Source organism: Channa argus, chromosome 11, assembly GCF_033026475.1.
Source record: "Channa argus isolate prfri chromosome 11, Channa argus male v1.0, whole genome shotgun sequence".
NCBI lineage: Eukaryota > Metazoa > Chordata > Actinopteri > Anabantiformes > Channidae > Channa > Channa argus.
This window is the reverse complement of record NC_090207.1, coordinates 25224197-25474199: the sequence shown is the minus strand read 5'-3', so window position 1 is coordinate 25474199 and position 250003 is coordinate 25224197. Positions and strand designations below refer to the sequence as shown.

General features: G+C 39.5%; 12 protein-coding genes and 1 long non-coding RNA gene across 21 annotated transcripts in view; 5 read left to right on the top strand and 8 right to left on the bottom strand.

Moving 5' to 3' along the window:
* Positions 1 to 32169: 32169 nt before the first annotated feature.
* On the bottom strand, positions 32170 to 43393 carry fxn (frataxin). The gene is made up of 6 exons (XM_067520299.1): positions 43213 to 43393; positions 42964 to 43044; positions 42431 to 42522; positions 42236 to 42347; positions 37986 to 38083; positions 32170 to 36405 (listed from the first exon to the last, which is right to left on the bottom strand). The coding sequence occupies exons 1-6, from the start codon at positions 43315 to 43317 to the stop codon at positions 36267 to 36269; spliced, it is 627 nt and encodes a 208-aa protein (XP_067376400.1). The 5' UTR covers positions 43318 to 43393; the 3' UTR covers positions 32170 to 36266.
* An 826-nt stretch (positions 43394 to 44219) lies between these two features.
* Positions 44220 to 116331, bottom strand: abca2 (ATP-binding cassette, sub-family A (ABC1), member 2). Of its 2 annotated transcripts, none has more exons than XM_067520965.1 (49): positions 115931 to 116331; positions 94438 to 94531; positions 88435 to 88546; positions 87430 to 87593; positions 86772 to 86893; positions 85828 to 85941; positions 85162 to 85338; positions 81645 to 81866; positions 79937 to 80316; positions 79020 to 79179; positions 78425 to 78553; positions 78088 to 78255; positions 77791 to 77887; positions 76709 to 76882; positions 75713 to 75815; positions 75320 to 75434; positions 72864 to 73054; positions 71997 to 72147; positions 71701 to 71905; positions 71440 to 71604; positions 70793 to 70973; positions 70157 to 70369; positions 68247 to 68443; positions 67726 to 67899; positions 66943 to 67139; positions 65184 to 65304; positions 64727 to 65017; positions 64239 to 64460; positions 63752 to 63854; positions 62878 to 63203; positions 62276 to 62489; positions 61127 to 61232; positions 60936 to 61047; positions 60491 to 60551; positions 59900 to 60074; positions 59685 to 59800; positions 57653 to 57800; positions 57374 to 57497; positions 56936 to 57068; positions 56191 to 56311; positions 53868 to 54046; positions 53080 to 53221; positions 51094 to 51228; positions 49736 to 49839; positions 49526 to 49618; positions 47909 to 48011; positions 47173 to 47310; positions 46865 to 47074; positions 44220 to 46354 (listed from the first exon to the last, which is right to left on the bottom strand). In XM_067520965.1, the coding sequence occupies exons 1-49, from the start codon at positions 115994 to 115996 to the stop codon at positions 46325 to 46327; spliced, it is 7578 nt and encodes a 2525-aa protein (XP_067377066.1). In that variant the 5' UTR covers positions 115997 to 116331; the 3' UTR covers positions 44220 to 46324. The 2 variants fall into 2 exon arrangements, with proteins under 2 accessions (XP_067377066.1, XP_067377065.1); XM_067520964.1 differs by having other exon boundaries at positions 44220 to 46360; positions 115931 to 116330.
* A 6481-nt stretch (positions 116332 to 122812) lies between these two features.
* On the top strand, positions 122813 to 126570 carry zmp:0000001132 (alpha-(1,3)-fucosyltransferase 7). The gene is made up of 2 exons (XM_067521663.1): positions 122813 to 124643; positions 125465 to 126570. Exon 2 carries the CDS (start codon positions 125518 to 125520, stop codon positions 126559 to 126561), a length of 1044 nt encoding a protein of 347 aa, XP_067377764.1. The 5' UTR covers positions 122813 to 124643; positions 125465 to 125517; the 3' UTR covers positions 126562 to 126570.
* A 4499-nt stretch (positions 126571 to 131069) lies between these two features.
* On the bottom strand, positions 131070 to 153582 carry npdc1b (neural proliferation, differentiation and control, 1b). The gene is made up of 9 exons (XM_067521664.1): positions 152876 to 153582; positions 139790 to 139957; positions 136758 to 136850; positions 136462 to 136671; positions 135701 to 135767; positions 134910 to 134991; positions 134448 to 134527; positions 134225 to 134324; positions 131070 to 133941 (listed from the first exon to the last, which is right to left on the bottom strand). Exons 1-9 carry the CDS (start codon positions 152943 to 152945, stop codon positions 133870 to 133872), a joined length of 942 nt encoding a protein of 313 aa, XP_067377765.1. The 5' UTR covers positions 152946 to 153582; the 3' UTR covers positions 131070 to 133869.
* Positions 153583 to 155327: 1745 nt separating this feature from the next.
* Positions 155328 to 158311, top strand: fam151b (family with sequence similarity 151 member B). 2 transcript variants are annotated; one of them, XM_067520544.1, is made up of 6 exons: positions 155328 to 155479; positions 155873 to 155998; positions 156742 to 156901; positions 156981 to 157198; positions 157286 to 157421; positions 157623 to 158311. In XM_067520544.1, exons 2-6 carry the CDS (start codon positions 155878 to 155880, stop codon positions 157759 to 157761), a joined length of 774 nt encoding a protein of 257 aa, XP_067376645.1. In that variant the 5' UTR covers positions 155328 to 155479; positions 155873 to 155877; the 3' UTR covers positions 157762 to 158311. The 2 variants fall into 2 exon arrangements, with proteins under 2 accessions (XP_067376645.1, XP_067376644.1); XM_067520543.1 differs by lacking the exon at positions 155328 to 155479 and adding an exon at positions 155523 to 155671.
* A 1322-nt stretch (positions 158312 to 159633) lies between these two features.
* Positions 159634 to 166213, bottom strand: ankrd34bb (ankyrin repeat domain 34Bb). The gene is made up of 3 exons (XM_067520536.1): positions 164852 to 166213; positions 161222 to 161483; positions 159634 to 161131 (listed from the first exon to the last, which is right to left on the bottom strand). The coding sequence occupies exons 2-3, from the start codon at positions 161422 to 161424 to the stop codon at positions 159634 to 159636; spliced, it is 1701 nt and encodes a 566-aa protein (XP_067376637.1). The 5' UTR covers positions 161425 to 161483; positions 164852 to 166213.
* Positions 166214 to 166362: 149 nt separating this feature from the next.
* dhfr (dihydrofolate reductase) lies at positions 166363 to 169422 on the bottom strand. 2 transcript variants are annotated; one of them, XM_067520545.1, is made up of 6 exons: positions 169260 to 169422; positions 168698 to 168747; positions 168298 to 168403; positions 167926 to 168049; positions 167525 to 167640; positions 166363 to 166506 (listed from the first exon to the last, which is right to left on the bottom strand). In XM_067520545.1, exons 1-6 carry the CDS (start codon positions 169349 to 169351, stop codon positions 166425 to 166427), a joined length of 570 nt encoding a protein of 189 aa, XP_067376646.1. In that variant the 5' UTR covers positions 169352 to 169422; the 3' UTR covers positions 166363 to 166424. The 2 variants fall into 2 exon arrangements, with proteins under 2 accessions (XP_067376646.1, XP_067376647.1); XM_067520546.1 differs by having other exon boundaries at positions 169291 to 169379.
* Positions 169423 to 169677: 255 nt separating this feature from the next.
* Positions 169678 to 176867, bottom strand: gtf2h2 (general transcription factor IIH, polypeptide 2). Of its 6 annotated transcripts, none has more exons than XM_067520541.1 (15): positions 176827 to 176867; positions 176121 to 176208; positions 175746 to 175823; positions 175460 to 175496; positions 175300 to 175386; positions 175158 to 175208; positions 173873 to 173927; positions 173490 to 173595; positions 173320 to 173410; positions 173033 to 173228; positions 172150 to 172213; positions 171758 to 171861; positions 171426 to 171528; positions 171296 to 171335; positions 169678 to 170145 (listed from the first exon to the last, which is right to left on the bottom strand). In XM_067520541.1, exons 2-15 carry the CDS (start codon positions 176174 to 176176, stop codon positions 170035 to 170037), a joined length of 1179 nt encoding a protein of 392 aa, XP_067376642.1. In that variant the 5' UTR covers positions 176177 to 176208; positions 176827 to 176867; the 3' UTR covers positions 169678 to 170034. The 6 variants fall into 6 exon arrangements, with proteins under 6 accessions (XP_067376642.1, XP_067376639.1, XP_067376640.1 ...); XM_067520538.1 differs by having other exon boundaries at positions 176121 to 176219; positions 176827 to 176851; XM_067520539.1 differs by lacking the exon at positions 176827 to 176867 and adding an exon at positions 176658 to 176820.
* Positions 176868 to 178129: 1262 nt separating this feature from the next.
* Positions 178130 to 197446, bottom strand: marveld2b (MARVEL domain containing 2b). The gene is made up of 16 exons (XM_067521352.1): positions 197314 to 197446; positions 193293 to 194546; positions 191801 to 191836; positions 191528 to 191700; positions 190053 to 190224; positions 189893 to 189943; positions 188153 to 188268; positions 185875 to 185972; positions 185001 to 185076; positions 182978 to 183659; positions 182028 to 182189; positions 180075 to 180190; positions 179764 to 179874; positions 179421 to 179592; positions 179113 to 179154; positions 178130 to 178994 (listed from the first exon to the last, which is right to left on the bottom strand). The coding sequence occupies exons 2-16, from the start codon at positions 194523 to 194525 to the stop codon at positions 178896 to 178898; spliced, it is 3339 nt and encodes a 1112-aa protein (XP_067377453.1). The 5' UTR covers positions 194526 to 194546; positions 197314 to 197446; the 3' UTR covers positions 178130 to 178895.
* A 6425-nt stretch (positions 197447 to 203871) lies between these two features.
* Positions 203872 to 207399, top strand: sdf2l1 (stromal cell-derived factor 2-like 1). The gene is made up of 3 exons (XM_067522133.1): positions 203872 to 204139; positions 206190 to 206386; positions 206586 to 207399. The coding sequence occupies exons 1-3, from the start codon at positions 203962 to 203964 to the stop codon at positions 206862 to 206864; spliced, it is 654 nt and encodes a 217-aa protein (XP_067378234.1). The 5' UTR covers positions 203872 to 203961; the 3' UTR covers positions 206865 to 207399.
* Positions 207400 to 233551: 26152 nt separating this feature from the next.
* On the top strand, positions 233552 to 239776 carry LOC137136329 (uncharacterized). The gene is made up of 3 exons (XR_010915579.1): positions 233552 to 233823; positions 235307 to 235537; positions 236379 to 239776. It is a non-coding gene; the product is annotated as an uncharacterized lncRNA (long non-coding RNA).
* Positions 239777 to 241615: 1839 nt separating this feature from the next.
* Positions 241616 to 250003, top strand: part of top3b (DNA topoisomerase III beta) — a 14174-nt gene continuing 5786 nt past the window's right edge. Inside the window, exons 1-9 of the mRNA XM_067521981.1 lie at positions 241616 to 241911; positions 245769 to 245900; positions 246354 to 246460; positions 246587 to 246661; positions 247000 to 247196; positions 247556 to 247712; positions 247790 to 247903; positions 248645 to 248735; positions 249871 to 250003. The exon at positions 249871 to 250003 is cut by the window's right edge and continues 22 nt beyond it. Of these exons, the coding sequence (XP_067378082.1) occupies positions 241842 to 241911; positions 245769 to 245900; positions 246354 to 246460; positions 246587 to 246661; positions 247000 to 247196; positions 247556 to 247712; positions 247790 to 247903; positions 248645 to 248735; positions 249871 to 250003 (1076 nt within the window). The 5' untranslated portion in view covers positions 241616 to 241841. The remainder of the gene's footprint in view (positions 241912 to 245768; positions 245901 to 246353; positions 246461 to 246586; positions 246662 to 246999; positions 247197 to 247555; positions 247713 to 247789; positions 247904 to 248644; positions 248736 to 249870) is intronic.
* On the bottom strand, positions 241921 to 244948 carry LOC137136527 (interleukin-17C-like). The gene is made up of 3 exons (XM_067521982.1): positions 244459 to 244948; positions 243134 to 243297; positions 241921 to 242823 (listed from the first exon to the last, which is right to left on the bottom strand). The coding sequence occupies exons 1-3, from the start codon at positions 244471 to 244473 to the stop codon at positions 242589 to 242591; spliced, it is 414 nt and encodes a 137-aa protein (XP_067378083.1). The 5' UTR covers positions 244474 to 244948; the 3' UTR covers positions 241921 to 242588.

Here is a 250003-nt window from a genome sequence, read left to right as displayed (position 1 = left end):
TTTTCCCATTACTGTTGCCTCACCGCGCTGTGTATTTGTATAAATGTATTCCTGTAGGGTACATAAAAGTACCTGCAATGCTAAATGATTTAACTAATATTTTGATAAAAGTTTTAAGCACGGGGTGTTTGAATATGTTTCACTGAAAGACCCCGCAAACCTGCAACCTTCTAGCCGTGAGGCATCAGTGGTAATCACCACACCACTGTGCTGCCCACAACTATATGGAATGTTTACTACAGTCTCCACATGTATTGCCCAGGCCCTAAGAACCCCCTCAAAAGTCTATGCTAAAAAGAAAAACTACATATTTCTGGGTGTTATAGGAAGCACAACCTGCACATATTAGTTTTTTCATATAGTTTTGCTTTTGGTAGTTTCAAGTTATGTAATAATCCAAAAACTAACTTTTAACATTTTTCTGATTGTGAAGAGACAAAATAATGCTTGAGTTTATGGTTCTATACTATATTTGGATGAATGGATATGGAGAAGCTCTATGAGTTAAATGGCTTAAATGTTACACGAAGCAGATCAGTGATTATTAACTACATCAAGCTAAGATGTGAATTACCAGATTTAAATCAAACAACAATGACATCAGGACAATTTAATAAACTGAAATGAATGTGTAAGTTCAAATAAGTTAAGCAATTTAACTTATTTGAACTCACACACACACACACATATATATATATACATTTAGTGAGGTGAAGTACTCACTCTGACAGCACATCCATTATCTACTGACCTCAAATTTCATCGCAAACTCACCATGTGGGGACTGTGATTAAGCCCCCTCGTACGAGTGTGACTCTGACTGTCTGTGTGTGTGAGTGAGGGAGTGTGTCTTTCACAGCAGCCAAGAACCACCGCTCAGACGCCACAATATCTTTTTACAGGGGAGCCGTGACATCTAGAGGCAACCGAGGGAATTATTGCATCAAACGGCAGGATGAGATAGGGAGTGAACGAAAGCAGAATTTAGAATTACTATCTGAAAACTTTTTACAGAAACAAATACATCATTATCTTGCATGTTTTTCCCTATTTACAGTTTGTTTCATGTCTATAAACACGACTATTAAATCATCAACCAACACCAGAGACTTCACTTACTACAAACACTATCTAGGGACATTGCTATAACTATGTCACTGCCTATCATCAGTACTCACAAGGGGTAAACCTATTTTTTTAGGCTTTTCTGCTCCATCTGACCAGTAGGAGTCCTTGGACTTTCTTCCCTGTTTCAGTCACCTGACTCCCACACATAGCTCACCAATTAGTCTCAATGCATGTATAAGCAAATTTTAAATATTTCTTTTTTTATTTACATTTTAAACATTGTCCCAGCTTTTCTGGAAATCTGGTTTGTAGTTTATTCATTCTCCAAACAATTATATCAGCATGAAAATAAGCAGTTAACATGAAAGCAGAAATTTGCAGCGTTGATTTATATTCCGAATTAAACCCATGCAACCATCTGAAGGCAGCAGTTCAAACCCATCAATAATAATAATCTGCAGTCTTTGATTTAAGAGGTGCTGTGACACATTGCAGTGTCACTACACACAGCCACCAACATTGTGTTTAAATTATGAACACACACACACACACACACACACAGACACATCTCTAAGTATTAGACTGGTTGGTCACAACATCCTGACCTTTATTTCCAACTTATTTTTATGTTGTACTCCTGAAATGTTTCACAGCTATATCACAGTTTGCAATATGAAGATACAATACACGATTGAAATGATGTGATCATATAAACAGCTTCACTGTTGGTTTCACTTTCCATTATGATTAACTTTTTATCAGACAGTCAGGAGTGAAGCAAACACAGATACATCTAGGCCCCAGCACTAACAGGGTAAACATTACCATTTATCTATCAGCTTTTCTTTTAGGATAACACGTTCACTATGCATGTGAAGTAGCTGATGTGATATCGCCGTGACCCGAAACCGCTCTGCTGAGTCAAACCTGCATTTGGATTCATTCTGATGTATCCTGGAGCCTGCAGCAAAGACGAGGAGCAGCTGCAGGGCTCTGGTCAGCCCAGTTCTTTCTAACTTCACACCCCCGGACTTTTTGTAATATTGAGTGAAGAGACGTTCCTTGAGGACAATTATCACACTTCACACTGCTCCCTCCAATGTTTTTTTACACTAAACAAACATTGTGTACTTGTGCCTTTGCTTCAGACATTAGCAAATTTAAGCATGTAGTTTGGCTGCTACAAACGTTTGTGTTCTACTCAAGAGATGTTAAGCAACTAAGTACTTTTACTCACGTGCTGTATTTAAGCACAATATTGTGGTACTTGAACTCTACTTTTACTTTTAATACGCTACATTTATTTTACAGCTTTAGTTACTTGCTACTTTTTGCAGGTGAAGATTCTTAAAACAAAAGCTAAATAATTATTAAATTATGATGTATTGTTAAGGATTAACCACCTGTCAGTACATAAATTGGTTCAAATCAGCTACGCTGTTTTTGTAACACATCAATTCACTGGGTAACTTTAGTTCTTACTTTTTCAATATTTACCATACTTTTCTTCATAATTTTCATCTTGAGAATTTGTCGAATAAAGACTTTGACATTTATGACATCAACAGCATTGGATTCAACACTGTTTATAATGAGTGGTACTTCTACTTGTAAAGGAGTTTTTTAGGTACCTTCCATGCTTGCTTGATTATTGAGTTTGTGTACTTCTACTGTACCACTTGCTAATCAATACGCAAGGCCAAATTTAGCTCTCTTCAATTTGTTATTGTTAGAGTGCTGCTGACTAAAGAAACCTGCTATTGTATATATGTATACTGCAAAGTAGGTTTGGTTTTTTTTGAGAATAAATAAGAGAAAGACAAATGAGGACATGAAAGAGAGGAGAACCACTGGAAGGAGGAGAAAGAATGTGAAGTCTGGCTGTGAGCCCAGCAAACAGGCCTGTATGGACATGGTCCAGTTTACCCACTAAACTGAGATGTTGGAAGGTTGCAGTCATGTTAACTGAAAGCACAATGCACCGATCGTGCCTCACAACATTCAAACATACAAGGATAGAAAGAGCTAATGTACTGCTCCACCTGTATAACCTCAACTATGGGTATAAAACTATCCAACCAGTCCTCCAATCTATTTACTGCAGGTCAGCTGACACTAGTATCTGAAACAATCCACAGGAGGGTGTCTGGAAATAGTTTGGTTAACTAGGTGGTTAGGTAAAACAAGTCCTTCCTTAATGCCACAGGATCTTTGCTGTCATGGTTACATTGTGCTAATAGTTTTACGCAAGAACCAAATTTGTCCTGTGTCCTGTGTTTTGTGATCCACCCATTTACCCAAGTCCTTCTGGTGACTTTGTCTCTGCATAACTACGTCACCAACTTCCGTCTATTCTCAGGTCATAACTACTACAGCCACTACAGGTTGCCTACTTATAACACATTACTGTGGCTCATAATAACCAAAACTCAAAATTAGTCTCATTGATTTCATCTTGATCGTTTCTTACAGAAAGCTTCATAAAAGCTCAGGTCTGCCAATATGCTGTATATATGACATTATTTATTGTAATCAACCACTGATTTGTACTTAATTTACAGTATGTGTAAATTGATGAAAGTACACATTTTAAAATCAACTTAATTTTAATGTAATTAAATGCATAAATACCGCCAATATGGAAATGTACATTATATGTTTACAATTTAAAAAAATACTTGCTTTTTGTAATCATTTCCTCTGTTAACAGGCTGTGAAGAGTGTAGTGGAACAAACTCCTCTGATGTTAATATGAAGTCTGAGCCATCTGCTTTACATAAGTCAAACGAGGATCATTTTGGTATGGTATTTGCTTTTGATACTTAAGAGTAAATATAGCTGTGTTTTGTTTGCTTTACTTGCTTTATTTTAGTGGCCTGAATGCCAGGGTAGGAAATCTGACCACTGGGAACTCTTCCAGCTCTTGCTCCGATGACAGATGCTGAGCAGGACAACTGCGCAAATGAGGCAGCGACTCTGTTTTTAGTTGCTTCAATCTGACCATTCAGCCTAAAGTGAAGTATTAAAAACAGGAAGCCACCAACTTCCTGTAACTACATGCAAATAAGAGGTTTTATAGAATATTAATGATTTTTTACTACTTACAAAAAGGTTGCATCATTTCATGTGTCTATCATTGGCACTATTAGAGTCAATGATCAGCCAATTTCACAGCTCCCATACCCCATCACCCCTGCTAACTGCTGAAAAAAAACCTCCAATCATTTCAAAATTTCTTTCGAACATAATGCCTCCACGCATATAAGTATCAACCAACAAGAAAAGCAGTTTGAAAAATGGGTTTTCTGCCCATTTTCAAACTTTGTTCCTTTTACCGTCCCGGTGCCTGGACTTCAGTTTTTTCCTCTAGTTATACTTCCTGCCCCTGGCTTTTATTTTGTTATCCCTCAGCACCACTTCCTGTTGTTAGTTTCATCTTTTTTCTCCCTGTTAACCCTGATTTTTTTTCACCTGTAACCCCGTGTATTTATACCCAGCTCTCCCCACTGTTCCTTGCCATCTCTCCTCCTCCCTGGACAGAGTACATTATGTTCTCAAGACATTGTTTTCCCTATTGTGTGTACTCCTGTGTTCCATGCCTGATCCTCATGGACCCTAACCTTTTGGTCTGAGGTTTGGTTTCCCATTTGTTTTTCCCACTTTGTTTCACCTTAGTTATTATAGAAAGTGGGGCGGCTGTAGCTGAGTTGGTAAGGCAGTCGTTCACGGACCACAGGGTCAGTGGCTCTATCCCTGCTCCCAGCTACATGTCGAAGTGTCCTTCGGCAAGAGACTGAACCCCAAGTTGCTCCTGGTGTGTCATATGAGCACCTTGCATGGCAGCCACTGCCATCGGTGTGTGAGTCTGTGTGTGAATGGGAATGAACATTGTAAAGCGTCGTGGTGTGATGTTTAGTTGTTTGTCTTTTGTTAATAAACCCCCATTCCCCATAGCACGTCTCCTCGCCATCACCTCTTTTGGGTCCTACTATAAGTTAAATATACACGTAAGTGTGACAGAATGATCTGGCCAGAACAAGGACCCGGGGACGTGCGTTAAATTAGTCACTATGGACGCCACTGAAGCATTCAAAGGTTTCCTAGGCTACAGACCCCTCATTTCTTGAATGGCTTTGGGGGTACTCGATTTGTAATTTGTCCTCCGGGAGTGGGACCCCGATGTAAGAGAAAACCCAAACTTCAGACCAATCCTCCCCTGTGTACAACTCAGCCCTCAACCTTTCGTAATTGTAAATCCTCAGCTTGTTGTCATTCACCAGCATTTTACAGACCCGGATATATGCAGGGATGTGATCGTGAAGATGGAATGACGGTGTGGCGTACATTCTATGTCTAGGGTGTTCCTGCTCCGTTGCACTTCCTGTCCCTTTTCCTATTCCTGTTCACTCAGTTCCTGCTCCGACACCCTCCTGGTTCCTGTTCCTGTTTCCCCAGTTCCCGCTACATTGCCCTACCTGTTCTTGTTCCTGTTTGCCCATATCCCGCTACGGTGCCCTCCCTGTTCCTGCTCCTGTTCGCTCAGTTCCCGCTACGGTGCCCTCGCTGTTCCTGTTTCTGTTCCTTTTCACCCAGTTTCCGCTACGGTGCCCTCGCTGTTCCTGTTTCTGTTCCTTTTCAGCCAGTTCCTGCTACGGCGCCCTCACTGTTCCTGTTCCTGTTCCTCTTCACCCATTTCCCCTATGGCACCCTCCCTGTTCCTCTTCCTGTTTGCCCAGTTCCCGCTACGGTGCCCTCCCTGTTCCTGCTCCTGTTCGCTCAGTTCCCGCTACGGTGCCCTCGCTGTTCCTGTTTCTGTTCCTTTTCACCCAGTTTCCGCTACGGTGCCCTCGCTGTTCCTGTTTCTGTTCCTTTTCAGCCAGTTCCTGCTACGGCGCCCTCACTGTTCCTGTTCCTGTTCCTCTTCACCCATTTCCCCTATGGCACCCTCCCTGTTCCTCTTCCTGTTTGCCCAGTTCCCGCTACGGTGCCCTCCCTGTTCCTGCTCCTGTTCGCTCAGTTCCCGCTACGGTGCCCTCGCTGTTCCTGTTTCTGTTCCTTTTCACCCAGTTTCCGCTACGGTGCCCTCGCTGTTCCTGTTTCTGTTCCTTTTCAGCCAGTTCCTGCTACGGCGCCCTCACTGTTCCTGTTCCTGTTCCTCTTCGCCCATTTCCCCTATGGCACCATCCCTGTTCCTCTTCCTGTTTGCCCAGTTCCCGCTACAGTTCCCTCCCTGTTCCTGTTTCTGATCCTGTTCGCCCATTTCCCGCTACAGTGCCCTCCTTGTTCCTGTTTGCCCAGTTCCCGCTATGGCGCCCTCTCTGTTCCTGTTTGCCCAGTTCCCGCTACAGTGCCCTCCCTGTTCCTGCTCCTGTTCGCTCAGTTCCCGCTACGGTGCCTTCGCTGTTCCTGTTTCTGTTCCTTTTCACCCAGTTCATGCTACGGCGCCCTCACTGTTCCTGTTCCTCTTCGCCCAGTTCCCCCTATGGCACCCTCCCTGTTCCTCTTCCTGTTAGCCCAGTTCCCCTATACGACGCCCTCCCTATTTCTGTTTCTGTTCACCCAGTTCCTGCTACGGCATCCTGAAGTCTGTTCCCCGAGGGTTCCACTGCCGCCACTGACCACTGAGCATTGACTTGACTGGCCCCCTCTGCCTACCCATTTTTTTGTTGATTCCCTTTTTTTAATTAACCCTCATTCACCATAACTCCTCTCCTTGCCGTCTCCTGTTTAGGGTCCTACTATATGTTAAATATACACGTAAGTGTGACAGTTTCATGGAACAAACCATTACCCACGAACCCTAATTGCTAATTATGGTGTCTCTTCTTTATCATGTTCTGTTTAGGCCTCTTATGATTGCTGCTTATGATATGATTCCTGCTATGACTGCCTTAAATTTGACCTGAATGTTACTGGGATGCCACCTGCGGATATATTATATGATGCCTCTTACAGATGAAATTGAAATCAACATTATATTTAATATAGTATAGTCAGCGAGTGCAAATGTTCTTTTATTATCAGAAGTAACACAAATAGGCAAGGAGTATAGTAAAATAAAGAAGGTATAGTGAAATAAGAAAAATTACATCAGTGCAAAAGTTTGCATCCATCATAATGAATATTAAAATCGATTTTTTATTACTGATGAAGAAACATTTGTACTAGTTGAATCTGTGCTAAATATAATGCTGAGTAAAACATTCTTTATTTACTCCTTTTGTAAACTATAAATGCAGCTATCAAGCTTTAAGGCAGAACCAATTGTAGTCATAGAACAGTTTTCTACGCATTATCACAAAATATGGCAAAACAATATATAATACATGGCAATAGTCTTGATTTAGAACAATTTAGAATTGTGTTGTCCTGAAGAAACTAGTGGACCAAGCTGTATACTGTATATGCATAATTTAGACTTCAGTCTGTCACTAAAGTTTTTGTAATGCGACCTCTCTGAATCTTAAAGCTCAGATAAATCTTGCTATGTGCCAACTTGGCCCTCTACATTTTCTTCAAAAGGCTTTTAACTCAAGTTTAAACCATTAGCAGTCTCTAGTGAGTGGCATTTTCCCTCGTGCCTTCACAACAGGAGTTATAAGTTAACTTAGCAAATTTAAACTGCACGGAGATGCCCTGAGACCTGGGTACTTGAAATAGCCTTTAATTAAATTCTCAGCCTCTCAAAAATATCTGGCCTTAGGGGCCAACCACAGCACAGAAATCCCTTTTCATATTCCTGTTGACACCCTCCTGATTCCTGTTCCTGTTTGCCCAGTTCCCGCTACAGCCCCCTCCCTGTTCCTGTTCGCCCAGTACCTGCTACAGCCCCCTCCCTGTTTCTGCTCCTGTTCGCTCAGTTCCCGCTACAGTGCCCTGGCTGTTCCTGTTTCTGTTCCTTTTCACCCAGTTCCCGCTACGGCGCCCTCCCTGTTCCTGTTCCTGTTCCTGTTTGCCCAATTCCCGTTACAGTGCCCTCCCTGTTCCTGCTCCTGTTCGCTCAGTTCCCACTACGGTGCCCTCACTGTTCCTGTTTCTGTTCCTTTTCACCCAGTTCCCGCTACGGTGCCCTCGCTGTTCCTGTTTCTGTTCCTTTTCACCCAGTTCCTGCTACGGCGCCCTCACTGTTCCTGTTCCTCTTCGCCCAGTTCCCCCTATGGCACCCTCCCTGTTCCTCTTCCTTTTTGCCCAGTTCCCGCTACAGTGCCCTCCCTGTTCCTGTTTCTGATCCTGTTCGCCCAGTTCCTGCTACGGCGCCCTCCCTGTTCCTGCTCCTGTTCGCTCAGTTCCCACTACGGTGCCCTCACTGTTCCTGTTTCTGTTCCTTTTCACCCAGTTCCCGCTACGGTGCCCTCGCTGTTCCTGTTTCTGTTCCTTTTCACCCAGTTCCTGCTACGGCGCCCTCACTGTTCCTGTTCCTCTTCGCCCAGTTCCCCCTATGGCACCCTCCCTGTTCCTCTTCCTTTTTGCCCAGTTCCCGCTACAGTGCCCTCCCTGTTCCTGTTTCTGATCCTGTTCGCCCAGTTCCTGCTACGGCGCCCTCCCTGTTCCTGCTCCTGTTCGCTCAGTTCCCACTACGGTGCCCTCACTGTTCCTGTTTCTGTTCCTTTTCACCCAGTTCCCGCTACGGTGCCCTCGCTGTTCCTGTTTCTGTTCCTTTTCACCCAGTTCCTGCTACGGCGCCCTCACTGTTCCTGTTTCTGTTCATTTTCACCCAGTTCCTGCTACGGCGCCCTCACTGTTCCTGTTCCTGTTCCTCTTCGCCCAGTTCCCCCTATGGCACCCTCCCTGTTCCTCTTCCTTTTTGCCCAGTTCCCGCTACAGTGCCCTCCCTGTTCCTGTTTCTGATCCTGTTCGCCCAGTTCCTGCTACGGCGCCCTCCCTGTTCCTGTTTGCCCAGTTCCCGCTACGGCGCCCTCCCTGTTCCTGTTTGCCCAGTTCCCGCTACGGTGCCCTCGCTGTTCCTGTTTCTGTTCCTTTTCACCCAGTTCCCGCTACGGTGCCCTCGCTGTTCCTGTTCCTGTTCCTCTTCGCCCAGTTCCCCCTATGGCCCCCTCCCTGTTCCTCTTCCTTTTTGCCCAGTTCCCGCTACAGTGCCCTCCCTGTTCCTGTTTCTGATCCTGTTTGCCCAGTTCCCGCTACGGCGCCCTCCCTGTTCCTGTTTGCCCAGTTCCCGCTACGGTGCCCTCGCTGTTCCTATTTCTGTTCCTTTTCACCCAATTCCCTCTACGGTGCCCTCGCTGTTCCTGTTTCTGTTCCTTTTCACCCAGTTCCTGCTACGGCGCCCTCACTGTTCCTGTTCCTCTTCGCCCAGTTCCCCCTATGGCACCCTCCCTGTTCCTCTTCCTGTTCGCCCAGTTCCCCTATACGACACCCTCCTTATTTCTGTTTCTGTTCACCCAGTTCCTGCTACGGCATCCTACAGTCTGTTCCCCGAGGGTTCAGCTGCCGCCGCTGACCCCTGAGCGTTGACTTGACTGGCCCCCTCTGCCCACCCATTTTTTTGTTGATTCCCTTTTTTTAATTAACCCTCATTCACCATAACCCCTCTCCTTGCCGTTTCCTGTTTAGGGTCCTACTATAAGTTAAATATACACGTAAGTGTGACAGTTTCATGGAACAAACCATTACCCACGAACCCTAATTGCTAATTATGGTGTCTCTTCTTTATCATGTTCTGTTTAGGCCTCTTATGATTGCTGCCCATGATTTGATTCCTGCTATGACTGCCTTAAATTTGACCTGAATGTGACTGGGATGCCACCTGCGGAAATATTATATGATGCCTCTTACAGATGAAATTGAAATCAACATTATATTTAATATAGTATAGTCAGCAAGTGCAAATGTTCTTTTATTATCAAAAGTAACACAAATAGGCAAGGAGTATAGTAAAATAAAGAAGGTATAGTGAAATAAGAAAAATTACATCAGTGCAAAAGTTTGCATTCATCATAATGAATATTAGAATCAATTTTTAAGTACTGATGAAGAAACATTTGTACTAGTTGAATCTGTGCTAAATATAATGCTGAGTAAAACATTCTTTATTTACTCCTTTTGTAAACTATAAATGCAGCTATCAAGCTTTAAGGCAGAACCAATTGTAGTCATAGAACAGTTTTCTACGCATTATCACAAAATATGGCAAAACAATATATAATACATGGCAATAGTCTTGATTGAGAACAATTTAGAATTGTGTTGTCCTGAAGAAACTAGTGGACCAAGCTGTATACTGTATATGCATAATTTAGACTTCAGTCTGTCACTAAAGTTTTTGTAATGCGACCTCTTTGAATCTTAAAGCTCAGATAAATCTTGCTATGTGCCAACTTGGCCCTCTACATTTTCTTCAAAAGGCTTTTAACTCAAGTTTAAACCATGTACTGGCCGGCATTAGCAGTCTCTAGTGAGTGGCATTTTCCCTCGTGCCTTCACAACAGGAGTTATAAGTTAACTTAACAAATTTAAACTGCAGGGAGATGCCCTGAGACCTGGGTACTTGAAATAGCCTTTAATTAAATTGTCAACCTCTTAAAAATATCTGCCTTTAGAGCCAACCACAGCACAAAAATAGCTCTCACCACAATTATGAGAATTAGTGTTCATACAAACAAGGTGTCTGTACTGCTTCTTGTACAGTAGGAATCCAGTTCTTTCCTCTTACATACAATCTACACTAATATACTACATTAGACTAATTATTGGGCTTCACTGTTCCCAAGTAGATTTGTGGATCTGAAAATTTTCTATTACAGTTATCAGGTCAATATTGCAATTATCATTAACTAAGGAAAATGGCAACTTCACCAATTTTCAACGCGCTTTCTATGGCTTTAGTGTGGGGGGTAAATGTACATTAATGCTTTTAGAATTTCCTCTGACTTCCCTATATGAAAATATTGTATTGCTTCTAGTTCCTAGCTGAAGTCTCCATAGCAGGAGCAACGATATAACCCAATCTGGACTGAAGGTTCCTTTAGAGTGATGTCATCTGGAGGCGAGTACGGAGATATTTCAATATAGGGAATATAAAGGGGAAGTTTAATGCTCAATGACCCAGCTCAGATCCTGTGAGCTTCCTGATATTGTATTGGCTTGCTATAAATATATTGAGGAGGAATAATTTCTTAAAGCTGACAGCAAATCTATAATTTTACTACTGGGGCATTAACTTAAATGAGAAAAAGATCAGCAGCAAAATAGAGAAACTTGCCTTATAGTTAAGACTGAGGTAACCAGTCTACTGTGTGAGTTATTATAAACCATGAATTTAGTTTCACTTTTCATATTAAAATCAAAGCACTAAAACCAATTTTTATCATCTAAACATAAATAATAAAACTGTTTTAGAGGAAACACAATGCATTTCCATTGAATAACACTTTGAATTCCTTCTATGATGGATCAGATCTTATCATTTTCTGGACACTGCTGATTGACAATTCAATTCTTGCATTAAAATACAAATCAATAAATACACATCCTCTTGATGATTCACTTTTGCTTTTACTTACATAGGCCCACAGGACACAGGGGTGTTGAGTTGCTGGGAGACAGCAGCTATTTCCAGCGCTTCCAAAGTTAAACAGGCCACAATTAATCAGAGACACACAAAATCAGGGGAGGAAAGAAAAAGTCTCTATCTACTGTATAGCTGAACTTCTATTGCCAGCTTCAGTATATATGGATATTCATTGAAAATGTTTATTCAATCACAAATAGTAAATCACAAAAACAAATGTTTTAAAACATAATGTGAATAAAGAGACAAAGAACAGAAGAAATATTAACAGAATGTTCCAACTCTGAAATATAGGGTCATAGTGGAGTATAATATTGGAAATAACAAGATCAGGCACTAGTACTTCAGTAATAACAATGCAACAAGGTTATAATGTTGATATAACTAATGAAGTCATGGTAATTATAAAATTAATAACCAGGTAATAGCTTGATATAAGCACTAGACACAACGAGATGATAGGTTGCTAAAACACATGGGTAATAAAGTGGAAATAAGGTATTTACAAGCATGCAGCATTCTGCATCATGATCTTTTCTATTTTACCACAAACAGTTTTTCCTTGTTTCTATTGTTTTTGACATTGTAGGTTAAACACTACAAATGTAGACAAACATAGCATTCCTCAAAGTATGGCTACTGTTTTCCCTCTTGACCACCCAGATCCTAACCAGATTCACAATGTAGCCACCTCAATTTTTTTTTTTCATTTTACGGGTGACTGCAAGAGTCAGGCGTTCGTGGCCAAATAGCTGCAGAGAAAGTATGACTGTGGAAGCCCCAAAAACAACAAGAGAGATACTTGGGCCAAGAAACACAATGCATCTCACCATGTTTGTGAGATGCGGGAACAATTTCTTCAAAATGCGTATCACCTTTAACCAGCATGGCTCCTACAAAGCCAGTCAACCTACAGTAATTACATAAAATGTTTTTGTTTGTAGCCTCTCATGTGACCCTTAGAAGTGTTTGCTTAAAGAGCCCCCTCATTTGGTTCCCTCTTAGCACCAAATTGCCAATTTACAACTTTGCCAAACATCACAACCACTTTGTTAGGGCTTAGTCATCATTAGGCTTAAGCATAACTTTAGTCATTTTCTAAATCATTTATTATTCTTTCATTATTGTTAACAATGTACAAACAGACACTAAAACCTAACATGTTCCTGTTACGATGTCTTTTACTCTGCAACCTGGATTTGCTTGTTAGTCAAAAACACATTAGACCCACTCCACTGGTTGACCCGTTTCTTCGTAGTAAAACATGGTCAAAAAGTTCTTGCCATCACATGTACAGCAGTTTAAGGTAAGTCAGTCAACTACACATATTGTACAGACAATCTTCATGAACTAATGTGTTCAGGAGTGAAAAAGCGTCATCTAGAAAAGATGCAATGCCATTTCAGATGACTTGGCCTCCACCATCACTCAGCCTAAAAACAACTTTGTGATAAGCTGAACCACAAAGCAGAGCAACAAGTGCTCAGCCAAGGTAAAAAACATTCATTGGAAAACCAAGTGACATCTTGTAAATCTGAGCGTGTTGAGTTTGTGAAGATGTTGTCAAACCATAAATATGAATGAAATAAAAATATGAATGAATGAAAACTATTAAACACGTTAATCAAGTGTTTCAGCAAGCAGCTTCATGCCCGTAGTAATCATTCAGTAGTCCACCTATTGTATTTAAAGGGAAAATATTCGAGCCGAACTTGATGGGACCGTGTTCAGACAGTAATCATGTAGTAGGTGTTGTAATTTGGTTGCATGTGATCATTGTATCAAACGAAACAGAAGCAAGAGGGGTGTAACTAACATCAAGTCTCCAGCGGTGGTGGTAATACAATTCCAAACATTTGACCATGATTTTTCTCATACGGAACTGGAACTTGTGAATTCATTTTTTCTGAGCATCACAAAATCTGAAAAATTACTCTGTATTGGCAGAATTTCCATTGGGTCCAGTATTGTTGGGAAACACCCCAAAAGCCATTTTACCCCTGTTGTGTGTGTGTGTGTGTGTGTGTGGTCACTAGTGTCCATGCTCTATAGCCTCAAACCTCACAGATGTGTGAGAACAATTAGAGTAATTTAAAAGCTTAGTGGAGCACAAAGATTTTTTTTTCTTACACTTTATGCACCACTAAGGAACTTTAAGAGGAATTAATATGCACCATATTTATTATCCAGTTCTCTCAATACAAAATGTTTGAATACAGTTAATTTCCCATTTCAAACTGTCAGTCAGCATAACAACTTTATTGTAACCAAAAGCTTCATCACTTACCAACCTAACTGATGAGCATGTACATTCTGTGCATAAACTTAGAGGCAACTTGTTGCTTCACATTTACTATTGACATCATGAAAATTGATGTCAGATTGCATGTAAACCGGCTAGAGGCAGATTAAGCTACAGATAACAGCCCCTGAGTGGTGTGATCAGTGGGTGGTATTGATTTCTTCAGTATTCATTTACAGTGTAGAAAAATTAAAACATAGAATGAAACGTGTTCAACGATTTCACTTGAAGCATAAATAAATGTAGAAATATAGAAAGTAAAGCACGTAAAAACATATTAAAAGTAGCAAAGCCAGAGGAGATGGAGCAAAGTAGGTGTTGCGTTGAGCCAGTCAGCTGTGACTGACCTACTGTAGTGAGTGCTACTGTATATCCGTGACATTCCAAACAGTTGAGTGTGTTGGTGGAATACCTGGTGACGACAGGGGGTCACACACACACATAGAGTTTGAGGCTGCTGGGAGTGCAGGCAGTGTGTGTTTAAGCCATCCACGTGCCTCAGCACATACACCTCTGAGCTGTACCAGTCCCTACAAGGAAACACCAGGGTCAGCACTCTCTCTGTCTTAATGCTGCACACACACACACACACACACACACACACACAAAAACATATTGGGTCAAAGACAAATAAATCATCAAATCAAAAAGCTCATCATTAAGCACAGCACAGCATAGTCAGGAGACAATTAATGGGTTTAATTTTTTAAAAAAAAGCTGTTTTTCTAATTCTGCATCTTTAGAAAAGGTATTTTGAGGAAAGAAAGTTTAAAAGTTTAAAGTTTCACCACTTGTTTGGTGTTTTTAGTGGATACAAAGTGCATGTGGCTTAATGTGGTTTCTGTATTTGCAGCTGTGAAATCAACACCGTCTCCTACGTTTGTATATGTCTTTTTATTTCTTTAATTACTATTATTTTGCTGTTTTGGTTTTAGCAAATTCATTTTGAAAGAATGCAGTTGGCTTCCTGAATGCATTGCCAGCGTAGAGAAGTGAGCAGCACAGCAGTGTGTCATGTCATGTCTCAAACTAAAATCAGCTTTTTCAAAATTGAACCAGGACCCACCCTGAACACAGGAGCCCATTTTGAGTTTAGGAGGGTGCTGCCTGTCTGCCTTGCTTAAGTGCATGTGTATCACAGGTAACATGCTTCCACAAATTAGAGTTTTCTTTTTTTACCTGTTGGCAACATGAATTAAATAATTATTTGCTAAACTCTCCACACGGCACAGCAGAGGTCAATCTCCAACTGGTGGCGTACATGCAATCATCACCTAACCACTTTCAAAATTCTGCTTCAAAACAGCTTCCTCACTCAAATGCAGTCATCATCAAACCCACTTTACAGTGCATTTTCCACATGTACATACATTTGTAAAAACCAATGACATTATAAACATAGCATAAAACAAACTTGCTGTAAATTGGACTAATATCTGATAATATATCATGTTACTGAACATGTGTGTGCCGTAAAGTCTGAATTTGGACAAACACCGAGGGTCAGTTTTCACTCACTGATGATGACTATGACAGTCGTGTGTTATGTTCGTAAAGGAGGTTGGTGAGACTGAATTCACACATTTTCTCCCAGTCACAAACTGGTTCACAGCCCTTTTCAAAATGTGGATGAGCATATCCCAGAATGCACAAGACAGAGTTCACTGGCGCATAGTAGTATGATAAATATATGCAATTTCATATTTTGCGTTTGGAATTACTCTAAGTAAGTACGGCAGTGAGTCACATGTTGAGTTTTGAATTCCGTTTCACGAAAACAGCTCCACTATGTTAGATTTTGACAAGTGGGATGCGTTGTATAGCTTAAATTATTTATTCATGCAGATATGGCTCCGGGAAGTTTATTAGTTTCTCCCTCTTCACCCATGACTGCAGACTTGTGCATGGACACTGCGATGATCGGCTTCATCAGAGACAACGATGAGATCGCCCACAGGGAGGAGGTACAATATCTGGCTTCATGGTGCAGGGACAATAACCTTCTCCTTAACTCCATCAAGACCAAGGGGACTCATCGTAGACTTCAGGAGGGAGTATAGAGGCATGCATGACCACATCCACACCATTGGGATGGCTGTTGAATGTGTCGCCAGCTTCAAGTTCTCAGAGGACCTATCTTGGGCCACCAAGAAGGCTCAGTAGTGACTCTTCTTGTTTAGGACACTGAAGGAAAACCACCTGTCTTCAGCCATCCAGTTGAATATCTACCACTGTTCCATAAAGAGAATCCTCACCAGCAGTATCACAGTCTGGTACGGTACTGCACCATCTCAACTTTTAGACATTGACAATGTCCGGAGGAGGCTCACAGCATTGTCGAGGTCTCCTCTCACCCTTCCCATAGACTGTAGAACCTCCTGCCCCCCGGGAGGCACTTCAGGAGCCTCCGGACTAACACCACTACTCAGGAACAGAATTACCGAACTCTGCTACTAGCGGACCACTCGTTCCCCTATACACTCATGTCCCCTCCTCGTCTCTCCTGTACATACAAACCTAGAACTTCATCAATGTAACACACTGGTCCAAGTCCTCATTCATTTCCTTCATTCATGTACTCTGTATTATGCATTAGCTGTTGTTTATTCTGTTTTGCAATATGTTACATGACCTTAATATCCGTTGCACTAATGCTACAATTTGCATATAATAAGAATTTATATTTTCTGTTGAGACTTTACATCTAATAGCATAAGTTCATCTTTACATTAAGTCTACAGTTCTCCTATTTGTTTATTAATTTGTCCATAGTACTTCCACCTGTATATTAGTCCACAGTACTTCCACATGTACATCATGTCCATAATAGTGCTTATCTTGTAAATACTGTAGACACTGTATATTTTCCACTTACTCCTCTTCTTGCACACCTGGTTCGATGCTAAACTGCATTTCGTTGCCTTGTACTCTTGCATCACACTCCAACGGACTGTCTCCCGTCCACGAACTCACTGTATAAGACATTATTCTGCTTGTCTCACAGTGTGGTACAGCTAATGGGGGCAATGTCACAGGCTTGTCAAAATCAAAGATAGTTGTATTTGCCTCTATAATAGGATTGTGAGGCAGAAACGCGGTTTTGTCATCATGTTTTTCCACGTTTTCCTACTTTTGTACATTCACAGCTGTGTGCACATCCCCTGCATCACAGACACACTTCTGTATGTAAGTTTGTCACATTAGATTAAATCATGCTTCTGTGTGTGTGTGTGTGCACGTGTGTGTTTACAGCTGTGAAAATTAGAGTGAGTTTTAATTTAACAGCAGGTAAAGTACTTACAATCAGTGAGATGTTGTGTATGTGTTCTATGTACTGTACATTCACACTAGCTCCATTACTGACACTCACAGATCTCTGGTGCAACTGTATCATAAATGGGTGTAGAGACAGAAAGGAGGAGGGGGAAGAATCATGGTAGCGGCATGAGGGAGAGAATACATTTGAGATGATTCCAGAAAGGGAAGGGAGGACAATGTGTCCTAAAGAAAGAACAAAAACAGTAAGAAGGCCCCGAGAAACTTTGTCACACAACTTGTTAGTGTATGTGATCTGACAGCTAACTCAACCTTAAATAAAGGTTGCGTCTAACCAGGACTAACAAAAGGCCCAATAGCACAAGTGTGGGGCAGAATATTAGAAACACCATGTGAATGGGAACACGGCTAGAATAAAATGGCAGGCGTGATAAAGCTGGGAGAGCTCTGTCAAAGGTGCAGAGCGCCACATGGGGCAACTGTACTTGAACTTGTGATCAAAAAACTTTTGAGAAGTGCCAGAATCTTTACGGTGGATATCAGATTTTCTGAGCCCCTGCCTTACAGATAATGGAGGGATGGATGGCTTAGTTGGGTTGGGGTAACTGGTTAGTCCGATTTTCCCATGATTAAACGATCATCGCTCGCCACCTGCAAAACCTACTACACATAACACCTGACGCCCACGTCAAAGCCCAGCAGTCAGGTGTCCTGGCTGACACCCCTATCAAAAACCTGAGTCAGGTGTTAGGGAAAACCATTGGTCAAGGCAGTAACCCCCGCAAACAATTTAAGATTAGATAAGATCAAACTTTATTGAATTTCACACAGTGGGGGAGTTTACACACAGTTTACAGTGCAATAAAAAAGTGGACTATAGAGTGTGTATGCAAAAGCATTTATAACTAAAACAAGGAAACACAAACTCATAACCAAAGAGATAACCAGAAATATTCAGCTGAACTTTTGAGTTGTACAGCCTTGCAGTGGTGGGAATAAAAGATCTGTGGTACCGCTCCTTGCTCCACTGAGGGTCTAACATCCTCCTCTCACCACCTTCAGTCCAGCGGGCAGCCCGGGACAGCGCTGGCCTTCCTCACCAGCGTGTTGATCTTGTTTGAGCACAGGTGGTTGCGCTCACACCAGTTCACAAAGTCCATGATGACTGGCCCGTACTCCAGCTGGAAAGTGCTTGAGAAGTCGAAGAACATGACTCTCACCCTGTTCTGGCAGTGTCCAGGTGAGTCAGCGCCCTGTGCAGCAGGTGGATGAGGAAAACGGTCTCCTCTCTGTCCGGTGTAAGTGTGAAAGCTGCCACTGATGTTTCTCAATTGGACCACGATTACGTTTCCCGCCCTCCGGAGTTAAGAAAGATTAAAATAAATGACGTGTAATGTTAGCTGTTATGGCAGAATTTCTGCTGTTATGTTTTCATTTCTAGTCTGTTTTGTTGGCTCTAATATAAAGCTAAATCTTTAAATCTTTAAATCTTGGCCAGTAAGTTAAAGCTAGTAAGCCTCACATGCTTCCACACAAGCTATTGATCATAAAAGTAATTCCATTTACATGTGTAAGGTACCACATAACATAATCTTTGGCTGAGATATAATCTGTGCACAGGAGAAATTAAGCGATAAAAGTGACAGTAAATCATTAAATTTGGGCCTGATTACATTTATCAAGCATGTCACATGATAGATATCCTGGCATGTCCTGCTTTATGCTCGTCACTGTACCAATACGGGTTGAAAATCCGTGCAATCCATTTTTACCGTGTTGGCTTCCTGTTCAACTAAGTGAAAAAGGTCTATTACACGCAAATCAACCAAGTGGCTAAACTTACAGCTGGGTTACACATCCACTCACAGATACGCACATGCTTTGCATTTTCTGCAGCAGCTCCACTTTCAGGCACAGTGAGCTAATTCCCCCCCTGTGTTGACGGAGAAACAAGGAAAAAACCCTCGATGACAGTTCGGATTTTTAATAAACACATGCTCCTGGTGCAGATGCAACTGCGGACGCACTGGAATGAAAGATAAGGACTTCTGCAGTTTGGATTAAGATAACGGGTGTGTGAATTTGGTCAGACACAGGAAAGGATCGAGAGACCCTAAGCCAGTTATTCAGTGCTACAAAGCACTGGGATATGTGATAAAAAAAAGAAAAGTTGAAAAGTTGATGACCAGCACATTAACATAAGCAAAAGAGCATGTTCTTACCCAGAGCATTGAATGATGCCTTCACTGATTTTGAACTTGCTTCATTTGGGTAGTACATGTAAATAAAATGCCATTAAAGTTCCCATTGACTTCCCTATATCAAAATATCTCAGCTAGAAGCAGAGGAACATTTTATTATAGGGAAGTTTATCAGAGGGAAGTTTGAAAGCATTAATGCACTTTAATTTGAATTGCTTGCGGGGGCATTTAGCTAAATTGAGGCTGAGATATTGTGATAAGTATAACAATTTGGATTTTAGTTGTCATTGCGTGGTGTGTTACAATGATGGTGTGACCTGTGGATGAATAATATAATATGATCATAAAAGCATGAGAAGTTAAATCACATGACTATGATTTGGCCTGTTTTTAAACGTAATTACTTCGCTGTTGAAACTTTCTAGTGCATTTTTTTTTCACTACATGATTTTTCATGACCATTTCAGAAGGAATGCGCCTTTTAATAAATAGTACTGAAAAACCCACTTATTCCCACATGAAACTGGTCAATGCAGCATGCAAACATTGTACTTCCTCTGCTGCATTATGGTGGGATTTATTCTCATTGGATCAATAAATCCATCAATGTCCCTCGCTGTGGCAGGATCGTGTATTTTCTAAAGAAAGACAAAGGCTGGGTCTCACTGCACAAGTAACAACTAGCAACTCTGCTGCAGAAGAGGGTTCAGTTACAAACTGTGTAACAACACAACACCACACTACACCTCTCTGCTTCAGATCTGACCTTGTAATTATTCTGCTTATGCTACAGTAAGTAGGGCTTGTTCTGATTCTGAATCAGTGATTAAGAGTCACAGAGCTACTACTGCCTCCAGCCTGCTCTTCTGCTGTCTGTCAAGGTCACTGTGTCAGTGTGTGTGTGTGTGTGTGTGTGAAATTATGCTTATGGGATAGTGGCATCTTGCTGAGGAAGCTGAACAGAGGAGTAGAGAGGAAGAAAGAGAGAAGGAGAGAGAGACTACTGCAGTGCGTCTATGTAGCATCATGAATATTGAAGCCTCACCTTACCTCCTTCTCCACCTTTCTCACACGCTTTCTTTCTCTCTTTGTCTCTAAATCACTTTCTTCATTAGTTGCTGCCGCATTATTTTTGGAAAGGTTTTGAAAAATGGCTGTGATACAGAGCTCTAGCTGCGTATTTATCTTCCTGTCTTATAACTCTTATTACCTTTTGAACCGCTACCAAAAATACAGGATACCAAAGACACCAGAAATAGCAGCAGGAGTAAAGGGAAAACGAGGAAATTGAGTTGCAAAGTAAAAGATATCAAACAACAGCTGTGCAGTCTAATCATTTGCAGACAGACAGCGCAACGTTTCACTTTTACCCTAAAATAGATCGAGTGTAACTATAGATAAGGGCACATCTGCACTGCACTGTGTTTGGGTTATGTAAGACTGTGTGTGTGTGTGTGTGTGTGTGTGTGTGTGTGTGTGAGAGAGAGAGACAGAACACATGCTGAATAACGTTGGTACAGAGGATACAGAAACACACCGTCACCTTATCCATCTGGCCTCCACTAATTAACACTGCTGCACGAGATGTGCACACCCACCCACACACACACACACACACACACACACACACACACACACAGTTACAACATGTGCAGGACAGTAAGCTGAGAAGAGGAGGGGCATAGGACGAGATATAAAGAGAGACAGGTGGAAAAGTGCAGGACAGAGAAGGAGAAAAAAAGCAAGGCACGGGAGACAAGGAGAAGTTTGTGTCTTACAAAAGTACACGACACGGATGTTATTTTTCTCTGTGTGTTTCTTTGCCGTTATCTCCCTTTCACTAAATGAAATAAAAATGTCATTGTAGCCAGATGCTCCAGCTGTTGGAAGTCAAATCATCTGTTTACCGAGACCAGAATTACGCTCCACTAAATAAAACAGGTGTTGCCACACAAACGTATCCTTTTTAAGAGCTGAGTTATTAGAGGGTCAGTTCAACTGAATTTTAAAAAAAGCATATTTTATTTCTTTTCTCTACTGATATCTCTCCATGCAGTGAGGATGTCCACCTATAGTGAATGTCCTTAAGTTTGTGCTGCTCACTAAACTGATACATTACATACACAAACATTTGTTTTTCCTGTGCAACTAAACTGTAAATGTAATTACATTTTTGTTGGGAGTGTAATGCAGCGCACAATTATGTTCTGATGTCATGAATGTTTGGAAGAAATTAAGCGCAACATTTATCAGTCACAAACAAATGACAACACAGCAGCAAATAAACAATGATCATGCCACAGTAAAGATACAGTGTGCAACACACAGTCGTCCTCGAATATGTCCCACCTAGATGACGTATAGACGTCCTGCATGCTGATGACTGTCGCTTTTTTACCATGTTTGTTGAGCAGTGCCACACTGTGCGTGCTAAAACACTGAACATGCAAATTCAAATTGTGGATCTGAGCATGTGAAAGCTAAAAAACAATTTGAGTGACCGTGGGAGCTGGAGGATCATTTGTGGTGGACGAGCTCTCCACACTGCTGGGGTGTTGGACATAAGCAGGGGGCAGAGAGGAGGAGTAGTGGGAGAAAAAAGGAAGGAGGTGACCCCTGCTGTTGAAAAAAATAACCTAAGCCCTGAGTCAGTGCTGTCTCTTATTTTCACCTCCTATGTCAGTGTGGCTTTTGGAAATGTGTCAGCACGGCAAAAAACTGCTGGTGTGTTTGCTTTCATGTACACATGAAGTGTGTGTGGCATCAGCTACTGCTGTGTTTGAGGGTGCAAGTACATGTCAGGCAGTGCATTGTTTCATCGTGTTTATTGCCAGCTCACATGAGCAGTAGGCGAGGGTGTGTTGGGCATTGTGCTATGAGTCTGCTGTTGTGCTTTTTTACTGAAATCGAGGTAGCGAGACAGGTCAATACACTGTGCTGCTTTAAATTCAAACTGCACACAAGGCTGGAACAGGATGGAATTCCTAAATAGAAAGTTAAAGACATGCAAGTCTGTGGGAAGTGTTGGGTATGTTTTAAAATCTGTGTGCAAAAGGGGGCTGGATATGTTATGAACTGAACCAGTGTTGGGTAAATATGTAGTACTTATACATACTGGGTTGGATTTACCCAGTTCGACCTTTGACCCACGGATCCAATGGTGGTGTATAAATGAAACCAGCACTAGTTCAACACTATCTGTGAATCTATCAATTACTAGAAGCTGGGTGGGAAGTTTGGGGCAGCTACTGAAAATCATATAGTTAAAAAGGTGAAAAGCTAAACTCAACTCAAGATGATAAAGTCCTGACAAAAACGCACTACAAAACATTAAAAACTGTTTGTAGCTATACACAAGTATATCATCTGCATAACAGTGAATGCGCCCGTTCGTTTTCAGTGGTCAGCCTAGTTCCAGCTCGTTCTGGTTTAACTTAACTTAATATTTAACTTAACTTTAACTTGGTGATTATCAAAACATTAGCATTCATAACCCTGGGACAAAACCAACCAGCATTAGCTGTTCCTGCAGCTAATTAGGTAAAGACAACAAATCCGACTGGATCTATAAAACGACCTTATCCTGTGGACATTGTTTCCTCCACCATTTACACGCCTTCAGATTTGTGTTCCAGGGTGGCGTTTAACTACACTCATACAATTGAAAGACTGATTATGTGTCGTCTCATTTTCAGTGAAAGCTGCTATTTTCTCAAATACATAGACACAGCTTATTTTTGGTGCTATATTTTATGTTGTTCAGAAACGTCTTCATTATCATCACGAACACACCCACTGTATTATTCATTTGGTCAGCCTCATGTCATCAAGCACACCCTCAAGTGTCCTTGATCTAAAAAGGACTAAATCCTTGCCTGCTGACCCTGTCAACCGACCTGTGGTAGCTAGAGAATAAATCTTAATTGTCATCACCCTCACCCCACTGACTCATCCCAACCCCATTCCTGTGTAAATACCATTTTTCTGGTTCCCTCTCCTTGACACTCTCCCCTGCAGAGTCATTAACAGCAGAGGATGTAAAGGTTCAGTATCACAAGGCTGCAGCTGCAATAGTGCTGTCTAGTCCCAACCTTGAAGTAATCATTGTTCTACTGTAGATGGTTCCATTCATACACTTGTCTTCAAGAGGGAGAGGGGGGCATCACAATTCGATTTTTAGTCCCGCTCTGGGATCTTCTGACCTTGAAAGAATGACACCGTTTTCCAAGGGCTCATTGGTTTCCTGCTGGTATAACAGAATTCTTACAAGTGTTCTTCAGATATTGTGCGTATTGAGACCATTATATTTTAGAGGTCTATGTGACAGTAAAATATGGTCTCGTGGTTGTTCGATCACAACTTTGGGAACAACAGCTCAGACACTGTAAATATTCTTTCAAGGCCCCCGTCCAACTCTGAGGTCCTGAATATTTTAAGAGGCCTCGTTGTATTAGGTGACTGACTGAATTTATATTAAGCATAAATAGTACAAAAATCCTCATTCAGACCAACTGTAAACCACTTTAAAATGACGTCTTCACTCATATAGATCTTGCTTCTTTTGGGTTTGAGTTTGGGTTGCACATGTAAATGAATGCCATGGAACTTCACTTTGATTTCCCTATATGCCGATATTCTCTATAAAATACCTCTCAACTTCTAGCTGAAAGACTCCCACATCACTTCAGTTCGGATTATGTCATCTTACTCCTCACGCTAAGAAGGTTGTAATCCTATCTAATCTGCTTTTTTCCAGAGCTGCTCCATCATCTGAACTCCTAATAATGAAAAACTCCTCCAGGTGATGTCATCTGGAGGAACTTTTTAGCTAGAAGCAGAGAAATATTTGAATACAGACTCAAAGCTTTTGAAAACCACTGAACTTATCTTGGTCACTTTGTAAAGTGAATCTTGTTTTTCTTCATACATACAGACACTGAAACCAATCATTTTCCATCGTACCATCATTTTTTAACTCTTATTCACAGACGAATAAGATTTTGCTAGAATTGTGTATGAAAGTCCCTGACACATCCCCACTCCATGTATTGCAGCGCTAATGTAAACCTACACTTCATTTTGTCATTGTGCAGTGCTTTGCCCTTAACTTGATTCTACAGATCATGTGAAAAGATCCTCAGAGGAAAATCTATTTTAGGTTGTGTTCCCTTGATTGACAGCTTTCTGTCACGGTCGGCCACGGCAGACTGCAGTTTCTGATGCTTCAGGGCAGCTCTGTATTCTTTGGCCAATGTAGGATTTATTTACTACAGTCACTGAAAAATTGGCAACACCTCACAATACAATAAAGGGCCAATGTTATGCACTGAACGTCAAAGGCGGCTGTCATGTTGTTTTCTAACACTTTTGTCTGGGATCATTTTGTGGGTTTTTTTTTGTTTTTTTTTGTCTCTTTAGGACAATTGTGTTTCTTTAACGACATCTCTTGTCTTCTCTGTGATAGTATTATTGGATGATTTAGATAAAGTCGAGCCCCAGAATAATAATATAGACCTGACATCAGCCTAATGAGTAGTTCCTAAAATACTGGGTAGATCTGATGAGTTACCAGAGAACATGCTGGGAGACATTACAGTAAATTAATGAGTCACTGGGTAATGATTGGTTCACGAGTACGTGTGCATCAGAACAACAACCGCTTTATTCATCAGTCCGTCCTGATTAACCGGGAATCAACCGCTGATCCTTCCTCACCCATAGCGCCTTGCTTCCTCTTCTGAGGTATAAATGTGGCAGCATTGGTGGGTAGCAGTGTGTACATGGTCAGGGGGAGATAGTGAATGGTGTGGCTCGTGAGTCACCTTAGGGTGCCATCTATCCTCGCAGCCAAATGTATAAATCGATAGAGGAACATTAATCTGTAAAAGCGCTCGCCGATAGCCCTGACAGGACATCGCTGATTAGAATAAGAAATATGGAACCACCCACCGCTGGCCAATGCTGCCACAAGCGTGAACACACACACACACACACACACACACACAGATATATGCATATTCATTAAATAAAAATGACATACCCCCCCCCACTTTCCTTCTATCTCTAGTCAGCCTTCAGTGCACAAAGAGCACCAGACACTCGCCTCTGTCTCCACGGTCAGCTGCTCTTAGACAACGTGTGAAGACGCCACTCACACTCAGCAAAGACAACAGTAGTCGAGATGAGATGAGCCAGAGAAGCTGTTCGTCTCTGACCGTCTGCTGAATCATAAATGTAAAAGGTCCATTTCACACACACAAACTTTTTATTTCCAAAGTGTCAGGTGTCCGTGTTCAACCCTAAAGGGGAAGTTGCTGAATTTTTTAATTGGATTTAAATAAATGCAGTGTTTCATTAAATATGGAAGTTCTGCTGGAGACCCAGGCCCGCAGGACAAAAGTCTCACTTATCAATGCTTCTACGAACACTGCAGCCGTGTCTATGCAATTACTCTGATGTTAAATAATGGATTAGAACCTGTATTGTCTTTTGCTCTGAATTAGAATAAGACAAAAAGTAACACAACATAAAAACAACATAAAGAATTTAAGGAACAAGGAAACTTATTCCATTCTTACATCCAGTGCTTGTACACAACCCAACTCCTCATTCATCTGTAGACATAGCAGTAACCTCAATTCTGGATCCTAATACCTGGATAATTGTCTGGTCAGAGTGAATTCATTTAAGTTTAAGTTAAATTAAAACACTGTTGCTTTTAGTTTTTTCCCTATAGGTTATTATTTCTCATTTTATATTCACCTATTTCATCATTTTCACCACCGGGTATTAATTTTTTTTTTTTTTTAACAACAGTATCAATTCCATAAAGGAACACGTAGACCTACTCATTTGACCAGATCTTGAGTCTACTTCATTCCTCTCTTACTGTGGCTTAGTTTTATATTGCAGTTACTTTTAGCATTACATGGATTTGATTAATGAGGCTGTTGAAGATATTAGGTTTCCACACTGTTGCCTTTGCTATCAGTATGTTGGTATCTGCGTGACCTTGCCACACCTTAGCTGTGGCTGAATTGATGCCTCTGGGCTGTGTTACAGTAATGACTGCCAGATAAACAGTGCAGGGATTGACGATGTCTTCCCTCAGCCATGTGTGTGGACAGAGGGGTTTGATTGCTTTATCGGTGAGAGATCCGCAGCACTCGCGCACCAACACCCAGCACTGAATCTAATACTGCTCCGGTCCTGAGGTAAATCCATCAATGTAGAGCACAAACACACACACACACACATTCACATATTACATTACATAAATATAAATAAGTCTTTGACTCTATAGGTGTCTTTCTTTTTCTGTCTCTCCTTAATTCTAATACACACACCCAAAGGATATCGGTCAATATCGATAAAATCAAGTGAAATATTTATAGTCCAATATCACAAAGGCTCACAGAGCTTTACAGTGTCGACATCATATACAAGTCATTGTCTGTGATTAGACCCTAGAATCAGATTAGCAAAAATCTCCCCCCAAAAAAACATAAACATGAAAAAAATGGTGGAAACCTCTGCAATGGAGATATGACTTACAGAGACATGCACTGGTTTTCTGAAAGTTTGAATAATCTCTCTGGCACGACAACATGGATTAAACCATTCTAGATGTACTGGGTTGCATGTTGAACCTGGCAATAGGTCCGATAGTCCCCACTGTAATCAATTCCCTTGCTGGACTCCAAAACCACACTATCAATAAATCTAATCGGCTCTAATCATCATCAGTCACCAAGTGTCAAAACGGACTTTCTATCTTTACCCCTAGATAAAACAGCAGCGCCTACTTCAATACGATGGAAGTCACTCAGGAAACTGCTCTTCATCCAGTGCGATGCTAACACATAGATTCTCAAACCTGTGGCTGTTATTTAGGGTAAAATTAGGAGAGATTCGATAAATGGGAAAGTAAAAAACCAAAACCAAAGGGGCCGTCGGCATGAGGTCACTATTACAGTAACCTCTTAGTGGCTGTAGGCCCAGAACAAAAAAATGTTGACCTGTTCTGCAAGGAGAAGAGCAAAATGGCCGATCAGATAAACGGCATCCATGGGAGCGGTTACAAGGAAATATCTGCCATCAGAAAGATATGTTACGTCTGCAGATTAAATGTGGCTGAGAGGAGAAGTGAAAGTCTTTCCCTCTCACATTCTAGCTGCGATGTCAAACAATCTTGACGTGCAAAAGTTGCTTCCATTGACGGCCGTTGTAATTTTTGAAATAGTCTGCAAAATCTCTGCAAATAGAAATAATGAGTACGAAATGTTACGCTTACAGAAAAAAACTGAGGATACGTCTAAAAAGTCGTCCTCTCTCTTTAGCAGTACGGTGGTGGAGTGGTTAGCACTGACACCTCACAGCTAGAAGGTCCCTGGTTCAAATCTCTGGGCCAACTGGGGCCTTTCGGTGTGGAGTTTGCATGTTGACCCCTGTGCTACAATCCAGAGAGCTACGTGTTAGGTTAGTTGCTGGTCAGTGTGAATAGTATCTGTCTGTCATAAAGTAGGATGAATTTCTTCAATTCAATGTGGACTTTTTCTAAATGTTTTAGCAATTTCTGTTGCCATGGAATCTCCAAACTATACTAAAGTCATAGCACACCAGTCATTGACCAAGCCGGTCAATTCGATGTCTACTTGGCCTGGGTGAACTAAATGCTACTATTAGCATGCTAACAGTTTGCTATAGTCACATTTTGCCAGGTGTTTAACAGGTTTACTGTCTTGCTTTGGACTAAACACAAGGTGGACTTGAGGTACATTTGCTTTTAGAGAACATAGCAGGACACTTTTCAACTAATGATGGTGCCAGACCACCAAAGATTTTAGGCTGTGTTCAATTTATGTTGAGGGGGGAATGAAAACATGTGAACCAAAGATAAAAACAATTCATCTCTTTGTCATTGAATTCTTTTAGCCTGGATCGTAATAAACCAACTGAGCAAGAAAAAAAAAAACCCCAAGGCTGCTGAGAAAAAGCCGTTTGGTTTCAGTTACAGTTGCATCGCAGTGGATTCTGTGAGTCAGTTTGCCAGATTGATAGATGGATGGATGGATGGTGGAGGAATAGAGAGTTTTTTTACTGATCCCTGGGGAAATTCGAGGAAGTGTAATTATTGGTAGTACGAAACAAAAGTTTGTAAGCCGCATGAAATGTTTTTTTTTTTTTTTTTTGTGGGAGCCATGGGAGTTTTCCTCGGATTGCTGGTTCTCCCTCCCTTCCAGCATTTGAGGTAATCCACACTAAATACAGCCCGAACACATCTGTATTGGATGCACAGAATGGAACAGACTCACCTGACGGACTAAAGAAAATCAGTTTATTTCACCCTAAAACAACGTAAACTGATTAAAGCAGCTGCACTTGTTTAAAAGAAAGAGCTTAGTATTCAAGCATGGAGATGCTGGTTAAAGCAGAATAAGAACACTCAAAAATAACCTTTGTGAACCATGTATGAACCCTGCACACCTCCTCTCTCCGCACACCACCGAATCCATAGCTGCTGCAAACTCGTATACTGGAAATGACTAAATGTGTACTGTACAGTACACTGGGCCATACCGCAATGGCAACACCAATCCAAAAAAATAACAGCTGAGTAAGTCAAACTTTGACAACACTGACACATTCCCGCACACACAAACACACACTTAATGCTTCGCACAGACACTATGCAGCATCCACAACAGACTCATGTGCATATGAGGCATCGTGTAATCAAGTAGTATCACATCTAACAGCAGCACCCCAGAGTCCCCAAGCCCTGCTGCTCCCTTGCTTTTCAGAGCACAGCAGCAGGGCGGTGGAGGTGGAGGAGATTGGACTCTACCTTGCCCTCGGTCCAGCAGAAACAGATGTTACTCGAGGTGCTCAGGATATCCGAAATGAAAGAGCAGACACCGAGACGCATGGTGATAAATGCCGGAGAGATACAGAGATAAGACACAGGGGCGACACAGAGACAGATGCAGGAGCTGTTGACAGAGTGGAGAGCGAGCAAGACTGAGGAGGGAGAAAAAGAGAGAGGGAGAAAGTGTAAAGAGAGAGAGAGAGAGAGAGGGAGAGGGAGAGGGAGCGAGGATGAGGAGGAGAGAGGGAGAAAGGGGAGAGATAAAAAGAGAGAGGGAGAAGGATGGCTGCTCTGCTACTGCTGCTGCATGCAAGACGTCTGTGAGTGTGTGCCTCTGTGCTGTGCCTGTACCTGTGCTGGCACAAGTGTGTGTGTGTGTGTGTGTGTGTGAGAGAGAGAGAGAGAGAGAGAGAGAGAGAGATAGAAAGCCAACAAGCACATGTTAAAATGAAACCTGTCCACACTCTTCTTCTGCTCTTCACACACACAAAAGACAAGAATATGAACCTTTTCACAACTATATTCAAGGAATAGTTCAGGATTTTTAAGCTGGTCTTAACAGAAACTTGAGTAATGTGACTGAAGGAATTTCAGTATATTCATGGTCGCTAAAAGTTTTCCTGCTTTCCAGTGTCTGCACGTGTTTCCATCAGGAAGGCAGCTACACTGAGACAAACGACGTCCTCCAAAATGCACCTCAGACTTACAGGACACTTCAGCGGTCACACACAAAATGTGTGTTTTTATAAAGACAAATTTTTTTTTTTTTTTTTTTTTTTTTTTTGAGCTTTTGTGGAGTAATATGATCCAATATGCTTCGTCCTGGGGGTCACAGAGTGAATCAGAAGAAGTTAACATCAGTCACAACTGGCAAAAGAAGCCAGTCGGTGGATCCCCACAAAAAAGCACAAGAAAAAGCACTAAATGCAGCATTTGTTAGTCTCATCTGGTCTGTTTTTTGGACGTTCCCTTTGTTTCCCTTGTGCTTTTATCTGGACTTTAGCCTGCATGTTTAGAACCATGGCTGTACCACCATCACCTCAGGTATTTAGCAAATATGCCTAAATTATTTGCATCCAACTACATGACTACAAAGGTAAATGATATGATTATGGATGATCTCTTTGGATCCAGCTCATTACTGTCCAGACATGTTAGCAGGTAAAAGTAGAGATGGGTAATTGATACTGTGCATGATGGGACCTTTCTGTCATTTTAAATTTTACATTCAAATATTAAAACCTCTTTGGCACTTTTAATATTGATTTGGGTTTATTTCAAAACTAAACATTTAATAAAATTCATAATTAAAAATGATCATTTTAAATGAAAAAACAATTACATTTGTAATAATATTAAAGAAAACTAAAATTACTTAATTTCAAAATAATGTTTTATTTATAAGTACTATATGCTGCTATTTGATCACATGTGCATCAAATTTTTGGGATTAAATTATTATGAATGTGATGCAATGCTTCTGTTTTCAGTGTTACAATGTTCTACACTTACTTGAAGGAATCACCGTGCACCCTCACACAACACATATGCAACGACGCACACGCATACATGCATACGACAGCAGCTCACCTTGCAGGTTTCCAGAGTTTGCGTGGCGGTGGGATCAGCTCTCTCTTGTTGAGGGGGGCGACTCCCAGGGCTGCCTGCATGATGGTGATGAACTTCTTATACTTCATGTTGCTGCTCAGCTGGGCTCTTGCAACACAGCAACACCACATCAGTCAATCAGTTGACATGACAACACCTCCACTTGCCTCCCCCCCCCCCCCCCCCTACGTCCAAGCCTTGTTGTCACTAGGTGTTTCTGGTTGCAGCGCTGATGAGTTGAGCATGTTGTCTGCAAGCTGAGTGCTGAGCAGAGGAGACAGAGCAGCAGTGGGGAAAAAAGCCAAAAGACAAAACAGCCATGTACTGATTTGTGTTGAAGCATTACTGTTACATAATTCACACAGAAAATCCCACCGCAGGAGGATAATAGTGGTACTAAGCCTCTGGGCGCTTAAAGTGGTAATCTGCCGCATCCCCCGCCCCCACCACCCCGCTTTGTTTTTTTCTCTTATTTTGTGTGGGGAAAACTTTGGCTCTCTGTCATATAACTTAAAGTTTTGTATCACTTTTTAAAAACAATTAAGATCAGACCAACAGATCAACTGTTTTATGGGTCCAGAGAAAGATACCTGGACCACCAGCGGCTGGAGTGGCTTTACATCTGGTGTCATCACTAAGAGAATCAATATGCTGTCGTAGTAAATATTCCTTTGCTCGATCCACCCTCAGTAACATTTTTAGCGGTCATGATGTTGTTAATGTGGTTTTAGAATTTAGAAATTAGCAACGACATTGTTTAGAAGTAAAGACATAGCTTGATACTAAGAGTCGTACAGTTTCCCCCACGGCTTCAGAGTGAGTTAGACTATAACAGCGTATTGTGTTGGGTAGTTTCAGCATCAGTGTGCTGGTGTAGCAGAAATCTGGTAAATCTGGTGGTAAAGGTGAACTCTGTTCCATTATTACTGATAGAAAAAAAAAGGTCACATACGTAGATACAAGGAACACACACACACACACACACACACACAGACTCATCTGTGGTTTGATCCTAATCATGGGCTCTGCAGGAGGGATGATGGGGCATTGATGGCTGTGTCATGGTTGCGTCATAAGCTTTTTTGACCTGGTTCATCTGTCACCGTAACAGCACATGGACAGCAGCATTGATCTCTGGGAAACTGAGTCACTTCAGGAAAAATGATGCGGTCAACAATGTATTAGCAAGAAAAAAAAGTCTTAAAAACACTTTGTTTCAGAGTTAGAGTTTTGTGCTTAAAACACTTTAATGCATGTACAGTTCCTAGTTCTTTAACCTGAACAAATAAATTGAGGCTCGTACTTCATCAATAACAAATTGAATTAAGTCAGTATGGATTTATTTGACTTGTTTATACTTAAACATCATTAATCAAACAATGTTCATTCACACACATATTATTATGTCATCAAATTACTGGATGTGTAGCCACACAAATGTTTATTTCAGACCAATGCATTTCTACTACACCAAACTAGATTATGAAACATGACCCAGTGGAATTTATGCCATATTTACAAGCTCAGTGGTGGAGGGCAGTCGAGATGCCACAATTTAAAAAATTGGGCAGAGACATTGTGCGAAAGCATGGTTTACCAGATCATACATCACTCATCTTATGAGGGCCAAGACAAGCCCAGCCGACAGCTGGTCGTCGGCCAAAATCCGACCGTTGGTGAGGGTCTATCAGTCGAGTTTTGGCACTGTGTCCCATACTGTTGGTGGCTTTTCAAAGCTGGTGCGGCATTAATACGTTTGCATAAAGCCTTGTATACAATCATAAATGTCGTTTTATTAACAATCTTCCACCAACAGTGGTACATGAAAAGTTTTATACATACAGATTATATGCACTTAATTCTTGCAGTGTACACAACATTTTACCTTATGAACACATACAGTACAACAGCAACGATGAAAATATTTACATCTTAATACACAAGAAAACTCACAGATACTAACATCCGAAACATAATTATCTAATCAAATTTCGTTTTATGAAGACATTTATAAATATCTGTATACACCAAGTGGGCTAAACTACAATTGGCTCCTTTGGTCTCAAAGGAATCAGTGACATTATTTATAATATAATCACAAACATTAGAATATTTGTAAACAGTGTATTTATAATCCTTTTTATATGCAGATTTGGAATTCCTTATTCATTTAATTTGATGCCATTTCTCTGGGTGTTGAGTGTTGGCAAGTATTATTATTCCATTCATTTTGCCTTTCCAATTATGGGATGTCTTTGTAGATAGTGGGAGCATTTCATTTTCAATTATTATTCTATTTGTACATTGTATAATTGTAGCTATCTGTGTGGTGTAACGTTACTCTTTAGATTTGGATACTTTTATCCTTTTTTTAAATGTTCCAAAACAAACTTGCACTTCGCACATTCAGGCCTAGTTCCTAAAAACCTGTTAAATAAAAAAACCAAAATGTCTTAAGAAATAATTCCTGGTTAATTCTTTATTTGTTGCTATGTGTGCAAACTATTAAAACCCAATGATTAAGCACTTACTTTTACTCATTAGTTAATTGTTTTGTCAAGACAAGCTGGTTGCAGACAAAGAGGACAGACTTCTTACATTGACAGGAGGCAGTGGATATCAGTGGACAGGCAGTGGAAGAGTCTTCAGAAAAGAATGGTTAGGGTTTGGGTAATATGGTCACGTTTGAAGAGTGAATGCCAATTTTTAAGGCAGCAGGACCCAAGGAGATTAACTTTGTGCACCCTGAATTACTCATAAAATATGAGTAACAATCTGCAATTACTTCATTTTGTATCAACAAATGTGCAGTAAGTGATGATAGTGGGTTGTTAGTGGTTGTTGTGGTTCCTCATTACTGATTGGAGTTTTTTTGCCTGAATTCACAATTAAGGTCTGGTGGCTTTTCTCTATAATGTAAAGTCTTGACCAAACCATGTGATTGGTCTGCTTTCACACACACACACACACACACACACACACACGCTAGCAGGTGCCATGCAAGGGGCCGGCCTGACCCACCGGGAGCAATTGCTGTGATTCATGGAAGGTTGAGTGGGTTTAAATAATTTTAGTTATGAATTTGCACCATTGAAAAAGGAAATTACAAACCACCAAACAAAAAAACAAACAAACAAAAACATCACCTTGTTGCATTAGTGATAGTGATGCACATATAGCCAAGTGTCTTAAAAACAGAGTGAGGTGCCCACATGGTGTTTCCTCCTGTATACATACAGGCCATCTACAGGTATCTTTTAAAAACCCCTTGGGGATAAGGCCTGTGCAAAAAAGTATTTAGTTTATGTAAAGCTAAAAGGAGGCTTCAATAGTCTGACTTTATTACATTAAGCAGATTTCTTCTTTTTAGTAGATCTCCTCATTGTGCTTCCATGTTGAGCTGCAGGAGAAAAAAAACAAATGAACCCAAAATAAAAGATGGCAACTCTGGAAGATAACAACTTCATGTCACTAATTTAAAAGGTTGAAGCCTTTTATTGATTCCACATTTACTGTTTAAGTTGTTTTTGTACATATGGTGGACTGTGGATTTTGGCCCCTATCACTTACATTGGAAGCATCTTCTGCAGGACTCTTCATAGGATGATTAATTAAAGCAAGTCAAAGGGAGTGGAAAAACTACTCATACACTTGAGTATAGCAATATTTGTGATTTTGTAACGATACAAAACCATTTTTTAACAGTTCCCAGAAGAAAAAGAAAAATTCAATGGAGCACAGACATTCATTTTGTTCTGTGTTTAAGCCCTGGATAGATACTAGATACATTTTTCTGCTGCTCAGTTTGCATAATGAGTAAACTTTTTTAAACTTAGATTTTATGCATACGATGGTGCATTACTGTGAAATTATTTTATTTACATGGCAATATTTTCAATTGCATATTTAGTGCTACAGGATCATCTGCTGTTGTCTTTGAAGTGTGTTAAAGTGCCACTTGTCGGCCAGCAGTAGGTCTTCGCTGCTCCTTCTTGGATGTTGGCTTGGTGTGTCGTGGATCGTAAGACGCACTTGTAAAAATGTCAGTTTTGACCTTTAAAGACTTTAAAACTGTTTAAAATACAAACTGCTTTTCTGCCGCATATTTATATATTTAGTAGCCCATAATTATATACAGTAACCCAACGACGAACAGTTTAAACACCTTGACGAAGTGGAATGAAATATGAAAAATGTGGCCTTTATTCTATTTAATAGTCATCAACTTATAATTATCTTTATTAATCTAACATCTCCCAATCTGTTATTCATGATAAACTATTCATTTACAATTTATTGATTAGGTCTTTCCTCATTTATTCCTCAGTAACTACTAACGTTTTAGCCTTAAAGCCAATTCATTATTTCCTTCTCTTCCTTTTCTGTGCGTCAAACACACAGTAGCATCAGTGACATGAATCTCTCTACCCCCCAAAGTCAGTGAAAGCTGCATGAGCAGTGTGACGACCACATGTGGCAGAACAGTGACAAGTGAATAATAAGTTATAATAAAATAATTGTTTCACGTAACAAAGTCATTCAACACTTACTTTAACATCTCAAACACAACAGCCCTATGCAACCAACTTATAAAGTGGTCACATATATTGTTCCAGGAGTATCTGGTTGTAGATGAAGATGGCTGACTAATGACCTAAACATAATGTTTATGACAATTTATTACATTTTTGATTTTAGCAGAGGATGCTCCTTGAGACAAAGATAATTAGGGTTTGCAAAAAAGTTAGGTGGTTAGGATAAGAGTGGGTCAAGGCAATGAGCTTTCAGATTACTTAGCTGTGAATTGGCGCTATATAAATAAAGTTGAATTGAATTGAATTAGAAACACTAAGTTCTGGAAAAAGTTGCAAACTTCCAACGTCCAAAGTTAAAAGTCAGCCATCTTGTCGGTACGGTCTGATCTCTGTTGTTTTGTTTCTCTTTTTGTTCAGCCAAATACAACAAACCTACATTCTCTTCTTAAATTGTCAAGAGTTGCCATCACGTTGTGTATTGCACTAATAGAATAGAATTTCCAGAACACGTCTTTGCAAGAGCCAGAAGAAAGTGCGAATTGAGATTTACCCAGTTTTGGTTTGAAACTTTTAAAACTAAAAAAAAAAAAAAGACATCACTGTACTATGTCACTTCTGAGGCTGCATTGTAAATATAAATATCCTTGTTGTAATGCGTCTCATATTGCTTATCGCTGACATGGGGGATGTGTCTAATGTACAGCTGTATGTGTTTGGAGCCATTATAAAAAAACAAAAACAAATGACCGCTCACATACTGTATATACATCACGTTATATACAACTGTTCTCCTGAGATCTGACACTGAGGAGCTGCACAAACATTTCCTGTCTCCTTGGCTCCCACATGTTGGGACAATGTCATCAGTTGGTGTGAGTTCTCAGGAATAAGGCAGGTCAGACAGGTCCACGTTTGTACTGAAGATGGTGGAAAACTCTTTGGAAAGCAGCTGGTGGAGGCTAATACCATCATGAGTGTAAACCCAGTGTTTACCTGTCCAGTCATAGCGCTTGGGCCCACTGCAAACACAGGAGCAGAAAATTAAATTCACCGATTTCATGTCAGGACTATAAGAGGAAAAGAATACTTTTGTTTTTTGTAAGACCTCAAAAGAGACACCCCCAACCACCAGTTTGAGAAAGTCAATAGTCTGAAATCACATGACCATGTACCCAGTCCAAATATGTGACCGATAATTCTCATGAGCTAATTTCTCTATGGGGCATAAAGTATTAGGTATAAGTTTAATATCCCCAAGTACATTGTATTCGTGTTTTGATTCACCAATGGATCTGTATTAAATGTAGGTCTCAACAAAACAAGCATAGAACAACCTCTATAATTTATATGAAAGATGCGTGTTCTTATATTCTATATAAACCTCTATTATTGATAATCTTTCAGTCTGAGATTGGAAGGGTAGTGATCTTGCATCTCCATCTCATCTGACCCTTGGACAACAACAAATACTTGTCAGTAAAATGTTCCAGTACTTTTGTACATATAAAATGTGGGATATGTAATACTAGGGAGGGGGGATTCTGAAATCCAGTGCGATCACAGTCAGTAGCTGCCAGATATCACTTACTCATCGCTTAAAATTACACTTACTCATTTCGCCCTGTTTTAACAAATGTTAAACAACCAACTGTGCGTAAAGCTGAAGAAGCACCTAGCAATGCAGTGGCAGTGCAGTACTACTGATGTTTGGCAGCTTGTGCTACCCAAAGCCAAATACATGAGTTGGCAGCGTGGGTGTCCCAGGCCACGCTGAAGGCCTTTCCTTTGGTTCCTGATGTAATGCTGACTACAAATGCTTTATTTATGAAGATTAGAAAGATGGAGACACCATCTGGGGACAGTTGCAACACGATTTTTCAGCTTTTGTCTAATATAATGTGACATGAGCGTTGACATTAACTGCTGCATCAAAACTTTGATTTTGTGTCTTATTCTGTGTCAAAAGTTCTTTTGGGAGCTTTAGCCTAAACTTTTAAATTTAAAGTTGAAATTTAGACATATAGTGCCTTAAAAAAATATTCGTACCTCTTGAACCTTTTTCATTTTGTCACTTTTAGTACATAAAATGGTTAAAGTCAGCTCCATCTTTTCCAGCTGTTACTTTTGTCTTATACAAAAGTCTTTACAGTAACACAGTTCATCTTTCTAAAAATGTATTACTAGAACTTTAGTCACACTTTTCGCATTGGAAATAGTCTTTTTTAAAGCATTTGCCTTGCAAAAGGATTTATTCCCCCTAAAATTACAACCACAAAGATAAATGTATTTTATTGGGATGTTTTGTTGTTTTTGTTGTTGTTACAATATTGTTTAATGTGAAGGTCAAATTTGCCTTATAAATGGAAAAGATGTCTTTAACCTTAGCTTTTAAATTGTGAAGTATGGATTCCGATGCCTGCACGGTTTTCAAAATATCGGTTTAGTACAATGTAGAAAAAATGTTTTAGGTTGTTTTTGCAGGTATTTGCTGTTGTTAAATTAACAAGTATATCTCAGGCTTCTGCTAGAAACCTGAGCTGTCATGGCAGAAACAGACCAACATGTGTTTCTGTCACCGTTGGGGTGTGGAGCCACTTGCCTGGTCGGAGAAGAAAGCCAGATCTGTCTGTTTGGGGTCTGTTTGTTGATGACATAGGTGCCGTGGCCCCCGCCCACCTTCACTGTCAATACACCACTCTGTTTGTGAACATATACACACACACACACACACACACACACACACACACACACACACACACACACAATCCAAAATGAAAACAGCAGTCAGGTGTGGTTACCGTAGCTTAGCATAAAGACTGGCAGCAGATGAATAAACAGCTCTGTGTGCAAAATATACCAATACTAACTAATGCTCAATGGCAAACAACGAACAAATGTCCCATTTATTATATGAAGAAACTAATTTAAACATGATTTATGAATACAGAGTGAGGGATGTGTTAAGCAGTTCTTTTAAGCAAGTTAAAATCTTATTTATTGAACCAACTTAGCAAGAGGAACCATAACCAGAAGAAGCAGGATGAGGTTAGAAACTAAAGTAAAAAGATGACTTCTTCCACAATAATTTCTTCCAACAGAGACCCTCTGCAGTGTGTAATGCTGCTCCAGGCTCTCATTTAACAGGCCACAGCTCTCTTCATTCTGCTGTGTGTGTGTGTGTGTGTGTGTTAGGCCCCATGTGTCACTGCAGCCAATTGAAAAAGGGGATCAGCTGCCAAGACTTGAACACTGTTCAATCACTCGTTTTAGCTGCACTGCCTAAAATATGAATTGCACGTGCAGCAGTTGTCAAGCTTGGCATCGATAAAAACACGCTGACATATATAAACAACAACCCCCTCTGCAGGGAACCTGCTAGTGATATGTCAATCTGAACAGGACACGACAGGCTTCAAAGCTAGCGCTACTAAAAATGGAATCAAATTCGATGGATGCAAATTAAACAGGGCTGAAATGTACAACCCCCATGTCCAGAAAAATAAGGTAACTGTGTAAAATCTAAATATAAAAAGGAGAGCGCAATTATTTGCAAATCATTTAAAACCTATTTTTCATTTTAAATTATACAAGGATACCATGGTGAATCTAAGAATTCTGGCTGTTTATAAAAATGTTTGCTTCTTCTAAATTTGACACCAGAAATATGTTTCAAAAAAGTTGGGAAACGACGTGTTTACCTGTGTGTTGCATCACTTCCTCTTTTAACAACACTGTTTGTGAATCGAGGAGACCAATTGCTTTAATTTGGGGGAAACAACAAAACAAGTCCCACTATTACTTGATATAGGATTTCATCTGCTCCATTTATCAAAAATAGGTTTCAAATGCAAAAGCACTGCATTGTCTTCGCAGTACACGGACACTTGTCAATATTGATATGTGTAGTGTCCCTGTGGAGCATGGAGTTACAAATATAAATGCTTATGGAGAGTGATGGCTGTTAATGCAACTGTACATCCATGCGTCCCTACAACTTATTAAGGAAGGCAACCTTAAACATGTAGACTTTACATGTTATATTAGTTTCTCTTGCAACATATTTGTTTAGGTCATATATTAAAACAGTCTGACTATTTCTGAAGACTAGCGAAGAGATGAGACCAGCAATGTTGTACGGCTTAGAGACAGTGGTACTTTTACTTCAAAGTGTGGTACTTCTACTGGGCAAGAAATTAGAAAACAGCAGTGAGCCGAGCGACAGGCCGTGTCTGAAAGGCATTTGTGTAGCACGAGTTGTGGGCTGTTTACAAATCGTATATAGATACAGGTTCTGCACAGTGACTGGTCTCAATGACACTTATGTAGCAAGTGGGGTGGCAGTGGCGTAGTGGGTAGAGTGACCACCTACTGACCTTAGGGTTGGAGGTTTGCGCCCCGCAGTTCCCAACCACATGTCGAAGTGTGACTAGGCAAGACACGGAACCCCCAGTAGCCCATCTCCCCAGGTTTCTAATCAGCTATTTTCAACAGTGCATGTGCATAACAAAAGGCTGCAAACAGGACAACAGAAGGGGGGTCAATCATGCTCAGCCATGGTACAAGGTAACTGTGCCTAGTGAGATTTTGACCTTTAATACAACGAAGCATCATTCCATGTAATGATCTCTCCTTTCATCCAATCCATCCACTGCTTTCTCTATCTGGACTTATCATACACATACACGCTAAAAAGCCAATTAGAAACCTGGTTACATGTTTACGCGTCAAAGAAATCTGTGTTGTCCAGCAAATATCTCCCTTACAGTAATTACATTTCTCATTTCACTGTAGCCAGTCATCACTTATTTTCCTGGTAATCCATTTAAATTTTTTTCCACAGATTTATGTCAAATTGATGGAAAATTTTCACCAGAACTCACACAGTGCTGTGCAGATGCAGAGCAGTTAGACTGCTGACCCTTGTCCAAGCCACCAGGTACTGTTAATGTTTATGCAGTAAATCATCAAGGTTTAACAAACCTGTTGAATAGATGTCATAGATGTTTGTTAACATTTATTACATCCCCCTAAAAGTCTTTTAATATAGCTACAGTAAGCGCAGAATTCTGATTCCCTTAGTGATGACACATTCCTGCTGGAAACTTTTCTTTTGCCATTAATCTACTATTGAACAGCTCCCCTTAGTGGAGGCTCATACTCTCTACCAATTACTCCTGGCCTGCACCTAACTCCTTTCTATTGGTTTAACAGGTCAATTGTGTCTATACACCTTGGACCCTCTGAACTGCCGTTATAAAAACAGATGGTTGGCTGCTGTTTCTGTTTCAGTTAGAGAAAGACAGCTAATACTAATAAATTCCTACTGATTCCTGCTTTTGAAATGTATGTTGATTAATGAGATGATGAAGCAAAGATACAGATCTGAGTGGTCTCTGAAAATGGAAGTTATGCAATGGCATTTGGGCTTGTGTTTTGTTAGTTAAAAATGATTCACTTTACATCCAAGTAGCTTCTTCTTCTATTTGAATACAGTATTTCAACACTTTTGACACCATGGAACTGGTAACTACAGCAATCACTTGTTGCAATTTTAACTCATGCAATGTCCTCAGTCATCTCAACAGCTAAACCAAACTCAAACTACAACCCCAATTCAAAAAAGGTTGGGACGACGTGCAAAACGTAAATAAAAACAGAATGTAATGATTTGCAAATCTCATCGACCCATATTTTAACAATAACAAAACATAAACGACATATCGGATGTTGAAACTGAGATATTTTACCATTTCATGGAAAATATTAGCTCATTTTGAATTTGATGGCAGCAACATATTTGAAAAAAGCTGGAACAGGGGCAACAAAAGGCTGGAAAAGAAATAGCTTCAAATAGAAAACAAGAGAGGACCTTTGGTAACTAATTAGGTTAATTGGAAACAGGTCAGTAACGTGACTGAGTATAAAAGGAGCATTTCAGAAAAATGTCCCTCAATGTAAACTTAGGAAGACTTTGAAGATCCCACCATATACGGTATAGAGTATCATCAAAAGATTCAGAGACTCAGGAGGAATCTCTGTGCGCAAGGAACAAGGCCCAATCAAAACTGGATGAGAAAACTGTTCTGTGGTCAGATGTAACTGAAACTAGAAATTTGTTTGGGAAAACATGGGCACTGTGTCCTGCAGACTAAAGAGGAGAGAGACCATCCAGCTTGTTATCAGAGGACAGTTTAAAAGCCTGCATCTCGGATGGTATGGGGGTGCATTAATGCCTATGGTGTGGGCAGCTTACACATCTGGAAAGGCTCCAACAATGGTGAAAACTACATAGAGGTTTGAAAGCAACATAAGCTCCCATCCAGACAACGACTCTTTCAGGGAAAGACTTGCATATTTCAGCAAGACAATGCTAAAGCACATACTGCATCAATCACAACAGCATGGCTTCAAAGGAGAAGAGTCTGGGTGCTGAATTGGCCTGCCTGCAGTGTAGACCTTCACCAATAGAAACCATTTGGCACATCATAAAACAAAAACATCAGACAACAAAGGCCCAGGACTGTTGAGCAGCTAGAATCCTGCATCAAAGAATGGGACAACATTCCTCTCGTAAAAACTCCAGCAGCTGGTCTCTTAATTTTCCAAAAAGGGGATGCTACACAATGGTAAACATCTCCATATTCCAACTTTTTGAGATGTGTTGCTGCCATCAAATTCAAAATGGACTAATATTTTCAATTAATTGGTAAAATATCTTAGTTTTAACATCCGATATGTTTATGTTCTATTGTGGATAACAACAAGCCTGATTCTGATTAATTGAGTAAGCGCCATTTCAAATTGTGCAACCAAAAAAAATTAAACTGTATATAAACTTGTCTGACTTACGGAAAAGACCACATCATAGTCAGCTAGAGTGAAGGGTTCATCTGTCAGGTCTTCAAAATATTCAGCCAGAGCATCCAGTGTCTCATCTGCCAGCTTTTCATACTCCAACTCACTTCCACAAAGAGACATAGATTTTTTTACATTAGTTCAATCATTCAGTGGTGGCTAATAAGAAGAAAATCAACAGTGGGTTACCTAATTTGCACGGAGGTGGGCTTCTCCAGCCTCGGTGAAGCCAGATGGATATTTCTCCTCCATCTATCACCACAAACTCTGCTTTTCAACAACTGAAAAAAAAAAACTGTGTTCAGTACTCCAGTACATTTGACAGCTTTGGTTATTAGTTACAGGTATAGATTCCTATTAAAAAACACATCTGGTGTATTAGCTCCAACTTTATCAGCTGTTTTCCTTCCACACCAAAGTGTCCTTTTTCAAAACAATTACTTTTTTTTAATTCCATATTTGCCAACTCTAAATGGCGGATTATTTGTATACATAACCGTAAGTAATCTTTAAAGTAAGTAATCTTGACCAGTACTGACAAACCTTTGTTAATTGTTGCAAGTCAGTTTAAACGATGTGTGACAGTTCGTTTCATTACTGTAACCTTCGTATGTAGCAGCATGGAGCAAAGCCCCATTATATATAATTATAATTATTATACAATTAAACATGTGTTACGCTGCATTTCAACAACTGTCAAATGGGTGGGAAACAAAACTCACTCTGTCTGGAGGTCGATACATTGGCTGCAGGTTATGTTGAGGAAACGAACAAACCCCCGGAAAATGAGACAAGCGTCGGAGCTGGAATATCAAATAATAATAATTAATACGGTAATAGACTTAGTGTAAAAGAACTTTGTGACTGAACGACAGTTAATTAGGTTAAAGTGAGCTGAGTGCTACTTCTAGCTAATATTAGCCAACTGCAAAACACATAACATCGTCTTTGTTTAGCAACGACGTCGCTACCTGACTAGAGAAGTTCCTGAACCTCTGCGCTGTAACCATGTTGAGCTGCATGTTCAAGTGACGTATCTGGGAATAAATACACGGAGTTTTAGTGAAGAGCTGCATGGTAAAACGGACACCAGCAAATTGCCTTGGTTAACTTTCCAGAGTGTCCTGAGAGTCCGTGTCCTTCTTCTTCTTCTTCCTCTTCCTCTTAGCGCTCATTGGCTTTCCTTACCGCCATCTGCTGTACGGGAGCGAGTCCAGTTGTCTACGCACTTTAATTTTATTTTTATAATTTTATTTTTAGTTTTATTATTATTTGTCTTTATTGTCACTCTGCTCTGACAGGTTTTCATTTGTTATAATGCTACTTAACCACTTCTTTCTTATGCCCTAAACCCGACCAACCCACTCCACATACATGGCCAACCTGACTTTAGGTTCACAGTTACTCTACAGTACAAATTCCCTGCAAATCACAGTCCTATTACGGACCCAGACTAAGAAACCTACCTCCATCTATTCTCACTTCAATCAATCAGGGCGACACACGTGCTTTGCCTTTGGCTCTTCAAACCAAACCAAACTGGTGCGTGGCCTGGTATTTGAACCAGTCTGGTGATCTTACACATCGAGCCACGAGGGCACTAGTATATTATATTGAAGCATTATTCAAAACTAGGAGTTAGTATGAAGTAAAATATATAAAAAGGCAAAAACCCAAAATAAAATGTGGTTACCAACTGTGATGTCTGTGACACCGGATTTTAGCTTATTTGTGTGGTGGCCCTGAGATCAACACACTATTAATGCAAAAACACAAAATAAGAAAAACAACTTCACCAACACAGCTAAAACATATGAAATACAACAAATACATAAAACCCAACACAACGACACTGCAAATGTAAAACATAATAGAAATGTCTAAATGTATGTATTATATGAGGACACTCTATGCTAATGACAATGCTAATGGACATCTTTAACACAACAAAATAAAAACACAACTATCCAACACGAAGAAGAGTTCAGAAACATTTGTTTAATCATACATGAGCTTTAAAGCTAATGTGAGATGTTTTGTGCAAATGAAAATCTGATGATGCTTTACATCCCCAAAAATTATACATCCATATTAAATACAGAACAAAGAATAAATAATATTTGTAGTTATATTTTTTTCTGATTACATCTTACTTCAGTGGTTGCTGGTGACATAAGTTAACTCTTCACTGTCTAACTACACACTGTAATACATTTGTGTTTACCCCTGTTATAATCTTATTTTTGTTTGCCATTTTTATGAAAACAAGTTCCAAGCTTTGATTTATTATAACAAATAAAACAAAAGAACCAGATTAACTCAAGCCAACTACTCAGATTTAAGAGAAAGGTTTACTTATTCAAGTCTGTCTTAAAACAACAGTCAGGCGTCTATGAAACACTGAAATGCATTTGGATCGCTGTATTTACTCCTCCTATTAATACAGGCTTTTTAAGGTAGATTTCTTTTCACAGTTACTCAACATGGAAACAAAATAAGGAATTTCAACCTTAAATGACTGACATTTGAAGAGATACATTTGATTCAAAAAGACAGAATGCTGAAACCTCATATTAGATACACATTTGAGTACGTTTTTTCTCAGAATATGGACAATGGATGTTGGCCCCAGCTCTTGATTTTTTTCTTTTTTACAGCAAGTAAAACCTCTTTCAATGTTCATATGTGCACCTGACAGTTGTTTTGAGACTGACTTAAAAAATGTGAACCTGTCCTTTCAGTTCAAAATAAATGGTGCTATGTTGAAATATTTCAGCAAAAAACATCCATCTTGCTTTACATTGTCCGAAAAGTAGGAAATTACAACAGTCCGTTTTCTTCTTTAATGAAAACCAATTTAGTCAAGATAATAATTATCAAAATATGACTGCAGTTAGCTGTGAGAGAAGTAGTGACACAGTAATTATAATGACAGAATATGTTACAACTTAGTATTCACAGAACTCATGAGAGACCAGTTAAAACCACATGCCAACTTACAGTCACAGAAACATCCAAGGTTTTGTAAATGTGGATATACTGCACATCTTCCAAAATCCATTAAAAAAAAAAAAAAGTACTTCAAATAATAATACGTGTCCTGTACCAAGGTTAAAACAATAGTTTATTCTGATCTGAGAGTTCCTTTTAGTGTCACAGTGATGGTAGTGCAGTTATTGTCAGGGAACATCAGCTTCACTTCAAGTTCACTTTAGTTCCAGGCCTTTACTGGAGAAATTAACATTATACACTGTGTCCGGTTTATAGAGGATGTTCTCGGCAGAGTCCACAAATAATGATATGTTAAAAGCGCGAATAAGAGCATTCAGTAGAAAGAGACCAGTGTCAAAACAAATTGATTAACAGGGAGACACCACCCGGACAATAACCATGCCATGTACGTACATTTCCCCAGTGTCTCTGACATCAAGATCAAAGAAAAGGCTCCCGCATGTCCACACCTGCCAGCTCACAACATGTGTTTTACTACATCCTCTGTTATTGCAAAATACACCATATATCAGTCCATAGCTGCTTCGATATCCAAAATAAATCATTCTCGTCACCACATAAAAATAGACTGTATTACATTATGACTGGGAATTGACTTCATCACAGCATGCTCTCAAAGCAGGTCTAGTTTGGTACAGTAACAAGGGCCTATTCAGGGTACATCAGTCCATTTTGGCAGGGAGCGTGTGTACAATTAACTCAAATATACTGTAACCAACATATTTCACTGACAAAGTTAGCTATTCGATTGGAGCAACTAGCCATATAGTGAGATACATTCTGCAAAACAACAAATATAATAACATTCTAAATCCCAATGCAAGTGCTCCTGTCACCATGTCTCTAACTGTAGGTCGCGCTGACTGACCAAACCACCACATTTAACATCTGCGATGGAGAATTTGAGGCTGAAATACTGAACTACTGGTCCTATGTTCCACGGTGCAGAGAGTTTTGGTCCTCTTCAGGGCTAAATCAGCAGCTCCCTTTCTCCCTCCAGGCCTCAGGGATTAGACAGGCAGGGTGTGGATTTTCCCTCTCCTCTTCTCTCTGCTCGTTAAATGTCTCAATTCAACAGAGAGTGTCTGTGCTGAAGGAGAGCTGCACCTGGCAAACACACACACACACAGGTTAGCTAATGATCGGAGGTAAATAGTGGGGTCACAGCAGCAAATTAGGCTGATGCCGACAATTAATCTAAAAGTCATTTATTCATTCTCAGTCTGTGATGCTTTTGTGTAATGTTGTCCGTAGCTTTGGTTACGTTAGAGAACAAAAAAACTCTCTTTATGTCATAGTGTAATCAGGATCACCTCAGCTTGGGCCTAAAGACCACACAGTTTTAGGAGAAATGGTGTGAAAATGTTGAAAATGTTTTATTTGGGCTTTTACTAAAAATCCAATTCAAGAGTTTGTGTGATGTCCAACAGTGTTTAAAGTGTATATATAAAAAACTAGACTTAAAAAAGAAAAAACAAATCGAACTATGTGACTATTACACTGTATTTAAAAAAAAATGTCAAAATTGTAACAAAATTTAAAAATTTTTAAATCAGCTAAACCTAAATTTCTGTGCACCTTTACACAACAAACAAGATGAGATCCACTCACCCTTTCCTCTTCAAAGCTGATCAGTCCTTCATCATCATCAGTCTCCAGCTCTTCTGGTGCCTCGCTGATCAGCGCATTGAGCTCTGTGCTGGCTGGGCGTGACTTCAATAAGTCAAGGATGTGCTGGAGGGGGGACTGTCCATCACCTGGGGGTGACACCTCCTGCTGCTCCAGGTTGTCACTCTGCTTCTTGGCAAAATTAACAAACACCTGACCGAAAGAAATTAAGGCAAATTCTTTCATTATTTCCATTTTTCCTTGTTAAAGGCCTGTATGTATTTGAACCCGAGCATTACACATTGACTCACATTGTCCAGAGTGGTCTGGCTGACAGAGTAATCCTCAAGTCCCAGTACCTCCACCACCTGCTCCATTTTACTGAAGACCTGAGCCAGAGAGATCCGCTCAGACTTCAGCTGGTACTGGACCTTGGTGTGGTGACGTTCCTGCAAATAACACGTGGTTTTAATGTCTAAAAGAACCCAATCAAAGGAAGAACCTACACTCACTGGCCACTTCTTTAGGTACAACTGCAAAATCTAATACAATCCTATAGAGCTCCGACATGAATTCTACTTTTGGAAGGTTATAATTTCTCAGTTTTTAGGTTTAAACTGTCAGAAAGGTGATAATTAGTCATTTAAAATGAATGAGGGGGCCAAAACATTAGAACCACCTCTTGATACAATGCTCTCCTGTACAATTCCACCATCCACTATGTCCCCACTAATATACACATATAAAAATACTATACAAAATATGCACATGCAACTATCTGACAGTTTCAAGTTAAGAATTGATTGTAACCTTGTAAAAGAATTCACGGCAGAGTTGTTGTGTTGGACTATATTACAGTGTACAAGGGGCCAGTGAATGTATAGTTACCTCTTTAAGGCAACTGCTGAATTTCCCTCTTCTTGCAACAAGTAAAATAAGGTTCATACCATGTAAAAAAAACAAAAAAGCTATATATATTATAATCACTTTAGGAAACAAAAATGTGACTCATTACAGCAATTTACCTAGTTGTGTGTAGTAATTTACCTTCAGCACAGCCTCAGGGAAGTTTCTGTTGAAGAAACGAACCACCTCCTTCACATTGGAGCTGCTCTTTGTCCTCACTGTGATCATATAGCCATCCCCAAACCTTGAACGTGATCATAAAAACGTGGTTAAACCATTGACCTCTACTCTTTAGGGTATAATATAAACTAATAGATGAGAAAGTTCAGAATTTCATGTTTTATTTGATTGAATTAAATTGAATGGAATTTAGACCTTGATACCTTTGGGTTCAAACAAAAGGATCTATCTTCTACGTTGTGTATGAGATCCAGATTTAAATACCTGGAAATAAAAGCTAAAATGTTGATCTCTTGTCTTAAACTCGCAAACCCAAATGGTCTCAGTCTACAAAAAAAGTAAAGGAATTGGCCTCACTGTTCCAGTACTTTTGGACGGGAGGGTAGTTTAGTGAATATTTGTATCCAATCACCCACATTTTATCTGTTTTAAAAGTACTGGAACATACTGACAAGCGTTTCTTTTTATCCAGGTGTGTTCTGCAAGATTGATTTTCAAACAATAAATAGTTTTATATGACTACTATTGTGCGGGTTCACGTCCCTGTGGCCGTCCTCCGTGATTTTGCTCCAGTTACTCTGGTTTCTTCCCACCGTCCAATGGCATGCATGTTAATTAGTGACTCATATTGCTGTAGATGTGAATGTGAGTGTGAACGGTTGTCTGTCTGTGCATGTCTCTATGTTGCCCTGAGATAGACTCCCGTCCTGTCCAGAGTGTACCCTGCTCCAGCCCCCTCTGCGACCCTTAACAGGAGAAGGAGTTAACATATAATGGATGGATGGATCGATGAATGACTACTATTGGATTTAGTCTTGTGTTTTAGACAAATTCCTTCTTAGGAATTCCTTGTAATCCCTTTTACTTGGCAATAAACATGAATGAGTTATGAGAACTGGATGTTGGATCCAATCATGGCACCCATTCAATCCTATGAACGCTGCTCAATGGTGCATAAACTGAAAAAAAAGAAGAAAAACAAATTCTTCCAGATTCTAAGCATAAATGTTACCTAGTTGACTTTCACACTTCTGTGCTTTTGGGACCATGTACATTAGTAACCTTCTCCTGTTGTGCCTCTTGGCTCCCCTTTTATGAACTATGATAGAATTTCTACATAATCCTGGTCCTAAGTTCTTTGTGGCATTTGTGACACTCAGAAACTATTATTTTATAAATGTTAATTTTGTAATTGTCTTTTGTGTGGCATATTACTGACTTTCTCAAACTCTCAGACACAAGAATTTTTCTCCTAGTTGTTAAAACTGTTAAGTTGCCCAGTTGACACCAGCCGACTGTCAGTCAGATAATGTATAAATGAAGAACATTCAACACCACTTCTACCCTTCCTACATCTAGGAAACCTACTGGCCTCTCTTGCAGTGGCTGATATCATTGTTCATGAGCCCACCATCAGGAAAACATTAAACAACAATGGGGTTCAAGCTATTACTCCATTGCTTCCTGTCTACAGTTTGCTAGGATTAGGATTCCAGCACAGGAATCAAACTATTAAAAAATTAAGCAAACAAGAGCACAGCTCGAAAAAATAAAATGAAAGTTGAAACTTCTTCTGACCTGTTCTTGAGGTGTTGGATGCTGCCCAAGCATTTAAACCGGCCGTTTACCATAATGCCCAGTCTGGTGCACAAAGCCTCACACTCCTCCATACTGCAGAGAACCACACAACATTATTAAAAAAAAGTGAAAATTAGTATATTATTAAGAAGAATAATTAGTTAGCATGGCAGCAGACTCCTATTGCATGTGAGAACTGAGGTGTCTCACCTGTGTGATGTCAGCACTACAGACCGCCCCGTCTTTATAATGTCCAGAATTAGATTCCAGAGAAATCTGCGGGCCTTTGGGTCCATTCCAGTGGTGGGCTCATCCTAAAACAACATAGAATGCAGTTCAGAAACATGATGGGAGATTTTCAGAGATTTTCTTTTGTACATTCTCATCAACCGTGTAGTGACCTCACTTTAACCAGTTGTGTACTCTGATTTGCCCTTTTCATTTATTCTAGTTTCAAGTAGTAGCTTCTTCTTATCTGCTGTTAGCTGTTCTGGACTAGATCTGTGTCTGAAATCAAATGACGCCACTCCCTATAAAATGTACACTAAGAAGTTCATTCACTAGTGAAAAGTCAATTGACATTTCACTTACTAATCATTTCGTGCGTCATCACTAACAGCACCACAGTAATAAACTGTAAAACAGGCAGCATTGCATTGTGATATTATTACCAGAAAGTAGGGTACATGCTATGCACTCTACTCTACTGTTTCAATGTCAGATACTTTGAGTGCACCGTATAGTGGATAGATTTACACACTCAACATTTGGAAGCTACTAAATAATGGCGGATATGCTATATAATGAGTAGGATATGAGTTCAGAAACAGCCTAGGACTTAAACTTAAACTTTAATATCTCTCTGCTTCTAGCTCTCACACTCCTCCAAATATCATCATCAGCTATCAGCTAACATGTCCAGGCACTCACCCCACACCTTTTCCAGATTGTATTTAAACAGGGTTTGCATCATGGTCTGAGGTTACCTGCCCTTTTGTTTAATGTACTATCCAATTCAGATGTGTGTACTGTCACCCCTCCCACTGAGTCAGTGTTACTGACCAAAGTGCTTTACTTTGGCTTTCTGTTACTTTATATAAACTCCACACAGTGTGACACGTCCTTGTCCAGCAGGATGCATCAGCCACACATGCACACACACTTCTCACTGTCACAAAGGACACTGTCACTCTTTTTTCATCACTGGATGCTGCTCTACTGAAGGTCTCACTTACAGTATACTCCCCTGCATTTTGCTGTCCTCTACCACAATTTCCTCTCTCTACTCACAACCCAGCTTCACTCTCACTTTCTTTTTCTTGCTGATCTTAGATAAAAACTATGTTCTCTGATCTCTGTCATCCCTCGAGTCTGTCTCTCTCCTGCCCCCAGAATCTAAAATCAACACCTCCAATGAGTACTGAGAGACATGCTGTACCTTAAGGGTGACTTGACCATAGGTGGAGAATATGTTGTGCATGCTGTGAATATTTTTATTTTCATTTTTTTTTCTTTTTTGATAAAACCAGGGAGCCACTGGAGAGGGGCAGCTCAAGACGCTTGCTTACCAGGAAGATGAGTGAAGGGTATCCAATCAGTGCGATGGCAGTGGAGAGCTTGCGTTTGTTTCCTCCACTGTAAGTGCCAGAAGGCCTGTCTGCATACTTGGACAACTCTAGCTTTTCTAATGCCCACTGCACTACCTATAGGTGGAGACAGGGATAAAAATGTTAAGGTTAAGTCTAGAATTCAGTTTAGGTTACACAGTGTCCAAACCAGGGGCGTAACATGAGCAGTAGCTTCAGGGTCCTATGATTATGTGGGGTGGTGCGTACACACTGCTGTGTTTTGTTTGCCCATTGTAAAAAAAAATAAAAGTGACATAGAATTTTCTAAAAAGTTGGGAAGATGTGTAAAACGTAAATAAAACAGAATGCAATGATTTAAAAATCTCATCAACCAATATTTTTTTCACTATGAACAGAAACAACATATCATCATATTGAAATGAAACATTTACCATTTCATGGAAAATATTAGCTTATTTTGAATTTAATGGCAGCAACACATCTTAAAAGAGGTATCACAAACCAAAAACAAATGGAGGAGCGTTTGAGAACTAATTAGGTTAATTGGAAACAGGTCAGTAACATGAATGGGTATAAAAGGAGCATTTCAGAGAAGCAGAGCTTCTCAAATGTGAATATGGGCAAAGGTTTACCAGTCTGTGAAAAACTGCCTTTAAAAATTGTGAAACAATTTCAGAAAAATGTTCCTCAATGTAAAAATGTGAAGGCTTTGAAGATCCCTGTATCTGAAGTATATAACATCATCAAAAGTTTCAGACAATGAGGAGGAAATCTGTGTGCAAGAGACAAGGCCGAAGCTCAAAACTGGATGCGTGTGATCTTCCTGCCCTCCGAGGGAACTGCATGATTCTGTAATGGACATCACTGCATGGGCTTGGGAACATTTCCAGAAATCGTTTCCTGTGAACACAGTTCACCAGCAGTCCACAAATGTAAGTTAAAGTTGTATCATGCAAAGAAGAAGCCATATGTGAACACAATCCAGAAACGCTGCTATATTCGCTGGGCCAAAGCTTGATTACAATGGTCTGAGGCAAAATGGAAAACTGTTCTGTGGTCAGATGAATCAAAATTTTAAGCCATTTGGGACCATCCAGCTTGCTATCAAGCTGCAAAGCCTGCCTCTAATGGTATGGGGGTGCATTAGTGCCTAAGGTGTAGGCAGCTTACACATCTGGAAAGGCTCCAACAATGCTGAAAAGTACATAGAGGTTTTAGAGCAACATATGCTCCCAATGTCCAGTAACAATGGCCCAGGACTGTTGTGCAGCTAGAATTCTGCATCAGACAAGAATGGGACAACATTCCTCTCCTAAACTCAAAATGACATTTCCAGACAGTTATTAAAAGAAGTGGGGATACAAGATGGTAAACATTGCCCATAGTCCAACTTCTTTGAGATGTGCTGCTACTATCAAATTTAAAATGAGCTAACATTTTCCATAAAATATCTGTTTCGACATCTGATATGTTGTTTATTTTCTAATGTGAATAAAATATAGGATGATGAGATGGCAAATTAATGCATTATTTATGTTTTACACATCTTTTTGGAAGTGGGGTTTTACACTCGATCATATTTACAGGTGGATGGCATGTTTCAAAGGTGAAGTGTTACACTGCCATTGTACACAGCTAGACTGTATCCATTCCATCAGACATGTGTGAGCTGTAAGACCAAACATGTTTCTTTGGTAAAACAGCTTTAGGCGTTTAATTAGGCGACTGTGGATCAGGAGGTAGAGCAGTCCGACGATCCTAGGGTAGTGGGATCAATTCCTGGCTACTCCAGTCACACGTTGAAATGTCTTTGAGCTAGGCACTGAACACCGACTCACTTACTGAGTAAGAAGTGATGGATAGGGTTAGGGTAAGGGGCTAGAGAAGGCATTATGTCCATGAAAGAATAGAAAACAAACCTGTGTGTGTGGGTTAGTGTGTGTGTTAGTGTGTGTGCTTGCCTACCCTGTCCTGATCCTTCCAGGGAATGCCACGAAGGCGGGTGTAAAGCTCCAGATGTTCCCTGGCTGTCAGGTCATCGAACAGAGCGTCAAACTGTGGACAGTAGCCGATACTTTGCTGAACACGTAACAGGTCCTTTAGGATACTACGCACACAAACACACAAACATAAAGAAATGTCGTAAGTTCCTTAATATCAGTCAATGTGTTCACTCTACTAGTGAATAGAAGAGTCTCTTTTTATCAGTCAATATCATACTGACACTAGCTGATGAGTCCTAGGTCTCAGTTGCGGATGCAGGTTACTCTAAAGCTGAGGTTATGCTCAATTTTCGAACAGGGACATCAATACAGAACCACTTAAACACACGTTTGAGGTGTGTCTCAATCTCTATATTCTTATCCTAACAAGGTTTTGATGCTGAGGAAAACACAAACTACACCACTGGAGAAGTAATGAACAGGAAGTATGTTCTGCTGATGGTATCGCAAACTGTGTGTAATTACATAAATACTGCCTGCTATTTAATTTTCATCTATAGGTGCAGTTTGCTGCGCCTCCACATGGCTGGATTTTTGTATGTAGATATGTAGATTTCAAATTTCATGGGCTAAATTTGTGCAGGGAGGGATTGTTAAAACAGGAAAACGACAAACACGAACTGGTGAATTTTTTTTCCTCACTTGATCTGAGAATGTCAAGATACAACAAACATGTCAAGAATAAGTTGGTACTCTGCTGCAGAATATTAAAGAATACACACAATAATAATCAATTTTTCTGTTGCTAACCTGTTTCCACTAATAAAGGCCTCTCCTCCAGTGGTGCACTCATCTCCTGTTAGCATCTTGAAGGTGGTGGTTTTCCCAGCTCCATTCACTCCCAGCAGTCCAAAACACTCACCGGGCCGAACACCCAGACACAACCGGTCTACCGCCAAGATACGACCCATCTTCCTGGATTTATACACCTGATGGAGATTTAAAGGACACATGCAAGTGCACTGTACAGTCAAGGACCAGTAAATTTCTAAATATACACTGTGTCCCATAAAATTGGAAGATAATATTTTTACCTTTTTGCATGACATTATTGGGATTATGTGATTTAATCTTGATAGATAAAATGTATATCTTTTCAAAACTTTATCGTTAAATCTCTTCCAAACATAGAAAATTAAAAAACAATTAACCTTTGCAAAAAAGAGGAATGTGTCTGAAAACTAATTATTCCAACTTTATGGGGAACAGTGGAATTATGGATGTACCTGCATACAACCCCAATATTAAAAAAAGTTGGTAAAATGTGTAAATTAGAAATAAAAACAGAATGCAAGGATTTTTAAATCTAATCAGCCTATATTTTATTCAAAATAGAACATAAACAACATCACACCAATACCAATACATCTCAACCTCTGCACATTTTAGAAGCTCTGCTGCTCTTAAATGCTCCTTTTATACCCACTCATGTTACTCACCTGTTGCCACTCATATGTATTTGGTTTGTGAGAATTACTTTTCCAGCCTTTTGTTGCCCCTCTTCCGCATTTTTTAAGATGTGTTGCTGCCATTCAATTCAAAATAAGCTAATATTTTCCATGAAATAGTAAATGTTTCAGTTTCAACATCTGAAATGTTTCTGTTGTATTGTGAATAAAATATGGGTTGATGAGGCTTGTAAATCGTTGCATTCTGTTTTTATTTTCGTTTTACACATCTTCCCTAATTTGGCTCTAGGAACTCTATAATATGGGAAACCAATATTTCTGACCACAGAGATGTCCTGGTCAAAGAAGTGTCACCCAACAATTTATAGTGTTTCTCTGATGCCTACAAATCACGAACAATATTAAATATTCCCTCTTGTGCAACTGAAGCTCTCGCTTGCCTTTGTGGGTGGAGTTTATGTTACTAAAGTAAGACAAAAACACTATCACCTTGTTTGGAAGGCGTTCAAGGACCCCCAGAGCTCAAGTCAGTTCAGTTTCAGAAAGAAGTACTTGGTATCAGAGCTGGACATTCAGAAAATGCCCCCTCATCCAGAAATGAAACCTAAAGTGGGAAGCCATACTGTCCTGCAATGCTGCCTATGCAATGGGCCCTAAGCTCATGTCAGATTCGGCAACTTCTTTTTTTGCATAAAAAAAAAATGTCCTCATTGGGATTTACAGTATTTTAAATTACTTGTAAAATGTGTTTATATAAAAACTGTAAAAGCACCTTGTACACTCTTTGTACCGGAAAAAGAAATACGTAGGGTTGCAAAGGATCACAAGTTAAAGGTCATTATGGGTCATGGAGTGGCTCACTATAGATCAGAAACAAAGGGCTTTGCATTCATGACTTACGAACACTTGAAAAACAAAAAAGCAATTTGACATAAGGTAAATTAAACCTGAATTTATAATTTGTGACAGTATACCTCTTTGCAGACTGTCCGCTGCTCTGAAGAACTCTATTTCACTAAATTCAATGTAAGGGTAAGAAATTTAGTAGCATTCTATTTATTGTAGTTTAATGGGCAACTTCACCAAAATTTCAACTTGCTTTCTATGGCTTTAGGTAAGATTGTAAATGTACATTAATGCTGTTAAACTTCCCTCCGACATCCATATATTAAAATATTTCTCTAGCTAATAGTAGCTGAAAAACCCCTCCAGATTACATCATCATACAGGAGTTTTTCACCATTAGGTGTTCAGATGATGTCATCTGGGGGAGCTCTGGAAAAGCACGACTGACCATGATTACAACCTCCATAGCAACAAGATGTGTGCAACAAGATGGTAAAATCTTGAAGGGCTGTAAAGAACAAAGGTTAGCTACAGCAGAGTAGAACACATTAGCCACAATTTACACGTAGCTTTGTAGTTTGTGGCTCATGTGTGGGCCAAATCATGGAGGGCGACGAGGTATGTTGGTATCTTGCATATTGCTCCTACGAATCAATTTGTTGAAGTTTGGAGATGTTATTGAACGATGAAGAAGATAGACAACTTTAACTAATAATCGTGTACTGATTATGCATATGCAGTACAGTTTTAACTACACACATAATTCAACTTATTGTTGTTTGACTTTTGATATTATTATATGAGATGCCAATTCCAACCTTTGTCAGGTTCTCAATCTTCAGCATATCGTTGTCAGCATCCCCTCGCAGCACCCTTCGTCTCTCACAGGCCACATCTACATCATCGTCATCTATAGGCTGGCAGCTGACAGGAACCCTCCTGGACACACACACACACAAACATATTTCAGCAATGTTTTGGGGATGCCGATCGGCTTCTTTGCATGAACTGCCTTCTTCAGGTCCTTTTGAACCTGCTTTGACAGAAGAAAACAGGGTAAACTGAATCTAATAAGAAGCTGTGTAACAGTAGTAGTCAAATTCCATTAGACAATACCACATTATTTTTCTGCGCATGCAAAGACAAAAATAAAGTTGGCCTGAATTGTATATGAACATTATCGAAGAATCTGAAAAGCTATCTTAGCTGACTTTTAGGCCCATCCAAGAGAAATTGTCTTTATTTTGAGTTAATCAATTTATGTCTACTGTCAAATTAAGAAAGCTTCCAGATTTAAATAAAGAATCACACCAGCTACCAAACATCAGTTGGTTTTCATGCTGCACTGCAACAACTGAAAAGGACAGTATGTGGCTGAAAGTTTAAATATCTACAGATGTGGACTAGATTGGTAATTATCCATGGCAAAAAAGAAGAAAAACAATTTTCTCAAAAATAATTTGAAGCTAAACTGCTAAAAGAAATAAAATATTTCCTTTAAAGAAGGGCACCATTTTACTCAGACACCTCACATACACTCAGGCAGAGCTAGACCTCACTCACTGAGGTTTCCTGAGGAAGTTGTACTGGCAGAGGATGGTGATGAGGAAGCCAACAAAGCCTTCGATTGTCATGGCAACGAGTCCTCGAGTCACAATGTCCCACTCAAATGGAGACTTCATCTTGTCAAACTGGCCTAAAAGCACAAATTCCCAGAAACCTATAGGTTAAAATTCTATCAAACACCTTTGTTTGTATCAAAAGTAAAGTAAAAAATTACAGATTATCTTCATTTAGTTTAAGCCCTAATAAGAATGTCTGTTTATGGTCAACAAATCTTGTGAAAACACCCAAACCACTAATTAATGCCCAACGCACTCTTATTTCAATCCTTTCTCTCTATGTCTAAAGTAGTAAACATCTTTGCTAATATACTGGAATGATACTAATACTTCACTTCAATGCTCATGCATTCTTTATGAAGTTTGAGGATGACTGTACCTATTTTAGCATAGTATTCATTGATGTACTCGTTGTAGGCCATCTCCATCAGGCCATGGCCAAGGTTGTAATTGGGGAAGATGAGGAAGCAGGACTTCAGGTAACTGTTGACTTTTTTCAGATCCTGGAGGAGGAAAAAAACAAAGTGATGGAACAACAACAACCATAACATGGACATTCCAACATCACTGCTTTACAGAAATAAACTACTTACTACTTATTTAGTAAATACTAGCAGTTTTCTGGGGTTACAATGAGCTTCCAGTGATTTAAACTGACCTTGTCATGCTCAAAGAGCTGTAGAAGGAATGTGGCCACAGTTGCAGTGATGCCTATGAAGAGGTTGATGACTATAAGGAATACATAGGCAGTACTAGGAACCTCAAACCAGAAGGACGCTGGGTACATGATAGGGGTGATGGACCACCTAGAAGGAAAGTACCCATTTTAAAAAAAAATACTGAGGGCAAAAAATTAGAACTACGGACCACTTGGTGCTGTTTTTCAAGTTACACTGAACACACACAGATTTAATAATTCAGTTTACACTGAAGTAGTCAGAGTTCTGTATTACAAAGGTTGTTTGTCTAGTACAAATATGCAGCAAATTAATTTGCCATGAATGAACATGCAAATAACAGAAATATGGGCACATACTGCATCTGTAATAACAACAATAGCACTACAGTCTTCATATGTTGAAATGGCCTTTGAAGTTAAATATTAACTTTATATTTTCTACAAGAGGGTCGTGTAAGACCCAAGAACTCATACTACTGTTTTCATGATCTGGCCCTTCAATTCAATTCCGGTTCTGGACTTTGTATTTTATACCACTTCCTGTTCCCAGTTCACTCCCCTCCAGCTTCACTACTCATCATCGGTCATTATTGTTTACACACGTTCCCCTGCCTATTTAGACTCTGTTCTCCCCTCAGTTCAAATCCTTCTCTTTTCTCTTGGATAGAATCCCAGGCTCCCCGGCTCCCCGGACTCTGTTGCCTGTTGCCTGTTTATCTTTGTTTATAGGTTTGGTTGCTGTGTTCCTTATTTAGCTCTGTTCTATGCACTGTTTAATCTGTTTATAGCTTTAGTTGTATTGTTCTGTACTGTTCTGTACTGTCTGCCCTGGTTTTGGACTCTTTTTGCTACTTAGTCTGAGTTTTGGTTTATTCTGTCCCTAATCTACTCTGTTTGCACAAACATTTTAAGTTGCACCAGTTTGTAGACTGCTCTGTAACATGCACTTATGGTCCTTTTATTATTATTATTATTTATTATTATAGTTTTACTGACCCTGATTTACATGATTCTTACATGATATCACGCTTTGTGTTAATGTGTTAATACTTCAGTGCTACTGCACTGATTTGGTGTTTATTTCCTATTGTTTGGAGATTGTGTTCATTTCCTGAATGTATTTATTACCCCAGCCTGTCTGTTTTTCCCACCTTTGAAGTTCCAGAGTTCCCGTTCCTAGATTCTTGTTAGTTTCTTGTACGTCTTTTGACATGCCTGCCCCTGACCTGTTGTTGCAATTTATGTCGCAATGCTGTTCAGTTAACAGTTAAATTTAGCTCATGATGCTCTGAGCTTTGAAAATGATATCCCTTAAACCAGCATCCCATACCATTATAGTGTGTTTTTTTTTTTCCTTCTTTCTATTGCCACGCATTGACACATTTCTTGTGATTAGCACAAAGTGAAATTCTACACATAGAATGTGTAGCGTCTTTCACCAAAAGTATTAGGAAAAAAGGGTCTCTTTCTTTTTGGTAGATGGCCTTATAGTTGGTGATGTTCAGTAATAGGTCAAGGAAAAGTGTAATACTGATACACACTTAAAAAAACAAGTTATAGCTTGTTGTATTGTTATATAAAAACCAGCGCGTATTGACTTGGTCTTTGAGGACATTTATGAATTAGTATTGTACGGTACATGTCCATACAACGACCATTTTAAAACTGCAATTGTAACTTTACATTCATCCCTTCGTTCTATATTATATTCCTGTAGAATTGGGTTAAACATTAATTAAGTGTTCACAGTGCAGTGATGTCTATAGATTATTAAATTGAATAAAATACAGTTCTAAAGGAAAAACATCTGTTGGCTTATAATCTTTCATGTTTTCACCAAACACTTACTCTGCACTGACCCTTGCGACCACTAAACAACTGTAATAAAAATTAACCAGAGAATTCTTATGAATGTTTCAATTCAACCATTAAAAAGTCAGACTACGAAGTAAAAATGTGTGTGTGTGTGTGTGTGTGTGTGTGTGTGTGTTCGTGCAGTCAGATGTCTCACCCATACAGAAGAAAGAGGGAGAGGACAGCAGGGAAGTTAGTTGGGGAGGTGTAGGCTGGCAGGTCGAACACAAAGAGAATAATAACACAGCACGTGGCAGGTACCAGGTAGTTCAGCTGAGGAGAAATGAGAACTTTTACATTTACAGCACTTCACCAACACATCTAAAGACTTATTACATCTGTTAGCACCAGTCACATATGTGCCCTCCTCACCATGTCCCATATGTAATTAGCCAGCCAGTAAATGACGGGGTTACAGCCACTGACAAACTGCAGGTGTTTAGCTTTGGTGGACTTCTCAGCAACCAGGAAAACCACAAAGCTGGCAGGCACAAAGGACATGGCCACAATAATGAAGATAGCAATCACCACATCAGTTCCCTGGAGCCTGAAGAGGAAAAGAGAGACAGACATTTATACTGCGAGGGAGCGATGTTCAATGAAATCTAGGATAATTCACCAATAAATATGTTTAAATTGACCTAATAATCCTGGACAAATGTACCTTGTTAAATGTTGCTCAATACCAGAAATCCACAGAGGTTATAAGATTAGTTACCAAGAGTTACCAGTTCCTGTAAGCTGAATGTGTTTGGACTGTGGAAGGTAACTCACAAAGGCACAGGTAATAACCATTTGTAACCATTTGCAACAATGTTTAGCCATTTGAACTACACACACAAGTCATTATCTATAGTTATCTCTATTATTATATTATTATCTCTATCTATTAGTTTCTTAACGCTATCTAAAGGCACTACACAAAAACTAGATTAAAATACTCAGTAGTTCTTAGTAACTTACAAGTAGTCCAAAGACAGGCTGGCACTGGTTCGATTCATTGGGTGGTTGATCAGTGTGATACCTGGAAAATACACAACAATTTAACAAAAACTAAAATTGCAGCACGAGGGTGTGGAGCCTACCCCAGCTATCATTTACCTGGAGAGTCTATCTCAAGGACAATACTGAGAGACATACACAGACAAAGAACCATTCACACTCACATATAAACCTACGGGCAATTTAGCGTCACAAATTAACCTAACATGCATGTATTTGGACAGTGGGAGGAAACCGGAGTAGCTTAAGGAAACTCACACAAGCACAGGAACTCCACACAGTAAGGCCGCAGCCAGGGATTTGTAGTGGGGATGTTCTAGCTCTGAGTTGGCAGCATTAACCACTCCATCACCTTGCTTCCTTGTATTTAACATCCCTGTTAGTTACTTAACTGCTATTTAATTACCATAGGCCGCAGGGTTGCCTTTGGACACAGGCAGGTTGGCACGCAGGATGGCGTTGTTAAGGACATTCAGATATGTTGGCATGCTGTGGTAACCTTTGTTGTTGTATAGAACCTGGATACAAGAGATGACTCAGTCAGCCATTGAGTATGTTGTAATGTGGACTTGGTTTGGTTCACAGGGTCAGTCTTACCTGAGCTGATCTCCGAACTGCTATTTTGCGAACCATTGGAGGTATCTTTCTCCCAAAGGATGCTGGGATTGACTTCTGGATGTTCCCCACAGTTAAACCACCGTATCTATTGTGTAATAAAGGGGTAGAGACATAACCTGCAATAATACTATTAGTGTTGTTGTTCAATATTGTTAATACAGCACCGGTGTTTAGTGTATTTAATGCTTAATTTGTCATCTTAATTAGGTGGATATTTACGTTTATTAAATCTTACTCTGGGCGGGTGATAGGGAGATTTATTATATTGAAAGATGTAACGAGGTGGGGCTTATCCTTAAGAGTTCATTTTGGCCTTGATTTGAATGCCTGTAGAATGCCTGTTTTTAGGGTGGGATAATTCCATAAGACAATAAAAAAGAAACCTTTGGATATTGGAAATAAAGCCAACCATCAGTGATCCCATTGAAGATATATATGTAATTTTTTGGAATATTCTGTAAGTAGAAATATGCTCTAAAACTTTAGACTTAAGACATAGTTACTTCTAAGGTTTCTGTGCAAGGCTCTGCCTTCTGACCACTCAGACATAAATACATTTTGTGCCAAATGCAGACACGAAAGGATACCTTTTGACAATCTATGAGATGCCATGAGCTTTGACATTGGTGGATTTAGAGTCTTACTAGAACTTGTTTGATTAACAAATGTTAATGTGGAGACCTACTGACCTATTGAGCCCTCGAATGTACCTTTTGTAACTTTTTGGAATACTCTGTGAGTAGAAATATTTTTTAAAACTTTAGACTTCAGAGATAATCACTTCTAAGTTTTTCTGTGCAAGGCTCACTATTGCAAAAAGCTATAAAGGCTAATTGGTAACCTTTGTAGCTTCATATTTATTGTGATTTCACAGCTAGTTTTACTTATTGGGCAGAGTGTAGCAGAGTGCAGTAGAGCAGGGACAAGGAAAGCTGGGTGTTGCAGAGTGGATTGATTTATAGTGCCATGCTCTCACTAGCCTGGTCACCTAGAGTAGCATATTCAAGCTTTACTCGAAGGTTAAAAAAAACTGAATGATACCCAGTCCTAGTTTTTCAATGTCAAACTCCCTAAATTGTTAATATTTCTAAATGTTTCTTCATTCATATGTTCCCACAGCAGTCCTACCTGTGTAGGCGTAGTCTGTCTGAGGTGAACAGCAGATACTCAGAGACGTTCCGACCTGTTATGTCCACCAGAATGTCACCTGTCACCACCTTCATGAGAGGGGGCCGTCCTCCAACCCCACTGGGGCAGGAGAAGCCTGTTCCCTGCATCGAGCAGGTACAGCGCACTGGTTCATGGATGGACAGAGGGAGGGGTGGAGGGGATGTTGTGGGCTCTGACCAAACATAAAAGAGGTAGTAAATCAGAGTTTTTTTGTACAATAGACAGTAAGTGGGTTTTTATGCAAATGTAGCACAAACAGCCAGTGGGTGCCATTACATTTCTGCAGAAGTAGAGAGAGCATCTAGATGACATTGTTAAGAGTGCCAGTCAATCCACAAACAATTACAAAAATAGAAATAACACAAGTGTGTCAACCCCCCCTGATTTGAAAAAAAAAAAAAAATAGTTTTGGTTTGTCCTTGAAAAAATTCAGATCTGAGTAAGTTGGTGGGGAAAATATTGGATTTGGAGCTCTTAGCATATAATGTGAGTGGAGTCATAATTACTGTAAGTGGACTGCATGGATGAAAGTGCTCCCAAGTCCTGTGAGAAGAACTCACCCCTGACTGTGGTTGGAGGGGCTACTGTGAAATTCCACAGTCTGTCCTCAAAGCCAGGGTCAGGGTCATCTGAAGGTGCTGGTGAAGGAGGTGGAGGTACAAAGTTGGAAAGGGGGACCCCCTGTGTGAAGGAGTCTAGACACATGGAGTCAAAGTAGCATGCAGCCAGAGTCTTAAAGTTGTTGGCACTGGGGTTGAGGGTCTGGGCTAGCTGGTCTAGGGTGCTGTTGAAGGGTGTTTTGAGGACACAGGTCGCACCTACACCTGACGGCAGACGGAGGGTGTTGATGATCTTCTGGGGGCTGGCATCTGGAAACAGCTTACTCCTGAGAGACAAAGCCAAATAAGTTACTTTTAGATGATGTACTAGTTGCTGAGATTTACTGATCGATCTGTCTATGGATGTATTTTTCATTCTGACTACCAAAACCACACGTGTAATTGTCCTGCCATAATAGTTGCAAGAAAGCTAACAGAAGACAGGGAGCCAGCACGTTTGCCATCAGTGTGCAGGGCCTTAATACAAACTGCAAGGGGTTTATACTGTTAAACATTTATTAGTTGCAATGAATATAAATACTTACAAAATAATTTATCTTAGAACCAGATTCAACTTTGAATTGATTAATCAGTTCATGCATTTTTGAGATTGCTAGGGTCTGAAATGACGTTTTATTTTAAATTGCAAGGCAGTGCAAAATTTAGCGGGTGACTAATATCAATTGGTGCAATGACAACATTGAAAATTTTTGGAAGGTCGTGTTGTTTCTTCAGCTGTGTCCATCTTGATTTGGACAGTTGCTAATTTAAGGAGCATACTGAGGATCAAATTCCTAAAAGAAAGGTGCTGATAATAAAATCAGTGTTGTATTACCTGTACTGGGGTCTGTCTTCATTAGCATAAGGGATGAAGTTGCCTCTAGGTTGGGTATAGTTGTGATATTGAGATGGGGACAAGATCAGAGGAGGCAAATCTCCTGTGAAAGAAAGCAAATCGGATGACAATCCACTAGTTTTATCAACATTACAGAAGTGCACAAGACACAGAGTTAGCATTTGAATTTGTACAACATTGATTTTACTGAATTTATTTTCTTTTGTTTGTGGGTTTAATTTTACAGACATTTTCTCAGTACTTCTATCCCCCGTGTTTGGCAGCACACAGCTACTTTCAGTAAAAAGCCGTGACAAAGGCCCTTTCCACTACCTGCTACACTATCCACTGCAGCTTGCAGAAACATTTATGTGCTGTATCTGAGTATTGTTTTCCTTTGAATGCACTTACTACACTACCTGTTTAGTAGCACAAAAAACTAGTTCAGGACAGAAACCTGATCTATATCCTACATGTAAAATCTCACCGATCTCAGGTACGGATAAGGCCACGGTCATGGCCACACAAACAAAGAAAGCAGGCAGGAGAATCTGAGAGAAAAGTCCCTTGGTGTTCCTCTTGGCACAGTGGAACCGCTTGATGATAAGTCCATGAAACTGACTTAGCTTTAACCACCAACCCTCCAACTTGAAGCTGCCCTGGCCCTCTAGGACTTTTGGCTCACAAGATAAGGCATTCGTTGTATCCCCTGGGGAAACACAAGGTAAACAAGACAAATTAATAAAATAATGGATACTAGTTACTATAGACATGTGCCTGTCTTGAAGAACAATTGTTAGATGTGAAAAATTGCAATGAGGGTCCTCGCATGAGGCCTGAAGTAAGGAATAAATAAGAAATAATAAAAAGGCCATGTATCAACCAGCATCTCTTGGCTGCAGCTGTCATGAGGGTCAGTAACTGGGATAAAAAGTCAGTGTCTGACACAGCACATCTGCCATCTTTTTGTCTTACCCCTCAGGCTTGCAGAGTCAGACTCTTGGCCGTTGTCAAAAAGTGGACAGTAATCTCCATAGAAGTCTGTGTAGAGCCCCCCTTCATCCCCCCTCACTGAGCCACTGGATGAGCAGGATTTCAGGGAGGACTGGCTTTGGCTCAGCTTTGAGCACATAACTAGATTACTCAGCTCTACCTCTGGCTTTTCACTCTCCACTGTGGGTCCAGTCTCACCCTGCAACCCCCCCACACCTCCTGAACCCACTGACAATTTCCCAATTGAGCTGCCCCCTGGGGAATCCTTCATGTCTGCCAAGGACAGAGAGAGAAAGAGAGACAATTGTTATCACGTCCTTAATACAAATGTTAATTAGAACTTTTACTCAGACAGTGCACATTTTGATACAGAATATTGAAAAAGTCATGACTACTTAGTAAAAGCTAAACGTTTTCAAGAGAACAAATGTGGTCTTACCAGCGTCACTGTTCTCCAGAGACTGGTCCTCATCAGAAACTTTGAGGAAAACTTCCTCCAGAGTGGTGTCCATCACCCCGAAGCTGGTGAGGGCCAGAGTGTCCAAGCTCTGCTCTAAAGCCTGTAGCCACACACAGCAGAAGAAGGTCTCAATATATTTAACACTGTATGAATGATCAATGTAATAAGATAAGCTATGTCATGATTTAATGTCACATTTACCTCATTAACAATTTTTATTCAGGATCTTTAAGACTCTTTTTCCTAACACACCAGGTTAGTGGGTTTATTGTTATGGCCGGTCAGCATATATGCACATGTAGGCACAGTGCACTGGCTCTGTATTTGTGTACATATGATGTAAATAATGATGCTTGTTCATGTCACACATTTTATAGTCATGTAAAAAACACATTTTAAGTTGCATTTGTAAAAAGTTGTATGATGAAATGGTCATATTGTATGTGGTTTCAGGTTGAGGAATACATGACTTCTTCACGTCAAATCACGTCCATGGGAACTTTGAAATTTCTAAAACATTTTTTTAGGCCTACAGGTTTGAACAATGATTGGCTGGACAGCACAAGTTTGTGCTGTGTGGCCAACCAATGGCTGAAAAGCTACAGGCTACAAATGCCTGTCCTAAGATTTTAAATTACTAAATATCCACGGCTATAACAAAATATTGGACTTCCTCCTGATATCTACTCTTTTTGTGTATCTCTTGTAACTCGTAAAACAAAATAGAAGTTTGAAATGATAATTGTATATATCGAAGTAAAACGGGTACCTAAATCTCAATACCTAGGATCACCAAAGTGGATACTTTGGTCCTGAGTTGGTTCATCCCCCTTGAGACACTGATTTACTCAGTTGCCTAGGAATATTGTCTTGCAGCTTGCTCTATCAGTTAAAACTAAGCTTCAGCTTGGAGACTGATGAGCTGATATTCTCTGTCAGGATTCTCTGGTAGAGATCAGAATTTATGTTTCCTTCATTTACGGCAGGTGGCCCCAGTCCTGATGCAGCAAAGCATCCCTACACTATTACACTACCAGACCACCATGCTCGACAATAGATAGTGTACGATGTCCTTTTTATTAACCAGGTGGCCTGGTAGTTCAATGGGTAGAGCATCAGGCATGCAGACATCTGAAGGATCAAATCTAGGTGTGTTGTGGCAGAATTTCGAAAATCCCTAATCTTCTTCTGGATTAGCACTGGTTTTCACTGCACTGTTTCCATGTGGATGAGGTCTTTATTCCATGTGGATGTGTCTTGCAGATGGTGGAATCATGAAAACTTTATTTAGGTAGGAGAAGAATGCAGTTCCTTGGGAGCTTTTATATCTTGGAGCTTATCATACTATCTTTTATCATTTTTGACTCCCTGGATGATACAATATTGTGCTTTTGGTGCTCCAATTCTGGGAAAGATCAATATTTGTCTAAGTCTCTATTTGTAGATAGTGTCTCTGCCACTCGTCTTAGTTGGTATTATCACATCTTTTTACCTTCAAGAAATACATTTAAGTGAGCCCCCCTAAAAATTTATATTTGCTCAGATTATCTGTTTTGTGTAAGACTTAACTTGAAGAAATACACAAAACCAGGAGGGGGTCCGATTTCGTTCATTGAGGTTTTCATCAACATTTTTAAAAGATGCTAAAAAAAGTGGACTTGTGTGTGTCAAATGTGCAATATATTTGGGTTATATTGCATTGTAATTGTAATAAGTCTGTTTGTCTTTGTATGTGTACCTGGAAAAGTCTCTCAAAGCAGCCCTTCTTAACAGCCTCGGAGGGCAGCACATAAGACAGCTCGGTGTTGGAGTCCGATACCAGCAGGCAGGATGGCACGAACTGACAAATAAATTGCGTGACCCGAGCCTCTGAGCAAGGGGACTGAGAGGAGGAAGGAGACAGGGAAGAAGGAGGCTGCAGCTGGCTGCTCTGGCCTGAAGGATAAAAAGAATACACATGATATGATGGGGTGTGGAGAAAGACAATAGAACAATATATGGCAGCAACCATAAGATAAAACAAAAAAGGTTGGAATGCAGTCACAGGTTACTGACTGACACAACAGAAACATTTTCTAATTACATCAGCCAAATATATTAGATACTTTGATGGCAAAATTTCAGAACAGTCATCCCAAATAAAATGAGTGAAACCAAAACGTTAGAAAAAAGTGAGAAATTCTGTGATGATTAGCTTTTACACCTTTATAGAACTTTTATATAGATATTTGTGATGTGTACTAAACATTTGGGATAACAGACAAAAGCACCAAAATGTCTTATTTTTCCCCCGAACCAACCATATACAAGACATCCTGTGTCATGGCCCTGTAAATAAAGAGCCCCAAGTTCATAGATTGAACCTTCCTTCCTTTGTGACACCTGGTGACATCCTAGGTAGTAAACTTACAGAAGCTGAAATCTGTCAACAAATTATAGTCTGGCTGCCTAATGGGTGTCCAAACTGTAACCAAGAGCCATCTTAGAACTGATACAGAGAGATACACACACACACACACACCTCTCCCTTCACTCTGCTTTTTGACCAGTGTCAGTTTGTATCCATCTCCATAGGTGCTCTTCAAGAACAGTGGTGAGCCACAGCACTTTAGTTTTCCATGTGAGATGATAGCAATGCGATCGCCTAAAAGGTCTGCTTCATCCATATGGTGGGTGGACAGCAGAATTGTACGACCTGGGGAAGATGATACATCACACACTTACACACAAATATAGCAGTGTCAAGCCAAAGCATAAAAAATAATAAAAATAACAAAACTAAAAACATAAAATGAGGATTAAAATTGAAGGAACATTTGCTATATTTTAAACGCAGTAAAAACTGTGTGCATACCATATTTAATACTCTTGAACATAGTTTGTGCATTGTATATTTCTAAATATGCAAACAATTCTGACCTCAGGCAGCCACATCCTCTGCTAAGAAGAACATCAATTTTCTTTGATGTGCACAAGATCCTGTATTACATAACACTTTAATGCAGCATATTGGCAGGATCCTCTGGTGTTGTCTCTACTCACCCTGTTTGTACTTTAGGATGAGGTCCCATATAGCCCTCCGGGCATAGGGGTCGACCCCTGCAGTGGGTTCATCCAAGATGACGGCCCTGGAGCCGCCAACAAAGGCAATGGCCACAGACAACTTCCTCTTCATCCCACCTGACAAAGTTTGCACCAAGCTGTGACGCTTGTTGGATAACTCCAGATCAACAATCATCCTGGACACACACACACAACACAACAAAGCAATTAGTCATTTGCTAAGTTGACTATCTAGTGCTGAAGTATCTACAGTACAATTACAGGAGCTATAGCTTCTACTTACAACCCTTTACCTCAATTCTAACAACAAAATAACACAAATGTTTTTATTCACTTTTCATGTTCATTGTTTCAAATAGCTAATCTAGAATAGAATTATTTCGTAGTTGAGCTGCGTATAAAAGTATAAAAGGAAAAACTGAAAGCAGCACTGAATCAAGTGGGACAAACACTCAATCCTCAAATGTAGCAACTGATACTACTTGTACCATCAGAGTGGACCACTTCTATATATCAAATATTATCTTGGCTCCAGGGAAAGACTGCACACTAAATGCAGCCCTAAAGCAACAGATTTAGTTCCCCACTGAAGCTACCATCACACCTTTCAGGCCTGACACTAGTATCTGGTCTGTATCTCAAAAGAAAGTTGTGCTGGTGGAAAGCAGAGAGGCAAGACTTTGAGAAGAAGAAGAACAAAAATCCTGATCTGGCAAAAAAAAAAAATGCAGGGAGAGGGATTGGAAAGCTTTAACCTCTTTGTTGGTAGGTTGCCAGTATTTTGTGGGCCCTTCAATAATTCCTTGAAGGGCACTGGATTGTAAGGAGGAAAATTGAAAAAGGCACAATTGTCTTAAGAGGCAGTAAACAGGTTTATGCTTTTGACTAATCAGAAAGGACAAGGCTGGGGTACCACAGAGGCTGTAGAGCATCCTGAAATGTCCCAGTCCAGAGAAGATAGAAATAAGGGTGGGCTGGTTAAGGCCCAGAGTATTAAAAATACAAAGAGTATTAAAGAAAACAATAGCTTGATGGTCTTCTGAGAGGCAGAATGCACCTGCATCAAACTGTAACAACTGGTTTGTAACAACTTCAAGTTACTATATTCACTTTTATTATTAATACTGCAGGCTTCTCTCTTACACTGATTCACTAAGCTAAACAGCCAAACCAAGTGGTCTCACAGGCTGATGCCAATTAAACATGTAGAAACAGCAGAAAAGATGGTGCCAGGGGTCCGACTGCTGTTGATGGTGCAGGACACACTGCAAAATCTAGGCCGATGCTCAACAATGGTCCAACGTTGCCCATCAAACAACTATCGGCTTGGAGTGTCATGGCCCTAATTTCAACCTGAAACTGCATAGACAGAGCAGCACTACTGAGCCCAGAGGTTTGTCAAAAATAGCAGCATGACAAGCCCCCAATGGGACCAATAAGTCAAGGGTTACTACTTTTCTCCTCTGTCACTTGACCATCATTGCATTAAAAGAACTGGTGGAAAAGCAGTAAAATCCAGTATCAGGTTGTGGTTAAGGGGAAAGAATAAAAGCTGGAGCTCAGACGCCATAACGTGGCAGGAAATTTTCATCTAGCTGCAAAGTCTTCTGATCACTGCTATACCACCCTTAGCTAATCCAGGATTGAAAAGGTGCTACACATTGCTACACATTGCTTGCTACACATTGACAACCCCAAACAATTCTCACTGATGTGTCTCTTTATACTAATATACATTTTTCCCATCTGGTTTAAGGTATAGACACAAGAAGTATGTGAAATTCAGGCTGTGTCTGCTAAAGTTGCATTTTCTATAGTTGTACACCTATGTCTGTAGTGTTTTATTGGTACTATACCAACTATAATAAATGCAGTAAACTTGTACTAACTTGTCCATCTCCTTGCGTATGTCTTCTTCAGCCATTCCCTTGAGTCTGGAGTAAAACCACAGGTGCTCCTCCACACTCAACTTGTCAAACAGGACATTGTGCTGAGGACACATGCCCAGGTTCTGGCGAATACGTTCCATTTCGGTGCGGATGTCATGGCCATATATGGTGGCGGAACCAGAGGTGGGCGGGAATAAGCCCGTCAGGATGGACCTGTAAAAAGTATAGGCTGTCAGTAGAAGTAGCACTGGTGAAACAGGAGATTCAAACTGGAATTTTATGGTGTATATTACGCGCTCATATTTGATATTTACTATGCTTTTAGTGAATCAACCAATTACAAAAATGGAATAAACTACATAGTATGTCAAACTAAATATTCATCGTCATCTTAATCTTTAATTTTCAGACAGTCCATTTTTTTCATGCCCAATGTAACGAGTCAAATCCTTTTTTTTTGGCTGTACTGTAAACTGAAGGTGTTCCTCTGTTGAAAAGCAGATAGGGATCACTGACACCTCTGATATTAATATTTACCACCAGTACCACCACGGGTTACCAGATTGAAATAATAACCAAAGCACCAGAACTAAAATCACTGAGCACAATAACTTGAAAAAAAGTATTCTTACTCACATGGTTGTGGTCTTTCCAGCGCCATTGTGTCCCAGGAAGGAGACAACCTGGTTTTCATGGAGATTGAGGCTAAGTTTGTTTAGGGCCAGCTTGCTGCCAGTCTTGTACACTTTGGTCAGTTTGTCAATGCACACCACCAACGGCAGGTGGCTTGGCTCCTCCTCTATGCCCCGCATCTCCTCTGGGGTTAAAATAAGAAAAAGAACCAATCAAAATAATTAGATATTTTAAAAATGTCTACTTTTCTCAATCACTCTTATTCGGCTTCTTTAATTAGCTCTTTCTCTTGTGATCACTTTTTCTAGTGATGCTTTGGTAAAATGTAACTTCTGAAAAAGTAAGCAAATAATATAGAATCTCGCGATTACTTATGGTTACGAGATAAAGAAGTAAACCAAAACTGCAACTTAAAAAGTATTTCTAACCCCTAATTTTACAACTTGATCAGCAGTATGGAAATCAAAGACATTTGGAATGTTAAGCCATTGTTTCAAAGGGGGAAGAGAATAGTAGGTCAAGTTTGCTGAGTTTATAGGTTGGTCCAAATCAGCACTGAGTAAAGTTTGATTCTGTTAAATGGATCAGTGCAACATGAGAATCTCTTCCACAAGCTGTCCTCCTCAGACACAATAATCATTTGTCCGTACCAGATCTTCGCTGGTCCATTGCACAAGCCTGGTCTTCCTCCATCACACTGAGCCTGGCAGCACCTCCTCCACACCACGGCCAGTCCCACGTCTCGATACGCCCACTGCCTGACCAATATGATCTCTGCAGGGGGAAGTACCATGGACGTGGTAGCCCATACATTCCTGTCAAAGAGTGAAAATACATTTGATCTAATAAATCTAAAAATCAAAGGTTTAGAACAGCATGGTCGCGATTTCAAAGGGCAAAGATTCGCTTACCTGGATGCACAGCCTCTATGTACCAGGTGAGAACGCCATAAACACCAGCATCAATGATGAGCATCATCATGGACAGACCTAGGTTAAAATCATCACCTTCTACTGGTGACTGACTGATAGTCCGCCACTGGATGCCAACACCTGCTACTTCATACAGTGCAAAATACTTGGAACCCAGACCAAAGGCTGTGGTGGACATCAGAGACTGAAAGAGATAGATGAGGTAAGAATGCAATCACAATACAGGCATCACATTTTCGAAAAAACCCAAATATATAAATCAGAAAGAATCTTACAGCAATGCACTTCTCAAAGGCAGTGATCTTATCATGGGCCACCTCTTCCCTAATGGCCACATACATGTAGGGTACATAGCTGAGGAAGTAGATGATTCCTCCACAGGCTGAAGCCAGCTTTGCCTTAGAGTAAATGACTGACACCAGAAAACTGAAAAACAAAGAGAATTTATGAGTTTTATATAATTTAGCGATTTCATAAAATCTCATCTAAAGTATTTTCGCGCTAAATTAATACAGTACCCTCCTGGTTAAAAGCTTGGCCTGATGATAAAATAAATGTATGTGGATTCTATTTTAATATACTGATGTATAAATACATTTGTGTAACTGCTAGGCCTGTCAAAATAATGTAAAATAATATTATTGTAAATTAATTACAGCAAAAATAATGCATTAAAAATATGTCATGCTAATTATGAGATGTTGAACTTTTAAGTATTTGTCAATTAATCAATTAATGTAATTGTGTGTGTGTGTGTGTGTGTGTGTGTGTGTGTGTGTGTGTGTGTGTTGGTGCATTTAGACCAGAGGTGGGGAATCCACATTCCTCAAAAGCCACAGCCCTTCATGTTTTTGAACTATCCAACTGCTCCTCCACCTTCTGATTGACTTAACACACCTGACCCAGGCAATCAGCAGTGGGTAGTGCAGGGATAGTTGGAAAACAAGCATAGATGAAGGCCTCAAGGAGACTGGGTTCCCTGCCCCTGATTTAAACTGTGGTGAGTGCAGCATATACACATGCAGTGTTACACTGTAAATCTACAAAAATATTATTAATTCCCAGCTCTTGACCTGTGGAAAATGACACAATTTTAGAAGTGAGGAAATCAAAGTTATTTAAGCGAAACTAGTACATCTCACCAGAACATGATGGTCGCCACAGCATAGATGGTGAGGAAAAGCCAGATGATGAAGGGGTCACTGTGGAGCAACACCCGGCCATATTTCAAGATGGCCGTCAGAGCAGTGACAGAGATGGACAACTGGACAAAGCCAGTGATGAACCAAGCCACCCAGTGGACTGCATTGTTCAGTCCCATCATCTTCATCACCTAAGACAGTGGCATGATGGTTACACGTAAGAATTAGTGACTATTTTGTACAACACAAAATGTGTCTACTCTACAGCCTGAACCATTGATACAAGACAGGATTGATCCATCCTTTCATGTAGTGAGCCCTTGTGGACCGAAGCTTCAGTTCCTGTTCTTAGCTGACTGGAGTTACTTTGGAGCACTTTTTGGACCCAAAGTCGTCTTCTGCTGCTGTGGCCCACCTGCTTCAAGATACAATGCGTTGTGCTCTCTGAGACTCTCTTCTGCATACCTAACCTTGGTTGTAACAAGCGGTTATTTGAGGTAATGCTGCTTTTCTATCAGCTTGAAAGATTCCGCTAATTATTCTCTGACCTCTGGCATCAATGAGGCTTTTTTTTCACAGAGAACAATCGCTCACTGGATAATTTCTTTTTTCAGACCACTCTTTTTAAACCCTAGTGATAGTTGTGCATGAAAATCCCAGTAGATCAGCAGTTTCTAAAGTACAAAAGTAAGTTCTAAAGTTCCAATACTCACACACACACACACACACACACACACACACAGAGCTTAATATATATGTATACTGGGAGCTTGAGTTTCCTGCTGGCATAATAGGGTGCCCAAAAAAGAGACAGAAGCCACTGACATCAAGACAAGGAAACTGACAGAGGGTGTCACCCCAAATCCAGCATCCAAAAACTGCATGCTAAGCTGAAGAATGCTAAGATCATGTGGGACTTGCAGATACAGACTGACAAAATATTAATGAACAACAAACCAGACGTGGTAGTGGTGGACAAACAGAGCACGGTCATGGTGTGGATGCAGCAATCCCAAAAGACAGCAATTACAGAAAGAAGGGATAAAGAGAAGCTCGAAAAATGCCAAGGGCTGAAAGAAGAGTTAGAAAAAAATCTGAGGCTGTGACCCCCAAACTGAGAGAGTGGTTCCAGCAGATTCCAGGAACAACATCTGAGATCTCCGTCCAGAAGAGTGGAGTCTAAGGAACAGCCGAGATACTGCGCAGGATCCTCAAAGTGTAACTTTGAATGTGTGTACAATAAAGTAAGTAATTGATATGTACTTATACAGTAAAGTACAGTATCAAATGTGACAAAGTGTTTCACAGTAAAAATAAAATAAAAGTGCCAGGCGCAGCTGTATCTCGGTTGGTAAGGCAGGTCCCTCCTGGCTAAACGTCAATGTGTCCTTGGGCAAGAAACTGATCCCAAAGTTGTTCCTGGTGGGTCAGGTGAGCACCTTGCATTGTAGCCACCATAAATCAGAAGCAACATTGTAAAGCACTTTGCTTAAAAGAGTGCTACATAAGCGGCCGTTTACCGACATAAATAAAAGATACAAAGGATCAAAAATGTGTGTTTTTAGTTCAAGCACATTGTGTGTATCTACTAAACCTGGGACTTAGAGAAACATTTTATATCAATTCATGCAGAAAACTAAAGAGTTCACATACTTTTTCTTCCCAGTTTGTCTAATGTACCTCTGGCTCTTTCAAGGACGGGACCTCTCTCTAACATGATACATATGTTAGATATATAAATCACACTTTACTTATACTTTGTTGAACAAGAGTTTAACCAAATCAACTGACAACCTGTGATTCCTTGTTGATGTTGGTACTATTTCTTTATCCTCTACGGTACCATCCATGCCAGCCTTTTGATGTGTCATTTAAACATCACGTGCGTGTGTGTGTGTACTTAGCGAAGTAGCCCTTAACTGTAAGCTTCAGAAACAAGTAGAACTTTTGCCTGCAGGTGGCATGAGAACACTGTCGCTGAGTGTGAAGTACTAAACAATTGGAGGAACCAGTTACCAAGGATGTCTGCCAAACAAGGTGATGTAAACGGCAGATAATTACGGCAGCCATTGTCTGATTGTTTTCATGAAGTTGTTTTTCATCCTATAATTTGTTTTTCCTAAAAATGTCTTTTCTAGCAAAGCCAAAACACCACAGCAGTAGTATTACAGGTACAACAACATACTGATCACTGAGCCACTCTAAATACATTACTTCTCATCATACATGTTACATTCCGATTATCCCACTACTGCCCCCAAATATTAAAGGATCAAGCTTTGTTGAGGGAATTATTCTTTAAAAACAATTTTGCTAATACACATTACTGTAAACTATATGAGCCATAATCAGGGAGGAACTGCTAAAAAAAAACAAAAAAACAAACAGCCTGACATGTTATCCAGTCGGGATGAATTGGACCCTTTAGGCTTGTGACAGATGTCATGCAGTCTAACCTCTTTGAGCCGGTGCTCCTTCTCTGCCACGATATGCTGAATCATCATGGCTACTGAATAAACCCAGGAGATGACCATGCACAGAGGCATCATGTGTTCAATCACAAACAGAAAACTGAAAAAGACAGAACATAGAATCAAGTAAAGACCAGATACACACATCGATATACTGATGGTGTAAAATGTTTTACATCAAAAATGAGGTAAACCTTATCTGCACATTATAAAATGCATGTTTCCGATTACATATTAATCAACCGTTTTTTTTTTACCTTGCTATGCTCAGCATGATGAGATATATGACACAAACTCTATATACTATGACATAAAGACCACGAAAACTAGAGGATGGCAAGTACTGTACACTATGTGTCACTTCAGACCATTTCTTACTCATCTCTGGTGTAGCATGGGTAGGGAAACATCTGAACGTAGTTACCAGGCTCCACCACATCATGGCCCACAAATGTGTTGATGATGGCTCTCTCTATCATATCTGGTAGAGAGCGAGATAAACAAAAACGGATCACAGCACAGATAAAAGGTGAGCGAATACTGGGAAAAACAAACAGTATCTATCAAACTATGTGTTTTCTGACTAAGTATCTCAAAATTTCTTCTGAATCCTCACAATTTCATAAAGTATGCTTTTATGTTCATTGGTTGACTATGACCTCAGAATGATGTAATCAGTAATTCTGAGCCCTTGCAGTGCTGTCAGCACATGTCTCCCTCTTTGTTGTGTTAACTATCCTTTCAAGTAATTATTAATCGTTATTTTAAGGCCTAATTGCAAAATCCAATTAGCCTCCATTGTCTTGTAGTGAAGGGAGAAATCTTTTGACAACACAAAGCAAAACCGTATGCATGGACGTATAGTACAGTATGTCCCCGAAGTTAAATGAGAAAATGTGTTTTATTTTTAGAAATTCTGTTTTCAAACCAAATTGATCTCTTATCACTTGAAAAAATTAATAAATTACATTTCTAAGAAAATCTCCGGATCATTGTGGATCAACTTTCTGTGTCAGATGAGCAGCTTCCCTGCTTCTCCCTGCTTCCTGAATAAAAGATGACTTGCAATGAGAAAATGCTTCCGCAGCACTTTGCACTGGCATCTTCATAGGTGCACCCACCTCACAGTGCACACTGGTAATAAATGTACTAAAATAAATCCTTTTCTTAGTCAGAAAAACAATGCGTTTGAGACTAGAGTCACCTTTCACCTGTATGGCACAATGTAACACATATGCAACCTGCACTGAAACAATAATTTCATTTTGAAGTTGTTGTTTTTTTTTTATTACAAGTGAGATAGAAAATCCCATTTAAATTATGCATTTAATCCATATTCAAGCCTGTTGCATGCTCAGCATTTTAGTCACTTACCTTGGATCCAAACAAAACCGTAGAGGAAGTAAAATTTCCCCCCAGTGTTTGGGCCGGGACGCCAGTAGGCCCGTCTGATTTCATTGGTCTTCTCTGTAAAGCTGGAGTTTTGTCTAATTTTGTAGAGAACGTGTGGTGGAAGCGAGCCATCTTTGTTGGTGTGGAAAATCACACCTAAAATAAATAAATAAAAATGCTCAGTGTGCAGTGGCTCCAGAACCATACTGTAGATTAAAGGCCAGTTCATACATTTTGCAAAGCCTGTTACATGAACGTAAAATCAGGTCTGAATTGTGGGTTTTACTTGTTAGATTTGCATCTGCTTTGTAACCCAAAGACACTGTGACTTAGCTGCAGCTCCTATTTTCCCTCCATTGTGTTTGATTGTGTTTATTTTTACTCGATTGTCAGGTGTTTGTAGTCTTTTCAGTTTGAAATGATAAAAGACACATTTACTTTAACTGAAAATACATTTGAAAAATCGCCAGCCTTATCCTCACTGCTTTAACCTAAAAAAAAACAAAAAAACTATGGCATTAAAATTAGGTTACAGAAAGTGGCACAGATTAGTTAAAGCAATGCAGGCAAAAAAACAATAAATAAAGAAACAATCTTTAAACTCCTATGTCACAGCTCAGCTCTGTCTGCTCTCTTATTGCCTGTGTTACCTCTTCTTTAACTCACACAGTCACCTGTCCCCTTCTGTCTTGCTCAACCTCTCCTTGGTCTCAGCACACTTGCTTCCACCTCACTCATTACCTTCATTTCCATGACTCCTCTGCTAGTCTTTGGCACAAGGTTTATGCTTGATCTTAGAGCATGTTTTTCCCTAATTCCTGCTTCCTTTGGATCCTGTTTTTCATGTGCTTCCTTTTTTGTTGGACTTCAAATACTTCACAATACAGAAGTAAGTGTATTCTGGCTAACTTGGGGTTATGTGGCATGAGCAAAAATAATAATGACAATAAAATTACAATAAACAACTTAATCAAATAACTAGAAGAGATTGTGAATAACAATAGAAAGACTGTGATACAGGGAAAAGTGGTTCCCCTGTCAACCAAAGCAGAGGGATGACTTACTGGCAAACACAGACACGTTGTCCTGGTAAGCCTGGTTCAAAGTGTAGTTGACGATGCTGTCCTCATCAGGAAAGCCCTTAAAGACATCCACACTGACCTGAAACCAAAGAGCAAAGAACCTGTGAAATCCAAGTTTATATACTTGGTGATGAGTTTTTAATCATTTAACTGCATTGTTTGTAACACACAACACATTTACTATTATTTTATTCATATGTTTTTTTCATTTCACTGCAAGTTTTATTCATAATCATTTCTTTTTTGGAAACCACAAACTGACCACTAAACTACACTGACCTTAGACATGAAGTGTGTCCAGCCGCAAGCAGCATTGTCAATTGTGTCCAGCTGCTCCAGCAGTGTGGACGTGTTTAGAAGACTGTAGTTTCCTTCTATTAGACTCTGCATCAGCTCAGTTTCTGTGTCGTTCAACAATTCAGGGTGCTGTTGAAGATCTGAGGACAGCTGGAGAGGATGGAAAAAGACCCTGAACTGAGCCTAATGTTCCAAGTGCTGCACACAGATTACTGTAACGTTATGGGAAGAGCTCATTGCACTAATCAAAGTTTTGTTTCATATACTGATAGTATTGTATTATGAGTAACATCGACAGATAAGTTATATATTAGTGTACCTGCTGTAGCCACACCAAGTGTCTGTGTAGCCGGCCCTCCTCCAGAAAAGTTCGGAGCTGGGCGGAGATGTTGAGCCACACCCGGGCGTAATGTGTCACATTCCCAACAAATTCAAATGTCTCATTTGCCTAAGTGCAGAAGGTGAACAATATTTTTCCCCAGCACATTTTATGTGAATTGAACCATTTGGTCTATTGGCCACCACTCTTGCCAAACATCATCTCTTTCATCCCTCTCTCACCCTCTTACAATCATGACTATCTCCACTATCTCAAACATCAGCAAAATGTGCTACAGATAATAATGAAATGATGAAACAATTCCTAGTGTTTGCTCCTTGGTGTCACATAATCAATGTTGGGAGTGTATTGTTCAGTGTAAATACAACTGCACATGCGTCATTACATAAAATAATAACTAATAAAAACTTTTAGTTGTATATTTTTCTTGACATATCAACCCATCCTAAAAATGATTTTGTCTGAAACATAATTTCATATCAAATAACTTTATGCGAAGAAAGTAGTTGCTCAAAGTGACTAATGAACAAAGTTGCCTCCTACACCTAAACCTTACACATTGCTGTCTACTTGCCTTCTGAATCACTTTATCCACCTGTGAGCCGATAGGGGAGTAAAGGATCTTAGGATTTGTAGTCATCAAGTGAACCAGTAGGCCCAGATTTCGTTGCTCTTTGCTGGTGAAGCCCAGAGAACTCATATTACCCTGCTTCAGAGCCTCTGGTTCAATGATCCTGCAAAAAACACAGATGGGTTTAAGGGTTATCAACTTCACCGCCAAGTCACAGTACTGTAGTGCTTAAACCACATGTCATCTTCAACTTAAGGCTAAAATCTAAGTGTCCCTGTCTTCACATCCCTGTGGCTCTGTAATTGTTGTAATTGTTGGTACAGCTTTCAATGACTTCGTCTGTATGTTTTATTCGATTTTCAAATTAGCTTTATTTATTTGGAGCCAATTCACAGCAAAGTCATCTTAAGGCACCTTATACAGTATAATGAAGTCGAGACTATACGGCTATGTAGAGAACCATGAGCTCCATTGTTTTCTAGTCTGTGTGAAGCTTTAGATACTTGAAACAATGATTTGAATAATAATATCCCATTTTTCGATTTGTTGCACTAATGGAATATATTTATATCATATTTATATATATTATGTGAATATTTACAGACTGATGATATTGCAACAAGAACAGAATTGATTTAAAAACCTGATTATGGACTGCAAATTGGAAACAAGGGAACCAAAGCAGTAAATTGAAAGGAAAAAAAGGAAAGGAAAACCGTGCATTTGGAGGCAACTCATAGAAAAGCCTTTTCATGTTACACATAGTCCTTTGACTCATATGGAAATACTGATGCAGTCATAAAACCTGCTTGTGTTTTTGTCATTCGGATGTTTGTTTAGCAATGTTATACTTCTCAGCATTAATTTTAATTGAGTTATTGCATGAGTGGATGGACTGTTAACTCTGCTGTCTCACCCACCTGTTGTTCCCACACAGTATGGGCTGCAGTCCGGCCCACAGTTGTACAAAGGCTGAAAATTGAGAATGAGGATTTGCTGCTTCCTCCTTCCCTTTCCCCCCTCCTGCTGTTCTTCCACCTTCTTCTGCTCCTTCCTCCCCCTCCTCTCCAGAGCTGTCGGTTGTGTTGGAGCCTAACACGGTGGTGTTAAGGGACAAGGTCGTATTTGTGGGGGAGACAGGAGATCGACCAGAGCAAGCTCCTTTGGGCAAGAGACGGGCCAGGCCGGAGAGCAAATCCACATCCTTGAGAAGCCTTTCTACTTCGGCCAGGTCCTTCAGTAACGCTGCAAGGTGGGACTGAGACAGAGGAACCAAAGAGCTGGTTTGGTCCAGGTGAAGCTAGTGGAAAGAGGGAGGAGAGGGAGGAAATTAGGGAAACCAATATATTTTGCTCAGTAACTACTTTTTTTAATTAAATGAAAAATTTAATTCCTGTTTAAATGTGCTTTAAATGTGCAAGATACCAGAATTGATTTACCTTAGTTTTACTTTATATTTGTAAAAAAAAAAAAAAAAAAAGAATAATAATATAGAAAATCAAATTTCAGAAATGATCGGTTTTTACTTTTCTCTCATGTTTTCTATAAACAACTTTGCTAAACAGACTGGGCTCATTAATCATTTCTACAAATTATAAAACATTCAAATCGCAACGAGATTTAAAAAAAAAAACAGCTTGCTGCTAGTAAAGATGTTTCCTTTGCCTTTGGTGTCTAAGCAGTGAATTCCATTTATGAACTATTATTTAAATCTGAATGCGGAATGCAGAACAAATGTAGTGTTTTTAAGTGGTGGGCGGGCAGTAACTGTGCCCCCTTCTCTTTGTGGACAGTGCAATTACAGGAAAATCTTTGCAATACAGGCCATATCTGACAGCTTTTCCATCCCTGTCACCTCGAAAAGCATGTCAAGACAAAGGACCTCTCATTTCACCTCTGTCTTAGTCCCTTCCAGTGAGAATGAAAGGTTGACACGAGTTGTGAAAAAATGTGGAATCTTTTTCAGAATAAAAACACATCTTCTACTCAGAACTGTTGATGGAAGAGCTGAATCAGCGGGCAGATGGATTTTAGAGCTTCGTGGCAACGTTCTTTAGAGTTTGTATTAGCAGGCTCTGTCAGAATAGTAATGAGAATGCACAGTTCCCTCAGTTACAGTCACTTCAGCTTAAGAGTGAGGTGCTGCTCCAAGTGAGGGACCTGTAAATATCTCTGGATCCTTGTTCATGAGTGAGGGTAAAATAGTTAGACTGATCAGTAATGTTATCATGAAGGGCCCTTTTGATTTAACAATTTGTTTCCATTCCAACCTTCAAAAATGGTCATGACTTTTTGACAGTGGCCAAAAGCATGAAAAGCACCTAAAATAATTTCCTTTTGTGGGGTACCTGAGCTTAAAGATAGGGTTCAGACTTTGGGCACCTGGAGGTCTCTTCCATGTCAAAACAATACAGTTACCCTATTTGTGCAAGCAGCTACACATAATTTGAATTTAATTATTTAAATATAGTGGTATTTACCGGTTCTGCTAATTTAATTCTTTATTCTTTAAAAAAGCACGAGACCACAATGCTTTGACATCAAATACCACTGATTATTTTTTTCAATATTTTTTCTTTGTAGTAGAATAATAACTTCGGATTTTTCGGGCGAATGTTTCAGTTATACCTTCTCAGTGATACTCTGTGTGTTGATCTGCTCTCTCAGCTCCACACTCATCTGCCTGAAGCGGTCTGTCCTTTGACCCTCTCCTCCACTGCACACGGCACTGCGATAGGTCTGCAGCATGGGTCGCTGCTTTTCGGGCACCATAAGAATCTTACTGAGCTCACTAGCACCGCCTTTGCCACAGGTGAAGGCCTCCAGCATGGCCCCAGTTAAGAGGACCCCCTGTGGAAGACAAAGTGACTTCACTTGTCATTGTCTTGTGACTGTGATAGTAAGAACATATTTGAATATTAAAGGAAAAAAATAACTAACTGCTAAAACTTAAAAAATCTTAAGTTATTTTTTTAACGAGTCACAGAAATGGTCTAAAAGTCCTTAAGTCAACTGCATAACTATATGAGGATCATATACACTCACTGGCAACTTAATTAGGTACACTAGTATAATCTAATGTAATCTAACAACAACAGGTAAAAATGGGGTTTAGACATAGCGACTGTGGTGCAGGAAGGTAGAGGCGGTGGAACGTTGTTCCATCCCCTCCAGTCCCATGTCGAAGTGTCCTTGAGGAAGACAATGAACCCAAACGTAGTTGCTCCCAGTGAGTGTTGGCCAGCTGCAAAGCAGCTCCCCCATCGGTGTGTGATTGTGAGTGTGAATGGGTGAATGAGAAGCAGTGTAAAGCGCTTGCCAATAGGTAGAAAAGCGCTATATAAGTGCCGAGATATTAATTTTTGAGAAAAGAGGCGGCATATGATATTTAATTATTTATCAGTAGTTGTTTAGAATACTAAAGTTCAACTAATTGAAATTGGTGTTCTCTGCTTTGAGGCAATAAAAATAAAAGTATAATTGCTATTTATTTTCTCAAAAATAAATACATCTAAACCCCTTTTTTAGCTGTTGTTATACAGCAGGTACAACAAACAAAGGCTGCAATTTAAAGTACCCCTTTACTACAAAATACTTTAGGTATTTTTTTTATTCTAATCCTGTTACCCTGTTACTCCCCGGAGTTTGCTTATAGTTATCAAGTAACAACTAATATGTTCTGTGGATGTAAACCATTGTTACTAAAAAGTACACAGTAGGTTCACAGTTGGTGAGGAATGTTCTAGAGGTGAAAACAGTACCAAATAGGTTGATGAGTCTGAAGCTGGAAATTGAAGGCCTGATATGTTCAATGTTGTTAGTGGTTATGCCCCACAGGTAGGATGTGAGTTGGGAGAGAAAGAGAAATTCTGGAGTGAGCTAGATGAAGTGATGCAGAGCATCCCCAGAGGTGAGAGAGTGGTGATTGGTGCAGATTTCAATGGACATGTAGGTGAAGGGAACAGAGGTGATGAGAGTGTGATGGGCAAGTTTGGTATTCAGGACAGGAACGCAGAAGGACAGATGGTGGTAGACTTTGCAAAGAGGATGGATATAAGAGCGGAAGTAGAAGCACTCAGGTGGACGACATCTTGTGCCGACGTTGTAATCTGAGAGAGATCCGTGACTGTAAAGCATTGGTAGGGGAGAGTGTAGCCAGACAACACAGGATGGTGGTGTGTAAAATGATGCTGGTGGTGAGGAAGATGAAGAGGACAAAGTGGTGGAAGTTGAAAAAGGAAGAATGTTGCGTAGTTTTCAGGGAGGAGCTGAGACAGACTCTGGGTGGTTTGGAGGTGCTTCCAGATGACTGGACCACTACAGCTAATGTGATCAGGGAGACAGGTAGGAGGGTACTCGGTGTGTCATCTGGAAAGAGGAAAGTGGACAAGGAGACTTGGTGGTGGAACGAGGAAGTTCAGGAGTGTATACAGAGAAAGAGGTTAGCTAAGAAGAAGTGGGACACTGAGAGGACTGAAGAGAGTAGACAGGAGTACAGGGAGATACAGCATAAGGTGAAGGTACAGGTGGCAAAGGCCAAACAAAGAGCATATGAGGACTTGTATGTTAGGTTGGACACTAAGGAGGGAGAGGTGGATTTGTACAGGTTGACCAGACAAAAAGATAGAGATGGGAAAGATGTGCAGCAGGTTAGTGTGATTAAAGATAAGGATGGAATTGTACTGACAGGTGCCAGGAGTGTGATGGAAAGATGGAAGGAGAACTTTGAAGAGAAGAACAAGGGAGATGTGCAGAGTTGTGGCAACTACAGAGGAATAAAGCTGATGAGCCAAACAATGAAGTTGTGGGAAAGAGTAGTGGAAGCTCAGCTAAGGGCAGAGGTGAACATTTGTGAGCAGCAATATGGTTTCGTGCCTAGAAAGACAACAACAGATGCAGTATTTGCTTTGAGGATGCTGATGGAGAAGTACAGAGAGGGTCATAGGAAGTTGCAATGTGTCTTCGTAGATTTAGAGAAAGCGTATGACAGGGTGCAGAGAGAGGAGCTGTGGTATTGTATGAGGACGTCTGGAGCGGCAGAGAAGTATGTTAGAGTGGTGCAGGACATGTATGAGAGCTGTAAGACAGTGGTGAGGTGCTGTAGGTGTGACAGAGGAGTTCAAGGTGGAGGTGGGTCTGCATCAAGGATCAGCTCTGAGCCCCTTCTTGTTTGCTCTGGTGATGGACAGGCTGACAGATGAGGTTAGACAGGAAACACCGCGGAGTATGATGTTTGCAGGTGACATTGGAATCTGTAGGGAGAGCAGGAAGCAGGTGGAGGAAAATCTAGAGAGGTGGAGGTCTGCTCTGGAAAACAGAGGAATGAAGCTTAGCCGCAGCAAGACAGAATACATGTGTGTCAATAAGAGGGACCCAGGGGGAACAGTGAGGTTATGGGGAGCAGAGCTAAAGAAGATGCAGGACTTTAAGTACTTAGGGTCAACGGTTCAGAGCAACGGAGAGTGTGGAAAAGAGGCGAGTGCAGGCAGGTTGGAATGGTCGGAGAAAAGTCTCAGGTGTGTTGTGTGATAAAAGAGTATCAGCGAGAATGAAAGGAAATGTGTTCAAGATGGTGGTGAGACCAGAGATGTTGTTCGGCTTGGAGACAGTGGCACTGAAGAAAAGACAGGAGGCAGAGCTGGAGGTAGCAGACCTTAAGATGTTGAGGTTCTCTTTGGGAGAGACGAGGATGGACAGGATCAGGAATAAGGACATCAGAGGGGCAGCTCATGTTAGATGTGTTGGAGATAAAGTCAGAGAGTCCAGATTGACGTGGTTTGGACATGTACAGAGGAGAAACTGTGAGACTATATCAGTAGAAGGATGCTGAGGTTGGAGCTGTCAGGCAGGAGGTCTAGAGGAAAACCAAAGAGGAGATTTATGGATGTAGTGAGAGAGGACATGAAGTTAGTTGGTGTGAGAGAACAGGATGTAGAGGACAGGATTAGATGGAGGCACATGATTCGCTGTGGCGACCCCTGAAAGCGGAACAGCCAAAAGGAAAAAAAGAAGAAGAGTTGAAAACATCTGTGTGGGACCCGAAGGCAGTAACATCCAAACCTTTGCCCACTTAGTTCTGCTGCCTATAAGGTTGCATACTCTGAAAGCAAAGCAAGGTAGAGGTGGCCTTAATCAGCAGGTATACCTCCACTTCCTGCAGGCTCTGCTGTTCATCTCCCTGAGTTCCTGGAACTTCAGTGAGTCCCAGAGCCTGAGACATCAGTTTGAGCAGAGCCTGCCTATGAGCGGCTTTCAGTCGGTCACGCAAGGCTTTGTGTATTAGACCTCCACTCAGACTGTGTACATTTCCCAGCAGCTTCTCCTAGGGGTCGGGGGGAAAGGAGACAAATACAGTCTTGCTTAGTGCAAACACTTAATATTAAAGCTGTATTAATGGGAAAAGGGTGAGTTTTTCAATTAATTAGTCTATGTCCAAATCTCTTTTCACCAAAATTGGAAGAAAAAAGCAATATGCAATAAATATTTGCAATGTCAGATTTCCTGTTAATTAACTTTTTTTTTTTTAACACACAGTTTTTTGTTTTCTCTGCGCCAACTTTTTTGAAGTATGTTGCTGGCATCAAAGACATAGTGAGCAAATTGAATAACAATCCATTTTCTCTGTTTCTCTGTTATCTTTGTACTATTTATAATCAAAAAAAATTGCTTCAAATGATTAGCAAATAATTGCATTCTCTTTTAATTTGCATTTTTGCACGGCATCCTTACTTTTGTGGAAATGAAGTTTTTACGTACTAAAACACCCATTTCCCTAGTGTGTAAAAGTTTGAGTCAGTATATATGAAAATACCTTCAAATGAGTAACTTTATCTCCAGGTTTTTGTCTGGCCTCTTTTTCTGCCTGAATCCAACTCTGGGTCCCTCCTCCATCTTTGAGAGACGTACCAAAGATTAGACTGTGCACCTACAGGACACACACACACACAATGGATGAACATAAGCATTACATGTAACAAGAATGCTGCTTGTAGGTTGCTGCTGAAAACCCTTCATTTTTCTAACCATCTCTCTGGCATTAATCCCACTATAACAGAGAGGTTTATCTAGGTGTGCTGTCACTACATATACTGAGCCACTTATTTCATAGCACAGGAGCTTGAAACAGGTCAACGATGCAATAAAAGACATGATCATTTACGGCGCTAACATTGCAGTGCATCACTGGTTCGTACTCTGTTCCCTTTCTCTCCACTGCAGTGCACAGCATGTCACTGTATTCCAGCCTGAAGCAGGCCAGGAAATAACCTCAGCATGTCCCAGGAAGACGCTAGTTAGCCAGTGCAGAGCTGCACTTTATGCCAAGCTTTGAAAAGCGTATAACAATGATAGTTGGCTATTTATAGGAATAGCTGCTGTTCCATTGCATAATCTATTGTAAAATGTAAAGGAAGAGATTTAGAGATAACAGGATGTAGTTTTTAGTGAATGTTTTTATAGTTCTAAACAGCTTCACTGGTTTTAACACTGAAATGTAAAGAAATAATTCTAAAACAAATGTGAGTTTATTTAATCAGCAGGTTAATCATGTAACCACCAACACAATGCAGTGTCTAAACATGTTTTCAGTTTGTTGATTTGAAATTATATTATGGATTAAAACATCACTCTGAGTAATTCTGAAGTAGCCATCAAAAACAAAAAGTTAAATGCAAAGACGTGCAAAGAAAGCGCTGAACTAAGAGGAGCAAAACAGTGACATAATATAAGTATGTTGGTAAAATCAGAGTGATTAACCTCTTTGATGCTGACTGGAGTGTTGAGCAGCAGGCTGCTGGTGGAGTTGGACAGGGAAAGGTTCTGGACCAAGAACTGCTGGAAAACTGACTGGTTCTTTAACACACTGGCAAGTGTGAAACCTGCATCCAGACACACACACACACACACACAAACATACAAAGACACAAATTAAAATATAAAATGTTAAATTCAGCTTTTCCTTGGTGGCTACAAATTTTATTAACTCAAACAAAAGCTTTGACCAGCTTTAGAACAAACCAAACAGTGATCAGTCTGTACATGAAATCTACTTCTCATGTGGACAGAACTTTCTATGAGGACAACATTTTATAACAGAATACAGAATAGTCAGTGTTACTTACTCAGTTCTAAACTTCAGTGTAGTAGTAGTAGTGTATTTTTGTTAGATTTACTACCATTTTGTCTTCTCATATTTATGCAGAAATGGAGAAACAAAGATTCACAAACTGTCAAGCTTCCACTGTCATACAAGTTACATAGGCTTGGGACATACTGTGGCATTGTTGAAATTTATTGTGGAATTTAACTCTTGGTTAGCGAACTTCCCATAAGTGCCCATAAGTTTATTAAAAGGTAACAAATGTGAACAGGAAAGTCCTCACACCAATGGATAAAACATGGCCACGTTTCAGACCTTGACTGTTGTTGAAGTTGTAGTCTGGTGGTAAAGGGGTGGAGCTGAGACTCTCCAGGTGCTGCTGCAGGGTCTCCAGCTCTTGACCCAAACCAGGCCAGTCAGACGTGAAGAGTCGGTTCTTTTCAACCACTTCACTGATCCGCTCTAGCAGCTGGGTCACACTGAGAGAGGCAGATTTAGACATGATCAAATGCATAAAACTGATTTTAGTTTTATATGAGGAAAAGAAAGTGATAAGGAGAAAACGACAGAGCAAACAATGCATAGGATGGGTAGATGGGTAGAAAAGCTCTAAAGTTTGGCAGGTGCAGCTGATTAGTTCGCAAGTACTTGTTAGTTTCAAGCCATGTTCAACAGAATCTAAGATAAATAATGTATTTATTTGACCGTATTATCGAGTGAATAAATTAAGCATTTCTGTCAGTTTACAACAGCAGTTTTTTTTACTTACAACACTAAACTAAAATTCAACATGGACTAATTTTACAGTTTCTATAGGTTTTAGTCTTACAAAAAGATAAATAGCTTTCAGCTTGTCCCGTCAGGGGTCGCCACAGCAGAACATGTTCTGCAAGTTGATTTGGCATGAGTTTTTTGCGGGGGATGGGTTTTGAGCCTGCTACTTTCTGCATTCCAACCCAATGCTCTACCACTGAGCCACCATGTCCCCCAGCTTTTAGTCTAACATATGGTGGTATTTACAACAAAAATTATGGTCTGAACCAAACCAAAGATATGAATAACGGTTATAGCTCTAACCCTGATGGATTTAGCTTATGATTCTTGATTTTAATTTATCAAGCAGTCTTTGTTCTGAAAGTTCCAGCATTAAAACTGGTTCAACTGTTGTACCAGATTGTCAGACTTGCTCTATTACATAAATAAGAGAGTTGTGTTTTCTCACTAAGATTCAAGGTTGGTCTGAAGATGGCCACAGTCTTATCTCAGTAACGAAACAAAAAAAGAAAAGGATCACTGAAAATGAAGGCAACATCTACTCACGTGGAGTTCTTGTACTGCAGGAAACCAAATTCGTCCCTTTGTCCATCTGGGCACAGTGACTGCATTATGGGAATGATGCCAGCTGAGGTGAGTGGGGCTGCGCTGTAAAAGGCTGGACACGAGGGAGGAAAAAAGGTAGGACAGAAAAAGAAAAGAACCCAACAGAAAAAAAGAGAGGATGTGGCAGAAATAGGAAGATGGGGGGCAAAGGAATACAGATGATACCCATGTGAAAGGAGATGAAGAGCAACAGGTGTGTTTGGGGGTGGGTGTCATGAAACAAAAAAAAGAGAAGATCAAACAGGACAATGAAAATGAAAAAGAGGGAGAGATTCTGTGTTAGAATGCTGGAAAGGAGGACAGATGTCACCAGCAGCCGCCTGAGAGGCAGTACAGCAGCTAACGGCCAGAGAGGCTCCCACGTGTCAATGCTGCCTATCGTCATGTGGATGCACAGAGATTTTCTCATGATAGGTTTTGTCCAGAAAAGCTGGCTGGACAAGCTCTGAAAGAAACTCCACTTTTATGTTTCCATAGTTACTGTGCTGCTGAAGCTTATGTGCGTATGACGGGATCCTGCACGTCCGCCCACAAAACCACTTTCTATTGTCCCACAGTTCACACTCCATCTCAAATCATCTACAGTATATGTTTAAATTAACACACTAAATAAATAACATGTTTCATACTTTGGTTTTATTCACTTAAAACCAATTTAAGAAACCTTCAGGTGTAAATAAATGAACAATATTTACCGACTTTATTTATATACCAGACTTTTTTTACACTGGTGATTCTGGTATCGGATAATAGTCAGGGCACCTGACAATTGTTTAAAGACACACTTGAAAACTGTAAAACTATTCTTTAAACTGTCTTTTAATAATTTCCAAAATCTACAGGTCTATGGAGAATAGAAAGAAATAAAGCCAGAGAGTACTTCAAAAGCTTGAATAACTCTCAGGAGAAATTATACACTCCCCTCTGTATAATTCTAACTAAATGTAGTATTTCTTTGTTGGACTTTGGTATTAAGTGGTTAAAAGGTTCAATAGATATGTTGATTGCGCTTCTTAGCATTCTTCAATATGCTGTGTTAAATAGATTCAAGTTATTAAAAGTTCAGCCATTAAGTAAAGAATGGTTCCTGAATGTGTTCCCAGAAGAGAAACTAGTACTGAATTGCCAGCACTTGCACATCTGTTGTTAAACTCCAGAAGGATTTAAGTGGCCAATAAAAACCCCACCTGTCATTGGTCCTATTCAGATCAAAATCCACATTTGTTTTACCTACTTCTGAGCTTTACAGCCATGAACTTCTACTTCTACCACAAACTAATAACAATGTGGGTTACTGGCAAAAAGAGTGTTTCAGCAATTAGCAATTAGTTATCTATTGAATGTTGAACAATTTCAAATTAAGTGTGAATAATCGAAGATGCCAGATCCTGGAAAATGTGCAGACATATGGGTCAAAATATTGAGCTCATTGACATCTGTCCTCTCTGTGCAGGTAACTGAGAATAAAGGACCAGCCAAGTTATAAAAAACAGGTGAGAATGTAAGTTAAACATTAACTGTGGACCCAGCTTTAAGTAAACACACTTTATAGAGCATTGAGTATTAGATGAACAGCAATTCACTCATTTTAGCGAGTTATTTTTCTTCCCAGAACACACACACACACACACACACACACACACACACACACACACACACACACACACACACACACACACACACACACACACACACACACACACTGCACATTAGGGACTGCATTTAAAATAAGCAGTAAATATAATTTAGCCTAGTTTAGAACACTGTGAAGGAACATAATACACAGAAAGCTTGTTCAAACTTTTGTAAAATGTAAAAGCCTATTTGTTTAAAAATGTTACAGATCATTCTATGTAACAATTTTCAAATCAATTGTGAACAGTTGCCACCGCAAAGCTTAGTCTTTTGCAGACACCTCTCCAAAGATACATGTGACCACATCTAACCACAGCAACGCAAGCAACAACTCACAGATGAACTGACATGCACATCTTCCAAATTTCAGCAACCTTACTGGTTGATCTAATTTCAGTAAGAATGCTACAGCAGTTACAGGAGTGGATAGCAGACTTAATCTAGTTTCCTCTTCAAGGTGTTTGATAGCATTACCCATCTTTCGCTTGCCCGTCACCTTTACACACACAGGTAAAGTTGAAACCTGGAAATTACTTATTTAGTGGCTCATAGAACTTGACGGTCAAAAATGTAAATTTGCTCTATGGATGTCGGTTAATCAAAAATCAGAGATAATCAGATGTTAGTGTTGTCAAACAAATGATGTAAGCCCCAAAAAGTCTCGTACAGTACTTATAAAAACATCCTTTAAAGGCTTTAAGGGTAGAGACCTTCTTGTGCTTTTTGTTACTACAACGTCTACTAGTAGTGTAACGGATCATGTACAAGTCACCCCCCACAGTTTGTCACACATGAGATCATCAGACCAGAAACCTACTGTGAGGGAAATTTCAAAATTTAGGTAACACTGTTTCACTGTTTTCACACTTCTCACAGACCCACTATCAAACCTGCTTACACCAGTGCCTCCTCACGTTTTGCTCCGCAGCAAGACATCCTGTCTCTGGCCACACAAAGAAGTGATTAGGTAGATATCAACTATAAAACTACCTACACCTGAACATTTGCTTCCCAGAAGGGAGCCCACGGGAACCAGCACAAATCATCAATCTCAAGAACTTAAAAGACTATGAAGACAAAAGGACAAAGTAACATGAACTTGTTAATTAAGACTCCTGACCACATTGTATGAAGGTTGATTTGCATTGACTCATCCCTTTGTTCTTTGTGTGAACCCAGCTGTTGAGTTGTATGTATAAAAGGCTGAACAACCTACACATCTTGGTCAGATTGGCCCGCTCTAGAGTGTAGCTCTGTTCTGCTCTGCATGTTTCTCTATTTGCTGATTAAATTCACCGTTAACATTCACTTGTAAGTTGCCTTTTCGCCTCCTAACTTGCCTTACAGTTTTTGCCACGACACCTACAACGTGAAACTTTAGGTTGGTCAAAATAGAAAACTAAATCAATCCCCTCTCCACCCAGCCCTCCCTCTCCCTGCCCTGCTGTAGCTCTGATCCATGCTCTGCACTCCACCACAGTCTGCACAGTTCTTCAGGCATCCATCCTTATTAAATGAAAATAGATAATCATGCTAATAAACGTTTTACCCTCACACTGCCGCATTGTCTAGACACTGTGCCCGACAGTTCAGAGAGAGGATGTTCCCCATGAGATGAGATGGGACAGGGACTGCAAAGAGATCTACTCTCTTTTCAGAGAGACATGCTGTGACACCATCATCTTAGTGAAAAACCATTTGAAGTTAGGTCAGTTTTTTTCTTTTTTTTTAGTACTTTTTCATTCACACACAAGTTCCTTAATTCTTTAAGTGTCCTTCAAAGTTCATATGCCATAAAAGGAAAGTGAGTTCCATCCAATTTGCCCCCACACCTCAATCCAAAAAATTATCCGATCTCTGACATGAGAACTTTGAAGTACAAGTACTTCTTTCTTGTATTTAAATACATTTTTCATGTATCTGTACTTTACTTAAGTACATATAATTATGGCTACTTTGAATTTTACTTCACTACATTTAAGAGCAAATATTTGTACTTTTTACTCCACTGCATTTCTAATATTGTTGCTTTACATGTTCCAATCACATTACTTCACACATTTCATGATTAACCACTTTGTCAAATTTTATTATGTAAATGAGTCACAAGCGACACAGGATTAAAAGACTTTGACATTTGCCATATTTGTTAGTACTCAAAGTGAGCTCAGAAATTTTCCTTTTCGGTTTGTTTGCTTGTCTACGGAGATCTGCATTCACCGTTTTTGAGTACTTCATCCACCACTGATGTGATCTTTGATATCTAATCAAAGACTTTTGTGATCCAATAACCCGCCACTGAGATACAGAAAGCAGTGACCCTTTAAGCATATGTACAGTAGTATGGATTACAGTAATCACAAAACAGGATTAGCACGCTGTGGTTAAGTTACCTAGGAGATCAAAACATTTTAGTGAATGTATCATGTTAGCCAGAATCAGGCATCACAATAAAATTACATGATGATTACACTTACACACTGCTCCATCCAACATGTTGAGAACATGCATCATGCAAAAAAGGAAGAAACAGACAGAAGAGACAGAAAGGGAAACAGAAACAAGACAGATGTGAAATAAAAGAACAAAGACAAAAAACATTAACATAAATAAACCGGGTGTTGGCAACAGGAACTCCTATTTATACTGTATGCAAAAAAATCAACTACGGACAAAACAACATAATACTATAAGGTGAACTACAAAACTCAGCAGTTGACACAAAAAAATAAAGCACACGATGAGAAGCAGATAATGTAAGAACACACACAGCACAGAACTACGCTATATCATGATCTAGGAGTCAGACGTTTTCACTTGATATATTAAAAACTAATTGTGCAAATTAACAGAGAGAGGACAGAAGACATCATAGTATATAATGCCAGTGCAGTCCTCCACCATCCATTCTCCTCAATCCACCCTCCTCACTCACTAAGTGCCTGTCAAACTATTGCACCTATTTAATATTTTGCTCATAGTTTCCTCTTAATATGGTACTTTTTAAAAAATTAGATTTGGCTGTTTTTGTGGTACTGTAGTGTTGGGCTTTTCCTCCTCCACAATGTGGGATGTTTGGATCTTTGTAAATGTAAAATAAGCCTTTTTATTGAAATGCATTAATTTTGATTTTTGGAATTACACAATAAAAAAAACTAAATAGAAAGTTAATTTATTAACATCCCAATATCCCATGATGAATTTACTAGCGATAACAACCCCTGCTGCATTCTGCTGGACTCTTTGCTGAACTTTTTTGAGATGGCCTATTTTTTATTTTTTTTTGTTTGTCCTCACGTGAGTTCAGGGTCGCCACAGCAGATGACTGTCCGCATGTTGATTTGGCACAGTTTTTACACCGGATGCCCTTCCTGACGCAACCCTCCCCAATTTCTACCGGGCTTGGACCGGCTCTGCACAATTTCCTAATAATTATTCATTCATTCATTATTCATTCCTGAGTGCAGGTCTTTCTGCACCCAACTGTCTTTGACATGCAACGCCTACAGTGAGCATCTAGACCATTCAGCACACTCTAACTGTGCTGCATCAACTTTCACTTTTTATTGTTCAAACACAGAAAATCTGAACACTAAATACTAAAGAAAGGATACAGAAAACTACTGTAAAAAGAAATCAAATGCAAAAATGTTAAATAAGAGATGCTTAGTCCATTTGCTCCTGTCAATTAGGTCACAGAGTTGTCATCAACATTACAGTCACTGTTTCCCGCATCTTTTATAGATGAGGAAAGACTGATCCCTGATTGAAGGATTTTGCGTAGGTGGTTGCACACATATACTGTATATTAGAGATTCATAATTTTGCAAGTAATTTCTATCAGCTGGTAACATGTGTTTTCCTTCTGTTTGACCCAATGAAGTTTCAGGTCACTGAATGACGTGTGTGTTAACTGTTTTGAAAAGGTGTAACAAATATGTACAGCAAATGGAAACGTGTTAACACATTTGCAAATGATGACTTCTGCTGTGCTAAAAAGGTCATAATTATGACTAAGTGGATGCCGGTTTCAATTAACACATGTTAGCATCTAAACAAATAATTGTAACTGATGTTTAAAGATAGTCTGAAAATGTTACAATAATTAAAAGCAGTATTAATTCAGGTTTTCCATTTTTAATTTAAATACAATATCTGTACTATAAAATACATAAATCTTCTTTCGTTATTACTGTAACAAAAACAGTGTGTGCATCTTGAAAAATGAAACCAGACATAACAAGAGGTAGGGTATTAATATGTTTGATTCCCTGTTGTCCCTGTCCATGTCCTACTATGTCTACCTACCTTCCTTGACGGGAATCGCTGGCTTCTTCTGCCTGAGGCCCAGGAGGATAAAGAAGAGGACCAGGGGGATGAAGATTTCAAATGCTAGCACCCACTGGAGGAGAAAAAGACAGAAAGCTGATATTAATTGTGTTGCATTCCCAATGAAACTTGGCACAGTCAGGTCCAGTTTCAGTTTACTGATCCTGCTTATAAGGTTTCCTCAGTCATGGCTCTTAACCATAAATGATTATGGATCTTGCTGTGGAATAAATCGAGTTGGGCTACTGTCACATATCGATCCCCTGCATCAGACAGAGAGAGAGTGTGTAGGATGTGGAGTCTCCCAAATCTGCTGTCAAAACCTTTCCACCATAGTGCTGATTTTAAAACAGGACCTGTAGTGTTTTTGCATTTGTGAATGTTTGTCCTTTCTTTACTTTTTGTCCACAAATGGCAACTGAAGTACGAACACACATTATGCCACAATGAATAGTAGCTTCTGTCCAGCTGGTGAAAGCGGATGAACTAACATTTTGTATCTGATAAGTAGCACAAAGTCCACAATGTGGTGAAAGCGGATGAACTAACATTTTGTATCTGATAAGTAGCACAAAGTCCACAATGCAAATGGTGTTTCCATTGTGTTGTGTCATTATTGTTGGAGTAAGAAACACACTTGCTGGCTGAGAATTCAATTATTCAGCCTCTCAACTGGACACACAACAGACTGCAAAAACTGCCAATTCATAATTCCCACTTTTGTCTGGAGATATTTAATGTCAGTGAACACACTTTTTTTTTTGGTCCAATCATACTGGACAATTCTTCTTTATACAGTTTGCATCCAGTGCTATCATCTTTGAATAGTGGCTGAATGTAATTATGATTTTTGACAGTCATCAGTAGGTCATTATAAGTATCATAGCTTTTCTCTAATTGAATAGTCCCCACTGTAAATTATTAAGATTTTTTACATTTTAATTCTTTTGATGTTGGCTTGCAAGTCTAAACCCAGATATACGTTTTAAATTAAAACTCATATAGACTGAAGTATTATTAATAGAGTAAATCTGAACACTAGAGATCAAACACTGTGACTGTGATTAGATTATTCATGTAGCACAAGTGATTTTAATATGACTATGTGGTGCAGTGACAGGTGTACAGTTGTTACAGTTTTCTTTCAATCCTCTTGACTTGCTTCTGACCATCATGGAAAAGATGACCCAGACAAGTTACGGCAGAAATGAGCCCTAAAACCCAGAAATCTGTTAACATTCAAAGAAAAACAAGTCTATGCGTTTCTTTCTACGGGTTATTGCTTGAATGCGTAAATTAAGGTCTGTAGTCAACAGATTTTCACATTTTATTGTCTGACTTAAAAATGTTAAGTCAGAGAGTGACATTTAGTTTTTGTTGATGAATGTTTAATTAAGACTCATCAATAAAAACAACATTATTGTTTAGTTTATACGTGTCTTAAAAAAGACTGTTGGCTAACCAAGTGGCTAAATGAGACTACATGGTTGTGTGGAACATCAAAAGTCATCAGGGTGGAAACAGAGACTTACATCTACTCGATAACCTGTCTTTACAGCATCACTGAGTTTATAACTCACTATCACTAACTTCATAAGGTCACAGAGGAAAGGGTTCTCTAGAAGATTGGACGTTTAGTGACGTGATGATTAAGTGTAGTTCCTTTATAGCTTTATGAAGGCTTTTTCCTTCAAAATAAGACCCATTCTCCATTGTTTACACAGAGAATCCCTCAGCCCTCTCTCAAAGCTTCAGCCAGTCTCCTGGATTCTGGCCTTTGCAGGTCTCTTCTAGAACTAAATTCTCTCTGAACTGTAATGATGTGCGTAATTACAAAGCCAAAAAGGTCAGTGAATCTTCTCCAATGAATTATGATCACAAAGATTCTGTGTGTCAGATACGACAACATATCTTGTTACACTATCCACACAGAATATCCAGAACCATGATATCTTTGTGTGTCTGTCTTGAGTATCCACATACAGACACACTGTTAAGGTCACGACAAACAAATAGGCCTTTTATAGGAGACAAACAATCAGTGACACTCATTTGGCAAAGTAATAAAAGTTGCATTTATGAACATACACAGGCCCCCATGCACGCACGCACACACACACCTCTTGTATTATTATATTAAGAATGAAAACAACACATTTGAAAACAACATTGATCTCTAGTAAGTAAAGCTTCACACAACAATACAACCTCACAACAAACTGACTGTACTGCTAAACTTGTGCTAAAATGATATTTATTTCTTGGAAGAAAAAAGGCAGCCATTGTACTGTATTTGAATACTAAAACAGCAAGCTGCTCTATGAGAATGTTGAATCCTGCGGTTTCGCTGCGCTTCCTGATTTACATGTTAGAGGTCAGCTTTCCTGCAGGCACCAATTCACCATCACTGCTGCCAGGATCTCATCTGCCATGTCAGCTATATTTTCGGGGAAAGTTATACTAATTAATATTATACCCACATAGATCAAGTGACTGTCATGTAAAACTGTGATGTCCCCCATAATAATGTACCCACAGCAACAAAATTGCCAGCGACCTACATTACAAAATTGGTTTAGTTTGGAAACAGCTGGGATAAACACACTGTAAACCACACATATGGCGCCAAACTGCAGACAAACACGATTATCATAGTTAGCTGGCAAAGTTGAGTACTTAGCAGCTAAACAGACAATTTTTTTTAACCTATCCTGCTGTAAAAGTTGAGTGAAGTTGAAGTTATTACAACCAACAGAAATGTGTTATTATGAAACAGCCTGTCGCAGCAATGCGAAGCATAGCATCAGCAAACGACAAAGGACAACGACCTTTTGCTACCAACCGATTCCCAGCATGTTAGGAAGTCCACAGGGTGGTTTTAAGGTTGTGGCGGACAGGGGTCAGCATAAACACAGTGACTGGTCTGCGACCCCACAGGTCCATACACAGCAAGCTGCGAGTCTCCATGTTCTGACAGCTGTTGATCTTGTTCAACGTTACATTTCCCCAATGCAGACCCCCGTCCATCAAAACAGTAAAAGTATAAGTGTAGTAGTGGTATTAATATTATGACTGATCTGTGCAAGTCTAACTATGTGACTGGAACTTGTTGTAGTCTTGTCTGACTTTGTAGTAATGTCACTGCATTCCAAGACCTCAGAAATTACTTGGTGAGTAAAATGTTGTTACAACTAATAGAAAAATAGGACCTACATTGCAATAACCTGCAATTATCATTCAACAATCATCCCTGTAATATGGAAATGGTGCCGCTAAAACTGAATATGCCACCAAGATATGCTCATGCATGTTTCACACCGTGCCTACACACACATTATGAGTCATTAGAGCTGTGTGATACAGTGCTGTGGTGAACAGAAAGATGCCCCTCAAAGAGGAATTTTATTTGGTGCCTTACTCTTTTCAGCACACCACAGACCTGTGCATTTCATTTATTATGCCACAACATTCATATAGCTGTGTTATTGTTATCATATAGCAGAGTAATGTGGAAAATAAAACTGTTAATTTAATCATATTTTTGACCATGTGTCCATATCTGCTCTCTTTTCAGTGATGGAGTTGCATAACAAATGTTTTGAGGTAAATATTAAATATATGTGATGCAAAAACTGTATGTAGTGTATATGTAGCCTAACAATATTTCAAAAACAACATTTCAAATATTGAACTGCTTGGAATGGGTGAGCTGTTTGGATGCAGCACGCATGCATGGATGCAGTGCGTTAACAGGGACACAGCAATGTAAATGCTTGGTGGACATAATTTGTCTGTAACCTCATCTCAGACAAGTTGTAGATTTATTAGATGCACCTGCAGCCGAGACTCATTGTTTTTCTGCCTAGGACCAGCTCCTTGCAAATTGTGTAACAAAAAAAATATTTTTTCTTAGAGTGGATGTGGTTGAGGAGATACATCAGCAATCTGGTAACCTGGAAGTTCCTACTTCAGTTCTTTTGTTTAGGGACTGGTATCAAACTCCAAGTTGTTATTTGCACTGGCATTAAAAAAATGTAAACCAAGTCCTAGTTTTCAGTTAATTAGACACACTAAGCTAAAACTGAAAGCTAAAAATGAGTCTAAAATGAACTAGGACATGCAAGGACTCTTCTGCCAAGTGAGACCAGCCTGTCCTTTCAGCATCTAGCAGCTCAGCTGCAGAGGGACTGACCAGTTAAGTTCACCAATATAGGAGATAAAGCAGTTCTCTTCTGGGGGATTATATATAAACCAAACAAATGATCTGAATCTATAGTTTCTTTTTGTTTAATAAAGGTTTACAGATTTCCCAATAAAGCATTTTTCCTTATTTTAAATGAGAACAACTCAATTGTGAGAAAGGAATTGTTTCAGTAAACCAATCAGTGCAGGTGGGCAAAGCCTTACTCCCTCCATCCTTGAGTAAGACAAAGACACCTTTATAACTTTATAACCTTGCTAACCATCCCAAGATAAATGCTGGGGCAGTTACCACGAAGAAGCTGCATCATAAACTCACTCTCTAAAGTACCAATATAATGCTCCCAGTTTAAAACTGCCCTCTTTTACGTTTTAGCACAAAATAACAAATTGACAAATAGTCACTTGATTGTTTAAAGTTATTTTGGTTTAAAGGTAACATGTAAAAAATGTCTGGCTTGTAGCATCATCTGTCTAAGTCGGTAAAAGCCTACACAATGATTTACATGTGTTTAACAAAAGGGAACCAGAACCATGACAAGCAGGATACAGGATTTGTGAACACACTGCCAACGTTCAAACTAAATTTATGAGACCCGTTAAGGTCTTCCTGTCTGTCTAATAGGTCTATGACGTGTCTAAAACGCAATAAAATTATTTTATGACTTAACTTCTTGAATTCTTTGGGAAACTTCAACTCAACTTTAAACTCAAAGCACACTTACTCACATATGCAATAAAATGCAAACATGTCACACCCTGGCACCATCGCCACGCCACACACACAAAAGCACACAAGCCTCTGCTGATTCTTGAGTCATTGTTATTCATCATCTACAGAGTGTTCTGTGCTGCACGCTAGTGACGCAATTCAAAAAATTTATGTCAACAATGGACCTAGTGTTTGATACATGCAGACCGGGCAGGAAGACACACAAACACTGGGCATAATTCATTGCCTACTCTCCTGACCCCTTACCCACAATACTAAATGTCTAACCCCAAGACTTACCCTAACTCATTCTGACTCCGAACCAAGTGCTAATCCACACAATGTACAGCCATACAACCACAAACACACACAGGCTCATTTGCTGGTAATGCTTAATAAAAAGAGTTTCATTTCAGAGGAAGCTTTCATCATGCATTGTTTATGAGTCGTTGGATTAATCCCCCTTTTATCTCCTGCAGACCACTGTTATATTGTCTCTGAGTGCATCCTTGACCTTTCATGGGTCTTTATTACAGAGTATTTCATGAGAATTGAGAAATGAACAAATTATCTTTTTACTTGGAAAATAGTGAGGAGCACAGCTGAAAAAGAGCCGGAGGGGGAAGGAATGTTTTCACGCCATTTTTATGGCAGCAATTACCAGCAAGGGTTCAAACTATTAACCCTGCAAACCGCTTTTACACACAGTCTGGTAAAAAAAATTATGTTTTATCAACAATAACTAATGATACATTTTTAAAAAGTCAAGCAATGATTATTATGTCTGTATGAGTGCACAAATGTGTTGTAAACTGCTCATTTCAATGTTTTCCATGTGAAGATGCACACGGTACTGTAGATTCATGTGATCTGATCAATTCTTTAATAACCCCTTAATGGCAATAGGGCTATTTCGTCATTCCCATGACAAAAATTAAGAAAGGAAGGTGTAACAGTAGTTCAGAAAGGGCTGATAGAGAGACAAAGTACTTGCTTTACAAATGACTTATTCTGACAGGTACAATGAAGGATGTTCTCCTGGACAGTGGCCTACATAAAAACCCTGAGGCAGATGTTCAAATACAACACACACACAGTTCTACTTCCAGACTCACACTCAGACACATGAACACTACAGGGGCACATTCAGCCACATCTGTAACACAAAGGATGTCTACGACTGCTGCTGATCTATTATTAAGCAGATATTTATACGTAGTTGAATTATTAAGAGGGCTGATCATGACTCTGCAATAAGATGGGCCAGGGGATCAGAGACCAATGAGGCTGGACAAATATAGACCAAGTGTTTCCCATTAATTATATAGACTGTAGCGGCCCACGATACAGTCTAATATGTGCCGCCATTGTCTCAAAATTAACTAAAAATATTTTTCTACTTCTTATAAAAAATTATAACATCCATAACATTGTTTTTTGTTTGTTTCAGAAAAGCATCTTAAAATACACTATATTGCCAAAAGTATTCGCTCACCCATCCAAATAAATGAATTCAGGTGCACAAAGCAAGGTCCATAAAGACATGGATGAGTGAGTTTGGTGTGGAAGAACTTGACTGGCCTGCACAGAGTCCTGACTTCAACCCAATAGAACCCCTTTGGGATGAATTAGAGCGAAGACTGCGAGCACTGTGTATTATGTATTTCATAAACACACTCCTAAACCTCGGTGAAAATCTTCCCAGATGAGTTGAAGCTGTTATAACTGCAAAGGGTGGGCCGACGTCATCTTAAACCCTAAGGATTAAGAATGGGATGTCAGTTCATATGGGTTTAAAGGCAGGTGAGCCAATACTTTTGGCAATATAGTGTATCTTTAAAGAGCATTAAGGGCATGGATGCATTTTCCTTCTTAACAACATAATTCAATCAATGACTGCACTTTAACTGGTAAGAGGCCAAACTAAAACTGTTGTGTTTGATGCAAACAGGGTGTCTCATCTCCAGTCAGCTGCCAAACCCTTCCTACCGTATATACTGAATACATCTATACACCTACAAACAGAGAATAGACTCAGATTAAATGACACATTTAGGGCTGGATTCAGGTTAGATACATAGCTGTGCCCCTATTTTTTGCTTTCTGTAGTAACACCAGTACCCCTAAAAATAAATGTAAGGATAGAAGTTTATTACTAGGGTATAAACTTGTTTCCAAGAGAGCACAGCTCTTCACCCGCCAGAGACTCACGAAATCCTGTGGGAAACACTGATACATCAGTGCCAAAACAAATCATATGAATATAATAATGGATTATGTTATTTAATTGTGTCTAGTGAAATAATTAAATGGTTTAAAGTCAGGTGTACGACTTGCATACATACAGTTAAAGCACCAGTCTAGATTTGGCTTGCAATAATCCCAAGGCAGTATCTGTTGTTTCTGACTGGAGGGGAGTTGTGTACTATTAAGCCATATTTATGGACAGCAGACCTGTTTGGTAATCAAGCATCAGCATGTAGCAGAACAACCGCATAAACCCGCATTAACTTGTAGAAGTTAATATTGCAAATCTACACGGGGGTTGGAGACAGATTGAAAATACTTCACACTGTTGCATTAAAAAAAGTGCATCACTAAACATTTGTTTAGGATCATCCATGTGCCCAATTCTTCCAGGTGTCTCTATCCAAATCGACAGGTAACCGGGGCAACGGCTGCATGCATGATGCTGTTTTCGGCTGCAGAGAACACAGACTTTTCATTTTAAAAAATTAACATTAATTAGCTACAACTAATCTAATTAGCCACTAGTAATGGCATTTTAACCAGTGACAAAACTATCAGAACAATCATCTAAAATAGGAAGCCTGTGGCCTTTTTGTCTATTTGAAAGTTTTAGGTAGGTGGCTTGGGTATCTGCATACGTTTGTTTCTTTGTATTTCCAGGACGAGTACATAGAGATGGAGATGCGGAGTTTAAGTAAGTAAATAAGTTCTCACTAAATTAAAGTTTGCTGCAGGATGGAAATTAATTATGTCTGTTGTCTGAGTATGAGCCTGACTGTCCTCCTAAAATCCTCCTACAATAAATTCTAGAACAGAAACACGTGCTTTCACACAAATTAGAGTGAAAGCATACAGTACGTTGTACTTCATCTGCATTCACTGCTGTGTCACCATGTTGTCTCAGACATCCACTTCGTGAGGTCAGAGTCATCTCTGCAGGATGATATGAGTGTGGGCACACACACGCACACACACAAAAAAACTATTCAAAATTAAAGAATATTGCAGTTAAGGTTTAAATCTGGACTGAAGTGATAGGAACGTGTTTGGTTGTAATACAGTACCTGGCACTGTTTAGATTTGAGACTTTAATGTGCAGAATCATTATTGCATCTTAAAAACTAGTGTTCTTTTAACAGGGGAAAATTCCAGTTTCTAATACTCGCTTCAAGTATTTCCTACTGTCAATCATAGTCATAATCATTTCATCATCACTTCAAGAAATAATGTCTAAGCAAATTACAATGAGTTTTTTGCTGTCTGTGTCAGCATGGTGGAAATTTGCTCTTAAAAAACTAAATAAACCAGAACAATTTCCTGCTTTGTGTTATTGTTCAAAATCTTTACACTGGACGGACAACACTGCTGAGCACTCAGCAAATAATAGGAGACTGGCTGTGTCAGTGGACTGGCTGTTGTCCTCATGTCCTTGTTACTACTACTGATACTGAACATACATGAGGCTTTGCTGTTAGTTGAATGACTTGTGTTTTTGGTCAACAGTCCTGATACTGTGAAAAAAAAACAAAAAACGATTTGAGATTTGTGATGGTGGATGGGGTCAAATACAAAATTCTCAGGGGTCAAATTTTTAAATTCCAAGTGCTTTTGAAGCTCTATCCATTAGTGAGCCACACTCAGAATTCAACTCCAGTATGCTAAGAAGCATTAGCATAAGCCCACACTCAGCATTATGGTGAGCGTGTATGTAAGTTGCACTACAGGCAGATGATGCCTAATTAATGTTACTTCCACATGTGCAGAACATTGAAGTGCTCTTAAATGATAGGAATATGTATAAAAACTACTTTCATTTCTTAAAATTAAAACCAAACTGTTTAAAAGTGCCTATAAATAAAAGCTGAGAAGGTTAGGGGGTTCCAATTCTCCCCCTCTGCTGTCTTTGCTGGGAGGATTGACCTCCTTCTCATGGGTGTGTCATCTCAAAAATACATAACAAGTGCACAATTTAATTTGGCTTCAGAGTTTAAAGCTGATGAATATGAATTTGTCCTGTGGTAATGGAGCTAGAGGACAGTCAGCTGGATGGATTAACAGGAGCCCGATAAAACAATGTATACAAAGCCAGGAAGTTACTGAGCATGTTTACCGGAGTAAATCGATTTTCTCGATGGCCGAAGTCGTCACAAACTAATTCAATGATCTACAAAACAGGCACAAATGTTTCTGTCTGTCCTCTCATAGTGCATGCGTGGTCAGACACACACACAAACACACAGACACAGACAAAAATGGTCCTAATAATGTGATGGAGTATAAGGCTCAGCATGGCCACTCAGAGCAGTCTTCAGCTCCACAGCCCCATTCACTGCAAAATGTGATACATTGTGTGCAGAGGTGGTATAACTACACAAATGCAAAACTCATGTAAAAATATTATTATAAAATAAGTATTGGCTTAACAGTTTCTCCACTACAGTAAGTACAAGTACAAAGCACATTATCTGGGTTTTATTTAACGTACAAAAAAAAGTGAAACTACTAAATTAAGAAAACAATGTATTTCAAGCAATACTGATTAAAGTAATTATGCCAAAACATGTACAATAACTGATTAAAAAAATAAGGGTTGGTCAAGGAGATTATATAACTTGTATAGCTTTTCTTTTCTTTCTTTTGCACTTCTTTCTTTTCTACCTACTATAATGCACTCACAATCACACACACACGCACACACCACACACACACACACACACACACACACACACACTGATCGGGGAGGTTTTATGCAGCTGGCCAACACTCACCAGGAGAAACTAAGTTGGGGTTCAGTGTCTTGCTCAAGGACACTTTGACAACTGTTGGATTGGTGGATGTCCACTCTACCTTTCTACACCACAGTCACCCCCCACTTTATGTGCTGACAGGTGGTTAACACATAATGATTCATCACCATTAGGTTATTATTTCATAACATTTCTATAAAAAACATTTTGTAGTGGGTGGATATGCGTCTGGCACAATGGCACCTGGAACAGACTCCAGCCTCCCACAACCCTGAACAGGAGAGACAGATTCAGAATTACAGTAGGATTTGATTGATTGATTGATTTATTGACATAACATTTAGACTGGACGATTCTGGAGAGAGGTTTTTGGGACTACAGAGTAGCTGCTGACCAAAATCGGTTTGTGTCAATGTTGATCTTCAGAAACCAGGAAGGCCAATATGTTTTTTTTTCCTCTCTCACTTTCTTTGTGTCCTATAAAATACAATTTATAATAAAAAAAATAAAAAAACAGTACAGTCAACTTTAATACATTTGACGATTATTAAAAATACCTTAATTATTTCAAGTAATTTGAAAAAAAGTTGAGGAAACCAAATAAATTCAGAATCAGGAAATAATTTCTATTTTTAAAATGTTATTTATCGAGCAGCAACAAAGTAATTAAATAGTATAGTAATTAAAGATCAGCCATCAAGCTTGCTGTGATTAACACGAATAAGGCAAGGGTCTGTATGGTGATTGTGGACAATACAATTAATTTAAAAATGACTAAAATTATTTTTACACTGCTTCTCAATCACCCATTCACACTCACAATCACACACACTTACTGGGAGCAACTAACTTGGGGTTCAGTGTCTTGTCATCAGTTTAAATTAAGGCAAATAACCTGACAGACCGGTGATTTGAGCTGCTGTTTGACATTTTAGCATCAAGTAAGTTGTGTTAAAGCAAGGGGAAATAATATTCTAGTTAATTTATGGCAGACGTTGTCATTCTCTTAGACAGTTGAGAAATAATAAGGGGCCGAATAAACTTGGGCAGACTGCCCAGGTATATTGTATGTGAGGGAAACACTGTGTATTTTAGTAAAAAGCTTAACAAGTGTGCAAATCATTCTGTGTTTGGCTGTTTACAGTAGGAAGCAGTCATCTCCCCCGTGTGTCCACGAGTAATATTTGTTTCCTTTTCTCTCTCTGTTACATTTCCATCTGCAAGCAGCATCCCCCAAATCAGATGAGTAACAAGGGCAAAGTCCATCTACTCACTAACAGTTTCCCAACTTTATGTCTATTTATCTAGATTATGTATTTAGCAGGTGGGAAGAGTGAATCAACAGTTACACCTAGCTCCTACTCCTGTTACATTGAGAGGTGCATTGTCATTTGTAGTCAGTATGAGACAAGACTGGTATAACTTATAACCTGCCATGTTATCCTGTAACAATTATGTGTACAATGTTGCAGCAAAAACACCGCTTATAGCTGCCAACTTTCTATTGGACAATAAAAGATCCTTGTGTTAGAACACAGACACAGTGTGTAAAGAGTATAAAACTGCTGGACAACTACTTTTTTTTTTTTTGGTCCTTTCAAGCTTATCCCATGAATTCAGGGTCGCCACAGCAGATCATTGTCCGCATGTTGATTTGGTACAGTTTTTACACACAGCCCGATGCCCTTCCTGACACAACCCTCCCCAATTTTTACGGGGCTTGGACTTGCATTGCAATGCCGGGGATGGGAACGGGCTGTTGGGGGTTCGGTGTCCTGCCCAGAGACACTTCGACACATGACCGGGGGTTTAAACCACTGACCCTGTGGTCCGTGGATGACTGCCTTACCAACTGAGCTACACCCCCCCCCCCCCCCACCTCTGGTTCAGCAGCATTTAGAGCATCTTTATTTCTATATCACTCTTCTAGACATACGCAAAAGGTGACAATACAGTTCTGCATCAGATCTTTATTTGCACATTGTGTAAATTAAATTAACTATGAATAGGCTCACTTCCATCTATAGTGTCAGTAAACCCCCAATAAATATCAACTTTGCAGCCCCTAAAGTGTGCAGCTGTGGCTGTTTCCATTTTACTGTCACCCAGATCTTTAAGATGAATGACGAATAAAGTATAAAACTTATGCATAAAAAACACACACATTAATTTTGGGGAGGATAAATAAAGGATAATTTTGCTCATTTTCTAAATCACTTGTATTGTCAATAATCACACTACAGATACTAAGGTAAACATTGAATTTTCTCTACTTACACATGTCAAGCTGTAGACTGACAACTAACCAAATGTGGGTAGAAAAGATTCAGTCTTTTCTGAAGGGTCTGTATGGTGATTGTGGACAATACAATTAATTTAAAAATGACTAAAATTATTTTTACACTGCTTCTCAATCACCCATTCACACTCACAATCACACACACTTACTGGGAGCAACTAACTTGGGGTTCAGTGTCTTGCTCGTCAACATGTGACTGGACGAGAGAGGGATTGAACCAACAACTGGGTTCCTGAATGAGGCTCTCTCCCCTTTTTCCTCCCATTCCTCCTCTTATTTTCTCTTCATCTAATCAGTAGATTTAATCTAAGCCTCTCTATTTCAGTGGCCCGAGTATTTCCCCACAGGAAGGAAGAAGCTCTCAATAATTCATAGGCTGTCTGAGCCTTTTTTTTCCCCCGTTGCTGCCTGTCTGCCACTGCTAATGCTTACAGGCACCAGTGTTGGTCAAGTTACTGTCTTTGGTCAAAACTGTATTTTTAATAGCACATGAAAACATAATACATTTCTTGTTGCTTCAGGTTTGTTACTCAGCTGTCAGCCCCATCAAATATGCCCTTAAACAAGTGCGAACCCTCCATATCCACATGTTGCATCTTTTGGTTTTAAAACATATACAAAAAGAAAAAATGTCACAGCAATTTCACAGCTAGCTAAGTATGGCTGACTGCAAATTTATGATCCCATACACTACTGTACATACATGACTGTAATGTTGTAATGCAATGCCCTAACTAACACTAACTGGCACAGTCTGGCAGCCAAGGGCACTGCGTTGACCTCCTGCCAGCAGTTGTGCTCTACCAAAATGGCCGCTAATGAAAAGTGCTTTTTGCTGCGTGGATGGCCTACTTGGTGACTGTAAGCAGGATTTATCTGAGTAGGACACGTTATAACAGAAAAAGCTCTCTGTTTTAAATCAAAGTCACATTTAATCTAGGTGGAGCAGCTACTTTGAGTACAATGAAATTCCGCGTTCGGCCAGTCAGATTCTCTTCATCACTCTTGACTCCATTTGTAATACTAACTGCTAATTTTCCGGTGTTTCTGACTGCACTTTAATCAGAGTGAGTGGTGTTATGACATCTTGTGAGTGAGGATGTTTTATTGACAGATTGTGATATTTCTTCTTTTTTTTTGTTTTATTCATACAGTGGGACTTGGAAGGTTTCTGTACCTTTTAGATCGGCTTTTCAAGCAAGTCCTAAAAGTAGCTAAACGTTTTCAAAAACATTTGACATTAATCTTTAATAAATTAAGTATTTTAATTGGTTGTAGGATGAAGATAATTATGTAATCTTTTTTCTAATCAGTTTTATTTGCAGGATAGCCAAATTTGCTGTGCTGATTAACAAAGTCAAGTATTAATCATTGCAGGGTGATAATGTTGAAGGTGAACCTCCCGTATGTTTTCAGGGCAGGGCAGTATTTGTATGCTCTTCTGAGTAAGGCATCGTATTTGTAATATGCAAAGACGGTAAAGGAGATCATTGTGTTTATACTCCTAAGCGCCTGTTTTGAATATGACACAGCATCGTGCTTAAGAGCAGAGGCTGTTATCTAGGTCAGTACATTTCCATAACCTCAAAATGTAATTCCTTCTTGGTGTCTCATTCCAGCTCATCTCAAATCACCTGATTAATAAAGTAATGCAGCAAACAGTTTGGGATTTCTGAATACAAAAACAATACAGCTAAATTTGTGTTAGTTGGATACAAATTTGTCAATCAGCTAATATTCACTTTTAATTTCGCTTCTATTTGACTTCACGATTTAAACCATTTGGGTTTTGCAGTGGTAGAACATTAACTCATACTTACGGTTTTTGAAGTGCTTGTAGCATGTGAATTTTAGTCAACTACAGGTCAGAGATAATACTGTACTTTTTACCCCATTCAATTGACAGATTTAGTTACTTTGTAGATACAGGTTCAAAAAGATTATTCAAACTATTTACAAATCAACTAAAAATGAATAACTATTACTATGGATTAACCAGTTGTTTTGCATCAATAATAATAACCCTCCCTCTCTCTCTCTCTCTCTCTCTCTCTCTCTCTCTCTCTCTATATATATATATATATATATATATATATATAAAAAGTGTCTATACTAAGTTCTTGTTGTGTTGGTACCATACGTAAATTTTCCAATGCAGGATATTGACTTGTAACGTGTGTGTATTCTACACTGTGGTAAGGAGAATTTTACAGAAGTTTAAAGAGCTTGAAGAGCTGGTAAGATGGAAAACATACAAAATCAATGTTTGGGATGGACTGACTTGTTTAAAGTAGGGCGGTATATTGCAATATATTGTATCATAACCCCTGTAAACCCTTGTAATACGATACATACACGTACTGTATCACCAGATACTTGTCAAAACACAGTGCTTTTTTGCCCTTTCTTTCAGGATAAATTTAATTCAATCTGATCTTATTGTCAGGTTGTAGCTGAAGGTTGTGACTATTAATCTTGCTATCATGCCATTTAAACCCAACCCCTTTTAGGTAGGGCTAGTGTCACTATTTCTAAAAAGCATTGGTGTCAAGCACTAATTGTGTTTTGTGTGAGGGAGACTTATCATTTTTAAAAAATATATTACTTGTTTTCTGCCAAGGCCATTTTCAATTAGCAGCACAGCAGTTTAGCTTGTGTCTTATACTTTTTTCAATGTCACTCATTTCCTCTCTGCAGGTGGGGGAGGGCAGACCTCTGCATTTGTAACTGCTGAAACACTTCTCAAATAATTAATCATTCAAGCCTAATAATGATCCGCTGTGGTTACCCTGAACTAAGCCGAAAGGACAAAAAAAAAATTACTTTGTAGTTTGATTTAAAAAAAAAGTTTCAATATATTTATCCAACAAATCTGAAGCTATTCCCTTTCTGTATAACTAATGTCGATTGAGGTTATCTGTTTTTATTTTTTCCTCACTCTGAGATACAGACAATCAACACATGCGCACAGAGATGAGATGCACATGAGTTCTGATCTAACTGTATGAATATCTAGGACCACATCTGAAAGTGCCCCAGACCTGATTTTTAAAAAAATGCTAATCTGGAACATTTATGAGTGAAGTTTCTGTTCAACGTCTGTTAAAAAATTTCCTTGTACTATCACCTGGTCCCCTCTGCTCAGCTCTACTGTGTGTGTGTGAGTATACACAATTGTGAATGAATGTTGTCAGATTGGGGAAAGACACCTTGTGATTAAGATGCATGTACAAGATCTATATCCAACTCTGGACTCCTCAGCTGCAGAAGGTTTTTAGTTTATTGCTTTGATTTTATGACATGGCAGCAGCTAGCAGCAGTTTTCAGTAAAAAAAAAACATGACTCCAAATGTTGTCTCGTGTCTGTTGAAAGTGCAAATAGGACAGTGTTTTGTACACTTGTCAACATTTGTCATACTGAAAGATATTCTATTTACTATTTATTAAACAATAAATAGTGCACTGTAGTTGGCCTGGTCCCCCCATCAGTGTGTAAATGGGTGAATAAGAAGCAGTGTAAAGTACTTTGAGTACCAATAGGCAGAAAAGCGCTATATAAGTGCAGAACATTTACCATTTGTACTCCTGCGCCTATGAAGACAAGGTTACACTTGATGCTACTGTATCCTTGCTAAGACAATTAGAAAAAATAATTTCATGTATAATTAATTAATTTAAGGCATACAGTGCATATGTTATGTATATCTACATATTATTATCTGCAGACAGTGTATTACACAGCATATAAAATATGGTCTTTTATATTCATACTCTATTCTGTACAGCCTTGGGGATTTGTATACTTAAAATTCCAAATGAACAGAGCATAACTTTGGTTTTGGTAGAGGAAACCCATCATGCTAGATTTACTTATTTAAAAATGTATTCAAAAATTCAGATTCCTTAAAAAGCATTTCAAATGAAAGGTAAAAAATGGTATTTAAGTGGCCTCTATGGGAAGAGTTGCAGTGCCCAGGATTTATAGATAACCTCTCTTTGTCTTCAGTGCCAGGAGTCAGTGAACCCGTTCTAACTCTATTAGACTTTACAGATAGCATTTATAATTCATTTAGCTGTCCGTTAACCTTCTGCTACAGATTTACACGCTCCCTTATCAGTCAGCAGCTTCAATCCATCCATCTCTAAAAGCTTTGTCTTTTTCTTATACTCTCCATTCCCTTCTCTCCTTTGGTTTCTTAATTTTTTGTGCTTCTGCTTTTCTTTTTCCCTTTTTTTCAAATTATTGTCTCTCCCAGCTCTCTGCAAGGTATATATGGACACCCTACCCACTGTAAGAATAAGACAGACTAGATCTAAATCAGAGGAACTGTTTGCTACTGGGAACTAACTATGAATGTTTGGTCAGGTAAGTCAGGTGGAAATCTTTCTTTAACCTTAACCAACTGCTGTAAGTGTCTAAATGTATAAAAAGCTTAATAGTGTTCACAATAATGGATGTTGTACAACAACACTAGATAGAGAAACCAAACTAACACCCTACCCTTTTTATGTAAACAAGCTTTGTATTTATATATTAAAAAAATGTGACGGTATGTAAACACCATGTGTAGCCGTGTAGTATTTGTATGTATGACCAGATATACAACAAAGATTGAGTTATGCAAATATGTGGAGGTTTTCAGCCGCAATATGTGTGAAGATAACGTTCGGTTTATTACAGATGCAGCTCACCAATTGCAGTTGGTACTTCAGGGTGCTTTAAAATGCACAATTCAGTCATTTCACATGGGCAAAGCAATAACTCGGAAGGTTTCTCAAACTAGAATAGAAGGCAGAGCCCTTAGCTATCAAGCTTCTCAATTCAACATGCTGAATCAACTAAAAAAGCCACAGATGGTGCCGACGGTGCGGGGCACACTGCAAAAGCTACGCTGACAGGAGCACACCAATGAATCAATCTGATGTGTCAGCCCTTAGGTATACTGCTACCGACTTAGATTGCACTGAGCTCCTCCCTCTCCTATCTATGCATTTCAACTTTATTTATATATGAATTTTTCTAATTATCACCTTAGCCATGTTATCATGGATCTCTCATTTGTGCTTCTCCCACTCTTGTCTCGCTCTGTTTGTAACTTTCTGCAGGTATGTATGGAAGTTTCTTCCATTAAAGGGATATTTTCCTGTCGCCTTATTATGTAAAAGGCCCTCAGACGATTTTTGTTGTAAATTAGAATTATAGGAATAAAAGGGTATTGTAAGGTTTTGCCAGGAGCTGCCAGTAATGCAGCTACACTAATACCAGATCAGGTGGAAGGCCTGGAGGGGATCAACACAGCTGGCAAGTTCATTTGATGCCAAAGTAAGTAGGTCACTTTATTAAACTAAATGCAGAATTTATTTACATTAGATTAGAGTGTCTCATCAAGGACAAACTTTTTGTGGCTAACCTGGATGCCTGTCCTACACTGGATGTTACTCCCACTGAATCTGCTGCCACTGTCCGACCTCCCCCAAGGCCTGATACTGTCGACAACATTGATGTTTCACTTCTGGAAAAGCAACAACATCAAAGGCTGTCCAGAGCCTTGCATCCGACATAAAAAGATTAACTGTGTCGGTACGGGTAATGAGCTGTGATATTAGAGACCTTTCTGGCAAAAAACTAAAATTATTAGAAGCGGTGACAGGTTTTACACAAGCTCTAACCTTTTTGATAAGGCCACAACACTTGACCAACCAGCTCGACAGTTTACAGTATAAAAGTCACAGTTGTCTGCACCCTGTCTCTTACCTCCAGAACTCATTCACCCACCTGCATACAGATTTGCTGGATATGAGTTAAAGAAAATAATATAACAAAAAATGATGTGCACCAGTGATACATTGCATTGTAATGTATTGTATTTCAGCATGAACTTTTCTATTTCCGCAACAGCAGTGGGATGGAGCCTTTAAGAAATTAAAAGGCAGCACCGTTATTAAAACACAAATAATAATGAATAAACATTTTTAATTGGGATACAGCATCTCTACTACTGCAGTTTTCATCAAATTGTCTGTGCCTCTAATAAGCTTGGTTGGCTCAGTGTTTGTGTTGGTGGACTTTGCACCTGCCTGTCCTGCTTTAACATCCTCTTCCTTATGCTGATGCAGTAAAAAGACAAACAGAGAACGTGAATTATGAGGTACGACGTTATGGCTTTAACAAAACCACAGAGGCTGCAGCGTACACAACGTTCTACCACACGTCTGAGTATACAGACACACACATCTCTGTGGTGTCTATGCTGAGAGGCAGAACAGTAATAGCAGTAGCCAACTAACTAACGTTAGCTAACTTTAGATGCTGACAGTACCTGCCTCAACACACTGCGTTTAATTCATTATTAGATTCAATTGTTTTTTCCCAAAATGTTTCATTCACACTCTAGACCTTGTCCTTACGTATGGAATTGAAGCGGATAAATTAACAATATTTCTTCACAACTCTCTTCTGCCTGACCATTTTCTATTACCATTTGAATTTACAATAACAGACTATACAACAGTTAAAATATTCCAATACAGCAGATGCTTAAGTGAAAAAGCTGCAAACAAATCTAAAGAAATGATTCTTTCGTCATTTGCTTCATCATATGTTAATACAGTGGAAAGTAGCCACCTTAATGTTACTCCTGCACAAATAGATTATCTTGTTGACAATTCTGCAGCCTCACTACGTACAATACTCGATAGTGTTGCCCCTCTGAAAAACAAGGCAGTAAACTAGAAGAGGTGATCTCCATGGTATAGTTCACAAACACGCAACTTAAAACAGGCAACACAAAAGTTAGAAAGGAAGTGGCGTTCCAGAAATTTAGAAGAATCTCGTTTAGCATATTGTTCATCATCAACAGAGTTGAAAGCAAGAACAAACCCCGGTTTCTTTTAGGCACTGTAGCCAGAATGACTAAGAGCCATAGTCCTCATCTAAACCAACAATCTTGTCTGCTAGACCCTATTCCAACTAGACTGCTCAAAGAAGCTTTACCCTATATAGATATTTTCCTATCAGATATCATTAATGTATCTTTAGAAACAGGATATGTACCACAGGCCTATAAGGTAGCTGTAATTAAACCATTACTTAAAAAACCCTGTCTTGACCCAGATGGTTTAGCCAAATAGAGACTAATCTCCCCTTTATTTCTAAAATCCGAAAAAGTAGTTGCAAAACAATTATGTGATCACCTTCACAGGAATAATTTGTATGAAGACTTTCAGTCAGGATTTAGAGTTCATCATAGTATAGAAACAGCACTGGTAAAAGTCACCAACGATCTTCTCTTGGCCTCAGATAATGAGCTAGACTCTATACTTGCTCTGTTAGATCTTAGTGCTGCATTTGATACCATTGATCACAACATTTTATTACAGAGACTGGACAAAAAATGGGATTAAAGTAACTGCAGAGAACAGAATTTTTCCGCATCTTCCTTTGCACTTATATCTATCAAAAGAGACAAAAAAATCACTTCCCTTCTGCTCTTTTTCGCACTGGCATCTTGTGAAATGTAAACACTCTTCTGATAGGACATTGCTTTTATGTTTTCTGTCATTAGTGAACCATAAAGCTTTGATGTTGCCTTTGTAGTTTACCTTTTAAGTTATGGCTTTAACAAAACCAGAGGCTGCAGCGCACACAACGTTCTACCACACGTCTGAGTATACAGACACACACATCTCTGTGGTGTCTATGCTGAGAGGCAGAACAGTAATAGCAGTAGCCAACTAACTAACGTTTAAGCTCACGTTCTTTCATCAGTCCAAACAGACTAACGTTAGCCTCTGGATTTAGGATTCACTGGAAACAATTAACAATGAGCCGGTGTGGAATCGCTTGTTTTAACTCCAATCTAACCAAATGCCATTAGATTTTGTTTTTGTCTACATATGACACTCAGCTCACGCTTTATAAGCTACGAAGAAAAAACTCTCTAAAGTTTACTCTTGGCCTTGGGAAAACAGTAATTTGACAAGAGAGAACAAAGGACCTCTCAAGAGCTTTTAACAGTATCTAACAGACTTCATCACTAACCCCAAAATTGCTCTGGAGATAGATTGGTAACCTCCTCTTTCATACTCTGTATGGCTTCGTGCCCCCCGGAAGCATTTCAGAAGCAGAGCAGCTGGTTGTGGTGCCGATTATTCCTTTATGGAATCACAAGCACTGACTTGAGTTTCGGCAGCTCCAGCGACTCAGAGCCAGTATATGACACAGCCAGTCCCAGTGGAATTACCGGGACTACCTGTTATCACAGATTAATAACTTCGATCACATGATGATAAATGTTCTACTCCCTGGCAACTTAGCACATGTGAGAAATGTAAGAAAAGCATCTGCGAGGGCTTAAAAGTACTAAGCAATTCTGAGTGGATTTCTTGTGAAATTATGAGTAATTAATTGACATGGTCTAATGAAAAGACAGTATTCAATTACACTGCGGGAACACGGGAAGAAGTTGGACCCATTGTTATGGAGCTCAGCACATAGAGAGTAACTGTCAGGATATCTCAGATGTTAATGCTTTAACCCTGACCCCTGCCTGCATGGCAGTGTTTCCCTGGTACACACCATAGAATAACAACCTAAGTCCTAGTCATAACAACAACAAGTCTCCAACATTACCATAAATAATAGGATATGTAAGCATTGTCTGAAATACTTGACACCAGGTGTTGCCAATGCAAAATCGTGTTACGTGTTTTAGTGGTTAGTATGAATCAATTCATAAGATGTCACCTTACCGTCCAACTCCTATAACAACAACATCATCAGTCGGGTTTATCACATTCTTTTCACCTTGTGGATTATGAATATAAAGCAAGCCTCGCGACAGTACAGCCTGAGCTCATATATATAGTGCACAGGCCCATAGACTTGGATTGCACAACTGTTGTATATGCATCCAAACAACCTGTTTGACAGTATGAGCACACACTGGAAATAGGCTCGTGCTTCCAAACAGCAGCCTGTGCAGTAAATCTGAGTGGACATCCTCCTCATCCTCATCCTCATCATCATCCTCGTGCTGTTATTAAGCTCACTGCGGTCATATTCTAATGTCTGATGGGAACGTTTGCATACAGACACTTGCTGGTAGAAGTAGCCCAAATAATGGCAGTGGGCAATGCAGCAGCAGCAGCAGCAGCTGAGCAAAGCGACGCCCCGTCTGCTTTCCAGAAAGACAGTAACAACCAAATACTCCTTTTCTAGAGGCATTTATCAGACGTGTCATGTGAACAAATGTGCTTTCTTACCGGCCCCCTCCTCTTCAGAGAGATGTTCTTCCACAGCAAGAGATGGAGCTGGTGCAGAAATCCCATTTTGCCTCCCACATCTGCTTCAATATGCCCCAAATTTACCGTAACTAAATCAGCACCGTGGCCTGTGAATGGACTAAACTATAACGTTACGTCTCCCGCTTCCCGGCATTCCGACTGTCACGGTGCTGAAATGTCTCGACCTATTGATGAATTGTCAATGACATGAACCTTATCCGCACAGTTTGTTAGACCGAAGAACGCGTGACGTTAAAGGACTGTTGGTGATGCGTCTGTCATCGTCCGTGTGTCCGCGGTCGGCTAAGCCCGTCCCGAGGAGTCCGTGCAGTCTTATAGTGCAACACTGCGAGTTGGAGCAGCGAGCCAGAGACGAACGAGCGACCGAAGGCTTGGAGACTTCGACTTCCGGCGTGGCTTTTCAAAGCAAAAGCCCCTCTAGCCCACAGAGACAGGAACAAAATTGGGATTAAAGGACCTGCTGAAAACAGAACAGTGAAATGTAAACACTTTTTGATAGGACTTTGTTTTGATGTTTTCTGAAGGAAGCAGACGTGACACGTGCTTGTGAGATTACTGTACTTAAACTTGTATGCACAACTGAGCCGTCATCAGCTAAGTTGAAAGGCGAATATAATGTTCAATGTTCTCCGGAGTGAAGTATTTGCTGGAACATTAGATTCGAGTAAGATCGCCTCTACACCAACCATATCGTTACTTTGGATGGCATAAGTCTGCCTTCCAGTAATAATGCAAGGAACTTTGGAGTTCTTTTTGGGATTTGACCTTTAACCCCACATATAAAACAAATCTCTAGAACAGCCTTCTTCCACCAACGGAACATTGCCAAAATTAGGAGCATCCTTTCTCAAAGTGATGCCGAAAAACTAGTCGACGCATTTGTTACTTCTAGGTTGGACTACTGTAATTCCCTACTTTCAGGATGCCCCAGTTACTCCCTAAAGAGCCTGCAATTAATCCAAAATGCTGCAGCAAGAGTGCTGACTGGAACTAGCAAGAGAGATCATATTTCACCTTCACTAGCTTCTCTCCATTGGCTTCCCATTAAATCTAGAATAGAATTTAAAACACTGCTTCTTACATATAAAGCTCTGAATGGTCAGGCTCCATCATATAGAGAAAACCTTCATAGCACCATATCATCCCAGTAGACCACTTCAATCTCAGAATGCAGGCCTACTTGTGGTTCCCGGAGTTTCCCAAAGATAGAATGGGAGGCAGAACCTTTAGCTATCAAGCTCCTCTCCTGTGGAACCAGCTCCCAGTTCAGATTCAGGAAGCATCCACCCTCTCTACTTTCAATTCTAGGCCTAAAACCTTCTTCTTTGATAAAGCTTATAGTTAGTTAAGGTCATGCTGCTATAGCTCTTTTCCTCCTCTTGTCCCTCTCTCCTCTCCTCTCACCCAACAGTTGTCGAATTGTAGAAATGAAATTTAGTCAGTGTATGTCAGATGGGTCCTCTTTCTTGAAATACACCTGGGAAGAGAATTTTATTGCATTCTCGTTTTTATTGCATGTCCACATTCCTGGCAATCTGCAGATATGACCAGGCATCCATTTAATCATTACATTTTGGTAGGGAACATCATAATAATCAATTTAGCCTAACAGATCCTTTCAGCCAGGCCCCAACATTAAGATGATAGCCTGAAACCAGACAAGTGGAGATCATTTTTCAAAATAGAAATATGCTTTTATTTTGAAAATACAGTCTTTCCTCTATGTTATGTGTTATTGTGGCAGGTAGACAGCACCAAACACGGGGAAATTACTCGTTATTGCTATTATCTGAATTATTTATGATTTTAATTTATTCCATGTCTGTCCTCAGGGTCCCTGTTGTGTCATAATCTGTATATAGAGAAATGTAGAAATGCGAATCCAACACCAAACCTGCATAATTACGTTGGAGTAATCAGTTTACCAGTCTGTGCTGAAAACTTGTTTTATACATCCATAATAATTTTTTGCACCTATAATAAGAAAGCCTTAAAAATCACAGGGGGGCTAAGTTACCAAGACAAAGAGGTCATATCCTCAGGATCGATCTATTAACTATAGGAGAGTGTACATTGGAGAGTTACAAAGAGAGACTGTGGCCAATTCACTGGCACACTTCACTATTGTAAAATTACATTTTTCTTTCAGACAACTAAAAATAAAGAATTTTACATTTGATGTGAAATATGGAATTTTGGATAAATACACAATTAATACTAAAGAAATGAATGCTTCTATCTTAACAAACAGTAATGTGAATAAATTGTTGGGGAAAACTCTGAATCATGACCTGTGTATTTGCAAAACGCTTCTCGATATGATTCATCATTACACTATTACAAATTTGGATGGGAAGCCAATATCTCAATGTTTAAACTTTTAAATCCCAGGTGAGTTCAGCGCTGGACTCACTGCAGTTTGTATACGCTGCATTGGGCTCTGTCTCACATGGAGTCTCCCAGGAGTGCTGTGAGGGTCGTGTTCTGTGACTCCAGTGATTTTAACACCATCTAGCCGTCACTGCTGCAGGGGAGGCTGGAGGTGGCAGTTGTGAACCAACATCTGGCTGCATGGACCATCAATTACCCCACTGACAGACCACAGTACTTGGGAGTGCGCCACTGTGTGTCAGATGTGGTGGAATGTCACACGTGGCCCCACAGGTGACAAGGTTTTCCCCTTTTCTGTTCACACGGGCTTCAAGTTTAAGCCCCACCACTGTCAAATGCAAACGACGCTGCCATGGTTGGCTGTGTGTCCGAGGGAAATGAGCAGGAATACAGGAAAGTCATCACTGACTTAGTGGACTGGTGTGAAAAAAAACACCAGCAAGACAAAGGAGTTAGTAATTGACTTCCAGCAGAAACCCCCACTACTCATTCCGATGAGCATCCAGGGCTCAGACATTGAGTGTGTGCACACTTTTAAATACCTGGGTCTGCATCTCAATGATAAAGTGAACTGGTCCAAAAACACTGATGCCCTGTACAGGAAGGGTCAGAGTCCACCTGTTGAGGAGACTGAGGTCCGTTGGTGTGAGCGAGGGCACTTGCTCTGAACTTTCTATGAAACTGTGGTGGCTTCTGCAGTTTGCTACACTGTTGTGCGCTGGGTGGGTGGCAGCACGGACAGAGTCTGGAAGAGACTCAATAAGCTGGTTAAAAGAGCTGGCTCTGTCCTGGGCTGCCCACTCGATTCCATCGCGGAGGTGGCTGGCAGAAGGATGTTGGCAAATCTGTCAACCATCATGGATAACACCTCCCACCCCCTGTACCACACTGTGGAGGTTCTTAGGGGCTCCTTCAGCACAAGACTGACCCCCAGTGTAAGAAGGAGCGTTATTGTGGCTCATTATTTCCACAGACTGTACAGCACATAAATACAGTGATACATAAATTGGAGTAACTGTTTTTTGTGTGTGATTATTATGACGTGCAATATCTTTGTGTGTGTCTAAACTGTGTTTAAGCTATTTGTAAAGTAGCCTATTACAAAACCTGCTTTGGATTCATAATTCCCTCTGTTCAGGGATCAATATGTGTATTTCCTTCATTTTCATTTGAACGACTCTATTAGTCCCTTTGGGGGAATTCAAGACATGCTGATGACAATTAAAGTGCCATTTTATTTATTTCAGTGGGGCAACTGGGCCTTCGGTAGCCGACCCAATGAGACTGGTAAGAACAGCAGGAGCTGGGGGTCAAACTGCCGGGCCTGTGTTTAATGACTTTATTGATTCTAATCTCGGATTTTTTTTTTTTCTCTAGAGCTGCCATGAATTTGGTGTTTATGTTTTAAACTAATGTCATGATGAATTGGGTGAACTGTACTTGTACATGCTTGTCCTCTGCAGGTTTACTTTAATAACTTTGGTGGTAAACGTTGGTTTATCATCTAATGCCTGTTTAAAAAAATGTTCTCATCGTGTTACTACTGAGAATAAGCCAATATTAGTTCAGTGTCTTGCCCAGGGACACTTCCGCGCTTTATTTCAATATGTATTCTCTGACTTTGTGTCAAGACAAAAAGCATATGGTCATGATTCTGGACTTTTGTTTGTTTTTTTTCTTTTTGAATTTCCTGTTTGTCTTTTGGTCGATTTGTTCACCTTGTTAGTCTTGAATGTTTTTGGCTGTTCCTCTGTTTATCTAAACCAGTTCTCCCTGCAGTCTCTGCCAGTTTGTCCTTTGTTAGTTTTGTCTGTCTGGTTTGTTTTACTGGTGGTTGGTCTCTATATTATTATTAAGGATTTATTATTGGCCTGTCCCGGTTTGTTCAATTCACTTTTGGTTTTGAAGTTTGGTCCATTGTTTTTCACTTGTTTCGCCCCTTTGTTTCATATTTGGTTTTCCCTGTTTTATCTCTGCATGTTGCCCTTCTCAGTTTGTTATTACTAACTGATCATTTTTTTCATGTGGGTGTAACATTCACTATCCCAAAACAGGACCGGATTTACAGTGGTTTTTATTTTTATTTCTTTAAATTAAAAAAGTCAGTGTTTTTTGAGGGTTCTATATTCATGTACAATCTTGACTCATTTCTATATCACTGCTTTAATTCATGTGTCTTTGATGGGAATAATAGTGTTGACCACAGCCAATAAAATGCCGTCTATAACAGTTAAATATGGCTGGAATGAAGGAATACAACATTTTCAGTCATGCTTTAGGTAAAAAAAACATTTATTTTACCCAGAAACCCCTGCTAACCAATCCTACTAAAGATACCCAAGAGCTACTGTAGCTGTTTGCAACAGATACATTCAGATGTAACTGAAAGCTTTTTTCATTGGCAGCACCAAGTAGTATCTCAGTAAATTAATATCTGTATGCTATGCTCATAATGCCTCAAGAAGACATTCCAACATTAGCAAAACACAGGCAACTAAGACCACCTACAATGTCTTTACACACCACCAGGGGGCCCCAGCATCAAATTAAAGTTGGCCACAGCTGAGCTTCACCTTACTCTGCATCTCCCTGTACTCCTGTCTACTCTCTTCAGTCCTCTCAGTGTCCCACTTCTTCTTAGCTAATCTCTGTATACACTCCTGAACTTCCTCGTTCCACCACCAAGTCTCCTTGTCCACTTTCCTCTTTCCTGAGATGACACAAGATGTCGTCCACCTGACTGCTTCTACCTCCGCTCTTATATCCATCCTCTTTGCAAAGTCTACCACCATCTGTCCTTCTGTGTTCCTGTCCTGAAGACCAAATCTGCCCATCACATTCGCATCACCTCTGTTCCCTTCACCTACATGTCCATTGAAATCTGCACCAATCGCCACTCTCTCACCTCTGATGCTCTGCATCACTTCATCTAACTCACTGCAGAATTTCTCCTAACTCACATCCTACCTGTGGGGCATAACCACTAACAACATTGAACATCACCCCTTCAATTTCCAGCTTCAGACTCATCAACCTGTCTGGTACTGTTTTCACCTCTAGAACATTCCACACAAACTCCTCTTTCAGGATAACTCCTACTCCATTTCTCCTCCTATCTGACCCATGGTAGAACAACTTGAACCCTGCACCTAAGCTTCTAGCCTTGCGACCTTCCCACCTAGTTTCCTGGACAGTATATCAGTATAACAGTATATCCACCTTCCTTCTCTGCCTCATGTCGATCAACTCTCTAACCTTCCCGGTCATAGTCCCAACATTCAAAGTCCCTACTGTCAGTCCTACATTCTTAGCTTTCCTCTTCTCTCTCTGCCTACGAACACGCCTTCCTCCTCTCCTTCTTTGACTTCAACCAGCAGTAGTCCAATTTCCACCGGTACCCTGTAGGTCAACAGCACCGGTGGCGGTTTTTACATTATAAATCTACAGTTAAGCCAACTAGCAAAATCCAAAACAAAACAATGGAATTGTTAAAGTTCGAAAAGATGGGCAGAGTTTCACCAATCTGTTTCTAAAAATTCTGAAACAATTTCAGAAAAATGTTCCTTAACTTAAAATTGCAAAGGCTGAATATACCACCATGCTCTAAAACCTCTTTTGTACTTTTAAGCATTGATGGTACAATGCTGAAAACTGCATAGATGTTTTAGAGCATATGCTCCCATCCAGACAACATCTCTTTCAGGGAAGGCCTTGCATATTTCAGCAAGACAATGCTAAACCACAAACTGCATGCATCACAATAGCATGGCTTCAAATAATTCTCTTCTTGCAGCAACACAAAGATGTACTGCTTGCGATTTTTGTTGAATTGTTTAATTCTAAAATGAATCGGACATAAATAATCAGTCAAAGTGAAAGAATAAAAACCCACATGTAGAGGTGGCAAAGGCCAAACACAGAGCATATGAGGACTTGTATGTTAGGTTGGACACTAAAGAGGGAGAGGTGGATTTGTACAGGTTGACCAGACAAAGCGATAGAGATGGGAAGGATGTGCAGCAGGTTAGTGTGATTAAAGATTGGAAATGGATGGAAATGTATTGACAGGTGCCAGGAGTGTGATGGGAAGATGGAAGGAGCACTTTGAAGAGTTGATGAATGAGGAAAAGGAAAGATAACGCAGAGTAGAACAGGTGACTAGTGTGGAGCAGGAAGTAGCAAAGATTATTAAGAGTGAAGTGAGGAGGGCGTTGAAGAGGATGAAGAGTGGAAAGGCAGTTGGTCCTGCTGACAAACCTGTGGAGGTATGGAAGTGTCTAGGAGAGGTGGCAGTAGAGTTTTTGACTAGTTTGTTTAACAAGATCTTGGAGAGTGAGAGGATGCTGAGGACTGGAAGAGAAGTGTACTGGTGCTGTTTTTAAGAAAAAGGGAAATGTGCAGAGTTGTGGCAGCTACAGAGGAATAAAGCTGATGAGCCAAACAATGAAGTTATGGGAAAGAGTAGTGGAAGCTCAGCTAAGGGCAGAGGTGAACATTTGTGAGCAGCAATATGGTTTCATGCCTAGAAAGAGTACAACAGATGCAGTATTTGCTTTGAGGATGTTGATGGAGAAGTACAGAGAGGGTCATAGGAAGTTGCATTGTGTCTTCGTAGATTTAGAGAAAGCGTATGACAGGGTGCAGAGAGAGGAGCTGTGGTATTGTATGAGGACGTCTGGAGCGGCAGAGAAGTATGTTAGAGTGGTGCAGGACATGTATGAGAGCTGTAAGACAGTGGTGAGGTGCTGTAGGTGTGACAGAGGAGTTCAAGGTGGAGGTGGGTCTGCATCAAGGATCAGCTCTGAGCCCCTTCTTGTTTGCTCTGGTGATGGACAGGCTGACAGATGATATTTTTTTAAAAGCAGTTTATCACTTTCCTGCTTTTGTTTTTTTTTTGTTTTTTTGGGGTGGCTAACATGTAAATTCCAACTTACAGTAAGTTACTGTGTAAACCTCTGTTGTTTGGCTCTTTGCAATTTCTAAACACTGTTCGCCAATAATGTTGTAGACAGTGTGAATCTGTTGCAGCAGGAAACCTAAACTCGTTAAACTCGTTTCAGTATATTCTTTAAAAAGTTATTGCTTTTGATCCAAAAGGTGAAACTCTTATATACCGTACAGTCATTTCTTCCATCCATTATCTGTAACAACAGCCGTAGGTAGATTCATACTGGGGAAATTCTATCTTTGAGGTGGCAGCACTACCCACTCCACCACTGTACTGCCCACATTCATTTAATGTAAATTGAAATATTTCAAGCCACACTGATGATAAAATCAATTAAGACTGTTTGGTCATCTGTTAGCTAATTAGATTGCTGATTCTGCTTCTCGTGCCCAGGGGGAACAGTATAGTTTTAAGGAAGTTTAACTAACTTAGCTGGAATCACTTGGCTATTTGAAGGTCAGGAGCGTGTGGCATGTGTTTTAATCAAAATGATCTTTTACCAATTTCAGGCCTGTCCTTTATCATTCAGGTGTCCATAACACTGAAAGAGATCCTTGTCCAATCCCTACAATAATGCTTTGCTACATTTTACTGTGCTCATAGAGATTTAATCGTATAAGGGTGAATTAAAGTAGTGTAGTAGGAAAAAATCAACCGGAAAAGTGTGGGAGTTTGGAGCGGACACAGGTTTTGCATGGGGTTATAAAATCCAAGTGTGAGCTAGGAGGGTGAAACCGCTCACATGTGGTTGGTGCTTACAGAAGCTGTGTAACACTGTGCCCCTTTCCTCTGCAGAACTGTGAGAGAAGAACAGAAAGAGGAAGGCCAACTTGTGGTTTACAAATCTAAAATCAGCAGTGCTAGAGTTGACTGGTACTATTTGCTGGTTTAGCTTATTCTGCAAACGGCAGATGCACGAATAGCTGAACAAGAAAGTGAGTGATAAGGTGAAAGAAGTTGGCACAGTGGCAGATGTGTGTGGGTACGTGGGTGTGGTGATGGATGAGGGTTTAACCACCTCCAACTATAACCGAGTTAAGCAGCAGTGTAAGCAAACCCAAACCCCATGTACTCACTAAGAGGGGGAAATCTGAATTACTGCATATTAATTGATAAAAACCCTGTTTCGCTGCCTAAAAATTGCAATAGTCTACAATGCATATCATTTAGCTGTCCCTTTTTGTTACTGCTGATTTCTGTCTGGTTGACCACTGGCTGAGGTTGTTCACAACTGGCACACCCTGGGTGTGTATGGTGTCGAGCAAGAGATGAGTCAAAAATGTTTTGTCACAGCTCTGTAGGCAGCAGACAGTCTGGTGCCATGTCATCCTGGTAAGTGATAACATTTTTATTCCACTCAAATCCACTCGTTTAAGGTTTTTTTGTACAAATCTTTTATAATGTAGAAAGTGCAGCTAGTGAGATGAAAAAAAATCAGAAATTTATTTTGATAGTTATTTATGATTTGCTGACTGTTTGGGTTTGTACCCAGTTAACAGTGTGTGTGTGTGTGTGTGTGGTCTTTCCGCCAGCCAAATTTCACGAGACGCACCTCTGCCAACCTATGCAGTAAAAGATACAATCTAAGAAAATCAACTGTGCTTTTCTATGGTCTTTTCTGTTTTGTGTAGCAGTTAAAGTATGCAATGCTCATGACGAAATTTTAGAAGGGAGCAAAAGCAGAACTTTTACCAACAACACTGAGTGACAGACAGTAATATAAATTGTATCACATTTTCTGTCAGTTTTACACTTCTGATTTAGAAACAAAGGAATTTATTGGCCACAATTTCTTTCTTTCCTTCTTTAGTTCTCATGAGTTTAAAAAAATGACCAACTAACAAACAAAAGAAAATGATGATTGAACTTCTCTTAAAACATTTTGAATGTTTGATATGAGCTTAATTTGCTTTGTTTTAAATTACAAGTCATTTATATTTTAAATTGAATTTAAATTGTAATTTAAATTATAAAGTTTATATGTAAATGTATTTTCACAGTTGTCTAAAAAAAGAACTAAATCCTTTGCTAAAAACACTGATGTTCTCTGCAGTACATTTTTTTTTCTTTTGCTTACACCTTGCTCTCTGCAGTTCCTGCACTGATGCGAATGAAAGCATAATATATCTGATCTACCCTTCCTTCCTTTCTAGAAGTTCCAAACCAGTGAGCTGTGTCCTTTTGACCTGGAATACACCCAGCAGCCATGGGGCTATCTGAATCCCGAACCTTGTTCCTTTTCCTACTCGTTCCCCTCAGCTTCCTCCCTGCCGTGTTTTATTACAGATTCCAAGACAAACCTAACATGGTTCACCCGCAGAAATGCCACCACGGAAACATCAGCATCCTACTGTGGCACTGGCCGTTCGGGCGCCCATACAAGCTCGACAGAGACGTCTGCTTAGAGATGTACAACATCAGCCGCTGTTTCCTCACTGATAACACCTCTCTCTTCTCCAATGCTGATGTGGTTGTATTCCATCACCAGGAGCTGAGCAGAGGAATGTCCTCACTGCCTTTGCACTTGGATCGCCCGGCTTCCCAGAAGTGGGTGTGGATGTCCTTGGAGCCTCCAGTCAACAATGCAAACCTCACACAGTTCAACGGCCTCTTCAACTGGACGATGAGCTATAGACGTGACGCAGACATCTCAATCCCTTATGGAAAGACCCTGTTGGGAGGCGATGGCCAAGGTTTCCAGGCTGCTACAAATCACTCCTGTCTTGTCAGCTGGGTGGTCAGCAAGTACCGGCCAGACCAGACTCGGGCTGCTGTTTACCAACGTCTAAAGAATTATACCTCCATAAAGGTGTATGGCAAGTGGAACAAGAGACCTCTGTCTGACAAGGAGCTGTTGCCCACCATTGCACAATGTCAATTTTACCTGTCATTTGAGAACTCTGAGGCGAAGGACTACATTAGTGAGAAGCTATGGAGGAATGCATTCCAAGCAGGGGCCGTGCCCGTGGTTCTCGGCCCCATCAGAGCCACCTACGAGGCGATTGCTCCACCTGACTCCTTTATTCATGTGGCTGATTTCAAGAGCATAGCAGATCTGGCTGCCCATCTGAAGCATGTGGCTGCAGACAGGCAGGCCTATGAGAAATACTTGCAGTGGCATCGCACTCACAGGATCAAAACCTACAGAGACTGGAGAGAAAGACTGTGTCAAATTTGCGTCCAGTACCCGAGTTTACCAGCCCGTAAAGTCTATCAGGATCTTGAGGTTTGGGTTAACAGCCAAGATTGATTTAGTCATGCTCGTCAGATTGGGGATGCTTATAATGTTGGTACATTCATCTGACCATCTCAGCAGAGCAGGTGAGGAGAGAGCTATGCAGGCTTCGCCCCACAATGGCTGCAGGTCTTGATGGAGTCATCCCCAGCGTACTGAAAGCCTGGTGCCCCATAGTTGTGGCATCTTTCAGCACATCTCCAACCTGAACCTGCAGCTGGAGAGGGTGCCTGTGGGATAGGAAACTGGTGCCTGGTGCCAGTACTGAAAATGGCCTGCCCCAGTGTACCCAGTGACTACGGACCCGTGGCCCTAACCTCCCACATGATGTGGGAGGTTAGGGCCAAGTGTTGCAGAGACTGGTCTTGGACTTCCTCCGGTCTCTAGTGAAACCATCACTGGACCCCTTCCAGTTTGCTTATCACCCTCAGTTGGGGATGGAGGACGATCTCATCCACCTGCTACACCGCATCTACACCCACCTGGACGAGCATGTGGGGGTCTGTAAGGATTATCTTCTTTGACTTCTTCAGTACTTTTAACACAATCCAGCCTGTCCTGCTGGGGTAGAAATTAAAGAACATGCTCGTTGACACCCCCCGTGGTTGCCTAGATTTTGGACCTACCTCACTGATCGACCCCAGTACGTCCGTCTGCAGAACTGTTTGTCTGACACTGTGTGTCTCATCATTTCTCTTCACCCTGGATACCTCTGGCTTCAGGTACAACTCAGAATACTGCCGCCTTCAGAAGTTTTTATTTTCATTTTCATTTTATTAAGATTTTATGTGATAGACCAACACAAAGTGGTACATAATTGTGAAGTGAAAGGAAAATGATACATGGTTTTCAAACTGCTTTTCAAATATAATCCCCCCAAAAATTACATATACATTTGTTGTTGTTATGAGACAAAATGTGGAAATGTTGAATGAAATACTTTTGCAAGCCACTGTATGTGAGAGCACACAGTGACAATTGGATGTAGGCTAAGGTGTCTCAGACCACCGTTTGGCTTTGGTGGAACACTGAGAACTGCTAACTAGATAAACAATTCTCAAGTGGTTGGTTGAGTTGCCTTTGCATTGTACGAAAAAGCAGAAGTGGGGCCTTTTGTGTAACCATAAATATGTATTTTCCATTGTTATAAATACAGAGGCTAAAGTTCTCTTTACAGCCGTCTATAACTTCACAGTAAACAGATAGTTGAGTGATAAGTCATTACTCTCCGTCTCAAATGCCCGTTCATCAAACATTTCTTTATACTATCATTCCATTTGACAATTTTTGGTCATTTAAAAACTTTAGTCAGACAACCAATCCACTTTATGAGCAAATGCATAGGTGAAAGGGTGAAAGTAGACAGAGTTTAAACTGTCTTTTTGCATTCTTTACACAACTGCTGTCACATTATGTCTGAACAAATTGTTTTTGAATGAGACAGAACCTTAAACATTTTTGTGTGTTGCACAAAAATACCAAGTTAGTGAGTTGACTACGTATTTTTATTCTAATTTTGTGTCCCTTACAATATGTACATGTACATTATGTGACTTGAGTAAAACAAATCCTGCCAGCTGGCTTAAAGCTAATTTACAGATGCCAACTGTCAAGCAAAGCCACAGGAAATGAAGGTTCCGTCCTTTGTATTTTATCGTAGAAAATGGGAGTTGAAATAATCAGGTGGATAAGTTACATAATTCTTACAAAGTCTGCACTCACAAATCATAATGGATTCAAGCAATTAAAATTTATAGAGGTTTAGTTGATTAGTTGGTGGTTTAAAATAAGGTTTAGGTCCATGTAAATGTTGTCAGGAGCTCCTGCAACTGTAAGATTCAAGATCCTGTGTTGAGTGGCAATAACTGCCATTTTTTGTTTTGAAATTTGTGCATTGATCAGTCATAACATGTGCTGTTAGATTTATCTAAGTAGTAGCACACAAGCAATTATGATATATTATAATTAATTAACAGTTACCCATTTATCACACCCGTTTATCATTTACCACGCTGGGGGAACAATAACAAGTTGAACTTTCTTCAAAAGAAATAAGCTGTTTCCTGCTGTGTTGCTATAAACCACATATCTTGCTGAAGACTTGTGAATAGATAAACTCTTTACGATCACTTTAATAACCTTCCTGCCTGTATGCAAAGAAACAATTCTCGATCATAGCCTTTCTGAGATCTTTTTTTTTTTGTCAGACTCAAAAATGTTTAACCAAAACCAAACATGGTTTCAAACTCCTTGAGTTATGTTGTTAACTGAATGGTTCACAAGCCTTGTTTCCCAACCTACACCCTCAATGTCTGAACATTTGTGTGTTATTAGTTCAAATAAATTATTTGTAGCTGTAGTTGAACAAACATAATTGTACGTCACTGTTTCTGTTTCTTGCCACTGTAGCTTTTAAGGACTTTTTAAGTCAGCAAAGTAAATTAATAAGATGCCCACTATTTCCCCATAAGAATAGCATTTCTGGCTCTGGGGAGACTTTTTCTTTGGCTTCATGCAGATTCAAGCAGCCAGCAGTAAAACTGCTGTGCAACTCAAAGGTTGCAGGTTTTATTCACACCTTTCTTAGCGTATTACAGAAGGGTGTGGCAACAGTCACAATGCTGAACCACAATGATCTTCCACTGTACAAGTAACCTTTGTTAAATCACATAACTTCTGCTAAATGTGCACTATGTTAGATCTGTTACGCATGTAGGTGAATGTTGAATTATAAGCACGAGGTGTTTGTGGTGGAAGAATTGGAGCTTGCAACATTCTGTGAAACATGGTGGAGGGTCTCGTGGTTCGGGGCTGCATTTCTGGAAGCTGGTATAATGTGCCAGAAGGAAAAAATCTGCATAAAAGGAATCAATGTGTGCTAAGTGCAAAGGGAGGTTAAACAAACAGCTGTGAAAAGTTTGTGTTCTTTATGTTATCAACATATCCCTGGTCTTTTCTGGTTACATTTTTACAAATCGACCGAGAAAGAAAGATGAGTTGTCACTTCAGTCTTGCTTGCTAATGTATTTCCTTCACCACTGACTGGAGAGATGATGACTTGAAACTCCATCAGCATTTCAGACTTTTATGCAGATTCTTTCTTCTGGCACATTAGACCAGCTTCCAGAAATCACGAGACCCTCCACCATGTTTCACAGAATGTTGCAAGCTCCCATTCTTCCACCTCCTTCCAACTTTTCTTCTCACACATTGTTGAAGATTACACTTTTAAGCTTCAGTTCATAGCACTCTTTTCCACTCATACCCCCCAACTGCCAGATGCTGAGCCAGGTTCTTGGTGGACTGAACAAACTCTGAGAAACTTTGCATCAGATATTGGCATTTTTCTTCCATTCCTATGTTTAGCCCAAGAGAGTTCAAGAAATTCTAGGTGCAAGGGGAGATCATATCACAAGTTCCTTTTCCTAACAGTTTTGTCTTCTTTAATACTGTGTACATACAGTACTTTCTATATTTTGTATTTGTTTTCTAATGAAGATGCATAAAATAAAGGGGTCAATAGTACAGTAGTCAATGGCACAGTAATATATGTTACAGGTTAAACTAAAGTGTTACATGGTAACGTAACCAAACCAATATATGTCTTTCAGTACTAAGGTCATGTATTAGGAAACCTTTTTATATCAGTTTCTGTTTTAACACCTGCTGCTCTTTCACAGTAGGTTCTAATTTAGTAGTTCACTGTACAACGTGCAGCAAGGCAGATGTTACTTTGATAGCCAGGCTTTGGAAGTTACCGGTTGCTTCACATGGACAAAAAAGCTGAACTACAACAAAGTTACCCACAAGGATAAATGGTCAAACAAAGCCACTTTCTAAAATGTACTTTAATCTACAAAAAATGAGAGATCACACAAAACATTAACGTATCCCTTTTTTACTTATCCCGGTATTGATTCTTTAAAGGACCTCAGCTCCTTCTCCATCACTGACATATTAATGATTAAGCATTACCACATAGTGTCAACAGATGGCCTTCTTCACCGCTGTTACATGTTCAGTCAACAAACATTTGATCACAGATTGTCTTTAAGCTCTATGAGTCACATTTGAAAGGGTTTAATTTGAAAAGCACTGATTTCATTAACAGTTTGATCACTTATGTTAATTTATGTTATTCCTTTAAATAATTACACAGTGATCAACTGGTGCTGAAGGTGCATCTACTAATTAGAGACTTGACAGTAGTGAGTAGTTATGGAGTCACCTATTTTGTGATTTTTACTTTTTATACACAAAACAAATGAAATCAGCCGTAATTTAAGTTTCGTTTTGTATTTTATAAACACTATGTACAGTACAGTACTGTACAAGTAAGAATTTGTTTCCAAATTATAAAATTACATCTTACATACAAGAAGGGCCAACATTAATTGGCCCTTCTCGGTACGTTTGGTATGTTTCAGTGAGTTAAATGTTTGCCATAATTCTTCAAATGTGCTGTATTAAAAAAATTAAAAAATAAATAAAAGAGAGAGACTCAAAAACAGATCATGTAACACTTCAGTTTATATAAATATTTATTCCTTTATGGTATAGCCACATGCATGCAAAACATAGTTGTACAGTATTTCTCCTTAGTGTAGAGAACATATAATATGTAGTCTGAAAACAGTCTGTATCAAAGAGAACTAGCCTATAGGTAGTTAATTGTTCTAGAGTTACTGCAAGAGACTCATCCATCCTCAAAACTAGTTAACCAGCTCTGGTTTTGTTTAGCTCTCGGCTGTGGTAAAGTGGAAGTAGAGCTTGGTAACTTTTTAAAAAGGCAACCAACAGGAGAACCCCATCTGTTCTCATTATCCCTCCTCATCCATTAACTTTCCCTTTGGGTTTAGATAAAACAGTCTTTACAACACAGTTAAAAGATCTCCAGTGTTAATACTCTGTGGTAATTAGTTGTAGACCGTTGTTTTTATATATATATATACCAACACTCATGTATTTGTGTGAGCAGGTCAAGTACAATATAATTTGCTCCTCTGGTGTGAGAGAGAGCGGGAGGAGCAGGCTGAAGAGAGGAGCCACAAGGCAGGGGCTTTCCTGAGAGACCATGACAGGAGACCTTAGCTTCATCCCTGCCAAATGTCTGTCACTGCAGCTGAAGAACCATCCTGGCTGTCGAACTGAATGTGTGATCTGTGCAGTCGGTCACTACAAAGTACAGAAAGGTACTTAAAAAAAAAAATAAAAGGTTGCGCACAACCAGTCTTGTACTTAGGCCTGGTGAGCATGACAGGTTGAGTTAAGGAAAAAGCAGAGGATATGGATTTATCATATGGACAGTGCTGATACTGTCATTAGAAAAACGCCATGTTACTACTGTTAGTGTTCATTCAGTCGTGACACGCTACTACTCTGGTATCAGGGACGGCCAAGTTAGATTGGATAGAGGTAACAGTTTTCAGATAAACTCATTAAAACAAAAATGAAGTATAATACATGCAGTACACGCATATTAATGTTTTGAAAGTTTTTGTGTGGAGTTCACATGTTTTCCCTGTGCTTTGCATGGGTTTCCTCCCACAGTCCAAAGACATGCATGCCGGGTTAAATGGTAACTCTGAATTGCCCGTAGGTGTGAATAGTTGTCTGTCTGTGTGTGTAAGTCACTCTGTGTTGGCCCTGAGATAGAGTGGAGACCTGTCTAGGGAGTAATTTAGAGTGAAGGTGCAGTTGGATAAGTGATGGTTGGATGATAGATGGTAGCAGATGCTGTTGAGAGGCTCTTCCCAATACACTGCTACAGCACAATGAGTGAGACAATGCTCCACCATCCTGGAACAGCTGGTGGTCACAAACACAGAGAAGCCAAGTCATCGCACCAGTGAACTTTTGGCAGGTCATACCTGCTCATTAAAACATATTGAAGTGGAAAAAAAAAAAAGGTGCCATCAAGGCAAACAGTGGCTTGAAAAAAATGTTTTTCCACTTTTTGTTAACTACACAATTCTGTCTAGTTTTAGACATTCTCTTCAGGTTTAACCCACACTGCAGAAAATAACAGAAACAAAAAAGAAAAATTTAAAAAATGACTGAAAGAAAAGTTGTGTTTTGGAGTCCCAAAAAACACACAACTGTACTTTGTGTACTTTAAACTGAACTTTGTGTTTGATTTAGTCATTTCTGTGATATTCATTTTGTGACCGTGTCTTGTCAAATTAAAACAACTGCCTGTTGATGTCTTAGAAAAGAGCTTTGTTGTAGTGTGTGGGGACTCTCCACGTTTCCCTTTAATCTACACACCTGTTGTTACGTTTCATTAGAAGTTAATATGCGCAAAATGTAAAATGTGTTTTCAAGCCCCGGATGTCGCTGTCTTTTCATCAATCTATGCAGGGATCCTCATTAAGGAAACAAACAGTTTAATATTTGACACTCTGTGTACGAACACATTGAGTAAGAGGTAAGATCTCTTCTCTGTACACATTCACAACTATATACAGATCACAAAAACCATGGGGACAAGCCATGTTAGTCAGATACCATATATACAGGGTGGACTCACTCTGTTTCAGAGTTCTAGGTAAAGATGTTTCAAATTACTTTGAAATTATTCAAGTTTTATATATGTATATATATATATATAATTATCAATATCAAGTTTGCACAAGAAACTTGTAAGAAGTGTAAATGCATATTGACTCTCAGGTTTCAACACAGCGTCATCAATACATGCATAGAGCAAATATACTGAGAACACAAAGGCTACGTAACATACGGATGCATGGTGCTCCATGTGTTCCTTACATATTAAAACCACATTTCTTTTTAAAAACTAAATAAATTAAACCAAAACCTGAGGAGCGAATTCAATGAATTAAGGAACATTTACTGATTAATGAACATGTTCATTCAGAACTAGCAGAGAAATCCTTAGTTGAAGCTCATTGGCATCAGAGGACTGTCTGTGCACTGAACTCTATTAATGCAGGAAATTAGATTCAATATGCTCGTTGCTACGTGACTGAACTCAGTTTGAGTTCAAAGATGTTGGCTAATTAAAAAAAAAAAGAAAAAAGAAAGACCACATAAAAAGGAACAGAATAAAGCTGTGGAATGGGAGACAGTTGGGGGCAGGACCAGCCATGTGATTTCCTCTAAATGCCCACAGATGTCTCGCTCCTCGTCATCTTCCTCCTCCATTACACTGTCCATCTTGTCCATTAAAAGGATTGGACTGAACAAAGCCGTGTACGTGGAGTGTGTGTCTGTGTGTAAATTCAACTGTCTGAACAAAACACGTTCAGAGTGTAAAAAAATAAAATAAACAAAACAACAAAATAACTGGAATGTCCAAATTTAGTTGTGGGACCTTTGGAGGTAAAGGGTGGAGTCGTCAAACAGTGGGTTCCTCACCTCCATTTCGCCCGTCTAGAGATGGACACAAAGAGGGGGTAAGATTTCTGGGTAACACAGTCTATGATTAGAAAGAAAATGTTGTCTCTGCAGGATCTATTTGTACATAAAAATTTGATTTTGTGGTACTGTAGTCATATGTAGCAAAACCACAGAACAGTATTTGGAAGAACAAATATGCATTTTAAGAAGCTATAACTGATTAGCATTCAGTTCTTTAAATCTGCCTACAGGGTGGTTACTGACAATACAGATTTAACATTGTGCATGAGAAAATAATGAGGCTGAGTTTACTCACAGGTGCCAATCCAGGACACTCGTACACTGTGAAATCTCCGTCCTCATTTTCCTCATCTGTTGATGCTCCTGAGTCAGGAACTTTAGGCTCATCCCTGTGTCTGCACACACACAAAGTTATGAAATATTCAGAGTATAGCACAGAGTCAGTAAGGTAGATAGGACCGAGAGGGACAAGGAGTCTGAGACAGAAGAATATATGGGTGTCTAAAAGGACAACTCACTTCTCCAGGGAGAGCATCTGCTGCTTCTGGTGCTGATAGTGGTACATCTGGGCACTGTGGGCCAGTTTCTTGTCCCCAGGCTGGAACACAACAAGGGGGGACATGAGAAAGTCAGTGGCATTTTCCACACATCAAATCACGCTGTTTGGTTGACATTCACTTTGCAGCATGTGGTCAAGTTGAAATTGCTAAAAAAAAAAAATTTAAAAAATGGTACATTTGTCCATCTGAGGAGATAGAAACTACTGTAGCTAATGCTCCACGAGATTGTCAATACATGCACTGTATTGGTTGTTTCCATGACATAATCTTGATTAGAGCCGCATTTATTAACCATGAGTATCTGAAAAGCATCACTCACACTACTTTTGCATAGAACATAACATAACTGGCTGAGAATGTATGTGTAATGTGGCTACTCAGTGTAAGTCAATTCCCCTTTAAACTTCAGATACTACTCACCAAATTGTCAAAGGTTTGGGTTCTCATCAGTCCATATGCAGAATAGTCCACCTTCTTGGTGAGATGCACACCTTTCTGCAATCTGTCAGAAAGAAATCGACAACGCTGAAATGGTTCATTGCAATTGCAAGAGGCCATTTCATTTGTATTTAATCTTTTTTTCTTGAATGAATGGATATGGCTGTGTCGCTGTGGTCTTATCGTTGGCAGACACAAACAGGATATTTTAAACTGCCCGAGTCAGTTTCAAAAGGTGAATCTTCTTATTAAATTTAGAACAAAATAGATTATTTCATTATATCAATAATAATTTCAATTATGTGCTTATTTCTTTGCAAATCGAGTTTCTTCTCTTTTCGCTATAAATAAATATTTTCCTTTAAATAGAAACATTTTCATAAACACGTGTCATCTACAGCCTGAAGTCTGAATATTCTTTTCTTTTTTATAAATCTGCCTCGCATAGACGTTACAAAAATTATAGATTCTTATTGGTTCTGATTTTTAATAACTGATATTAAGAACAATATTCTCTCAACTCAATTATATCTGAGACAGTTGGCTGCTTGATAAATGAGTTGGCTGAATATTCCTCTTTATTATTAGTTGATAGCTTGTTTTACACAAAACTAAAGAGAAAAAATAAGAATTGTCTGCTTCTAGCCTCTTTCTTGTGTGTTTTTTTTTTCTGGAATGTCTTTGTCCAGACAAAACAAGCACATTTGTAGACTATAAAAGAGGAAAGAGACGATGCTTTCCGTAGTGTAGAAAGAGAGAAAGAAACGGGTTACCTGACCCAACAGGCTCCTGCGATGATCAAAGCCAGAGAACCTGCCACGATGAAGACGCTGCTCATGACTGTGAAGAGATACATGGAGACGGTCAGAGGCAGAGAAAGCTGTGCAGACCCATGCGTGTCGGTGGAAGACATGATCCTTTTGTAATAGTGTCTGAAGCAGAGTGCAGAGCTCAAAGAAGAGCGGATGAAGATAACAGAGTGTCAGTGAGCCACTTACTGAATAATGGCATTGATGACAGGAATGGACCGAGGCAGAACTAACTGACAGAAGCACACAGCTGCTGTTCTATGCGGAACTGACTGTACTGTGAAACCCCATAGTAAATTTGAGATCACGAATGATATTTGGTCCTGACAAAAGAGGCCAGTTTACTAAATTGACCTATATTTTTATTTCTAGGATTCTTACTAAATGGGGATTTCTGCTTCTGTTGTGTGATAACTGGAAAATTTGATCATGACATTTCCTGGGATTTTGATTATTTGTGCATTTACAAAAGCTAGACCCAGTGACGACAAAGTCTGACCCTTAAATGCTACCGCTTCTGTGAACTAAAAGGGAAAAAAAATGGAAAATGGGAAATTGTTTGTTCTGAATAGTTGTTCCCACCACAAAGATAAAGGAAAAAAAATAGCTTGTATGTAACAGGAACTGAATGCTTTCTGTTGCTGTTAGATAAATGGTTTGGAGACGACCTGCTCTGAGCTCCAGGAAAGAAATTAGGTCACGGCAAAAAGACACAAAAGACTTACTGATGAAGACACGGTCATTAGAGGGGTAGGGGAGGATGATGGGACCCATGAGCAGCGCGGTGGTGTGGTTAGTGGTGGTGGTGAGTGGAGCCGTGCTGGTGAACAGGGCACTCTGGGTCGGGGGCTGCTCTGTGATAGGAGCTCTGTGGGCCGAGGCAGTCTTACTGAGCTGCTTCGATATCGGTTTGGAGACATCCTTGGAGGGCGGAGCTGAGACAAGGAATGAGAACTCATTACCACGGCAGGGGATGCAGTGGGAAACACAAACATGAGTAAACAAGTGATTTATAAAGTACCTGGCAGTCTGGACTCAGTTCTTTGTTCACTGATGATGGCAGAGAGGAAGTCAATCTCCTGATCCAGCTCTGGGAAAGTGCTCATGTGCTTACCTTGAGGAACACAAAGCCACAGTCAAGCCCAACCTTTAACCGAACAGGTTTATACTTCCTGATTCTAAAAGAGGCCTCTATTACCCACAAGACAACGCAACCTTGGTTTTTAGAAACGCCTATGATTTTTATTTTCACACTCCAATTTTGCAACATCAGGATTATTTCCACAGAATTAGTACAGCTCCTCCCAAGCCAAAGAGGATGTCACACATTTAAATTCAGGTTGTCTTTGTTTTCTGTTTCAATTAGTTTAAAGATCTGAAACTGTTTAGTGGGAGATACACAGAAACACAGAAGAAATCAAAAGGGAGTTCAATAGCTTTTCACTGTACTGTAAGCAGAATTTAAACATGACAAAGTGTAAAAAGTCATTTTAAAGCATCTAATGTATTTTAATTAACCCCTAAACAAAAAGGTCAATATTTGAGATTAGAGAGATTAGTTTTTATGTGTCAAAGTTAAGTCCAAGCCAGAAGCCATGTCCTACTGTACTGTATTTAAATGGGTAAATGTGTTAGACAGGCATTAGAAAAATATCTATACATCTAATATATTGCTGCTGCTGCCGCTGATGGAAATTTGCCCTGCCGAGCTGGGAATAGAGCAGATTAAGACAGCGGATTAAGAAAAAAACCCGCCTCCCCTGTGTTGCTTAAACAAAATGACAGTCTGTTGTAACGAGTGAACCACGAGTGTTCCTGTCTGTTCCACGGAGCATCATCACGCTGCCTGGGAGTTTATAACGTTGTGGGCGACACTCACACAGGCGTAAGAGTTGAGGGTGACCTAGTGTGTGTGTAGGTGGGCAGAGGTTCGGCAGCTCTTTGCAAAAAAAAAAAAAAAATGAGAGAATGTGTGTGTGTACAACACAAGTGAATGATTCCTACGTTTCTGTCTGTGTATTTAAAAGAGGCTGAGGAAAACACCCTTTGTGTTTGGATCATTGTCATGTTGTAGAGACCTTTTTTTTTTTTTTCCTCCTTAGTTTTTGCCTGCTGCCTTTTCTTAAGGACATCTCTTAATGATGTGGCAGGCAGTGGACATTTCTAGAAGCTGGATGCACTCTGGTGGTGGTTTGTGTGGTTCCCCTTACTTTTCCACCCAACCCATTATAGTACTATTACCATTACTATTACACTGTGAGTGGGCCAACAGATGCAGTGTGTATGTAACTGTGTGGGGGTGGATGGCTCAGTGCACTACTATCATGCCCAGCTGAAGACAGAGAGAGAGAGAGAGAGAGACAGAGAGAGAGAGAGAGAGAGAGAGAGAGAGATAAGGGGAGAGAGAGAGAGAGGGGGGGAGAGAGAGAGAGAGATACAGAGAGAGAGATACAGAGAGAGAGAGAGAGAGGGGGAGAGAGAGAGAGAGATACAGAGAGAGAGATACAGAGAGAGAGAGATACAGAGAGAGAGATACAGAGAGAGAGAGAGAGAGGGGGAGAGAGAGAGAGAGAGAGATACAGAGAGAGAGATACAGAGAGAGAGAGAGAGAGGGGGAGAGAGAGAGAGAGAGATACAGAGAGAGAGATACAGAGAGAGAGAGAGAGAGAGAGGGGGAGAGAGAGAGAGAGAGAGAGAGAGAGAGATACAGAGAGAGAGATACAGAGAGAGAGAGAGAGGGGGAGAGAGAGAGAGAGAGAGGGAGAGAGAGAGATACAGAGAGAGAGAGAGAGATACAGAGAGAGAGAGAGAGAGAGAGAGACAGAGAGAGAAAGATACAGAGAGAGAGAGAGAGAGAGAGAGAGGGGGGAGAGAGAGACAGAGAGAGAGATACAGAGAGAGAGATACACAGAGAGAGAGATAGAGAGAGAGCGAGAGAGACAGAGAGAGAGAGAGAGAGAGACAGAGACACACACACACAGAGAAAGACACAGACAGAGAGAGAGAGGTGGGAATTACTGTGGTCATGCAGACACTTTTAGTATTAGATGATAATAATCATAACCATATTCATCAAAAACAGTACAAAATAGTTTGGTAAGTCTTTATGCGTCTAATATATCAATCCTGGTCCTCAAGGACCCCTGCTCTGCTTGTTTACCAAGTTACCCTGTAATACCCACTGCTGCTTACCTGGATCAGCTGTGTTCCGTCAATCAGAAGCTGGATTATAGCATCTTAGACAAAGGTGGTGTCAGGAAAGACGATGTAACTTGATACTTCTAAACACACCTGATCTAGCGAATGAGCTGTGGGTAGTGCAGGGATGGTTGAAAAAACAAGCAGAGCGGGGGGGTCCTTGAGGACCATGATTAGGAACCATTGATCTAGACTGTGCAAAACTATAAGTCTAAGTCTCTAAAAATGATTAAATATGCACTGATCAGCATTATGACCACCTGTGCAATCCAACGGGATCCAATACAGCATTTCTGCCGTGAAATCTACTGCTATGTTCTAACTTCTCAGGCGATAATTCTACTCTCAGTTTTATTATTGAGGTCAAAGTGGGCAAAGTGAAAAGCTCAAACCGCCAGAAATACTTTCAGATTGTCAATTAACTTTTATTATAGGCCAATTGATTAAATTAAAAAAACAAAATAAAGGGGGGGATTCAAACGATAAAAACCAATATGCCATTTCTGAAATGCAATACAATGAGATATAAATGAGAAGTCTTTCTTATACCTGCCTCTGTTTAAAATGTTCTTTTCTGAGTACTTCTAATGGACCCTGATAAAGGCCACAAGCTGAAACATGTTGGTGTAGTATTAAAAGGTACTGGGCAATCTACATCCGGCAGCTTCTGCTGAATTGCACGTCATCATATCTTAAACCAAACATAATCTACATTTGTTCTGGCAGGAAAATGCAGATTTTCTTCTATTCTTTTAGAAACAGCACAGTTTGAGGCAGACACAGAAGAAAAAAAATCTCATGAGACAGGTGGAAGAGTGGAGGATCACCTGATGTGGACCGTGTCCAGCCACTGACCTTTACTGAATTGAGCAGAGTGAGGGACATGCCTCCTCTTGACCACGCACCGGCCGCGGGAGTCCTCCACCAGATGACGCAGGCAGGGGCCACAGTGTGAGCTGCCCGGCTGGCAGAAGTGACGTCCTGCTTGGGCACAGTCTAAACTCCGAGGACACAGGTGAGATTCTGTGGAAGAAAAAGGACAGAGCAGTAGAATTACCTTCCAAAATACCTTCAAAATGAGAAAAGTCCCGTGTTGTTCAGTCTGTATTAAACAAGGTGGTCAGATAATGAACGCATCACTGAAACAATGACAATGTAGGTTGGAATAAGTGTGGACCCCTATGCTTCTGACATTATCGAGTAGAAGACAAAGAAAAGAACAGAGTATCATCAGGGAATACATTTACATGTACTTAAGTACCCTGGTCACTGTAAATCTGCTGTACCTGCAGCAGATCAGTAGTCTGATCTCTCCGCTACTGGGCTCACTGATTTGAGCTGTAAAGAAATAAAAGAAGCTACTGACTAAAACCAGACTGGACGTGTGAATCAGAGTTTGTATCAAATGTGTATGGGTGCCATAATAACTAGTTTATCTTCAGGGACAATTAGAGATATAAACAGATATAAACACTTTCAGTCTTCTTCTTTAGACACAACTCCCAACTGCGTAAATGTGGCCTGTGAGAAGGTCTGAGATAATGACAAACTTTTGCCAGCTTGGAAAAGGTCACTGTAATGTGAGAGCAGATGAAAGTGGGCAGCCTGACCCCCGTCCAGGCTGCTGCTGTGATACCGTTTTGTCGTGGGGGGGGGGGGATGGGCCAGTGCTGATTTTCTGCTGAGCTCTATGGTTTTGATTTGATCTGAAAGGAATCATTTCAGTTGCTTGTCTCTGAATCCAACAGTAACAGGTAACAGAGTCCCAGCTAATCAAACAGGTCTCTCGTTCATCTGTGCACACGTGTGATTCACCTTTTCTTTAGAATAGAGACAGATATGACATCCAGCTTTCGGGCCTCCAAAAAAAAAGCTTGGTCAAGTGCAATCAACAAATAAAACAATAAAGCCTCCAAATATTTTTCTGGTCGCATAACTTGTATTGTCTGGTCTTTTCACGCAGGTTACTTTTTTTATTTTTGATGTTATGATCAAAAAACAGAAGTCAAGACCCGAGCAGCACGGTGGTTCAGTGGTTAGTACTGACGCCTCACAGCTAGAAGGTCTGAATCCCCACATTTAAATATCAAGTTCATAGTAATTACAATATTATTTTAATTACAGTGTATTTAATGTTTTACTTTAGATTTTACTTTATCCCCAGAATATCATGTTTCAGAAAATATTGTTCTCTTTTTAAATTAAATCAAACCACAGCTTCCTTTCGGGTGTTTCCTTTTCAGGCGTGGCCGCAGCAAACCATGTCCTCTCTCACTACATCCATAAATGTCCTCTTTGGTTTTCCTCTAGACCTCCTGCCTGGCAGCTCCAACCTCAGCATCCTTCTACCAATATATTCACAATGTCTTCTCTGAGAATGTCCAAACCACCTCAATCTGGCCTCTCTGACTTTATCTTCAAAACATCTACATGAGCTGTCCCTCTGATGTCCTCATTCCTAATCCTGTCCATCCTTCTCAACATCTTAAGCTCTGCTACCTCCAGCTCTGCCGCCTGTGTTTTCTTCAGTGCCACTGTCTCTAAGCCGAACAACATAGCAAACATCATAGTCCATGGAGATTCCCGTCTAACCTCCTTCCTGTCCATCACCAGAGCAAACAAGAAGGGGCTCAGAGCTGATCCTTGATGCAGACCCACCTCCACCTTGAACTCCTCTGTCACACCTACAGCACCTCACCACTGTCTTACAGCTCTCATACATGTCCTGCACCACTCTAACATACTTCTCTGCCGCTCCAGACGTCCTCATACAATACCACAGCTCCTCTCTCTGCACCCTGTCATACGCTTTCTCTAAATCTACGAAGACACAATGCAACTTCCTATGACCCTCTCTGTACTTCTCCATCAACATCCTCAAAGCAAATACTGCATCTGTTGTACTCTTTCTAGGCACGAAACCATATTGCTGCTCACAAATGTTCACCTCTGCCCTTAGCTGAGCTTCCACTACTCTTTCCCACAACTTCATTGTTTGGCTCATCAGCTTTATTCCTCTGTAGCTGCCACAACTCTGCACATTTCCCTTTTTCTTAAAAACAGCACCAGTACACTTCTCCTCCAGTCCTCAGCATCCTCTCACTCTCCAAGATCTTGTTAAACAAACTAGTCAAAAACTCTACTGCCACCTCTCCTAGACACTTCCATACCTCCACAGGTTTGTCAGCAGGACCAACTGCCTTTCCGCTCTTCATCCTCTTCAACGCCCTCCTCACTTCACTCTTAATAATCTTTGCTACTTCCTGCTCCACACTAGTCACCTGTTCTACTCTGCGTTATCTTTCCTTTTCCTCATTCATCAACTCTTCAAAGTACTCCTTCCATCTTCCCATCACACTCCTGGCACCTGTCAGCACATTTCCATACTTATCTTTAATCACACTAACCTGCTGCACATCCTTCCCATCTCTATCTCTTTGTCTGGTCAACCTGTACAAATCCACCTCTCCCTCTTTAGTGTCTAACCTAACATACAAGTCCTCATTTGCTCTTTGTTTGGCCTTTGCCACCTCTACCTTCACCTTATGCTGCATCTCCCTGTGCTCCTGTCTACTCTCTTCAGTCCTCGCAGTGTCCCACTTCTTCTTAGCTAACCTCTTTCTCTGGATACACTCCTGAACTTCCTCATTCCACCACCAAGTCTCCTTGTCCACTTTCCTCCTTCCAGATGACACACCGAGTACCCTCCTACCTGTCTCCCTGATTACATTAGCTGTAGTGGTCCAGTCATCTGGAAGAAGCTCCAAACCACCCAGAGTCTGTCTCAGCTTCTACCTGAAAACTACACAATGTTCTTCCTTTTTCAACTTTGATCCTTCATCCTCTGCTCTGGCTTAGTCCTCTTCATCTTCCTCACCACCAGCATCATTTTACACACCACTATCCTGTGTTGTCTGGCTACACTCTCCCCTACCAATACTTTACAGTCACTGACCTCTTTCAGATTACAACGTCTACACAAGATGTCGTCCACCTGAGTGCTTCTTCCTCCGCTCTTATACGTCACCCTATGTTCCTGCCTCTTCTGGAAGAAAGTGTTCACTACAGCCATTTCCATCCTCTTTGCAAAGTCTACCACCATCTGTCCTTCTGTGTTCCTGTCCTGAAGACCAAACTTGCCCATCACATTCTCATCACCTTCGTTCCCTTCACCTACATGTCCATTGAAATCTGCACCAATCGCCACACCCTCACCTCTGGGGATGCTCTGCATCACTTCATCTAACTCACTCCAGAATTTCTCCTTCTCTTCTAACTCACATCCTACCTGTGGGGCATAACCACTAACAACATTGAACAACATGCCTTAAATTTCCAACTTCTATCTGATATTCTTTTCACCTCCAGAACATTCCTCCATGGTAGAACAACTTGAACCCTGCTCCTAAGCTTCTAGCCTTGCTACTTTTCCACCTGGTCTCCTGGACACACAGTATGTCCACCTTTCTTCTCTGCATCATGTCAACCAACTCTCTAGCCTTCACTGTCATAGTCCCAACATCAAAGTCCTACTGTCAGTCCTACATTCTTAGCGTTCCTCTTCCCTCTCTGCCTACGAACACGCCTTCGTCCTCACCTTCTTCAACCAACAGTAGTCCAATTTCCATCAGCACACCCTGTAGGTCAATAGCACCGGTGGTGGTCTTTGTTAACTCTGCCCCGACCCATGTGGTATGGAAATCAGATTCAGTGTGGAAGTCATGATTAGCACATTTATTTTGGCATGTGTTTTATGTTGGATGCCCTTCCTGACATTTATCCAGTCTAGCACAAGAAGACACTGGCTTGTGCCCCCTTGTGGTTGCATTAAGTCAAACCAGTGCTTAAAATGGAAGAAAAAAAAAGAGAAACACAGTATTCTGTAAACATTATACCATAAAGCATATACTACTTCTAGATGTATTGAAAGCAAACAAACAAAAAACCCCACATGCCTCTGTAAGGCTGACTACCTGCATATTAAAGCTGGATGCTTAGTAGGTTTTAGTTGTAATTTAATTTAGCTTTGTCTAGACTGGACTCCTCATCAAATCAGCGTAAGTCATAATCTCCTCATCCTCATTACATCAGTTTATTCATTTGATGTATAAACTTAGAGTAATTAAAGCACAAATGACTTCTGCCAGGTTTGAAAGGTCAATAAAATGGGGTTAGTTGGATTGTATCTCAATTATTATCAGAAAATACTCTACTGTAGCTATTGCACTTGTTTTGGTCTGATACTGCATCTATGTACTCCTCACAATACTTTCCTTATTTAACAGAAGACATCTGAGCACAGCACCACTGCAGAGAGCAGAAAAAAGCTAGACTCTTCATCCTGCAGAGCCTCTGGAGAGGCTCCTGATACCATCGGGCAAAATAATTAGACCCAACTATCAATATTAACCCCTTTAGCTTCCTCGCCAGAAGTGCGTTCTTCTCTGCTACAGGGACCTAGACACTGGTTGCCATGGAGACTTTCACTGCAACTGAGAAGGTGTGACATCATCAAGGGGTGAGTCACACCACAAATGCACAAGTCAGGGATGGAAGGTTTTTCTCAGGCTGGTGTACTGAATAGAAAAAGGCACGATAAATGCATGGGGGAAATGTACAAGACTACTATATGATCACGTTACCAGCAAACACTGCCAGCATCCACAGCTTTTTCTTTTTTCTTTTCATATTTGTAAGAAAGTAGTGTGGGTGCGTGTGTTTGTGCAATTGTTCCTGCTGCACTATGACTGAAGCAGAAATCAACCTACAGACAATGGCCTGCCCTTGGACACTACAAAAGCAGCAGCTAATCTATGCAAAGCTTTACAACTGGATGATAGAGACCAGGATGCACTGGGGCAGTACAGCGTCCCTGTTTCTCTGAGCCACAGCATTGATAAGAAGGACTGTGTGGCTGAAATGAAGCAAACCACATTCAGACACAAAAAAGGAGCTGAAACATAAATACATCAAAGTAAGTGACCCCCAAAGTAAACCCCTCAGTAAGTGTAATGAAAGAATACTTTGCATCCATGAAAACACCATCTAAAACAAAAACAGTGACCTGCAAGTGAGTAGCATTTGCAAAAATTTCCACCATGAGATAACAGTTACTGGAGTGAAAAGAAGCTATATCAATACTAGTATGGACACACTGATGATAACAATGAATTAAAATTGAGTTTAATAGTAAACCTGACATGTTCACATGATAAATCTAGAGCAACCACTGTCTATAAACACAGATTAATCAAATCCCATTAGGATTCTGAATTTTGGTGCTCTGCACAAACCTGTTGCACTCAAAAGTATAAGCGTCGCAGATCATTCACTTCTGTAAGTGGCGCTTTTTTGAATATTTTCACAGTCAACAGAATCAGCAGGAGAGCAGCTTTATCAAAGATATTAGAGTTTGTATTATTATTATTATTATTATTATTATAGCTTTTTGTACATCTGTCACCACCACTGGTGTTCACTGCACCGGTGATATTCCCACAGTGTCAAATACGCTTCCTTCCAAAGTCTCAGTTTCCTAGCAACCTCTTGTTCTATATTAGATGAAAGAAAATGAAACATGTTCATTCTCTCTTTTCTAATTTAGTTCATCACAGGGTTGGAGTGAATTATATGACCATAACAGAGAAATATTCCAAAACACACAGTTCCAGAAAATGTATTTTTCTATGTTTTGCTTCACCCAAGTAGGTAAACTCTGCTGATGAAATGAAAATAAAGCTTTAAATTCTAAGTCTAGATTAAAAGTCAAGCTTCCTCCCTTTGGCAGTAAGAAAATATAAATAATGTAATGGCTGTGCCTTAAAGATACATCTGAAAAATAGGCATGTTCAGGCCTCCAGCCTCTGTTGATTGGTTGGTGAGTTTGCCAATGCATTTGTTCCTACAAACATTTAACATAGAGTTGGTCTTTTCATGACATTCACTGTACTGTTAGCTTTGCATTCCACTCGCTAACCTGAACTAAGAGAGCGAAAACTTGTTGAATTTCCTTGGTAACATTATCAGATGATGTCATCTGAAGGGGATTTGAGCCGAGGTTATGTCATTCGAAGGAGTTCGGGAGCATAATGTCAAACTAAATAACCATCTTGGGATTGGCAACTATTGTAATAGTAGCTCTTGCTGTAGGTCAACTTGTTGTGAAAGTGTAAATCACATTGATTAGGAATTTTTAAGCCAATAATTCACTCACCATTTTCTAGCTCTGACACAGCAAGCAAGAAGACATCGCACCCACAGTTGAGGGGAGACATTGATAATATATAAGAAACTGAAACAATACTGCTTTCAATTCCTTATTTGCACCGTGTGAAAATAAGTAGCTCCATCCAGCCGTGGCTTCACAAGAAGTCGTGCTATGAGTACATTCAGTTGTAAAGTCATTCAGAGAACGCAGACTTGCTTTAAATAAGAGGTGAAAGTGTGTGTTAATGAATCATCATTTTCAGTACAATACCTGATTTACCTATTAGATGCTTAAACATTAAAATGTCTCATTTCAAACCTGTGCTGTTACAGTGCTCCAGTCAAGTCGAATCCACTTAAATCATCTTTCTCCATTTTCTCTACTGTGCTGAGGTGAACAGAAAGGGAAGTCGACAGGGACCGGCTCCTATAACTAACCCAGGCCGACACGAAAAGATGAAAGTCTCAGGCCGTGAGGAAGCTTTGATGATGAGTGTGCTGTCACAGTGTTGACACCGCTGATTTACAAATGCAAATTCTGTTTAAAGTGCCTTTCGGTCAAAACATTGAAACTAGTGGATATTAATAAAATGAATAAAATAAAAACGTTAATTTCTTCCCAGTGTGAAGACATCACTGCAAATACATGATCAACACAAGGGCTCCAATCTTCAATATCTGCTGTCTACTAACATGTTAGACCACACACTGTATATCAATATAATCCAAGCTGAACTGAACGGCAGTTGCAACTTTTTCTTCTTGTATAACAGTTTATCAGGGCAATTGTCATTCAGTAGGGCTTGTGATCAATTTCTTTTAAAATAGCAAAACCCTTTTGGAAGTTGGTTTGTCCAGTTTGGAAATTACTTCCATTGTTACCAGCATTTTTATTCCAAGATAAACCTTTTGCTTCCGCAGACAGAGAGAGTGACTCCTGCTGGCTCCTGTCCCGATACTAATTGAGACAGTCAGCTAATTAACACGTAAAGAACATTATCATGATATTTCCTGCTGCCTCAGCTATCTTCATGAACCCCGTGATCTCCCAGCCAGATGAACATATGGATCGAGAGCTCACCAATCACAGCCACGTTGTGCGAGTTCAAAGCATTATGGGACTTGTGCCTGGGCTTATGGCTGGCCCTGACAGACTGAAAGAGGATCATTGCTAACAGGAGAGATGTGGAGAGAGATTTTCCCTTTTATTAAAGGACTAGTTCAACGTGAGCTTATAGGTTTTAAAACTCAAATTAATGAAACATTGTGAAAAGCCCAAATCCAATTAATTAATTAATAAAAACAGATTAATTAATATCGTATGAATATTGTATGATGTCAAGACTAATGATTTTAAATGGCAAAAGTCATCAAACAACAAATGTCAATTTATCTGTGTGACATATAGAAAGTTAGAGAATCAGTAGGTCCATAAGATATTTACTGTAATCATTCTAAAAGCTGGACAGAGACAAATTGACAGCTCTACAGCCTCGGCTACAATGTATAATAAACAGATGATCCACACACTGCAGCTTGGGCTCCCACCAATTTTAACAGATACATCACTCGGGTCGTACTAGTCTTGAGAACTGATAGTAAATCAACCAAGGAAGACCAATCAGAACAGTGCTAGACAACACTGTCTGATCATTTCCAATTGGGACTGAGAGATGCCACTCTGGGAAGTATAGTTGGTAAAAGTAAAACAGTTCACAAAGATTATCAAACACCAAAAACACTATGAACTACAAACCACAATTCTTTTGGCCATCGGTTGGTTTTCTGCTTCTGAGATTTGGTATTTTCTTAAGGTAAGCCATTATTAAAGATATCATTACTTGCTGCACACAAAATGCAGTTTACACAAACACGTTTTTGTGGTTTGGCTTTTTTTTTCCCTTTCTCTCTCCTGTTGTGTTTTACAGTCCAACACCTGCAGTTTGTTTGGATGTGCTGCTACTAAGGAATAAAAGACCTTCTCCTGATGTAAATCAGCGTTATTCTAAAATCTTTACTAATGACTCCATGGCATTAAGGGATTCTGCCAAATATGCAATCAAGCCGGTTTACACAAAGGGTGAAGCACTAAAACTCAGTCACAAAAGCAGTTCGCAATGAATTTCAATATCAATTAGTGGGATCTAGTGGTGTGAGATGTAACTACAGTACTGTAGGTTTGTGTGAATGACACGTGTTGAAACACTCAATAAATGGCAGAGGTGAAGAACAGCGAGTGTGTGAAAGCAGAGAAAAGTGGACGACCACATTTCATTATAATTATCACCAATTTTGACAGTAATTCCTCCCTGATTTTAAATTGTGTGTGCGTACTACAAATCCGATTCCAAAAAAGTTGGCACACTATACAAATTGTCAATAAAAGAGGAAGGCAATAATTTACAAATCTCATAAACGTATATTTTATTCAGAATACAACATAGATGACATATCAAATGTTTAAACTGAGAAAATGTATCATTTTAAAGGGAAAAATAAGTTGATTTGAAATTTCATGGCATCAACACATCTCAAAAAAGTTGGGACAAGGCCATGTTTACCACTGTGTGGCATCCGCTCTTCTTTTTATAACAGTCTGAAAACGTCTGGGGACTGAGGAGACAAGTTGCCCAAGTTCAGGAATAGGAATGTTGTCCCTTTCTTGTCTAATACAGGCTTCTAATTGCTCAACTGTCTTAGGTCTAGTTTGTCGCATCTCCCTCTTTATGATGTGCCAAATGTTTTCTATGGGTGACAGATCTGGACTGCAGGCTGGACATTTCAATACCCGGATCCTTCTTCTACGCAGCCATGATGCTGCAATTGATGCAGTATGTGGTCTGGCATTTTCATTGTTGGAAAATGAAAGAGACGACGTGTGGATGGGAGCATATGTTGTTCTAGAACTGGGATGTACCTTTCAGCATTGATGGAGCCTTTCCAGATGTGGAAGCTGCCCATGCCACACGCACTCATGCAACCAATACCAGCAGAGATGCAGGCTTCTGAACTGAGCGCTGATAACAACTTGGGTTGTCCTTGTCCTCTTTAGTCCGGATGACATGGCGTCCCAGTTTTCCAAAAAGAACTTCAAATTCCGATTCGTCTGACCACAGAACAGTTTTCCACTTTGCCACAGTCCATTTTAAATGAGCCTTTGGCCCAGAGAAAACTTCTAGATCATGTTTAGATATGGCTTCTTTTTTGACCTTTAGAGTTTTAGACGGCAAAGGCAAATGTCACGGTGGATTGTGCTCACAGACAATGTTTCCTGGAAGTATTCCTGAGCCCATGTTGTGATTTCCATTCCAGTAGCTTTCCTGTATGCGATGCAGTGCCGTCTAAGGGCCCGAAGATCACGGGCATCCAATATGGTTTTCCAGCCTTGACCCTTACGCACAGAGATTGTTCCAGATTCTCTGAATCTTTGGATGATATTATGCACTGTAGATGATGATAACTTCAAACTCTTTGCAATTTTTCTCTGAGAAACTCCTTTCTGATATTGCTCCACTATTTTTGGCCGCAGCATTCGGGGAATTGGAAATACTCTGCCCATCCTGACTTCTGAGAGACACTGCTACTCTGAGAGGCTCTTTTTATACCCAGTCATGTTGCCAATTGACGTAATAAGGTGCAAATTGCTCCTCCAGCTCTTCCTTATATGCACATTTAACTTCTCCAGCCTCTTATTTCTACCTGTCCCAACTTTTTTTGGAATGTGTAGCTCTCATGAAGCCAATATTTGGCAGAGCATTTCAAAATTTCTCACTTTCAACATTTGATATGTTATCTATATTCTATTTTGAGTAAAATATAAGTTTCTTGAGATTCGTAAATGATTGCATTCCTTTCTTATTCACAATTTGTACATTGTGCCAACTTTTTTGGAATCGGGTTTGTGCATGCTGCTAACATCGGCCTCACATTGTGACAGAGTCTGAGGTAGGAAAAAAAAAAAAGTGTTTCCTGGCATTCGGAAAAGTTCAGCAACAAATCAGATGTGAACCAAACTTCCGGTGCAAGTTGTGTCAGAAACCTCGGCAAACAAAGGAAACACATGAAATCTGTCCTTTCACCACAAACAAAAACAGCACAAATAGCAGGAACAGTAACAAGCTCCTTTCCACATTTAGCCACAACTTAAATACAGAACAAATGTCCATATATAAGAATTCAAGAAAGTAAAAGACTTGCAAATTTCAAAAACAAATTTCTTTTAGTTCTTTTTCTAACCATATGATTCTAATGATATGAATCCAAGAAATAATCCACAGATTAAAGGATGGACACGCTGTCAAAGTCTCCACATGTATTAAAATAAACTTTATTTTAAGTATAGGAAACACAAACTAGGTTCTATGCCATAAAATGGTTGGCAAGGCTGAGAAAGTTCAACTTACAAATATATTTAGTTCTATTTAAACAAGCCATCCTGTAAAAAGGCCCTTTGTTCAGCCTTATCTTGTTGAACTCATGCAGAGTAGCAGTACAGAGCGTCCAGCAGACTGCAGCAGAGTCTACAGCAGCAGTGTCCTCCTTCACACAGCACAGGCCCTAATCAGGTTACGTGTGGTTTGAAAGCCTGGGTGGAACCTGGTTTCAGGTCATCAGGGACACCAGCCCAGCCTGAGGAACAACCCTCCATCTTTCAAACCTTACTTAACGGAACGAGCTGAATTTAACAAAGCTTGTTCCTTTCACTAGCGTTCAAGACCGTCCTGTTAATCATAGCATTATGAAACCCTTCTATGGATGCAATATTTCATGTGCCACCAGTTGGTTGAGGCAAAAAAAAAAAAAGGGGGGGTAAAAGCATTACATGTTCCCCGTTGCAGTTCAGTGTCCCTACGCAGCGTCATCAACTACTAAAAATGCATAAGGGGTTGAAAAAAGGGCCCATAATGCAATATTTCAACCACTTGGGCTCAGGGGGGAATAGTAGGATCAGGCCTAAGTCTTGCCTGACAATTGGATGAGAAGAATTAACCCAGCTGAGGCTGAAGCATCGTGATGAGAGGAGCACTGCATTTAGTCCAAAGATGCGATACAGCAGGGGACTGGCTGTCAGGGAAACAGCTCATCATAACACACTGCAACAGATGCCCGTCCAGGCTCACTGTGCAGCACTGAGTCATACTAATGGAAACCTCCGGCAGGACTCATCAGTGTGAACCAGACTTTGTTTAATATTACTTCTAATCATCAGTAATATGTCAGGGGGTGATTTAGTTTTCATTTAGAAGTGGTAATTTTGGGACTATTAAGAATTTAACCATGTTAGGAAAGTGCACTGCAAACTTCCTGCTTAGTGCTGTGGGAGCTGGCCAATCAGAATAGAAGGGAGACAGGAGCTAAAACTGAACATTTTGGAGAGGTTGGTAAATAAATACAGAAACAGCCCGTATAAGCCAAAACACGAGGTTTAATTTCAGCTTCAGCCAACCTGTGGAATAGACATAAAAGGGTCTACGTGTCACCCTGCATTAAAGAATGTGACTAACCCGTTTTGAGTCACAACCTAGAGAGAAACTCACTTCACTCTGATGATGAGACAACAAAAAAAAAATAGTGTAGGTGTGTGGGCATCATAATGTGATAATGTTACACTCCCGCTGTTTTATACAGCTTAAAATAAGAATGTGGTTTTTGTTACGGTGTGATGTGGAGTCATCCACAGCTCTAAGAGCCCTGACATCAGGAATGTGTTACTGAGGACAAGCAGGCCACTGCCAACACCTCTACTATGATAACAGAGGCTATGACACCACCAACATGCCCTGAAAACACCAAGTGCCATCCATATCTCTCACACTGAATCATCTCATTCCCAATACGCAGGCCAATGTGATTTCAGTTTTGCAGTCTCACAGTCAGATGCACACATCACAGGGTAGAAAAGCTCAAATCAACGACCTCCAGTTAATTCACCGATGTGATTCACTGCTTTTGTCCATTTGCACAAATAAACTAACAATGTCATTAAGAACATGCTTCACTATTTTCTGACATTTTATAGAGAAGCTAATAATAACAACTGAGAATGATTAACATTGACAGTCTTATAATATTTTATGAATTGTTTCTTTTCTAAAATGATGATAAATTCTTTAGTCTGAAACATAAAGTACAGAAAATACTCATTAAGATGTCCCAGATACAGACAAAGTACAGTCGACAGGCAGTTCAACCTGAACATCCACACACCTCAGTTTTTTTTTAGTCTCCAACGTTTATTGACAAATTACTTAATGACTTATTATTTTCACAGTAAAGAAATAGTCTGCCCATTAGTAAATTCTTCTATGTCCTAAAGTTCAAGATGGCATTTTTAAATAGTTATTTTGTCCGACCAACAATCCAAAACATGAATGAATTTGACGTATGATCATACAGGACAGAACAGAAAGCAGGTTTTAGTGAAAAAACTGAATGAAACAAAAGCTTTTCCAAAATACAATCGAAATAAAATGTAGGGTGTAGATCCCTAATGTCACTACACACCACATAGACCTATATTAGTGTCAAAAATATACAGAATATGGAGCCATGGAAAAGATGATAAATATCTACCAAGGCACCGTGAGCCCCTATATGACCACAGACTGAAGTCCCTACAGCAACAGCTACACAAGGAGTGGGTTAAAGTGGTGATCCACAGCCCAGCTGGACGCCCTTTGCAACTTTACAGCACCAGCCCGCATATGAATGACAGCAGGTAGCAGCAGATCTCACCTGTCAGGCAGGTGCTCAGCACCAACAGGGCCGCAAACAGCGCAGCCTGGCTGAGCAGCGGGACCCGCATTATGTGTACAGCTCCGACGGATGACAGGGGACACGGAGACCGACCAAAGAAAAACTGAAAAGGAAAGAGGAGGAGGAGGAGGAGGTGGTGGCGGAGGAGGAGGAGGAGGTGGTGGCGGAGGCGGAGGGGGAGGGTAGTCGGGGGCTGATCATTCCCCCATACCCCGATGCTCAGGAGGTGAGGAATCAGACAACGACATCAGGAAAGACGAAAACTTGAGAAGCAAACCGTTCAGGAGACGACGCCAGCGGCAGCAGGGATCATGCAAACCTCGCTGTGTGTATGTTTCTCGCAGGATGTGTGCTCTCCACCGCAGACCCGCAACACCGATGTACCGATGACTGGCTGAACGATCGAGATGAGTCTGCTGAGCTGTGGCAGAGAGGGACGTATAGACGTAGGCCCGTGACGTCAAAACGCTGCGCTCTCTCGGCGCTGTGCCTTCTTATCCATAAAAAACATTTGACTTTTATATAATGTCGACGCTATTAAGCACAGCGAAAATGAATTTTCAGAGCTGCACTGTCGCAGAAATTACAGAGTAATAGAAAAAGACAAAGATGAACATCAAGAGGTTTAAGCTGCGGTGCTCTACACGTGTTATCCACTTGTTTCCACCAGATATAAGCAAAGTTGATATCATGTCTTTATGTTGCCTACAGAATGTGGTTGATAATCCATCTTGATAGACTTTAAAATGCCCTTGTTGGGAAAAAAAAGTATAATAAATAAAAAATGATTTAAAAATAAAAATAATTTGGGTGGAGCCACGAAAATGTCTTTCTTGAGTGACTGCACCACTTTGTTTAGAGAGTTGACTGCATGAAAACATCCCTGCATTTTGTTTTCTTACTATTCTCACAAGGCTCTGGAGAAATTTGTAGTAGCATTAGAAAATTATGATCACACTACCATCTCACAACAGCCACAATGCAGCGACTTGATCATAGCTCACTACATGTGTTAAAGTACAGCCAGGTGCATTCATTAAATGTACCATCTTTTCATCAATATAAAGTAATTTTCTTCTGTGCTAAATATGGTGGATTGTCTATACAGGTGATTCATGTAATGTATGGTTATTTTTCTAAGCTTATAAAATACAAGTGGTGAAATAAGGATCATTTTACTGGCCATTTGGGAATATGGCCATCACACAGACGAATATGTCGGGAAATTTAATACCAGATATTCTGTAGACTTCCTTCACAATTATCTCCAATTAGCTCAGTATTTTTATACAGCCAGGCCCCTTTCTCCTTTTAAGATCCGAACTCATTTGTTGATGACTTTGCTATTGTAGAGATGACCAAAGGATATTTTCAGTCTAGCCAGACTTTTCATAACTGACAAATTGCTTTGTGTATAGGATGATTTCTCGACTGGTTTAAAATAATCTAAAAATACCTTCTTTTTTTTTTTTTTTTTTTTTTTTTGGAGAAGTATTGCTGATGATTCTTTTGCAATAAAACTGGGTGGTGAGGGGTAAATTTGCCTACACTTCTTTTTAAAAAACCCAGATTGGATTTTGCTAATCATTGGAAACAAGTCAGCCAATGCCATCGAAGATCTCCTGTATGTGTTGACGCGCCACCTCACGGCAGTTGTCAATACAATTAAAGTGCGCGGTTGCTGTGAAGATTACGGTAATCCAATTGAGACGTCTGAGGAAACACTGCGTCACTTCACGCTGTAATTTTTTACTCCTCACCACTCGTATTAATCACACAGGTGCTGAATTAAATCGCATTTCACAAATAAATAATTCAAACATGTACTGACATATACTGATTCAATTGGTTTAAGTTACCACAAACACGTGACTTAATCAATCCGGGTTTCGAAATAAAGGATGCGACTTTTATTTAACTAGATTTTTAAATGACACGTCTTTTACGTGTTTTATAAGAAAGTAAAGTAAGTCATATCTTTAATGCACAAGCAATTATTATTATTATTATTATTATTATAAACATTACTGTGGTATTTTAAGCCACTTTATTAGGTACACCTGTACATCTAATCTAATTTTCATGTTACAGCTCTGCCAAGAATTCTAGTTTTACAATGTTATAATATTATAAACGACTCCAATAATAAACAATGATAAATAAAAAGATCAACTTTCTGACAGTTTCAACTTTAAAACTGAGAAAAGATAACAACGTAAAACTAAAATCATACTGGATACCACAAGTAAAGTTGGTGTAGTTTGTGTGTATATAGTTTGAGTAGTAATGATTACAAAAACAATACAAAACATTTAAATTCCTATTACATTTTTTTTTTGTCCTTTCGGCTTATCCCATGAGTTCAGGGTCACCACAGCAGGACATTGTCCTCATGTTGATTTGGCACAGTTTTTACACCAGATGTCCTTCCTGACGCAACCCTCCTGTTTTCAGCTGTAACGTAACCCTCCTGGCTGTTAGGGGTTTGGTGTCTTACCCAGAAACAATTCGACATGTAGCCGGGACCAGGGATCGAACCCCTGACCCTATGGTCCGTGACGGCCTACCAACTGAGCTACACAGGTGGATACTACTTTTGCATTCGCAAAACACCGATTCTTTTATTTTGAAAACTCGTAGCCGGAAACTGCTAAGTTGTTGCGTGGAAGCTCGTTTTTCCTAATACATCCATGTTTCTTTCTCCAGGAAACATCCGCAGAACTGCCTTAGTTTTAAGCGGATGTTTAATTGTTTATGTCGTTTGGAAATTAAAGGGTAAAACAACCAAAAAACATTATAGTTTGCAAACTATTTTCAGCTGTAACGTTACTCCTATGTCCCAGGAATCCAGCTAACTTAGCTCACCTTGCTAACTCTGCAGTAGCTAACGCCACTTATTAGTAACTAACTCATGTTCAGGAACGAACTGAAATGATAATCAGGCCGTGAAATTGAAAGTAAGGTTTTGTTTCGCAGAGGATATGTCCGACCAAACTCTGGACTATTTCTTAAGCCAGAGTCACATAAAGCAGAGGGATGCAGCCGAGGTGAGATGGTCGCACGCTGTCAACAGCAGGAGCAGATTGATGGAGGCTCTAGCAGGTAACACAGTAAACGGCAATTTGTACATTTTGGAAAACATTTTAATAAAAATCAAAACAAATGGCCATATTACTTCTACATCCTGACCACAGTGGACCTGGTCTGTGTTTTACAGTGTGTTTTTGCTACTTCAGCCATTATTAGACATAGGCATTTGTGTGCCTGATATGAATATGGAACATATTAGATTAAAAATACAGATAAGTTTCATTATCAAACTTTTGAACAATGAACAGACATGTTCACAGTGTAAATTTCCAGCTACCTGACATGGGAGAGATTTTTTAAATGTTCTTGTTGAATCACTGAAGAACTAATGTGCTCTGCCCATGATGTGAAAACTTATTACACAAGACGTATTGTCAGATTTATCCTTTAAACACTTTAAGGTCTTTTGATTTAATGAGCTAACTCTTGTCTTGTTTTGTCATATTGTTTGAAATTAATTATTCCCAAAGATGGGTGTTTTTTTGTTGTTGTTGTTTTTTGTGATGATGAATAGGTTGTTTGTGTCTAAGAGGAACAGCAGGATCCCTGGTAATAGGATCCTCTCATTGCTTACAAAGCTGTTCTAGACTGTGTCATATAAATCAGTTATGTGTAAGGTGCTGCTTGTTTGTGCACTGAGGATGGGCTACGACCTTAAATGTCTGTGCTTTGTACAAACAAGCTATTCTAGAGGAGCGCTGCTTATTCAGCATACTCTAGTTGACCCTGCTGTTCCCCATTGATCAACAACTCAGGTCCCTCGCATATGATCGAAGCTGACGTAATAATCAGGGGTAAGGACCCCAAAGAACCAATCATGGCGCATCCTCCTGACACCGACAGTGACATCACACTGACGGACTGGCTGCAAGGCGTGAAAACACACAGCAAGGGAATAAAATTAGACTTCAAGAGGTGAGACTGGGTTAATGTTCCTATTAGGTACCTTGTGATCGTGTGTGATGCCACCACTGTGTTGTACTCCTCCATGCAGCCTTGATGCTGTGTCCCCCTCTATGGCTCTGCTGGAGGAAGTGCTGAATGACTGGAGCCCTCCTGTGTGGGTGAATGCAGATATTCTATCTGGTCCTGGTGGACAGGCTACACCTTTGGAGCATCAGGCTTTTCTTTCTGCCGTGACAGATCTTCCAGCTCGCACTGTGCTCTCTCTTGGCTGGACTACAGGGTGGACTGCTGGGAAAGTTAACCCAGGTGAAGGCACTTGAATAAATAGTTTGTGAAAGCTGTAGTCACAGTGAGAAGAAGACTTGCATGGTGATTTGTTACAAATGTTTTCAGGTTACAGCTGGGAGATGGTGCAAAGGATGGAGGAGATATGTAGAACCCTCAAACACCCAGTCACCTTTCCCGTGCGTGCAGCTCTTCTGGCCCAGTCGTCCTCCCAGCTCACATGGCTGCTGCAGCAGTCAGACAGGTAATCATCATCACAGTGAGACAAGTCAGTCATTCCAGCATTACTTTATCTCTGCTCAGTCCCTCTGCTGATGGCACGTGGCCCAACCAGTCATCATGCTGTGTTAAAGTTCACTCACAGTACAGTAACTGCTCCAGTCCTTTGCACTTATGTAGCTTTGATTTCAATTATTCAAGTTATTTTGCTTCCCTATGTTCACAGGTACACTCTAACAGTGTGGACTGGCCAGGATGATAAGTTTACAGTAGAAGACTTACTACCCTTCAGAAACATGTTTGACATCAGCAGGACCTACTATGACCTGCCAGACTCTTTCAGGACAGAGGTCATCATGACCTAGCAAGTCAATACCGGAAAGTCCACTGCAAAAACATGCCTATAGCACACTGATGCCCCCAAGTGGAGAAAGTGAAGCAAAGCATCTCTCTTGTGGTTCACCAGCCAGCTTCAGTGGTTCCCGACCTGGGGGGTTGCAAGAAAAAACTTATAGGATATGTGAGGATTAATGAGTATTTCTACTACAAAAACTGTGCTTGTATTTTTTTTACTGTTCTCTAATGGTGGCCCTTTCCTTGGGAAATAATATAAAGTTGCAACTCTGCTCTTAAGGTGTTACAAACAAATATTCAGAGAGAACTTCTAGAGCTGATTTCAAAGTAAAAGCTTAAAGTGGCATGCACTATTGATATTATGGTCAAATCAGTTTATGCTTTATGGGAATAACATGGTAGTGGTCCTTAAAGGCCTCAAGTGTTACTGCTGTATATCAAAACTAAGAAAAGGGTATAAAATTTATTTTGAGTAGCTACAATACAACCTACTGCATGTGCTTGAGTCAGAATTGTACCAAAAATCTCAGAAAGTAAAAGTAATCATTATGCTAAAATATAGTAATTATGAGTGTGTTTTTTTTTTTGTGATAGTCCTTATTACTAATGCTTCACTGTGTAGCACTTTACTGTTGCAGTTAGTTGGTTATGATCTTATTTAAACAAAAAAACAACAACACACTTTTATTTTAAGATAACTGTATGTTTCTATATAAAATCTTACTATGCAAAGTGACAGGAAACTAAGGCTGTGACTTTTTGCTTTGTGTTGTTGTAGATTTGATTTTAAATGGGGAAAACATGTCATTAATCAAAAAGTCAATGGGTCAGAATAGTTTTGGAGCCACTGTAGTGATATGAGAGTACAAATCCATAAAAAGGGTCAGTACCTGAGTAAATGTAGTTAGTTATAATAAAATATGATCATTTATAGCTCAGATTAAGTTAGAAACAAATCCAATAATGCAAGAAGTGTCAGTTAGATACATGATATTCTGGTATAATATTCTAGTGAAATCACAACAGGAATTGAGAATTAAACGAACTGTACATTTGCTGTAAAAGTGTTAAACATATCAGTAATATTATTTGAGCCTGAAAAAACTAGTTAATGATGTTATTCTCCGAAGGTGAAATGATGAGGATGAAGTCCAGAAAAACTTTTGCCACATCGAACTGCAGGCTTCACAACCTTATACAAAGCCACCCAGATATTTGGTGCAAACAAGGTTTATTCAGAAACAGAGAGTGCAATATAATACAGTTTAATAAAGACCACTAGAGGCTGAGTGTGCCACTTAAGTGTTGCCACTAGCAACTTGGTACATGGGGATAAGAGTATCCGAGGAGTTTTATGTTTTCAAGGATGTAGATTTACAAATTGCCAATTTAGATGAAACCATTTTTGAGAAGAGTAAGCTCTCACATCACAAAGAGACCAAACTGGAGAAAGATCTGTGAGGAGTGGGCTGCTGTGTTTCCTCAGTGTGCAGTTTATGTCGACAGATGCCAGTTTTCATCCCCAGCAGTGATATACAGGACTCCTAACCTTGAAAGCATATTTAGTCCTCTTTAACATTAGATCATTTTTAGAATAAGGAAAATTAACAAATGCAGCCAAATATGAAGCAGCATTAATCCTCAGAATGTCCATTAAAAACTCTTTTAAGGCCAAATTTGCCAAACTGGATTGACAACATGTTGATTAGAAAAGTGCTGTTGTGAGACATTTATAATTTTCTCGGGTAATTAAAAATCAAACTTTCACACTGCTCTACACGACCTGGCATTAGTCAATGTACCAGGTATATAGTACAGTGTCCACCAGCGTCATACGGGTGAAAGCATATTCATTTTTCACTTCAGACACGCAACATTTTATTCTAGTGGCCAAGCGTTTCCTCAAAGTTGAACAGGTGTTTAATCTGCTCGCTCTGCATTGAGTGGCGTCGCCACAGCATTTTCTTTGCTTTTAGATCCCTAGGAAAAACAGGTGCACAGGGTAGAATCGGCTTTGACCCTGAAAGAGCAACATTCAGTGTCTTACTACTTCCACTCAAAGTGTAGGTAGATCTAGAGTTGACCCCAATGTCTGGTATAGGCGCATGGGGATTCAGAGGAGGGAGGTACCCAGGGCGAGTGTGGGCAATGTGGTCCAGAAGAAGGGCACCTGAGCCCCTTTGCTCAGGCCCCGCTGTGCCTCGTTTCTGGACAGAGCTCTCCAAGGACTCCCTCGATCCTGAAAGAGTGGATGACCTGCTGTTGACCAGTTTGTGTCTTTCTGGTCCCATTCCAGCTCCGCCGTCATTTTTGAAGCTATTGTCTCGGCTGCCAAACTGCGGCAACTGAGAGTCTGAGCTGTAGTGGTCAATGCCAATGTTCCGCCGATGGACCACATTTTGCAAACTGGAAACATTCAGTTGACTAAGACAGTCAGAGGAGTCTTCATCCAAGGGAGTGGATTCATTGGGAAAAGGGAGACTGTCTTGATGCAAGTTTGGGTGGGATGCAAAATGCAGTGAACTTGCAGCACTATCATATGACATCTTTCTCCCAAAGCTTTTTCTTCCACCTCCTCCCCTATTCTCATTTCCTGACATGTTATTTAATGCTCTTAGAAGCCCAGATGCGTCTTTCACATCGATACTGTGGTGCCGTGATACAGCTTGGTGTCTTCCGTGAATGGCAAGGCTATTGACTCTGAAGGACATCTCCTCCTCAGGTGTAATTTCCGCTGGCTCCTCTGTCAGAGAAGAGGCCTGACTCTGCTGGAGCAGCAGTGAGGGACTTTTGGCCCATTGCTCTGAGTAAAGCCTGTGGAGATTAAGTCGCTTGTCTACACCAGGAACACATAAAGGATTAGGACGTTGGACTGGAGAATCTGGTCGAGAGGTTAGTAGGCCAGGTCCCGATCCTAAACACTTGGGATCTCTGAGGCCAACGAGGGGACTACCAGGTTGAGGAGAAGCACTTGCTGAGGAGCCCTGTGGCGGAGTTCGTGGCAGGACCTCGGATGCAGACATGTAACAAGACATTGGGGTGTGATGCAAACGCTCTTCAAGGTCAGGAGGCGGTGGGACATTGAGGTACTGCTTTGTTACCTGGTGGCCAGATGGCAACTTGTTGGTGGTGATAATGATAACCTCCTTACCTTTTTCTTTACAGGCATCCAGGAGGACTTTGAGGACGTCCCTGTTGCCTGAATTGACTGCATATACCAGTGCGGACAACCCTGCGTGATCCTCCAGAGTGGGATCAGCTCCACTGCCCAGAAGTAGCGAAAGAACTTCAGCTCCAGCTTGTTGGAGGCATGCATGCATCAGAGCAGTTTTCCCCAGCTTGTCTTGGATGTTTGGATCCGCACCATTTTCCAGAAGATACCTATCGGGAATAACAATCCCATTTATCATGCCAGATAGTAAATCTCCACAACAATACTCAGTAACAATCATATATCCTGATGGGACATACCAAACCATCTTGTGTTTGGGTACGCTCTGGGAATCTATATAGTGTGTCCTGCAGGCCACCATAAGCGGTGTCTCTCCATTTTCATTGCTCTCATTTATGTAGGCACCTCCTTCCAGGAGCAGCCGAGTCAGACGCAGACGACACAAATAGACGGCCTTTAGCAGAGAACTGCCATCCGTTCGAATTTCCAATGACTCATCCATTGCAAGAAACTGGTCAAAGATTGTCACTTGTTTGCCCAAAGGTGCACACAGTCAAGTGCCTGCAATAGAGGAAAAAGAACACTAAGCTCTCGGGTGTAGTGTGTCCATCAGAGTGTTTGGTGCCTTTAAAGTGTGGGTCAAATACATAAGAGCATGTGATGAATTTGTTTGTTTTTATTTTTAAGCTGTGAGGCTACGAGGAGCACATCTCAGAAAAGCAACACGGTGGATCCAATAGACACACATGCTCACTTTAGTTTGTAATTTGCTCATTAATTTAAATGTGAATGTGAGTAGTTTGTCTATGTATGTCAGTCCTGTGACTACTAGTAGGGTGCACTGCTCCTCTCATCCAATGTATGCTGCAATCAGCTCCAGCCCACACCTGACCCTGAACAGGGTAAGCTGGATGGGAAATGGATGGATAGTGTCCATAGCAACAACATTAGATTATCAAAGTAGGTGACTGTAGCATAGTCTCAGCAAAGAAATATTGTTAGTATCTGAGAAAGTTTATAGTGCCCTTAAATGAATCCAAACTCCTGGCTTTCTGAGAAATATGCCAATGTAAATATACACAACTTCTAGTTGGAGAGTAAAATACAGACAAATACGTATTTTAAAACCAAATATTCTGTCAAGTGGTTGGGGTTGGGGTTAGGCTCTTCTTAGGACCACTGTTAACCTTTGCGGTCGGAATTTTTATGTTTCTAGCTGGATGTAACCGCTACGCAGTGTTTGTGAAGCAGCAGCTCTCTGGCCTTGTGTTAGATTCTCAGATTAAATTCTGGGCATGATGACGCACGCACACACACACACACACACACACACACACACACACACTTATGTTTGTGGAGTATTTCAAGGCTAACTTGGATAGCCTACGTGCCAACGTGAAAATTATGTCTATAACAATAATAGATGAGTTAAGTTAAACATGCCAACAGTGATGAAATGCAGACCGTTAAAGAGCATCATTCTGAAAGAAATATTCTTTCAGCTTCACACATAATAACACACTGGGTCTCACTCAATAAGATTTTTGTTCAGAATTTCTTTGGCTTTTCTCTGAAAGGTTTGTTCATATGCGTGTTCCAAGGTCAGGGTCGAGGGGGGGGGGGCGGAGCATTATCCTACCGCAGCTGTCACTGGCCGAGAGGTGGGGTTGCACCCTGGACAGGTCACCTGTCTATCGTAGGGCCAACACAGAGAGACATACCCACACTAGCACAGCGTGAACGTGAAAACTCCACACACATAGGCTGCGGCCAGCAAGTAGAAAGCAAATCTGGGACGTTGTAGCCGTGAGACCACAGCACTAACCACTGTCACAAATAAAAGGGAATTAAAGGCTGCGTGAAATTAGGAACTAAAACCATCTTTTAAAGTTATTATTGGAAGAGGTCAAGGAGATGACAATCACGGAGGTATTAAAGTAGAGAATATTCCAATAACAATAGGTGATGTTATACTGTCAGGAGGAGGAAATGGATCTGAATGAAGAACCTGAGGCAGCGACAGGACCGAGACAAGTTTCCCTCTTTCCCCTGCGCTTAACGACTGAAATGTAGAAGCTGTTGTTTGCCTCTTGCCTGCCCACCTCCCTACAAAAGCACATCACACAAGACTTTTATAAGGATTTTGCTTTCTGTGAGGTTGACAACTTTTGTAACACTGACCAATAGGAGCACAACTGTAATTTCAATGAGTCTGTCTATATTGTATGTGACTATTATCAGAAGCATATACTTAATTAATATAATAAATAATTTGCATATAATTCATTTGCTTATTACTTTCTTGTTATTACTCACAGATTAATTTGCAATCAGCCTTTTACATTTGTTGCAGGTTGAGGTGGAGCTATTTTTTTTTTTAAATCATTTGTTATATGACTGCAAGTAATTGATTATTTTATGAATGATTGATTTACTGGTTATTCCCACAATGAGTTGTTTGATTTATTTCTTTGTAAAAAGGAAATTGTGAGTTCACCGTGACACCTTCACAATGTTTGTTTTGTCCAACCAACAGTCCAAACCTCAAAAGTATTTAAAAAATAATTTTATTAAAAATGTAATTTCAGCAAATCCTTACTTTTCAGAAGTTGGATGATGTTTCTTTAATAAAAAGTTACTTCTACAAACACTAAAGAAAAACTAAATACATTTTCCTGATAGAAAAATATGTTATCATCTCTACTTGTATTTGCGGTGGGCCCTGGTGGATCAGTGATATAGCATTGCAGAAGGCCGCTGGCTCGAATTCCACCCGACCAGGTGTGGCCCCCAGCTCGGATAAAATGGGAGGGCTGTGGCACGAAGGGCATCTGGCGTAAAAACCCATGAAGAATCAATGTGCAGAACACATTCGGCTGTGGAGACCACTAAGGGGACAAGCTGAAAGCCATTGATCTTTGAATTGTATTTACCGCCGGGTAGTTAATATTTTCAAAACCTAATATCTTAATTTGTTAAGTGACTAGTGGATTTCCCTTTAATTTTTATAGTTAAAAAGTGAAGAATGGTAAGAAAATCTCGACACACCTTTACATCAACAGCTTTACCATATCACAAAGAATGATTTGTTTTTACCTTTACCTTTAATTTTTAATTGCAATAACTCAAGATTAATGTACAGATTCTCCTCTGCAATGTAGTTAAATAGAAGTTTCAAGTGTCTTAAAATGTAAAGTCTGATGAAAAATTCTAAAGATTCTTTGAAATTGTCCAGTGCTTGAGCAAAAGTATGTAGTTACTTTCAAGCAATGGAACTTAGTAACTGTTCATTTAGAAGCAAAATCCTGTTACATATTGGGGGCTTAAAGTTCGATAAGCACCACTGCAGATGGACTAATGTACAACGCTGCAGTGTGGGGAGGGGGATACAATGTATGTGTGAGGAGCAGGAGGTTTTAACCTCTGTTAGCAGCCTTCTTTGCTGGGTGACATTCAAACCCCCATCTGCACATATTGCGCTTGAGGGGGTCAGAGCTGCCCTTCAACCAGCGCCAGCACAGACAGAATAGCTAATGACAAAGGCAGCAAGAGAAAATGTCATGGCTTAACATTTTATCTCTCCGTATGTGAAGACCAGACATGTCCACACTCCATTTGGACGATTGAAACAATATATAAAACTATATCACTATATAAAAATTTCCCAAATCATGTTCACTTTTGATAAAGCAGAAACTTTTAAACATCGTGTACTGTATTACTTTACTGCATAAGTAAATAATCAACAAGTAGCACAAGACACTGTAAGAAATAAGACATACTAATGTATTATTGAATTGTCGTCATCCTCACTCGACTTGCTTTCAGAAAATATTTCTACCGTTAATGGTTATCAATTCCTTCCTTTCCAAATTAAAGACATTTTGCAAATGAGACTAATGTATTTTTAACTCTGTGCAGAAACTTACCTGATTGTTTCTCATTTTGTACTGTTGCAACTGTTCAAAGTGCGGGTCCCCCTTCAGTTGACAGGTCACTGTCAGAGCACAGGCTAAGGAGAAACCCGTGAGGAGAGCAGACATCCGTGCAGGGTAGTGACTGATAAAAGGAGGGAGTGAAGTCTAATAAACGTCAGATGAGAGAAAAAGCCGGCCTATGGCAACTGAGAAGCAGGAAGCATGCAGCCAATGACTGCACATCCTATTATGAGCAGCTCCAGCACACACACACTGGTCTTTGGTAGAGCTAGATTTGCGCAGGTACGACTAATTTCTTTTCACCTTCAGGTATTCAGACGCTTTATGTGTGTTGATGACAACACTGCCGCCAACGTCAGAAGAAAGTCCAAGGCCGCAGAGCATTTATTTTGGTGAAGACTGCACAACTGAGGTGCTTCATAAACACACACAATGTAGCAAATTACCACGATATTGCATTTACAAGTCAACGATGGAGACAAACTGAATGCATGTTTGACAGAGAAGAATAGAGTTGTAATAGCTAAGAACACGAACACGTCTGCTATTATAGCAGCAGCTTTCCCAAAGGGCACAACCACACTGGTGTCCTTGGCCAGAGTGTGAAAATCTGTCATTATGATGAAGCTCAAATGTTCTGTTAGGGTGTTTGTTTGTCGTTTCCTTTATACTGTTCTACAGAGAAGAGATGTTATATGGCTGTTCATACTACAATGTGATACTCACTTGTACTGACTGTTTACAGCATCTAATGGAGATAAAAAGTACAGCTTGGAGGTGTGTTTTGTACAGTGTTCACGTTTTCTGCTACTTCATACTTTGACTTCTCTAGATTTCATTTATTTGAGAATTATCGCTACAGTTTAGTCAGAAAAATAAATCTAGTAAAGTATCATCATTACACTTTATTGATCCCCAGTCTGAAATTCACAATCTACCCAGCAGTAAGTAAATGTATTCACAAAATTATTAAAGATTCACAATTGTCATTGTGATAATCAAAAAATGTTATCAGCTGCAATAGGAACACATTCATGAATCAATAAAATCCACTAAAATCATATTCACTGATGTGAAATGAGCCATTCAGCATAAAGGGTGTTTCATGTTGGTACTTTAAATATGTCCTGAGTTAATACTTTTAAGTAACATTTTGAATGCAATACTTACTCGTGGTATTTCCTCACACTGGTAATGATACCCTCAAACAACAAATGGTCCGTGGTACCACCTCCACTGTTGGTTACCAATAGTAACCAAAAGTAACCAACAGTGGAGGTGGTAGCAGGAACTTTGATTAATAGTTTAATTAAAGACATCTCATATCTAATTGGCTTTATTCTTCTTGTGCATGAGTAAAAAGTACCCATTGTAATTCATTATGATTCTAGTGATACTGACCTGGGGTGTAGCCTCTTTATGTTGAGAATAACATGAAGTGGCTACACCCACATATCCGCTACCACACGCATGACCAACCACAAATAACTATACTGCAGCAATCTGAAATAAGACTTTATTTCAATTAAGTAAAACTTTAATAATATATTTACTTTTGTCCTCTTCAATGTTCCACGGTCTCATAGACTTCAAACTTATACTGGATACCATTCTCTTCCTGCAGCCCCTGTGGCACTCCTGGAAACCTTTTGAAGAAACAGTACTTCTTTATTAATCTGAGATACACTTGAATATTAACATTTATAGGCAGTTTTGGGACCAGATGTATAAACAATGCATATGCAGATATCAATTCTCACACATCAACTGGTATGTATAAACACAGTGCATCCTTCAGACCAGGCGTTTTATAGATGCAGCGAGAAGGACATGATCAGGAGATTTATAGATTTATGCCCATAATAATAATAATAATAATAATAATAATAATAATAATAATAATAATATTAAAAAAATCATTCAGATGTTTAATTGTGTGATCACAATGACAATACTATGGTATTTTTTAGTGTGATAATAAAGTGTGATAAGTCAATGATTCAAAAGCTGTTACAGTGTGGGAACAGCTTCTCTGCTGTTGCTGGTGAACTCTGACAATGCAAAAAATATAAAATTATTAGAATAAATAAATAAATAAAACAAAATATAAAACTTTGCTTGTTGTTGCCATCTGTTCTACATTGACTACACATGATTTCTTTTTCCATTCAATGAAGCAATTATGCTTGTGGAATCACTTTCACAATTATCCAGATTTATAAAACACAACCAGCAGTACATGTATGCATCTTCATAAATCTGACAAATAGAACAAATACTTCCGTCTTTGTGTGTACACACAATTTCTTTTTATAAACCTACACAGCTGTTTATCCATCTGGTCCCTGCTCAAAAATGTCAAGTTCCTCATTTCAGCAGTGAACAGCTGTATTACACCCAGACAAACATAGAGGGAAGTGAAGTTAGGGAAGTGATTTTTTTACATGTGTTTTTAAAGCTGGTGAGCAAATTTAGTTTAGGAGGTTTTAGTGAATGGGCTTTAAGGGACCATGCTAGTTTATTACAACTGTTGATTCAGTTTCAAAGCTGTCCAAGATCACAGCAATCTTGGTGAGCACAATGTTATCTGAACAATGCAAAGACAACACTACTAATTAAAACTCTAGCTGTAATAAAAAGGATGTTAATGTGTATTGAACTCACTCTGGCAGTAGGTGATATTTTTCTGGGCTGATTTCAGGTAAAAATGTGTCACACTCAAACTGCTTCAGGATTCGTGTGACAAACAGTCTCCTGGGTCCTGGGGTCTCCATCATCTCCTGGGTAGCCCAGAGCAACCAAGAGAAAAATAAGAAAGAGAATGATGGTGTTCAGGTGGAGAAGCGTGTGTAGTTTTAAAAATAAACATGGAGCATTTCTCATTCAGATACTCAAGCCTACTGGACAGTTTTTGCAGCAGTTCTACCAAGACTCAAAATAATAAAAAGTACAATTTAAAGAACAAGTAACCCTAATGAGACATAAATCAAATTCTCCAAATCACCACAAATGTTTTAAAGTTTTCATAGCTAGTGTTTCTCCAGGCTGCTCTCTTCGTGCAGTACCTTGTAAAGAGAGCTGCCTCCTATAACCCAGACTTGGTCAGCCTGGTCTGCCAGCTCCATGTCAACAAGCCTCAGGGCTGAGCTGAAGTCTGTAGCAAGGTAATGTGCTCCTGCAGGGGGTGCTCTGGAGGAATATTAGCAGTAGCGTTAGCTGTAAGCATTGAGCAATACATGATGCAAAAAAAGTTTAGCAACAATAAAAGTTCCAATCCTGCCAATTGCCCATTGTAGTTACTAGATTAAAGAGCAATTTCAAAAATATTTAGAGCGCTTTGTGGAGTCACCCTGTGCAAGCTGCAGTGTGTATATACAGTTAAACATTTGATCTGTGCTCACTGTTGTGTAGTAATATTAAATACAAGCGACACGTACTTGCACTCTCGGCTGAGAACGATGTTAATTCTGCCGTTCAGAGGTCTGTTCTTCTCTGGGATGGAAAACCATGTCTTCCTGCCCATGATCACCACATTCTGCTTCCCTGCAGAACAGCAAGATTTGAACTCTCCTTGATGTGCAGGCAGCTCTAACACATTTATAAGTTCATCTGTGCAAGGCTCCCGGATGCTAACAGATATAATAATAGTGTCAATAATAGTGTACTCGACAGTTCCACTACTTTCAGTGACTTATAAAAGGGTGTAGAGGTAAAAAGACATTCAGCTCACTAAACACACACAAAAAAACAATGCTACTACAACTCTGAAAAGATATTACCACATTTTTATTAGCCAAAAAAAAAACAAAAACAAAAACAAGTTGAACTTAAAATTACCTTTTACAGATGTAGTTACTGTCATCTTTCGGAAGTGTTTGAATTCGTTACTAGAAAAGAAGAACAAATAATAATTCAATTGTACACCAGTTTATACATAGACAGATCACTGCTGGGTCTTTGTTCTCATCCAGCCATTGCATTATTTCATTCAATTTAAAGTATTTTTTTTTTAATTGTTAAAGTTTGTAGGTATCAAAAACTTATTACCTAATGGTTTCCATTTTCAAAATTAAATCGTCTAATCAGAAAAACGCACCCAACAATTAATGATTTTATTTTGTTTTTCTTCCTCTTTAAACCTACGCATGCGCAGAGCTTAACGCTTCTCACATTCATTTGCAAAACTATCAAACATGAGCTTCATGAAAATTTGGATTTGTAAGGAAGATAAACTTTTACTATCAGTTCACCGGTGCTGACAGACCTATTGGTAGTAATGACAATGCATAACAGAATAAATTGCAGTGTGTGATATTTACTTTTAAGCAAAACGTTAGCAACCTAAAGTTTAAAAGTCCTGTTGCTACGCTGCACCAAACCTTCTGTTAAGGGGACATACTTGAGTCTAACAGGATGCCATGGCAGGTTACCATTTTTCCCGATTCCCAGGTCAGGACACACCGCCACAATACCGTTCAAAAAGCGCGACATGTTCAGTGGCCAGGACTATGAACGATGAACTGTTATTGTCACTTCCCGCCACCAGTGTGTTACCGGAACACCGGAAATGGCGGTTTCTTCTTCTACGGATTTGACAGTCGGGTCGTTACGTCACTGCCACCTATGGGAGGGAGGGTCAAGTGGTGGAATACCCCTTTCTCTGCTCTGGTTTCCTGTCTCTCTCTCTATACTGTCAGGGGTCAAATACTAGCAGCCAGCTTCATCTAACTTCATCCAAGTATAACATAGTAAACGCCGGAGTTTGGATACAGAAGAGGAAAATGTGGGTAGTTGGAAGCCGATTGGAAATGATTCGAATATTCACACTGGTATAAAACGTGTTTTATTGGCACAATTGTCATGTCACAATCAATACTGTAGTACAAAATTATAAACAACACACTACAACACTATTCCTGGTAAAAGTGGTTCAAATGCAGTATTCACAGCAGAAAGCAACAGCAGCACACATTACTTTCAGCAAGAACACAACTGCCCCCGCAATGTAAACATTTGAATCTCTTTAACTTCTTTCAACTAGGATCATTTGGATGGTTCAAAGTCATTTTGTGTGCATCATACAATGGATATAGGAAAGTTATAAGGGTTTAATATAAACCCCACATACATGACCCATGAGTTCGTTCCAGTCTCTGTATGAGAGCGGGGCAACTTCAGGGCATGCTCTGGATGTGGATACAGCAGGGGCAGCAGTGGAGAATATCGTGGATGAAGATGTCACACTCCACACAGAACACACTGTGACATGATGTACAGGTAAATGCCTGCAAACACAGACAGAAAGGAAGACGAAGGAAAATAGTGGACAGAGGGATAGATACTGCAATTAAAAAGTACAACTTTTACATTTAATACATTACTTACAGTTTTTTTTTTATTGTTTTCATGTGAGTTCTTCTCTGTAAAAGGAGCTATATAAATAATCTTTATTGACTTACTTACTTAAATCTAAATCGCACATATTTTTTAAATAAATGAATGTAAGGCAAAAACTGTGAACCACGACAGCTTGGATTCATATACCCAGGGAGCAGCAAATAATAATTATACTATTTGTGTGATGACTTTCCTTCTCAAAGCTAAAAATAAATTACTTTCAATTTTTTAAAATAATTTTATATTTTTTGCATCGTCAAAGTTCTCCAGCAACAGTAGAGAAGCTGTTCCCAAACTGTAACAGCCAATTATTGGTTGTTATAGGCTTTTACCAGCTCAATAGTTCAGGGCCTCTTTTGTCATATTTTGTGCCTTATAACACACCAGTGGGTGAAAGACCTTGACTGCAGGTAGGTCAGTTCAGCACCTGGACTCTTACTATTGAGCCGTGGACTGGTAATGTGTCCATAATAGGTGGATTTTTATTTATATTATGAACCACAGACAATTCTTTGCAATTTTACATTGGGAAATATTACAGCATTAAATATTAATTTTTTTCACAGACTGATGAACCTCACCCCATTCTTACCTTTTCTTCTGAAAGACTCAGCTTCTCTAGGAATCTCAATACCCAATCATGATACAAACCTGTTACCAATAAACTTCATTAGTTGGGAGATGTTCCACAGTATGTTTCCAATCGATTATTGCCCCTGTACCAAACTTTTGAAACATGTGGCTGCCATCAAATTGACAATTAGCAAATATTTTTCAAAAAAACCCAAAGTGGTTTAGTTTAAGCATTTCATATGTTGTCTTCATATGTAGTGTTTAAACTGAAATATAGTTTTCAAATGATTTACAAATTGTTGCATTCATCATGAATACAACCATTTGCATTATTTAATAATAATCTAACCCCCTGTACCTAAGTTAACTGAACTTCATGTGTAATCATGGAGAAGTGTCTTTTTAAAGGAAAGAAAGTATTTTCTACCTGGAAGGCTTTTACAAATTCAGACATACTGTACTCACACTTTTGTCCTTCAGCTCCCCTTGACAAGCTTGACAGAACCTAAAACCAAATCACATCAGGTTTAGCCAGACAGTTAGCACAATATAATGTGTCAAGCTCCAAAACAGTGTATGAGTGTGTTTTAGCCACCTGTTTCCTTGGATCTCCTCAACAGGACTCTCTATAAAGGCTTGAAGGGGAAAGAGGTGATGGAAGGATCTGGCAAGATGTGGGGCTGACACAAGAGTCAGGCCTGGGATAACACACACACACTACAGTATATTACTTCTACTGGTTTGAACACACTGTGCAGCCACCACAATCAGTGTGAGTGCATGTGAAAAGCGCTTTGAAGAAAAGCGCTATATGTGGCCATTTACCATTTACAACTAAAGCAGCAAAAACAACTTAAAGTTTCAGTTTATTCACATCTTAAGCTACCACATCTAGGCACACAGACTGAAGCCTCAAATCAAACATACCACAGACTTTACATTCCACAGGAAGCTCTGTGTATTTGGCGTGACACTGTGGACAGAAGTATCCTCCCAGAGACAGACCTGGACCATTGCTGCTGTCCAGATGACTAGAAGAAGATAATAAACATCCAGTGCAAAGTCAATGCTAACAGTGCTGTGCCTGCACAGCATTCAAAGTAGAACAATGGTTTAGGCAATATTTTTCAGGATCTTGGTTTTAGGAATGAAGAAACATGTCACCTAGTGGAGTAGTATGTCTGGCTAATGTTTCTTAACAGATGATCACACCAGGCTGACAACTGACCAAACATGAGTATAAATGGTTCAGTATTGGTTTTAGTGTCTGTATCTTTATTGTGCAAGTTAAGATTACTCTTTAAATGTTTTGTACTTACGCCATACTGAATGAAGGCTTGGCATCCTGGTCGCTCAGAGAGGCAATGCTGTGCTGAGGAAAACCTGAGCAAAAGGGAGTAAAATTAAGTGTTATGCATATTAGTTTTTATTAGGTTTTTGATGCTTTGATGAAGAGAAAGAATGACCTTTATGAATATATTTTAAAGAAAGGAAAATAAACATTTCCCATATTTCTAGTGTTGGAGGCATTTTGGATAGGAACTAATGATAACAATAATGTCAAGTGTGTTGCTGCAAACCTTATTTTACAGCACTGCAGATTTGTTTAAAGGAAATATTTCAAATTTCAAACAATCCAATCTCCAGGGGGAGTAAAAGAAAGTTTCTTGAAAAAAGTAAAATATAGAATATGAGCAGCCTTATCATTTAAGACAAGGAGCTATGTTTAAATGGTAAATGGTAAATGCCCGTTGAACACGCTACTACCAGTGGGATTCGATATTTGGAACATTGCACATTAAAATTAAGATAGTTAAGATTTCGGCAGCAATGAAACAGCAAATTCAAAATGCATAAGAAGCTGCAAAATGTACTAATAAAGCAGATAAAAATAAAAGTCTCTCATTTGTTAGATGGCTGTCCTAATAAAGCTACATTACTAATGTTACTAGCAGGGGATTGATATGTGCCAGAAATTCTGTGAATATGGTTGCAGCTGTTGGTGAATATGCTTCTTGTCTAGTCTGCACTTAAGGCCAGTTTGTGATTGCGTGGTTTGTATGAATTGGTAGAAAGTTTTTCTACAGTAGAATTACACAATAAATTCACTTGGCTTTGTGTAGCCTACATATTTATATTTCAGGGTTTTTCAGGAGAAAAATGGAACATATTTTAAAGCACTTAAAGCGTCTGCATACTGACCCATGCGTATTAATGAGCATTCAGAAGAGGAGCTGGCTGGTGGAGGTTTGACATGCAGCATCAGCAGCTCTTTGAAGTGACTCTCATCTAGGATCACGTTGTACGCGCCGCCCGTCTCTCGGGTCAGCAGCGTACACACCCGCACCTCTGCTGACAGGCCAATCACTGACACCCGCATCTTCAGTGACTTCAGTGTCTGCCAGAGTAAGAACGACATCATACAGGTATATTTTAAGAGCATGAAATGCAGAGAAGAGATGTGCGGCCAAAAAGTGACAAGACTTCACCTTGATCAGCTCATAGATGTTCGCCGGGTCACATGTGGTGAGACTACTGAGGATAATCAGGATCTCGCGGCTCGTGTGTCCAGGCATGTGCCTTCATACAAAGGCACCAGCTAAGTCACATCCACTCATTTTACAGGACCCAAGAGAAAGTATAAATACTAAGAACCTACTTGAGAGTCTGTATTGCCAGGTTGAGAGAGTTGTACAGGGACGGCTCTCCTACACATACAGTGTCCACTGCTTTCTTCATAGCTGTAATGTGTTTCTTTGGATTTCCTGTCGGTCAAATAAGACAAGTAAATAAGTAGGAAATTATCTAACACTGGAGAGTGTGGAGTGGTTCTCACTGCTGTTTGAAAGGATGGAGACAAATGCTTTGACTATGAAATGTGAACAATGATAACATGTCGAAAAGGATAAAGTAAATACATTTTCACCAATCTCTGGAAAGTGAGCTCAAGAAGAAACAAATACACAGTTTACTGAAGATAAAAAAAAACAAGCATTACACGGAGGGATGGAGTCTACCAACAGCAGACCATGTGATCCTCACCTGTCAGCTCAGTCAGCTTCTCAGCCCTTTTGTTCTTAGTGGTGATAATGCCCACCTAAAAAAACACAACAACTGTTGTTAGGTAACAGTCTCTGGTATCTTGTGAAAGTACTTATAGTCCTTGTTTTTGCTGTCTAAACCCCTCACCCCAGTCGAACCTAATTTTCTGATTAGATCATATCATCATCAGGGGACATAAGTTGGTTAGGTTAAATAAGTACAGTAAAACTACTGTAATATTAATAACAGTGTTGGAGGCTTGCTTGTGTGATCCATATGCAACTAATTTTCACTTGTTCCAACAACTGCATTGTACAAAATGCCTAAAGTCAACTTGCATAACAATTTGTTTAGAAAAGTTTTCAAGCAATCATGTATTTAAGGTCAACACTCCCCCCAAAAAAGTCTACAAAATCCTAGAGCAAATGTGAAGTTGATGTTGCGCCATGTAGAAGTCGAACAAAGTTAAACAATTTAAACAACTTTTTACTCAAACAAAACCAAAGGTAAGAAGCTAACCCATTGTAACTGATGCCGGCTGAGCACATGCATAGTTACCACAACATAAAGTGATGTCATTCTCTATAAACACTAGTTTACATGGTTGACAATATGAAATAAAACTGATTGTACATTTATCTAAAAAACATCACATAAATACAAAAACATTGCATAACATCTGACACCTGTACGATATGCGGTTGGCTAAACACAAATGGCTGTCTAGTGGTTTAGTTAGTAAATCAGTAATTCAGCTGCACTGCTGATGCAATACACACACACACACACACATCCTTTATAACTACTGTATTGATCCTGTGGGAAAATTACACAGCAGACACGTTATGTGTAGGAACCTGCTCACAAGGACAATCAAGAGTCAGAGATCAAACCCCTAACCCGGTGATTAGTAGCCAACACATTCTCCCTTCTAAACCACATTTCAGTAGATGAATAGCTTGGAAGAAGATTACTTGCATCTGTAGAATAAACTTGGGCAACAAGTAATCATAATTTTAATTACTAATTCATTGCAGATTAACAGTGCATTCGTCTATTTTTTAACTTTATCAAAAAATGGAGTTCACAGAGGGTGACTATACAAGAAACCCACCAGTCAAGAACCCTACAATTTCTGTGCACTTACAACATAATACTACCATCATGACTTAGATCTTTTTTCTACAAAATAACTATAAACGTAGCAGAACTAGTGTGTTTTACAAAAGCTAAAGGTATTTCAATGTCAACAACAAGCACAGACTTCCTGACTGCGTGAACGTACCTGACTGATGGGGTTTTGGTCAAAATACTCATCGACAAAAGCTTCCATGAGCTGAAAAGGAAAGGAAAAAAAGGAGAAGTACCTTACAGATCATGCTCCCACATGGCTGCTGGATATAAGTGTGATGAGTCTGAGAGTTTACCTTTAAAGTACACGTGAGGCGGTTTGGCTTCAAGTCCTGGTCCTCCATACTTCTCGAACAGTCAATCACCACATAGAGGTGACGCATCTAGAGCGCGGGACATTGTTTAACATCTCGAAATTTTTTGTGTTTTAAACCTAGTGTTGTACAAATTGCTTACCATTCCAAGCCTCACTTGCTCATGGCTTGCTATCACCCTGTGAGGTAAACAAAACAGTAGGTGTCTGCAGGGACAATAAACTCTGGACCGAGCAGCAAGACTCTGAATAGAATAGCAGCTTCCCTAACACTGCATTACATTTTGCTTCAGGTATGACGGCAACAAAGGAGAACATATGAAGAAGTGTACACGCAATTAAGTAACTGCAGTAAGAGTTGAAAGAATAATTCATTAACGAAGTGATTCCCATGGGTTTATTTGCTGAACACTCAGCATGCACACACACCTTTTTCTTTTGGATTGGAACAGGAGTTCTTCCACTGTGGCTTTGAGTGAGCCAGATTCATCCTCTTTCAGCACCTCCCTGAAAAAGAATACATACTGAAATGGCTCATAAATATTTGGACAGTGACACTATGTCCACCATTTTGGTTCTGTGCACCGACATAATATAGATGTATAATAAAATAATTAAGATGTGCTTGAAGTGTAGACTGACAGTTTTTATTTGATAGCTTTGTCAAAAATACTATGTGAGCTGTAGCACTACTGTATGGGCCTGGCAAACCATTTTTATACAAAGTCTTCCGGTTTTAGTGGCTGCGAAATAACTGGACAAGATGCTGAGCTGTTTATGGTGAGCCTCTGTTAACAGTGTTACCATGTCCTCTCATAGCCCCCTTCCCAGCGTTTGGCTCTCTCAGGTTCTTCATCCATTATATATCTGACGACCAGAACTCTAACAACTGCTGGAAAAGAACGGGAAACACACAAATAGGCTACATGAGTCTTCTGCGCAGGGTGTCAAACCCGGACACCTATTTTCTTTCAATAAAACAATTTATCTGAACCTAATACTATGTATTAACTAATGTATTAATTTATATATACACACGCACACACAATAAGACTATGAAGATATAAAAAGTTGTGCTCTAAAGTGGGCAATGGAGACTAAAACACACTAAAACACAAGGTAATTCTTTAGCTGAATGAATGTTGAATGGAGTTTGTTGTGAACCTTTGACACACAGAAAACGCTGGTAGAGATTTAGCGTTACTATAACGAATATCTCATGTTAGAAGCCTTGTTCTTTGCTGACCTAACAATGAACCAGCAGCTGCAACATATTTCCATATACGTTTACATGTATCTGTCACTAACGTCAACCGCTAACTTTAGGTATGAACACAATACCTGGGAGGAAGTAGAAACGAGGGACAAATCGACACAATATAATCTAATGAAGTTCCTATGACCTAATATCAACGCGAAATATAAAAAACACAGGATATTGTGAAATTAAAATACATAAAAGCAAAGACGTAACCTAGTTCACTATCAGAATACAAACAATTGTACCTACAATAGCGCTGGGGCAACCGATTTTATTTTCCGGAAGGAAACACGCTCACTGTAAGTATGGTTCCGGCGTAGGACGGAAGGATGGACGCAGAACGGACTTTCGTTGAGCAGTAATTGTGCTGAGGGCATCATATGTCATCATAAAATATCATTTTTTCAAATAAACCTTATCACTAATGTGACTTAATCCTCTAACATGTGCATAAGGATGACTAATTGTTGAAAGAAGACGTGTCTTTAAATAAAATAATACATATAAAACTTGTTTTGTGCCTTAAATTCAACTCCATTTTATTTGCTAACTGGTAAAAGATTTGTTTGGATTCACTATCAATGTAGACAATGTAGACAATGTAGACTTAGTGTGACTGCAAAACAATCAACATTCTAAATTGTTATTTTAAACAAAGCAATATCTAATTAACCCTTTAACTTTCAAACTAAGAAATACATTTGCAAAAAAATATTTATTAGTGAAATTGTGTTGGTGCCTCTTCATATAGCAATATTTCAGGTTGTATTTGTCAGAATACCTAATGAGGAAGCAGACATGCAAGTTGACTTATTCTAGGCATGAATGGATTTCATTAAATGTTTTTTTTTTTCCATACAAAAACATCACAGAGATTAGAATAGATACTTTGAGTAGGTATGTGAGAGTCAAACTGAGTATTGCAAAAGGTGTATTTTGGAATCTCTTTATCAAAATTTCTACAGATTCATAAAATATAAATATTGAAGCTGTATGATGTTTTCTGAGCTACAATCCTTTGTTCAACTGAACTCAGTGGCTTCTGATAGCTCTAGCTCAAAAAGTATAAAAGCCACAGCTTAGATATTTACGCATATGAATCTGGATTCCTATGTGTTATGTGTTCACAAGTAGGTGAACATTTTGATATAATTGAGAATGAGAAATTAGCCTCGAGCTAGGTTTTTTAAACTGCCTCCTTACAGGGGCAACTCAACTGAGTGGCTCACCTGATTCTCTGAGGAATCCTAGATATTTTTTATTGTCCGATTTATCTCCATCAACTAAAATATAATGGTTAGGGTATCTAGAAATTATTTTTGTTTTTTTACCTCAACTTTCACAGCACAGTCACTTCCATTTTTTTCCCAACAGTTTTCAGGCATTTCCTTCTTCACAGCATCGCCTCGCCCCCCCCATTGGAGAAAATTTTACATACACTATGCTCATTCACCTCACTGAGTAAACAGCCAAAGATAGGTTTTCAAAGTTTGTGCTGTCGTAAAAAAAAAAATAAAAAAAATAAAAAGTAAACTGCTAGTTAAAGAATTAATGCATTTTTTTAAAGCTATGCTTTATTTCCTGTACAAATAGAGAACTCTGAAAGAGATACTTCTGAATGCATATCAAAATATACATATTGCATGTATCAGAGATACCCTAATGAAAGTGGGAGGAATTATTAATGGAAATAAATTAAATTCATTGGGGTCTAGACACAAATGCAAATGGAAAAGCCAAAAGGAACAGAGCCACCATTAATCAGTTTGTTCCACTTTTAATACCTGGTAATATGTTACATGGGACAGTTCAATAGTAAGAAGCACAGAGAGGTTTCATCATTTACAAACAGCACGATAGGAATATATTTTACACAATAATTTGCATGGGTTGTAAAAACTTTAAAAAATATATTATTTACAATAGATGGTTAGTGATTTAACCTTGAATAATTCATGCCTCATAGGTCTCTTTGCAGCTATGTCTTCATTGTAAGTCACTGTTAAAAAGAAATTTAAAGCTACAAATAAGCACAATAACAGCTTCAAAGTACTGAAAAAAAAAAAAAAACTGTCTCTCACCTTACAACTTACGAAGAGAAACTAAATAAAGTACATTTTATACAACTTAATTGTTCTTTAAAATACAGCATTCCTTCACAAAAGAGATTGAAGAATTCATAAAAAAAAAATAAAATAAATTTAAAATCCTTCAATCACTTAAAAATAAAAAAAATTTTAAGCTTTAATTGAAGTAATTGCATTTGTCCATTTGTGGTGGGGAACATTTTCCTGCACACAGGGCTGAGAAGTGGGGGTTTAAGGTCTGCGGTCGTATTCACTGACCTTCCTCTTGATGTGCGACAGTTTGGACCTGAGGTACTTTGACCTCTTCTTTTTAATCTCGTAGTCTGGGGACTGCAGAGGACATAAAGGTACTCAACCATAGAGTTTTTTTCACAACATATTTTTGCTATTTTCAGAAGCTGATGTTTCATTGTTAAACAGTACCACTGGAAATCACTATGAGTCTTACCTTCTTCATGTTCTTCAGTCTGGTGTATTCATTCATTGCATCCTGAGGGGCAAAAAAGGCAGTGATTAATGAGCTAAAGTCAGCATTTGGGAGAAAGCATCATCCCAGATTGACTCACATTTGTTTTATGTTAATTTAAAAAGAGACACACACACACACTTTTTCTGAGATAGTGGAGAACAGTTTCTGTCTGTCCAATAAATTCATTCACAACATTTTCACTTAATTTCCTATTTTAGTTTTCGCAGCCCTGATGTCCTTTGAAAAATGATGACAGAAAGGGAAATGTTTGGTGCTGCTGAACTCACAAGGAACTGTGGACTACCCTCAGGGTATCTCTCTAACTCTCTGTCCACATCAGCCAGGTTCTGGTTTATGCTGTCCAGCTCCTGCTGCAGTCTCTTGTACTCTGTGTGATCCCGGTCAAACTCCCGTTTATAGTTTAAACGTTCTTGCTCATCCACAATGGGGGGAAACAAACTGCAGACCAGAGCACAATAAAATTATCCTGGGCAATGAATTATGAGACTACTAGTACTATCCCCTATAAAAAAATACAGTTTGTAGAGACACATTGTTGTATAATAACACCTCAACATTTTTTTCATAAAAGTTACTGTGACTAGTTATTAGATGTACACATGTACTCACGAGGAGAAGTCTTCTTCCTCTAGGTCATCTCCAGACTCTGCACCAGTGTCATAGTCCTTAGTCCACAGGTTGGACTTCAGGGCTCCCACAGAGCTGCTAATTTCTGAATCTCTGGAAAAAAAAAAAAAATTAAATAAAAAGCATATTTTATCTCAATAGATGTGACCAACCACTCCTGGACTCCACTGCAGTTTGCCTACAAAGCCAACAGGTCTGGAGAAGATACATCATGGCCTACGGTAAGTTCAACTCAATCTGTCTACAATAGATCACAGAGACATTTGAGGTGTACAATATGATTTATAGTTTACCCTGGGAGGTACAGAGGCTTGTTGCTGTCCAGCCTGTCCAGATAGTCTCTGGATCCCCCAATGGTGCCATTATGATCTTTCACCAGTACATCAGGTTCACCTGATACATTGTTGACCTGATGGAAAGAACATGGTCAGACATTTTTCATTAGTTCCTGCACATGTAACTAAAATTCAGCTTTAGTCACATTTTCCTTAATGTCAATAAACTTAAATCACCTGATAAGGAATTTCAAATGTTCTTTCTTATCTGACATTATACTCGTTTCAATAGTTTCAACTTAGAAAGTGAGAAATTATAACCTTGTAAAAATACAATTCATGGCTGAGCTGCTGTGTAGATACATTTTACAGGTGTTACTAATGTTGTGGCTGATTAGATATGTTTTCTGCAGCTCTGGTTGATCTGATGTTGTCATCAAGGGAAGTGACTTGTGTAATTTCAGATCAGGCTCGGAGACAAATACAAAATTACTCCAGATAGACTGAGGAGTCTAAAGTAGAGGGTCCAACTAATTGAATTGTGGAAAATGTAAGATTCAGAATCTTTAGTTTATAACCTTTCTTTGCACTTAGCACATGTTTTCGAGTTCGTTGAAGTTCTCTTCGGTACATTATAGTAGCTTCTTCCAGCACTTGCCGGAGTTGCCCAGGTGATCCCATATTTCATCAATGATATTCAAGTTTGGACTATGTGGATGCTTTCCAGAAGGAATGGCATGATTAATTATAACATATGATCCATCAATTTGGACAACATAGCCAACAAAACAGGGTGAAATGCAGCCCCAAACTATGACAGACCCCCCCACCATGTTTAAATAGAGGATGCAAGCTTGCATTCTTCCACCTCTCCAACTCTTCTCACATATTGCTGACGATTCGACCAGAAATGTTCAAACTTTTGTTGATTACTCCATTATACTCTTTTCCTTTGATCTTCACATTAACCTTTTTCAGCTTTTGCCAAAATAAAAAAGGAATTCTTGGCTGCTTTTCTTCCACAAATATCTATGACTGTAGTCATGGCATTAACCAGACGGAGGTTTTGGTCAGTATTTACTGAGGCTCCTCCTCTCTACATACTATAAATACTGCTTGTATGAAACATTCACCAGGACCAACCGGTTCTTCTACTTCTCTCTTGTGTGTCTGAATACCACCGATACCCTTACTATCGTTTACAGGAAGTTCGAGACTATTTCTCTCTGCCAGTGCAATTGCTAAAATGTCAGGTGTGAATTCAAACTTTGGACATTCACACACCTGGAATGTAAAAATGTGTGAAATTAAGGTAGTTTTATGTTAATTATTTTAATTATAGTTCTGTTATACAGCAGCTCACTTGGTTTCAGGGGCTGAGTTATTTACTTCCTGTAAGTTCTACAGTAGCAGTTGCTGGATGAGGTTTCATTTTTAGAATACATCATTCTCAAAACTCTGTACACAATACTGCATTTAAGAGTGGCTAAGAAGACCACACCCAGAAACTGGGAGTGAAACCACCCTTCCGGATCTTGCCTGACGTCACAGACACATTCCATACCTCATCATCTTAAGATCTTAAGTCATGCATCTTGTAATTCTTTTATTTGAAACAATGCACCACCGCAGATGAGCTCAGATTAGATTCTGTTCTTTTAGGAAATGATTATGTAGTGGTTTTCTTAGAAGAACAAATAAATAAATAAAAAATAGGTGCACATGATTAATTTTGGCATGTCCAATGAACTGAAATATTCTACTCTTGTCACTGGATTGAATGATTTTTGCCCAGTTCAGCATTTACAATGGCAACTTTAAAAAGTACATGTGGTACTTAAAACTATCAGTTTGTTGAAAAAAAAAACAAAAAAACTGAACTTTGAACATTTTAATATATGAATGCTTTTATCCTTAAGCACATATCACATAGATGCTACCAAGCAAACACTAAAACAAACACGTACTCACCCAGTCTCTGATACTGTGGTGGCCACCGTTGATGACCTTCACTTCCTCCCAGAGAATGCGCTCTGGGCCCCAGTACCTCATCTGGGAACGAGTTTTGACTGCAAACACGAGCAGGATGATGAGGCCAACAAACACCAGGAAGCCCAGGACGATAGCTATGGCCTGCAAGAACCACAGAACTCAGTGTCAGCAGGCTGAAGTTATATCCAATATTGTAAATAACAGGTAAGTCTGAAGGTCTGAGCTAACACAAGACTTAAACTTGTAAAGCCAGCGTCTGAGTTGACAGAGCAAAAAGGCTACAAACAGGCTACAACCTGTTTGTGACAAATCACATCTGGAGATTAATTCAAACCAGTAACTGCATATCTTACTTATAACTTGACTCGTAGTAAAGGGGGGCTATAACAAGTAGGCGCTATAACATACATGATAATATGGTCTATGAAAATATCCATTCTTTTGGATATTTGTTTTTGGCAATCAGGAGCTACACGTTTAGTCACCCGGTGGCACAGATGACCAGGCAAACAAGCTGGGCATCTGTACCACAGATAAACCTAAAGGTTGGCTACACGTGAAACTGTAACTTATACCTGTAATTTTTGTTTGTTTGGTGTTTTTTTTTCCCCTTCCTTGGACCATTTTTGGTAAATACTGACCAATGAATACTGGGACACAATCTGTTACAAAACCTGCTGTTCAACCATAAGTGTTTGGCTCTTGTCAAAGTCACTTAGATTGTTAAGCCCATTTTTCCTGCTTCCAACACATCAGCTTCAAGAACTGACTCGTCACTTGCCCCCTTACTATCCCCCCCCTTGCCATCTGCCATTATAAAGACTTAATCAAAGTTCACGTCAACTGCTTTAATGTTATGGCTGAAGAGGGTATATACACTAATACAAAAAATACAAACAAATAAAAAAAAAAAAAATAGCATTTCCCACCTCTTGAGGTTCCACCACACAGTAATGGTAGAGGTACTGGTTGAGGAAGATGCCCTGGGCCTGGCTCTGCGTCTGGTATTGGGAACACAGCTGGATAATCTGGTTGTAGTACATGGAGCCTGTGGTCTGGGCCATTGGGTTCACTGCTACCAGATACACAATAGTGGCAATGACCATCAGAAATGCCAAGATGGCGCAGATGATAATGGTTGCCAGGTAGAAATGTGGCGAGCGGGCAGTTCTTTGCCTCGAAATGACCAATACAAATATGATGAGCACAGCTATGAAGGTAATGGCTGCCATGGCGATCATGAAGGCTTTGCCAGCAGTAGGGTCCACTTGTGTTCCTCCGTAGCCATAGCCACCAGCACCCGTGCCATAACTGCTGCCGCCGTATGAGCCTCCATACGAGCCTCCGTAAGAGCCGCCGTAAGAGCCGCCGTAACCTGGTATCAAGCTGGATCCACCTCCCATACCCATTAGGCTCATATCATAGTCCCAGGCCAGCGTTGAAGCCACACAGGCGAACACAGCCACACACATGATGATGATGATGATGCTCATTATCTTCATCACACCTGGCGGTGAGGTCCAGCGATAAAATTCAAGCATCCTCTCCCCTGGGTAGTAGGAAAAGGCTGGGTTGGACATAAGCTCACTATGTCTGTGCCTGCTGCTATGGCTAAAAGAGAAGAGCAAAGAAGAGTCAGGGGTCAGCGTGTGTTGCTCCACAACAGTATCCGGGCTAATATTGCATGTTTACTGCAGGTACAGTAAACATGAAAAGTAACCAGCTTTAAAGCTGTGGCTTTAAATAACCATTTGGAGTAACTGGTCAAAACAAATCAGCAGCAGCATTTTGGTCTAGTCAAGTCTTCTTTAAATTGATGAAAAGGCAACTGCAGAATTCGATATGACCCATTTGACAGTTTGACTGGAGAAGAGTCCTAATCAAGGTGCAACTTGTTGTCTAACAAGAAGTCTATAATGCAAAGATTGTTGTTTTTTTTTTCTTTTTCTTTTTTTTTATACTGAATGGGTTCATATTTATTTTGTAGTGTGTCATAAAACAACAGTCAAGTGATCATAAGAACACTGAAAGCGGTTATTCTAATACCTCCTAGAGTTTAAACTGGTTATCGAGAAAATCCATTCTTAAAGCCCTTCTTATAGAAGTGATGAGTACCAAAATCAAAAATGTATGTTTTTTGTTTTGTTTGTTTTTTTAAACAGGTCAGCCATTATTTAAACATCTCATTGGTTCACTCGACAAATATCCAATGAGATTTTCCACAGGCATTTGAAATATTGTACAAAATCAGCTCTGTGATAAACACAAGTTTATGATACCTACATGTTACATTTAGATATAATCACCAGAAGTAAAAAGCTACTGTTAAAGTCTTTTTAGTATAAAATTTGCTCTTTGCGTTTCCCTCTTGACCTGCAATAGAAAGAAAAACACAAAAAAGAGGAAACTTGAGCCAAAACCACTGCACCTGGAAGACATTCACTTAATTTGATTCAATCAGAAGGAAGTTTTTACATTTTTAAGTGACAAAAGCAAAAGAGCTGTTTTGTGGATTTTAGCTTCCATCACTTATAAAGTATCTTTTGAAGACATGATTTGATCGAGTTCAACCTCTTTCAGTGTTCATTTGGACACGTGACTGCTGTTTTTAAACAAACAAACTTATAAATTATCAAAATAGTTGCAGATTTTCATTTAGTTTATCTCCAAATTGATCAACTGTTACCTCTCTACAGTATGAACCTTTATCCACCTTATCTCCATGATCTTTAGAAGTCAACCTCTTCCCCTTAGACAAACCTTAAAGTTTCTCTTGGATCCTACAGATACTACAGAGGCATGTGCACTGAGAAGCAAAAAAATACTCCACCCACGATAAACATAGCTTTAAATCAGCTCAACAAATTGGTGGATGAGTAGGCAACTACAGTGTATGTACAGATATATCATGGAATTGACTGTATACTTTGGGACTAATGCAGGTCCACTTACTGTTTGCTACCACTTGGCTGGTAGGGTGGGAGGCTTGGTTTTTTGCTGGGCATACTGAAATCCAACTGGCACGCACCTTGTTAAAAAAACAAACAAACAAAACAAAAACACCACAATATTAATTTTTGCAAAAACAGCACTTTCCTACATTGCTTGCAGCCTTAAGATGAATGTGTATTTAATTTGAATGCAAATTTAGAGAAAAACTGAAACAGGTAATTCCAGGTCTAAGTTCTAGGTTTATGTAGTGCAGACAAAGGATCCATTTGCAGTTCTCCACAGTTTTTATAAACAGTGCTGTGATCACGTGTTAGTACCAAAAACAGAATGATGGTACCATCCCCATTCTTACAGGTAACTAAAATGGCTAACACTAAAGGCTTGTGTTACTCAGGTTTGAGTTAGCAGGGTGTGATCACTAAATCGAAAAATTAATTTCATATATTTCTACAATTTTTGAGCTGCTGTTCTCCCAAGTTTGTTTGTGTTGACACAGGAAGGAACACAAACGGACACTTGCTGTCAAAACTGAGCAGGAGATAAATGGAGCTGAACTGGGTTTTCTAGTCTCACAGAGTGAAACTCCAATGCACAGTGGCTGCGGTTTGACTGGCATATTATTCTGCTCTCCTCCTCTCGGCCCTCTGTCCCCGTAAACGACTTCAATTTACACACGAGATGTCACATTACAGGATCCATTTATACATTGGAAATAATGCTTAAAAAAAAAACCGCAACCTTACGTTTGTTGCGCCGAAGCGACAGGAAATAAAAATAACCACATTGTAGCCAACAAAATACAACAATTCCCAGCAGAGCTACTCCACCTCCAATTAAGCCTCCAACATAGGTAACAAAGTTAAAATGAACCCACCAGGTACGAAGGGTCGTCTAATCCGATAGAGAGCGTGTTTACTCAGCGGTGATGTACGAGCTTTATTCCATCCCTTCAAAGCTGCCGAGTTGTGGCACCTTTAGGCGCGTGCTCATCACCTGGGCGCCTCCCCGCCTCATACAGGCCTAACCTGTCTCCCCGCCCCCCTTGCAGCTTTCATAACAATTACAGGAAAAAGGCCCAAGACGTTTCCAGGGACGCCACAGCCCACGAAGTCCACGAAATTCGTTTATATTAAATTGTGGACTATTTGCCAAACTATGTTACTGTCACCCACTTCGTGCCTATTTAAGTCAATTTTCAAAATTAAAATGTATCAACATTTATCAGTGTCTAAATTCTTTTCCATACATCACATTCAATAATTGTACAAATGACACTTTTTGAATGTAAAAAACAATAATTGATACAGTTATTATTATTATTAGTGATATTATAAATCCCAGTATTAAGCAAACAAATTAAATTCCTTGTTTGCTAAGTGAATTGAGGCGTTTGAGGCCTCGGGTTAAATGCTGCTGATTCACTCAGAGTGAAAATCAACAAAGGTACGAGTGCTGCAAAACCTGACACCAGGAAAACAGCTCACAAACCAGTCCTCCAGGCTATGTTTGTTATACCAGCGGAGCCACAACGGCAGCCATTTTAGAACACTGAACATTGCATTCAGTCCAAATTATCCAAGCTGTTTTTGATTCAAAGGGTTTTTAATTAGATCCTTTCTACAAATCCAATTATCTGTCACCGAACTCCCACCCATTGAGGGGGGCTGGTTCAGAAGCAGCAGAAACTGCTACTGCTGCTAAAAAAATGGAAACTATCTAAACTGGTTTAACTAGTATTGTTCTCTTTATGATGGACAGAAATAGTGCAGCTGTTGACTCTTTGGAAAAGGAAAACACTTCTCAGACAATATTCAAATGGCAGTTTTAATGTGTTAGATATTGAAAGTAAAAATTATTTTAAAAGTGTTAAAACCATTCTTTAAAATTATTTGGCAATAAAACTGCTTAGTTTATAAGGTCTCCCCTTGATTATTCATTCTAAAATTTGTGTTTGATCAGTGTGGTAGATTCCTGTAATTTTATTTATTTCACGTTTCCAGAAACAAATTCAAGATCAATTTCAAGCCCAATAACTGACATCACATGTAAACATCAGTTATTTGACCGGTATAACCAAGGTGACATTTTTACATATCTGTCCACGAATTACTCACTGATCATAAAATTATTAACAGCAAATACAAGTTTTGAATATTTGGATTTGAGCTTTTCCTGCTAATGTAAAGATCTGCAGATAAATTCACTCCAGTCTGTGTATTTATACGAACTGTATGAATAAAGACATGCAGAGGTGTGTCAGCCAGCTTCTCTATGGTGGCAGGAAGAGACAGAGAGAAGCTCAGGGTTCAGCAAAAAAAAGGTGAACTTTACAGAATCAATTCTGTAACCACTGTAATCTTCATCCATTACCACTGCCCTGGCCTATCTGGGTCCAGACTGATATAATACGCAGATATAAAAAAAAGTCACAAAAATCAGTGCATTACTTTCATGTGTAAAATCAAATAAAGGCAAAATACAAGTGTAAGAAAGGTTCTTAATTGGCATGAAGCAGTAAGACAGGGAATATACACAACAAGAAAAATAATATGTCAATCAAATACATCAAAGTACAGTTTACAAAAAAGCCCAGTAAAAAAACTACAAATTAAAAAAAAACAACTGTTATATTCACATTGTTATTTCAGTAACAGGTAAAGAGAGACTTCATACTACGTTAGACAGTAAATGTTCACATTGTGCCTCACAGTTCAGGAGATCCTACTATATATAATAAATTTATGGCAAAAAACATCGACAGCATACAGAAGGCCTAATGTCCACCAGCTAACCCTCAATAGTATGACAATATAATTTATATTACATATATGACCTGAGCAATAATAAACTTAACAGTTTAACAATCCTACAACACACTTCTACAGACATCTGATATTACATTTGCATTTACCTTCATTAATAATTTGTCAGCTGCCTCATTTTGTTTGATCTATTCAGGCGAGCATCTAGTTGGCCAGAGTCCTTTTCGAATGGGTTTTAAAAGACACAGTCACACAGTTTAATGTGCTCAATATTCATTTTTTTTTTCTATAGTACTTATACAGCTAATTGGTTTATATCACAAGGGTAACAAACACAAGCTTCACACTGCATTTGAATTCCAGGTCTGCTAATGTTTAACTGTGGCGTTTCAATTACTATCACTAAATTCCATGGCCTTGTCGTATTCCTGGATCTTCTGTTTGATATGAGAGAGCTTGTTTTTTAGGTACTCACACCTCTCCCTTTTTTCCAAATAAGTTGGGTCCTAAAAAGAAAAAAAAAAGAACGGCATTAAATGTTTGGTTTTCAATCCTTGTGACAAAATGTGTTTATAAAAGGGATGCTATGCATGGCAGTGAGAAAATATCAAGGAAACTCTTAGCTCCAATAGAGATCCTAATGATTCAATAAACAAATACATTCCCATAATGTAACTTGATAGCATGTCTATAGTCCCTGTTTATAGTCTGCAGAGGTGTTTATGGCTAAACTAGAATTCTCCTTTTTTTAATATCATGGCTCCAGATGGAAAAAAAATGGCATCACCAAAGACATCATACTGTACGACTGTTTTACTGAGGAAGTATTAGTCTCCATGACAACGAAACAGATCTTAAACAACCAAATGTCTTGTAATAGTTTCTCCCAGCTGATGACAACATGGTTACATTCTCTAAGGGTTACTCACTGGTTACAATTACAACATGGACACTTCCTTCCTTAACTAAAACTCTCAAGTACTGTATTGTAGTTTTGGTTGATTCATCTGAACTGAGGCTCAACTTTCACTCTTTTCACCCCATGGCCATGAATCACCTTGCTTTGTGTGGCTTTCCAGCTGTCTATTTTAATCATGCAGGTAAATAATCAAATAGTAAAAGTAGTTTTTTGCAAAAAACTAGAATGATTTAACAAAAAAAAAAACTATATAAAATGTATCTGAAGTGAAAAATGAATAAAAATGCATAACAACCGACTTCGGCATGTTGCCCTTTTACTATATTTATTTATACCATGTGCTGTTATTTTCTGTTGCACAAATAAACTTAGCTTTTCTTTTAACTGTCAGGTTTGCATAAGGCTTTGGTATCTGCACTTTTACATCATGCAAATTCCTCTTCTTTTGGCTGATAGCAGTTTCTGTTTATGCTTTTAAACAACAACTCAATTACCTACGTTATTTCGGTGATCCTTAAAGATGGACATGACATCAGAAACTGGTTTATGTTTGCAGTAGTATGTGGCTGAGTCAAAACTGACAGAATAGTAGAGAAGCAACTGCAGCACATTATCTCGCCAGGAGTGAAAAGAAAGTATCGGATCAAATCGGACAACATCAGATTGTCATATAATAGAGTGTAAATATAATGAGTAAATCCTCCCTACGATAAAATTTGTCACATTATTAAATTATACTATGCGGTTACACAACCCTTAACATGGATATCTTATACGAACCTACACAGAGAACAAGCGTGGTGAAAGGCCAAGGCTTGCTCGATTATTTTAAATAGCTCAGCAAGAAACCAAATGTGAAACAAGCATCTTTGATTTGCAAGTTTTCTATTATTGATTATATTAACTAATATTAAAAAATATTATTGTGGTAAATTTTTTCCCCCACATTGCCCTAATGAAGAGGGATTGTGTTTTGGTAATTGTTGGTAAAGTTGCACAGGGGTACATGTAGCTGTATTTTCTTTTCAATCTGGAGAGTGCAAAGTTTGCAGAATTCACAGAACCACAAGATTTCACTTAGATTTATAAGAATCTACAAAGTTGGAATGAACGTGGATAGATCCTTCAACGTAAGCATAAACTCTTTGACAGAGATACAACCACTCAATGAGCGACAGTGAATGGGTCTTCACATTATGATGCATACTTACAGCTTTCTTCTTCTGATACTCCAATAAAATAGCATCGAGTCGCTCCTTCTCCTGAAAACAGTCAAACAAACAAAAGAAATTGTCACGTTAGTGGAAACGGTTCAATCTTTATTAAAATATATTCACATGCGTTTGTGTAAAGTTAAATGAAAGGCTGCACCATTTGACTGGAAGGCCGAGCAGGAAGGTTCTGCATCATCTTATCCATCTCTTCAAACCTCCTAGCCAATGCCTGAACCTCCTTGTGCAGCTCCTTGTACTCAGCGTATTGATCATTGAACACAGCCTTGTACTGGTCCCTCGCCTCATCTGATTGGATGCTGGGGTACTTACTGTAAAAATGAGAGACAACAAAACTTTTCTTAGGCCACTGGCTACACTCATACTGTAGCTAAAGGAGTCGTATGGACAGCAATATGCATCTCACATATCTATCGTTTGAGTTACCAGAAAACAGGGATTTTTCAATAGGGATCACAAGATATGTTTCCAATTTCGCAAATCTTTTTCATAGTTCTGATTGCTATAATAATTTCTCCTGTTCACACTAATGAAGAGGTTCTGACTGATGTGAAGCGATGACGTGAAGGAGGGCATCAACTATAAATTGGAACAACCATTGTTAAACAAAGAAGATGGTCTATAGCAACATGTGCAAAGCAATCTTGACATCCCTCCCCAGGCAGTTTCATAACCATTCCCACATTTGTGTGTCTATTGTGATGCTAATGACACATAAGAAAGCTGGGTGGGACATGTGCCAACTCTATGATGCTCCACAGGCCGAGACTCCATACCAGTCAGAAGAAGTCAATATCCACTGATAATATCTACTGGTGAAGGTGGAGGCCTCACTGAAACTGAAGACATCAAAAACTAAACCGAGGATTTATAGAGTAAACTAAGTATGTTTCAGATTATAGATTCCACCGTGACACCACTGTTCTCACAGTGATGGTTTTCAGTTAAAAGGCAAACCCTGTCAAAAGCTATGTTGTGGAGAGCATTGGTTAAGGAAGTGTCTCACTTGCATCTCCTGAAATGTAAACACTTTTCTGATAGGAGTTTGCTTCGATGTTTTCTCCTTGACTCAGATTTTTGCTGCGTTGTACCTCACTCTTAAGTCGCTTTGGATAAAAGCATCTGCTAAATGACTAAATGTAAATGTACAAAGAAAAGAATTATGCCTTTGCCTTCAAAATCACCTGACTTTAATTACACTCAGATCATTTGGACAACAAAGATTAAACATATTTGTAGAAAACCATGACAGATGAGTACCTACAATGTAAGTCACACTATGAGGGATGAGTTTAAAAAATGAATGTCAGGTACATCATACCACTTTGATAAAATTGAAAACATGATTACTTTAATCAACGGTGATTACAGTGTCACACTGGCCAGTGTATTTTCTTTCATGGTGTATCATTTTAGTGGTCCTGTAGATGTGGACCACATTGTGAAAAATAACATTAAGTAAAGGACCTGATGCTTTAAGAAGAGATGAGGCCTGATTTATACTTTGTGTTAGTGAATACCTGTAGATTTAATGAGTTATAAATAATAAATTATTTCAATTCCTATTCAGGGTATTTGAACACGTAAAAACTAAAGGAGGTAGGTAAGACTTACGCCACATAGTCAGCTATTATGACAGGTTTGGGGATGTGTCCAGCTGGTATGTGACCCCGGAGGATCTCGGGCTGCATGGTCATCAGTGGTGCAGCTGCAGAGCTGTTTGGGGCATCCATGATGTCTGGCTGGATGGTGGGAAGGGGAGTCGGGTCTGAGGTCCTAGAAGCTGGCTATAGTAGATACATAAAGTCATGTGTTAGTGTATATTGTGTCAATCCATTGCTCATGATAGTTTCTGCAAGAACATAAACAGCAATCCTTGATACTTACTAAAGACAGAGGGACTGATGATCCAATCGTTTTCATCTGTTGTGGGAAAAAAAAAAAAGAGAGTGATTCATTAGGTTTTCTAAATGTTATGGGGAAAAAAATGATGGTCTACAGCCAGGTTTATATTTATTGGAACATTGAGTTTTCCTCCTTGTATAGCTGACAATCATGCAAGTTATTTTGGCATCTGATCTCTCTACACCACCACGTTGAATATGAAGTAAAAGCCCTCAAAATTTGAGTGAAGTCGAGACTTTCAGCCTTAATTCAGATGAAAACTTCTGGAGGTGGCTACATTTGGTTGAGGTTCACTGGAACTCTCAAAATAAGGTCCAAAGCAATGTCTAGTCTGCTGTTTGAAGTAGGGAATGAAACACATAATAAACCCACTAGAAACATAGCAAAAACTTTGGGAGTGGCCAATACAACTTACATTCTTAAAGGAAGGACATAACTGGCAGCTAAGCAGCACCAAAGACCACAGAAACAACTAAAGTGGATGAACTGGGTCACTGGTGTTTTTAGATGATCTAACTACTGATAAAAGTAGCAGGATGAATTCTTAAGTGTATAGGTCTATACACTAATTAGCCACTGATCTGTGATGGTTTAGGCATAGCACTGCTGGGAAACCTTGGGTTCTGCCATTCATATTCCAAGATATGGCCCTGATGGCAATGGCCTTTTTCAGCAGGATAATGCAACCTGCCACACTGCAAACTTTAGTTTTAACTGTCTGCAATGTAGCTAACTGGAACGTAGGACACTTAAACATGCCAAAATAACACGCAACATGTAATTTTAGCAGTCTCTGAGACAAGAAGGATGATCATCTCAATAGCATAAGGGTTTTTGTGAGCTGATCCTATGATACTAGGCCAGCTTTTTGTTTGCAAAAATTATTGTAAACAGGTTTTCATTTTAATGCACAGACTTTTAGGTTGTCTAAATGTAATGTCGTAAATGACTCTCTCCCCACAGACAATAAAACATCATTGTGTTTATGTGTTACTTACGACACAAACGTATCATATCTTCAGTGCGCCAGACGAGAGGAGAGCATGCGCAGCTGAGTTGGTAAAACAAGCTCGCTGCTGACCTTAATGTGGTGCTGGGTGTATACTGTATAGTTCATTAAAAGGACGCTTCCTTTAACACAGTAAGCATCAGGGGCAGGATGTTGGTTGGAGTATTTGTACAACAAACAATATGTCTAAGATATGTAAAGCGTAAACAGTCACAGAATAGCTTAAAGGAGAGTCTGCCGATGGTGATTACTACATTGTTGTTAGTTCAGATGATGTCGTAATAACCCGGTAAGAGGCTGATCCAGAGATACAAAGTTCTAAAGTATCTGAGTGTTCACTGGCGCTTAATCATCATCTGTGACTGGTTATAGTAAAACCTGTCTCTTCTTAAGCATGTAGCAAAGCAACCATCGTTTGAAGACAAATGGTATAAAGTATAGAAATACCAAAAATATTCACAATACCTCCTGTGCCAGTGCCTCCCTCCTCATCCTGGCTGCTTCATGTCTCCACAGCTTCAGACACACTCCTGCACTAATGAAGTACAGTAACATGTTGATGAAAAGGAAGATAAGGGCTGCTGTCTGGCCAGCCTCGGTGCGGCAGAATGCCCCATTTACTCCACTATTGAAGACCGGTATGTAGCACAGTCCTCCTCGAGTGGTATCTCTTACATACACTATTGCTGCAGCTAAATAGAGCACTGCCAACACCAGGTTGATTGCACACTCTGTGAGTGGCCACCAAGATGAGTCTAGAAGGATGGCTCTGTAGTATAGAGTCATCCCAAGAACGACCAGAATAACTGTCACTATCCACGTGAGACCAGCCACCACTAAAACAAAAGGGGTCTTGGGGCCTGTGTAGGAATTATACCCACCATATGCACCTCCACCAAGCCCCCCAAACAGCTGTGGTTGGGAGTATCCATACATATTGAACCACTCATTGTCCTTATGAACGTATGCACAGACGCAAGCAAACACAACAGCTCCAAGAAGCAGCTCCACACATCCCAGGATCCTCAGCAGGCCAGCCCAGGACTTCATGTAGGCATAGCGCTGATGGTACTCCTCCACCCGCTCCTGGTAGGTCTGAGCTGAGAGATTGGTAGGCACTGCAGATGCAGAGTCAAGGGCTTCGTCACCCAGCAGCATCCGGTCTCGCTCTTTCTGAGAGGTGTAGCTGCCTCCAGAGCCTCCATAGGGGTCCCGATATGACCCAGGAAGGGATGGAGATGGAGGGGCAGAGTTGGGGGGTGAGCAGGGGATACCAGGTGTTGTGTAGCTGTAAGCACTCTTCTTGGACGATGGGGCAGGGGAGTGAGGGGCAGGTAGAGATTGTGGAATGGTGGAACCCCCGCTGTTACGTTTGCTACTGTTCCGACGGAAGAAGTTCTTGACAGAGTCAGGGATGAAGCGGCGGACAGGCTTGATGTCCATGGCATCAGAGTCTGCCTCCTGTGGCTTATCATTGTCAGGGAAGTCAAAGGAATCAAGCCCAACTGCTGGCTTATCAGGTAAAGGAGGAGGGGGGAGGGGATCTAGGCTCCCAGCTGGCACTGCACTGTGCAAAGGGTGTGGGGGTGGAGGGAGATCTGGGTACTGTCTTAAGGACTCAACAGGGACTTGGTCATAGTGTGGGATCTCCCGCACCCAGTCAAACCTGGTGAAAGGACCAACTCCTCCTGACGACATGGGACCTGGACTCTGTGATCACTAAAGAGAGAAACACAAACTAGAATTATCCTTTTAAGCTACCGTAGGCCCTCTAAATTACAGTGGACACGCAAATGTATCAACTTGCTACGCGTGGCAACATCATTACAACAAAGTCTGATAATGCAGCAAACACGAGCAGTCAGCCAGTCATGCTGTTAACTGGAATGATGAGGTTGGTCCCTGGCACCTGCCAATCACTTACATCCAATATGTATTTACAAATTAGTATTTACCATTTAAAGCATGTTGAATGTTTAATATGGACAGTTTAAATCATGAGTAAAATAACATAATTCTTCAAATCCATTTTTTTGTTTAGAGAGGTCTGACCAAACTGGTAGTTTGTGTCTAACTTGTGGATCATCTGACTGCTCACGTTTGTCTATCACTTTGTTTCTGTTTATAATGTTGCTACTACCGACACAAAAAATACATTTAAGACGCAAATTGGAAAAAAACTCAAGTCATCCTTTAATCGTCCATCCTTTGTACCAATGTCAGACATTTACAGGAAATTTAAAACATTACTGCAGCTGTCTCAAGTGCGGCTTTAATGTGGTACTAAATTCTCCTTATTATGTTTCCAACACATCCAGCCCCAGTTACACACATTCCCAATGTGCATATTGTTGTTTAGTTTGGACAAACTTCAGATATTTCCGAGTAAACCACATGTGCGTCAATGAATGACTCTGCAGCCTACGATCTTTGTAAATGGCAAGAGGTGATGAAGGTGGAAACCTGTTGTGGTAGATTGGCTAACTGAGAAAATGTGGAAAGGGTTGGTTCAGGCAAAACAAACACATTCAGAATCGTTTTAGATGAGGCTGTTCATTTCATCATAGTGTATTTAAATGACAATTTCCGTTGGCCGATTACCGGTTTTCCTGAGCACTCAGTCACACAAGATGAAAGCCCAGGATATTCTCAAAGATAAAACTGTATTTTTGGTTTGGTGTGAGGCTGCTAACAGCACCGACTGTCAGAGATTTGCAACAAAGAGAACTGAATTCAGAATCTAAGGACTGTACATGACTTCATAGTCAATGCACACTTTTAACTGCATTTGTGCAACATTCAACACAGTAGTTCAAAATTGCAAACAAGACTACATTACGTAAATGTCCTTTCAGTGTAAAAACTGTGGACTATAACTTCCGAATTTCACATTTCTTAATTTAAATCAAGCCCCGAGTGTTAGGAATCAATGAGAGAGAACATCTATGTCTTCTTATGATTGGCAGACTTATGTGGGTCAATTAAATAGAAGTGCTTTATTTAGGCCTACGACTATGAAGAGCAGTTTTAAAACCACTATATTGTAATAATGTTCTTGTCTGAGGTCTGATGCTTAAAAACAACTATATTCTATATTATGCATTAGTATAATTTGCAAAGGAATGCACCAAAAAGTGACCTTCAAAAATTTAGTGCTGATCATTCTGCATAATGATGACTTTTACTTCCTGAATTACCTCATGGCCTTATTTTGAATTTGTTTCAATTCCACAAACCATTGGCATAATTCAACAAAGGACAAACACAGACTGCATTAAGTTTAGTGTAAGAGGAAAAGCCTCAGTACATTTTTCAACCTGTTAAGAAGCCACCTGCATCTGCATCCATCCATCCGTTATCCTGTTCAGGGTCGTGGGGACAGGGACGGAGTCTATCCCAGCTGTCAGTGGGCGAAAGGCAGCTTACACCCTAAACAGCTCTACAGTCTACGTCAGGGCCAGCGAGACAAACACAGACAGACAAGCATTCACAGTCATACCTATGGGCAATTTAGAGTCACCACTTAACCGAACATGCATGTTTTTAGACTGTGGGAGGAAACCAGAGTACCCAGAGGAAACCTACGCAAGAACGGGGAGAACATGCAAACCCCACACAGAAAGGCCACAGCCAGTTGCTAAATTCATACCGGTGACCTTCTAAGGTGCGAGATTGCACCACAAACCACTCCACCACTGTGCTGCCAGCAACACGCTACCTTTTACAAATTTCTTATTTACTGCTAAATTTAAAACCAAGTTATTCATATGAGTAAATGTAGTTCTCTCTATGTCCAAACATAAACTGGAATTTAGTTACTCACCTAAACACGTTTTATGGTCATTTCTTACACCATTAACTGGCATCAGTTCTTCTCTTTTCCTCCTCTGCCTCTGCAATTAACACAATGGCATCTGAATAAAGAAGCCCACTCCCATTTAAACTGTCACACCTCAACTGGTCCATATTTACAAGACCAGTAGTATAATGATAATAATCCTTAGATCAATGAAACAAACACAGTTTTTGCAAAAAATGATCCCAGAGAGCCACAAATCAATCACCAAGTGTCGAAAAATGACTATAAGAATACAACAAATTATTTGTTGGCTTCATTTGCCCGGAGCCCTTTATCGCACAATCCGCCCATGACACAGACTTACTGACCACAACAAATTAAACGGAGGAAATGTTAGAAGGACTGAAAGAAAACACCGAGGGCTGATTCGCCTGTCACCTCATTGACACCAAACCGCCGTTAACATTTGTTAAAGTGTAGAAAAACGATCAAATGCTCACGAACACTTCAGCTCTGATGGAAGAAAAATGTCACAATACACACGAAACCGCCTCAACTAAACTTGGACAAACATATATTAAAGCCAAACGCCACAAAACCCGCTGTCTTACTCGTTGTTTTTCCATGTAATTTTTATATTCCAGGCATTAAAAGCTCAATTAATTGGGTATTTGGACGCGGACTCACCTGCTGGAAACTCTCCGTTTGTTGGTGTGTTTCACTGAAACAGGTAACGCCACCTTCTCCCCTCCCGTTCTTCTCCCGCACTCTCACACTGATCTCAGGTCAGGTCTCAAGCACTGGGAAGAACGAGAAAAACAGAGAACTGATCCCTTGATCCCCGACGTCGTGCAACTCACCTGGCCGGTCTGACCAGCCCCACGGTGCGTTCACTGCCTCCTCTCACATCATCATTTCCATCAACAACGCTGCTTTCCCTGGGAAAATCACACTTGGCCATGTACTGAACGTTCCCCTTTGTTGGCACGCAGTTACTTGCTACCTTCTCATGCTCAGCTAGAAACTTTGTGAATCCATACACATTAAATGTTGAATGTCAAATGTTTAATTAATATTACTTAAATGCCAGTTTATATCAGTGTGTACAAAAAGCATCAATACCTCAAATACAGTTTTACTTTAACACTCCAAGTCATTTATTCAAAGCTACTCACAAGTGAGTTATTACAAGGCAGCAAAAATCAAGATCAAGGAGAAAACATTGAAGCAAAGTGCTATGAAAAGAATCGTTTCGCAATTTGCAATTAATTGACTTGTGCAATTAGGAGGAAATATTAGTTGATACGCAATGCCTGGAGCTTGTGCTCAATTTGCTAAATTCGTGTTGCAAAAAGAAACTTAATATTTACTTTCTAGGATGGTTTTCAAGTTATTCTGGCATGTTTTCCTCTTACTAATAGGCTACATACCAGTTAGGCTGACTTTGCATTATTATCCCAAACCCACCATGTCTTGTTAACATGATAAGTTTTCTTTGACATTCACAGACATGGCTTTATGCTGGTTCCCTATGCAGAATCCTAGAGAACCAGCTGTCTTAGGCAAACATGGGTGGGTGTTGCTGTGCTGTTTTATACTCTACGGAGGGTAAAATAACGGCAACCATGGACGCAGACTGAGGTTTTTGTTTGTTTGTTTGTTTGTTTTGAGTCTAATTTAAGTTATTTTGTGTCTATTTGTGTTTTATGTCAACTAATTCCTGTTTTCTTTCATTTTGTGTCTACTTGTGTCAAAGATTATAAGGTCTTTTTTTGTCTATTTGCATAACAGTTTTTCAACACAATAACAAATTTGTCATTTTAATATAATATAATATATAGAATTTTATAACATATAAAATTATATAATGAGACAAAACATCCAATTATCTTGTTACTTTATAAATTCAAAAATCTTAATAAGGGCCAGTTTCTGACTTTTTGGTGCCCTAAGCAAGTCAGACCACAACCCCCAGAAGATTCTCTTCCGCAACAGAGCAATGCAGAAGAGCATCTCTGAACGCACAACATGTGAAACCCTGAAGCAGATGGGATACAGCAAGAAAAAGGACACACAAAATGCCACTTCTCAGCTAAAAACAGGAAACTGAAGCTACAATTTACAAGGCCTCAGCAAAAATTGATTACAATGAGGTTTACACAGAGCAGAAACATTCACTGTTAGTGAAGCAGCTACTTTTTAGGTGTATTAAAGCATTAAAATTCAGATGTGTGGTATTTCCCTGTAAAATACTGTTATGATGTCACCCACCAAGTTACCGCCACAAGAAGTGAAATGAATTTGTCTTTCTTGCTCTCAGTCAGGTTTCCTGTACAGAAAGACACAGGTGTGAGTCTGACGTCCCACAAATAACAAAGCTGCGGTTTAAGTGTGTGCCCTCCTCTCTGATGGTAGTTCAACAGTAAATCACCTACCAGTCATTACCACTCTGCACCAAGCCAAGCAGCACGTGGTCCAGGTAAGTTTGGATTTGGTGGTATTTTTACAGCCACAACACAGATGTTACTGAAGCCATGACCTTCCAACATGAGCTTCTTCTCTTTACATTATCCTTGGCAAACTTGGATACTGCCATGTATGAATGATAGAAGAAAATAACAAATTATACTTTTCCTAGATTTTATAAGCCAGATTCTATGTAACTGTGGACGGACTTCAAATCCAAATCTTTGTTGTTTTGTCATATCCTTTCATCAGGTAACTGACTTTTGGTTCAGATAAGATAATAAGATAATGACCATGTTCATATGCTGGAGTCTAGATAATTTAGTGCAGATTCTAAATCTTGTATGTAAAAAAAAAGATTTTGGTATTGTCAGTATGTTTATTATAATAGTATAGTTAAACTTTAAATTTAATTAAAAATACCTTGCATACTTTAAGTTACATCACATAACAAACCATAACATTTGTGCCATGTTATATTTCTACTTAATTGCCCCATCGTTTTTTGTTATGGTGCCTTTTGTCATATTACAACTACATCTCACGTTATATTCTACACATCGTACTGTATTTATATCGTTGTGTTGTATTAGCATATGTCATTTTACATCAGCTATTGTCCTGTTGCATAGTAATATTTCATGTCACAGGATGTTAGTTTAGCATCACACAGTCATTATCATACACAAGTTAGTATGATTTATATTTATCGCAAAATGTTTCGTTCATTCACTGCAGAATCTAAAAAAACACTGAGACTTATAAAAGCTCTATTTCTCTGAAAGTAACCAGTGAAATATTAGTTTGTTCCACAAGCTTCACCTGTAGACCCTGAGTTGATCAGCTTCACATCCACATGGACAGGAGAGAATGTGGTTATCACCTTACAGGTAACGCATCATTTTGTGATTACACATGCACAAATGTAGTCATATTTATGTCAAAAATTCACATGATTGCACTGGTTTCTGATGTCATTTCAGTAAAAGGCAAACTGGAGACTGTATTTTTTATTATGTTCAGGACAAACGTCAGACAAGAATCAACCAAATTATCGTTTATCACAGCTCAGTTCTCAGAAGTATTTAACTTAGACTGTATAATTCCCAGCACTTGCCACTTTTGTTTTCCAGATAAAGTTGGTGACAGGACAATGAGACTAGGCCCTCAGTTTTCACTTTTCTTTGATTTGCTTTGACTGAAATACCCACATCAGTCATACCTAAGTTTGTTACACTAATGGGAGTTTCTATTAAATCGTCTGGAAGTTTAAAAACTTTGTATAAACAGGTAGAATGCCATAATTAATATTTGACCCCACATGGAATTTGCAACAAATATATACAACAACAACAAAAACAGATGTCCAATTTGTTTAACACCGACACAGTGAAAATTACAAAAACAAAAGGACAGATAATCCAAAATACATATCCCCAGACAATGTGTCAATAATAATTACACAGACAGTAGAGTTTAGAGCATCATAGCACAGTGAGCAGGTTAAGTAATGTCACCACAACCCTGTTCAGCTGATCTCTGAGGGAGTGAGTGTTGAACTGACGTTACAGTTTGGGTGCAGTTTACACAAATTTTCATGCAGAACAACTAGATGGTTCCACAACATTGTCAAGACAAAATCAGACCTGGAGTCACACAGGTTGATCTTTTGATGCTTTGCTGGACTAATTCACTGAAGAGAACATAAGCAACTTCACAAGCAGACTGAGTAAATCTGCAGGTGTGGACAGAGAAGCAGAAAAAACATAGTACCAGAGTATCTGTAATTACCCACGACTCTAACCTCATCCATCACATGGATTTACTGATTCTAAAAGCAAATGTGGCCTGTACAAACAATCCCGAACTCAATGCTGCTAATAACATGAGGTCTAGTACAATTTCTTTTACCTGTGTCATAAATAATCTTTGTCTATTTCGAAGGTTCAAGTAAAGGTCTCTCAACAACCCAAACAACAATATTATTTTCCTGTGAACTGCTGATGTCTTTAAAATACAGTATATTATGAACCTGTTTGATGTAACTAAATTACACTATGAACTATGGGCTGTATTATGAAGTGTTACTGGACATCCCAGTAACAGACGCAGATTCATATTTGTTTCGTTGAAGAATAAAAATCGGCAAACGATTTGACTCCAAAAGAAAAGAAAAGCTATAACACAACACTGAGCTTTACCCACATGAACGGCATTTGTTGCATGAATGATGTATTATAGTGCATTAGTTATCTAGGTGTACCTAATAAATTGGGAGGGAATATAGCATGTTGTTGAATAAAAACTGCAAAGGTAAAGAAAGGGAAATAAAGTCTGAATCCAGATACAGTGCTGCCATCTGCTGGTTTGTGAAAATTTAAGTAGAAACCCATGAGTGTTTTTTTCCCTTAAAAATAACTAAATTATCTAATTAATATCAGGAATCAAGTAAAGGTAATAGTACTGTTGATTAGTATATAACCAGATAATATAAATCTATCGTTCCTTAGACTTTGTAAATCTGTATAATATGTCCATAGTACGTGTACATTCTAATAATAGTGCCTATCTTGTACATACTGCAGGCACTTTACTCCCTATTGCGTGTCTGCTTAGATGCTAAACTGCATTTCCTTGCCTTGTATTTTTACATGTGTAATGACAATAAAGTTGAATCTAATTTAATCTAATTAAAATCTGCCTTTCAAATTTCAAAACCTTTTGACAAGTTAACTGTTATTAACTGAAGTATCTTGAATGGTATTTAAACACTGCAGTGAACTCACTAGATAAGCTCTGAGGATTTAGAGAGAAAAGGTTCTGTTACATTTAGCTTTACCAGAAATGAAGGAGTAGTTGACCAAACATCAGGAATTATTAATATTGATTTTCGATGGGTCATTTAGAAATTCCTGCAGCTAATCCACTACTCAACGTCCTGTTGTCCTGTCCTACACAGGCTGAGCATAGTGGACAAGTTACAGCTGAAGGTGACACATTTACTGAGAAAGTCTAGCGAACAAGTGGCTATAGATTTGTCATTTGTGTGTGTATGTGAACAGCTGCTGCAGGTAGCTGTCATCCTCATACTGAACCTTACCCACACTGACCGCTGTTGCAAAGTGCAGCTGTGTCGTGTGTAATCTCAGTACGTGTGCACAATTTCCTTAATGCAGATCCTACAGTCTCCTCTTTAAACAATGCTCAAACTAAAATTATTTAAAGAAAATATACGTTAAACACCCCTTCAGCATTTGGTGCCCCAGCCTGTATGGCTTATCCCAAAAAAGACCCTGATCTCAATAGAACAACCTTTTGTCGTTATAGTGTGACAGTTAACGTTAAGTTAACCGAACCCTGGGCTCCTGATCTTGTTATTCACTGTCACAGTCACTTCCAGATGGTATATCACTACAATTAAAACAGACCAGCAGACGTGCAGAACACCTTCTATCGCATTATCTGTCAGAACACCTGTCAGGGGATCCTAAAAGTCCGTCTTACCTGTTAGTTCTACAATATTGATCCAAAGGCAGGTTCCTACTCTCTGTTGACATCTTTTCTCCATCTGTTCTATTCCAAATGCTACAACAGCAACATATGGTCTAAAAACTTAAATAGCATATCAGAAATGCTTCACACAGTTCAAGGATATAGGTTTGTTTCTGATGTCATGGAACATCTGCATGAACCAGCATATTCTTTTACATTCTTCTACTTCAACAATTCAAACAAGCAGCATTACCTTACAACAGCAGCTCTCACTCTGGCTGTGCAGCCAGGATTGTAGAGAATATTTCTTGGTTCAATTCACACAGGGGAACCACTTAAAATAGTGCAATGCACTGATCTGATATAATGCTTAGTTCCTTACAAGGGCTGAACAGTAGGTTTTACAGATTTTAAGATGGTTTTCTAGTTTTTGTTGCCAACTTCTGCACAACACAAGAGATTAACATGAAAATAAAAATGGTTTAATTTTTGGAATTTTGGGTTGTGACAAAAATTCATCACGGACAATTTGAAGATTTATTGAAACATTTTATTTTAGGCTCAAAATGTAAAAATGTGGTTGTCTAATATATTTTATTTATATGTGAAAAAAATGACATGGTGCAAGATTCCTCCAGGTTATTTGAAGGATGTGTCCCTGCAATACAATTTCAACAATGGCAATATCTGTAAAACCTACTGCTGAACCATTGTTAGGAAAGATTGCACAAACATTATACTTCCATATTCAAGTCCATAGACGAAATGACTGATGGAATCATTGAAAAAAGGAAATCTCCTGTTTATTTTTGGCGAGTTCATAATAATGACTGAATTAAGTTTATCTATACATTATCTGGAACCACTTATCCTGTTCAGGGTCACAGTGGCTTGGAGCCCATCCCAGCTGTACGGAATTAAAGTGCTATTATAAAAAACACAATTACAATATTAGAAATAACATATTACATGTTTTGGTACAATAGTTTATCACAAAGTTTACTAAAAAGTTGCTTTAAACATCATTAATTTCTGAACATATCAATATATGTGGAAAGAGGTTTGTCGCTCTACATTAGAACAAGCTTTGATGATAGTATTATTAATGTGAATATAGTTCGTATTGTGAATTAATTCGATAAACAATATACAATAGCATACAACAAAATGATAAATACATTACATCCACTGTTCCAGTTTGCTACTACCGTGACTGCAATTTAAGGTACATTGACCAATCACACGTCGACACTAACTTCCGTATTTTAGGACTTGTCAAGCTGTGATTGGCTCAAACCAGCAGCAAGTTTGAAAGTGACTGTTTTTGCTGTTCCTTCTGTCAGTGTGTGTGTGTGTCATGAAAACACAGAAAGGAAAATGGAGATAATTCACGCTGTTCACGTTGTTATCAAATCCCTGCTGTTTCTCCTGTTGTGGACAAACTGTGAAGGAAAAGAGTCGGAGCTAAATTATGTGACATGTGGCTCACTGGTAAAACTACTCAACACCAGGCACAACGTCCGGCTGCATTCCCACGATGTCAAATACGGCTCAGGTAACCTTTCTTTTCCAGAATCTCACTATGTATATCCAGACATTTATATATATATTTATGTATATACGACAACAGTGTGTTTTTCATACAAACAACAATTTCAGTTGCTTTGCTCGTCTGCAAATATTCGTAACGTTAGACGACAATGCACACTTAACGCCAGGCCTCTTTATATGTTGACTGTAGTATATTGTGTACATTGTGTATGTAGCACTAACATTTAGCATCGATCACTTTACTACTGTGAAACATCATCCACCCTCACGGCTGCCAACACCTAGTGCGATACATTGTGATGGAAATGCATTTTGTGATTGGCCGGCGAACAGGTGACAATATAATACAACGTGAAATTTAAGCGAAATTACCTGTTTAAGGCCGAAATTTAGATGAGGCGCAATTGATTTATTAGGGATCTTGGGTAATTTCTTAAAGTTTTTTGTTTTTGCCCGGTAACCAGTAAAACATGAACTCGTTTTTTTTAATGAGTGCACTTTGGCATCATGCTTTTCCGGTGGACGATAACTAGGTGCACGGGATTTCAGCCAAGTATCCAGTTCATATGCGGCTCCGGTGAATCAAATGTCTAACCTTTGTAACTAATGAATTTTCCATATATTCCGCCTGGTTACCAAATAAATATTAATTGTAATTTTTGTATTTTCTTTTTTTTTTTTTTATCGATGTCACCACTGTTAAACAGTAGACAATTGAGCTTCCGGTCAAACTTTTCAAAGTAAAGTCCATCATGAAATGCATTCAAAACTCACCCGATCTCAAGACAATGTATTGATGATCATAGCTGATTTTTTATATGATGAGAAAATCTCTATTTGCTTTGTTTTGCAAGTCCGATGATCCTACTGCTTTACACTCCCTTTTTTGATTCATCTACAAGTTCCTCATACAAAAAAATAATTCCTGCCATGATTGTGAAAGGAGAACAGTCTGATTCCGGGCATTATATCTGCCTAATTGTGACGACTTGATGTTATAGAAGCTTTGTGGTTGTCCTGGTTTTTAGGTTTTACTTTATCAATCTAACTAGATAGGCTGTACTATTATTCACACACATGCATCTCCTCTTCATCAGCTAACCTACCAAAGGTGGTGATGAGGAAAGTGTCCATGTATTCATATAGAGAATGTTGAATGTTATACAGAAACATTTCAAATGCAAATGAGCCTCCAGCACAAAATAAGAAGGGAGTAGAGTCAGGTATAGCCTTACTCATCTGGGGGGGCAGTACATAATAATGGGTGTCCGGTTACAGTCACACACTTGTCCTTGTGGTTTTATTTTATTTTTTTTCACAGATGTAGCTTGTAATGGTGTTTAAACATTTCCATTTTTGGATCGGTGTTGTGTATTTAAATGCAGTACATTAACCTCCATTTCACTTCCAATAATGAATACAGGATTTGGTTATAATTTCTGAACAAGTTTGGATGTTGTGCTTTTTCACTTTGTAACATGATGCTAACGCACTGTTAATGGAGAGGGATGCCCTTTTTTTTTCTTCTTTTAAATGTAAATGTTTTTTATGTATGCTTCTATTATGATTAGCAATATTTTTCTCTCTGTTTTTAGTAATATTGTGGACTTGAGCAATTTTACTTTTTTTTTCCTATATTTGGCAAGTGTCTGCACTCATCAGTTTCCCTCACAAGTTGTGCCAATATTACACTATATGAGAAATTTGTTCTGACATAATGTCAACCAAATAAGGTGAAATAGTTGTTTCTAGTTAATCCACCACCCACAGACCAGATAGAAACATTAGATTTGTACACTGTTCAGTCAGCCCTCATGGCTTCACCTCTAATAACCAGTAAACACAAATAGAAACTAAGATACACAACATATCAAATATTTTAACATTCAGAAATTCTGTCAGTTATAAAATATGCTTATTAACAGATACATCCAGCCTGGACCGTGTTGGCTTTGCTCTGCTTACCTCAAGAGTTTGTCCCAAGTTCTAACACGTATCAACTGGGATCCGAGATCGGATACTCATGCTGTGTGTGTGTGTGTGTGTGTGTGTAGGCAGTGGACAGCAGTCTGTAACTGGAGTCGAGAGTGCAGATGATGCCAACAGTTATTGGCAGATTCGTGGAAAGCCCTATCGCCCATGTCTGCGCGGAGCACCCATCAAGTGTGGCCAGGCCATTCGTATTACACACATGAAGACCGGCCGAAACCTCCACACACATCACTTCAGCTCACCCCTGTCTAATAACCAGGTCAGTCAGTGGCACACACACTCACACACTTACCTGTGTGTGAATAATTTCTGGAGAACTATAGAGGCACATGTATGTGTTACAGGAATAAGACACTGTATACAGACCGTTGGATACATTCATTGTTAGTTTTGTTGGGTTTTATTTACCAACTAATCGGCATCACCACACTTTGACCCTTTATGATTATCATCTGCAGGAGGTCAGTGCTTTTGGAGAGAATGGTGAGGGAGACGATCAGGATGTTTGGACAGTGCAGTGTGACGACGACTACTGGGAGCGCGATGAGGCAGTGCGATTCAAACACATAGGAACCGACGTCTTCCTGAGTGTGACAGGCGAGCAATATGGCCACCCCATCCGCGGCCAGCGCGAGGTGCATGGCATGGGCTCCCCCAACCAGCACAACTGGTGGCGCACCATGGAGGGCGTCTTCATCCAGCCCAGCCAGGAGCCACTGCGACACGATGAGCTCTGACATCATCACCAAGGGGACACAAATGGACGTGTGCACTGTGGACTCCTGTTGCTGTATTGGTTTTGTGCAAATTTTGAATAATGTAAAATATTTGACTGATAACTGCGCACGAGAAACACCCACTGTGTTCTGAGAGGAGAGAGATAATCTTATTTTTCCTTTCATTTTGAATAATAGTACTGTATGTAGTGTAGGAGTCATAATTCTTAGTTTTCCATCTTAGAAAATTAGAGGGAAAAAGGGAGCAAATACTGTTTTGTTTTGTTTTTTAAACCAAGGCTGGATTACAAACTTGCAACGACCCTAACATCAAAAATATTTCACTTATTTAATTTTGTCCAGAAATATACACATCTATGGAACAATCTCACTGGAAGGGGCTCAGGTCAAATACCCTTGATGTACGTATGTGTATATATAATTGCACCAAAAACATTTTTTACTTTGTGATTGTGGGTTATTGAGTGTAGTTTGATGGTCAGTTTTATCAATTTAAAACTAAATTTGCAACATAATAAAGTGTGCAACAAGTGAAGGGGTGTGAATATTTTTTAAGCCAAATACAGATGTTTGACTCTTTCCACATCAAGTACCTGCAGTGTGTGATAAGGGACCAGACAAGACTGCGTGGCAATTACTGAGACTTTGCAGAAAACTAACTGCCAGAGTACAGAAGCAACCATAATGTGTCAGCGTCAGGCATTTAGCTCATCTTTCATCGAACAGAGTGCAAAAAGGAGACTGAAGCATCAGCTGAATGGTGGTGGTAACACCTGCACTCCTGCCTTACCAGGACATCCAGGACTGGGTTTTCACATGTTCTCCTTGTACATCACGGTATCAAACACCATCACTTAGGCCAATGACTGGTGCTGAGAGACCTAGTTAAAGGTTACAGCTCACCTCATACACACTACAGAACATCCAGCTATCCACAGCATCATTTCTGACGGGATCATGTTCAACAGCTGTTGTTCACCTGTTATAAATATGTCTGCACCTCAATTTCCCATAGAGCAATGCTTACTAAGTAGCTCTGTGACAGCGGGAAATATGGCGTCAGAAATAAATGAACGTATCACGTTGTTTTACTAAGTAGAGGGGCATTTATGGTATCAAATCAATCAAGATTTTTAAGGGGCCCAGGAATAATGTGTCCGTTTCTGAAGGAGAAAAAGTTTTTTCCTTATAACGAGAAACTTTTCTCATAACAATAGACTTCTCGTTTTTGCAAGATACATTGAAAATGTATTACCACAGCCTTAATATCATATATCATATACACAGGGATGGTGAGTGAACCGTTGGATTAAGGTCTTGGTTCTGACTTTGCCCCTTCAGAACATTAAGTTGTTCTTTTTAAACTATTTCTGTGTATCTTTGTCTGTATACTTGCGATCGTCGCTGGAAAACAAATGTTATCCAGAGTCTCTTGCAGACTGCATCAGGTTTTCCTCTGAGATCTCTCTGTATTTTGCTAAATTAATTTTGCACTTCACTTTTAGAAGCCTGTCAGGAACTGGTGCAAAGAAACACCCCAGCATCACCATGCTTCAAGATGGGGATAGTGGGTTTGAGTTATGCTAAAAGTGTATGTTAAAAAGTCAGTTTTGATCTCATCAGACCACAGAACCTTCTTTCAATTGACTTCAGAGTCTCTCACGTGTCTTCTGACAAACTCTGGCTGAGATTTAATCAAACTTTTCTTTTGTCTGTGCCAGTGTGCCCATAAAGCTTTGACTGGTGAAGCAGTTGTTGTTTGTACAGCCTCTTAGCTTGTGAAACCTGTAACTCCCTCAGAGAAGTCAAATGTGCCTTGATTCCCTTCTGGACTAGTCTCCTTCTTGTACAATCACTCAGTTTGTAAATTTTTAATGTTGTAATTAAATAATTAGAGGTAAAAATGTGCAATGGGTTAATGACTTTTTATGGATTTATAGACTTTTTATTAAGATTATCTTAAGTTTATGTTTTATAAATTTTATAAATATATGTTTTTTGGTTGAATTGAACAATTTTGAAATATTAAACTACTACCACTGTAGCAAGTGATAATAACGATGTTAATAAATAATTCACAATGTATAATAAAGTGAAAAGAAATAGTCACAAACATGAGAAAAATGGCTCCGCTACGAACTGTTGGTGCTGCTCACATTTTCATCCAGCAGGTGGCGACAAACTGCCGTAAAAGACAGAGTCGCAGGGAGGTCGTGGATTAAACATTATCATCATCGTCGTCATCATGATCATCATCTCCCGTTATCAGCTGCAGAATATTTTCTTCAGCATCCTACATCTCCTGCATCCTCCCTGGCTGCTTGTCAGAGGTGCGTGTATGAATCTAGAGGATATGAGAAGTCCAAGAGCAGAGAAGAAGAAGGGGGCTTCACCGCATCAGGGTGAGGAACTGACTACAGTGAGCAGACGTTTAAGTGTACAGCCGCTTTGTGCCATTAGGTAACATGTCAGAAAAGGAAATGACAAGTATCTAGGACATGTCCTTCAAAGATATAGCTTATTGTCCATTTAAAAGCAACATGCTTGTTCTGATCATGCTAAATTATTAGGCCAAGGTAGATTAACCTTCCACCTTGTTCAGTACTGGGCTAAAAAAGATGGTTTTATTCCTTTATACCTGTAGTCTATTAATTCATGAGTTATATTATTTATCCACCCACTATTTACCTTAACGCATGGCTATTAAATGTATATTATTTGGGAATCTAGTAGGAATTAATTGCAATGAGAAACACGATTGTCCAAGCAATTTATTCAGTTTCCTTAATTTCTATCACCTCTTAAACTTTTCTCACAAGCAAAGGGCAAACAACAGCAACAAGATCCAAAGCAACTGAGCTGAGTGTGATTATTGACCCGGCAGATTTCTTAACTGCATCACACCAAACTGGTAAAATAAGTGTGTGTGTGTGTGTGTGCAAGGGGGCATTGAGCAGAATTGGGGAAAAACTCTCAATGTGCGAACTGTTACAGGCGTTGGCCCTTTTTCTTCTTCTTGTTTAACTGCAGCGAAAGGTGCACTGCTGCTGACCTTTAAGGAAGATGTAGTTGTAGTGGGGGTGGGGGAGTGGGTGGAGTCCAGCGTGGTGAGAGTGGGGGGTGCATGAGGAGGTTCCCAGGCTCTCCACTCATCTGAGTCCCAGCAGGCAGAGCAGCGGAAATGTGGCCACCCACCTTCTGAGTGCTGCGTGTGCTTCTGCTGCTTTGCCTGTTTCCAGTGCTTCTCACTGTTTCGCTTGAGACTGAAAGCAAAATGTTTGAGGAAATCTGGCGAAAGGCTGCTGCTACTGCTGCTGAATCACACTTACTGTGGCTCCGAGTCTTGCACAGCTGCACAGTGAACTGTAAATATGGTCTTTTTTTTTTTTTTTTTCTCTACTTGCTCACAGGGCTGTTTCCCACCGCCCAGTGAGCAAGTACAACACACAGAAAACCATATACATAAATAAAATTCATTTCCAAACAGCCTAATCTACACCAGTCTTAAGATGTGATTTTGTTGTTTATATACAGCCTTAAGATTTAGAATATATTCATGGGGAGTGCTTTTTTTTTCTGTTTCCTGTGGTTTTATTCACAAAAGAGTCGTGTTTCCAGTGTAACTAAGATGTTTAAGTCAGACAAACAGTTTGATGAACTCTGATTCTACTAAGGGCAAACGGATCATTCTGTCTTTTATAGGTGATGAAACTACACTTTGTCCTAATTTGTTTTTTTCCACAAGCAAAAGCAACTCAAGAAGAACTTACAAGAAGTGAACTGAAATGGGTAAAATTAGGGTTTAAATTAACTCTCTTATTAAACAACAACAGAACAAGTTTTTCATTATTCACTACAAACGGGATTTTGATGCTGCCGACCAACGACTGCAGTTTGGTACATTTGTAAAAACAAAAACACAAACAAAAACAAAACATTGTATTTTATAGGAATGTTCTTAAAGACCTTACACCACTAATGACCTACAGGAAATTCAGTGAGTGCATTTGCAGCCCTGTATACTACAATTTTAGATTTATACCTCCAGTATCTGAAAACACCACACATCAATTGGGTATTAATATATGTTGGTGTACAGGACGTGTGATTGTCTTCTCTATGGGTTTAAACCTACATGTGACAGCTGTACACAAGACTATGTCCCCTTTGTTGCTCCTCCTTCGCTGCAATTAAGGGAGAAATATGGCACTTTTCACTTCACTGCATTTGTTTGACAGCTGTAGTAATTTGCACAGGTAGATTCTTCAAATTAATGAATAATACTTGAGGTATTATCATCAGTACATACGTCGGCTCCACCTTTGCAGTCGCTTTCCTTTTTTTAAAAATTTTTTACTATACATTTTTCCCTTTCCACAGTTTCATCATTATAGGTTTGTGGAACGTACCACTGTCAACTGTTACATTAAAATACCTGTTTTGATGTAAGAAAAAAAGTAAAAAGAGATGAGAGGAGGAAAGACAATGATTGATTTTGTTCTTAAATGTGAAAAAAAATTAATTTGCCCGGATATTGACATAATAAATCAAAATCGAATCTAATTTCTGAAACTATAACACTAGGTACATTTTCTTTTAGAGTGGGAGGTCCCACACATGTGAGGCTTTTCCTGGGTTAAATTCACCCAAATTACAAAAACCCACATTTCACTTTAGATTGTATTTTTGAATCTAACCCTACTCTGTGCTGGCTCAGTCCTATAGGAAGATCATCCTCATCATCATCATCATCATCATCACCATGTCAAAGCTTGCCACAAAACACAAAGGCTGCTTCTTCACTTAGCATTACCTTTATTAATGAAATCCAGTTTAATGACAAGTTACAGGTTAAGAGGCAGTGAAAGGTAGAAGTTACTGGAGGCTTGTGGTGCTTTGTCGAGAGGCAGGTTGAAGGGTGTGGAGAGGAGGAGAGGCCCAGCTGACCGATGCCCTTTCATTATTGCACTGCTTGCTTCAGCTCCCACAGTAGTGCAACAGGGAAAGAGTGTCAAGCAGAGAGCATCCTGTGGCTGTCGTCCCGGGTGAAGGAGTGCAACTTGAAGAGCAGGATTCTCTTTTCAATCTGCCTGCAAGCTAAAGTCCTTTTTTTTTTTTTTTTTTTTTTAAATGTCTGAGAGTATTTTGGTGAATACAGTGTGAGAAAATGTAGTAGATGGAAAAAACCACTGCGCATTTTAGCTAATAAATTAGAATTAAATGTGATGGGAATAGCAGAGAAAAATATTTTAGATGGCAACAAAAGCTCAAAAAGCTTTTTATTATTTTATTTGTTCAATATTAGTTAAATAATTAGCATCGACACAAAGTAAAAGTCACTAAGAGGATGTTTCTAGCCTTTATAGTCAGTTTAATTTGTGACAACAGTGCAGGAATAAAGATGCATTAAATTATTAATGTATCAACAAGCCTCCACATCTGTAGGTCCATGCTTTAAAAAATGCTAGATATGTGCTGGTTCACGGTTTCATTGTGAGGGAGTTTAAAGCCTACAGAAAAGTTACAAATGAGTATTCAAGTCAAGTTATTTATTCTGGTGTTTAAAGGGACGGTTTTGGTTTGATTAGAAATATCTGCATGTCCCCACCATCACAATAAAAGTGATTGGAAATTGACTTGGGTTAAAGACGTTGACAAATGATCAAATCAAAAGTAGCAAATCTTTCCAGAAACAATATCACTTTTACTCGGTCGAAACATTGTTCACTTGAACATTTATCAGTGACAAAACCGTTTCCATGAAAACTGTCACATTTCTTCTGTGGATTATCTGTGGTGGCCTGACAGTTAGATAAGTGACTGGGCTGCCTCAATCTCCTGGACCAGCCTTGCAGGATTAAATCTGTTTGGGGACAAGTGTTGCCTTTGAGCAAGGTCCTTAATCCCAACTCCTCCAGATGTGAAACTGTTATTGTGTGAATGTGATCACGTGTTGCCTTAATAAATAAAGGTGAAAGAGAAATAACTAGAACTCTAAAATAAAATAGGACAACGTTTAGGAAAGAGCCATTCCTGGCTAAACTCTATTCACCTGCACAGTACTAACCGCTTTTGGTAACAGTTCACTTAAATCAAACCTTTAATTATTGGGATTGTTACTTAAGATACAAATCGCCTTCGTTTTTATATCCTACCAGTCATTGAGGTACTGAAAACCTACTCTATTTTTAATCTTTTATTGTCTTATTTTTTTGTAAAGTGTTTAGGTCAATCCATGATTGTTGCCAAGCGCTATATAAATAAAAGGTGACATTACTGAACAATAACAATCGAACATTATTTTAGAGCTGTTTTACAACAATGTTAACATTAATGTAGATGTATGTTCTATAAAAAACGTTTAAAATAACTTCGCGTATACAGAATATGGAATTAACGCTCAGGCTCTGGTGAGTAATGTGTTCTTCAAGTTTTCGAACAGCTTTTTCACCTTTTCAAACACCTTCATTAGCAACAACATTTCTCGGATTAACACAGGACAAACCTTCTCTCTTAGGAAAGCTACACTGTGCTGTATATCATTTCTCGGGAGTCAGGTGTTCAGCATGGACTTGGGAGAAACCAGCTGGGCAGAACATGTGACATAAGCATCAGTATCAGCTGCGTAACGCATCAGAGGAGGAAGACCATGCCTCAGAGTCGAGACCCTATAAGCAATATTGCACTACTCTGTTAACACTAGTGAAAGCAGAGGCAATATTGATAGGGTCTGGTCTGCAAGGTGACACAGATGAGACAGAAGAGGGAGAAGGATAAAGATCACACACTCACACACCAGGAGAAAGGACTGAAACATAAAGCGTGTGGAAGTGAAGTTCCCCCTTCATTCGCTCGGGCACATTTTTGTGCTTCTACAAGGCATCACGTCACATGATCACAGCGCACATACAGTACCTTTCAGGATTCAGCTTTCCTTCCTTCCACCTTATTGGATTTGAAATGGGATGTTTCCAGATGTGAAGGTGTCACCTTGGCCTTTAGGAAGCTGCGGTGAGCATTTTAGACTCGCCACGTCTGAGTCTTAACTGCAGCACAATGTAATCGTTTCAATCTTAGCACAGATAAAACGGTTTGGGCTGCAACCTTTTATTTTTGAATTTTGGATGTTTCTATAAAAAAAAAAAAAAGAGAGCCACAAGAGCTCTTTTAATTAAGCTGAGAGCATTAGCAGATCTGAAACACAGGACAGCACTGAAACATGTCTTGGAGGGATTGTGCAAAATATCACAAATAATAAATCCTTTTATTCTACTAGTTGCATTTCAACCTATGAAACAATATATGCTTATTTTTTTTTACTTATACGTCAACAACAAAATTTAGCTGATTGGGTTTTTTTGTAATTTCTCTAAAATCATAACCCAAGTTCAATCAGCAACACAATTTGTTCCATTCTTCAGTTGAGTTTTACTATCTGTCATACTGCCCTTAAAATGCATTTTCTTTAAAAAAATAAATAAATCACAAAATAATTTGCACAACAACAATATATTAGATGTATGGTAAATCGTTGCTTTGCTATTGACAGTGACCCTGCTGACACTGTGGATACATGTAATCAGGTTAGCTCTAGCTCAATACATGCAGTTTGCCTTTTTCCAGCCAAGGATTATTTGACTCCCAAATGGCGGGCTTCAATTTTTTAATAAAAAATACACCTTGATCATACTACCAGCCAATCACTGCATATTTGCAGCCCTACAGAAACTTCGACTATATATTGTCACCTAATCACAAACTTTCCCCGTCTATATTTTTTTCAGTTTTAGTTCAGTTTTTTGAGGACACTATTTTGGTGGTGTTTGATTTTGTTGTTGTGTTACCATCTATACGATACTGTAAATCAGTCTGGTATCATCCACATGGTCTCTTCATTTCTATACTGATACTGGACATATAAAAGTTTTGAATGCCCTGTGAGATCAAGCTAGAAGTCTTACTGTTTTGACACTTTTAATGGTTCTAATAGCTCGATTAATTTGTTGAGACATCTCCATAAACCTTGAGAATACCTTTATCTTCTCATCAGGACACAGTTATTTGATTTCTGTGTATTATTATTGGTTTTCACTGTGCTCTGACCCTCATTAAACACGACATGATAAGAGACATGATAAACTTTGCATCTTAGCACATCTTTGAGTTGCTCTTTAGCCCCCAAAAATAATCCTCTTATAGCTATTCCGCTACAACTTGGAAACAGAAATTCAATTCTGAAATCGAATTTGTCGAACATTTAACAAGCAATTTAACTTTCGTGCAAAGTCATATATCAAATCCTGTCACAAGACTTCTATATGCAGTTTTGGTCAACCAAATGCTATCACAGCAAATATCCACCACCTCCAACCCTGTCAACAAACCTGTATTCTCATAATGTTTATGCTGACACAGTCACCATAACTCACTCGTGTGTAATGTGCATGTACGAAACTAACAATTACGGTCTGTATGAAATCACTGTATAATGTCTCCTTTTAGGGTCATATGTCTATAGAACGCATGTCTATACAAACATGAGGATATTGTCTTAAGAATCCTTTACTCAGTTTACATGTGAGTGGTTGTACCCGTGTAATAGTTGACACACTAGACCTGCAACTAAACGTTATGTTCATTATTAGTTTTAACAATCCGAAATATTCTCTCTTGTGAAGCTACAACCAATGAATATTTACTGTATTTTCTATAAAATGCTGTCATTATGAATTAATTATAAAATATACTTTCTGGTAAATTTTCTGTGGATCAGCTACTAATTTTTGCAGCTCTAAAGCAGGTCAGATGTAATAACACTAACACTCTACAGATTTCTTCGCAATAACATTCGATATGACCAGTTCAGCCTTGATTTTTCCTCTCCGGCCCAGTCAGAGCCTTTATTAGTTCCTCCTTAAAATAAATGCCTCGTTATATGTAACCTATACTTGCAGCTAATAAAAGCTGGAGGAAGATGACTTGTGTGTATGTGTGTGTAAGAGACAGCAACATAAACAGGGGAGCTTGTGGACAGCGAGATCACTAAAGCGGCACCTTACAGATTACCTGGATTGTTTGCATGTACTTACACCTGAATCCACATTGTGCTCGGCAGGATGGGGCTGCTAGAGCCGATCACAGGGAAGACAAGCTAATGGCAGCTGTGACTGCAGTATTAATCCTTCCTCCATGTACCATCCCTATCAGACACGCTTCATATAGACCCGGTTTGCTCTGGTATTTGCCTGCCAGCAGCACAGTGGGGAAGACAAGCTTCTACATGCTGGTCGATCCAAACCCTCACATCTACTACATACATTTTTCTTTACTCGCATTTGATAACAAGTCACCATCACCCGATGGAGCCGTGGACAGCTTACGTGCAAACAACAGTGCCTGCTGCTCGAAACCGAACTGAAATCAATGGCTGCACTGGCAAACTGAATTATCCTAGTCTCAGGTAGAAGTTTAAGGCAGTTCTTACAATTTATAAATTCAGCTAGATTAATGGCTTTTAACTAACATGGATTAGATCCTTCAAATACAAAACCAGTGGTACAATTAGAACCGAGTCAATATAATGATTCTTTGACAAACAGCATAATATTGACGTGAGATTAGATGCATAGATGTGCAGCTCACCACATCAGTGCCTCTTACTTTCATCTGGTGGTTGGACCTTCCACTCCATCCCTCACTTTAACACCAAAAAGACACAACAAACAGCAAATTCCACAGTTACTTGCAAAACAGTGGCTAAATATGACGCTACAGGCTCCAGTGCTTTAAGGCGTGCACACACACACATACACAGCCCATCACAGTGGCCCTGCCTTCCACATTCCTCACAAGGAGCCCCATCCCCCCCCTACGACCTGCCCCAAATAGGAAACTTACCCCATTTTTCCCACCCACACCGTGACTTCTTCAAGCCTGCACACTCAAATTATGCTTTCAAAGGCTGACTGAAAGATAAAAAAAAAAAAAGAAAAGAAAAGAAAGAGTCCCAGGCTACTCACACACACAGAGACACACACAGCACAGCCATAACAAAATGACGGCAGCGTTGACCTGTGGGCTCGCATGTTCCTTTAAAGGAAAGCAACATATAGTTGCTCTTTAATAACATATGTTCTTAGTTAAACATGTTTATAGCAATAAACCAGAGGGTTTTACACAGTTACAACCTAACTGCATTCCACAGTGGACCTTTTTAATAGGGCTTTTTTTTTGGTTTAAAACTTTCACATAGAGAAAACATATTTTTTTCATGGAGCAAATTTCTGTTTGAAAAGGCCTATTTGTATGTTTTGATAAAGAAATACAGAAACTGTGAATTTCAAAAACTGACTATTATTTAAACAAATACATATTATTTTGGTCATGCCAAAACCATAACTTTACTAAATTATTTTTATCATTTTACCCTGGTTCTGAACCTAAATTACAAACTATTTCCATGCACTGGTTTTACGCTGCAATTTTCCAGTATTTTACAAAGATTTATGCTAACTAAAAATGTGTGTAAAAGGTATTGTAGTTATATTGTGGTTCAACTTCATCACTGCTGTGGATTAAATCCCTACTGTGTGACTGAATCAAGATGTTGATGAAAACCAAATAACTGAAAAAGTCTTGTTGAGCAGGGGAATTTAATGCATATTTGATCCAGCATTTACTATATACAATTTCCCCCCGCGGGCCAGCAACTAGCAACACATTAAACGGTCTAACAAAAAGTGTGAAAAGTTGGGAAAGTTGACCTCAAAGCATGTTACTTAATCTGACACGTGGTGTGCAGTGCAAACCAAGACAGGCTCTGAAGTTCTGTGAACTTTTTTTAAGAAGGCGTGGTCCAGGAGGTCTATATATCCCCGGGTAGAATGCAGCCTATTAATGGAGCATGGTGGAATAGAAAAGCCACAGACTCTTCCTGTCATAAGGAACTCTGGGCTTAGCCACTGGTTCTCAAACAGTGGACCAGAAGTCCTTGGGGGAGTTTCCAAAATAAAAGACCCTTCCCCCCCCCCCCCCAACCCCCCCCCCGTCTCTGTTAGTAAAAAGGCAAATTTGAATGTATTGATTTAGCCAGTGGTTTACAGTTTGTTTAGTCTATGTGGATCTTTAAATTTAACAAGTTCAAGACCAGTCTATTATATACAAGAAAATCCGATTTTAAGTTAAATGTCAATGCGATTTTCTTTTTATAAGATTCAACAAAATTCCACCAAAGATTTGGATTTGGAGATCACTTAAACAAAAATCTTGGTTAATTATCTCTCTAAACTGTTAGTAAGCCAATTTGATTAGACTGAATAAATAAAATCCAACATCTCTCGGTCATTCGTATCCCTAGGAGCTCATTCTGTTCCTAATGTATGTTTTGCTGTTAATGGGAATTACATTAAAGGATCTTCACGTATTACTGTAACCTCACAGCTGTCCAGCAGACTAGCTGTGGTAAAAAAAAAAAAAAAAAAAAAATGGCTCCACTGCACTCTGAATGTATGGCCCGTGTCATGTGACTGCTGCTGGAAATCAATGTGGAGGAAGGGGTGTGGAGATGGAGTGATCACCTACATAGGCTCCTTAATGCTTTCTACGCCGTTTCTCGCCATTTAGCAGCATCTGCCCCTCTCCGCTGTACTGCGGCTGTAGTATCGGGCGAAGGCCGAATGCTATGACAATACTATTGCACTACTTTAGCGGATGGTACAGTAGTGCAACATCGTCAAAGCAGCTGACCTCTGCACACACACATACACACACCGCCTTTACGGCAGCTATATCTCACACGGTCACCATACTGGACCCAAAGTGAACAGCTACGCCACACATGAACGGAGCTTTACGTAGCGTGGCTAGCCGCTTAAGGCTAACACAGACTCTATTGTACATTTGCTTGGGATGTTTAAATAAGATATGTAAGTAGGAGACGTGGAGGAGGAAGGGGGGCGTGTAGTGAGTGTGTGTGTGTGTGTGTGTGTGTGGGGGGGGGGGTGTTGTCAGCCAATGCCCTTTTAATATTGCACTGCTCATCTGATTTCACAGTAGTACAACAGAAAAAGGGCCTTGGACAACACGGCTCTTCCTCCAAATCCGTTCATTTTCTATTCAGAGCCCAGCGTGCGAGCCGTCAGCTCCAACGTTACTAAACTCTGGAGACAGTGCTGGGGCCTATGGGCCTGTATGTTAGCGGGCTACCGCCGCACAGCTATTAACATGTCGGAAGCAACGCAGCAGCCGTGAAACAAGCGAAGAGGCTTATGAGGTTTTACAAGACAGTGGTTCCTGTGGAGAAAGAAAATGCGTAAATAGGACAGGCTGTATATGTTGGCCACTTTGAAGCTAAATTTGAATGCAACGTGTGACTTCTTGCGGGGAAAAAAAGAAAAGAAATCTACGCTAATGTTTGTTGCTGGGGTTGTGGGGACTTGGCTCTGTACGTTCGGTCTGTCGCTTTTTTTTCTGAATTTGTTCCGGTCAGCAGTAGGCTATGTGATAGTAGGGTTGGGGGGGGGGGGAGGAGGAGGAGGAGGAGGGAGAAGGAGGAGAGGGGGGGGCGCTTAGCCAGGAGGAAATGAGGGTGGAGAAAACATATATAGGGCAAAGAGCACATTCCGGTATACACCAGAAACCTTCATATAATACCTACTATTCCTGTTCATTTAGCCAAATTGGTAATTTGAAACCTACTCGTTTAGGAGGGCGAGGGGTTGGGGGTGGGGGGGCTGTTCTTGCCAATGATCACAGAAGTTTGCGATCAGCCGACAATATTTTCTCTGCTACACCTCCGATTAAAATAATAATTCAAAAATAAAAAAATAAATAAAAACAACCCACCAACTAAAATCAACTGAATGCAACAAGCTGTTCATTGCCAAGACAAGTTTTGCAGCAACTTTGGAGAAATGTGCTGGTTTTCCTCTTTGGTTGAAACGCTGAAACGCTTATTTTTTTTTGAAATTTGCCACACGTTGCTCTTTGAAAACACTGCAGCCATACTAAGCAACTCACTGTAACAACTTCAAGCCCCCAGCTTCTCCAAAGAGCTGGTGAGAGGAAACGCCACATGTGAAGCCCTGTAAAACGTACATTTTCAAAGGAGGCTTTTTTCACTTTAAAGCAAGTAGATGAGGATGTATGATGTAAGTAAGATGTTAATGACCAGCCTACATGTTATAAATACATTTATGAAAAATGAAATCGCTTCTCAATAACCTAATACACCGACTAGAAAGTTTACTTCTGGCAGTTCCTATTGTTTTAAAATTAGTTTCCTGCGTGGAGGAGTAGTATGCTACTTAAAAAAGAAAGAAAAAAAAGTATATTATCTGACCTAACAGGCTTAACAACTAGGTTATAGCCCAATGTTGTAGTGTATTTAGTGGCTCCATTTGTCGTTTTGCTGGGGCCCACTGGCAGCCCTGGTGTCTCTGGACCCCACACTGAAATATTCGGATTACTTCATATAACCTGCTTAGTTTTGATATCTCAGTTTGCGGTCAGGACTAATCAATTGCATGGGCACCCACCTGTCAGTCACCCCTTTTATCAAGCGTGCCCTCTGGTGTACGCGCGCGCTCTCTCTGCCCTCACTTCTGTCTCGTTCACTATCTCTCTTTCTCAAACACACAGACACACACACACACACACACACACATACACACACAATAGCCTTTTTACAGTTTTAAGCTGCGAGAGCTCGCGGAACATCTCCGCGGCCAATCAGACCCACCGACATCCACGTCTGTCTGCGAGCTCCACGCCATCTCCGCCCCGCAGCAGCAGCAGCAGCAGCAGCGCTCATCCTCGCGCAGGCACGCAGAGGTTCTGGTAAACGGTACCTAGCGGAGGCAGGCCGGTCCGTGCAGTTCAACACAGAGAAGGAGCACAGCAGAGCCAAGTCGCCCACTTTAGCGGGCAAACGTCCTGTCCGTTTCCATCTGCCTGCCACACATGCGTCCTTTTTAGTCTCCAGTAACGGGTAGCGAGGTGTACCAGCTCCTTGGGTATAAAAACGGCATTTCGTCCATTAGCAACCTCACGGCCTCCCAGCTCCGGACTCCATCTTTGACTAGTTGACATTCAGCTCTTGCCGAGACAAATTCCTTATTTGCATGCCAACCTGCCATTGGCTCGTTTCGACACTTGTCTCTACTCCCATTGGTGGAAAATTTATCTAATCACATTCAGGATTGGTCACATACCAGGGGGACGTCATTGTATACTTTAATTTTAACAATGAACACAAATTCGCTCTTCCATTCACAAATTTCTCATTACCCGCCTTTAAGGGTACTACATTGTGTTATTGTGCTTCAAAGGGGCGAACAAAATCACCAGTCAACAACTTTATCAGCTGCAGGAGTAAATTTAGTAAAAAGCAAAATGGCAGCTGATAATAGACTAGCCAATCCGGTCCGCACTGGAGAGCACCCTGAGCTTAAACAGTGAGCTACATGTGGTTACAATCTACTGCAGCTCCATTGCAGTTTGCTGCTAATAACTTGCATAGCTGACATTTATTTTTCAGTCAAACTACTTAACGGACTAACGTCTTTTCCCAAATGCAGGAAATACACACCAACTTCAACACCCAGTTTTAACTTGTTTATTCAAAAGTCACTTTTGCTGCCAATTGATGTTGTAGCAACAACAGAGGGAAAAGGGTCAGTAGCTGTGGCCTAGAGTGGACAGAGGATGGCTGGAGTGGGAATAGGTTAAAGGCGACGGGGCTCACTAGGTGCTGTGGTCGACGCTTGGAGGAGGCCAGCGGCCTGTGAAATCAGGCATTCCTGACCAATGGAGCTGAAATCATTGCATTGTGCAGCGGAAAAGACCCACCTCCACACCAGCCACCCCTCGCTTCCTCTCCCCTCCAGAACGGTGTCAAGCTGCGCGTTTTTTGGTGTCGGATAGAAAGGTTTCGATTCTCCATGTTGGAATAATAGAGAAGTAATAGAATCCTGCGTTTACCTGGTAGAAGGGGCAAAAACACTCTTAGCATTGACGCCCTAAGGTGGCCGAGGGTACTGTAGGCTATCTATTTTTCATTTCCAGTAAAGAATGGTTTGCGTGTCTACAAAGCCTGTTGGACAGACGTTAAGGAGGCCTCCACTCCCACCCACCACATCTCCACTCAGTGCCGTGGCCTGCATCGTTACTGTCAAACCTGACTTTCGTGCGCTTTAGAAAGTTTCATCGACTCGGAAAAGGAGAAACACGCTCATCACTGCTGATTACTGTTGTGAATCTGTGGCTGGCTTTGGTGTGAGCTCGGTCTATGTATGTTCTTGGCTTTCTTTACTTTGATCCCGGGTTTTGAGGAGAAACCTGTCTGCCATGACGTGCTTTATACGCTATGTAAGGAATGCGCGTTCCCGTTCGCCCCTGTGCTGTAGCGCAGCGCACGCACGCCGCAGGAAGCTTTATGCCCATATTTGGCGGCGACGACAGCCTGATCAGGCTGATCATGCTGACCACGTTGAAGAAGCTCAGTGCTGCACAGTTCGGTCTAGACCAGCCAGGCATTATCTGACTATTTTCCAGAAATATAAATAAAGTTGTATTTGCCTTACGGAACTTTATCACGCTGTTCCTGATCACGTTTGTCCTGAAAAGTCTTTTAAATGGGCCATAACAGTTTCTTGTATTGTCTTTTGCAGTCAAATCTATCAACTAACGACAATAAAATAATGTATCATGCAGAAGCTAAACCCTCTGTGTAAGAAAAAGGAAAAATATATTTTTAATTGTGTTGTTAATTTGGTATAATAATACATTGCAAGCACCTGGTGGAATGTAACAAGGTAGGCTCCATTTATTAAAATACTATAACTTAGAGATACTTGTACGTTATTGTAGTGTTTCAATTTTATGTTACATTTAATTCCATGTACTTCTTACCACACTACATTGATGTAGCTGTAGGTGCCTGACAAAATATAAATAAATAATATTATGGATGAAGCAGCTGTACATTTGTCAACTGCATTAAGTTCACAAAAATACTTTTTTTTCTTAGTTCAGTACTTTTACACTTGTACTTGAATTAAATTTTAGAGGATGCACTAAGTCCTTCCTTTTGAGTAATTTGAACCTGTGCTCCTATTAGTATTGGAGTACTTTTAAGTAAGTAATTGCACTTGTACTTGAGTAGTGAGTGTATGTGCTTCTACCACCTCTGATCATTTGTAGTGAATACATTGCATCTTTATATTTGAAACCTTCCTCATTTTAATGCAGACTACAGTCACCAAATTAAGTTTCTGAAAATATAAATGAATTTAACAAAAAAATATGAAGAGGCAGGTAAGGAATAGTGCAAGCATTAAAATTGTGTTTTAGGTTTGAAGATGTGACTTAATTAAAGTTGAAATACTGAACGGTTGTGGCAGGAGAAATGCTGTATTTGAAATGTTTATTATGCTTTTTATGCACTTTTGCAAGTCCTAAGTTTACAAATGTTAAACCTTATCATAGTAGCTTTGGGTACAGGCAGGGAGATAAAGAGTTCAGTGGGAATTAAAGCCTGCAGCCGATGTAAAATCAATATTAGATAATGGCATATAGGCAAAAAAAGTAACTGAGATTTGGTCTGATGACAATGGCCATTTTGTTGCGTGTTACCACCATAAAAATGATAAAACTAAAAACTGTCTATTAAAATGTTTTATTAGTGGATACTATTAATCCAAAGAAGAAGAAGAAACATGTACACGTTGGTGCAATACCTTTAATGACAGCTCAGAAAACAAATGTGAACAAAAGATTTGACATCTTTAGGAAAAAAAAAGTTGCATGACTTTAGCAGAGGTTCAATTGCTTTTGTGCATTGCAAATGTACTTGTATGCAAAATGTTTTGGACTACAGAGAATTTCTCGTGTTCTAACCTGCAGAGAAAGTGCACTGCTAACAGCTGTTAGATTGCAGTTTTAGTCTGTACAGCATTGGTTTGTATTAAGAGGTTTCTAGTCCTTACATTCATGACCAGGAAGCTCAAATTGTCGGCCTAAAAACTGCCTAAAATATGATATGTTTTACAATAAAAGAGCCGCAATAGAACCATCACACATTCACATAGTTCCACACAAAAAAGATGAAAAACAAGGCTGTTTGCCCTAGTCTCTGGAAAGTTAATATTTTAGGTAAAAGAATACTTATTCCTCTCTCAAAAATGCTCAAGATGATTGTTGGGTTATTTATCCCTTTAATATACCCTTAGATAGCATTTTCTTGGATTTTCATTCATTTCGTACACTTACATTTTCAGCCTGGTTGTAACACCTAACCCTTTTCATACGAAGTTGGTTCCATTTTCACACCCAATCAACATATGGGCTTAGCCTAAACTTAAAGCATTCCAAATTAGGTGAAAGCATGTCACACAGAACTCAGCAACATGTGTTTTTACCTGTAGACAAACAGAAACAAATTCTTCCTACATATAGTAGAGTCTGGTGTAGGGCAAGCTGTGTCAAGCATGGCCAGGGTCCAAACCTGTTTGTCAGTGAAGGCTGCAGTAGGTTAATTTTTACTGAAAATTGTGCAACAGATTGCACAGAGCAGAAGTCAGCGTAGGTAGCAGCATTGTAACTGCTCACAGTTTACACAACGACATGCTTTGTGTTTATGAGCTAGAGTCCATCGAAGATTTTAATCTTCCATCAGTTTCAGAGATGTATTGGCCACACAATATAATCTTTACACTTAGCACTTTATATTGCAACACAAAGACAGCTGTCACTGAAACTAACTGAAGAGTTTACCATGCGATAGGATCTGAGTGTTAAGAATGTCTGGAATATTTGGACAGCACAACAGGAGGCTTTGCTTCAACTCAGTAGTGACCCTCCATATGATCAGACAGGCCGCTGCAAGTCCTGCTGCGGAGATAAGGTCTGACAGCTCATGGACTATGGAGCACATGCTTTAAATAACCATGATGATGTTGATGTTGTGAAAGGCTTTTGGCATTAACAAGTATTTAACAAAAATGAGACATCATGAATATATATTAGTTTTGTCCGTATAATTTAGGGCAGTCGTTGTTTAATGGAGTTAGGTTATTGCACACAAAAAAACAACAAAAAAAATGTTGTTGATAGGATAGGCATCTGATGACAGCTGTCAAAACATGTGGACCCAACTTCAGTTGTTTTGTTTGCCCCATAAATGTACAAAAAACCATTTAGTCTTGAGTTTAACAGAAGGGAATAAAAGTGTCTTTGAGCAAGAAAGTCCTCAGAGTTCATGCTTTAGTAAAGGGACAAGTTAGAAGAAAATGCATTGTGATTGGGGTGATGATGAGAAACATGCTGGAAATGCATAATTTATTTTTCTACTAATGCTTTATTAACTATACAGTGTTCCTGATAAAAGGATCATAAAATTCTTTCAACTGCAAAAGCATTCCTGCTTGAAGGTGTTGCAATTTTTGTTCAACTTGAAAAACCTGAGTGCTGTGCAGTTACAGTGTTGATTAAGGTAAAAAAAACACTGTGTATCTAAAATGGATATAATGTATTTTTATGTTTTTATGCTTCCTCTGCAGTGCCCCAGATGGTCAAACCCAAGTCAACGTGTTTAAATAAAATTTTGTGTGCCAGATTTTCAAAAACGAGTTACTCTCAGAATTTAGCCTATGTAAGACTTACTGGAATTTAACTGTTTTCCCTTTGTCCTGCTGAAAATACTCAGGATTTTATGAAGGCAAAATAAAAAGGGAAAAACAAAACAATGTTGACTGCCACTCACCAATGTTCCACATTGTTACTCTGAGCCAATCACAGTTAAAAGAATTCAGATCGACAGCTCGTCTTAGTCCAGGCCCGGCCCCTACAGTGCAGATCATGTGACGAGTCACCAGCAGCAGGAAACACCTCTGGCTCTTACAGGAAAACAACCTATGCTATGCTTGCTTTTATCAGCTGCAATAGTGGGTCTTTCTGCAGCTGGAGGCTCCATTTTTCAACATTAGCAAAAAGGGAACTATTGCATTTTGTAGATGTGTGACGTGAAAGTCAACTGTAGCACCAGCGGAATGAGCTCATTTAGCCACAGTGTATTTGTTTTAGTATGTCACAACAAGGCACGACACCTAAAACTGGCTGCAACAGGATGATCAGCCATAAATAACCTCCCTGTTGCTGAAATGTCTTGAGCCAGACACTGAAGCCCTGTGAATTCACACTCCGAGAGAGGAAAGTAGACAACCATACATTTATTAGTGTTATAATTAGTTTAAAAGTAGCTCTATGACAAGTAGTGGCAGAATTTCAGTATTAAAATTCATTGTGTTAATAATTGGTGGTGGGGTGACCGTTAAAAGTTAAATTATAGTAATGTAAGTACGTTTGTTTTACTGTCATAGGTGCTTTTCTGTAGCCTGAAAGATTTAATTCTTATAATAAATTATAATAAGAAATTGTAAACCACATTTATGTTAAGATATTTAAGCTATAATTATGTATTTTAGTTATAACTAGAAATTAAGTAGTAATTAGAAAGGAGAAGATTTTAACTTTCCAAAGCAACAAATATTTTCAATTTTCATTTTCAAAACCATCACATTTTTAAAATGGAATTTTTTTTTTATGTCCATTAATCAATTACTGTATTTAGTTGATTATTTTCTGTATTTACATATTTTATTGCAGAGCTATAAACTATTATAATGCACAGTGTGGGAATAAGTATTCTTTTACCTAAAATGGTATTTTAGGTAAAGTATAAATATAGTTGCAAATATAAAGTTTAGGCTAAAAATTAACATTTGAATGGGAGGAAGTTTTATATAATTGTATTATATTCACAGCACAGAATGGCAGCATTAATTTATCATACAACATACTTTGACTTCACTACAAAGTGTGTAATAAAGAAGGATAATGATGAGACTTTTTCAAAATTGAGGCTTAAAATAATAATTAATTGCAATTAAAATAAGCTGTTTCTTTACCAGCTGTTATGTTACTGTGCATTATTGCATCAATTATTATAATTATTATTATTATGCAATAATATATTGTTTTGATGTGAAATGAAACATTCTACATAAAGAGTACTTTCACTTTTAGTACTTTAAATATTTATTCAGCTAATACTTTTGTACTTTTATTTAAGTAACTTTTTGAATGCAGGGCTTCTTTTTGTAAGAGTATTTTTACACTGTGCAACGAATACATTCACTGAAGTAGTAGATCTGAGTGCTTCTTCCACCACTGTACTTTTGAAATGCAGTGAAGTAGAAGTATTATGTTTTCAGCAACTCTGTTAGATTGAACCTCCACTAAGTTTAAACCTGGATGCATGTTGGAAATAACGTGTGGTCATCGAACAACACGTACCAATAAGAATGATAATTATATATACTGTCCTGCCCGTACAGGTACACAACAAAAAACTAAGGAAGTGTGGAGGAAATGTCAATTATCAATCACACAGCTTCAGCAATCCATCATAGTCCAAACTAGGCAACTGAAGTCTCATAGATATTACATTTATATACTTTTAATTTGTTTTGTTGCCTTTCTGCAAATGCATTGTTTCCAGGGTTCTTTAGGTTTCTTTTAAATCCTTGTATTTCTTAATCTTAATGAGGCAGGTGGTACAAAACTTATTGCAGTGCTTAATTGATGAGTTGGGCAAACAAGCAGTAGCAGGTGCACCTCAACTCCACTATCTGCATCTCTGTCACCTAGTGAAGTGGTGTGTCTTGCTGATGTGTTTTTTAATATTTTCTGGCCAGCAGTGGAGGTCTATGGCACAGATGATCAATCTGACCCTGACTGCTGGCTGATAAGCAAAGAAATGTGAGTAGACAAGATTCAGACGCCTTACAATTTACCCTCATGTCAGTTTAACAGTTTAAATTAAAGTTGGGTTTGATTCTGATCACAATGTCCATGTTGCGTTTTGCATTTTGATTCGAATGATTTGCTTCGCTGTTTTATTCTTAATCTTATATGTTGTATTTGGGAAGCTTCTTAACCCACCACTAATACCCCCTCTGTCACTCATATCATAAAGGTATACATTAGGTGTTCCACCATTAGGGGCCACAGAGGTGTATTTGTCAGTTAGCTCATCTCCCCTAACTCAGACTCTGTTAGCCACAGGGCTGACAGTGAGCCTGTTAGTGTTAATAACCAAAGAATGACATAGTCCCACATCACAAAAGCCAAGCTAGACAGGACATTTGAGCTTGCCAGGAAGTTTAGTGAGCATCATTTGTCTCTGATGAAATAGACAGTCTCACTACACTGAACCATTACTACAGTGACTGACTTTAATCCATTGTCTCTTAATAATTAGGAACTAGTGTCTGACTCTATTTTTTATTCTGTACTCGAAAGAGTTTCTGTATGTATGTTTCTGTATATGAGTGCTAATTTATCCCCTGCTTAAATCTACCATCTTTTGTTTTAAACAGAAATATGCTCAAACACTGATCTCGGTGAAAGCCTCATGTGACACAGACTGGCAGCAACACAGATGTATTTACTTCCTAAACAGTTTTGAGGGACTTTTGCCCCACTGACCAATCAGAGAAAAGCAATAACTTATAGAAGAAGTTACTGAGTAAATTTATTCGCTTTCTATTAGTTGTACTTTTAAAACTCTGGCTACCTGAAGGGCTGTGCAGAGTTTAGTTCAGGAAAGCTGTATCCCAGCAGGGAGGAGGGACAGACAGGACTAAATTATGTCTCATGTTAGTGCTAGCCCAAATTGCACACTGTAACATTAATATGGATTCAAATTACAACCTCACCTGTTTGCTTCTCTTTCTCCATTTCAGTGCAGTTTTTTGACTACAAAAATCATTGCATGCACTGACTGAAATCTGACTGATCTTTAAGAATAGTGTATATTCTTTACATCAACATTGTGTTATGAGAAATATGGAGCACCCCGTGGCTCTTTTCTGGGCCCTCTGCTCTTTATATTTTGTCTCTTGGACAAATAATATAGTGTTATGAAAAACACTTTAAAACATCTTTTTGTAAACACATGTCTTTCAGTGACCCAAGTCTATATTGACTTAAGAGTGTGAAACAAAAGGAAAACACATGTTCTCAGCTAATAGATGTTACGTACCAATTTTTTAACCCCCATATATATACATGTGCATCCCCGTATGCAAAAATCTTTAATGAACAATACATAATGCTGCTCCTCTGTGCAACTATTTGCAAGTCTAGATCAAAGATGAGGGATGAGAACGTCAGTGTGACGTTGATGAAACCCCGTGTCCTAATTGAGAGGAGCAAACAACGGATGTACGCATGCATGTTAAAAAAAGGTTGGACGCAGAAAGACCTGTTTAATGATTGTAATGAATCAAGAACATTGTTTTAGCAAAGTAATTCAACAGCCATCTGAAAAATGTACAGGTGCAGAGAAGTAGCAGGGTTTGTTGTCTCTGGTAAAATCAACACGCGATTTTGGGATAATGATAGATTTATTTTGTTGTCTGCGTAGTGGCTGATTGACAGAGTGTGAAAGTCTGACTACAAGCAGTGGTGGAAAGCATCATTTAAATAAAATATAAATCATGTACTTACTTACTTTTACTTAAGTAGAAAGTTCAGTGGGGACATTTACTAGAGTACAAATATCGTTTGTATATTTGTAGTTTTACTTAAGTACAGTTTTTGAATACTTCATCCACCACTGACTACAAGAAGTGTTGTTGGTGCAGAGAAAAATTACCTTTTGTAGTTTGTTTTTAATGTTTGGTTAGTGTGAGAGCATTTTGAAAAACAAAAATCTGCATGGCCTGTGCGTTAACTGTGACTGCTGAGTGGACACAAGTGTCTACGCAAATGAGAAAAACGTGTCTGTCTCTTTGCTGTGAAAAGGTAGATGTTTACATTCAGATAAAACAAACATGGTGGTCTTGCCATCTACTCACCTCAATTTACCATTTGCAAATTATTTTTTGTGATCGCTTCAGAGGTTGTACCTGTTGCCAATCTTTTTCCAGCAGGGTCGTTGCAGTCTTATCTTAATTAATCCTTCAAACTGACGACATACTGTACAACATAGTTCACTGTTTTCCGGCCAATGAGATTATTAGAAAGTTACTGAAAACATGCCCCTCTCCATGTTCGTAAGTTGCTCTCCTAACCTTTCTCTAACTGATGGTGCCTCATGCCAGATCTCCGTGCTCCAGGAGTCCAAGCATCCCTGTCTCGCTCTACCTTATCCCATGTTGTTCCTTGTCTCTCCCTCTTTGGTTTTTGCTTTGTACAGTGGTCATGGTGGAGAGGAGGCTGCGTAGCTCTGGTTTGTTTGTAAGCACCTCTGCTCAGCTCTTACTAATATTATTCTTGATTTCTGTTTAGAACATTTAACAGTATTCTGATTTTACTCAATGTAAATCTTTTCATGCTTTGTTCTCTACGTGATAGGTTCAAGATGTTTAGAATTTGGGGCCGTAGTAACAAATTATAGCAGCAGTGGCAACATAAACAGTGACGATAACTTAAAAACTACTTATTTATCATAGTAATGATTGGGAACTGTTTGTAATTTATGCCCTTGTAAATATGTTAAAACTTTCTTAAAATTAAAACATTTTTTTTAAATTATGGAATTATTTATTAACAGTATCACTTTCTGTCAATGAATCAGCAGTATCACTTTCACAAAGAGATTCTCCCCCTTCTTAGCCCCCTTTCCCCTTTAAAGCCCCTCACTGGTACTGAAAAGGAAAGCGCTACCTCCGCCTCCTCTCACTCTCCTGCCCCTCCTACTCCATATGACCTGTGACCTCAAGGGGTCAGCAGCCACGGAGAAGCCAGATGTCAGGGTGGGGGTACGGGTGCTTTGCACTTGGGAGGGATTTATGCATGGAAGGAAGCTCACGAGAGGAAAAAGTGAGAGGTGAGTACACTTCAGATAGTTACTGTATAATGAGCTGAGAAATACTGTACCACATTCCTGCATTGAATTTCTAATATCACAAACTATAATAATATGCTGATATAAATGAGGATAGACATGACCAGGGTGCGCCATTCTTTTCGCCCAATCACAGCAGTGATAAGCTCCAGTCCCATGCAACCCTGAACAGGAGAAGAGGTTAAGATAAGGGATAGTTGGATGATATAAATTATATTCTTACATATGATCAGTGTGTGTAGCCTGTCGACAATCTAACCCCCTCATTAAAATACGGCAAATTAAACAAACTACACACTGTTACTGTTCTGCTGTTTTTTCGCAATCATGGCTGGTCCAACTGCAAGATGCTAAATTATTCAATTCACTCCAGACAACCCTAATAGCCAATGTCCAGTTGGAGATGTCAACCTTGAATTGTACTGGCAAAGATGGTAAAAGCGCACCTGACAAAAGAAAGACTAAAAACCACTACCTTAATACAGCAGTGTTTTCCTTTTGGTTTTACTTTTGCAGTTTTCGGGATTAATAATTATAACTCCTACAGTTTTCTATTATCAGGAAATACACAATACATATTTTATTATTATTTGTCTTTAATGAAGACATGCTTTTCCACCACTGACCAGAATTCAGATTGCAAAGAGGTTTTGCAGGTAAACTTTTATTTGACATGTGTATGCAGCTATTATGGAGGTGCATTACACGGGAGTGTTAGAGGTGTTGGAGAACAAGTCAAAACCCCACAGGCATGTTGCTATTGTGGCACTTTATTATCTTTATTTGTAATTTCCAGTTCAGTTTAATATTACTTACCTTTAGTTTTAGAACCCTGTTGTACTTGTGTATTGGTTTAGTGCTTGTTTTGTATTAATTTTTTAGGACTGAAAATTAAGAAATAAGTGACTCATTTTGCAATTGAATTTTACTTCATAACTTCTGTTAATTCTTCATTAAATAAAATACAAAACTCTTGAATATTCTTGTGCACAAAATAAACATTTAAAGGGGAGGACAGTTTTGAGTTTGTTAAGTTTTTTTGTTTTCATAGGGTGAACATTTAATTTTAAATCTGCCATTAGATGAGCTGTAGCATTTCCCCTGTCGCCACACCCCACCCATCGTGCTCCTGCAGGGGGGTGGGGTGGAGGTCCAGCCTTCATACATTCCAGTGGGTGGGACCTAATGTTGGAGCCCGATGCTGCATTCACGTGACACATGAAAGATAGGAAATTCAGGGTTTAAAGTTTAAAGACATACTTTTAAGCTTAATTTCTGTCGCCTGCCTACAAGCACCTGTTGTGGAAACATGATACTTACAAACAGTTTCAATGTTGATTAATACAGATATATGGCAATTTAAAGAAAACCCCAAAATTAAAGTGTTTTATTGTTGACCCGCCACATACCACCAGCTTGGTTGCTCCTTGGCATTGATCCTTCAATTCTGAAGGGATTTTCTGGTGGTGGTGGAGCACTGCCAAAGAGGTTGGTCAACATCTCATGTAGGTGTTTAAACAGCTGATATCTGATGACTTTGAAGGCCATAGAAAATAATTCATAATGTTCATACACATCAAACCATTTAGTGAGCCCTCGGGCTCTATGGGTGGGGGTGCTGCCATCCTAGAAAAGACCATTGCCACTTGGATAAAAATGTTTTGTCATAAAGTAAAGTTGATCACTTAGAACAGCTTAGATTTGCCCTGAGCCTTCCTCAAGTCACAACATCCCCTCGTTGGGTCCATAATGTGTGCTGTCAACCACTATCCCCAACCCTATTTACTGACATCTTTCCCATAGATCTAAATACAGATGTCACTTTTGTCACTGTTACATAACCTCTTTAAAAGTGAGTCCTCTGGTCATTTGATTACTGAGTGTGATAATCTTATTATTAATGATTAATAAGTAACATGCATCTTATTTAAACACTGCTGGTTGGATTATCATATGTTTAGACTATAATAATGCATGTACTGCTGGATAACTTGTGACTTTCACACCAGGGACCAATAAAATCTCATAATTATGCTGTATTTTGTATTAGGGTTCTCATATTCATCTTAAAAGAAACTGGTAACTCATCAGATCTAGTAGAGAAAAAGCTTCTGAGATGTAATGAATTCAAATTCGGGTCAATTCAAAATAGAAATTCTTCAAATGTCCTGCTACATCCTGCAAAAATACTGTATGTTGAACTAACGTCATAATATACTTACACTAGAAATTAAGCATTTTAGTGGGGCAGCTCTGGTGGTGGTGCAAGTTTCTTCCAGCTTCTTCAGTCCACGTGTCCTTAAACAAGACACTCTAAACTCTAAAATACTCCTGTGTGTGTCCCTCACTTGCTTTGACCCAACATGTCTGCTATATGATTAAAAATAAACCAATATTTTTCTAGCGACTAATAAAACATTTTGCGATGTTGAGTGATCTACAAAAATCATTCTTTGTATGACAGTGGGAACAGTTAAGTCAAACACAGTTGTTTTGAGATTTTTCTGTAGAGTAAAAGCTCCAATCCCCGTGCTGAAATAAAACCATGCCGTAAAACACAACCAGTCTTTTTCTTAGTTTTCCATTTTTATGTAGAGTTGCGTGAATGCGACAAGAAGCACTACATTAACCAGTGTAGTGTGCACACAACAAACGGCCTTACTCTGTAGCGCCCGCTGGGGGACTATATTTTCCGGCGGAGTGATAGACTGAAGCAACGTGGAGATTCGATAGCTCTGCCTCCTGTGTGCAATCACAGAAGTATTAAATGTATATGAATGTGTGTGTGACGTGTCGCTTCCTGATGAAAAGCCGACAGCTGACGTCGGCGCCGCAGTTAAACGAACGGAATCCACCAACAGTGTTAATTTAGGAGCCGCGGTACGCGCCGCCGGTTAAAGGGTTAACGGGGAAGCTGCTGGACCACACATGTTGGAAGGAGCTGGGCGCTGACCAAACCAGTTTCCATCAACCCGAGCTTCATTTAGCCCGAGACAGGCCAAACTAATGGACTTAACAGGATTAACGCCGTGAATAAAACTATAAAAGGTCAACAATCATTTCTTTACTGCTTCCACAGCAGGGGACCGTGGTGTCAATATGTCCGCCTGAATTATTTTAAACGAATTTCAAAATGCCAAAAGTCTTGTTTCAATGATTGTGATCATTTTCCAATGTTAGGCCTACTGCCTTTGACCTAGGTGAATAAATTAAAGACATTCTTTTTTAGATTCATTTGGGACATTTATATTTATGTCTTAATCTGATTCCTTCTTAATGGTGGGTGATAATAAACCTGTCTTGTAATTTTTTCTAGTGAAGAATTGTTTTATAGGGGGGAAAAAAATAATTTCAATAGGCCCATATGCCTAACACAGTTTATTGCAGGCCTACTAAGAAATAAATGACTTTCAGATGACTTTGGCAAAGACAGAAATGCTCCTTCTAATTTTCATGTTTGTAAAAATTAAAAGACAATTATGAAAAGAGAATTAATAGACCCATTATTATAAATGCAGTCTGTATTAACCAAATTAATTAAAACGTGTAAATTAATCTCAAAACAACTAACCCTCCAATATTAGATTGGCCTCACTCCACCATGAATAAAAAAAAATCTTCAATTCTTCAATTTGTTTTCAATATTTAACAACCAATGGAACATGGAGCTATGTAAAAAAAAGTCAAATACAAATCTGTCAAACATCAGAAATAGAAAACTGTGTAATCATATGACTAAAATCTCTTTTGCAGTTGATTTTACTTAGAAAACATAATCAATATAATGATCAGATAAAAGAAAGATCCAAACATCCTGTAATGTTTTTAACATTTATTTCACCTTTAACTCTTTGGTTTTGAAGCAAAAATTTGGCTACATCTCCACCATTATAGAATGAATTTAGTGGTAATTTATTGGAGCATTAACATGTAACCATCAGCATTGCAGAGCTGCATGCAGCTACATTATGCTGTTAGAGCTTATGATGAGTTTTTTAAGTGTAGTGGAGAAAAAAAATACATAAAAGTAACATCTTAAGATTGCAGCTGTTTGCTGTTTTTTTTTGTTTGTTTCTTGTTCTTCTCCTTTATCAAAATTTTCTTTTTCATCATCACATTCTTCTTTTTCTTCTTTGTGTATCACAGCATAAAGTGGTGGAAGAGCCTTTAATAAAAGTAGCAATACCTCAATTTAAAAAAGCTCTGTATTTAATGTTGTGCATACTTCAAACCAAATTACTTTACAAAAAAATGTTGCGTGCCAACTGTCGTTATATACAGTATCTGAATATATAAGGTATGTTATAATATATTCTTTTGTTCACTTAACATGGATAACATGGCATTTAATGTTTAATATAGTTGGTTGAGGTCGAGATTGTTAAGTACGTGACTTGTTTGGCAGTTTACTATGTTCTTTAACAGTGGATGATAATTTCTAAAAGAGTTTGATGTCCCATGTAAAATATAAATGTATGTTACAGCTTGGAGTAAATTTTTCACAATGAAATCATGTCTTTTACATCTTCAGGTGTATGTGGAGGTTTTACATCTTAATCAGTGTAAAGTCAGGCTCAGCTTTAAACTCGGGGAAAGAGTTTAAAGCTCAGACATGAAGAGAATCCTAGTGCTCAGCCATCATGTCTGCATACCACACGTACCCTGGGATGGAAAAGTTCAGAGGTCGTCTGTCACAGTGTGGGAGAAGTCTGTTCAGACGGCTCTGGAATTCCAGGTTGGGGAGGAAGATGAGGGAAGGCAGGTGAGGAAAGACTGACTGGAACAGAACTGAGGTGGGCTGAAAGGGTTGAAGGGGGATTAGGTGCAGTCCCACCACACACATACACTTCCTGTCACCATCTTATTAATACTCCAGTGGATCAGTGGGATGGAGCTGGTCGCTGCTGCCTTACATGTGATTACTGCATAAAGACACGACTTTCTGCCTTACGTCTTCAAATCTTTTTTTGCATATCTGATATATACACTTTGATTTGCAAGAATTGCAGGCTTTAAAAAATAAGAGCCCAAAAGTACTACTACTTAGAATTCTGACCCCACATTCCCAACCCTGTAAGACAATTTAAATAAAAACACACACTGAATAATCTGAATAATTTAACCTATAATAATTCTACAAATTCTTATTAACAGAGGAAGGATTCTGCTGTTACTGGAGGAGCTGTGATTACAAAAACCTACAAACAACTAAATCAAATGATTGTTGGTCTTTATTATATTTTAGATTTTATTAATTCTAGTGTTTCTGATACTGGCAATGTACTATAATGGGCTACTTTTCATAAACTTTGTTTTGGGTCATATTGGCTGATTTGCTGCCAAATCCGCTGCATTTTGGATTGAGGTAGTTAGTGATGTTAAGTCCATTCAGGTTATAAAAAATATGTTTTTTCACTTACTTTTCTTTCTGTAATATGAGCTGGTTTCTGATTCCCCCGATCCCTTTTTGAAACCCCTTTCATCAACAGTTCTGACCTCATCACATGTGACAAATGATTTCTTTGCCACTTTCCTCAAGCCAATCAGTCTCCACATCATGCCCTTTAAACATCACAGTGTTTCTGTTCTGTTTGTCTTTTCAGACCCCCAACTGCGCAATCAACTACCTCACTGACATGTCCCTGAGGATGACGCAGGAGGTTTCATCCTCCATCTACTGGTTGTACTGCATCAGCATCTCCTCCAAGTACTTCCAGCTATCACTTAACCTTATAGGCTTGTCTTAAGGTGGTGGAGACCTTGACCGTGGGTATCTGAGTCCCGAGCTCAGATTGTGGTGGGCGCATGTGAGAGAATGAGCAAAAGGTTGTTTGAGGGGTGCAATGGAAAGTCTAAATGCATGCACTTATTAAATGAAAAGGGTAAAGAGGGAGTAGGGAGTGCGAAGGAGAGGCTGGACCAGACAGATGTTGAAGAATCGGGCTCAATCTCTCAGCTTTGGCTTATTGACAAACTGTTCAGAGTTATTGCAGTCAGAGTTTGTTAAAAAGCTATTCTCAGGTCCTTCAAACAAATCATCCAAGTCTACAGTATATGCACAGTGTGTCTTGGGCTGGAAACTAAGAGGTAATGGAAACTGAAACAGCCACAATGGTGAGCGAGACCGATGTATGAGGCTGCAAACGAATCACACTTGCACACAAAACCACAAGGCAGAAGATGAAATCACTGGAGACTGAATGTAGAAAGGCTGTAGCAGAATAAGAGATAAAAGCCACAGTGCTGGAGAGATCTGATAAAGAGCATTCACAGAGTGAAGGTCAAACTTGGAATTAGGGCTTCATGGTTATAGACTGGCTACACTGCATTACTTTTGTATTACACACTGTCATAGATGGCTTTTAGTTTTTAGCAACTTTTCAATCGATCAAAACAGGTATTTGCATTAAATTGGAATGTTATTGAGGTGATATGAACATGTTCAGCCGAGAGAATGTGAATATATTGGTAGATGGATGCTCAATTCTTAATTTTTGCCCTGCTAAATGCTTTGTATTAAAGCAGTGGGTGATGTAAACCTTTAAGGGACTGACAGATTGTCCAAGCTTAATACATTTGAGACATTATCACCGTATGGTTATGGCAAACGTGTCAGGAAACAGTATGTATGTAAACTCAACCCTCCAGCACGCACAGAGTGACATTAGCATTTTAAGCCAGGCTTGCTTCCAAAATTCCCTCTCTTTTAGCTATGTTCTAGTCTCTCCCAACTGAGAAACATCTGGCCTGAAGAAACGAGTGGAGGATGACGATGAATTGCCTCATCCACAGGGCACAAGGCAGGAACCCTAAGTGCTCTACATCCCCATCATCAAAACAGCAAATGAAAAAATGAATTAATTCATTACTTCCACAGAATTGGAGAATCAATGCCAAGGTGCTGTGAAGCTGCTCTGCCAGCACGGGGTTGGCACAGTGCCTCACTAAGAAACTTCGTGGTGTTTTTTGTTGGTCTTAATATGTCCGAAATTGTCGGTAGCTTTGTCTGTTCCCTGCCATTGGAAATGGGCCTGATCAAACCAGGAAGGTGACAGAAAAAGCTGAAAAGCTGCAAACAGCTGAACTACTGATTAGAGAAGTGTTCAAAAGCACAAGTATAACATGAGGATTTGACACTAGGGTCTGTTACACTCTACATGTCTTTTCCTCTGTTACTGTCAGCCATGTGTGCTCACAATCTCCCTTGGGTGCTTGACCTCCATATGATCCTTGGGGTACTTATGAGCCCATACAGTCCATAAAGGACATGTATGGTAGAGCAAAGTTACATTAGCAGACAGACAGATAGTTTGGGCAATAATTTTACCGTTTGCTTTTGTTTCCACTCCCAAATAAGAGATACCTGAGTTCCTTGTGCTTGAGAAGCGCTTGAGTTCCTTGACATGTCCTAGTTCTTTTTAGTGTTCCTGGTTCTCAGTTGTTAACACTGTGGCTTGTTGATACTGAAATAAATTATGTCCAGAAGTGCTAAAATAATATAGAACACATGGGAATAGGGTTATAAGGAGGGCTATAAGCCTCTGCTCAATTCAAACCCGTCTTACAGACATTAGGATATGATTACTCTAATGCACATTCTGCCCTGCATGCCACTGTTAATAGCCGCGCGCGTGTGTGTGTGAATGTGTGTATGTTGCATAGAAAGCACTGCTTGCACTGCACCGCACACGTCACTGGAAACCCGCCCACTTCTGTCTGCATGGGATCCATACCATAATACTCCCCACCCTCCTTCAGCTCTCTGCGCTCGCTATCTGAGCTCCATTCCGGATGGATCTGGCATTGTGGAGGAAAATGGGGGCGTGTTTCCATAGCAACACTGCCTGCCACAGCCGTTCGCATGATATAGGGAGAGAGGAGTGGTGCAGACCAATGTACACTCAGTCTGCAAGGTTCACTCAGTCCGAGCAGCTTCTCCAGTCACAGAAGCAGTGGAGGTGTGAGAAAGAAGCAGCATTTTGTTGGGTGTCCACAGACTGCGTGTTATGAAAATGATCCTACAGGAAGCCGAGGAGAAACAGGGTCACTAAAGAGCACAATGAGAGGCTCTTGTGTTCTTTGTTCTGCATCTGCAGGGTTTGTCAGTAATAATCACTGACAAGTACAAGTTGTTGCTGTTTGATGATCATACAAAGAGCTTCATGTCTTTTCAAGATTATCAGAGTCTGTATGTCTAGAGAAATGCAGGAAAGGATAGAAGACAGTTTTGTTGGACATCGTCCAATCAAAAGTCTTTCTTCCTGCCCCCAAAATATGAACGTCCCTCACACATTTTGTAAATGCTTCTCTAAAATGTTTGGACTGAGTGGAATTAAAGCAGACAATGGACAGATCATGAGAAAATGGACCCTGGTGCACAGGCAGGTAAAATGTCCCCTTTGTATATAACAGTCCCTGACTAAAAGAGAAACTAGTCACAGGATAATGTATTTCGTATGAAGCTGACATGTGTTTCATGTCTTTATTTGTGCTTATTTGGTTGTGTTAATCAAATCTCTCTTTAGGTCACTTTATTGGCCACGCTTATCACTTAATGTCGCTGGTTTCTTTATTTGTCATTTTGGACATGTGTCGTCTCTCTTCTTTTATATTTTGCCTCTTTTTGATAATTATTTACATCTAAATTTTCATCTCAGTTTCTGTGCGTTTTTGTTCATTTGTTTTGGTTCTTGTCATTCTTTAATGTCTGGCCATTAATTGTGGTCCCTTTGTGTCTCTTTCTGGTCATTTTTCATTTCTCTTTGGTCATTGTGTGTCTTTTAACTGAGCTCTGCATCTCTAACCAGAGATATTCACGCTCATTTTACACTATGTTTGAGGCCTCCTGACCTCTTGGGCCCCAGGATAAAATATTTTTGCCTGTATTAAGTTCAAAGTTGAGGTTTTATTTACACTGATGTAAAAAAAAATGTTGGGTGGAACACGGAGCAAATATTTATTGTCAAGTGATTTCACATTTGTAAACTGCAAACAATCTTTTCCCAGACTTATTAAAGCTTTTTACTACACACGGATGGAAATATATTGTGCTTGTTAAGATCCTGAGGCCAATCTATACATACCTCACCCCAAGCACAGCTTAAGAACCCCGCCACCCCCCAGGTTATGCAAAACATCCCCTCTGAGCCATTTCCATAGGCCTGCATCTGCTGTGAGGGATCTGCTGACTTGATGGACGGCAGGGAGGGGAGGGGAGCTGGTGGTGGTTAGGATGCATTTAATTGATTACCCACTTTGAAGTGTGGAGGAGGGGGTGGATGAAGCCACACACACACACAGATCCCTCCTCAGACCATCTGCCTAGGGGGTTAACATCCCAAAAGACAAGCCTCCCCCACCCACAGCTCTCTCCACCTATTCCAGCTCATGCCCTCTTGCCCTTAGGAACCTACAGCCGAGGCCAACAGAGCAGTGTGGAGTATGGATGGAGTGACTGATGATGAATGGACGTTCAGAGTTTTCTACAGCTTTAGTGACTTTATACGGTCAAAATGAGAACAAAGTGCAGACCGTGCAAGCTTTCATTTGGCTTTCTTCCCTACAGAATACTGCTAATAATTTGATAACAGCAAGAAGAGGCTTAAAATCCAGCAGGTTTTTCCTCTGCTGTTGTGGTGGACCAATGAATGAATGAATGAATCGATGAATGAATGCTCACTGTTTTATATTTTGTCCTCTATTGCCATCTAGTGGCCTAAGTAGGAAACCGTTTCTAGTCTCTGCAGAAGTACAGTGGAACTGTTCCAGTACTCTTTGCCCTACTTGTATCCTAGATCTAGAGAGTCAAAAACTGTTTGACGTCTATTTTACTTCATGTTTGGATTTATTTTCCATCACTTTTTATTTCCCTTTTGTGTTTTTTTGTAATAATCACACCCTATTCAGTTATTTGCATATTTCACTGCATTGTAAATTCATTTTAAAGTTGAAAACATACAATTTGCCCATTAATCTATGGTTACTGGCTCCAAAAGAAGCATCTACATAGTACTGAAATAACACTGTGAATATTTATCTGAAACTTCAGATATTCATTTTTATTACAGACACAATTCTTTGAATTCACCACCTATATTCACTACCTTTATTTACCAGCTTCCCCTTTACCAGCTGCTATCTCCATAGTAACAGAGAACTTTGACCTTTCATTTCTAGTAATTGGAAGTAGTACTTCTGCTTGTAGTGGAGTATTCTTTGCGTTTCTCCTGAATACGAGGCCATTTCTTCTTGAGGAAATTAAAAGTTAAGTTTTGAAGGTCAATGTGAGCTAAGCCTAAACATTAAAGAAAAAGTATAGGTCTAATGTATAAAGTATAGGTTTAATGAGTTCCCCTCTAATCATGAGTTGCAAAGAATGCAACTTTTCAGGATAAACTTAAAATAGCTCATCTATGTTTTTTCTGCACAAAAAAAGAACTTATGGTTATGCTTTTGACAAAACTGAGACCAGGGTACTGTGGACCTGTGCTAACTCGGAAAAACATTCAAATATGAGCACAGGCTGATTTTACGTGCAAGAATTAATAGCAATAAATGAAAAGGCTACACAGATCTGAGAGCACCTGGAAAAATAGTGTTAATAGTGTCTCCTGATGTTGCACGCAGTTTTGTTAGTCTGTTTATGGTGTTGATTGTGTTTAGCATTGCTGCTGTCTTTTATATTGTCAAGTATGTCAGTTAAATAAATCCACACTATTCCCACAAGAGTTGTATCATAAGAGTTAAAGGGACAAAAATGATGAAAATAAGCAACAACTAACAACCAGCAGATGGCAGCAAAACGTTATTGTAACCAAAGAAGAAGAAAAAGACGACGTCCATATGACAGCGGAAGTGAATCGTGCGTAAATTGTTGTGCTTGCATTCCTGCCAAAAAAAAATAAAGTAGTAACATAACAGTATGTCGACAATTTTTTTTATATTTGCGAGTATTGGTTGCACATGTTGAGCAGGTTTAAGACAACAGCAGTATACAAGTACTATTACGCCTCATTTAGCTAACGTGAGAGAACTATTACTTACAGTCTGTTAGCACTTCATTCAAAATGAGAACTGTTTTGATGGTGGCGGAGAAACCTTCGTTGGCCCAGTCGATTGCCAAAATCCTCTCCAAAGGTGAGTACGAATTTATTACTAGCCCAGATTGGCCCCCATGTGTATTAGTGGATTCATAATAAATAAAAGACACGGGGGTGACTATAGTTTAAAATATTTAAACGTAACTGAGAAATTGTACTGTACCAGAGTAAATTTGCTAAAGCAGATTTGTTTTTGACCGTAGACTTTTCGATTTACACAGTAAAGTTAGCTAGATCCAGTTTGCACCTGTCATGTGTTTGCATTAATGCAGAAATTATTAATTAAAAATTATCTTTGCTGTAACCTGATCCAGATAATTAGCAGTGGGATAGTTGGAAAGAAGCAGGGCGGGGTGACTTGAATGTTAATATAATGGTTGGATATTAGAGTCTGTGTTCTGCACCACTGTAGTGTTTTATTTGAGTAGTCAGACTTTGTGGCTGATGTCGAACTAGAAAACAATCAGGCTGCAAAATGCTGAGTGTATCAATAAAATATCAATGGAATGAAAGCTTTTAATGTAAAGTATCTTTAATTAGTCTACATTGACAAGCAGTTTTGAATCTCTTAATGGTGTTTTTTTTTTTTTTTTAGTGTTCACTGGAAAATTAGTTTATTAGACTCTTAATCAGAAACCACCACCTTTACTTTAAGGTCTGTCTGAACAAACGCATATTCTTAACATTCACCAGTATCTTAAGTTGGCATTAGAGTCATGTTGAGCTGTGCCTGGAAAGGGCACATAAACAAGCTACAGTGATGAGCTCAAACTCTATAGAGTAGCTGGCTGGGGGGGTGCAGCTGGGGTTTTTCTTGAGGACAGGCATCTTCAGGGACACAGGGATGGTCTCTAGTCCAAAAGTGTTGTCGAGTCCCCTGCAGGAGTGGTCAGTGTGGCAGCTGGCCTCATTGATGACCTGAGGCACGCGGTTCAAGTCGATGTTCATCCTGATGAGAGATGTGCAGCAAGAAAAGCTCCGAATCAGGCTTCCATTTAGTGACTTGTGCATTCAGTGAATTCTGACAAGCGATCTTATTTACTGATTGAAATTGGCATAGTCCTTGGCTAAACAAGTCAACACAAAATCAAAAAGTCTAAGATCTAAATATAAATAGCAATACAATCAGTAAATGAACACACATTTGAAAGTTGAACCCAGACAATGTTAGTCATCGTTTAAGTCTTCATTCGAAAGCCCTTTTAGCACCAAACTCTTGGTGTGTAGATGATTGGCTGGCGCACGACATGCATACTCACACGTAGCTCCATGTTGCGATGCTGCGCTCATTGATGTGGCTGGGTAGGTTGACCAGTTTGCTGTAGTCCTCCGGCAAGCTGCATATTGAGAAGGATTCATCAACACACTGGCTGCCCAGACACCGGTGGAGGGCTAGCAGACACAGCAGAAAGACTCGCATCATCTGGACAAAGAGAACAACCAAGATTGTGTTAGTGTTGGCACATTTCTTTATGTCCATTATTCAGAGATGTTTAGCAGACAGCAGACATAACATTTACAGTCATATTTATTATCTTGATTACTTCTTGATCTTGATATTATCTTGATCATTCCTAATTTAATAGTCCAAAATAGTCCACCATTTTGCTTATGTGTGTTTTTTGTAGGTTTCTGTGTGGCTGCATTTGAGTTTGTAAAACAATAAAGATTTAGGAATTATATCAGTTTGGAAGACAGTTTGAAATTTTTTTTTTTTAATTTACAGAGACTTCTTTGGCTTGATATTGCATTGGTAGTCAAGTACATTGTTTTATTTTACTACTTTTTAGACATGCTACAGGCACGGGGGCGTCTGTGGCTCAGTTGGTAAAGGTTGTCGTCAAGATAGGTGGTTCGATCCCTGACCCTGGCTATAAGTGTCCCTGGGCAAGACACTGAACCCCTAACAGCCCATTCCCCTCCCCAGCTGTGCAGTGCCGGTCCAAGCCCGGTAGAAATTGGGGAGGGTTGCGTCAGGAAGGCCAACCGGCATAAAAACTGTGACAGATCAACATGCGGACAATGGTCCGCTGTGGCGACCCTGAACTAACGGGATAAGCCGAAAGGACAAAAAAAAAAAAAAAAGACATGCTACAGGCCTGATGCTCCACCTCTTTAGTCCATAGTAAAATAGCTGAACAATAAAGTAGAATTATAATCACTGAATGCCCTTCTGACTTTTATCTTGTGGCCTGAGGTCGAATTTTAATTTTTCCAAAAATAAGGCTGCAAAAAGAAAAAAAATGCAAGTACAATTACATTATAATTAATTATTTCAGATTTTCACACTAACAGGAACAAATTTTAAAACCTACTATATCCGTACTAAATTGGTGTAACTTAGACAACTGGATTCTTCATTTAAACATAAACTGAACTTGACAATAGAAAGATGAGGACTGTGAATTTAGTTCCACGCCTCTTGTAGTGTTTCCCAGGGTTCTGATAGCCAGCGTGGACCGAAAGAATCAGAACAACTTCAGTCTACACAGAGGTGTGTGAGTTTATTCTAAACTGTAAAGGACAGCAGAGTGAAACCCGTGTGGTGGCTATCAAAAACGCTAAGCAGAGGCAGGTTTCTTACCTGAAGCGCTACCATGGTTGAGGTTTATAGCTGTAACGGGTCCTGTTTTTTCTGTGGTCTTCAGTGGGTCTTTTGGCTTGGAGTTGATCTGCGACCTGTATCTGGAATTGTCTCTATTTATATGCATGTTCTTGTTATATAGATGATTGTGTTTGCATAAAAGAGGCTGGTTTTGTATGTGTGTGTCTGTCTGTGTGTGTGTGTGTGTGTGTGTGTGTGTGTGTATACTCCTCTTTTTTAATTATAGTTTGTGTCCCTGTTCCTGTCATTAGCATTCAGCCTTGAGAGAAACATTTAAAGCAGATATGACATCCCAGTGAAATATTTAGCTAGGATGACCAAGAGAAGCACGTCATGTCCCCGCACTGACCGGAAAGGAGACATTGGAGGTCTCATGTTCCTGTCTTAATTGCCACTTCTGACTCATAACCAGTATTGTAAAGTTTTGAGACATATGGTGGGTAAAGGAAAGAATCCACCATTGAAAGTTTTCACCTCTTGTTTTTTACAACACTGGCCAATTGAATATTTTTTTTTGTTTTTGTTTTTTTGTTTTTTTACAAAAAGTGAAAGTCTTTCCCTTATGACTTAAGTGGCTAGGGTTCGATTCCTGGTCAGGCAATTTGGTGATCACTCTGCTCTCTTGTTACAATCTCCCCTCTCTCCAAACATGTCAAAGGGAAAACAGATTTCCATCCATTAATCCATAATCTGTAACTGCTTAAGCGCTCATAAGCAAGAAGCAGGGTACGCCCTTGACAGATAAATCTGAAATATATAAAATGTATAAGTTATAGCATCTTTATACAGTTGAACCCATTTAAATTAACTCAGCTAACTAACTAACTCAGCTGTCACTGGTGCATCCAGTTGGTTTCCACCCTCAGGAAGTTGGTTAATTGGAGATAGCCAGAGTGCAGTGAATGTGTTTAAAGGATTGTAGTATAAATACACCTGTATCTGGAAGGTCTACTACAAATAAGACAACTCAAACACTGTAAGGCATTTTGTGAAAAGATTAAAGAAAAGTCAGGTGATGGATACAAGAACATTTCCTAGTCATTAAGAATTTCTTGGAGAACAGTAAAGTCCTCATTAAGAAATGGAATGAATATAATACAAGCTTAAATGAGCCTAGAGTAGGCCGTACACAAAAACTGAATGACCTCAAAAGAAGGAGACTAGGGAGGTCACTGACAGACCTATAACTCCTCTCAAAGTTCAGTGGCTTTTGAATGTCCTTGTGATCAGAGGCCTATACATGACTTTACTGGCTAATCACTTCTTTATCTGTTCTCGTTGGCCTGTAGGAAATTGTACAAGTCGCAAAGGGCTCAATGGAGCATGCTCAGTGCACGAGTACACAAGCACCTTCCAGGGCCAAACTGTCCGCTTTAAGATGACTTCTGTGTGTGGACATGTGATGACTCTGGATTTCATTGGTGAGTATATTTTGTAAGGGTAAGTGCATAAATATTGGTTACTATAACTAACCTTCACTGATGGCATCTCTTTGCACATATTTTTTCCATTTCAGTTACAGATAGTCACATAAGTATGTGGACATTGACACCGTTTTTGGCTCCGCATTGCTTTCGTATAAAAACAGTCAGTACATGCTTAAAGTGTAAAAGAGGGGTTTAAACTTTCAAGCAGTTACTCTGTGGATGCTCATCATCCTGCTGATGATTTTAACTTTATGTGTATTTTTACTATTATGTGTATAAACTATACTAAAATGTAAGGAGAAGAAAAATATTTTCTTTGACAAGACATTCAACTTAATAGAATGTCACAGTACGTGCTGGTTTATAAAATACGTATAGACATGTATTCCACTTCTCTTTTAATTTCTTACTGTTAACATGGTCCTTCTACTTCGAATTTCCTTCTAGGGAAGTACAACAACTGGGACAAGGTGGACCCTGCAGAACTCTTTAGCAAAGCTCCCACAGAAAAGAAGGAAGCTACTCCCAAACTCAACATGGTCAAGTACCTGCAGGTAGGCTCTAAATGTTGGCCGAGCAAGTGGATTTCACATTACTTGCTGTAAATGCATGGCCCTCTGGAGGTCAATGTGTTTTGTATTGCGTCTTTGGTCTCACTCTAAGTTTCTCTATCATGTCAGGTTGAAGCCAGAGGCTGTGACTATGTGGTTTTATGGTTGGACTGTGATAAAGAAGGTGAAAACATCTGTTTTGAGGTAATTCAGGCCCTAGTTACCCCTCGTTACTGTTACTGAATATATTATCTGAAGTTAAAGCAAAACTATCTTCATTGAGAAGTATATAAGAAGAGAGAACAAAAAAAATTTAACTAATTAATCCCACATTTTACTGTGAATAAACATGACAATGCATACATTTTAACCCAACCTGGTTTGATTAACAAGTTAGTGGAAACATGCCTAGATGTGTTACCATGGCCCCCTCGAAACTGTAGGACAGAAGTACAAACTTTAAATACACTTCTTTAAGTACAGTTCTTACTGTACTTTAAGTAAAAAGCAGTCACAGTATTTTTTTTTTTATTACCTTCCAGGTACTAGATGCTATTCAGCCAGTGATGAACAAGGGGAACGTCAGGGAGCAGACTGTTTACCGTGCCAAATTCAGTTCCATTACTGACACTGACATCTGGAATGCCATGAACCATCTGGGAGAGCCAAACCGCAACGAAGCCCTGTCTGTGGACGCACGCCAGGAACTGGATCTGCGCATTGGCTGCGCTTTCACTCGGTACACTGCTTTGTACAGCTCCTCACATGCTCTTCCACACGAAGTCACTATGCTAATCGCTGTGCTGGATTTGCTGCAGCTGTCTGTCACACTACTCAAGACATTTGATGCATCACACTTATTCCAAATGTTATTTACTCCAAAGAGCTAATGTTCTTACGTCCATTATCTGTAATCGGTGTTATTAGTATATTATTCTGAGGATTTGACAAATTTATAACTTTACCTTTACTTTAATCAGCAAATTAAGAAATTTGGAAGATGTTATGTGAAAAAAGATATTTCAGACACTATTTTATATGTCATTGCAACCTCATTAAAAGCTTTGATTGTAAAATGAACAAGAAATGTTTTTTTAGGTTCCAAACCAAATATTTTCAAGGCAAATATGGCAATCTAGACTCCTCCTTGATCTCATTTGGACCTTGCCAGACTCCCACACTTGGCTTCTGTGTGGAGCGCCATGACAAGATTCAGTCATTTAAACCAGAGACTTACTGGGTCCTCCAGGCAAAGGTGAGTCTCCCCCTGACAGAGTATTAGCAATCTCCTACTTCTGTGCTATTGTGACAGACATGCTGTGTTTTATCCAGGTGTTCAAAGGAAAGGACAGCCCGCTGACACTGGACTGGAACAGGGTGAGGGTTTTTGACCGGGAGGTCAGTCAGATGTTCCTCAACCTGGCCAAGACATCCCGGGAAGCCAAGGTGAGACCAAAAACCTAACCTCCATCACCTTTTTGTGATGTTATTGTCCTTTCACCAAACCATCTATTTCTGGTGCCTTCAAGTGCATTTATATGTGGACTTAAGTAACCAGGTTACAGTCGGCTTTGTGTCATGTATACGGGAAAGCTGGTTTCTGAAATCGAGGTAGGGAATTAGGGAAACCTGGCTACCCCAGTGAGATTTCTTCGATTATTCGGTTACGCATACGCCTAACCAGGTTTCTAACCGGCTTTCTCCAACAGTGCATGTCTGTAACCAAAGGCTGCAGACAGCAAAGCTGCACACTGCTGAGTGAAAGAATGAATTATAAGAGAAATTATTAACGAGTTAACAGGGCAAAGCCTCCTCATCTCACGAACACACACATAAGCACATGCAGAGAGAAGGAGAAATCCGGTTGTTCTTGTGCTTGTGCTTCCAATAAGCAGGTTACTTATGTCCATGTAAACACAGTCAATAACATTAGGTAAGTTTTGAAGTTTGGACAATTTCTTTAAAAAGTTATAACCAAATGTCCGTTATGTCAAATATCAATGATGTTGAACTGAAAAATCCTGATAAGGTCCAGTATGTGAACATGTATTTAATACCTTGCACCTTGTTTCAACTATCACTAATTAAAGAAAATCTGAATTATTGACAAGAATTTTTATAGGTATAGTTGTTTTCTCTTAGCTGACAGATTCTAACAGAATTGGCTATACAATACTTCTCTTACAGGTGGAGTCAGTGAGTAAGAAAGAGAAGACCAAGCAGAGGCCCCAGGCCTTGAACACAGTGGAGATGTTAAGAGTGGCCAGCTCTGCCTTAGGTATATTTACTCTACACTAACATAAGCAATATTTTATCAGATGTTCTCTCTCTCTCTGATTCTCTCTAGGTATTTACATTAACAATATTGAATATTTGGGAGTACGAGAATTTGTATTTGTAAGCCTGTGTTGACACTGGTCACCAGTCAGTGCTGACCGTATGCATTACTTAGCCAGAATGAGGACTGTTTCATTCTCAGCTTGTTTGTTGGTTATTTTCTTGAATTTTCAATTGATCTAAGAAATGAAATAAATGGGAAAACCCATCATCCTGATGTGTCAAATGCCAAGGTAATGTAATGGCAACTGTGTTTGGGTGTGTATGTGATTGATAGGTCGAAAATTGCTGTTTAAGTGCAGACCATTTACCTTAGCCATTACTTAGCTTGCTTTCCCTAACTCTGTGAACCTAGCACACAGAGAAAAGACTACACTTAGATTAAGCACTTTGGCTAAATGGTTAAGTGACTGTTTACCCGTAGTTTCCATGCAGTGTTCTGTACTTTCTGTGCTGTGAAAGACCCAAATAATGTGTCTCTCTGTATTTTATTATTTTCCCGCTTCCCTAGATATCTAAAGATGACAATCTTTAAAAAAGTCCTGACGTGTGTGCAGGTGTTTGCGCTTGTGTGTGTGTGGATGTGTGCATCTTTATTATAATGATGGTTAAATTGTGTAGCTCATTTGTAGTCAAGCCCGTATCTGGTCAGGGACCCAGTTTCCATTGTATTGCTTGTGTTTGCCACCACTGTGAAATTAAACAATCAGGACATACTTAAAGAGTAGAGTGCAATAAACATATTAATAGTTTTTAATATTTTACACATATCATATAATATGTTGACCAAACTCTTACATAAAAGCTAAAATCAGATGTGTTGGTTTACAGAGCCAATGGGTTTTTTCTTTTTTTTTTTGACAACAGTGGAGCTCAATGACAGATACATACACACACACACACACACACATACACACATACACACACACACACACACACACACACACACACACCAGTATATTACTAGCATCAACTAGAGCATTGAACTTGAACAATGAAAATGAAATAAGAATAAGAGGTGGCTCAGGGTGTTGTTAGGTTGTAAGAAGAAGATCATTTTTTCTTTTATATCCCAGGCATGGGCCCACAGCATACCATGCAGATTGCAGAGCGACTGTATACACAGGGCTATATCAGTTACCCACGTACTGAGACCACCCACTACCCAGAGAATTTCGACCTGAAAGGAACTCTGAAACAGCAGAGCAA

Excerpts from the sequence above, each read along its gene's own strand:
- fxn (XM_067520299.1), bottom strand. The coding sequence starts at position 43,317 with ATGCAGCTCTTCACTAAAACTCCGTGTATTTATTCCCAGATACGTCAC. Across the intron at positions 43,045-43,212 it reads TCAGGAACTTCTCTAGTCAG|CTCCGACGCTTGTCTCATTT; the intron begins GTAGCGACGTCG and ends TTGATATTCCAG. Across the intron at positions 36,406-37,985 it reads TGGCTTTCTTCTCCGACCAG|TGGGCCCAAGCGCTATGACT; the intron begins GCAAGTGGCTCC and ends CTGTGTTTGCAG.
- abca2 (XM_067520964.1), bottom strand. The coding sequence starts at position 115,996 with ATGGGATTTCTGCACCAGCTCCATCTCTTGCTGTGGAAGAACATCTCT. Across the intron at positions 77,888-78,087 it reads GGACACACTTCATGTCTAAG|GTCAGTGTGGATGTCTTTAA; the intron begins GTCAGTGTAGTT and ends CTTTGGTTTCAG. Across the intron at positions 72,148-72,863 it reads GTGGCGACCATCATGTTCTG|TTTTCTGGTGTCAGTCATTT; the intron begins GTGAGATGTACT and ends TTTGTTTTTCAG.
- zmp:0000001132 (XM_067521663.1), top strand. The coding sequence starts at position 125,518 with ATGGGGCTATCTGAATCCCGAACCTTGTTCCTTTTCCTACTCGTTCCC.
- npdc1b (XM_067521664.1), bottom strand. The coding sequence starts at position 152,945 with ATGCGGGTCCCGCTGCTCAGCCAGGCTGCGCTGTTTGCGGCCCTGTTG. Across the intron at positions 136,851-139,789 it reads CTCTGCTCAATTCAGTAAAG|GTAAGCACATGAGCACTTTC; the intron begins GTCAGTGGCTGG and ends GTGTTCCTCAAG. Across the intron at positions 134,325-134,447 it reads CAGATGCTCTCCCTGGAGAA|ACACAGGGATGAGCCTAAAG; the intron begins GTGAGTTGTCCT and ends GTGTGTGTGCAG.
- fam151b (XM_067520543.1), top strand. The coding sequence starts at position 155,587 with ATGTTTCTTTCTCCAGGAAACATCCGCAGAACTGCCTTAGTTTTAAGC. Across the intron at positions 156,902-156,980 it reads ATAAAATTAGACTTCAAGAG|CCTTGATGCTGTGTCCCCCT; the intron begins GTGAGACTGGGT and ends TCCTCCATGCAG. Across the intron at positions 157,422-157,622 it reads CTGCTGCAGCAGTCAGACAG|GTACACTCTAACAGTGTGGA; the intron begins GTAATCATCATC and ends CTATGTTCACAG.
- ankrd34bb (XM_067520536.1), bottom strand. The coding sequence starts at position 161,424 with ATGGATGAGTCATTGGAAATTCGAACGGATGGCAGTTCTCTGCTAAAG. Across the intron at positions 161,132-161,221 it reads CCCAAACACAAGATGGTTTG|GTATCTTCTGGAAAATGGTG; the intron begins GTATGTCCCATC and ends TATTCCCGATAG.
- dhfr (XM_067520545.1), bottom strand. The coding sequence starts at position 169,351 with ATGTCGCGCTTTTTGAACGGTATTGTGGCGGTGTGTCCTGACCTGGGA. Across the intron at positions 168,404-168,697 it reads AGTAACTACATCTGTAAAAG|GGAAGCAGAATGTGGTGATC; the intron begins GTAATTTTAAGT and ends GCTGTTCTGCAG. Across the intron at positions 168,050-168,297 it reads GTTCTCAGCCGAGAGTGCAA|AGCACCCCCTGCAGGAGCAC; the intron begins GTACGTGTCGCT and ends ATATTCCTCCAG.
- gtf2h2 (XM_067520541.1), bottom strand. The coding sequence starts at position 176,176 with ATGGATGAAGAACCTGAGAGAGCCAAACGCTGGGAAGGGGGCTATGAG. Across the intron at positions 175,824-176,120 it reads GGGGGCTATGAGAGGACATG|GGAGGTGCTGAAAGAGGATG; the intron begins GTAACACTGTTA and ends ATTCTTTTTCAG. Across the intron at positions 171,336-171,425 it reads GAGGAGATCCAAGGAAACAG|GTTCTGTCAAGCTTGTCAAG; the intron begins GTGGCTAAAACA and ends ATTTGGTTTTAG.
- marveld2b (XM_067521352.1), bottom strand. The coding sequence starts at position 194,525 with ATGTCGTCAGGAGGAGTTGGTCCTTTCACCAGGTTTGACTGGGTGCGG. Across the intron at positions 191,837-193,292 it reads GGGAGGCACTGGCACAGGAG|ATGAAAACGATTGGATCATC; the intron begins GTATTGTGAATA and ends TTCCCACAACAG. Across the intron at positions 191,701-191,800 it reads CATCAGTCCCTCTGTCTTTA|CCAGCTTCTAGGACCTCAGA; the intron begins GTAAGTATCAAG and ends TATCTACTATAG.
- sdf2l1 (XM_067522133.1), top strand. The coding sequence starts at position 203,962 with ATGGAGATAATTCACGCTGTTCACGTTGTTATCAAATCCCTGCTGTTT. Across the intron at positions 204,140-206,189 it reads CGATGTCAAATACGGCTCAG|GCAGTGGACAGCAGTCTGTA; the intron begins GTAACCTTTCTT and ends GTGTGTGTGTAG. Across the intron at positions 206,387-206,585 it reads CACCCCTGTCTAATAACCAG|GAGGTCAGTGCTTTTGGAGA; the intron begins GTCAGTCAGTGG and ends TATCATCTGCAG.
- LOC137136527 (XM_067521982.1), bottom strand. Across the intron at positions 242,824-243,133 it reads ATCGCAACATGGAGCTACGT|GATGAACATCGACTTGAACC; the intron begins GTGAGTATGCAT and ends ATCTCTCATCAG.